General features: G+C 34.4%; 9 protein-coding genes, 3 long non-coding RNA genes and 1 other non-coding gene across 18 annotated transcripts; 6 read left to right on the plus strand and 7 right to left on the minus strand.

Annotated features, from left to right (window-relative positions):
* Window positions 1–2,581: 2,581 nt before the first annotated feature.
* LOC123701315 lies at window positions 2,582–8,826 on the minus strand. The gene is made up of 2 exons (XM_045648742.1): window positions 7,594–8,826; window positions 2,582–7,467 (listed from the first exon to the last, which is right to left on the minus strand). The coding sequence occupies exons 1-2, from the start codon at window positions 8,473–8,475 to the stop codon at window positions 3,094–3,096; spliced, it is 5,256 nt and encodes a 1,751-aa protein (XP_045504698.1). The 5' UTR covers window positions 8,476–8,826; the 3' UTR covers window positions 2,582–3,093.
* Window positions 8,827–9,996: 1,170 nt separating this feature from the next.
* Window positions 9,997–14,570, minus strand: LOC123701333 (putative Ras-related protein Rab-33). Its single transcript, XM_045648768.1, has 5 exons — window positions 14,279–14,570; window positions 13,737–13,856; window positions 13,058–13,207; window positions 12,076–12,189; window positions 9,997–10,185 (listed from the first exon to the last, which is right to left on the minus strand). The coding sequence occupies exons 1-5, from the start codon at window positions 14,477–14,479 to the stop codon at window positions 10,108–10,110; spliced, it is 663 nt and encodes a 220-aa protein (XP_045504724.1). The 5' UTR covers window positions 14,480–14,570; the 3' UTR covers window positions 9,997–10,107.
* Window positions 14,571–16,005: 1,435 nt separating this feature from the next.
* On the plus strand, window positions 16,006–85,368 carry LOC123701313 (myotubularin-related protein 13). The gene is made up of 40 exons (XM_045648738.1): window positions 16,006–16,441; window positions 26,762–26,847; window positions 28,205–28,360; window positions 50,643–50,759; window positions 52,029–52,248; window positions 52,694–52,935; window positions 53,500–53,750; window positions 54,144–54,335; window positions 54,661–54,769; window positions 55,223–55,359; window positions 56,871–56,982; window positions 57,320–57,504; window positions 62,344–62,479; window positions 62,623–62,744; window positions 63,282–63,379; window positions 63,708–63,870; window positions 64,196–64,301; window positions 64,649–64,783; window positions 65,895–66,063; window positions 66,379–66,515; window positions 66,994–67,151; window positions 67,616–67,770; window positions 68,291–68,456; window positions 68,754–68,885; window positions 69,187–69,295; window positions 69,613–69,758; window positions 70,354–70,508; window positions 71,833–72,046; window positions 72,579–72,714; window positions 73,057–73,239; window positions 73,663–73,830; window positions 74,163–74,315; window positions 74,696–74,841; window positions 75,279–75,426; window positions 76,301–76,495; window positions 77,295–77,424; window positions 78,443–78,569; window positions 83,211–83,290; window positions 83,550–83,632; window positions 84,147–85,368. The coding sequence occupies exons 1-40, from the start codon at window positions 16,387–16,389 to the stop codon at window positions 84,237–84,239; spliced, it is 5,805 nt and encodes a 1,934-aa protein (XP_045504694.1). The 5' UTR covers window positions 16,006–16,386; the 3' UTR covers window positions 84,240–85,368.
* On the minus strand, window positions 58,638–61,319 carry LOC123701335. The gene is made up of 4 exons (XM_045648771.1): window positions 61,225–61,319; window positions 60,605–60,763; window positions 59,680–59,841; window positions 58,638–58,833 (listed from the first exon to the last, which is right to left on the minus strand). Exons 1-4 carry the CDS (start codon window positions 61,297–61,299, stop codon window positions 58,654–58,656), a joined length of 576 nt encoding a protein of 191 aa, XP_045504727.1. The 5' UTR covers window positions 61,300–61,319; the 3' UTR covers window positions 58,638–58,653.
* A 1,282-nt stretch (window positions 85,369–86,650) lies between the features above and the next one.
* LOC123701341 lies at window positions 86,651–87,632 on the plus strand. Its single transcript, XR_006752723.1, has 2 exons — window positions 86,651–86,865; window positions 87,267–87,632. It is a non-coding gene; the product is annotated as an uncharacterized LOC123701341 (long non-coding RNA).
* A 2,042-nt stretch (window positions 87,633–89,674) lies between these two features.
* Window positions 89,675–185,350, minus strand: LOC123701337 (protein kinase C and casein kinase substrate in neurons protein 1). Its single transcript, XM_045648773.1, has 11 exons — window positions 185,065–185,350; window positions 171,238–171,323; window positions 146,735–146,979; window positions 136,527–136,675; window positions 115,329–115,517; window positions 96,690–96,916; window positions 96,253–96,373; window positions 93,525–93,626; window positions 92,538–92,680; window positions 91,317–91,519; window positions 89,675–90,641 (listed from the first exon to the last, which is right to left on the minus strand). Exons 3-11 carry the CDS (start codon window positions 146,949–146,951, stop codon window positions 90,529–90,531), a joined length of 1,464 nt encoding a protein of 487 aa, XP_045504729.1. The 5' UTR covers window positions 146,952–146,979; window positions 171,238–171,323; window positions 185,065–185,350; the 3' UTR covers window positions 89,675–90,528.
* LOC123701339 lies at window positions 110,830–112,095 on the plus strand. Its single transcript, XR_006752721.1, has 2 exons — window positions 110,830–111,119; window positions 111,542–112,095. It is a non-coding gene; the product is annotated as an uncharacterized LOC123701339 (long non-coding RNA).
* On the minus strand, window positions 119,417–123,144 carry LOC123701321 (general transcription factor II-I repeat domain-containing protein 2A-like). Of its 2 annotated transcripts, XM_045648752.1 has the most exons (3): window positions 123,064–123,144; window positions 121,736–122,285; window positions 119,417–120,688 (listed from the first exon to the last, which is right to left on the minus strand). In XM_045648752.1, the coding sequence occupies exons 2-3, from the start codon at window positions 122,277–122,279 to the stop codon at window positions 119,424–119,426; spliced, it is 1,809 nt and encodes a 602-aa protein (XP_045504708.1). In that variant the 5' UTR covers window positions 122,280–122,285; window positions 123,064–123,144; the 3' UTR covers window positions 119,417–119,423. The 2 variants fall into 2 exon arrangements, with proteins under 2 accessions (XP_045504708.1, XP_045504707.1); XM_045648751.1 differs by lacking the exon at window positions 123,064–123,144 and having other exon boundaries at window positions 121,736–122,365.
* Trnal-uaa lies at window positions 124,655–124,738 on the plus strand. Its single transcript has one exon. It is a non-coding gene; the product is annotated as a tRNA-Leu (tRNA).
* A 5,692-nt stretch (window positions 185,351–191,042) lies between the features above and the next one.
* Window positions 191,043–222,973, minus strand: LOC123701316 (UHRF1-binding protein 1-like). 4 transcript variants are annotated; one of them, XM_045648744.1, is made up of 28 exons: window positions 222,783–222,973; window positions 222,269–222,470; window positions 219,266–219,376; window positions 218,597–218,674; window positions 218,270–218,374; window positions 217,743–217,869; window positions 217,265–217,425; window positions 216,584–216,734; window positions 216,177–216,303; window positions 215,779–215,884; window positions 215,237–215,351; window positions 214,851–214,942; window positions 214,505–214,640; window positions 214,012–214,184; window positions 213,127–213,241; window positions 212,348–212,479; window positions 211,621–211,790; window positions 200,645–200,817; window positions 200,059–200,195; window positions 199,431–199,631; window positions 198,242–198,416; window positions 197,757–197,874; window positions 197,201–197,335; window positions 194,667–194,795; window positions 193,916–194,059; window positions 193,054–193,346; window positions 192,519–192,630; window positions 191,043–191,886 (listed from the first exon to the last, which is right to left on the minus strand). In XM_045648744.1, the coding sequence occupies exons 1-28, from the start codon at window positions 222,824–222,826 to the stop codon at window positions 191,851–191,853; spliced, it is 3,798 nt and encodes a 1,265-aa protein (XP_045504700.1). In that variant the 5' UTR covers window positions 222,827–222,973; the 3' UTR covers window positions 191,043–191,850. The 4 variants fall into 4 exon arrangements, with proteins under 4 accessions (XP_045504700.1, XP_045504699.1, XP_045504701.1 ...); XM_045648743.1 differs by having other exon boundaries at window positions 199,431–199,643; XM_045648745.1 differs by having other exon boundaries at window positions 192,459–192,630; window positions 199,431–199,643.
* Window positions 222,974–223,885: 912 nt separating this feature from the next.
* LOC123701338 lies at window positions 223,886–225,230 on the minus strand. Of its 2 annotated transcripts, none has more exons than XR_006752720.1 (3): window positions 225,171–225,230; window positions 224,526–224,717; window positions 223,886–224,068 (listed from the first exon to the last, which is right to left on the minus strand). It is a non-coding gene; the product is annotated as an uncharacterized LOC123701338 (long non-coding RNA). The 2 variants fall into 2 exon arrangements; XR_006752719.1 differs by lacking the exon at window positions 225,171–225,230 and adding an exon at window positions 224,815–224,862.
* An 823-nt stretch (window positions 225,231–226,053) lies between these two features.
* LOC123701329 (cilia- and flagella-associated protein 97-like) lies at window positions 226,054–230,048 on the plus strand. The gene is made up of 4 exons (XM_045648762.1): window positions 226,054–226,222; window positions 226,498–226,999; window positions 227,758–227,983; window positions 229,918–230,048. The coding sequence occupies exons 2-4, from the start codon at window positions 226,533–226,535 to the stop codon at window positions 229,972–229,974; spliced, it is 750 nt and encodes a 249-aa protein (XP_045504718.1). The 5' UTR covers window positions 226,054–226,222; window positions 226,498–226,532; the 3' UTR covers window positions 229,975–230,048.
* Window positions 230,049–268,436: 38,388 nt separating this feature from the next.
* Window positions 268,437–269,046, plus strand: LOC123701336. The gene has a single exon (XM_045648772.1). The coding sequence runs from the start codon at window positions 268,507–268,509 to the stop codon at window positions 268,798–268,800; it is 294 nt and encodes a 97-aa protein (XP_045504728.1). The 5' UTR covers window positions 268,437–268,506; the 3' UTR covers window positions 268,801–269,046.
* The last annotated feature ends 19,312 nt before the right edge of the window (window positions 269,047–288,358 follow it).

The following is a 288,358-nucleotide window of genomic DNA, read 5'->3' on the forward strand; positions in this document are numbered from 1 at the left end:
TCAAAATTCGCAAATTGGCAATTCGCACATCAAAAACTATTTAAAATTCACCCTTTTTAAAACCTTCCGTAAAACTTTTAGGCAAATCTAGTGGATGACTGGACTATGTCTAACGGCACCAGTCTAGTACAACCATACAGTAATGATAAAAAAGTAAAAACATTAATTTAAAAAAAGACGTGTGGCACTCGGGGACTGCCGCGGTAAAGCTATTTTGCATAGCATGCCTTCAAGCCACACCTCCGAGCCCGTCGGAGTGGGGAGCGTGAGGTTTTTCGTTACGGAAATTTTCGATTCGGTCCCCGCGCTCAAGGCCCGCGATAGAAGCTATGCAATAGCTTTAAAATAAGACCAACGATTTCACTATGTAGTCTGGCAACTCATAAAATAAAGTTTGATTCAAGTTGTTAAAATTTGACACTTGGTTCTATTCCGCCATTATTTTTAAATATGGTGAAACATTTGTTTTAACTCTCCGATTCGGTGTAGAACTTCGATTTCAAAATTCGTTATTACTAAGAAAATCCGTAAGGAAGTGAGCGTGTGCCGTAAACGTGAGACTAAATTCAACCTTACAGGCTAAATAAATAACGAGACGCAAATGTTATTTACAAATTAATAGGCTGTTTCTGTTTGTTTGATATTAGTGTGCAAAACTATTAATAAATACTTTGTTATACATCGCAGTTTATTTTTATTTATTTATTTTATTTATTAAGTATATTATTTTATTTTATTATATTATCATCACAAGGTCCACCACTAGATTTTTTCCGCCTATTACTATATAAATTCTTTCTATATATATTCTTATATTTCTTTTAAAATTTCATACATTGAGCTAACATTAAACTAAATGTTTCAGTTTTTTGTTATAAACAATATCTAAAATGCTTGTTACCCATTGAGAAAACAAAAAATACCAAAACAATTCTTAAGTAGTCCAAGACTGGTGCCGTAGCGTACGTTAATTAAAGTACACTTAAATGCTAAATCAAAAATATACGAAGAAATGTTTAATTACTTAATTTTCCATTAAAAATATAACGTTTTATATACTAAAAATGAAAATATTTATACATAAAAATTGAACTGACACTATTTTTAATGCTATCCACTACACAAATATATATTTTTATCTGCATCTACACCTATCACAACTCTATGATCAAAACTTGGAAATTCTCATATAAATATATTTATTATATCGGCGGACTAGTTCGTACGACAGTCTTTCATGAGCTCTTTGAATGTTCGTAAAGTATATAATTATTTACTATGACTAAAGTATAAAAATATACATATTTTTGCTAGTGACGAATGTTACCGTAAGATTGTAAAAACCGTTCGATTACATTCTAACTGTAACTGTAAAAAATTGTATGCAGTATGTTACGGATCATTTTTTTCGACAAATCATAGTCTCGCGAGATATAATATCTCATAATCTAACGGTGTTTACAATTTTACGGTGACATAAATTCAGTATACAATAAATAGCTTGGTTTATATAACATGATGTAAGTATTTAATTCTTCCAATAACATTATAAGTAAATGGTGTTGATAGGTCATGAGCAAGCAGTTGTCTCGTTTTCGCTCACTATAGGTGAATCATGCCATCTCCTTTCGACGTCTAATCGTGTGTTCGTTAGTGTGCCGTTTTTGAAGATTTTTATTTACGTTGTTTTGTTTGTCACCTATCTACACCTTTTTACTTATACAATCATTGTTAGCAATAATTTATATTAAAAAGTACTTGTCATGGGATGCCGTGATATTTCTTATCATTTAAATAGATTTTATATATCTATTTAATAATCTCTGAATAAAGGATAATTTACCGAAACAGGTTACAATTTTATCATAAAATAAATGAGTGGAAATAGGGAAGTTAAAAAAAATATATCTATTTAAAAAGGTTAAAAATTCAGATATTAATTTGATATGAACTTTTATTTTCATTTATTTTAAAGGGTAAATTACGATCGTGTTCTAATTCTAATTTAAAATTGGAACTTCAAGGATTCTTTATAAGATTTAAATTTGGCACAAAATTTCGTTATGAGCAAAATAAGTTTTTGTCCCCATCCCAACAATAGGGACTTTGGGAAATTTCACTAAAGATTATTGGTCTAAGATCCGAACATAGGTCGACCTTCACCGGCGTGATAATAGAATGAGACCAATTTTATAATAAATTTAGTGTATTAAAAAATGTATTAAAAATGGGTTGACTGGGAAAATCCGTTGGCTCGTATTTCTACGAATTTAAAACTAAATAATTTAGACAAAAATCAAATGTTATTATAACAATATAATTTTGGAAGTAGGTATTTAGTTTAAATAGTTTAAGTTGTTATCCCTTGTTTTTGAACGTTATATTTATCCTGATTACTTTTTCCTTGGGAATGAAAAACACGTATTTATTTAACTATTTAAATAAATTATTATGTAGGGTCTCGCCTCCCGAAAATAAGTAAGTATTGGAATAGATAGTCTGTGATTGTGCGCATACTTTTCAACATAATATGTCCTGCAAAGCATTGAAAACTAACTGTTGTGGACTGTATTATTTTGGGGTTTGTGTTCAAGAAAACACCCTTCCTTCGACATACATATATTATCGACCCTTATGTACACTATTACAATTTATACTTAATCACTATTACATATTCACTATTACTTATTCACTATTACTTCTTCCCTACTAGTCTTGAAGAAGGACTTGCTGCAACTGACTTTAGTTCCAAAATGTTCGCTATTTATATGCGTTGCTGGCGGCGAGATACAAAGCGATGCGGCGAGCTACAAGGCCATCGCCCGGCGGCGAGACACAAAGCGGCGGCGGCGGCTCAAAGCGGCGGCGGCTGTCTTGCATGTGCCGCCTAGGCCACGCCTCCTCCACGTGCAGACGCAATACACGTGGCGTACTGTGTAGAACGCGATAGTCGAAACCGCGGTGCGCCTCGTCAAAACCGCGGTGCGCCTCTTCTTCCACGTGTAGCGTTGAAACTCCGCTCCATACACGTGGCGTCGCTGTGTGGGGAGCCCCGTTGTCGCCTGCGCTTGACCTTGATAGTATGCTCGTCCTTTACAGTCCTCCCCCCGGCGTAGCTTGCGTAGCCTCCTTCATCACGACGAGCTTGCTGACGGGGCGTCTGAAGATCCCGCTCTTGGTCTTCACTTCGGCTACCCGCACAGCGTCGTCCGGCCCGGCGTGAACGCGCACCACGACCCCCATGGGCCATGTGTTGCGCGGCAAGACGTGGTCCACGATGATGACCACGTCACCTTCCTCGAGGCGTCGCGTGTCCTTTCGCGCCTCCCCCCGTGGCACGAGCGTCGGTAGGTACTCCTTGATCCATCGGCGCCAGAAGTGGTCGGCGAGCGCCTGGCTGGCGCGCCAGGTCCGTCGGTCTGCTTCGTCGCACGGCCCCGTCGTCGGCAGTCCCGTTGAGGAGCCCAACAGGAAGTGGTTGGGTGTGAGGGCTTCGGGGTCGTCTGGGCTCACGCTCACGTGAGTCAGCGGCCTTGCGTTCACCGCGAACTCTGCCTCGGTGAGCAGAGTCTGCAGCACTTCTTCTGGTGGCGCCTTCTCCCGTAGTGTCGCGCCGAGCGCGGTCTTCACTGACCGCACCAGCCGCTCCCAAGCACCGCCTTGATGTGGCGCACCCGGCGGTATGTAGCGCCACTCCATTCGGTGGCGCAGCGCTTCTTCTTGTAGCGCCGGCGCCCACTCGTTGTACGCCTTCTTCAGTTCTTGATCGGCGCCCCTGAAGTTTGTTCCGTTGTCTGAGTACATCAGACGAGGCCACCCTCTGCGCGCCGCCATTCTCCTCAGCGCCATGATGGCTGAGTCCGTTGATAGAGACGCGACGAGCTCCAGGTGCACGGCGCGCGATGTCAGGCATGTGAACAGCGCGCCCCATCTCTTCTCTCTTCTTCGTCCGATCTTGACCATCATTGGCCCGAAGTAGTCGACCCCGCAGTTGGTGAAAGGTCGGTGGAACGGGTCGAGGCGAGCGCGCGGCAAGTCCCCTTTGGCTGGGACCTGCGGCATTGCTCGGCGTACTCGGCACAGCGCGCAGTTCTTCTCTACGGCGCGCACTGTGGGCCGCAGGTGGATGACCCAGTAGCGCTGCCTCAGGTCGTTGGTGACACGCTCGCGGTTGGCGTGTCCGGCGGCACAATGTTCCTGTAACACTATTAGTCTGGTTATTCTGTGCCGGCCGTCGAGGATTACCGGCTTCTTCATCGTGTCGGGTGCCGTGGCTGCGTTTATGCGGCCCCTTACTTTCAGCACGCCGTCTTCCATTACCGGGTCCAGTTTGTACAGCCTACTGGATCTGCTGATGGGGCGCCCGTCCTTGATTCGCTTTATGTCTTCCCCAAAGCTGTCGTTCTGTGCGCGCTGCACCAACAGTCGTTCGGCTTGTTCCAGGTGGCGACATTCTAGTCTCGTCGCCGTGTGTCTGATGTGTATGTCAATGAATGCGAGTACCCTTGCTGTTGCTCCCACCAGTGTGCGGAATTTGGAGAAGCGCTCTGGATCCGGCAGCCATTCCATCTTCCGTGGCAGCTCGCTTACATGCAGTACATCAGCTTCGTCCGTAGTTTCTCGAAGTTCCTTCTCCGTGGGCCACTGGTCCTCCGTCTTCATCAGGAATTCTGGACCCTGGAACCATCGATCATGTCCCGTGGTGAAACTTAGGCGGGTGGCGTCGTCGGCAACGTTTTCGTGAGTCGGCAGCCACCGCCACTCTTCCCTTTGTGTTAGTTCTCCAATCTCACCGAGGCGATGCGCGACGAACGGCGTGTATCTCCTTGCATCGTTGCGCACCCAGTGCACCACCGTCGATGAGTCTGTCCAAAACCAAGTACGAGATATGTCATACCTGTGCTCTCTTCTTATCTGATCAGCGAGTCTTGCGCCGATCACCGCCGCTTGAAGTTCTAGGCGCGGGATCGTCTGCGCGCGTCGTGGTGCCACCTTCGCTTTCGCCGAGACGAGTTTCACTTGCACGCTGCCGTCCGTTCGCCGCATACGCCAGTACGCCACGGCTGCATATGCTTGTTCACTGGCGTCGCATAGCACGTGCAGCTCGATGTCTTCGACGTTGTCCGTTGCGTAGCATCGCGGCAAACGTAGTGCGCCGACTGTTTCCAGCTGCGACAGCCAGCCTGCAAAATGCTCGCCCTCTTCTTCAGGTATCGGCTCGTCCCACGAAATCTGGAGGCGCCACAGGCTCTGCAATATGATTTTAGCACGGATGGTGAAATAACTTAAGAGGCCTAGTGGGTCATAAATTGACATGACCGCACTTAATGCTTCGCGCTTGGTTGGTGGGCGCTTGCGATCTCGCACCTCCACCGGTACCCTGTTCATTGCTGTGTTGAATCCTAGCGCGTCTTGCTCGGCGTCCCAAACTAGCCCGAGGATCTTCGGGGCTGGCTGCGCTCCTCCCAGCTGCGTTGGTGTGCTGGCGTGCAGTTCTCGTGGCACGTCCCTCAGCACGCTCCTGTCGCTGGTGTTCCATCTTCGTAGCTTGAAGCCTGCCGCTGCGTGCACTGTCCGTATTTCTTCGATCGCTTGTCTGGCTTCCTCTGCGTCGGCGTAGCTCACCACCAGATCGTCCATGTAGTGACTCTTCGTGATCGCTTCCAGCGCCATTGGATACTGTTCTGCGTGCTGCTGCGCATTATGATTACGGATGTAATGCGCCATAAATGGAGAGCTCGCTGCGCCGAATATCATGGACGTCATCTTATAGTGCTGTGGCGGCGTGTCGCGTCGGCTTCCCCTCCATAAAAACTGCTGCGCTGGCTGGTCTTCGGGTCTTATTTTCACTTGTAAGAACATCTCCTCTATATCTGCTGTGACTGCCACTGCCTTTTCCCTGAATCGAAATAATATACCTGGCAGTGATAGTAGCAAGTCTGGGCCCTCAAGTAGTTCATCATTTAAACAAGTCCCGTGGCTTTTGGCTGCCGCATCAAAGACCAATCGCTGCTTCCCTGGTTTGTTGGGATTGGTCACAGCAAAATGCGGCAGGTACCAGCACACGCTGCTCTTGCCTTCACTGCCATCGCACGGAACCGCATACCTTTTCTCGAATAAGTTGTTCATCTGCTTGGTGTACTCGGCTGCGAATTCCGGCGCGGCGTCCATCTTTGCTTCAATCTTCAGAAGTCTCCGCAGCGCGGCATTGTAGCTCGGCGGCATGCGGACATTATCCCTCTTCCATGGCAGGCCGATCTCGTACCCGCCCGGCGTCTTCTTCGTAGTCGTCTCGACGATGGATGTCGCTCGTCGGTCGGCGTCACTGATGCGCGGTCTGCTGGCTATGTTCAGTGATTCGATCTTGAAGTGCTCTGCCACCAGGTCGTGCAGCCGTTGGTCCGCTTGTTGTTCTCGGACGTGAAGCACGCAGTCCTTTTCGACGATCATTCGACGCGGCGTTGTTCCATGTATCACCCAGCCGAGATTTGTCTTGGAGGCGGCAGGTTCGTCGGCGCCGCCCGTCCGAAGTTCTCTGGTCACGATATGCTCCCAGTGGTCGGTACCCACCAGGACACCAGCGCGTGCTTGTTCGTAACATACCTCACGTTCCGGTATGTCGCGCAGATGTCTGTACCGAAGCAGGGATCCCGGGATGGACTGCTGATGCAACTGCAGCTTCTTCATCGTGCGGGCGCGCAGGTCGTGTAGTGTCCCGTCGCTCTGCCCCCGCAGCTGCACCGTCACCAGCCGACTTCCTTCTTCAATCTGCTCCATGTTCGCCCCGTGGATGCGGAGCGGCGTGGCGGGACCTTCGGCGCCGATCTGTTGCGCCAGGTCCTCATCAATGAGGGTGATGGTGGAGCCCTCATCGAGCAGTGCGTGCGTCGATACCTCCCCCCGTGGGCCGACGACGGTGACTGGACACATCTTCAGCAGGACGGCGCGGGGCGGTGCGGTTGCGCGGTCAGCAACCGCCATGACGGTTTCTTCGGTCGACGCAGCAGGCTCTTCTCTTCTTACGTCGTGCAGTGATGAGTGATGCGGGCGGCGGCACTGGTTCACGCCGCATGGTTTCGCTCGACAGTAGCTGCGCCGATGTCTCTTCGTGGCGCACTTGAAGCAGGCGCCCTTTTCCCTGACCAGCGCCCACCGCTCATCCACCGACAGCTTGGCGTAGCGCGGGCAGGCAACCATAGCGTGGTCGCGCCCGCAGCACAGGCAGAAGTCTTCTTTCTTCTCTTCTGGCTTCTCTTTTTTCTTCTCTTCTTCATCTTCACCGGAGACCATGGTGTATACTGCAGACTTCCTTTTCGGTGGAGCAGGTCGCGCTGCTGCTGCTGCTGCGACGTCTCTGCGCGCTGGTGCAGTGCTGCTCATCGGCGCGTAGGTGTAGCGAAGCGCCCGGTCCGCCTCTCTCATGAGGAAGCGGGACAGCACCACGATCTCTGGATCCGCTGTGCCTTCCTGTGCATAAGCATAATCACACCACCTAGACCGCAGGTGCGGACTAAGTTTGTCCAATATCTCCCGTGCTAGCATAGGGTCGTACAAATATCCTTTTCTGTCTATAGTTTGAAGTATACACACCACGTTTTGCACTTTTACCGCGAAGCAGTTGATGTCCTTGGCCGCTGCTCCAGGTCGCAGCAGCTTCCTCAGGTCTTCCATGGCCCTGTCGATTATTATCTCGGGCCTCCCGAAGCACTGCTCCAAAGTTTTCATGACTGCTTCAGGTGATGAAGCAGTGTGAAGCAGCGCTGCCACGGCGTCCCTTGCTTCCCCCTTCAGGCAGGTACGCAGCCGCTGGATGTTTTCTGCGTCGGACACTTGGTACATGCTGCTTGTGTCCCGGTAGGCTGCTCGGAACGGCAGCCACTCTTCAATCGCACCTGAAAATATCGGAAGGTCCGCGTGGCGTAGGCGCGGTCGCGCCATCTTCTCTAGGGACGCCGCCAGCTGCTCTATTCCCGTTCTTCTGGTCGGCGTCGGCGATCTTCCTCTTCTTAGTTCGGATCGCTGGTGTCTGTCATCCTTCGGCACAGGATGTGACTGGAGCCACTCGTCCACCTTGTTTCGTTCTTCTGTCGCGGTGACGGTATCTTCCGGCAGGCCCTCGTCTTCCTGTATGGCGGACACCTCGAACTGTAAGCGTTTATTTATTAGTTCTTTCTCAATTTGTAGTTCTTTTCTCTGGATAGCGGCGAGTCGCTCTGCCGCTTCTAATTCCGCCGCCTTAATCCGCCGCGCCGTACTCGCCGACGACCGCACCGATCTAGCGGATCTCGCTGGCGAATGCCGTCGCGGTTGCGGCGGGATCTCCATTGTGTCTGTGGCTGACGTCAAGCGTGCGTCAGACGGCGATGCCAGCGGGTCCAGCACCAGCCGCCGCATTCGTTCTTGCCGCACACGCTCTGTCTCCTGGCTCCGGTCCTCCACTTCTGCAGCTTCACCCTGGCTGCGGGTAACCACCATGCCTAAAGAGGTGACGCACCGCAGGCTTATACTGGCAGACTCGTTCCGCTGACCAGCACCCCTGATTCCCGGCGCGTACCACCAAGGTCACCCGACGGCCCGAGTCTACCCGTAAAAAACCTTACGACTCACCTCATTGGACTAGTACCAACAGCGCGGCCCCGTCGGTAGGTACCTGACTCGCCTGGTGACGATCAAAAACACCAGCAGGCTAGTACCAACGTTACCGGTTTGCCGATATTCGCCCCTCGAAGGTGAACTCGTTGCCGATGCGTACCTCTCTTCGGCAGGATCTGGTCTTCCACGGGCAGCGTTTCCTCTTCCTGGAGTATCCGGCGCTTGTTGTTATCCGGCGATCGAAGGACCAGACGTTGTTGTGGACTGTATTATTTTGGGGTTTGTGTTCAAGAAAACACCCTTCCTTCGACATACATATATTATCGACCCTTATGTACACTATTACAATTTATACTTAATCACTATTACATATTCACTATTACTTATTCACTATTACTTCTTCCCTACTAGTCTTGAAGAAGGACTTGCTGCAACTGACTTTAGTTCCAAAATGTTCGCTATTTATATGCGTTGCTGGCGGCGAGATACAAAGCGATGCGGCGAGCTACAAGGCCATCGCCCGGCGGCGAGACACAAAGCGGCGGCGGCGGCTCAAAGCGGCGGCGGCTGTCTTGCATGTGCCGCCTAGGCCACGCCTCCTCCACGTGCAGACGCAATACACGTGGCGTACTGTGTAGAACGCGATAGTCGAAACCGCGGTGCGCCTCGTCAAAACCGCGGTGCGCCTCTTCTTCCACGTGTAGCGTTGAAACTCCGCTCCATACACGTGGCGTCGCTGTGTGGGGAGCCCCGTTGTCGCCTGCGCTTGACCTTGATAGTATGCTCGTCCTTTACACTAACTGTCTCACCACAAAACACTTTAGACAGGGCTTAACTTTAAGCGCGAGTTCTCTTTAATCTCGTTTTGTCGTATTTCACATAGACAACTATTAGGGCTGATTTTCCAATCGTTGGTTAAAACTTGTTCATCGAATAACGTATTAAATTACCATTTCAAAAATGTATACTAATTGTCCGTATTTGACAGTTTACAGGTGACATTTAAAAATTTTCGTGTAATACTTTATTGGACGGATAAATTTTAATCGAGGATTGAAAAATCGGCCCTTAAAGTAACCGATCCCTGATTTAAAGTTAGACTGTGTTTAAATTGTTTTATGGCAAGACCATAATAAATTAGTAAAATATCTGGGAATACCATATAGCATAATGTAATGTCTTAAAGAAGTATTATAAGAAAAAAGTGTGGGAAAGGGATGGGGCTAAAAAATTTCAATGATTTTGTCTCTTATCCACACTGGAATCAATACTGCTTTAAAACATCATAGTATGTGATGATAGATGTACATATGTTTTAATATGGTGTATATTATGCCTATTTATTATTTTCTAATAGCTTTCATTTTGGCTTTATTGGTTGGAAATTCCTCTTATTTTTCTTCCTTTCTAAGTTTTAAAAATCTCTTGATTGTATTTACCGAGTGGTTTTCACTTTAAAATAGAGCCACTTTTTTCAACATAAAATAGAATATTTTTTAACAGATAAAATATTAATTAACTACAGAGGCAAGTGTCATTGCGGCAGCTTCGTTTCTGTCGCGGCAGAGTTACTCGCCTCGGCCCTTGTTCACCCTGGAAAAAGAAATAATATTTAAATAAATATGTTTATAAATAAAATATTAACCAGAATTTAAAAAGTGTTTTATTTCTATCCTCTTACTTCTTAACTATTCAATTAACTAAACACAACCGTTAGTATCATAAACCTATTCTAAAGGCAGTGAAAAAAATAGCCGAACGACATTGTTGAAATTAACACCTTTATATTATTACTAGCTGTCCCGGCGAACTTTGTACCGCCCTGTCAATGAATGTTGTGTTACCTTTTAGCTGAACTAATTAAGGCTTTGATGAACGTAATACAATGATACAAAATAAATATTTATATGGGTTGATAGGGAATAGTATTTTATTTTATTACTTCAAACACGTCTCAGAGAAAAATGATTGAATTTTAATAAGTTGTGCAGCATGGATTAACTCTTTTCATTATTAAACTGTTATCGACCACGCCAACGTTTCGTTTCACTTTAGTTGTGGTAATTATACCATTATCATTGGGCGATCGACGCTGATACAGTGGGTAACCATCGTTGCCTGTGATGGTCTTTGCCATCAATTTTCGTGGATACCTTTTGGTACACTCGCTGTCAACCATGCATGGTGTTTGGTGGTTGATTGTTTTACACGGTCCATGATAACAACGTCATGTCGGTCTGGATCGGTTTCAGGATTAGCAATCCCCGCACACTCATATATTTTATCTGCCCGAATCCTTTTGATTAACCAAATTAAAATGTGTGCATGCTGCAAGCCAGATTGTTGTCATTCGATTGAAAACATCCATCATTGAATAATCCCAAAGATGTGTTTCATTAATGTAACTCATCAGTGATCGGATTTTTTGCTTGAAAACACGTGTGGTGATGTCGTGCCGATCACTTGATATTTGTCCGGGAAGCAACAGTTGAACAATTTCCATCCATTTCATGTAATCCACATATAAATGTAATGAATAAATCTGGCCGACCATAATGACGAACATATTATTATGTCATTGCATCTTGTGCATATTCACTTGGGCTACCTGTGTATGTCGCCGGTAAAATAATCAATAGACCAACATTTTCTGCATCTTCTTCTGTGCTAATTGCATTGCATAAATGGATGCAATCTTCAAAACGCAATTTAGCTTGTTTATATTGTTGACGCAGTCGACGAAATCGCAACAAATAATTGTCAGAATTTTTACATTTTTATAGAATTTTTTCAATAATTAATCGAACTAACCTTCTTGGTTAGTTTCCCCACCAAAAATACCTTATTAATTTCTGAAAACACGCGTAAACACAAACATTTAAGGAATTTTTATGTACCTGCTTTTATTGCACTTTTTAATAATTGATTTTAAAATAAATACAAACAATATTAATTATTCACCCTTTTTACTTTTTAATTATTATTTTACACATTTTTGAACGCATTAATGTCAAACATTATTTTCCGTATTTGACAGGATTGACAACTAATGATTGACACGTACGAAAATCAAAATTTTGGAAAAATATTTATTCGTCTAGTTTTTGTTGTTTTTATGATTTATTCTTCTATTCTGGGCGGTGACAAATCCAACGAATCCAAAATCATGAAAATTGGTTCAGCAGATCTCGAGGTATAAATGTTGGAACATACAGACTTTCTTTTATATATATAGATGGTGTTTATTTCAACAATACAATTATGTTCAAATCGCTAGTATCGCTCATTAGAAATCTCTGCCTTATAAATTCATAGACAGACTTTTGATTCGGACAATTTTTGTGGTTCGTGAGTTCAATTGTTAATGGCATTCATGGCATAAATTTTGGTATTATTATTTAAACTTAAAGTTTATATTATACTTATATTCAAAGTACATATAGTAAAGTTAAAAGTTAACACAAGTATTTATGGTGGACTCACCTCCACACTTATAACTCGTAGTGGTTGCTTGGAGTACAGTTTGTGTGCGAGCGTCATGAATATCGACTCCACGTTGTCACATTCTGAGTCTAGTAGCGCTGACGTCTCGAACAGCTGAGAATTTTATCAAAATATGAATGAATTATTTTTACATAATTATATCTCCTTACTACTCCTACTGTTACAAATGGGAAATTAGGGGAGAATGGATGTATGTGTGTGTAATGTTTGTTACTCTTTCACGCAAATACTACTAAACCGATTACAATGAAATTTAGCATTAATATAAGGGGTAACTTGGATTAACACATATGATAGGTTTTATCCCAGAAATCCAACGAGAACGGAAACTATGCGGGTTTTCTTCGAAAACGCGGGCGGAAAGCTAGTTATAAAATAAATTTCTTTGCCCCATCTGTCTGTAAGGTTGTGAAAAACAACTCCACTCATTTTTTATATGTCGTCACTATGGATTAGGTGGAAAACATGCTTTTTGAATTCGTTTATTAACTCACTTATTATTTAATGAAAAAATCTTGATAGTTTATTGTTTTTAAAATAAGATGTAAAATATACAGTAGTAGCTATATTGATATGTATGAAGCATAAGCCGCAGCCGCATAAGGCTTCTCTATCACTCAGCCCCCGGAATCACAGACACAATAGAAAATCTATTGTGTCGTGGACCGATCGGGCCGCTAGGGGCTCAATGGGTTAGATAGAGGTATATTTTTAAGTATACTTAGTTATTAAACACGCACACGAAAATACATGTAATAAATCTGAATAGTTTGTTTACTTGAACATGCTAATCCTAGGAATTGCTGGTCTGATTTGAAAACTTCTTTCAGTGTTTGATACCTCATTTATTGAGGAAGACTATAAGCTATAATGTATACATCATCACATACAATAGGAGTTGAGTAATACGTGCAAAGCCGGGTGGGGCACAGCTAGTTTAATATGCAAAGGGGACACTTACCGGCATGCCGTATTTATCCGCAAGCCGTTGCGCGTAAGTAGTGGCCAAGCGCGACTCGGGCGTGCCGCAGTCGCACTTGTTGCCGACGAGCACGCGCGGCGCGCTCATCAGACTGTGAGACTCTATCTCTTGCATCCAGCTCGATATTGACTATGAGTTATTTATCTATTTAACACTTTATTGTGCAACAAACCAAATACATAAAATAACAATTTTGCAATAAACAAAAGCACTAAGGGTGGCCTTATCACTATGCAGTGATTTCTGCCAGACAACCGCCGCAGAAAGCCAAAGAAGCGAGATATTCCGAGAAACAAGTTACATATTGTAAGTCAGTTAGTGTGGTGTGGTCGTTAATCAGTTAGATAAGCATGTAAATAGTAGCCAAGCGCAACTCGAGCGTGCCATAGTCGCAGTTACAACTTATTTATTGTGAAATAAGTCAATTTCAAGAGTATGTGTTAATCTGCTATGCCTAATCCACTGAATCAATGTGGATGAGATTTCGAACACCAATAGACAAAAACTTGGGAAGGGATATGGGCCAACTTTTGTCAAAGTATCTTGTTAGTTCACATATAGCTATCACACACAAATTATAAACTGATACAATAAAGTGAAAATTTAAAAAGAAACACAATCATATCTACAAAATAAACAAATATATACTGCTACTCACATGGAATGTCTCTGGCTTGGTGACATCATAAACAATAACAACAGCATGCACATTCCTGTAGTAGTGCTGCACCATTGACTTGCGGAATCTCTCTTGACCAGCTGTGTCCCATAGCTGCAGCTGAAATGTAACCAAAATTCAAAAGCACTTATATTTTACAGTATGGTTTGAAAGTAGTTAAATTATATTGTGTATAATATTCAGCTTTTTAGAGATGAAAACAGATCATACATACAAAAAATTCACAAAGAAAGTGGCACATTACATGGCTATTGTTGTTATATTTATCTGAATTACGGATTTTCAACTTTATTTTTTTAATATCAGTGAAATATGATATGGCAAAAGTAGTAAATATAGCATTAAATCAGAGCATAAATCGAGTGTCACGTGTAAACAATTTATTGCTTTGTTATTTGTATACATTGCCATTTCAAACAGATGGTAAAATAAGTAGGAACAGAACAAAGTATTGATAACAAATTTTAGAATTTACGTAGTATCTACAACTAAAAATTAAAAGTATATAATAAATACGGAACCTTTATATCTTCGTTGCGTATTTTTATAGTCCTTTCTCTGAAGTCCACACCAATCGTAGCCTCAGATTTATCTAAAAACTGTCCTTCGCAAAATCTGTAAGTGAGACATGTTTTGCCAACCCCAGAGTCACCAAGCACAATTATCTTGAATACCTTCTTCTGTTGCAAACCAGGCACTTGTTCAGTAACGGAATAAGACATAGTAAAACTTAATAAACTACAAATTTCACTTACACGACTAAGTATTGTTTTATTATTGTTTTTACAAGCTGTTGTCGCACGAATATTGACTTTAGAAATGACACTGACAAAATATGACATAGGAATTGAAAATTGAAATTTGAAACATTAATTCACTTTTTTTATCATTTTTAAATCGCTGTCACAGATACGAGTCATTTTGTACAAATGGTACATTTCGATGGTAGATTCATATTGCCAGATATATAGAGCAAACAAGAGTTCAAAATACATAATATTATTGCTAAGATTATTATAATGAAACTTCTTTAGGCACGTTAAGATTTCAAGGTCGCATCTTGGCAGTACCGTCGCCAAAGTTTCACTTCTGACACGTCTGCTAGGCACACACGCTTTTTTATTGACGGAGCGCCAATCATCCAGATGGTGCGGTTGAAATCATTTTATTATAAAGGCGACAGTGCCCATTCTCAGTAATCTGTAATCACCTCCACATTTGCCACCTGACATGTTTTACGCGTTTTATTTTTTTTTATTATTGTTAGCGTTTAATCGTTCTACACAAAAGAAGCAGGTTGAAGCAGACCAAGACAAATTTTATATGACATCGTAAAGGCTTACGATTCTGTTTTTCAGTAGGTATTATACTTTTTTGTTTAAATATTGGATTGAATAAATTCCCCCATGGCCAATGGTGTAATTTTTTAGAATTTCCAAAAATGTTGGAATTCCCGAAAACTGAGCTACTTTTACTAACCACAAAATAGTTGTTTCTCTGAATTGCCACGTCTTCTACCCGCAGTTACCATAATATTATTATCCATTCATTATACCACACATATATTGAACAATTATTATTCTGATGATTGATGAATGCAGAAGTTTTCCAATTTGCATTTAAATTAAAACTATACAATATAATATAATGCACTGCACAATACTGATAAAGCTTTGGAAATAAATCAAAATTAAACTAAAACAATTACTGATTTACGTATTTCTAAATCGGAATCATTAATTCACTTAGTTAATTCATATCTGTTATATTGTGTGTGCCATAGATGTTTGCAAAGAGCAGCAAAATGAAGTATTTGGAATTAGGTTAAAATTGTCTGAATATTGCATAATGGATCCGGTCAAGATTCCCTTTCTGTGTAAATTAAGAATAATAAATTTCGTCTTCTGATGCGATTCATCACATGAGAAGAGATGAGAACTGATTTCTAATCTGGAATGAGACTCGATTATGTATAACAGTAGATAAGAGGAAGATAAAAGTTCTATGTTAAGAAATTTAAAAAAAATTGCAGTAACTATACGTTAGAAGTTGGATTATAGAAGACATGTAATCAAATGATGAAGCAATAGACTATTACGTATATACGGACACAATAGATGCCTATTGCGTTATCTAAAAATTATAATTCATGAATTGGTTAAAAATTTCTGATATTTGGTAGTTTTATCATTTTCGAAACCAATCGTTTCTAGCAACACTGACAGTTTTTAGAAATGTCGAGTGACGAAACAAGGGTTCAATAAGTTTACGCTGTTATCTACCGAGATCTTTACGTTGACCGCGATATTTTATAGTATAAACCCTGAATTAGTGGAAATATTAGTGTGGTGTAAAGATCAACGAGTGTGAATTTAAAGATCTGTTTTTTGTATAACCTCATATCGATAGCTATGTTCCTTGTATTTGTTATAAAATTCGTCCGATCGCGATAAATGAAAGTGTTGTTTATATTCAACAAAATTCACGGTGCGTTACGCGTTGTGGGTGTGTGTGCGAAACAGTTTCGATCAATTATGTGATATAAATCAAACAATGTGTTTGAATTTGTGCGATATAATTATTCAGAAGTGTATTTGTGGTGTGATACGGATGGTGTGGTAGGCTTGCCATGTCCAGACTCGTCGACTACTTCGTGATTGTGGGCTTCGACCACGAAAAAGAAAGTAAGTTACATCTTCAAAATTTTGGGATGTGTTAACAATAAAAAAAAATCCACTGTCAAGAGAACATAGGTAGGTACATCGTCTTTGCGCGATCTGCTTTCTTGTTAAAAATTAACTTTCAAAGAAATTTAGTTTCATGATATACAATATAACACAATACATAATTATCTATTTTGGAAGTAAATTAGATTAGTTGTATGAATGTTAGGAGTCTTCTATATGACTCATGATTATTACGCTGTATGATGTGTAATTTTGTGGACTATTGTTAAATAATGAGAGGGTTTTGGACTTTGTTCTGTATCCAACTGGCTGATTAAATAGTTTACTGCAACATAAGTGTTTATAAAGCTCAAAGTTATTCTTTTCTAAATAAAAGGGCAAGTGTCTATTATTACTAAGTACACCTACCTGTACTGAATTAAGAGAATTCATAATTCACATTTAAAATATTTTTATATTTTCTTGAAATTAACACCTATCATTCATAAAAACTGTATAGAGTTATGTGACATTAAATCCTTATTAGAATAATTAATGGCAGAGATGAGTATATTGTCTTCTTATTCCATTCCATTTGACAAAATAAATAAATTTATAGAGATATTTCCATAAGATGATTAGGACATAGAGAGATTAGTATAAAATAGACATTTTATGAAGATGAAAGGAAGATATGTAGCACATCAGGTAGTCTTACCACTAAAGGCCATATTATGTCCTATATTATGATTGCAATAAACAGCTAACTATTGTTAATTATGATATTAAATGAATTTGCTAGTCAGTTCAATTCACAACGTAAACTGACTGGGAATAAGAGGTATACGGCCCCAGGACAGCTATCTCTTCCAGTCTGGATTAAGATAAAGATGAACAAAATACATATATTTATAGCTGGACTAAAGCAGGTTACAGAATACTCATCATCTACATACCTACTCAAATAGACTATTCTGTCAAACAGATGTAAAATGCATACATTGCCTTGTAACCTACTTGCATTTTCTTTTCATTTATTATATAATATATGCTTATTGCTTTTATCAATAGCAATACTAACTATATGCTGCGAGCGGCTTTGCCCGCATAGTAAAGGCAAAACCCTCATAGATACCATTTCTGTGGGATTCCTGAGGAAAAACCTATCCTACCTACCCTTTGCATGCTGCAAAATATCTTTGTACCAAATTTCATCAAAATTGGTTCAGTGGTTAAGGCTTGAAGGAGAGACAGACCTACAGAAAGACAGTTACTTTCACATTTATAATATAAGTGCTGTTATTTGTTTGTATGTATGCATGTCAAAGACCTATTAATTTTATTCTAGCTCAGTATTTGTATGGCAGTGTTTGAATTGTGGTCTAACTGATATAGCCTTGGGTCTGCCTCAATAGATCTCAAGATATGATACAATTGATTTGATTTTATTGTCCACTTGCTAATGTTTTTGCTGTCTAGGAATGTAAGAAGCATAAACTGGAGTTACTTTGTGTTTTGATACATCACTACATAGTATAAAACAAATTCGCTTTCTCTGTCCCTATGTCCCTTTGTATGCTTAAATCTTTAAAACTATGCAACGGATTTTGATGCGTTATTTTTAAATAGATAGCGTGATTCAAGATGAAGGTATATAATTTATTAGATTTTAGACAAAGCGGGCGAAGCCGCGGGCGGTAAGCTAGTTTCTCATAATCTATGTTTTGTGCAATGGAAAAAATCAACTTTCTTATTAAGAAAGACAGTAAAAGAGGAGTGAGCAAATTTTTAGTTGAGCATAAATGGAAATAAATTATATTTAAGTGTTAATGTACACATTATATTTGTTAAATAACATACAAAATTAGTTGTCTCTTTATATTATACAAAATAAGTTGTCTCATAGCAACAGAATGTTATGTCCTTGTTTGCTCAAAATATATTGAAATTAAATCACATGTCTGAAGATAAGATTATTTTGTTACTCCAGCACCTGATTACTAGTTGTAAAAGACTTTATCTTTTATAAGGTCATTGTGTTTGTTTATTTATCAATAAAATATGCAAATTATGCCATATCCAATATAAAAATCAAATTAGTTACAAAGGATTACCTTGATATTACACATGATAACATGATGTATCATTAATTACTTTTATCTACTGATGTATGAACTATTTATTGAAATAAATAACCTTTAGCTGCCTAGGAAAGAAAATATAACATGGAATGTTTATTCAACGACACATTGAGTGAACTACTAACTAGCCACTAAAGACAGTGTTTATCAATACTATAGTATCATTACATGCTAGTCCTAGTATCCTACTAATATTATAAAAGCGAAAGTTTGTAAGAATGTATGAATGTATACATATACTCTTTCATCATTCATGCGATAAGCACTGAAAAAATTTTGATGAGGCTAAGTCATGTACTAATATAAAACATAGGCTATGTGGATCACGCGAGTGAAACTGCGCGACACAGCTAGTACTTTAACTATTCTTAATTTCCTTATGCTCCAGAAATTGAGATGTACATGGTTACGTAAAAATCTTTTAATTGCTAACTAGTCATCAATCCTCATTTAGAGCATATGACATCATGAAATCTATTTAGTACAAATATTAAAGAAGACGGATACATTTAGAAGTCATTAGTAAAGACTGTTAGAGGACATCAAATGGGTGATCTATTTTATAGTACTCATGGGATGAGATTCAAAGTACACTAAACAGAGATGTTTACAAAAATTTACATTCAGACATAATTGAGTTAACGTAACGGCACCGGTTTCCGACTAGCCTCCTCTATCCGACCATTTTGATTTTTATTTGATAAAACGTTTAAAATACGCGCGACACTCGTGAAACTGAAGGCTTTCGATTCAATCACTTATCGTACGTCATCTGTCCAAAATTGGGTTTCAAATTTTAACCGACATTTCGTCAATCCAAGAAAAGCTAGGCGAGAGTGTAGTTTGTATTGAATTGAATGCGAAAAAAACATAAAACGGTGAAAATAAACATTTGGATTTTTACGCTAAATACTCTGGTAAGTTTGTGGTTAATTTACTTTGAACGTTTTATTGGTGTTTTAAATTATTAATTTTAAAATATACATGCAAAGATAGCGTGTTTTTATAGGTTTTTTTGGACAAATAATAATTATGGACGGAATGAGGAGCTTTTCAAAATAACAACATTCCGAAATCCGACCGAATCGGTCGGTAAACGGAATTTCGCACTCTGTAAAAGAAGGTAATTATCTATTATGCATGTTGTTTTGTGGAGGTTTCGTATTAAGTTATTTATTCTAAACGCTATGCTTATATACTACACCTGTATGCGACCAATGCTAACTTTAATGGATTATTTGTAATATACGTTTTAACTGACACTCTTTTTTGATTTTTTCGTTATTCATTTACAATGACCGGTCTGGTTTAAAACCCTATATTTAACGTTTATGACACATAATTGCATAACTACGAAATTGTGAGATCTTTATAAGTGTACATATGAAATAGAAATGAACTAAAAAGTAAAAATGAATATCAATTTCGGTTTAGAGGCTTTATTACGCAAATTTAGGTTTGGTCGGAATCTAGGTGCGATATATTTCCCTGTTTCCGTCCAACTGGGTTGCTTTTGCTTGCGCTGTGCTTGAGTGAAATTGCATGCGTTTATTTCAGGTCATCATCATGAGTGATAAAAAAGAGGCTGAAGTATTCTCATTAGCTGAAATAATACTTTTGGTGAAATGGATTTTAGAATTGGGCAAAGTAGTCAATGGGACATTCTAATTTAGTGTGGATGACCAGTGAGGCATATTATGAGTTTGAGTAAATGTAATTTTAAACTACTACAGTCTAACATAGAGTTAGTTTTTGTTATTATAATAAATGCTCAAATATTATTTAAAACTAGCGGTCCGCCCCGGCTTCGCCCGTGGTACATATTTAAAATATCTCTCCATAAGAACCATCCTCGTACTTCAAGTAATATAATAAAAAAAGAATTATCGAAATCGGTCCACGCGTGATGCAGTGAAAAGACGAAACGGGTTTTTACGAATTTCCATTGTATTTCTATTATCATAAAGTTGATTTTAGTAGAAAATATTTGACTGGTCGGAATCTAGCTACTCAGTGGTCGGAAACACGTGTATTTGTACTCAGTCGGTCGGAAAATGGTGCTTTCAGTTAATTTCCAGTCGTGACAGTTAAAATCCAAATTTAGGTAATAAAAAGCCATTATGAAATACAATTATGTGCATATTTTAAAATATAAGTTCGTAATCTTTCATAATATCATTTTTTCTTATGACCTATAGAGTATTTAATTTATCTTTTAAAGGATTCATTTAGCCGTATCAATCAGTGGTCGGTATTCGGTGCCATTACGTTATATGATAAACTAATATGTAGCAGTAGCTTGTATTTACGTTACTAAATTATTATTTTACTATGTTATTAAGGTAGTACCTCAAAGCAAGTTGTTAATCATTAGAATTATTATAAAAATGAAAATGATTAGCATTGAAGAGGATAATACAATTTAAATCATTTGTAAAAGATGTAAAGCATCTATACTATAACTATTTAAGCTGAAATTAATACTTATTATTCTTATTACAAATGTCTTATTGAAAATCTTAATATGTAATTCACTCATAGGCAAGCTATAGTTACCTATATTTTCTCAATCAGCAAATGTGTTGTGGTTTGACTCTCATGTTACATGTTTGCTTGTATATATATATACATTATACAGTGTAGAAGTAATTGCTTGATTTATATTCTTCTTGAATCAACTTTTTGAAATGCTAACATATATATGTAAAAAATGTTAGTTACCTACTTACTTTGTAATTCACACTAAAACGAATCCAGGTAAATATGAGACCAAAGTTATGTCAGTGTATCTTACATTTTATAAATAATTTCATTTAAAATCTATGTTGATAGATGTAAAGATTTTTCTTGCTTTATTGTAGCCACATGAGCGTAACAAAGTGTTACGCATTCCTGCAAATAATAAAATTGATGTATTTTTTGAAGTTCATTAACAAATAGTTAAATACACAAGTTTATTTCATTTGGGTAGTGACTGCACTTTCACTGGCATATTATAATTTATAACTTACCTAAGATAACGAAGCACTTGACTCTTTTTATAATAGAGTGCGTTTATCCGCATAGTTTCGTATTTTACTGGGTACTAGTCTCGTGAGTTAATAAAATAGAAATAATCGAATAATATTTAAAGGGAACAATGTTTACCAACAAGTGCTAGACACGAAGTAAACGATAAGATAACGCGATAATGAATCACCCGTGTTTACATTGTCGTGTGACTGACCTCTAAGGTCAGGTAAAAATGCGTACATTTCCCGCGTTAATTTGTCGATGTTGATGTCGCGTATCGTTATGCAATCTGTGGCGCGGCTTGATTACATCTTAACAGCTAACTAGATCGTGTTTTATAATTGGGCTTTAAAATTGTGTTGTTTACATTGCTGTTCGGTTGTTGTAAAAATTGGGAATAATTTTAAATTCTAAAAAAAATGTGGAAAATGGTGTGGAATTGTGGATGATTAGACATTAAATTTGACGACAAGGACCTACCTAACGTCTACCTACCTGTCCTACCTTCAGACACGAAGGGAAAATTGATAGGTCATACCTGTACTATGTATTAACTATTCTGTGTTCATACCTACCAAATAAAATATTATTTTATAATTTAATAGCCTTCCATTTAATTAATTTATAATTCCTATTTGCAAGAGATCAATCATGCAATGATAACACGCATCAAAATCATTGTAATTAGACTTGTATTTAGATTGCCGATTATAACCGGTAAGTAAATAGTTCACCTGCAGCTATAATAGTAGAAAGACGAAGGAACACCTGCGTACGGCCTCGTAAATTGTACCAGTCGTTAGATAGTTTGGTGGTTGGCCTTCCAGTGGTCTAGGCGTGGCGTAGGTACTAGCCATGAATTAAACTATTGAGCCTCGTTACTTTTATTTTATTTTATTTTATTTTATTTTATTTACATGGTAAACATTTGTTGAGATTTGGAAACAGCTGATCAACAATGTTACTGGAGATTTTTATTAAGGCGAAAACATTTTAAGATGCGCTATCAATCCTGCGATACGTAGTGTTGCTCGCAACATGTTGGCTCAATGAATGAGCAACTCCTTAACTTGTTGCTTCAACTTTGTTGCTAATCGAATGTTTACCATGGAAACAGGCCTACGATACCTAATATTGGTTGTGTATAAATATGTATCAAATAAGCCATATACACTCACCGGCACGGAATCTTGGCCACTTGCAAATTTGCCTATAAAAAAAGTTTGAAGTGTTTTTCACGATTTTTTTGTATGCAGATATGTTAACATATTATTTGTTTAATTTTATGGTAAGAAATCATTAAGTTTGAGAATAATCTTTTACCACTTTTTAAGAGTTACTCGAAATTTGTGATTTGTGCGGTTAAGCCGAAGTTACGAATTGTTCGTTTTAAACTTTTTTCGATATCGTTTATGCCGTTTTAAGATATTGTTATTGTTGTACTGTAGTCAATGATCATAACAAACAATAAAAAATGCCGTTAACATCTGAACAACCTGCTCAGGCCATCACAATGTTAGACCAATGACTGCCGCAACATAAAGTACCTAATGTACAGTACGTACCACGTTCGGCGATGCACTATGCATAGAGAAGATACCAGGAGACTGGCAGCTACACGTGCAGACCAGGAAATGAAGGAGTGAGGTGCACATCAGCTTTAGAAGACCCGTTTATTGTTCAAGAGATACTCAGAAATGGCTTTCTGACAGTTTTTGAGATACGCCACCGACTCTAAAACACCAGGATAATAAATGTGAGTGAGCAATCGGTGAGAAGACTAATGAAGGAAGTTAATTTGAAGGTTTGCAGACCAGCACGCCGTCCAGAACTCCTCAGACATCACAGAGAAGCACGTCTTCGTTTTGCACGAGAACATGAAAACTGGACCCACAGCCAGTGCGCTCGTGAGGTGTTCACAGATGACTGCTAAGGCACTTTACGAGCTTCTGATAGCCAAGAGTCATTATAGAGGAGACGAGAAGAGAGGTTTTCACCCATCACCACACTCAAACTGCGATTTTTCATGGAGGGTCAATAATGGTATGGGGAGGTATAAGTTTCGATGCTCGCACGGAGTTAGTTATCGTAGATAATGGCTTAAATTTGATCAGGTACATCGAAGAAATTCTCCAGAAACATGTTCAGCCCTATTACAGGTTTATCAGAGAATAAAATTTGCTACTAATACACTATAACGCACGTCCGCGTGTCGTACGATGCGTATAAGAGTACCTTCAATAGGTTATTATTGAAAAATTGGAGTGGCCAGCTCGTAGCCCGGATCTTAATCCAATAGAACACATCTGAGACATGCTAAAAAGAAACATAAAGTTCGATTCCAACCCAGCACCAATGTTAGATGAGCTTAGAAGTACAGCTGGGGCCGTTTGGTACACTATAGCTCAAGTGGACATCAAAAATGTCTTCTAGAGTATGCCAGACTGGATGCAAACAGTGTTTAAGGCAAGAGAAGGAAACACCCTATATTAAAAGATTCAATTTTTTTTTATGGAAACGTTCTTTCTAATTTTTGTGCATTTTTTAAGAAATCATTTAAATTTCACAGGAAAAGCGTATATATTCTTGTTTAATTCATATCTACGCGATAGTACTTCTTATAAACTTCCAATTATTACTAAAAGTTAGTTAAAACATTAAAGTAACTAGTTTTGATTAAATTTTTATTGATTTTTGTAGTAGAAAAGAAATAGTGTTATTTTACGCAAAATTTTGCAGTGGCCAAGATTCCGTGCCGGTGAGTGTACATATAAATAATCATTTGATAGAGGATGTTGCAATCCTCATGTTTGGCTATAACGTTTTGTAATGAGTATCGTAATTAAATATTACGAGTGACGTAATATATGAGTTTAATGAACTTTAATATACTTCACAAGATTGATTATTTCATCGTTTAAATATGTAGTTTAAAATTAGCAGGATGTTTAATATTTTTAATCATTTATCCATTTAATAGAGTGATTGCGAAGTTTAGATTTGTTTATTCAATTAAATTTGATCATGATAACTTTTTGCTAGCAATGTTACTAAACAGAAATCGCTGTTAATGAAAGGAACTGAATGTTATTTTAATGTTAACAAGTGAGGTTAACAAGTACTAGTTATAGACATCAATTAGCCTGGTGCGAATTTGGACGTGTTTGTAAAGTTTTAATGTCACGGTCAGAAATACGTAGGTACTATTATAATTTATATTATTATTTACTATTCTAGGTACTTATAATGAATTTCCATTCCCTATTTCCATTAGTTGCGCTTTTCACGCATAACTTTAGCACGAATTTGAGCATAATTTATTATATTTTTTAAGTCATCTTAGGGCCGATTTTTCAATGCCCAGATAAACAGCTAGATAGACTTTATGCTTCAGTTAATAAAATATTCAATTTTTCAATTGACGAATAGGACTTATCTATCGAATAACTACGTTATTTGAGGAATAAATCTATCTGCCGCTCCAACGGCCAGATAGCGCGCTATTCGACGAATAGGCGTTTGATTTGACAACTGACGCGTCAAATTTGGGATATTTTCGTATGTAATAACATAGAGCATAGAATTTTTAACAATTAAGCCTCTTTCTATATAATTATTATCAATTAAAATCATATTGAAATTTATGTTTTTGGTAGTATTGATGACCATGCCATTGAAATTTTGCCGAACGCTGCCTTTATGTCGTTTCCATCGTAAAATATATAAATTTAAACACAATCAAAACTCTTTACTCGAATCAAAACAACAATCAACTTAAAATGCACTCCTGACGTGTGTCATAATGACGATTGTTGACAAATTGCAAGAGTTGACTCTATCCCGCTCTAACCTGACTAATTTAATATGTTTGTTTCGCCACTCCGAGAGCAGAGCTGCCAATATGGAAATATTTGGTCAGATAGTTATTCATGGAATAAATCACGATTGAAAAATAGGCGAGCCGTTATGAGTTAGATAAACAATTGAATAAATCTATTCGAGGGGTAGTTATTAGACTGTTTATCTCGGGATTGAAAAATCGGCCCTAAAGTATGTAATAGAAAGAAGTATTTTACTTTATAGGTAGACAGTGCTTGCGGAGTTAACTTAATTTCACTAACATTGAAATCCGTTCAGTCGATCTTGGTAAAAAGTAACACAGATGTTTAAGTAAGGCTCTACAGGCTACAGGCGAAGAGCTTTGTCCATATAAATAACAACTGTACGAAATAACTATCGTTAAAATATTAATATGATCTCTACAGAGTACACGAGACAATTTAATTCGAAATGGATAAAGGAAAGGAGCTATATGTAAGCGATGCACGTACAAACATTCAATGGAATTTCAGTATAATGTATGATTTGAATGTGTAATGAAGGTATTGAATAGGTACTTTTATTTAATTCAAACTAAGTACATAAGGAAGTACATTTAATCTATACCTTTATGTGACCTTGTTTTTTTGGTTTATCGATATAGGTTTCTAATTGCTTGTGATGTTAAACTCGTTAATAGCACTAATAGTCTGCAATTCTACAGTTTGAGTAAATGATTGTTTCATACCTATACAGTGAGTTCTACAACTTTAATCGGCTTTTCACAAGATTCACTTTGAACAGTAATTGGATTAGTATAACAAATAAGGTTCCAATAGAGACAAAAATAATTAATTCTGAGTTGGTGAAAAATAGACACACTCATCTAACCCACTCGAATATAATTGTCACTGCAGGGGCGTTAGTTTCTATTGAATGTCAAGGTCGCGACCTTACGTACTTTGCACTATGACTTTATATGCTCATTAGCAAGCTTCTAGCTATTTTAATTATGTTAACATGCGATGCGGGAACGCGTTGAGTAAAGTTTTTAATATTAGCTTCGTTATGGTTTGGAGGTGTGGATTATGTTGTTGAGTGGTCTGAGTTTGTTGTGAGATAGTGATGCTTTTATTTTTTATTAATTACTAGCGGCCAGTCTAGCTTTGCCCGTGGTACAGAATACCTTTTGGCATTCAGGGATCTTGTTAATATTGTATACGTACGTATTGCCTGACTGCTCAATCTACTATATTAAAAAATAAGTACAATAGATGCTAGTCATTAGTCATTACTCATTAGATAGTTCTAGTTAAGTAACATTTATAAATTTCTTAGTAAAATGCTAATCATTGTTTTGTTTCAGGGGGCGGTCTGAGCAACGGCATCATCCTCCAACGATTTCCGGAAACCAACTGGGACGACACACCCTTCCACGACGGTATAGAATGGGTATGTACTATGTATTGTGAATTGTAAATTAATGTAGTTTAGGAATATACGCATACATTGTCTTTTGATCATTATTTACTAGCTGTTTCCCGCGGTTTCATCCGCATTGCTCCGCTCCTGTTGGTCTTAGCGTGATGATACGTGCCTTCCTCGATAAATGGGCTATCCAACACCAGTAGTTCCTGAGCGCGTTCTAACAAACAGAAGTATAGATTCGTACCTAATGCAAGTGTAAAGCATTTGTCTCCGTTTATTGTATAGGATTTTCATAATACATAATATGAATTTAGAACTGAAAAGAGCTATACCAACGAAAATATCGAGTAGATAAACAAGCCCTTGTGTTCTATACGAATTAAAATTATTGTAACCTACGTGAAATTTTATGTGAAGCAATTTTGTAGTTAAGAACAACGAAATATAAAAAAAATAAATGTGTGTCTTAATTGAAATATTAATGTGTCAACACAACATGCTCACCCCAAGCATTTATTCACGTCTTATATTTCGAGGTAGTAATAAAATTTTAAAAGCGCCAAGTCTGTTCTACCCTCGATTTCGCGAACAGTGTCATTAAGCTTTGAAGACTCCCAGCGCTTTACTGAAAGCATAAAAGTAAATGTCGCATTCGCTCAAATGATTCCAATTTCTCATAAAATGCATTCTATAGAATTTAAGATTTAATGATGGTCGGTAAAAGCACGACAGTACTTTTAAAATTACTTAGAATAAGGTCAGAGTACATGCTATGCTCACCATGGTCATTCTAGGAACTATTGTTCCATCATCGTTATAGCTAGAAGGATCGAGAAGTGTCGATTGACGAGAGATAAAAATATCAAATAATGGCTATTGAACCTCTGCTCAAAATATCGTGCTGAAATATGGATGATCTAAAGTAATAACAAGATTTGCACGGCGAAATGTTTGTTCCCCTAAACATCTACTTTAGACAGAGTACGTTATTTTATATAGATCTTTATTAATGTCAATAGAAATTGTTTGTCAATAATTTATTAGTTAGCATGAAGATTAGGCCTAACTATCTTATGAATGAGTTAACTATCAATGAAAGATATTGTACATACGTAGAAGGTTTTTACATTGTACAGGGGCCGTATTATGACCTCTTATTTCCAAACAGTTTACGCCCTGCATTGAATTGACTGGTAATTTCATATTATGATCGCAATCATCAGCCATGGTTCTTTTTCTATTACTACATGCATTCCTTTCAAGTCGGACAGACTGCAGGACTTTGCCTAAAGTCTCTATTGAGTTGTGATTGCATGAGGGTTTATTTAATGTATAGAATAAATACTGTCAACAGAATCTCTATCCAGTACTATCTTTCCAGTTCTGCCAGCCGCAAGGATGGGCGCTGTCGACGGAGCGCACGGAGCCGCGCTTCTACGTGTCCGTGCTGACGGACGTAGACGCGAACCGGCACTACTGCGCGTGCCTCTGCTTCAACGAGACGGTCGCCATCACGCCCACAAAGCCGGCAGACGAGGTTGGTGGATGATGGTGGATTACTTGGGGATGGTAGATGTTAGGAAGAGCTGGTTAAAACATTTGCTGATAGTGGCCCTAAAGTTTATTGGAAACCTTTTGACGTGTATTTCCAGATTTTGCCATTTTTACTAACTGATACGATAAACAGAATACGCATTTTATAAGTATTAGAACGAGACACATAGTTTGACTTTGGTAAGGGGTAATTTATGATGAATTGTGGAGTTGATAATTGTTTATGAAATTCGGGGTGGTTCTTGTTTAAGAGGGTCATGGAAACGAAAATTATGCAAAGACTATTTATAGGCTGCTTGGACGTAATTTCGTAAAATCAGAACTATAGTAACATTAGTTTAATTTAGTTAAACACCATAATGACTTGCGCTATCTTGAATTGAACGATGACATTTAATTTTGTTTCATCATTCTGAGCATGAAGCTATATCAACAAACAACTTCACTAATTGGGTAATATTTTCCAATAACTAATGAAAACTTTCAAGATTTATAAACATAGTGATATAATATTTTCTTACTTCGTCGTAGTTAATCACGTGCGGTGTTTCGTCATGTTTAATGTATTGGGTTGTTAGGAGAAGGATGTTGGGCAAGTGATCTAAACGAATTGCTTCTGAACTTATGGTAAAGATTAACTATTCGGTTTAATGATGTTTCTGTATATTTGGTGTCAGGATGGATAAACATGGTTAGCGTAAGTTTCCGCAAGCAATAGTTAGTTGCGTGTAACATATTTTATGTGTTAGTTAGTTAAATGTTAGTACACTCACATTTAATTGAACAATAATGTATAGGCACGATCATTGTTATGTGTGTGAATAGATATTGAGTAATTACTTCGAACGGATTTTTTAAAATTATAAGAACCTGAAATAAGGTTTATTAAATTGGTGGTTACTTATTAATCCTTATTATGCATAATTAGTTAGATTAAAGTTTTCAATATATCTATGGAACTGTGCGTTCCCTTGTGTATTGAACTGTCATTAATAATTATTATAATTGGGTACAACTTGCATTTTCGCGTATCGATTTTATATGACCTAGTTGATTGGCTGCAGATTATTATTTAAATGTATCGTGATCGATGCGAGCTCTGTTTAATTAATGCGTCGATCGGAAGCTTTAATAGTAACTACTTAGTAAAATATGTAAAAATAGAATATTGTATTGAAAAATACGTCGCTTTGTCGCTTTTTAGTAAAATATTACCTACGAAAATAACCAATTTATTAGTTATGACTGATGACCTTCGAAATTTGTTACGGACGTGTATAAGGAATCTCTTTTATTAATTTACTTCCTGCTTATACTTCCATTCTATACTTTGTCAACATTAAAATATGTGTTTTGGAAAGAAGGACAGGAAGGATTTTTGTATCGTTGCAAAATGTGAAGAAAAAGTACTGACGTAGGTAAATTAAATTACGATAGGCATTTACTGAATATAGCAATTATGAGATGTATATTGTAAGTACTTACTTAAAAGTTAGCTGTCAACATAATTTTCACTTATCGTAGCAAAGTTTGTTAGGTAGTTTAGAACTTCCTCTAGCATATGTTTATGTTTTAAAAAATAAACATATAGTCCCAACAATGATTGAATATTTACAGCATTGCATAAACACAGTTCGCTTTGTTATATTTCATAATAAACAGTTGACATTGTAACACTATAGTGTAATGTAGAACGGGAGTGTCCGAGAAGAATCTGTGCTAATGGTACCGTATCCGGTGATAATGTCCACGGATATAACGTGATGTGGTGTTTTCATGCTTTATGCTCGTTTGAAATATTGGAAAAATGCTTAAAGCGTCGATGGAAGTTATGGAATAAGATAATTCTGTGAATTTATTTTTTGAATATTCTACTCTATCTGATGAATATATCCTCTTAAAATATCTCTAGAAAATAGACTCGACTGGACCCAATTTATACAAAACGTAGGACAACAAGAACGGGATTTTTTTTACCTAGTTTAGTCAAGTTCTTATATAGCTTCGATTTTCACTACAGACAAACGAGAGTTGGTCGTTTTTTAGACAACGTTCTCAATCATATCCATATTTTTATGAATATGAGAATCTGCATTAAACAATAACGCATTCGTTATGAATATTGTATCATCTCTAAAATGGCTATTCCAGCACGTAGCGCATATTAGAGTTGACACTAGATTTAGTTGAGCAAGCGGTGGGATTACTTGGGATGTTTTGCTATATGTGCCTCGCTACCTGCTCCCTGTATAACTCTTTGTAACTCGCATACCCGACCCCGCCTATGGGGATTAATACATCTTAATCCCTGAGCGGGAAGGCTCTTTTGTGCCTTTGTTGGGAACATAAAGAACGTATATAAGACTTATAATGCATGTGCTTTTAAATATTTCAAAATTTCGTGATGAGATGTTGATCTTTAACAGGTGTTCGGTTACTTGGTTTGATGTTAGACGTAAACAGACAGGCGTTTATTGTTTTTTGCATTTTGTACAGAGTCTAAAAGCTTTCCATACATGTACACAGAAGAAAAATACCTACTTAGTTATATACTTTAATCTTAATTAAAATAAATAGAAAATATGGGTCAAGGTTTAAATTTCTGCTATCAGATGTTTAGTAGTAAACGCGGGTAGTATTGATTTTCAGCCCAGACATTTAAACTTGGCAAATAAAATGAATAATTTCTTGCCTAGAGGTGTCCACATTAATTTTAATATTCTAGTTTACGTATTTAAACATATCCATACTGTTTCATCTCGCGAAGAGTTGATAATGTCACTACACACATCTGGCCACGTTTCTGCTGGCCGGGGGAAGTGGACTGTCATGTGTATCGTTTGCCAAGGTTAATGTGTGACGTCATTGTGATAGCTGGTGTGAAATTTTGGAGATGTAGACTTATAAGATATTGTGGAGAGTTTTGATATTGAGGGTTGCTGGTAGTCATAGTACATGAGCTATGGGATATGATGAATGAAACGGTTCTGGAAGTTTATATGTATTTAATTTATATAACGTGTTTGACGTGAACATATGATTCGAGTCGATTGTCCAATCATCCAGCTATCATCAGTAGTTTTGTCAATTACGGTACCTTATCGAATACCCTCGCAAACTGACATTCATCTTGCACATAACACAAGAAGATCTTTAAATAATCACAAAATAAGGTTAATGGTACATTAATAAAATGTAATCGTATACCAACAACCACATTGAACATAAGTTTGCGGTTGATTATATAGCCAATGTATTTATTGTAAGCCTGTAAGTTAAAAACATTACGTTCTATTAATTAGCAGTTTTTGCTCAAACGTTTATTCAAAAACCATAAATAAATTTAACCATGACTTGTTGTGTGAAAGAATTGAAGAAAATCACTTAGAAATTTGTTGATATTCTAATGAATGATTACTTTACTATAAATTGTAGTTAAAAAGTACAGTGGGTTCATAGTCTGCTTTCTTTGTATAAGTTTATTTTACGCCGAGCTTCCGGTGTGTGCTTGTGTATGTGTGTGTAAGTTGTAAATCTTTTGCCTGCACGTGGGTTTCGAGAAAAAAAAATGAAAAAAACTTTATGCTCATGTGCCGTCGTACAATGTGGTATAACAAAAAGTAATAATAAGTCGAGTGATGATGTTAATTGATCTATTAATGACCATTGAGGATGATGTGTAATGTTATTTAATTGTAGCTGAACTGTATTGATATTGTTATGTATGTATTGAAACAAATGTAAATAATAAATTGGCTGCCTTATTGTTGAAAATTAAACTGGAGTATAGGTAATAAGTAGAACTTAAAGTAGCGTTATAGGTACGTGCCAAATAATTAATTAATCTTATAATAAATTAATTGAATGCTAACAAGATTCGGTGTGTGAAGTCCCGTGTACCTGTGTACCCCACATGGGGCAGATGCATTAATCATCTGTAGCACTGATCAATTTTCTGTACGGATAAGTAGGTGATCAGCCTTCTGTGTCCCGCCAGACTGTGATTTTTATTTCTTAGTCATTACCGGGAATCGAACCCAGTAACCACTGTACTAAGAAAGTGGTAAATTCTACTTTATCGATCGGAAAATAAAGTTGCCGTGCAGCATGAGACGTAATAACAAATTTGGCATGTATTCGAGCCTTTAGGTAACAAGGTAATCCGTAGTCCACGGTAAATGGTAATATATTCGTTCGTTTGTTATTCACGAGAGCGTATCAGGTATGGCGATGGCGGAGGGGTGTTCTGTGTTGTGGAACAGTGACTGGGGTTGGTTGTAACGGTTATCAGGCTTGATCAAGGGTTGTTGGGTGCTTAGGTATTATTAGGTAAGGTTGTTTCCTGATTGGAGATGACTCTGTAAGCAGATACAGATTTTGTTTGAGATATTAATTACTAGAAATGTTTTATCCTAAAATACAGTGTTATTATCGTATCGTATCGTATATCGTCGAACAAACTAATTCTTGTTACCACTATAACACTATTCTTATGAGAGTTAAGACCACAATTCACCACGCTAGGTAAGTCGTTTAAAACAAACAAATTACGAAAGACAATAGGTACCTAATCTTCATTTTCAAGTGCCTTTAACATTAATAATTCCAATATTTTCTAAACAAATTGCATATTCTAAATGTTAAAATTTAATGTCCATCTTATAGGGTGGCAAATACATCAAATTATTATCTAATAACGAATTCTGTGCTTATCCAAACGTGAGACATCCAAATAGTTATGCACCTGGCGACTTGATTGCCGTCTTCCGCTTGATCCCTTCCTGTATGTAAATAGACCTTTGTACAATGTTGTTATCTATGTGGATATTATATTATTAATAGTTGTGAGATTGATTGTTTATAAAAGTTATAGTTTTAGTATTACCTACTCTGTTTTGCATTAAAACATATTACAACAACAGCTCTTTAAGTACCGTCTGCGAGTATGGAATTGAAAAAGGAGCAAACTAATTCTTTAAAATAGCCATTTGAATTTTTTATCACAAGACCAAATTACTAACTACAATCATTTATCCTTAAAAATAAAATTACTGAAAAAGAATTTGTCATCAAATAGTTATTTCCAAATGTCTTCTAGGATAACATAGATCTGTTATTGACGAAGCATTTCGAACAAAGTAATACCATTAACGCGAACAAAGCACGAACACTTCCCCCCAACACCGATAATTTCACAAATACAAAAGAATCGAATTATCTAAGAAACAACCACAATGGCTAAGTTCCGAATACTTGGCATTGAAACACACAAAAAGATAATTCAATGTGTCATAGTATTCCCACGAAAGTAAAAAACGTAAACAGTATGTGCAGTGGAAATAATAAGTGATCTCATGTCTGGTGATGTGGTTGCGAATGAAACACTAAGGCCCAGATTCACAATCGTGACTTTACTTTAGAGCAAAAGAGTCTTCACAAAGTAAACTTTGTATGACCGAAGTTTACTTTCAATATATTTAATTTCAGAGACAATTGCTTGACTTTCCTAAGAAAAGTACGGCCCCAAAGTAAAGTACGTGTAACTGTTACGTTATAGTTACGCATAATTTATGTTTTTGAGAACATATTATTAAATTAAGTTATATTTCCATAAAAAAGATTTAAAATACTTAATAACATTATTATTTTATATCAAAAATTAAATGTTTAGAAAAAAAAACATTATTTAGGAAGATTATAGTAGAAATATCAAAAACCGGTAGACACAGCAAAATTCGTCAGAAAAATATAATAATGTTATAAGACAAACGAAACGATGCAACGATCAACAATCAACAAAAAAATGTCACTTAAATCGACATGACGTTTCAATCTATAACCCAACCATATTAAAATGTGTTTCTGTTCTAGGAAATTTGTTTAAAATGAAGGCTTACATGATTTATACGCATAGTCATGTAAAGTTTACTTTGAGACCAAAGTCATGATTATCGGCTCCTTAGCCTTTACGAAGTAAAGTATAGTTTCTGGAAAGTAAAGATGAGCTTGAAGAAATATATTTTTGGGTGAAAGTAGATCTTTCCATCAAAGTAAAGTTAAAGTGCGATCTATGAATCTCGGCCTAAGAATGTAAAATATTAAAATCTCACTAGGAAGTGCTTTCCGAATCGGTGTTTAATGGTTAAAAAGACGTTATGACGATTCAAGAGTGCTTCTAGAAGAAGTCTAATTGAATACATAAATGTTTGATAGAGGGTTATAGATATAGAAGCTTTTCCAGGCTTCTCTTGGGTTGATCTGGGATGGCAAAATATTATTTATGCCCTTTGCCATTAAGCCCATTACATGTTGCTTGTTGAAGATGATCCTAACGTTCACAAAATTAAAACAAATCGTAACGAACAAAGAAAGCATTTGAATTATTTAATAGTGTTATTTTTTAATGTAAGTTTTATGTGACTAATAATCCTGAATTAGAATAGCTGATGTTGGTCTAACTGTCATATTTATAAGGTTCAAATTACATTATAGCACTGGTATAAAAACCAACAAGAATACTAAAGTTTGGTAAAGAGTAGATAAATATATAACGTTACTGAAAATTTACGCTTACTGAATGCATTAAAATCTTTATGAGCTGTGTTACGAGATAATGCGGGTTGCTAATTACATAACATTATAACAATTTAAAATTTGCTAGTAATAGTTATTACCCGTGACGACAGTCGCGTTTTAGTTTTTGCGTTTCTCTTTTGCACTTTTCCTTATAAATAATATTTTTAAATTACGCGATTGCCAATTTTCTTTTTAGTTCTTATTAATTCGAATAGATTGAGTAATAAACAATATTATGCTTTAAAATACCCTGATACCCAAACAGTATTTATTGTATTCAAGAGATAAAGTAATTTTTACAAAAGTTTTAATGTAGATCGTTTTGCGACACAAACCGCATTGGATTTCCAGAAATGTGATCCCAGTCTCATTCATTTAACCACAGTTCTATTACGTATTATCTACCACAGAATATGACGTCAGATGTTACTCGTGTAAGGCTAAAGAAATATTTTTTAATTAAAATTAAGCGGACCCTTTTTAAGTACTTTAAGTGCGGTATCCCATAGCAACCCAGCCCTACAATCATCTCTTAATTAAGAAACAAATATAAATTTAAATTGTTCTAACATTTTTTTTAAATCTACGATTTTCGTATAAACCTTCTCATAGCTTCTTATTACTTTCGTTGTATCTACATCCCGTGATTTATTGATCTTCCCTTTATTGAGTTGTCTGAGTTGATTTTTGGGCAATACGCGAGAAGAATTGAACTGTCGGTAGGTACGCTGAGCATTCAATTAAATAAATAGCGTTTAATATTGTGATCAAACAAAAAGGTCAACACGTATTATTCAAAGGCAACACTAGAACGTTGGCCTTGATTGGTTTTGTGATCGCGTTTTTGCGAGCAAAATGACGTAATTACTGATGGAGAGCACACCTGTCTTTGATAATATATACTTCACATTCTTTGTTATCAATTTCTTTTCGTAGTAGATATTTATGATCATCTATCCCCTCTTGTTTACATTTTTAGGGTTCTGAATCACAAAAGCAAAAACACGGATCGCTTATCACTTCGTTGTACTGTCCGTTTGTCAAGACCTTTTTTCTCAGAGTCAACCTCGCACTTTGCCGGTTGTTTTAAATGTAAACAATAATCTAACTCGAATAAGCAAACATCAATTAGACTGTGCGTCCCTGTAATATTATCCACTTCTTCTTGAAAGAAGAAGTGGATAAATGCCTTGAAACTTGAAAGTTTCAAGGCATTTATAATTAACTAGAGCACTCTCTGTCCTAATCAAAGTACGTAGCGACGCGTATCACCATCCGCTCTAGACGGAATACTTAATGTTATGCTTTAATGTGATGACTAAGTTTTGATTTGCAGTCAACAGAACTTGTTATAAAGCGAGCGAACTGTTTGATGTATAACTGTGGCTGAGAGACAAAATATTCGCCACATGAAGGCCATATGCTAGCATCTTATTTCATTGAACTTGCTGTTGATAACTTTTTGACTTGTAAATACCTATGGCAATGATTGATTTATACTTTATAGGAATAACGAAGAAAGAAGCAAAATCACGGGTTCTTGATATTTTTGTACAAATTCATGTTAAACCGATTAATATTGGTATAGAAATATTTAACCGATTTTTTAATAAATCTGCCAATCGTTAATATTTTATTTGCAAATTTCTTACGTTGTCCTTTTATATCGTAGCAACATTCCTTTGTAAGCTCTAGAAAGTAGAAGTTTTTTAATAATACATATTGCCCAAGTAATCCGCAGAATGTTTGTCGCATGCGAAATTTCACCAAGCAATGTTTGACCCTAAAAATAAACGAGCCGAAAACTCGTTTAGCTCGTGTTATTATCTCTAAAAGAAATACGCTCGGCAACGTTATTACATGTTTCCTGTTTTTGCAGGTATATTTGACATGTTAAACTTATTACTACACTTCAAATACAGGTCGAGGTACTTATTTCGTCTCGTGTACGTTTATGTATGTTTCTAGTTTGATTTAAGGCCGTGTACGCGGTCCGTGCGCTGTTTGGCTCAAATATGTGATTTTTCAAACCAGATTGTCCATCAACCACTTATCTTACAAACATACGAATTACTAATAATTTTAGGAAATTTTATTGTCTATATAGTTAGTTAAGAGTTTTTTTCAATTAATACAGTATTTGTGAATACCATCAAGATAACTGAGCCGATGATTACTTGATTTCGCTTTTAGTGTCAATTTCGAAGCTAAAAATATCTGAAATCGCTGACAGATCTAACACACAATTTTTTTTAACTAACTGCAAAAATCCTTATTAAAATAGTTAGTTAAAAGATTTTTTTATTTTGGACTCCTAACTTACGAAATTAAAATCCGAACAATGTGAATTTTTTTAGAAATTATAGTCGACAAAATGATTATTTTCACCAAGATATTTGACTTAGTTTAATATTATTTTTACATATTGCAATAAAAGAACGTCTTACTTATAAGATAAAATTTAAAAAATCAACTAAGGTACCTCTATTATTTTTCTACAATTTTTTTTAAAGTACTATAAAACACTGCGCGCGACCCGATTAAAATCAGTCGGCAGCGAGCCTTTCCAGAGAGAGGACATGTTGCTCGGCGCTCTCCTGTGGACTTATGCTGTTCATAGTAAAAGTATAGCGCAAGCCGCGATCTATCGTAATAGATCGCGGAGATTTTGACTTGCGTTAAATTGAATAAGCCCTCTTAAGACATTTAATCTATTTGGAATATTCTACTTTTGTTTGAAGCGTGTACTTCATTTCAGGTAAAGCCATAGTCGATGGGACCCCTTGAAATATCGGGGGAGCAGTTCAAATTTTATAGAGAGAAGAGATTTTGAAATATCTTTATGTAGATGTATATACATTTACAGCTTAGTAATCAGAAAATGGGGTATGTTTCCTTAAACGTTGTTTGATGGTCTATGTGACTTGTGTTAAATCGATTTGTTGAAAGCATATTTTCGATATTATTTGATTGCTGTTATCAGCTAAGATTCACATCGCATTATCGCTAACAGTATTTGTTGTGCCGCTAGCCACTATTTTTAAAATAATATTTATTATTTATAGCGTTGACACACATTCTAGATTCTTTCTAGGCATGCCAGTAATGTGGACCGAGATATTTACCAATTCCTCGGTTTCCTTCAATTTTCATTTTGCTGAGCTTTTTGTTGTTGCTGGGGTCCCATTTTCACATGACTCTGGTGACCCAGTTGTTTGTCGCGAATGTCTGATGTATCTCGCGTGTATTTTAAAAGGGATTGGGGTGGAAGTAGTTATGTCACTTTTGTAACTGGAGTTCAAAGTTTCGGATGTAAGACACAATTTATGGATTGTTGTTTGAGATTTGTGTTCGTAGGAAGTTCTTTAGTCTTGTATTTGAATTTCTTGCTGTTTATAGCTTATTTAACTGGATGATTAATGGAAATTGGTAGTAGGTAGGTATTAGATATTTCCCTATTTCATAGACTGTTAACTGAAATATTACAATTCTTATCGAATGCTTTTACAAACTGAGTTCAAAGTGTTTCTAAAATTCTGAGCATGTGTAATAAATATTTACGTTACAAGCATAAAACATAGTTGTTTCGTGATCGTATTTGTGAGATGAGGGTTATAAGTGTGCTGATGGCTGAGACGCTCGACCCTGTACAGAGGTCGATGGCATTACTGCCGGAATTGTTGGTGAAATAGTTTGTACGGGATCTACTATGTTTTGGATATGGCTTAATTGGGTAGCAGTAAAGGGGAATGTTTTTGTTATAATTATAAGAATTTATGCAGCGAACCCGGAAAACAGTGTAGAATATAGACGTAAATAATTATTAAGTTATGGAATGATTTTGAAAATAAAGTTAACATCAATCGTATCAATATAACTTCAATTAATTTAAAATGATTTTATAGAATGAACAAATATTGAGCATGCTTAAAAATATAGATATAAGTAAATGGATCGTAATTTAAATACATTTCGCTTACGCTACGCTTCGGGCTGTTTCATGACTACCAAATGTAATTTACGAACGCTACAAAATGATATGCCGTCTCCATTTTAATGTTTAATGTTCGTGTGCCGTGGCAGCTGCCAAAGAATTAATTGAAGTGATCTCAAAGAGGCCCAGTATACAATCTTTACTTGTTACATGGTTGCTCATTTGTATACTTCTGGTAGGTTTAATAGAATGTAACTCTAAAGGAAGTCGTGATTGACATTCAAGCAATCAATCGATTATTACTTGATTTTATTAGATGGCTGATTTGATAATAGGGGTGTAAGTACCTATACTGTATAGACTGTATTCTGTAACTTGAAACTTCCTTTATTAGCTACTATTTTCCGATTTTGTTTGAACAGCATGTTTGAAGACCCTGCGGCACAGTCGTTATTGTAATCATTAAAATAATAAGAGCCACTAATGAGATAATACTGCGTTCTTCTTTTGTTTGATGTCTCAGTATGGTTGTCTCTTTATCAGTCGTTTTTGTTTGTTATGGAAGCCTTCCTTAGTTCTAGATGAACTTGTTCCACAGATTTCTAAATAGATAGAACCTCTTGTACGTCTAGTAATAGTCTTTTTATCTATACGAATTTATGGAAATTTTGTCTAACACAAGCATTTTATACGTTTGTTCCTTGAAATTATTGAAAGGACTGAAGAATGACTGTTCCATTGTATGCATACGATTTATAAAAATAATATGCAATCGTATAAATAATTGTTTTCTCAAAACTGTAAACGTTGAAGTTTAAACGCTTACGCAATCAAAGGAAGCAGTCGATATTCTAAGAATTGCATTATCTCCGTGAATATTGTGTTTGCCTTTGAGGTCGCGTCTGATACAGTTTCAGGCTCATTGCAGATTTGCAATAGTTTCGTAGAACAATGGAGGGGAATGCACGACCTCGATTGTCACTGCCACGGGACTGGCGGATTGTTGTTTTGAGAATCTTGAATATATTTTTAAGTTTAATAGATTCTCTTAAAGGTGATTTTTCAAGTTTAGGATTAATAAATCCTGATTATAATCATCATAGGAATCTGTTTGCAATAGATCAATAAGTGTGGTCAGTATGGTTTTCCTGTAATTCATAATTTTTGCTATAATCATGAATTAATACATCTTTTTAAAAGATGGTGTTCCCCAGGGTCCAATACTTGGCCCGTTTATTTCAGTAATTTGTTTTAATAAAATAGGAACTGTAATGTTACAAAACGAGATAAACTGTATGATATTCTATGTGCTAAATTATATCGTACGCTCTCCAATTTTTATTTGATATATTACAGCTCTTATCGCTCGACCCATTTTGGGAAGTACGAAAACAATTGACCTGTTTTTACAAAACTGCGCGAAATTTTGTCGTCGACGGTGATTTTGCAATATTATCCTTTATATTGTTATTTGCAACAAGCCGTGTCCCGCGGTTTTACCTGCATTGCCCCGCTCCTATTTATTTTAGCGTGATGATATAATATAGCCTATAAGCCTTCCTCGATAAATGGATTATCTAACAGAGAATTTGAAATTTGTTCAATAATTTTTCATATCGGGCCCGGGGTTCCCGAGATTAGCGCATTCAAGCAAGCAAACAAACTCTTCAGCTTAATCATATTAGTATAGATATATCGTTGTTGATATTTAATGTATTTAGCTCGTACGATCACAGTTAATGGAAGGAAAGCGCCATGTTGCAAACAGGTTCCAAACTGACGGGGACTTGATTTAATGAGCCTTCTTGTGAATCCATATTTTAATCATGTGTACATTAATGTATGGTTCGTAACTGAAATTTTATATATAAGTTGTAATATATTATACTGTAACTAGCTTACCGCCCGCGGCTTCGCCTGCTTTGTCTAAAACCTAATAAATTATATACTAAAACCTTCCTCTTGAATCACTCTATCTATTAAAAAAAGCCGCATCAAAATCCGTTGCGTAGTTTTAAGCATACAAAGGGAAATAGGGACAGAGAAAGCGACTTTGTTTTATATACTACTAGCGGTCCGCCCCGGCTTCGCCCGTGGTACATATTCACGTTTTCTCTACATAAGAACCATCTTCGAACTTCAAGGAATATTATAAAAAAATAATTAACGAAATCGGTTAAGCCGTTCTCAAGTTATGCGCTTACCAACACATTTTGGGATTCATTTTTATATTATAGAAGATAGATATGAAGTGATGTTAGAAAATTTTGCTTGAACATTTTTTATTTTTGAAATAAGTTTAATATTTGCCCTAACGGCTCTCTGACAACGTTTACTTTAAAAGCAATGGATGATCTATCTCTTATTTATTTCGTTTTATTTTTGTTTTGTATGAAATTGAATTGTGTACGTTTGTTTATCATAAATAGGGCAACGGAAATTCGAAATGTTTATTTTTAGTAGATTTCTTTTTATCCCGGGGAACTAATACCGGATGTAGACCAGACTATATTTATTAGTTTAATGAAAAAAAATATTTAATATAATAAATAATGCTTCATATTTTCATTTGGCCTCGATTGAAATTCGTCTGGCAATGACTAAAGTTCAATGTGGAATTTGGTTGTTCATCGTTTTTTTTATTTATATCTTTCCGTTCATTCATGATGTTAACGTAAATAAATGCATGTAGTGTAAACACAGCGTTACATTGAACAGATACTAAGGCTATTTGCATGTACATACTTGTCTGTGGGCAATTAGGGTAACTACCGGTTTTAAGGTGCTGCTACATGACAGGTCTTAGAGAGCTAAGAAATGATGTGTTCAAGGAACACTTGTTGTTGATTTTGAACTATATGATGTTTGTTTCGTGCTTATGTAGTACCTACTAGCTGTGCCCTGCGGTTTTACCCGCAATGCTTAACTCCTTTTGGTCTTAGCTTGATGATATATCCTTATGTACCTACCGTATTAAATCATTTTGTATGATTGTAAATATTTTACTTGATGTGGTTTAAATAAATAAATAAATAATATAGCCTATAGCCTTCTTTGATAAATGAGCTATCTAACACCGGAAGATTTTTCCAAATCGGACCAGTAGTTCCTGAGATTAGCGCGTTCAAACAAACAAACAAAACAAAAATTCTTCAGCTATATAATACTAGCTGCTCCGCGCGGTTTCACCCCCGTGGCTCCACTCCTGTTGCCCGTAGCATGATGAAATATAGCCTATAACCCTCCTCGATAACTGGGCTATCTAACACCGAAAGAATTTTTCAAATCGGACCAGTAGTTCCTGAGATTAGCGCGTTCAAACAAACAAATTCTTCAGCTTTATAATATTCAAGTATAGATTCAGTAGGTATTTAAATGGTAAGTAAGGGTTGGTTCACACTAATTTTATTGTATTATTGTTAAACTTTGAGAAATTTATCTCGTATTCATTTGGATGGAACCCTGCTAAAAACATAATTATAACTCATGCATGTTCAATTATGGCCTGTATTTCATTAAGCAGAAGATTTCGATTCTCGTGCAGTCGCTGTAGCAAATTGCATTTCATTCAGTTGTACGATATTGAATTATATGCATATACGTATAGAGTTGAAGATCGTGCAAATTGTACATATTACGGGTAGTTTGACAAGGAAATACGATCGCAGATTGCTTTCCCGATTACGTCTGGCCTGAAATTTCGTTTGCGAATTGATGCGGTTTATGCCGGCACTTCACATAGGCCAACGCGTTCGCAAGCGCGTTGGCACATGCACTTGTCCAATGTGTAGAACGGGCGTTCGCGCGCTCGTGGTAGGTATTTGAACGTTGGCCAGCGCGCTCGCGAGCTTGCCGCGCGGTGTCGGAAACATCAAAGGACACTTGTCGCAAGCTTGGCGCACCATCCACACATTGGCCGCGCGATCAGTTTGACTGTAGCAGCTATCAGGAGTGCACGTTTTTTTCGTGCGGCGAATTAACACCTAACTTGACAAAATGGCGAACAATATGAGTAACGAGGAAACATTTAAATTTATTGAGCTCTATCAGAGTGAAAACTGCCTGTAGAACCCAAAAAATAAGTACCATAAAAATAAAAATGTTGTACCTATGTATTAAAAGTGCAAAATAAATAAGGTTCTTGGACATGCCGTTTTTCTCACAATGTTTTACTTCACAAAGAGCATCCTACTTTAATATTATTTATTTATTCAATTTATTTCAGATAATTGCAATATCCATATAATTGTTAGTATCTTGGTACCTTAAAAACTACGTTAGTATTAAAATTACACAATTAATTATTAACAATACTATTTTAAATCAAAATGTGCTTGAGACATGGATTTTAATCCAATGTCTCAAGACATTGCATTATAAATGTGAAAGTGTGTTTATTTCTTTGTTTGTTACATCCATTTTGAATACGTCCGCACATTGGCTCGAACCAAACCATACTGAACGACCTTCCAATGTGTGGATTACTCACAAGCGCGTTTGCAAGCGCACCGCCAGCGCGCTGGCGAATGCGCTGGCCTATGTGTAGAGGCGACATTACATGTTTGCGGTTTTGTACGCAACTGATAACGGATAAATTATGTGAAATAAGGAATATAGTTAAGTAGTATTTATTATAATCATGTGAGTTTTGACATAAATGGCTATGATCCTGAGGTGGTAAATTCATTATTGCAATATATACCTATAGAATTTGCAACACAATATGTGTAGAAATATTTACAATTGCATCCATCCGGCTATTGTAGAATATGACTGCATAATTAATGAGCTGTGATGCGGCATGTGCAAGTAATTATGAGAAAATATATACATACTAAATAAATGTTGCTCTTTTAGGATATCCTTATTGTTTAGGCCTTAGGGGTTTAAAAATAACGTCCTAACGACCCTTTGTTTCTTTCCGAATAAATATAAATATTTCTTGAAATTAAGTGAGTTTGTTACAATCAATCTTAAAAAAGAATATTGATGATTACTTTTAAGCTAAAGTCCTAGCCTTAATAGATGTCAGATTTGTTGGAGAGAGTTTGTTGTGTATGGAAGCTGTAGTAGTGGAAAAATACAAGTTGTTCAATTTCTCAGAAAGCTACATGTTTCTTGTTTGTTGTGTAAAAGGAATAAGATAAATTTAATAAAGGTTGGGTACTGGTACATGAACTTCTATCAATAATGCTCGAAGTAAATATACAATCAATCTATCTTCATACAAATTACAGTTTTTTTTTCAATTTTCTCTACATCTGGAACTCATTCTTTCATTTTTCCGTTTCGGGATAACCTAGTGAATGGTATTTTACCAAGTACGTTACCATTTAGCAACGATTTATATTTCATACATTCTATATTATTTCCTTATACATATAAATAAAATCTCGTATGTACATGAATGACCTGCCGTGCAAGTTATCGCCAATTCAGCCTGAGCTGTCAACTTTCCCGCGTGGGGGCGATGCTGGCCATTCAAATGGCCGATAGATTTAATGAATTATTTATTTCACATAATTGTAACGCCTGTAACGTTAGGATGTATCTGCTGGTTCTTCTCTAATTAGTTTTCACACTACATTTTGCATCAGATAGGCCGCTGGCGTTAGAAATTGCTTGTGCTGTCTTCGATGCTGTTATGAAGGTATATTTATGATTTAAGTACTTGGGACATGCTAAGTTAATGGTTCAATTTGTTTAGTCAAGTTGTTAGAAACAGGTCTAAAGGATAACGCAAGTTTTGGTTATAATAGCAAGAATACAATAATCTCCTTGAACTGGCAACATATAGTTCGATAATTTATAGCAGTGCAGAGATATCATGCTGGGCTTTATTTCAAATGTTCTTGATGATAGAACAGATGATAATAATTATTTATACTATATTTGTATATTTATATATGCGTTATCACACTTGCACTAGTACAAATTAAAATGAGAACAAAAAGCATAGTTAACAAACAAACGAAATCAAATAAAATATCCCGTGGGACCATGTTACCGCCATTTAACTTCGATCGAACGGCTAGCTAAGGAACGGCAGCGAAATGCGAGATAAAATGCACTATAGAGATCGTAAAATGGCCCGCCAAGGAGCGGGTCAGCGACCGCCGCTCACATGTGCTATTGGTGAATGGAGTTTTATCGTTTTCGAAATAGATTTATTGTAGTAACCCAATAGTTTGGTTTGAATGAATGTTCGCACGCACATGCGTTTTTAAGGTATGCTAGGGTGAAGTTCCGTAGAATTGTTTTGGTTGTTTGCTTTTTTATTGGCACTTTAGGTATCATTAATTTTGGGATATACTTTTATGATGAAAGTAAACAAAAGTTGATGCAAACTTGATATTGAGTATCACAGGCTGACCGTAAACAGTCTTGAATTACGATACGCACCTTTTATCAGAGGTGTAAGATTATGATGTGTCATGTGATTGAATTTTATTGATTTTTCAGATTGATATGCGATAAATGGCTTTCTTGTTGTATATAAATAAGTCCATAAGAAATACAAAATCGAAATTATTGAATATCCCACACATTTTTGCAGAGGCCGATTTGTGTTTTTACAAATATTGAAAACTACGCAAAAACATATAAAATAATAGAATCGACAGTCTGATATCAAAACTAAAATACACATTAAAAAATGTTTAACACATAGGTACAGCTGTTGCAGTGTAAACAGAAGTTGTCGAAATTGGCCTTATTATGCGTATGTTTAATTAACGGAATGCCACTCGCGTTAGGAATCACTTGTTACTTGTTAAATGCCTAAATGGACTAAATAGTAATAACTAATAATGTTCGAATGGTTTTTCGTAGCTGAAGTTATGAAATGATCAGTGCATTTAATTTTAACTTATAGGAAAGTTATTTAGTGTACACGTCTTAATAAAAATCGTATAAGTATGGAAATTTTTTGTTTCGTTAAAAATATACCTAACTAGTCAAACTTTGTTATTATGTGATTTTAATCTCCTAATATTTATATTTTATCGGGATATATTATTTGTATCATATTAATAATCTGGGTTCTCTATTTTATATTACTACTAGTGGTCCGCCCCGGCTTCGCCCTTGGTACCTACATGTTTAAACTATCCTATCTCTCAAGTTGGATCGAACTGCACATGGTGTGCGAATATTATTATAATCGGTTAAGGGGTTTAGGAGCCCATTGAGGACAAACATTGTGACACGAGATTTATATATATATTAAGAAGAAAGAAGATGATACAAAAAATATGAAAAACAAATGAATGATTTGTTATTTATCTGACGGGATTTAAATTATAACAATTACTTATGATTTTTGTAGGGTATAATATAACTTCTATTCGTAGTCACTGAATTAATTGTGACAATAAGGGGCCCGTATGTTCTTAAATATGAATCAAGGTGCTTATTGAAGACAATTATTATTCTTGGGTTTATTATTAAGCCTGATTCCCACGACATGTTTGCTTCACAAACCCAACCGCGCCACACCACAGAGCAAGTAATATAGGAAGAGACGGCACTCAGTACTTCGATTTCGAGCTCACGCACACATATGCATTCCTTATCTTCCCGTGAATCTTATATACCAACATAGAGAAGTTCACGTCAAAAATGACCCACATTGCTACCAACATTTAAAAATTCACGTTGCTAGTGATGTCCCTTTAAGAGAACAAGTATCGATAAAACTTCATATCGATATCGATAAAATTATCGATGCTCGGTACAGCACTACTAACCCCATTTATAATTTCATACCTAATCAAATTTATAGGAAGGGAAAATAAAACATCAACAATTTAGATCAATAAGTTTATTATGTATAACATTTTTATATAATATTAAAACTCACTATTAACAGCAAAAATGAATAATTTCATTTGTAGGACTTATTCGGCTACAATAGTAACTATGTGAATACAACAGCTAGATTCACATTTTATTCTTTTCCTTGAAATATTTAGCGGGATTTCTGTTGGATAATCTCGTTCTAAATTTCGATTCCAATATTATAATAATATTATGTAATTATGCATGGTTGCCGTTCGCGGTTCGATTCGCCATATTGGAATTATACAAAAGCCGTTGTTTTCTTTGCTGTTTGCACATAATAAAATCTCCTCTCCAATTGATTCTTCAGGCAGAACATGTATTAGAGATATTTTCTCATAAATTGTTATGTAATTATTATATTATATCCTCCTATATGAACAGTCATTGGGTTACATATTGCAAATATTGATTCGCAATCACAATCATTTACACATAACACTTTTTTCACTTTTGGCAAAAATAACAACAAATTGGAAGAGCAGGCTAAGTTAAATGTATTTGGGATAATTCAATGTACAGCTACTAGCCGAGTAAATAACAAAATCTACGTTAAACGACGAACAAATTTTATAAACTATCCTCTTGCTCTATCCGAAAACAAACAATAAACGCCATTTTGAATTTAAAATTTTATACAACAAATCAACATCAAGTTGTCTATGACCATTGACAAGAAATCGAAGGAAGAAAGAAATAATTTATTTATGTATCAAGTTAAAACTAAAATATACAAAAATAAGATTAAAAAAAAGCAGAAATAATAATAAATAATTAAAACTAAATTAATTTTATAATTTATATATTATTAAATCGGAGAGGCCAACATTAGAAACATTTTTTTATTTTTTCTAAATGGTGGCTTACAATATTCACGGGTAGCTCTTGGAAAAGTACAATATAATATGAACTCTATATACATGAAATTAAGTTTAAAATTACTTGATAATGTAAAGCTAACCAAAACGATGTTCTAAGTGTCGGCCCACTGCGCCACACCATACCACATGCCATGGGAATCGGCGCGCTTGTGATCGCCTGCCGAGGTTTGTGCTATCCATCGGGAGTCGGTAAGATCAAAGGTGCGGCGTGGCGCGGTGTGTCGAAGTCCGTCGATGTTCGTCGTGGACTCGTGGTCCGTCGGGGCTTGCGTATGCGTCGGTACTCGGTTGTAATTAATTGTAATCGTTCATTTCACCTGCGGCCGCGTATGCGAGTACACGTGCCGATGGAGTGGACCAACAATCAAATTTTCGAGTTTTTAACACTTTATCAAAACGAACCAGCTTTATGGGATTGCACAAAGGCTGAACACAAAAATAGAAATGACATTAATGATGATTAACATCTTGTAATGACCCACAGATTAGGTATTAGTAGGAATGACCGTCCACCGTGCTCGCCAGTGCTTGCCATACGCAGACATGCCGTGGGAACGCTCAGTTCAAATCGCGACGGACGGCGACATGCGCTTGTCGTCTGCCGATGCTTGTGAAGCAGACATGCCGTGGGAACCCACCTGATGAGAGTTATCTCTTTTAGTTCTACAAGAGTTGATTTTGGTGTAGTTGGTGATTGACGTGGTTATATTTTATGTTTTTGATAGTACGTATTAATGATTTACAGGGAAAGGCAAAGATTAACGGCGTTTCATTCTTATAATAACTGCGTGTGTCTCTAGTCTGGAATAATAACAGACCAAATATTTACATAACACACGTAACACATATTATACAATCTTAGATATAGTTATTATAAAATGCACGCTTTTCAATTCCTAGAATGTAGGTATTTACTATTTGTATAAACTTCAAAAATAAATATGAAGCACTTCATTACATCAACAGTTAATTAGATAATGACAGGCTTATTCAAAACGATGATTCAAATTTCCGCACAGCATTTGATGAGATGCAATTGATTTACTATGAATTATCGATCTCGTATCGGTAAAAGTGATGAAATTTTAAACAAATTTTAATAGAATAGAGCCTAATGTTTCAAAAGAATGCGAATTTATTAGTAAACATTATATATATCATACAAACATAGATATTGATCTAGGAGTTATAATTATTCATAACTTTATAACGTTCATTAACCCCATTATATTTACTCGTTAAATATGCAAATATATTTACGATAAGAAATTGCATCTTTGATGTATTACCGTCTTGAATGAAATCCTAGTACCTACTTACTGCTACATTTTTAATGAATATTTCAGCAGAATTTTTAAGTGATGTAGTAGTGAATTATTAATTAGTCTTTCACCTGCAGTTTAGCTCGTGTCCAAAATGTGTTTCTCGTCAAAATAATATCCATTGAATAATCTATACTAATATTATAAAGCTGAAGAGTTTGTTTGTTTGTTTGAACGCGCTAATCTCGGGAACTACTGGTCCGATTTGAAAAATTCTTTCGGTGTTAGATAGTTCATTTATCGAGGAAGGCTGTAGGATATATCATCACGCTACGCCACGCCACGCGGGTGAAACCGCGGGGCACAGCTAGTACATAATACATGCAAACGACCATGCGGGTAACCCGACAGTCCCGACACCGAGCACATTAAGATTGCCCTACCACATCAAGATGGCAAGTAATTTGATTTTAATGGTGCAATGTATTAAAAGGTAGCGGTTTGCCCAGTGGCTGTACCGTTATCGAATCACCATAAAAACAATAATGCGTCAGTCAAGTGTTGCAGGCAGTAGGTGATGCAGTGTCTTGAATGTTAAACAGCCTGGTTCGATCTTGTATAGTTACTTGATGATGTCTGGGTACAAATGAGAATGTCTAGGGATTTGATGGTAGGAGATTGCGTATTGTCGGTTTTAATTCGGTTTGTAATTAGGTTCGAATAGGCCAGAAATTTAATGAAGGTGGTAGGGAATTCGCAAAATTATGGTGATAAGCGAAATTAAAAGTACTCGCTAAGAATAATATTGTCTCCATACAAAAAAATTAATCTAAATCAATAAAAGTACGTTTATTCAGACATCGGGATTATCTTGGCAAAAAAATTAGGTATTACTTACACTTTATTTTTTTTTACGCTATGAATGATAAAATATGCAAAAATAAAGTCTTCATTAATATACAAACTGTTTCAATAGGTACTGATAACAATCTAAATTTGCGAATTAAAAACATCGTAAATTTTATTCCTGATTGTTTAAGTTAGCCCAGAATTCCCAGATAGTTTTGTACTTGATTGTACTTGAAAATTGAAAACATAACAACTGAGGTTATGAAAACATTTCAAAAAGTATAATAATGTTATAGTCTACACACGTGCTGCGGCTATGCAAAATTATGCCAGCAGCCTAGCTAGAAGGTACGAGCGTCATAAATTTTTAAAAGTATATTTACTAAGCCCCAGAGGCGGGTGTGCTATAATGAATTCCGGCGGCGCTCCCCCTGGGCCTAAATTATGCCATTCTGAATAGCACAGCCTTACCGCGCCCCGGAGTGCTATGCGTCCCGGAAAATGGGTTGTATGCTGGTAAATAGACACTTTGTGGGACGCAGGCAACTATTAAACCTTGGTCCGTTGGGAAAGGGTAGAAAGATTGTGCGATGTTGCGTGGATGGTGTGCGTTGATAGGTTTTTGTTGTTTGTTTTACGTGCTCTATTTTTCTTTTGAGGGTTGTTGTTTATTGTAAGATTGTTTAGATGCAGCAGAATTGCTATAAGAGTGTGTTTAATAGCACTGTATTTATTAGATAACACAAAATTTAACTGAATTATTGAAAATTATTAAATAGTAGGTCACAATGTTATTGACATTTTTTCCCTTACCCTACTATAGAATTTATTCATGAAAGATTCGTGCTATTTTCTTATTGAAAATTATTTTATTGTTTAAGAGATGTGATCATATTGTTAAATTTATATATTTTTCTATTGCAGGACGAGGAATCTTTAGAGTCAACGCGTACGGTAGCGAACATAACACACCACAGCATAATGTATGCGCCGAAGTGCCTTGTGATTGTGTCGCGGCAAGACTACATAGATACGTTTCGGGTTAGTATGTTTGTATGCTAATAAAATTTTAAATTCAATAATTCACTTCACAGTTTTTAACTTGAATTTTTAATGTGAAATGTTTTAGCTCTTAAAAACTATTCAATTTATTGGATATAAATATTGCACAGATTATGAGATTAGCTTGAAAAAGCTATTTTCGCATTCGATAATTTGTCAACTCTACATAATATATCAAAGCTTCATATCGCGAGTTAAGCAGCAACCTAAGAGCTAGCGCGCACGAGCAACTTTGTCTCCGCAACTATTTTGTCTCTCCCATCAATTGTATGGGGAGTTGCGTCGCTACGTGCGCGCACTTTCATACTAGCCCATGGGTGGGAGAGACAAAATAGTTGCGGAGACAAAATAGTTGCGGAGACAAAGTTGCTCGTGCGCGCTGGCTCTAAGAGCTAGCGCGCAAGAGCAACTTTTGTCTCCGCAACTATTTTGTCTCTCCCATCAACTCTATGGGCTAGTAAGAAAGTGCGCGCACGTAGCAACGCAACTTCCTATAGAGTTAATGGGAGAGACAAAATAGTTGCGGAGACAAAAGTTGCTCTTGCGCGCTAGCTCTTAATCATGCCTAAATATGAGCAAACGATGCTAATTTGCATCGGTTTTTGTTGAATCAGTAAAAATTAGCAAAGCTGAGCAAAACTACGAAGGTTCAAGCAACTGTAGAGTTAATGCATTATACAATGTTTTATGTTGGTTGCATTTTACTCTGAATAGATTGATTATGGCCACTTAAAATCGAAAGAGTATCAGGAATTCGGTTGCTAAGATCGGATCGTTTTTAGCCTAAAGGTCTAAAGCGTTTCCCGTAAGGGGCTGTCCATTAATCACGTGAGGCTCGAAAGGGGGGGAGGGGTCCATCAAAAAATCACGATTTATCACCAGGGGGAGGGGGGGTAAAGTAATATATCACGTGTATTTATTTTTTATACTCAACCGAAAAGCGGCGCGGCGTGCCAAAAAAAACATCACGTGATTAATGGATGGCCCCTAAAGTGAAAGAGGCAAGATAAAAACGTGTCAGAATAAAAGAATCATTTTATATTACATATTAGTTAATTTGTTTAAGTTGTTAGTGTATTTGAATTTGTATAAAAATTAAAATTATAATGTTATTCAGCACCGCATTGGGTTAATTCTGTAAAGGTAATTGATTTATTTAATAATAAATACTTTCAAATATTAATGAATTGCATTTAATGTAAAAGAAACACATATCACAAGATAAAATTTTCTTAACTCTATTTACAGAACTGCCTCGGCATAATCTACACAGTATGGGTAGAGAACCTTGGCGTCCCCCTCGAGACGCTAGTTGGCAACCTGGTCGGTTGCGTCCTGGTCCCCCCTCCTGGTGGGCCACAGGTTCGCTTCAGTATAGGCGCCGGGGACCGGCAGGCGTTGCAACCCCCCGCGGCTCCCCCCATGCCGGTCACGCACACATCCGTGTATATGTTACTTAGGTTGTTAGGTGAGTGCCAAAAGATTTAAAGTGTAATATTTAGATCGACTTTAAAGGCAGAGATGAGAATCGTTTAGTGAAGATAGAAGATGTAGTGGAGAACTCACGATTATTATGATAATATGATGATGATCATTCTTTACATAAGAAAAGTTATTAAATGAATAAACTGCGTTTAAGTATCAATGAAAATTGAAAAGCAAATATACTAATTATTAATATACGTGAAAATGTAATCTTCTTAATTAACTGAACAATATAGTAATAACTAAGCCTAATCGTTTAGATATTAAGTCGGGGATAAACTTGATTAAAAGGTATTTCATGATATAAGTAAGTTATAAGACATTTTTTGACGGTCGAAGAAAAATATTAGCTCCTTATTAATCTTTGAAATTTAATTAAGTCATAGTACATTTCTTATTAAAAATTTCATAAAAACTTACCTTTCCAGGTATCCACAATTCGGTAACGCTCTGGTGCGCCGTGATGAGCGAGCACAAAGTACTCCTAGTATCGTTAGCAGCGGCTCGTCTGTCCGCCGTGTGTCGAGCGCTAGCTGCCCTCATGTTCCCGTTCCGATACGCGCACGTATACATACCGCTACTCCCCGCGGGGTTAGCTGAGGTGTTGGCCACGCCCACACCGTTCTTGATAGGTGTACACTCGAGTTTGAAAGAGGAGGTCTCGGAATTGGTAAGTTATTTTGTCTTTAATATGTATTGTAAATACTTTTAAAAATTATGTGTTATATTGCAATTTTGATCTGTTAAATTGCAGATCACAATTTTCAATTGTTTGCAATCTCGCAAGTTATATTGTAATCTAATGGTTTTAACAATCTTACGGCGACACCTACACTTCCTTGCATTATATTAAACAACTAGACTAACATTAACATTTAAAAAGTATCCCAGACAAAATCTGCCTTCGCGTCTTTTAGGTGGATTTTTATAATGAGCGTATATAATGAATTTTGAAATGTACTGCCCTGAAATAAGGTGTTAATTTGAATGAATGCTGTATATAACGCCGCTCTATCATTTTTCAACAAATAGGCGATTGTCAGTGTAGTTGTTTATAGTAGGTACATCGTAAGATTAAGTATGCTCTTTGTAGAATGAATTTGTATCTATATAGTTCAAAATACAGAAATATGAAGTGTCTCAGTTTTAAAATCAAAGCTTATCAAACAATAACATATATTCTTCTCCCCTGTCTGGATTAAATAACCACCATTTAAACGCACCCTCTTTCCAGCTAGACGTGATAATAGCGGACCTCGACACCGGCTCCCTGCACATACCCCCCAGCGTGAACATCCCCCGACCGGAGGGCAAACTCCTATCCTCCCTCCAGGACTCGTTAGCACTGGTGCTGCAGCCGGAGCTGCGGTCCGCGGACTCGGCCTTTGCCCCACCGCCGCCGGCCGCTTCGCCCCCTCATATGTTGGATAAGGAGATCAGGGCGGTGTTTATGAGGACGCTAGCGAAATTGTTGCAGGGATATAGGTGCGTGGTAAATGATCAATATGTAGCTTAGTGTCATATTATAAGTGACAGAATGTGTTCCCATTTTGGATAAGCAAGGATTTGGATACATGTGTTTATTTAATCTTCTCTTATACTTCATTCTATGTTATAGTTGACATATTTTTAAACGCATACATATTAATGAATTATTAGTGCCAGTTTTAATACAATAATTAGTTGTTTTTCCAATATTATATTTGGTTTCATATAACGGGGATTAATAATTCATAATTATTAGAAACTTTGATAATATATTTAGTTTGATTTTTCAACAGTTTTTTTTTTCAAGGAACCTTTAATCGCCTGTTTACTCTATAACCGCTCTCAATCATATTTTCAATCGAAACTCAATCAAAGTTTTTTTAATTCCAGACACTGTCTGACCATAATTCGAATCCATCCATCGCCAGTACTGACCTTCCACAAGGCCGGTTTCCTCGGAGCCCGGGGTCTCTCCCAGTGCCCATTTGCAGAACGGCTCCTAGATTCCATGTTCTTTAACGGGCTGGTGGCTGAAAGAGGACCGCCCTGGAGGCCTACGGATATATGGGATGAGCTCGTACAGTGCGTGTTTTTGTTTGTTTTGTATAATATGTTTATATGTATACCAACAGTATCTTCAACTTCACCTTTATCTACACTTACATCTACATATATTTACACTTATAACTATGTCTATGCCTATTTCTACATCTACACCTATATCTGCAACAACACCTATGTCAATATTATCATCTACATCTACACTTACATCTACTCAGCTAATTTTGGGATATTAAATTTACACGTAAACTTACATTAATTTCATATATATATATTTACACCTTTTTAAAATGACCAATAAAAAAAGCTAATTTCACTACATAATAAATATGAATTTTGTTTTCAGAAACCTTCCAGAACAATTGAGATTAGAAGCGCTAAATCCTGAATTAGAGTTACAGCACATACAAGAGTTGGCAATGCAGCTACATTACAACGAAAATCCCAATCCACAGGTAATAATTGAATCCATAAATAATATAGAATATTTACTTATAATTTTAAGCTAACCTTTGCAAATAAGACATTATTTTTGCTGTGTTAGAATTTAGTTATTTTGTAAACAGATTTTTTGAAGTAAAACGTCTTTAGGCGCGTTGAGATAGATATTAAAATTTTTAAGTTCGCGTCATGCCAATACATGTCACGTCACGTCATAGTGTAAGGCGACGATTTTGATGGCTTTGAATCTTGCCAAAGAAGTTTGACTTCTTACACGTTTGCTCGGCACACACGCTCTTTTTTGTATTGAAATTCAGTAATTTAAAACATGTATAAAATGGTACTAAAAAGTCCAACTTTGAGTGCTCACACTACAATAATTGGAGAAAGCAAACATATATTTTATATTACTATTTTTCTTATTTAATGTATTTTTTTATTAAATTGTCAAAAACTATTCATTCCAGGTGTTCCAACAGCGAATCCTGCGGCCGCCAGAGGGCGCTGCGGCTCGTATCCACCAACCGCCATTACCGCCGCTATCCGCTATCAGAGTGCAGCAAGTTATTGATGAGCTATCGGCGAGGAATAATAATGCTGATAAGTATGTTGGGGATAGATTTGTGTAGTAGTTCAGAATAGTTTTATTTTTTTATATTTTTTTATTTAAAAAAGGCTTACCAAGTAGATCATACATAATTTTTTGTTTAAACAATTCAAAATTAATCTATACTAATATTATAAAGCTGAAGAGTATGTTTGTTTGTTTGAACGCGCTAATCTCGGGAAGTACTGGTCCGATTTGAAAAATTATTTCGGTGTTAGATAGCTCATTTATCGAGGAAGGCTATAGGGTATATATCATCACGCTACGACCTACAGAAGTGGAGCCACGGGGGTGAAACCGCGCGGAGCAGCTAGTTTAAAATAAACATTAAGTAGTACTTCCGTATCTAAATTGCAGGTAGGCACCGCTTTAACAATTTTTCATTAAAATTAAATTATTAGACAGTCGATGTAGGTTCGCGAGCTAAGATTGGTAGATTGGTTTATTTTAGCTACTTTCATAGCATTATGTCCTATGGAATTCTGCTATGGGGCAGGGCTGCAGATATTGAAACTATATTTATATTACAGAAAAGAGCCATACGCTCTATATATAATTTACGTGCTAGGGACTCACTAAGAGATCTCTTTAAGAATACTGGTATCCTCACTGTACCATCACAGTATATATTTAATAATATTTTATATGTACACAAAAACGCAGACTTACACACAAGAGTAGGAGATAGACACTGTTATGGCACAAGGAACAGAAATAAAATTGAAATGCCATTTTACCGGTTAGCTAAAGTTAAAAATTCATTTATGGGTCAAGGTATACTTTTTTACAACAAAATTCCTCATAGTATTAAAGAGTTTAGTAGTGCTAAATTTAAGAATTATGTAAAAAACGTCTTAGTTCAGAGAGCCTATTACAGCATTAAGGAATATATGGAAGATAAAAACCCATGGAGGGTTGTCGCGTGAGAACCGCAGGACAGTTCTTTGGCATATTATGATAATATATACGTACGGTTACTTACATATTTTGTAAAATTAAATTGTAATACTGAAATGATTTAAAAGAGCAACTATGGAGTTTCTTGCCGATTCTTCTCCATAGATACTGCTTTCCGAATCGGTGGTAAATGATAAAAATATGTATTGACGTTTCAAAAGTGCTTCTCGAAGAAGTCTAATTGAATAAATAAATGTTTGAGTTTGAGTTTGAGTTTACTTACTACTGCTAGCCGGGTCGACGGCGGCCCTTACCACAATGGATTACCGATATTATTTCTCGTCACGCGCTTATTCATTTTTATGTGCTGTTCATTTTTATATTCGCTGTGTCACATGTATCAACTCTCCTTGAAGGCTATAATTTCATTGAAACAAAGTTGAATTAGTGTATAATCAATAGTAAAAGTAAATTATAACAACATTTATATTGCATTAATTATTAACATGTTTAAAAACATGACTTAGCCACCCTTTCCTGTATTTTATTAAAAAAAATCTCGTATGAAAAAAAAAATTCTTATTGTCGTCTATAATAAATGTTTGTTTCAGATTACAAGCGATCCGAATGCCAGCACCTCGAATCATTCCGCCCGCGGCGCCGCCCACCGGAGCGGTGGAACATACGCAGTTGTTGTTAACTAATTCAGCTAGGAGGTTAGAGGTAAAAGTATATTTCGTTTTTTTTTTGGGTATTTGACACTTTCTCTTCTTATATACTTCCGTATTTGACGTTTTCTCTTGTATTTGTTTGTAGGAGTATTGGTAACTTTTATTATGTTTATGGTGGCCTCGAAGGACCAACATTTATTTTGTGCATTATGCATAAAATTTATTCACATTTTTATAGTAGTAAAACATCAAATAGGAAATTAGTTTTAAGTGACCGAAGTGGACTTGCTAATCCTACATAAACCTGTCCTTCTATTTACTCCTCTTTGAAAAAAAAATTGTATTACGCTACACTGTCGTAATACAAGCTAAAATCAACCTTATCACAGGTGTTGCGCGCGTGTATAGCAGCGATATTCGAGTGCCGTTACGCGGACGCGCGCAAGTCGTTCCCCGCGGTGTTACGTGCGCTACGGGCTCCCGCAGCACGGGCGGCACTTGTAAGGGATCTGGCGCAGAGGTTACCAACAAACAAGCATATACTGCATCATCACCAGTTTGATCTTATTGTTAGGTGAGTTGTTTGTTAACTAGCTTTTCGTCTGCGACTTTAAATCGAATAAATTATATACTAAAACCTCTTTGTTACGTTTTCTAAATGTTTTGGCAGAATAAATGCGAAAAATCTTGTTGCAAATGGTGTTGCAAGACATTCTACTTTAATTTGCATATTTTTGAATTGTAACTTCTTTAGGCGCATGAGGTTAAAATTTTTATCAAAATAAACTCAATATTACCGTCACAAAGACGTGCAGCGTTTTTTTCGAAGAAGTTTCACTTCTGACATTGACTGTACTACTACTTTGTATAAACACACTTTTTAAAATTTATCAACAACAAAATAAAACCCTATTTAAACAACAACAATTTATTCGTCATCATAAACACACTCATTATCCTCCTCGTCCTTGAACTCGACATGCACACGCACGCAAGAGACGCGCTGAGCTCCGCGCGTGACGTACGCGAGCGTAGCAACTCTCCGTAGCATAGCAAATAAGTATTACTTTTACACGATTTTTTTTTTAATTTAACAACAAAATAAAACCCCATTTAAAGAACAAAAATTTATTCATCATCATAAACACACTCATTATCCTCCTCGTCCTTGAACTCGACATGCACACGCACGCAAGAGACGCGCTGAGCTCCGCGCGTGACGTACGCGAGCGTAGCAACTCTCCGTAGCATAGCAAATAAGTATTACTTTTGACACGATTTTTTTTTTAATTTAACAACAAAATAAATAAAAAACATTTAAACAACAACAATTTATTCGTCATCATAAACACACTCATTATCCTCCTCGTCCTTGAACTCGACATGAACACGCACGCAAGAGACCCGCTGAGCTCCGCGCGTGACGTACGCGAGCGTAGCATAGCAAATAAGTATTACTTTTGACACGATTTTTTTTTTAATTTAACAACAAAATAAAACCCCATTTAAAGAACAAAATTTATTCATCATCATAAACACACTCATTATCCTCCTCGTCCTTGAACTCGACATGCACTCGCACGCAAGAGACGCGCTGAGCTCCGCGCGTGACGTACGCGAGCGTAGCAACTCTCCGTAGCATAGCAAATAAGTATTACTTTTGACACGATTTTTTTTTAAATTTAACAACAAAATAAATAAAAAACATTTAAACAACAACAATTTATTCGTCATCATAAACACACTCATTATCCTCCTCGTCCTTGAACTCGACATGCACACGTACGCAAGAGACCCGCTGAGCTCCGCGCGTGACGTACGCGAGCGCGGTGAACTCGCCGTACACGGCGTCGTGCGGCATCTCGCAGCGGTCGAAGTAGAAGTCACGCACGTCGTACGAGCCCTGCGAGTAGGGATAGTTAATGCGAATATACAGGGTGTCCCACTATTGGTATACTAAGCGCGAAGGGACTTGTAGTTTTGCATACACTGATCACGTAAAAAATACTTAAACAACAAAATTACGCCAAATATTTTTTGCTTAATTTTTCCTTAAAATCCATGTTTTCGTCTCTAGCTTCGCGCAGCCGGCATATACCGCTTCGCTAATGTGAGCATTTCGTCTATGAAGACTTAATCTTAAACGATAGCTCACGTGCGGGTGGCAGGGGTGTACACATAGTTTTAAGAATTCATCTATTTGTTAAAAAAAATCGTCTGGAATTTTATAAGTATTTTTTACGTAATCAGCGTATGCAAAACTATAACATCCTTGGGGCTTAGTATACCGTTGCTGGGACACCCTGTATACACGCATTTAGATACAAACTTATTTTTATACGTAAACTGAGCGCATAAAAATACCTGAAAATGAAAAGAAAGTAATGACGATGTGCACGTCATTACTTTCTTAGAGGCCTATTCTCAACTTTGAGTTAAACCGGGCTGAGAAAGAAAGAAAAAAACGACGTGTTTATTCCTATACCTTCATACGCACACGTACACATACAAATACACACACACGTACACGCAAACGTGTTCGTAACCGAATACGCAAACATGTATGTGCTACGGTACTATATTTTCGTCAATTAATATTTCTGCTTCAATAATAATTAAATGATTAATAACAAAGGGCGGCAAACTTTTTTAGTAAGGTCTTTCATTAATAAAATATAATTATACATAATTTAAAAATTTCCCAAGGGCTTGTGAAATATTTAATGTGATAAAATGCGTTTACACGTACCGGGCTCACAGGAAAGCGCGGCGGGTCCATGCCGGCCAATGTGAAAGCGGCCTCCATGTTCTTTTTAGCGTATTTCTCAGCGAATTCCCCGACGTCGTTGTCGGTGACGAGGTGCACCTGCTTGCAGCCGCCGTCAGTGTGCTTGCATATGTCTAGTAATACCTGTACATACATAAAATATAGGTTTTGGACAATGTATTTCTTTATATAAATAAGACTTAAGAGTGTGTGTAATTATGTACACGCGTTAGAAGTTATACTTCTTTGGCGTATGGAAAAAATACTAGAATATACAACTTGAGCATATTTATCAATTTTCGTACAACCTAGAACTAACTTCATGCTATTAAATTTAGGTGTCGGTGTGTGAATTCACTCTCATCATTTTTCTCCATCGCGCCAAAAGAAGTATAACTTCAATAAAAGATTACCTAAAATACGTTGTTTGGCCGATTCGACAAGTTCAATATAATTGTAATATGCATGGAACAACCATAGTTAAGCAGTTAAAATATTTTTTATTATCGATCATTTATTTTATCACATACTTATTAGTTTCACTTCTGACAAAGCATGTAGCTATGATTTTGTTTAAATGTATTATTTTTATTGGTCTTATTATTCAACCCGGTAATTTATGAAATTATTGTAACTATTGTCATCTATCCCTGATTAGTGAGCAAATCTATGAATACCACATTTTTAAGTGACAAGCAGGACCTCAGGTTCTATTAAACACATTACAAATATGCATACCAAAATATAAATAAAAAAAAAACATATTAACCCATTGAGCCCCAAGCGGCCCGATCGGTCCACGACACAATAGATTTTCTATTGTGTCTGTGATTCCGGGGCCTTAGTTATTAAAAGGAGACTCTAAGTTCACAATACCGGAATAATTTTTCATTCTCATGCCTCTTACCCCATCTCCATTCCCAAGAGTGTCATGTACATCGAGTAGAGCGTCATACACATCATGCGTTCGGTTCAGCTTGTGTTTCTTCACGGTGATGTTCATGAGGACAAGCTCGAGCTCCTCGTGGCAGTCCTCCACGCTGAACACGTACCAGAGCCCGGGGCCCTGGGTAAAAATGTTTATTGGAACTCATAAGTGGTATCAAACGTTCAAGCGTAGAGTGAACAGGTACCTTGTAGGGAAGCGCGTACCATCTTAGACCACATCTCAGCTTAACATCAGGCGAGATTGTGGTCAAGCGCTTCCCTATCGACAGTAAAAAAAAATCAAAAGTACTGTACAGTGCTAAAAAGTTCAGGATAATGGGTTGTTGTTGAAGTTGAAGTTGAATATTTATATAAAAATTTAAGAAGAAAGCGGAGAAGTAGGAGATATTGTTTTTGTGTGTGACAAAATTGATAGAAGAATAAGTTTTTAGTGTTGTGGTATCTAGTGGAGATAACTACTCATTGCTTCAGGAAGAAAAAACAGATAATCCCCGTTCAAATTTTATACGAATAAAATATTATAATATAAGTACAAAATGCAGTTTTTTCAGTTTGAACCTAAAATATTGACAATCTTACCCCATCCATATTCGCATTTGTATCGAGAAAGTATAGCAAAGCTAACGTGCCTACAACGGTCGAGAACTTGTACATACTGCTGGTAAAGGTCACCAAATAAACATTGTAACTCTGATCGTGTCCTTATATCTAACATATAATTAACCGAACAAAAAAACAAGAGATGTTATCAAAAGCTTTCGTGATAAACGCGATCTAAAAATTGTATAGGTTTCAAGTGTTCGCGTTATTACATTTTAAATAGTAAATTAAATGGTGTATTCTATAATTACGAAGATATAATTCATTGTTATTTGTGTGTGTAAAAAGTGATCTCTTGAAACAATGAATTCTATAATTGCAACGATAAAATATATTGTTACTTGTTCATTATTCAATAATAGTTCAGGATACATCGCCCATTTTTGCAAGTGACTACTATCAAGCTGATTTTCCGTTTGTAGCTTTATTTTGATGAGACACCGAATAATTTCGTGTACGAAACTCTCGATTGTGGTAGCTAACAGAGATAACAAGGATAAAATTTTTTGATTTGATGGTTCTCAAATATTTATTACCCAATTTGTAGGACAATATGTCTGTTGAATTATATAAACATTAACTAAGTGAAAACAAAAAAATCAGCTTATTAGTAATCATTTATGATGACCTCGTTATCGATACACTTTGGAAAGGGGGATCTTTGAACCAACCATAGATTTTGTAGGACAAATATTTTTTCGAATAATTTAGGTAATTATCTTGAGATTGAACAAAAAAAAATTCATTCAGTTAGTAATAAATATTTGAGAACCATCAAGTCAAAATTTTTTATCCTTGTTATCTCTGTTAGCTACCACAATCGAGACTTTCGTACAAAATAAAGCTACAAACGGAAAATTAGCTTGATAGTAGTCACTTGCAAAAATGGGCGATGTATCCTGAACTATAATTGCCTAGGTTACCCATGAAGCTGTAATTATCTTGAATTAGTAATTGACTAACTTTTTGGGCTTCGCTTCCGGGAATATCGCGTTTTCTTTAAAAAAACATACTCTCCTTATGTACAATGTCCATATTTGACAGATTTTATCATACAACTGTTCTGTATATTTCCCTAAAAAATACTTTCTTCTACAGGCTATTAAACTGCGCCCTCCAATCAGCGACGGCGCTCGACGAGCATTCCATAGCGGCGGCCATATTGCCCCTAGCAACTGCGTACTGCCGCAAACTATGCACCGGAGTAATACAATACGCATACATGTGTATACAGGTGAGTGGTTTTGGGTTTCATGTATGGTACGATGTATACGCGAAACAGACTTTTACTGAACTTTAGCTACTCAATTGAGTGGCTGAAATTCTCCCGTCTGTTTCCAATACATCAAAGTAATACAAAAACAAAACCACTTACAGGAGCACGCGGTGTGGACGAGCCAGCAGTTCTGGGAAGCGGCGTTCTACCAAGATGTACAGAAAGATATCAAGGCGTTGTACTTGCCGAGTCCTACGCATCATCAGAAAGTACCAAGCCCAAGGTATGAAAGGAAATTTAAAATAAAAATAACTACGTTAAAAAAAACCGACTTCAAAAAACGGAAAAGTTAAAAATAAAAAAGATTTGATATTATTAATTACTACATATTATTTAGATGTGCTATTTCTTAAATAGGTTTGAAGTCGGTGACAAGCACTAAACACTTAGTATTAAGCCCGTGTAAGCCGGTAAGGGTTACATTGGCTTGGAACCGACATCAAACCTATTTTATCAAAAAAAAAAAAAAAAGAATCACGTAAATCGGTTCAGAAACCTCAGCGTAATCGGTGTACATACATAAAAAAAATATACCGTCCGAATTGATAACCTTCTCCTTTTTTTGAAGTCGGTTAATTATTGAAAAGTTTTATTAACAAAAATACTGATTGACCAATTTTCCAGGAGAAATACTTTTGAACCAATTAAAAGCGCTGTTTATAAATAAATAAATAATAAATTCCAATAAATTGGACATTAGGCCAATTTCTGTGATAGATAAATAATATAGATGTAATACAAGGTATATATTTTGTTTCAGAGAAGACGAGGAATACATATCATTATTGAAGGCGCAAGAGCCTAGCGCTTTAGAAATAGCCGCAGAGCAGATGCGAATGTGGCCCACATTAGCTACCGGTGAGTTCACTTATAACCGAAAGAATTACTGTTTATTTGATAGTAAGCGAAAGAATTACTGTTTATTTGATAGTACTAAACCGGTTGCATCTAAAATCCTTTTTCTTTGTTTATATAATTGTTTATCTGTTTAAAATCTCTTCCTTTTCATCCCCATTTTACGCCAATGAAAATAATGGTCCTCTGAGCTAACTTGTATGTCCCATTTTATGTCCCATTTTCTGTACCATTAATTAAGAACTATCCTGGTTACTAATTCCAAAAATTATTCCATAAATATTCATTTTTGTCCCTGAACCAATTTTGCATCTTAAAATTATCACCATAGAGAAACAAGCGGAGTTGATAGCGAGCGAAGAGTCTACACTATACAGTCAAGCGATACACTACGCGAACAGGATGGTGTATCTGCTGCTGCCGTTGGAGGGAGCGGGACGGAGAGCTGATGTGCGGGCGGATGACGATCGAGCGACTAATAGTATATCTAATAGGTAAGATATATACAAGATATATGCACAGGCGATTATTCCGTAATAATTACAGATAACAAAAAACTTTAAACTGATATTGAAAGTACTTTACCTACCTAAAATATATGAAGGAATGTTGGATTTCTTGTATGTAGGGTATGGGGTAGGTGTATCTCATGTTTAAGAGAAGGAGACAAAAGAGAAATATAATATAATTTATCTGCTTTTTATCAGATGAATTTAATTCGATATAAAGGGTACAACATTCTAATCTTGTTTTTTGTAAAAAGTGTATAAAACATATTGGAAAGGAAAAGAAACATGTGTAAAGTGTTTTTTTTTTCAGTGTTGCGGAATCAGACAGTGCGGACGCAGAGTCAGGTTTCGAAGAAGCCGACCCTGGAGAGGCCGGAAACAACGTTATCAAGATGGTCTCAAGATTTGTGGATAAGGTAAAATGAATGCATGTCAATCACTAATTAAATATGCCTATGTGATACCATATTGATTGTGTCTTCTTTTTGTTCGGAAAGTTGTCTACATTCCAAAGTCTCACTTTATTTAATGTCTCAAATTTTTTGATGTCATGTACTGTGTTCATTATAAAAAAAAAATCCAAGGATGGGATTACCTTTTTTACCAATGCAAATAAATTTAATTCATTAGATAAAAATCTGATAGCCTTTTACCAACCCAAATTAAAGTGTCAAAGTTCCGGACTTGCACTAATTTGCACTAAAAGTTGCACTTAACTCAAGTGCAACTTGTAGTGCATTCCCAAAGTGTAACGTGTGTGCAGGTGTGCACGGAGGGCGGGGTGACGGCGGAGCACGTGCGCTGCCTGCACCAGATGGTGCCCGGCGTCGTGCACATGCACCTGGAGACGCTCGACGCGGTGGCCCGGGAGTCCCGCCGCCTGCCGCCCGTGCACAAGGTATAAAACAATATTACGTCACTCATAAACAAAAAAAAGAGTGTGTGTACTTATGTACACGCGTTTGAAGTTATACTTCTCCTGCGTATGGAAAAAAAATACTAGAATATACAACTTGAACATAATTATCAATTTTCATACCACCTAGAACTAACTTCATGCTGTTAAATTTAGGTGTCGGTGTGCGCGCGCATCGTCAAAATTCACTCTCATAATTTTTCTCCATCGCGCCAAAAGAAGTATAACTTCAAAAAAAAATCTACAAGGTGACTAGTAACACGTCAGACGCATTTTGACAGGAGCTCCTTCTCATGAAACTGAACAACTTTAGTTCTACAACTTTGCTGAATTCGTAGAAAAAAAAATTGATTTTGTATGGACATCGATCAGCTGATTAGCGAAGTTTCCTTACAAAGTCCATTTTTTTACGAATTCAGCAAGGTTGTAGAACAAAAGTTGTTCAGTTTCATGAGTAGAAGCTCCTGTCTAAATTTGTCTAACGTCTTACCTTTCACCTGGTATAATATTAATTAACTTTTTTTCTTTCATAAGATAATACCATCTCATATTGAGGAGACAATGCAGTTTACAAACTGGTGAAATTTTTAGCAGAACAAATATAAAAAGAAGATAGAATGCCTAGAAGAATATTACACTGATTGTACTTTATTTTGTGATGAATAAGTCTTTTTGTGTTTAATTTTTCGATTTAGGGGACATAATTTTATCAAATTAGTAAAACTAACACTTTCCATTACAAAATCAAGCATAAAATGGAAAATCTGAATTAACTACGCAAATAGAGTAAAAGAGCATTCATTGCACAAATGATGACATCCACCTAGAATATGTTAAAGAATCTATACAAAATATAAAGAATACAAAGAGTCAAAATTAAAAACAAATAGGCGGGTTCGAATCCCGCCTCTTGATCGAATTTCTGAAGTGAAACTTCTTTAGGCGCGTTGAGAGTAAAATTTAAATCGATTTGACGATTACCAAAATCTTTGAATCTTGCTCAAGAAGTTTCACCCTAACACGTGTGCTCGGCACACACGGTCTTTTAGTAAAATTTACATGTTTATAAAAACTAATGAACACTTAATTCCAGCCCCGAATAGTGTCTCCAGCTCTAGTATGTGGGGAGGCGGTAGCTGCGCCTGCGCTCCGAGCCTTATTAGTGGCTGATGGTCGAGAGGCACCCTTGTTACCGGCGGAAGGAGCACTGTTCCTGACCAACTATAGGATTATCTTTAAAGGCACACCTGTTGATCCTTATGGTGAGTTTTATTGATAAAAAGTCTTTCTCCATGATTAATGAAGGTAGTTTAAGTTTCGATTGATACTGTCTTGAACATCTTGACAGCTAATAATGTAGTAGGATATTTATAATGACAATGATTTGACTTGCTAAACAGTTTTGAGGTGTTTACCTATTTGAAAATAATTGCCGAAGACTGTTTTATGTAACAGAAATAGTAACTACTTCACCAATAATTAAAGTTATTTACAAGAGTCTATAGCCATATAATCTATAACTGCTTAACTTTATTTCTAGTATTAATCATAATAATATTATCTACTATTTCTACCAGCCTGCGAGCAAAGCGTGGTCCGCGCGTTCCCGGTGTGCGCACTAACGCGCGAAAAGAGCGTACGCACACACGCACACCTCGAGCACGCGTTGCACGACGGATTGCAATTGCGATCAGCAACTGCTCAACTTATAAAGGTATGATTTGTACTTTTCAATAAAAAATATTGTTTGAACTCCAATTTTCTTACATAACTTTATTGAAGCGCTCTTTTTTGTGTAATTGTAATATTTAATCAGGTATGTCCATTAGCGGTGATCAGGATTAATAAATACAGTACAAGTAATTCGTTCCTTGTAATAAATACGACAATTTTATTGAACACTAGGTTTCCGCCCGCGGTTTCGCCCGCGCAGTCAAAGAATTTCCGGGATTGCGTCATTTTCCCGGGATAAAAAGTAGCCTATGTCCTTTCTCGGGTATCAAAATATCTCCATACCAAATTTCATGAAAATTGGTTCAGTAGTTTAGGCGTGATTGAGTAACAGACAGACAGACAGAGTTACTTTCGCATTTATAATATTAAAGTATGGATTTGTAACTTTTGGATGCAAATTAACCTACGTCAGCATTGTTATTTGTTATGTAAACACACAATTTTCTTTATTTGTAAAGGTGGTATTAGACGAAGAAGTGAGCAGCGAGCAAGCGGAAGCGTTCCGCAAGCAAGTGGCCCGTCTCCGGCACCCGCAACACCCGTTGTTACACTTTGCACTGGCACCTAGAGCGGCACCACCGCCGTCGCTAGCGCAGCCCAAACATCATACGCTCAAGTGAGTATGGGGTCAAAAAGATGGACAATTTTTGGTACATCTTTTGATGGACCATTATTATTAAGTAATGGTAAATCCTAATAACGACGTGTGGCACTCGAGGACTGCCGCGGTAAAGCTATTACATGCTATGCCTTCAAGCCACACCTCCGCCCGTCGGAGTGGGGAGCGTGAGGTTTTTTCGTTACGGAATTTCTCGATTCGGTCCCCGCGCTCAAGGCCCGCGATAGAAGCTATGCAATAGCTTAATTACCACAAAAACTTCACTAATAGCACCTGTACTATTGGTGCAAACTAAGTGTCTTATAAAAATGTTTTCACATGGAATACTTCAAAAACAAAGTGTGTTCAAAACTTGATTTAACAAAATATTGTGATATTGCCAACAACAACAAAGTTCAATTTTTATTAGTTCTAATTATCAACTCATATTCCAATGTAGTAACCATTTTTGCCTTTTCCAGAGGTTTTGCGAAAAAGACGCTATTAAAAACCGCGCGACGTGCGGGTTTAAAACCGAAACCTTCGAAACGGCAGAAGTACGTGCTGCCGTCCGCTGATGCGAGATCGCTGACGTCACCGCCGTTAATGTCGTCACTGTCGGCTGATACGTTATCATGTAAGTGATTTTGTGGGATGTTTTCAAAAACAGTAATATTGTGAATGAATTTTTTGTGTTATGAAAATTATGGTTTCAGATTTAGAATCATAAATAAAAGAATTTTTTATCCTCTGAAAATTATGGGGATCAGATATAAAAAAATTGACCAGTTGAATAACCTAAGGTGGATGTTTAATTATTTGGTGTCTGTAAAAAAAAAATGAGTCGATACACTACAATTTTTTACAAAATAAAAATAGTAAAGTGGAAATTAACACCCTATTTCAAAGCAATAATCTTCAAACTCTATTTAGAAAACTCTGCCTAATGTACGCGTAGGCAGAGTTTTGCTTCGGACAATCTTTATCTTGTTGTTGACTCAGCTTGTACTTTATAATATTCTCCATAGATTAGAATACCAGTATAAATGTTTTTTTCTTAATTAAAACATAATTGTACATGCGAATTTCACCAGTTTTGTGAAGTAGCTGCTTAAAGTGCCAATTATTGGGTGGTTTACCCCTATGTCTATGTACAGTGGAGGAGCTGGAGCTGGGCAGCAGCGAGAGTGCAGAAGCGCCAGCAGCTCGCACGTTAGAGCGAGTACGCGAGCGGGCGTACGCACGCGACTGGGCTCGCCTCGGCCTCGCCGCCGCGCCCTTCCGCCTCGCGCACGCCAACGCGGTGTACACGCTGTGCCGCAGGTACATATAAAGTCTTGAATTAATGGTAAAGAGCGTATTTGTCTCCTAAACGCCAGTAACACGCCTGTTTATGGGCCAAGTGTACTTAACATCAAGTGAGCCACCTGTCCCTGCTCTGACATATACACCAAAATAAATTCAACCGTATTTGCATGCATTAAAGTTGAATTTATAAAGCATTAAAATTCCACTTTGGGTGAGCTTTTGCTCAGGACGTTATTTTTGCTGATTGTATGGATTTTTTGTCGCTAACTCTAATGTATGTAATAATGCTAATGTAATTGTCTCCAATTCTAGTTACCCAGCAGTGGTTGCGGTGCCGGAAGTGATATCAGACGAGTCCCTGCGGCGGGCGGCGCGTGGGTACCGACAGAATAGATTGCCTATACTTACCTGGAGGCACCCTAGAACTAGGGCATTATTGGCCAGGTACTGGGAATATTTAAGTAATTTCTTTTGTAACAAAATTGTTCTGATAGTTGTACAGCTACTTTGGTAACAAAAATTTACCATTACAGAACAATCTTTATAAAAACAGTTTACCAATACTTGCAGAACTACTTTTGTTACAACAGTTTATCAATACTTGCAGAATTACTTTTGTAACAACAGATTACCAATAATTGCAGAACTACTTCTGTATCAATATTCTACAAATTCTAATAGAAGAACTTACTATTAACAAATTAAAATTCATTAAATTGTATATTTAAAATGGCATTATTTGCAGGTCAGCGGCATCCCATCACAAGGGTGTGATTGGAATGCTGAAGGCGAGCAGCCATCAGACGCCCGCGCCTGCACAAGCTGGCACTGAATCTACTTCTAGTTTGGAACAGGTAATTTAGTAATCAATAAACACAATGTTCAATGTATTTTTTTTAAATGATATCCCTATAAAGCTTGTTGTTTGCTTTGACGTGATCTCACGCGATTTTTACTAACGAGATTATAATACTGTAAAGATGTCATGAATTATTATTTTGGTACTTTTATTTTTTTAATATGATTGCTTTTGTTATCATACTCATAAAAATTAAATTTTTCATGCAGAAAAGTTTAGTTTTTTAAGTAGATCGACTTTTTTGCCCCAAAACCACTTCTTTCCATAGTATACTCATAAGACTTTGTTTTAAGACTAACACTGTGTGTGTAGGAGAGATTTTTGTCAACTCTAGTCAGTCTGACGCCGGCGTCGCGAGGCGAGCTCGAGGACTCGAGCCTCAGCCTCGACTCGCTGCTGCTGTGCTGCGAGGATCAGCATCATACGCCCCTGCTGACCAAAGCTGCGGGGACTTTGGGGTGAGGGAAATTTTATAACTGGATTTTTTTTATCTGAAAGGAAAAAAAAAAAATATTTTTAGGCGCAATATAAACTGACGTCCCTTCATGAAATGGTACATTTTAGTAGTTTATAGTATCGATATTTTAAATTAAATATCGATTTATTGCTGCAGTTTTGTCTTGTTTACAGTCTTGTCTTATCAGTGGGTATTAGTTTCTAGCCACCTTCTTTTTCTTTGAAGACATGATACTTCACGCTTCAGAAAAATATATGTAACTTATAGACGTAAAAACAGTTCGCTTCTCTTCTTTACTAGATTGTCATTTTGATTACTACTAAGTATGGACCATGTACGGTACAACCGTACAAAGCGCATCATCATCATTTTTTGTATATCACAGCATTTTCATTTACATATAGCGTTAGTTCACATTAAAACGTCGCGAGCCGCGTACGTGTGTAACTCATAGCATAACAGCATAGCATCATTAAAGCTTAGCTTAGCTTAGCAGCTTAGTTTTATTATCAGCAGCAGCATCCCCAGGTGTACGAACCGTACATCTTTATGGTCCTTCGAGCCGGATGTGAAAACAGATTTTTTAACAATTACAGAGTGCTAGGTAGGAACAGTGGTGGCAAGGGTGGCAATACTGCCACTGGTGGTAGACACTTCGGAAGGTGGGGCTCGTTGAAGGACAGGAGACAGGCTTCACATCTGGAACTGTACGCACCTAGGCAGAGGTTGTCTACTGCTGAAATTGACTCAGGTAAAATAAATTCAAATGCAAATAGTATTTTATTTATTTATTTATTTAAATACTTTATTGTACTGTCCACAAAAAAAAACTTATGCTAAAAGAAGACACAGCATAGATAGCGGTCTTATCACTTATAAGTGATTTCTTTCAGGCAACCAACTGAAGATTTTACTCAAGTATTTCTTTTTAAAGTGAAAAATATGTGTCATTTATCAATACTTAATTTTTTTAAGGTCCTTGGAGACGAAAAACGTTGTAATGAATTACTGTACATTCCCTAATATATAGTATTTTGATACATTTTATCCAGCTCGGAAGACCAATAATTAAGTTTAACCCGTGCCATATCTCGATAGTTTTTTTTATTGTCGATAGGGAAGCACTTGACCACAATCTCGCCTGATGTTAAGCTGAGATGTGTTCTAAGATGGTACGCACTTCCCTAGAAGGTAGTACCTTCACTCTACGCTTGAAGACCCGAATACTATACCATGTCTATTGGTCCTCCGAGTCGGATACAATACTATGTGCGTTGGTCCTCCGAGTTGGATACAATACCATGTGCGTTGGTCCTCCGAGTCGGATACAATATTATGTGCGTTGGTCCTCCGAGTCGGATACAATACTATGTGCGTTGGTCCTTCGAGTCGGATACAATACTAGGTGCGTTGGTCCTCCAAATTGGATACAATACTATGTGCGTTGGTCCTTCGAGTCGGATATAATACTATGTGCGTTGGTCCTCCGAGTCGGATACAATACTATGTGCGTTGGTCCTCCAAGTCGGATACAATATTATGTGCGTTGGTCCTCCGAGTCGGATACAATACTATGTGCGTTGGTCCTTCGAGTCGGATACAATACTAGGTGCGTTGGTCCTCCGAGTCAGATACAATACTATGTGCGTTGGTCCTTCGAGTCGGATATAATACTATGTGCGTTGGTCCTCCGAGTCGGATACAATACTATGTGCGTTGGTCCTTCGAGCCGGATATAATACTATGTGCGTTGGTCCTCCGAGTCGGATACAATACTATGTGCGTTGGTCCTTCGAGCCGGATTTAACTATCGTATTGTTCAACAATTATTGTTCAACTTATGTCGTTCTCACTACCTAATCACAAACTTTTGAATTATGTGAAACATATTTTTGTAATTATATTTTGGTTCCGAGGGCGGGGACCTGGTGATCTGTGATACCGGTTAAAACCCATTTCAGACACCAGCTCCTCCAACTCCAGCTAATTGTTTGATAATTTTGTATGCATGTAGATTAATTTATGTGATTGGGAATTTTGAGGAGAAATAAATAAATGATTTGATTGTATTGCAGCATCGGGCGAGGCGGGCGGCGTGCGTCGCGCGGCGCTGTACGTGGTGACGGAGAAGGGCGCGGGCGCGGGCTGGCCGGCGGGCGTGGAGCCCGTGCCGGCCGAGTACCCCGACGCGCGCGCCACCAAGCACGCCTTCAAGAAGCTGCTGCGGGCCGCCGCGCCCTCCGCGCCGCCCGCCCCGCCCGCGCCCTCAGAGGAGCCGCCCTTCCACCGGTCAGTGTAAAAAAAAAATAATATTTATTAGCAAATTTTACATATTCAGTTCACAATTTTGCTCTGTCTTCTGAACTAGGTTATTACCTGTGTCTCAGAAAACAGTGCCTTCCCTTATGAGTTCATACAAATATTAATAAATACGTAAACAGAATAGTAAAGTTTCAGATTAATAACAATTAAAGTGTGTGTGTGTTTACACTCCTTCAGCTACATGTTTGTGTGCGCAGAAATTTATGCTGTGGTTACAATATAATACGGCAGCTACGCACGAGTATGCTTCAAGAAAAGTCAATAAAATGCTTAATTTATTTCTACCAAACTTGCCTCGTCCACTTCTAGAATAAGAATGAAATGAATTGATTATGTGAACAATTACAATCGGCTATCAAGTTAAAAACATAAAAAAGTAAAATGATCACTTTAAAAACTTGTAAGCAAAAATCAACAGCCTTTCAAAAAAATCCCAAACAATTTCCTTCATCGTTTGACTAAAATCCGGCTCGAAGGACTAAATGTTCCTCTCTCTCAGGTTAATAGAAGAGTCCGGGTGGCTGTGGCAGCTGCGGCAGATCATGCAGCTGTCGGGAGCCGTGCTGGACCTGCTGGATGTGCAGGGTTCTTCTGTGCTCATCTCGCTGGAAGATGGCTGGGATGTGTGTGCACAGGTGGGTTTATTACACCATTAGACATTAACCCACACAAACATACATTCTAATCATAATAGCAAATAGGCTCAAAATCTTTGTGTTCACGTCCCTATTTAACATAAACACACACAAACACATTAATTCTAAAAAGATTACTTACTATACAGTTTAAATTTACTTGTGACATTTCTAATATATATTATGTAAACATTTGTGAAAAGTAAAACTATTTTTGTTGTTACGAGATTAAGAATGATATGTTTTGTTGTATCTCTGCTATTTAAAATCCTTTTAGAATGTGTCTTACCTCACTTCTAATTGTGTTTTAATGTATTATTATCACATTATTAAACTTTACAGATATCGTCCTTAGCGCAAATCTGCCTAGACCCCTACTATAGAACATTAGACGGGTTCCGTATCCTAGTTGAAAAGGAATGGTTAGCGCTCGGTCACAAGTTTCAGCAGAGATTAAATATAGCTGCAACCCCGCAGCAAGGCTTCACACCGACCTTCCTGATGTTCCTGGATGCTGTTCATCAGGTATTTATTGTACTTGTGTTATATTATTGGGACTGAAATTTTTAAAACTCTTGGGCTTTTAGTAATGTTAAGTAATGTTCACATTTTTTTGCATCAAGCCACTTAAATTTTGAGGTTATTCTGTTCAGTGCATATTCAATACAGTCATCATATAAAGGAGACAATTTAGGAATTTCAAGAACAATATTATGGCACTATAATACAAAAGATTGCTCAGTGGTGGTTCAGTAATGAGGACCTCGGACGGATGATACTAAAGATTAATAAAGGCAAAATAATAAATATGAAGCTAACAAAAAGTTAGCAAACCACCTTTTGTTGTCCTTATTGCCTCTTGTATGTTAAAAACAGGGAAAATAATGTTTTCTGTGTATTTTTTGACCCATCTTTCTATAATATAAACTACAATTTTCCGAATTCTAGCTCCAAAAGCAATTTCCCCTCGCGTTCGAGTTCAACGACTACTACCTTCGTTTCATCGCGTACCACAGCGTGTCGTGTCGGTTCCGAACGTTCCTCTTCGATAATGAAGCACAAAGAGCTGAACTGGGCTTGGCTCCAGATGAGAGGAGACCGGATGCTGGCAGATTGGTAAGTAAATACATTGCCAAAAGTATTTGGCACAGCGTTTCATTCCTATTGCATATCTTTCCGTTTCATAATGAGTCTCTATAAGAAACTTACAAAATTCTTTCTGAAAAATATACTCAGGACAATGTTTTTTAAGACATTTAGGTACTTAAGAGTTTTTGACAGTTATTGATGTAAACTTTGTAATTTTTTATGTCATTTTAACTGTCAGATTCACTACATATCAGAATTTTATTTAATCTGCCTTTATCTTATCCATAATATAAGCTAGATGGTTGTTTGTAAAATTAAATGTTTTCTAAACGAATACTAATTATTTCCTAATATGTCAGTCGCAGATGATGGACTCCACTAGCGGGTGCACGGAGGGCGGTTGTGAGGAGGAAACGCGAGGAGGGCTCGGCGTGTTCGAATACGCGGAACGATTGCACCAGCGATCGCCGATCTTCTTCAATTTGCTGTATGCGCCCGATTTGGATAACCCGGTACGTTGCTATGGTAACAGGGGATAGGAAAGTTTCTGTATTCGGGGTGTTTCGAAAGATGATTATCAGGATTTTATACGAGCAATTTTGCTAACGTAAGAAGTAGATTTTATACGTGATATTTCGTTCTTTTACGTGGTCGTAGATACAGGGTGTTATTTTTTAATAAGTATTAGATGTGAGTGTTTTCTATAATTATTGTGATCCGACTTTTAATGAAAAAAATTGAGGGTATATGGAATTTTATATTTTGCACATTGCACATACCTAATTAACAAGAAACAACATGAATATTAAGGTAGATTTATCGCATGTTTCACGACCATATCTTTACACATTATCCATGAAAAATCGAAAACACACTATATTGTTTATTACAGGTCCTCCGCCCCGTCTGCGCAGTGTCGCGTCTCGAAGTGTGGGAGTACTACGTGAGCGAGGAGCTAGCGCACGGGGCGCCCTACGAGCCCGACCTGTGGCCGGCGGAGCCCGAGCCGAAGCCCAACAGGCGGCTGGTTACTGCCGGGTGAGATAGCTATTGCAAAGTTTTGGCAGGATTAGTAAAATATTCTTTTGGCCATAATTATAATAAAACAATAGTTCAAAAGTGTTTTATGCAACTTTGAATTGTTTCATTTGCCTGGTTTCCCGGACAAGATAGTGTGGAAATTTTCGATGGGCTCTGGAGGGAAAGTACTTGAAGTAACATAATAAATTTCAATTATTTCATTTTTAGTTAGTTCGAACCATTGTATTTTCGAAAATCTTCAAATTCAATTCTATTTCTTTTTAAAAATACAGGAATGTTTCCTTTCAGCAAAATTCGCTATCTTCATTATCTCAACTTTCCCTCCAGAGCCCATCGAAAATTTCCACACTGTATGTATGAGTGACTATTAGTGTCACGTCTGTATAAAACAATTTCATAATCTTTGACATTTATATAAACTGTGTGTACAACAGATACGACTCAGTGTCGCGCTGCATGCCGGACGCGTTCGGCGGGCTGCTGGAGCGGCTGCGGCAGCTGGAGCTGGAGCTGGGCCACCTGCCGCAGAAGTGGCGCGTGCGCTGGGACCAGCTGGAGCTGCCCAACACGCTGGAGCTGCAGGTGCGTGGGGAACTATATAAATTATGTTTTTTCTCCTAGTGGCAATGTTTGATATTTATTCAATAATTTTATATTGACGAAATTTTATTTTTCTGTTTGTAATATTTATTTAGCAATTAGTTAATTAATTTTTAAGTTTTATCATTGTGAATTTTTCCCATATTTCATACATTTAATAATTTATAGCACATTAAATTGCGTGCATTCTTTTTGCGTACTTGAATGCGTGCGTGTGTGTTTTTTGTGTATCTGTTGTTGCGTGTATGTTTACGTATATGCGTGCGTGTGAGCTCGTCTGCGCGCTCGCATTCATGCGTGCGTACTTTATGCGTACGTTTCTTTGTTTATGTATGTACTTGCGCATCTATTTGCGTATCTGTGCGGTCGTATGCGCAGGTCTGGGTAATTTTTTGTTGTTGGATACTATTTTTGGCGCGTTTGCTATTATAGACACACTATTTGCGTATCAGTGTGCGTGTGCGCTGGTTTTTAACTGACTACAAAAAAAAAGGAGGAGGTTATCAATTCGGCCGGTATGTGTTTTTTTTAAATGTATGTACACCGATTACTCCGAGGTTTTTGAACCGATTTACGTGATTCTTTTTTTTTGTTCGATGCGGGATGGTGTCGAATTGGTCCCATAAAAATTTTATTCGGATAGGCCCAGTAGTTTTTATTTTATGGGCATTTTTGCAAATGCAAGTTTGAAGTCGGTTGTTTTTAACGCAGCTATCACTTGTGCGTGTTATTGTTATTGCTGACGCGTGTATGCGTGTTTGGTATTATAGACACACTATTTGCGTATCTGAGTGCGTGCGCGCTGGTTTTGCGTGTTTTTTGTTGTTGCTGACGCGTGTATGTGTTGGTATTGCAGAGAGGGGGTTCGGTGTGCGCGGGCGCAGTGCGGCGCGCGACCGCAGCGGCCCACCGGCGCGGCACGCTGGAGGTGCTGGTGCGCGGGCGGCTGGCGGCTGCGCCGGCCGCGCCGCAGCACCGCTGGGCGCCCGCCGCCGCCGCCGCGCCCGCGCGCTGCGACCACTGCCAGGACCTGCTGTGGGGGCCGCTCGAGGTATACTCACACCTGTAGGGAGAACCAGTCGGAGAACCAGCACAAACTATGAGCGAAAAAAAAATTAAGCGAATGAAAAGCAACGAGAAAAGCAGCACGAAGCACGAGCCAATAGAAAGAGATTATAAGACATTTCAGCATCAAATTTTTTCCATTTCTTTTAAAATTTAAATTAAATATGTACACTCCAATATTTATTTAAGTTCTAAATATCCAATACTCTATTTGGAATTTATTTTCGTGTTTACGTATTTGTCTCAATAAATCAACTTTAATTTTAATTACTTTTATATAAAAATTGTGTTAATTACATTGTAATCTTGCCTTAAAATTAAAAATAAAAAACAAACAAGAATGACACTGTTATACAGGGTTACTTGTAAAACACCAGCAACCTCGCAGGACAAGATAGCTAACATCATGAGTAACAACATTTGTTCTACGATTTTTGATTATTGTTAGATTTTATTTTCATACAAAAATAAATATTCATTTCATTTTCCATCTGAATATTATAAACTCTACGCGCATCACAAAAATTACGTAAACAAGAAGCGAACGAGAGGGGGAAGGGGGCGTCGCGTCGTCCTTTTGATTATGAATAGAACATAGACTTACAAATGTTAGGAGAGTACAATAAAAGCTTAAAAAATCATTTAAAAATAATTTATTGCGTTATGCCAAAAGTCGTAGAATAAATGTTGTTACTTATGATGTTAGCTATCTTGTCCTGCGAGGTTGCTGGTGTTTTACAAGTAACCCTGTATACCTGTATGTATGTGTGTATGTGCGTGCGCAGACGGGCGTGCGGTGCGTGGACTGCGGCGCGGCGTGCCACGAGCGCTGCGCGGACGGGTTCGCGCTCGCCTGCACCAAGTACAAGGCGCCGCCGCAGCCCGACCGCGACGCCAACCTGCCGCCCGCCTCCAGTCAGTTATAAATCATTATTATTGTTAAGTAGGTTTCCGCTCGCGGCTTCGCCCAAGCAGTCAAAAAAAAAAACCCGCATAGTTTCCGTTCCCAAGGGATTTCCGCGATTGCGTCATTTTCCCGGGATAAAAAGTAGTCTATGTCCTTTCTCGGGTATCAAAATATCCCCATACCAAATTTCATGCAAATTGGTTCAGTAGTTTAGGCGTGATTGAGTAACAGACAGACAGACAGAGTTACTTTCGCATTTATGATATTAGTATGGATGTTTTAGTAATAGTTAACTGTTAAATCCAATTTAACAAATTAATAAAAGTTTGTATAGAGATATTTTGATACCCGAGAGAGGACATAGGCTACCTTTTATTGCGAAATATGTACCACGGGCGAAGACGGGGCGGACCTCTAGTAAATATTAAGAGGTGTCGAGGGACACCTAAATAGACCCGTCCGATTAGGGCCCTTCTGGCCTCCTCCACTCAAGCGACAGCTCAAGCCGAGGTTCGAGATCCCCGTAGCGGGGGGACGCCCTTGTGCATGTCGCTACCAGGGTGAACCTTCAGTTCACCCCCGCGTCCGCGTTAAAATGTAAAAGCCCTTCTGGCTAACATTGAGAAACACCTTACAAAAAAAAAAAAAACCTAAATAGAACAAAGTTGCTAAAATTACTGGCTTAGGTACTTTCTATTAGAGAGAGAGAGACAGACAGAGAAACACGCGCACGCACAACTATAGCAAAATTTGTCGATACAACTTTTCGTCTAAATTTTTCCAATGTAGCATTGCAACCCGCGATAAGATAGCAAAAAATGTCGTTCCATCGGATTTTTTTCTGACAAAAAAAAAAATCATTATCACAGGAATGTAAACTGATATTGTAACTTTAGTACAGAAGTTCAAACTTGTCCTTGTATATGGTTTAACGGTAAAACACGTTCTGTAATAAGACTTAGTGATAATATTTTTTAGACATGGGTCTATATTCCGTGTTTTATAATAACCCGTATTTATTCTTAGGTGTAGCGACTTTGCAGTCGAGTTCGCAGCAGTACTACGAGCAGTTCTCATCTAACGTGGCAGAGAACCGCACGCACGAGGGGCATCTGTATAAGAGAGGCGCATTACTCAAGGGATGGAAACAGAGGTTTGTGAAGAAATACCGAAAAACAACTATTTTTTAATATGTATCATTATCATTAGCCCAAATGTTCAAACTGCAAAAATACAGGCCGCTCAGGAATGTTTTATTTACGTATAGGTTTTCAGTCTTCATTTACTAACTAGCTGTTTGCCTGCGTAAAAGAAATTCTCATATTAAGGTGGATGTTCCGACCGTCCCTCCATACATTTTTGATTACCTCTAAACACTTAACACAGACACTATTTCTTTAAAACTAATCATTTTATCACTTCTCTATAATGAAATGTGTGCGCGTTCGACCTTTTTAATCAATAATTTACAATATTTACTTAGAAAAACAACAGTAAAATACCGGAAAAAATTGACACTTCTACAGTAGTGTGCGTGACTTTTGCCAAGCGAAACACGACATAAAGCACGACATCTAGCGCATAGACTATATACTTATTACAGATCTAGCGCGTCAATGTCTAAACGAAAGGCGATGTTTAGACATAAGACGCGCTAGATGTCGTGCATTCGCGTTCGTTATCTTATACATAATGAGCATAATTCTAATAAATCAAAGTTCTATGTAAAAATTGAGTAATTTCATTTCCAATCGTTCAAAGAAAATAACAATAAAATAAAATAAAACTAATGACCTTAGAAACTATGTTTTTTTTTGTAAACAATTTATTACTCATTATTGTTCGTCCGTCGTAGGTCTGTAAACTGTATTGTACACTGAAGGTAAATGGTACTGTAGGTACTTTAGTTCGGCGTCGTCGTCGGCTTGATATAAATTACATTCTTGATTTCATTGACACGCGCTATGATTTGCGCGCGGAATTTCTTGTGTTGTGAATTTATTTTTGTATGCTATGCATTTTAATTGATTCAAATTGCAATGTTTCTCTAGTATGCATTTGAGACTATATTGTAAATTGTAATAATTGATCGTGGGTATAGTAATTAATTATTCTAATAACGCAATTAGTAATATATGTATTTTCGGTGGGATTCAAAACAAAAAATTGGCCCGTGATTTTTATGAAATTTCACCACATTGCAAATCACATCAATCATAGTTCATACACATGTATGACGAAAGTGATTAGTATTGTGGCTAACATTGACTCATCAGTTCATCACTGAAACCAGTGATAAATCAGTACCTATATCATATTGTGTTTGAATATTTTTAAACAATGATATAAGTATACAATTATTATAAATCGGTAAACTATCAAAGTAATCACAAACTTGCAAACATTGGTAAAATGTCCAGTAGTTTATGAGCCTATTCATTACAATCAAACAAACAAACAAAGTTTTCCTCTTTATAATATTAGTGTAGACAAACACTATGAATACGATCACGAATGCAAATTCGGGGATTTTCTAATTATTGCTAAATAATAATTGAATTCGTTTTGAAATACTCTATAATCTTTAGTGTATAAATATTAAATAGACATTTATAATGTGGTGCTCATTTTTTTTGTACTGCTAACGCTATTGTAGGTACCTATTTTCGTTGTTTTATTTCAAGTGAACACGGCCATACAATTTTGTCACGAGCCGCCTATGATTGTAGGTACTTTTGTTAGGCTCCTTCGTCGTCCGCGTCGCGTCGGCTCGAAAGTTCTTGATTTCATTGTCACGCGCTATGATTTGCGCGCGGATTTTCTTGTGTTGTGAATTTATTTTTGTATTATTATTATTTTTTATTTTTTTTTATTTTATTGATTCAAATAAAATATTTCACTAGTATGCATTTGAGACTATATTGTATTATGTATAATTTATCGTAGGTATAGTTATTCTTATAACGCAGTTATATTTTCGGTGGGACAATTTGACCCGTGATTTTTCTGAAATATCACCACGTTGCAAATCACATCAATCATACACATAACACACGTATGACGAAAGTATAGTGGCTAACATTGACTCATCAGTTCATCACTGAAACCAGTGATAAATCAGTATATCATATTTTATTGTGTTTGAATATTTTTTAAACAACGATATATACAATATTATTATAAATCGGTAAACTACCAAAGTACTTCCGAATTTTCAGACAGACAAACAAGTAGTTTGAACACGCAGTTTTCTTATACTAGTAGCAAAAATCAAAACCATAATATTATGTTTACCTACTATATTTTACTAAAAGTCGAGTGCGTCGAAATCGTAAATAATAATATAATGTTTTTCACCTTCCTGGTTATTTTCCCATAGTAAATAGTGTTTTAGGTTTGTTGTTGTAGGTAGGAATAATAATAATTATTCTTACTTGTTGGTTATGAAATGTATATTGAAATAATTTACTTTTACAAATCATTAGTGATATTAGTTTTGAGTGAAAATGCTTGGATCAGCATAATATTATATGGTACTTCAAATACATGTTTTGATAAAAAAACAATAGTGTAATAAAATAAAACTGCGTTTTATTGTAATCAATGTTGACAGTTTTAAATTCCAAAATTATTGATCAATAAAATAGTTTACACCAACAAATATAACTTTTATTTTTATAACCATCGTTCATAATATAAACCGTAGCAGGTGGCGTTTTGAAGTTCTGTCTACTCATACAGAAAAATGGAAAACTTGTTTTTTTTGTAAACAATTTATTACTCATTATTGTTGTTTGGCTGTGTGTTTGGCAACTCGAAGCGTGGTCGTCCGTCGTAGGTACTTTTGTTCGGCGTCGCGTCGTCGCTCGTCCGCGTCGGCTTGATATAAAACATTCTTGATTTCATTGACACGCGCTATGATTTGCGCGCGGAATTTCTTGTGTTGTGAATTTATTTTTGTATGCTATGCATTTTAATTGAATCAAATTGCAATATTTCTCTAGTATGCATTTGAGACTATATTGTAATAATTGATCGTGGGTAGGTATAGTAATTAATTATTCTAATAACGCAATTATATTTTCGGTGGGATTCAAAACAAAAAATTGGCCCGTGATTTTTATGAAATTTCACCACATTGCAAATTATATATTATACAATTACAATTACAATTATTATAAATCGGTAAACTATCAAAGTAATCACAAACTTGCAAAATATGCTTTTCCGAATTTTCAGACAGACACACAATTTTATTAGTTTGTTTTAGCAAAGTAGGTACCTATACCTATACGCTTACGTCGCGCGTCGCGTCGCGTCGTCGAAAACGGTGCGCCCAGAAACAAACATACCTACCTAATTCAGTTACAATCCTTTTTTTGTTCCGTAATATATTGTATTCTAATACGATTTTTTTTATTCGTCGGCCAGTTCTACTAGGTATAAAAAGATAAAATTGAAATATAATTATTGTAGCGACAGCCATATGTTACTATGTTTTCGTAAATATGTTTTTCACCTTCCTGGTTATTTTCACATAATCTTATATACATATAAATGAATCGCAAAATGTGTTGGTAAGCGCATAACTCGAGAACGGCTGAACCGATTTCGATAATTCTTTTTTTATTATATTCCTTGAAGTACGAGGATGGTTCTTATGTAGAGAAAACGTAAACATGTACCACGGGCGAAGCCGGGGCGGACCGCTAGTCTAATATAAAAATGAATCGCAAAATGTGTTGGTAAGCGCATAACTCGAGAACGGCTGAACCGATTTCGATAATTCTTTTTTTATTATATTCCTTGAAGTACGAGGATGGTTCTTACTTCTTATGGAGAGAAAACGTAAACATGTACCACGGGCGAAGCCGGGGCGGACCGCTAGTAAATAATAAAATAATAAATAGTGTATTAGATTTGTTATTGTATCTTGTATACCTACGAATAATTATTCTTACGTCTTGTTGGGAAATGTTCAAATACCTACCTATTGAAATAATTTACTGTTACAAATCATTAGTGTTATTAGGTAGTTTTGAGTGAATAGGCATGGATCAGAAATTCAGAATATAATATGCTACTAACTACTCAAATACATACACGCCAAACTTGTTTTACATTCACGCCATCTAGAGTTCAATCTTTATCATTTTTGTATACGTCTGTGTGTGTAAACGACCCTGTATGCAATGACAGATGTTAAAACGCATGGTTTTACCGAATTGGGTGGATTTTAAGGCAATGATATGACATATTTAAATAAAATATAATATTCAGTAATCGCCATGACTATTCCTACGACCTTAATCTTTTCCAATTACGCAAAAACTCAAATAAACTAGAAATGTAGAATTCAGCGCCATCTAGCGGGACATTGGCTGGGAACAGATCGTAGCAATCACCTTAATCAACTCTCAATTAGGGAATAACCTTCTATCCCCAGACACGACCAGTGTGCCTAGTGCGAGTTTTCATCGAGTACGAAACGTTACTATCGCGTCTGCGTCACAGCGAAATTTGTATGGGGAATCAAAGCTTCCCCATACGTCCGCTAGGGGCGCTGTTCGATTTCCCATACTAATTCGGCTGTGACGCAAACGCGATAGTAACGTTTCGTACTCGATGAAAACTCGCACTAGACACACAGACGTGAAAAGATAAACAAACACAAAACACACTTTCGGACTTATAATATTCATATTGAGTTGATGGAATTAAGTAAAGATTATAATTTATACCCCATAAATGTATGTAACAGTATTGTAGTAAAACGTTTTTCTAAATATTATAGATGGTTCGTGTTGGACTCAATAAAACATCAACTGCGGTACTATGACGCAATGGAGGATTCTCACTGTAAAGGTTTTATTGGTAAGTTGAATTTACTTTAATTATTATACGAAATATGTTCCTATTATATTATAAACGATTCAATTGTCATTCAATATACGAATTATGAACGTATAAAAAATTATACATTGATTGGTGAACAGTCTATCCAAACGGGCAGATTTTTATGACAATTTAAAATATAATATTCAACCACCACAAAGTGATAATAAGTAATATTATAATGTTTAACGTCACGAATATATTGTAACATAAAAATTATTGAATGATTAATTTCTAGACTTGGCGGAAGTGATAGCGGTATCGCCGGCAGCGGCGGGTCCTGCGCCGCCCAAGAAGTGTGACGATCGATCTTTCTTCGATGTGAGTGCTCTGTTTTATAGTTTATTATTATTTTATTTAGTAAATTATATTAAGCTATTGCATAGTTTCTATCGCGGGCCTTGAGCGCGGGGACCGAATCGAGAAATTCCGTAACGAAAAAACCTCACGCTCCCCACTCCGACGGGCGGAGGTGTGGCTTGAAGGCATAGCATGCAATAGCTTTACCGCGGCAGTACCCGAGTGCCACACGTGTTTTATACAGATGTTGCAGACACAGTTGTGTTTATACGATTGTAAATATGTCAAGATATTATGATATTGGAAGGTTTAAAGATACAGTATAGCTTTTAAATTCAGGAAATAGAGTGCTTTGTAATAATAGCGAAAACGAAATATAATCGATATCCACTTTATAATATTATGTGACAGTCTTTTCTAATTTTATAATATTGTGACTGTTAATCTAAACTGATCTTCTGTGCAAGCAATTTCATACCCAAACCACAAGAATAAAAAAAAGTTATAAATTATAAATCAATTATTTCTGTTTCAGTTACGAACGAGCAGACGAACATACAACTTCTGTGCTAGCGACGCGAACGCTGCGCAGGAGTGGATCGAGAAGTTGCAAGCGTGTCTGCAGTAGAGACCTCGCTCCTAACTTCACGCATCACTTGTCCTAGCGTGACACGTCCTAATCTCTCCTAGCGTGACACGTGTCCTAATCTCTCCTAACGTGGCACACCGTGTCCTAATCTCTCCTAGCGTGGCACACCGTGTCCTAATTCGTCACAAAAAGCTTTACATTAAACGTCATTGTATTTACTTGTTCTCGTTATTATAATAAAGCATTTTACGGCATTTTTGGCGACTATTGTTTTGTGAAGTTTCAACGTATGTTGGTTGTTGTAGGTAAATTTGAATTATATGCGATTTGTAGTACGTACGTTAGTACAATGATTGATTTTGATTTGTTATTACATTGCCAACGAGCTATATAGTTTTTTAGGTTGATTTTTCAATTGTATCGTGTTATCTCAATAATTTTATGAGATTGTATTGTACCTTTCGAATAGTTTGGACGAAAAAGCTGTCTTAAACCAGTGACAATTAACGCTCACCTAATGAAATAATCACAGCATTTTAATTTTTAATGCAACTAACCCACAAAGAAAGCAGACACAGAAATGACGGTGACTGAATATTTTATAGTATTACTGCAAGAAACTAAACGTTCATCTGGGAGTTTAATTTGTACCTTAGTTCGTAATAGTTGACGACAAATATATAAATATTATTGTTACGTTGAATTTTTGTAAATATTTTATTAATAATAATAATTCCTAATTCGTTGTTGTGTAAAGACTTCTGTTCCATTATTGAGTTACGTTTTACTTGTAACCGCTAGAGCATTGATTTTATTTTCTTATAAGTGTATTTATGACGGATTCCATTAGCATCACGTTATTTATCCTTTATATGTGTAAATACATATATAAATTACTGACGTAGAAGCGGTCTATGCAAACAAAACAGCAGTTAAAGCAGTTCCGCGTTAGACAAAGATGGAATATACATTTAAACCATTGGCCGAAAAGAGTTAGCAACGTCGACTAAACGCAACCAAGCTAAATTAGATCACTTCAAACGGAACGTGTATTTACCATTGAGATATACATATGGAGACCACACCGCCTACATCACTTATGTTCCGCTCAACATACGCCATATGGCGTAACTGCACGCTCATTTTTTATTATGCCTTCGTGTGTGTTACGATATTGCACAAATAATACGGAAAAGTGCAAAGGAATAACTTTCATCGGTAAGTACCTAACTAGATAATAATTTTTAAAACTTAGTTAGAGCAAAAAAAATGGCGCACAGTTTTTGTTCGTGGTGTCTCCTCTATACGTAGTACTATTATCTCAATGGTATTTACGCGTGTGCCGCTTTCAACGTCAGTTAATATATGTATTCTAAGCTTTATATTAGACGTGGCTCGCTGTAGCGTGTAGGTGTCGTTTGGGAATCTCAGCCGAGCCCGGTTGTTACTCATACATTAATAATTTGTACGTTTTGTAAATATTTTGTGTTGACATATCAGTGTGAACCGACGCGGCATTTTGTTTCGCCGGTATTCGAATTGTATGTGACGGGCGAAAGGCGTTAAATGTTCCGACATTGTTGTTAAAACACTCGTTTTGTTGTGTAAATATTATTTCGTATTTGGCATTTACGCCGCGTCGGGCGGAGCGGGTTATGGCGATGCGATGGTACGCTTGTCGAAATTGCAATTTATTATTAAAAAAAATATTTTGAAGTGAAACTTCTTTAGGCGCGTTGGGAGTTAAATTTTAAGGTGGCGTCATGGCAATATCGTCTATCGTATCTTTGAATCTTGCCAAAGAAGTTTCACTTCTGATACGTGTGCTCGGCACACACGCCCTTTTTAAACTCCACTCGCCTTCGATTGTTGGTGCCAAAAGCACAAAGGTGCACTGAAATATATTGCTCATGGTTCCGTACAAAGCTTCGCGACTAATTTAACACGAATACTGAATAGCATAAGAAGTGTAGAGCTTCTGTATATTGTACAATACCTCTGTAAACTCGTCGTTGTATAGATTTATTTTTTCAACACGCCTCCAATGTCGATGTATCGCTTTAATGTGAACGGCGGGTTTTATGATATTATGTGTAAACGTGCACTGCGTACAATGGAAATAAAGAGATTTTTGAAAATATTTTGGTGTATTATTTTTAAATGTCCGCCCCATATCCTTTATATATTTATTTATAATTATTACCTAAGTTTAACAATCTTAATACATACGTCGTATATAAATGAAATTAAATATAAGTAAAACAAATGTATCATGGCGAGGGAAGCGGTAGCTTGCCCTCAAAATATGTCTCTTTGTTAAGCTCAAAACTCCTGAACAGATTATTGTATGGTTTTCACTATTGAACATTCATTAGGTAGTGTCGGATCAAGATAACAATTTTCGAAAATTAATTGAATTGAAAATCAGCACAATGCAGGGCATCCACAGAACTATATCGAGATAGAAGGAAAGAGTGTATGTACCTCGCGTGGCGAAAAGACGATTAATCATCGTCTTTGCTCGCCACGATGCTCAGTCCGCTCTCGACCGCTCTCAGTGTGTGACGTACTAATGCAAACAGAAAATGACCCCATGCTCGATAATTAACTGTGCAAACACCACCAAAAAAGTTAAAGGTGTCAATAAAAATATTTCCTTTCACCTGTAAGTACTTTTTGCCCTAAAATATCTGTTATTACTTATAAAACAATTTATTTTTGTGCTCCGTATTAATTTAATGTAAATGGTTACGGAATGATGCAACTTTTCCATTACGGTTTTAATTTTACACGCCAGACTGGACATGCTTTGAAAACCAGCAATGAAAATAAAACATTCCAAACTGTCGAAACGCGGTAAAGGTTGATTTCTCATTTTTCTGTCAAAAATAAGCTTATAGAGTTGTACTCCACGATTTTCAATGCCAATTTCTTAGTCGATTCAAATCGATACCTATTGAAAACAGAAAAATGATAATTATTTTTTAATCCTATAATATTATTGTTAGGTATATCGATGGTTTAAAATATATTTACTATATTATACTTAGCGCAAATTTGTTTCAGTTTTCCGAAATATTCTCTTGTGAAAAAATAAATGGATTGAAGCAACGGGTCGTAAAAACTGGTTTCCTACGAAACACAGGCTGATTTGTTACATACATTTTCACGAATATTCGTTTACTGGCCCATCAAAGTTTCGGCGAATAATGTTAAGTGGTTGAGGAGTTCCTTCCGTCTCCATCATTAGCTCAGCACCATGATACTAGAATTTTATATTGTCACCTGACTTGCACATGTATGCAAACTTTCAGCTCAATAAGTTGATTAAAACTACTTTAATATTCAATTACAAGATTTGATACATACATACATTCATATACACATGCATACTAATGAAGTTTAAGTTAATAAAAAGCTTGTAAAAATTAACATACATTTTTATTCTCATTATTCTGTCAAGGTCAAAATCGATTCCCAATTCGATTCTATAAAATGTTTTAACTGCCTACTTAGTTTCTATTTAATTATTTTGACGTTGTGAACATCACTAAAAGACTCGCGTGACGTCAAAATACCTACGCAAAATGTTACACGGTCGGTTCTCATATAAATCGACGAACTATTTCCTTCTATCTCGATATAGTTCTGTGGGGCAAATACATTTGTTTAACTGAACGATTTTAACTAGGTACAGACAAGTCGGTGATCAGCTTTTTGTACGCTGCCAGGCCAGACCGAAACATCTTAAAATAAATATTAGTACTTTTTATTTGAAGTATATTGGAGATTTTTTTGAACAAGCGTAATTACAATTTAGTCAATTCCATGTCTTAACAATTTAATTGGCCAAACCTAAGTTACTAAGAATGGCTTTAGGATGAGAATTATGTTAGCAGTCCACGAGCTCAGCTTATTATGCCTACATTAGGTGTTTCCAGCAGAGGTCGCTTTTTTGCAATAGCCAAGCAATAGCCAACAATAGCAAGGCCACGTTTTGTACACTCGCAAAAGTTTTGTTGTTTTGCTTAATTTTATGTCAGTTACGATCTGTACTTAAGGTTGCTTGTATGGTGGTGGTTCTTTAATTCAAAGAAATATTAACTGAATCTTACACCTATTGAATTGCATCTGTATTTTATATTATGATTGTTATGTATTTATACATAAAAATGAACAAATAAACGGCAACATGTACCGATCATTATACAATAATTTTATTTTGAGTGTGCTTAAAATTAGATGGCAGGAATGGGGTAAGACACGATAAATCGTAAATAAAACCACGTTATCATATGTAACAATTTATTTTACCAATATTAATAATATATTAACATATGTGGTCCGTAGCCACCCTCTCTCTGATAATAATATATTACAATGAATTTTCACAAGTGGTCTCTGAACCTATAACAATTAAAACAATAAAACTACGTCTACCGCGTGTCAAGAGTCAAGTGATAAAACGCAGCCTCAACTAATGACTCGTCGCTATTTCATTACAATACGTACACAATACAACAATATTTTAAAACGAGGTAAAAAAGAAAGGGAAAGGTAAACATCTCAATATATTAATTTTAAATCTAAGCGACGAGATGGCGCTCCTGTCTTCGCTAGAAAAATAACGTAGCACCTCTATATATCGCGGTTCAAAGTTTTTTTCGTGAAAATTAGGCCGTTTCTCGGCTCGGCTGACAGGCGGCCACTCGTCGCGTCCCTCACATATAATTATACATTTATATACAACAGGAAATAAATACTCTATGCAAGACGATTATGTAACTGTGTATGTACATTGTACAGAGCAGAGTCGACCGCGCTCGGTACCACAGAGCGGTCGGTGCCTACTTGTATATAATTGGCGTTCATTTTTTTGGCTTCGCTACGTTCACCGTATCACCGCACCTTCACTAACGCAAAACATTTTTTATACGATTTTAATTGAGTATCGCGCTAGCAAAGATTCGGTCGCGAGGACCGCGTCCGGCGACCAAAACCTCAGTCCATAGTTAATGTCACTATAATTTTAAATTTTTGGTTTCCAAATTGTACAAATATAATTCCAAAACGCCCAACTACGGATCGATTGTCGGCAATCGAACTAGTTGCGCGTTTCGCACGTTCAAGTAGTATAAAATTTAGGAGTACAAAAGTTGTACACGGTGCACATTAAAAGCGTCGAAAATCTTTTAAGCTACCATGATAATACTTCGATGAAATGATCTCAAAATGTTCATAAGACCGCTAATTCGTCACGCAACTCACACAACGCTCTATAATTTTCCTTATTCTACCGCCAAAATATTTAAGGCCATTTATACAGCTTATTATAAAAACTGTCAATAATACTTCATTAAGGCCGGTTGCAGAGCTTGACCGACCATCAGTGCGTACGTCAGTCGCGCTTGTCATATGTATGGAAATTCATAAAACCGTTCATAGCTAGACCGACCATACGCACGCGTATTGTCATGCGCATTAGCAGGACCGACGGTACGCACTGACGGTCGATCAAGCTCTGCAACCAGCCTTATACTTCATTTATACTGTTGTATGTCAAACACGTAAATTACATCTAAACTAATTGCCCATCGCTGATATTTGTTTGGAAAACGCTTTATTTCGATATTTAAATAAATCCATCATGTAACAACGTAGATCTCTCCTGATATACAATTGACTATTTTCTAAACATTCATTAAATATTTTTACTAATTTGCAACACTAATAAGGATTGAATAGTAAATATATTTTTGTATTTTTAAAATAGCATCGATTATTATTCTGTAATTTGCTAAGTATTTCAGAAATCAGTTACATCTTTTACAAATGGTCGACAAATTTTTTATAATCTGCAGTTACAACGACTTTACTCGAAGAGATAAACGTGTGTTCTTGAAAAGATCTAAACGTCAAAAAGTAAGAAATATAACAAACAAAATGAAAACGAAATAATTTATTAAGATTTTCACTACCAAAACAGTAAAAAATTATAATTTTACCTTCAAAGGAACAATTTAAAAAACCTAATCTCATGAACACAAACATAGTCGCACAGATTTAATGTGTCACTAAATTACTACACAATCATAACTTAGTGTAAAAGTTCCCTTCGTTGGTTGCCAGTTGCGTGAGTTCCCGGGGTTAGTTCCCAAATGCGGCTGGTGACCCAGATGGGATCTGAATCCCATATGGGGTCGGATCCCAAGGGCTCGGATCCCATAGGGTTGGATCCCAAGTGGGTTGTCGGTTCCCACGGGGTTGCATCCCACGGGGCGGATCCCAAGTGGGGCTCGAATCCCACCGGATTGGATCCCATATGGGGTTAGTGTCCCACGGGCTCCACGTAGTTGGCGGGGTAGAGCCCCACGCGGCCATCTTTGCGGCCCTTGCACCAGCCCTGCTCGTCTTCGTCTTCTAATTTCTCGAATAAGTCACCTGGAAAGAGACAATGATACATTATAAAACTATTTTTTTATGTGTCGTACATTACTGGATTGTCAAGTTCGATTAAATTATAAAATTTCAGTTAAACTTATTATTTTGAAGCATGTTTTCAACTTATTCCGATTTTTGAAGTGGAACTTTTTTCTTTGAGAGTATAATTTCATGGTCGGGACATGGCAATACCGTCACGTCATGGAATAAGGCGACAATTTTGGTATCTTTGAATTTTGCTAAGAAGTTTCACTTCTGACACTTTTTTCTAATTGAAAATAACTACACTCGCCAGTGTGTGAGCTCCCCCCCACTCACCCTGCCGGAAGCTGAGCTCGTCGCTCTCGGCGCCGGTGTAGTCGTACAGCGCCCGCACGGGCACGCCGGGCTCGCCGGTGTGTGTGAGCTCCCCCCACTCCCCCACTCCCCCCACTCACCCTGCCGGAAGCTGAGCTCGTCGCTCTCGGCGCCGGTGTAGTCGTACAGCGCCCGCACGGGCACGCCGGGCTCGCCGGTGTGTGTGAGCTCCCCCCACTCCCCCACTCCCCCCACTCACCCTGCCGGAAGCTGAGCTCGTCGCTCTCGGCGCCGGTGTAGTCGTACAGCGCCCGCACGGGCACGCCGGGCTCGCCGGTGTGTGTGAGCTCCCCCCACTCCCCCACTCCCCCCACTCACCCTGCCGGAAGCTGAGCTCGTCGCTCTCGGCGCCGGTGTAGTCGTACAGCGCCCGCACGGGCACGCCGGGCTCGCCGGTGTCGGTGAGCGCGCCGGCCGACTCCTCGTCCCACTCCTCCTCCTCGAACGGGTTGTCCTGCCGCGCGCCCGCTTCCTTAGCGGGTGAGGACTGCTTCGACTTGGGCGCTGACGCTGTGCCGTTCCTGGAAGATGATCAGAAATAAACGTGAACACTAATGATCATGTTAGCAATGTGTAAAACAACGAACTAATACACTTATACGTGTACGAACTACGAACTAATTGAAATAACGAACTTGTCATATAAAAATTATAATATACACAAGAAAGTTCAAATAACCTACACTACTTTATTACAAGAACAATTTAATTTAAATCATCGAACTAATTCTCTTAAACATGTACGAAATACGACTAAACGAACTTATCCGCTTATTTTACGAATTGTGTCAAATTCATAAAATCACGTAAGTAATCACCAATTGACAATACAATAAATCTTAGAGGAGACGATGGAATCAAACATATTCCAAGAAAAACCTCTAAATGAAATAAAAAATCAAATGGCTTTCACGGATTTTAACAGCTATAATTTTAAATAAACGATCGAATTAATTCACCAAAATATGTAAAAACAAAAACGACCAGATTTAAATATCAACCTTCTTAAAAGTATTTCAAAATCAACGAACTTATTCATTTAAATCTGTACGAACTAATTCCTTTAAATACGTACGAGCTACGAACTTATTACATAACGAAAATTTCTACTTAACTACAACACTATTACAATTTAAAAACTACATATTTTGAATATAGAATCGATTTTTATAACCAATCAAAAGTATCATCCATTTCACTTATAGTGTATCTAGAGAGCGTGTTAGTGTAGCGAGTGTTCGGCTGAACGGACGCGTTGGAGGGTGACGGATACGTGTATATCTCGAGACGTTGAATACTGGAGTGGGAGAAGGGATTAGGGTAGTTGCTTTAATTCATTTATGCACTTTTATATCTAAGAATAATACAGTTTTATTGATTGAAAGCGGTGAAGATTGTATAAAGTATACATATACTTTATTTGTTAAAATTTATGAAAGAACAGTATTTAAACCTAAACAATGTACTCTAAATAACTTCGCATCGATGACTTTTCATACACAAGGAATAAAAGTGACAAATAGGCAGAAAAATACTTACGTGACCGCGATGGGGGCGCTGATGGATTTTTTATCTATGGTATTGTTAGCGGTGCTGTTCTGTGACGCGGTGTTATTGACCGGCGCTGGCTCCGTGTGGTTGGCTGCCTTGCTCATCTTGCTGTTCACAATTGGCGGGAGCTCCTACACCACAGATGATAAAACTTTAACAAACATGCAACAGCGCAACACTCAGCCATATGAACAAATTAGATATTTCATTAATTGTTGGTATTTTTGCGCATTGATACTTTAAATATATATAGAAATCTGTAAACATATGTATATAAATAGATATTTAAAGGGTTAATTATCATAACGTGCCAATATGCATATCGATAAGCAACATTCATCATGCAACATCGACTTGCGCAAAATAAAAGGAAATAAATAAAATAAAAACATTTCTAAAGGGCAAAATATATGAAGCTCGCTCAAAGATCAAAATGAGAATGACCCACATTCCCGTTACTTTTAAAGAATCAACATGCAAATCCTGAAAAGGCATTCAACTAGAGGTCAACAATTTTTAAGATATTTATTTTTCGTATTTCATTCTCATTTGAATCCCATAAATGGGCCTAACCACACGTCGTACGAGTTATAAAATTTTATCGTTTATTCTTTAATCACTGAATACATATAAAACAAAAATACCTATCACTTTAAAGGACTTACGCGTGGTACAAATGTGCTTAGCCCTTGGTAAACTCACAGCGTCATATTTTGTTTGTCATCGGTACTAATTCGATTAATTATAAGTACTTTTAATTATAAGTACACTTAAGAATTGACTTACAAAATATGTCCGTTCAGGTAAAATAATAAAAAAGTACTGCACATGCGGTCTCACTCGCCTTACATACAAAAACACAATTAAACTATATTGCAAGTAAGAATCTCAAATATAGCACGAATTTATTTATTTACTGGTATAAATAGAGTTAGAATAGAGTGAGCCGCATGTTCAGCGGTGCAAGGGACGTACGTCTTCGCTGACGGGCCGTTGGTTCAGCAACGTGATCGGTCCGGTGGGCAGGCTCTCCTTCGACTTGCCCTTGGCGATGTCCCGGAACTCCTCCGTGTATTCCTGGGTCGATACACGCGGTCAAGCCGACACGAACGTTTATTTACGGGACGATACGTTAGGATTTTGATTGACGATTATCAAAACATGTTGTCAAACAAACAAATTTCAACATTTTAACAATTTCCAATCTCTATGATTTTATTTAATTATTACGTGAAATAGTTCGAAACTTTAATCGAACATAATTTTAGTTAGTTCGATGTTATTGCAATTAGTTCGTTGCTCAAAATTATGACTTGTACTTACAAGTTTACTGTTTAGTTCGATAAAAGCGAACTTCAACATAAATAGTTCGAAAACATCTCTTATAATATGTATTTAATTCTGAGAAATTCTATTCAAAATCCCAACATTTCATTCCGTGAAAGCAAACTCAAAATGAAACAATTAAATTAAAGAAAACAAAAATTGGGCACTTCCATTCAAAGCTGGTGAACATTTTGCGACAACAAGCCACGCTGTGTTCAACTATGGGATCAACTTTACCATGCTTTTGGTAGTTTTTAGGTGACATAGGCATGGTATGTTTCAAATGAAGTTAGAATTAGTTTTAAAGACTTGGCTAGTATTAATTATTATTAAAGAGTTACTTCAATCACTTAGGAAAAACTGCAGCTTGTCATGTCCACATTCAGAAATCATTATTATTATTTATATGGTGATATTTACATATTTGTACATGGAGTGTGAAGTAGTGATGGGCTTAGATAAAGGAAGAAAATTAGGTGATTTTTTGAAGTTAATGTGTCGAACGATTTTAGTTTATTTTAATAGATCATGCGTTGAATTCATTCATCAATTATATTGAATGTCGAAGAGATTTTTTATTATATTATATAATAAACATTCATTTAACAAGACGTGTCTACTTTAAATTCAATTTAAATTAATTTCTTCCGTGTAAATATAAATGTAGTGCAACTTGCCGTGCTTCATATTTGATAAATTTTACGTAAAACGTAACGTGCGTTGTATTTGCATTGTCTACGATCAAAACCATCACGGTGTACGCCCAAACCAGTGTCACGTGCGTTTCGACGAGATTCTCTATCGTGCCTTGTCTATAATTGGTCCATTGGTCATTCTGGCGATTGACAGAGCTGTGTTTGCGGTATTTGCAACAGTGTGCGTGCGTGCCCTAAACAATTGGTCCTTCGAGCCGGACGAGATTGCAACATGCGATTGTTTTATCCCCTTTTGTTGTGTTTTGTGATTCGATCATCCTCAACGTTGTGCACCATCGGAGCTCTGAAAATCGCCGCACCTACACCGTGACGGCGTACCAGGTAGGAGTTGGTATAATAGCAATCTCCGTTATACACGCTAGTCGTGTCGGAGGGTGCGACGCGCCGTTCCCGCGTCTCCCTGAGGCAGATGGCCGGGAGCAGCAGTCGCAGGCGGCCGGCGGCGGCCGAGAGCAGGGCTCCGTAGGGCGCCTGCCGCACCCTGCGCGCCGTGCCCGCCACGTGGTGCAGGGCCACGGACGCAGCGGCCGGGAGGTATTTGTATCGGATCGGCTCGGTGGTCTCCGACGGTTCGTCCTATTGAACATTCGTGTCTAATACCACTTTTCTGTTTTTTATGGGATGTGCCAAGCAGTTTGGCGCTTCGCCAGTGCTTTGTTCGTTTTTTATCTGTTTTTCTCTGTTAATATGTTTTATGCCAAATTGTTTGACGTTTCGTCAGTTAATTTAAAATGATTCCTAATGAACATTCTAACAGTTTTATTCTGTTTGGTTGGTGCCAAATTTGGTTATGTTTATGCGTTGCGTTCCGAAGTTTCGTGAATGTTTTGTGAATGTTTTGGCGTGGCGCCTATCTCTTGTTTATTTGATGTTTTCCTGTTTTGAACGTGATGTGCCAAATTTTTTTTGGCTTTAGCAATTACATATAAAGTTTTATTTGGTATTGAGTAAAGTGAATTTTGTGTATTATGTCTTTTACTGTTAAAGATTCATTACAAATATTTGCCCCTATCCAATATCCCTCGAGATCAAATTAAGTTACCTCTAGAGCGAGTAGTTTTATTTGCAATTTGCGCCGACCGATATCATTCCACCCACGTTACATCGCTTCAAACTTTATATATTACCCCTTCGCCAATCCACTTAAACTCCCTTAGTCTTTGCTGTATAATTTTATAGTTTGATTGCGTCTCGAATGTTAAGGAATTATATTAAAGTGTTTTACGATATTACGCGTTACTGTTTTCTGTATTAAAATGTTTGTATAGAAAAATTGAAATTCAATCAAATTTAATTTTGTAGCACGTTTTTCATAAGACTCTCTCTTCACAGTGTAATAATTCTGTATATTTTGGAAGTTAGTAAACTCGTTTGCGGCACAGTTGTTTGCTCAGAGATTTCGTAACCGCGCACAACTTGATCAAACATGGCTCAGTCAATGTAAACGTTAGTTGTTGACTAAAGAATTAACTGAAGGTTTCGCTAACTACAATAGTGTCTACGAAGAAATTTTGAGGCCAACTAGAAGCAGGCTGTTAACTGAACTAAGGTTGGAAAGAGTCAGCCAATCGAGAGAGAGATACTAGAATGTTCTAACATGCGTAGTTTTAAAGAGAAGCGTTAGGCATAGAGAGGGTATGGTCGCAATGTGTGAGTGATACCTCGAACTGTGGCCACGCCATGGCCATGTTGACTCCGTGGTTGTTGGCCCACCATTTGAGGTCCTTCTGGTGGTCCGCGTTGTTTATCGTGTGGTGGAACTCTTCGTATATTTGTGGTAATCTGAAAATGTGGCGGCAATTTATGTAGAGAGGGCTCTATTGTGTACAATCATAATAAAAATATCGAATCATTCTCGTCTTTGTTACAAGATTTCTTGAAAAAATATAACAGTAATTTTAATTATAATTCATTCCCAATATAACTCGAACTACAGGTCAAATTATTACTTGAAATAATATTTTATAAACATTCTTATAGGTATCTATTTCATAACTTCCCAAAAAATACACTTAGATACTAAATTAATATTTTTATTAATTAATTAAAGATAAAACAATCCCATCCTCTACTACTCTTCAACAAACATTCCACTTACGTGGGCTCCTGGCTAATGTTCAAGCACTTGTGGAAGCTGAACAGCACATCCTTGAAGAAGGTCAACCTTTGCGCCTCCATCTGCTGACAGCGCTCGAACACGCCGGTCATGTCCTCTATATACCGCGGGTTGTACGCCGTGATCTCGCTGAGGGCCACCTGGTACTTGTCCCTGCTCTTGGTCACGTCCTCGCGACACTTGGCCACGCGCTCCGCCATTTTCTTCACCTGCGAACGGTCCGACTGTTATCAGTGTAACGTGTTAGTCACTGGCTCGGATGGGGCGCTAATGATAATATGTTTATGGGGTATACTTTGATACTGTACACTAAGAGAGATAGCTGGGAGGGAACTAGCGATATTTGAAGGAAATAACAACATAAGGGGGAGCTTTTCTTCAATAACTTTATGGGAAAAACTATAAATATTATATTTATACTGAAATAGATTGAGGCCGCCTTATAAAATACGTTAAAGTTGAACTCTAGCGCACACAAAAGAAATGCATAATACATTTACAAGATTTACAAAATAGATTAAAATTGGTTTCAACTCATCATTTCATCGACTTAAAACAAGAGTTAGAAGAAAAATCTCTTTAATTTCCTTATTTCCGAACCCGCTTATATACTAAGCCGGTGCGCGTCACTCCGTGAACCAACCCCTCCGGGCCCTCCCAGTCTGCTTGTAGGTAATTACATTTATTCGCACCTGGAAATAAGCCGGTTGACGGAGTTGCGCGTCTGGCGTGTAATGTAAAAACAGATTTCAGTTATTCGAAATATTTTTGCCGCGGTGTTTGTGTTTATATTGAATTTTTATTTACAACGTAATTTAACGGTCAAATAAATCTCTAGAGGTGAACAATACATAATTTTGTAATTACATATAACAGTAATGAAGCTTTTGAAAATTAATCCTTAAATTTTAATTTGGATCCGAGATTTGTATATGGGTCTTTTAACAAAGCTTAATTATTATCAATTTGGTTCTAGCATTAGATGTTTCCCACGGTATAAAGCAATGTCCATATCAACAATGCATTTATTTAAAATATATATTATAATGTATAAAACACGTGCAAAATAAGCAAATAATCGTATGATAATTCCACAAGATAAAACCTTGCAAGCGTAAGCGAAATTCGTCTCGGAGATACCAAATCCAAATCTGTCCTGAGGGAAATCTGTCGCTTTTGAGATAGTTAGGTATATCGAAGTTTATCTGATGTGCCAAAACTGTAATAACATTTTACTCAATATTTAAGACTTATCTAAAACGAATTATGTTGTAAGTATGTAGAGTATTTATAAAGATTATAGTAAACAGAACACTTAGAACTTTGTGCAAAGCTGCATAAATTTTCTTTATAAAAGGGCAGGGTAATTTCATAAGAAAGAAAGAAGGCTTGTATATGTGGAATTTAAAACCGAATAATACTAGCATAAACGCTTAGATAACAACTTGCAATAACACACATAATGATGAATATATTTATATTTACAGAGAACTTTGAAAACACACACAAATAAAACAGAATATAAACAGATACAGAGAAAATAGCCTAAAAATGTCTTCTAGCCACAACCACTCCCTTACCAATGTATCTCTCTGATAGCGTATGAATAAAAAACAAATAAAAAAATAAACAAAAACGTCACCAATGAGAACATAAACTAGATGATTCTAAGATGCTAGCTTGGTTGATGACTGAATTATCACAAATCTTAAGCATTACTTGTAATATAATTACCTATTGATCAGTTTTTCTGTTAGGAGTTAGTTATACCATTTGTTTAATAAACTATAAAATATAGTTAAATTATACAAATCACTTCTTTAAACATCTTTTGGCAAAGCAGGAGACAGAAGAATGATGACCAAATATATTTAATCAAAATCTACCTATATTTAATTAGTAACTAAAAACCCTATAATTCCTAGTCTTGCTCTTGAAATTTTTGCCAAATAACCTTCTAGTCTTTCGTCATAATTAGGGAATTAACTCTGCCACAGAATCATATGACTTTACCATTGAATCAATTCAGGAAACAATAAACACATCATACACACGCACTTAACCTAACTTCTACAGCCATTAATCCACACTACACATACATACAAACATACATACAGTATATTTTCCAGCTAGTTACACATATACAATGCATTCGATACATTTATCGGTCACTGCTGAGTGCTGGCTGACGGCCAAGCGCCAATGACAATGCCGCGTTGTGACCAGATGTTCAGGGTTCATTGTCCAAATTTACACTAGACTACATTACGATTTGTATATAGGTGGATAGTTTCTTGCTTCTTTTGGATTGTCTTACGGGATCGAATCTATACCTACTTGTTAAAGCTGAAGAGTTTGCTTGTTTGTTTGAACTTACGTACTAGTGTGAGTTTGATCGAGTACGAAACGTTACTATCGCGTCTGCGTCACAGCCGATTTAGTATGGGAAATCGAATAGCGCCCCTAGCGGACGTATGGGGAAGCTTTGATTCCCCATACAAATTTCGCTGTGACGTAGACGCGATGGTAACGTTTCGTACTCGATGAAAACTCACACTAGCCACACTGGTAGGTATTTAACTGAACCGATATTCACATTTGTACGTCTTATTTGGTATCGAAACGAAATTCCGATATTTTCAATCATTCGAATAAAAAAGGAATTCAGCAGATTTTTGCACGAATATAATTACACAAAACATACAATACATCACTTGCTTTTCATAGCTTCTTTTAGCCTTCATAATACGAGGTTGGATGAAATATTAATTTGGCTTTATTGACCCTTACGAAGAAGCGATGACAATCTTTGTGTCGAGCCATGATCAAGTTTGAGTTTAGAGTTAGTTTGCACTTAAGACGAGCTTGCTTGCCAAGAATTTTAAAAAATATTACGTAAAATAATGTCGCAGCAATCATTGGAAAAATGTATTGGTATTTTACGAGCCAAGTCGTAAATAAGAAACGATTGAGTCCACTTTTTCGTATCGGCAAGGGAACTTATTTGATTAGATCGAGCTTATTGCCTTTGAATAAACAGAAATATTGTATATATTTATGTTAGATACTTATAATAAATACATAACTTGTAATAAATTGGTCACCAGTGTGAATGTATAGGTTTTTATGAATAAAAATATTTCTTACTAGCAGTCCGCCCCGGCTTCACCCGTACTACATATTTACGTTTTCTCTACATAAGAACCATCCTCGTACTTCAAGGAATATAATAAAAAAAGAATTAACGAAATCGGTTCAGCCGTTCTCAAGTTATGCGCTTACCAACACATTTTGGGATTCATTTTTATATTATAAAGATTGTATCGAATCCATGATGCGTTTATAATTAGATGCTTTGCACTTTATCTATTTACGGAAAGTGACACGATTAAACGGGAGTTAAATCTGTAGATAATACATAGGAAAATAGTGCACTGTAAAATTGTTCATAATTTTGAAATTAAGATCCGCAGATCGACGCGACACAAACTGTTAAAAAACCGTACAATTCCCATTGACTTTTAAATCTCTTATAATGTATTTACCTCTCAATTTTTCTGATATAATCGAAGCAAAGAAAAAACATAAATTGAGACATACATAACAATACACGAGCATTTCTAACACGAGATGTATGGCCTCGCTGCGGGCGACATTAAACGCTTGTGTTCACTTGGGAAGAGACAATGCCTACACAATATGTTTCCTCTTTATATGTTTCCAACGTTTTCTGCATCGAATATTATATTTATTATTTAGTAATTTTTTAATAAATAAGTAGATAGCTAAAGCATTCACTTGCTCGCTTAGGGCTCGTTAAAACGAATAAGCAATTGCAAAGATAAGAGCTAAAATTTTAATTAAAAATCTCTTCTCTGGATACTATAGTCAAGACTAGAATAAAAAGCTTACCTTGGGACTATTTTCATTCTAACCTACATCCTACACCTACACCTTTGGTACGCCAAAGCACTTCTCTCTTCACCTTATCCCAAACTACCCCAAATTCTGTAAACTAAATCGATAGCTATCAAGAGCGATATCATCTCAAGTTAGACGCACCGCGCACGTGACAGACGCCGAGGGACCGAGCCTCTTGTGTGGAGGGCCCTGAGTTATGGGACCACTTTACTGAACCAAGCTATTATATACCTTTTTTAAATTGTAAACATACGTCATTTGTGTAGTGTCATTTGATATAGTAGTTAAATCTTGATATAATATTTATGTAATAAGTTATTTTTGTTCCTAATGTAAATCCAAAATAAAAATAATTTTGGATTTACATAAGAATTTACTGACGAAGTCTAGTTTTATATCGATACTTAGTTATTTCATACAACTGCACAAACGGTACATTTTTATCGTAAATTTCGAGTGCATTAAAATTTTCCATATCAAAAGGTGCTCCTTATCTAAACAATTGACAACTATCTGACACAAATACGTGACTGTTCGATACTGATTTTATTAATCAAAATGTTACCTTTACCTACGTCGTATTTCATTTACATACATACAGTTCAATATATCTATAACCAAAAATAAATTAAATTTTAATTACTTTTTCTAGTTTTCTACAAAAAAACTACCTAACTAATAGAAATAGATATTTTTTTTATTAAGTATATTTTTTATTTGAAAGCAGTTATGTTTAGTTCTGCAAACTTTTAACTAGCATCATATTATGTAAAAACAACCAAATTAATAATCTCTTATAAAATTAAACTAAAAATTAAAATTAAACTAAATAAATCAAAAAAAGAAATCACCGCGCTCTATCTTTTAAAGTTACCATACAAATTAATAACTACCTATACAAATATTATAAAATTAAGGCTAACAATAGCCACTCAAACACACTACTATAGACTTGACGACGTGACGCAGCTGACTCGGCAAAAAGATAGAAAATCAATAAACTTACAACCTATTTAAGGTTACACGTTTTCATTTTATTAATTAGATTATGAAATTTTTATTATAGCCGAACGCGTGACATAATATTGAAAATATTTGGAAGGATTGCAACATGAGACATGAATAAAAAATATTATATTGTAATACAGTAAGTATTACCTACTTAATGATAACTTACAAATTAAATTATTCCGTTACATTAAGGGCCAATTTTTCAATGCTTGGATAAAACTTATTCGTCGAATAATGTATAAAACTACAAAAACGTATTCTAATTGCCCCTATTTGACAGTTTACGTGACATTTTAATATTATCGTGTAATACTTTATTGGACGGATAAGTTTTATCCAAGCATTGAAAAATCGGCCCTAAAACACAAAACAATATCTTTCATTTGTTGGTTTTGCAATACGTAATACTGATAAATTGTTCATCATAATTAAACAAACACACTACAATAAAATTTTAGGATGAATTGAATAAAATAAAATACATTCATTAATTTTACTTTTAAGAGTAACAGCTGCAAAATTGCTCATAGAATTATTGACCATCGATAGCAATTTGGCATCCCTCCCAACTCAGAAGTGTCGCATAGTTAACGAACGATTATTACGTATAAATCACCGACTATAATTTAATATTTATAGCCAGCTTCACAACTTCTGGATATGTTCTGTTTAGTCGATTTGTTTTAAATTGAAAAAATCATATATGTACATGAAAATATACTCCAAAGTAGGATATCCTAATAATTTACCAATATGCTTTTCTCTCAATTGTTAAAAGTGAAAATATAAAATAAGATCGTCAATTTTACCAACAATTTCCGTAACTGTTTAAAAATCTAATTGACATACAACACTGCACTGCACAATCTTTTATATTTACTTATATGTAAGTTAGTTAGGTACTACATAAATTTGTCTGAATAGTCTTTCTGTGATATTGCCACCTTATTTATTGATTCTCTTAATACTTCCAAAAGTATGTGACATACAATCCTAATTCATATATATCACAAGAATGTTATCTATTAACTATCTTAAGCAGGTAGTCTTACAGATAGTGCATGTATGTCAAGGTGTGAAGTGGCCAAGGGCGACACGCTGCATGACCAACAAGGACGGTAATTTCATGTGTTGCAAGTTGTTGTATATTAGATACAATGTTTGTATTCCTTGTAATGTTACTTGAATGTACCTGTCATTATCTCGAAAAGTATTTTATGCAACGTACTACATACTATCACAACAACTTATTGCCAGTAAACAAAATCTATACTAATATTATAAAGCTGAAGAGTTTGTTTGTTTGTTTGAACGCGCTAATCTCAGGAACTACTCGTCCGATTTGAAAAATTCTTTCTGTATAGGCTGTAATATATTATCATGCTAAGACCAACAGGAGCGGTGCGGGTGAAACCGCGGGAAACAGCTAGTGTTAAATAAATCTAAGATAACGCTGTATTATTTTGTAGGTATAGAAGTGAATAAATAAGTGGGTACCCCTAAAACTAAAATTATATTAGGTCTTTTACCCGAGATCAGGATGATTGAACTTCATGTTAAAAAAATCTTCCTAATTTTAATCAATACATTTTTGTAAGTAATTAAGGCAAGCTACACATTCATTTCATTCCTTTATCATCATCAAACACATATTTATAAAGCTATACACAGACACACAGACTACTTGCACTAACTAGGCCCTTAAATCATTAGTAAATTACATTTCTCATATAAAATCTCAAGCACTCGCCCTCAACGCTGTCTCATCTCACCCTACAAGTGGACCACTCGCATTCTGGGTCAATATATAATTATACCGTAATGAACATATTATCATACACGTAAATATTTCCATAATAGGAGGACAGTTAGTTGTTGTGGAAAGGTTTCTTAGTTAAAGCAGGGTCCTTGGACAAAGTAACAATTACAAAACGATAACGAAGTTAGAAATCGCAAAAATGTATGGGATTGACATACGCCGCGTTAGATCACGTGGTCTATCTATGTCAATCCCATACATTTTTGCGATTTCTAACTTCGTTATCGTTTTGTAATTGTTACTTTTTCTAAGGCCCCTGATAAGATTGTTGTTGATTACTTATTTAATTGAGTAGTACCTACAGGATAATTTATATATTGGTAAAGTCGGTCATTCTGTTTGGCAATAAAAATCTCGCTCTGCGAGAAAATAGAATACTTATCGTAATTATTTTACTTGTGGCAAAGCATTTGATCCTAGAGGCAAAATGCCATAAGATTTTTATGTATTCCACAATTTTCTGTTCCTAAAATAAACCAATTACTACTCAATATTGTATCAAACCTCTATTGTACCCTCATAGGAGGCCCGTGTCCCAGCAGTGGGAACGTATATGGGCTGATGATGATGATGATGATGATTGTATCAAACAAACTAAAAATTCAATCTCATATGACAACCACATAAGAACACTCATCTATACTAGCTCTAAAATAATCTACATATAAATTCTAAATGCCTAGCATACACTTCAGGTATATGAGATGAGCTGACGTCTAATTCCCCGCCTTCCGCACACCAGTGGCATTTCTAGGTCACAGCCAGTGCCTGTCCGCTATTATGAGAGTATATCTATAAAATGTATGTATTGTAGTACGCTACAATAACCACTGTGAAAAGTCTCAACGAATAAGGTAAATTTTTAGCTAAAAGCTCATTTTTACTCATTTATTTTGGTTACATTTTGTTGAAAGTTATTTCTAATGTTCTATTTATAGCGGGGTAAATAGAAAAGAAAAGTCGTTGTTTATTTATAATTGTAAAATTGTGAATAAAAATATGAAATGGAAATGAGAACGAAGCCATATATTATGATTTGTTACAGTTTACCACAACTTCATTAGTATAATACAATAAGTATTAAAATATGTATTGAAAATTTTGATTCATCCAACTTCGTTTTTACGAAACACTGTAGAGGTATAAATACAATTTTTCCACGTATACGAGTATTTTGAGGACACAAAGAACACTCTCATAAACATCCAACTCGAGGCAAAAATACTCCAAAATACTTTGAAGGAAACAACCAAGCTGTCATAACAAGAAATAAGTACAATCTTGCTGCGTAAAAAGCGTATTCTGACGACTGTTTTTCAAAAGCGACAAAACACTTTCATTAATTCTAACTCCAAGCAAAATATACCAAAAGTATGAAGCAAATAAACAAACTGAACATGGAATAAGTACAGTCAGTATTTCAGTCATTTTTATAAAAGAAATTACAATTTCATCTTGCCCAAAGCAAAATACACCAACATTTTTACAGCCCACCAAATTGTCACAGAAACAAAATAGGTAAAAATGGCCAAGGCACTTCTATAAAACTTTAGATATACGACACCAGTACCACCTGTAACCACGGCTAGCTAATATTTAATGATGCCAGAATGTTGGCAAATTGCTTTACCGTCCACCTGGGAACAACATGATATCTAGCTGCCGAAAGTTACTTGTTCGTTATTTACAATGTGGAATGGAGTGCTGTATAGGTAAGAGATGGGAAAATTAATGTAGGATACATATTTTATGAAAATTAAGCTAATTAAATTAAAAGAGTTTAAGCGGGCACATTAGTCACGAAATTAATGAGTTTTAATGGTTGTTTATTGAAATAATGTTTATCGGAAATTATGGTAGAAGAATAAATTAATATTGTTTTGTTTTTTGCCTAAACAATTTATGATGAGTAAAACTTTGGTGCTTAAAATGATTAGACAATTAATAATATACCTACTATAGTTTTGAGAAAGTTCTAGATTTGTTAGAAAAAGCCCTTTATACATTTTGAACAGAATGAGGAACAATAGCAATATAGAAAACATTAATGAATCATAATATGTGTGTTCCGCATTGTTATTTTGGAATGCAATTTGTACGAGAATTATTTATGTTACAATATTTCTCATGCATTATATTTACTTAAAATTAAAAACCTGAACATGTTTTTGTTCCTGAATATAGGACGGACGCATTACAATGTAGTTTCGTTTAATTTTAAAACTGTTGTACTGCTACAGTGCTACTGACAATTTTCTTAACGAATAAAACCTTTTTTGCAATTCTCGAGAAAACTACTAAATCAATTACTAATACAAACATCCAAAAACATTATCCTCCTCCTTTAATTCCATCCAACAATTAATACTATTCTCACTTCATCCAACACTAAATAAGAAATAATTAAACATACACCATACACCTCTTGTGCACTTAGCCATCTCTCGTTGCATCCAACACGCACACAAACACACGCGCACACATACCTACACACACACATAGCAAGCCGGTTCCGTTCACACTGCACCCACACGACATAACAGGTGTCCCCAAAGCCTACTTGCTTACATAACACGACTTACGACGCGGTTACGTCACGACATAATTGTCGTGACGAGTCGAGCACTCGAGTATAGGTTATCGTCTTTCATATAATTTCATTTCTGTATGTTTAATTAACTATATTACGTTGCCATCTTTTGATGAAATTTTCGGTAATTTTATTCACGTTTTTAAATGTTTTATTGATATACATGTAAGATTTTCATATAATATAATCCCTAATTTATTCAAATTATCAAAAAAGTAAACTTTAAGAATAACCATAATACAAAGAAAATAACAAACATAAAATACACAAAATTGTACGAATACATTCTCACATCTCGGACATACAGGGTGATGCGAAATGTCATCCTTGCGAAAACTCAAGGCGCAATTTCGAGCACAGAACGTGATTATGAAAAGAAACGCCAGACGCTCTTTGTTAAGTGTGTGACGTGTGTGTACTGTATACATTATACAGGTGATTATTTTTAGGACACGTTGTTTTCATGTATAGGTTTGTTATTAAATTGTTCGTAAAAATAGACTATTTATAAATTCTCTATAATTTACGGGTTTTTTATTTCTCAACAGCGATCGAGACTTAAGGTGATTTAATGTTTTCAACAATCAACACACAGGCACGAATCTATTATCCAACCATAACAATAACACAAACTAACAAGGATTTAATCCTGAGTTTTTATATAATCAATCGTATATTTGTACGAGACGCGATCTGTCAATGGTAATGAAGAATGATGCAGACTCGTGCCGGTTACGCGCCGTAATTAATTACGCGCACCCTTATCAAACGGGCTTTTTGCTTTGAGTAATTTGATATTAATTATTATCGATATACTGTACCTATTTGATACGAGAATAACGTATATGTGCACATAGAATCAATGAATAGATTTAAATGAAAAAAACGCACAAAAGACACGTTTAAAGAAACATGAAATTATTTTTTTTAAAGTTATTTTTTACTTACAAATTCTTTAGAATACCTTAAATCATTATTGTTTGTTACATTCTCAAAAAACATAATTATTGTGTGTAGCAATTACACGTGCAAACTTATACGCAATTAGATAATCCACATACGCTATTCAAAGAGAATCATTAGATACATCAATACTATCTATCTCATCTTGTCATCTAAGCTCTGTAACCTGTATCCTGATATTGTCACGGTGAATGCACACGCGACAGTCGGCCGTGACAGAATAAAACAGGTATAAAGTGTAGATATGTATGTTTGTTTGTGTGTCTACGTATTACACATTACAAAGTACAAACAGATCTTCCGATCGTCATTATATCTAAGTTTAGTTATTAAAAACATCAGTTGCCTTTGCAGGACATATGCGACAGTGACAAATTAATCCGTAGTAAGTACACATACACAAATATACACGCATACAAATCATTTTTCATATTAACAGTATTACGAAATTTAAAATACATTTGGGAAAATGGCTATCAATTCAGATAAACTATATAGTAAATACATATAAATTGAAACGTGTTTCAATCATTCACCAAGAGAGCATGTAACACGATATTCGTTACGTATTAACTATTAACGGTATCTCTGGTAGCCGGTTATGTGATGTTATTTCAGTCGCCAATTAGTAATCATGTGTTTGACCATGTAATTGTAATACGAAGGAAATAATGACTAGACTTTACTTTACTAACCAGATAAATTGCCACAAATTTATAAACACCCTGTAGCTAGTACATTATTACTTTCATTTTCATTTTGGTGAATTTTAATAGGTACGTGTATTGGTTAAAAAAAAAATGCGTATCTACTGATAGCTATCAATCCTAAAACTAATGTTTCAACGTTACAACTTTAACAATTATATCAGCAATACACGAACTACCAAATATTTTTATTTTTTTACACATTAAAAACGTACGACTTACCAAACTTCAAATAAATTATCAAGTCAATATTTAAACAAGACATACAACCAAACTACAGAGGTTTTTGCAACTCAAAGCTTTCAAACCGATCAATGATCGATCACTCGCAATAACATTGATATTTCTCTATACAAAGCTGACAAAGCTCAAACGATTAGCCGCCGGCTATTTTGGTACATCAAAGTTCAAAAGCTCTCGTAGAATGTCAATAACTCGCTATTGAATACATATGTACATTGTACAGGGGTAAATAAATACGCGTTTATATAACGTTCTCTTGTACTAAACTAAATAATACGTAATATTTGATATCTAAGTAAGCAAAGCTTGTAAAAAGTAAATCTTGAGATTAGATGTTATACACATGAAGATATAGACACTAGAAAAACAATGTTTGTCACACTATTTTTTTAATAGTGTTTCAACAGTATCAAAAGTAAATCTTCCCTTGTTAATACAATTTTATATATTAGGGTCACGTTCTATATTGTGTCATAATTCATATAAAACAATCTAATAGCTACACATGCCGGCAACTTTTAAACTTATGAACTCATCATAAAGTATTATCTATGCACACAATTTTCTGTACTCGTCTATCGATGTTATAATAGTTACAATAATTATAGTACTAACTAGTAAATAACTAATTTTTTTTTCCTGTTTAGTGTGCGCTGACCCTAATCTAAGACCTAGTGCACACGAGTTATGCAACAACACAATGTAACATCGAGATGTATAATCGCTCATCGATACAATCGCAAAGGTCAAAATTAATTTGCAACCGTACGAATTTCAAGCTTTGATTTATGTGATATCATTCTTCATATTTTATACATAAAATTATTTATAAATATATATATATAAAATATCGTTTTTGTAACATTCTGTATAATTTACGTAACTATACAGTGTGTCCATGATTTATGGTTACGGAAAAATAAATATTTTTCAAGATAAATATCGCATTTGCGTTTATTTGCTAATCGATCTTTAAACTATTAAGTGCGTGAGTTTACATATTCAAAATAACATTACTATGGTTTAAAGTTTAAACTTAAATTAAAGTCACGTAGGTAAAAAAAAAAGGAAAATATAGTCACCCTACCGCATATAATTGTATAATCAATTAAACAGAACGAATGGGTAAACATCTTGTGGCCCTACACTAGCTCTTATACGTGATTTGTTTGTAACTACATATTTCATTTTGTTAACGAACAAGACACATTATTAGATACGTTTCAACGCCTGGCATTGTCAATAAGGTGTCATGGGTTTTTGAAAATTGGGGATTTTAATTTAGAACTATAATATTACCTGAGTATAAAACGAGTATCTATCTGTTTATTTTGTGTTTGTTTGAGACATCATAGCTTCCAAATGTTTGAAATATTTGAAACGTCGAATTATTGCTAAGACCTTAACTAATATTGTCTTATTTAGGTGTATTAATAATCAAGTACACCATTTGAAAGTGTTTGTATATCCCATATGATCTAGCTTTTAATTTTTTGAGATAAATTCGTTCTTCACACGTATTATTTTATATAAAAAAAATACACAATCACAAACAATAAACCCCCACACTCGTATCCATGACATCCTAAGGCGTTTAAAAGAGAATTAAACCGTTAATTGGATCCCCGCCTATTCGTTTTGTTGTGACTTATCTAATTAGATATTTTCCACGCAAATAGACGCAAATTGAATCGCTATAGATGGCTTGTACTTGACAGGGGATCGCTGTTAATGCTATAATCAAATGTGGTAATTAAATGGGACTTTAATTGGCTTTTAGGGTGATGGTGTATGGGAGATAGCACACTTCACTCTTGCGCTAAATGGATAAAAATACGCTATGAACTTATCCAGATTATAATATATCTGTATGCCAAATTTTGTCGGAATCAAAAGAGTAACAAAACGCTCTGTTTTGTAATAATATCACATATTGTAACGTATTTCACATATTTGTGGTCACCAAATATTCCACTTGTTTGACACTTTTCAATTTCCATCCCAGCAAAATATTTCAGCTCAGGTAAGCTCGTAGCATTAACTAAAACTTATTTTAATAAAAGCTGACTTCATTATAAACAAAACTCTCAAACAAACGGCAATTTTAATGAAATCTCTCCAGCACAAACTCGAGTTGTTAATTTAAAATTATATAACAGTGTGACGTAATTGGGATTATTCTCGTACGAAGTTATAAATACAGAGATATTGTTAGATTCGTCTGATGATTTACTAAAAACATTTTCAAGTCTAAATATTACGAAATGCGTATATTTCTGATTAAAAATTGAAGACCTGTCCTTTATTAAGTATATCATTTTATATTGAGCGTTCCATATTATGTTTTATTGATCGATTTTCTTTCTTGGGATTTACGTTATTCATGCAGTACTTGTTCCTACTAGTCATTTGTTAAGATCGAAATTATGATTTAATGATGTGGTTTTACTATTGTGTAGTTGATTTATAGTTTATGATTCACTAATAGAAATCGACGTTTTACCTAATTGGCGAGCAACGTTGGTTAATTTATACAATTCATAGATAAGTAAAATATAAGATAAGTATCGTTTTCCATCAGAAATAGAAGAAAAATACGCTCACACTAACAAATTATTATCAAAAAATATTTTTTTACAATGTCAAAAACATCTATAAGCAAGAAAGTATAACAAAGGTCGCGTTTGAAACATCGAGACACATTCAAGTGGCGCGAAATGGGGCAAGTGGTCAAAGAACTCCGCGGGTCGATATCCTGCCGGCCATGCCGCCCTGGTGTACATCGTGTGCTAGACTTTCAACGTAATCCTAGGCTAAGTTTAATCCTAGATTAGTTTTAGATAATTTTATTTTATTTTAGATAAGGTGCCCCGGGGCTAAAGCAACTACGGGGCTATTGTAACTAAATTAAATATCTCCGCTAATTATTGGATTTTAAATATAACGCCATCTATAAGATTTTTGAGCAAACCAAATTGTTACATGAAAATAATAGGTGGCAGCGCTGCAGCTAAAAATGATGGTAAAACAGGTTGATCTGTCAAACCACTATTTTGAAGCAATTTTTTACGAACGCACGTGGTGACACTAATTTATTAAAAAATTGTTTTAGAGTGTTTTATTGCTGGTGTTTCAAGTGGAGTACATTGTTGACAACCGTAAGTAGCTATTAATATATTTTGCATAAGGATTCGTTAAAGCTACAACAAGATATGTGTTTAGTTACATTTTCCCTGATAATAACACAAACTGGGGTAATTGTGACTTTGAGGTTAGTTGCATTTCCCCCGTGTCGGTTTGTATGAAACCATGAAACAATAGTGATGTGCCATGTCGATGTTTTATTTCTGCGAAAAAATTTTTTTATTGATATTGTGTACATTTACTTTCGTTTTGTTTATTTTTATTTTGTATGTTTTATTAGTATTTTTAGTTTGTCATATTCCTGTGCGAGTCCTAATAAATACTTTTACTTTCTTTCTGGTTCTTTTATCTTCAATATTTTTAAAGGTGTATTTTTAACTGTATGTTAAGTACCTATGCTTTCACAACTTAACTACTGCACTGATCTTTGTTTTAGATGGTCCGGAATTATAAACGAAAAACTGAAATAAAATATTCTCAGGACAATTTGTTAAAAGCATTGGAAGATGTTAGAAACAATAAATTAAACACCTATCAAGCGGCTGACGTCTACGGAATTCCGAGATCTACTTTAGTTCACCGATTACGCGGATCACGAGGAGTGAAAAAATCATGTCGCGGTAGGCCTACTGTTTTCACCAAAGACACGGAAACAAAAATAGCCGGCTATATCCACGTAATGGAAAAAACTGGTTTTCCTTTAACGGTGCAAGAAGTCAAAGTTTTGATATCCGAATACATCAAAAGAAATGGTTTTATTACGCCGTTTAAAAATGACATCCCTGGTGATGATATTTATAAGATGTCATTGTCAGAGTTACTCAAAAATATACCATCAACGCGAAGACCGACATCCGCGCGGACGGAGTCGCGGGCGGAAGCTAGTACTTAATATTAACTAAAATGTTACTTAATTTTCTAGGAACAAGAAATTCTTATGTTATGTGTGATTTTTTACTTTGATCTTTCCTATTAAAACACTGTGCCATATATTCTGCTTTTATTTTATTTTCCTCGTATCAAACATTCAATAAAATTCGTTATCGACTAAATTTAAAGTAAATTCACAACACTAACTATTAACGAAATAGTTGCAATTGCCCCTGAAGTGAGGAAATATTTATTTCACTCCGAACTGAGCTTAGATACGTGAACTTAAGTTTCAAATTCGCCTACGTTATCACATTGCGTTGAAAAACTCGGTTTTATAATAATTTTTAGACCTACAGATACAATGCGAATTGTCATTAGTTGCATTTGCCCCTTGTCGGGGGTAAATGCAACTTTTTCTATCACTAGTAGAAAATCGTTTCATTATTTCGATTCCTTAAGAACTTTCTTTTTAGAACTAGGTTCTATGTATTATTAATGAAATTGTTAATCGTGTAGATAAATCAAATTAAGAAAATTTACAGTAAAAATTAAACTGTTTTTTCTAGTTACATTTGCCCCGGGGCACCTTACTTCTTTTTTATATATTGCATCATCTATATAAAAATGAATCCCTGTTTCCCCTGGTCACGGCATCACGCGTGAGCAGCTGGATGCATTTCGATAATTCTAATTATATTATGTTCTTTATGGTCAGGAGAAGGATCTTAGAAAGAAAAATTTACATTTGGCCCAAAAATTAACAAAATGCAGAAAACTTAACAGTTATTTAACCCTTAATTCACTACCTGAGTCCATTGGACTCACATCGAACTTTCAAACTATTATATTTTTTTCCCCTGGTGACTTATTTCCTCCACCGTCTCAGACCTCAGTACCTTCCTGCAGTGACGCGGGCACCGCGGTAGTGAGAGGACGTGCGCCTGCGCTGCGTAATAGGTAAGTTATTACGTCGAGTGAGTCCCATGGACTCATACTAGTGAATTAAGTAATATTTTATTTATTTGTTACGATTCTTAAATGTTGCTTATTTGTCGTATTAATGATATAAAAATATGTATTTTAATATTTGTTGTTGTTGTAGGTTTGTAAAATGGATCTAAAACAACATAAAGTTGTAAATATGAATGAAGACCAGGCAGATTCTGTTTTGGAATCATGGATCACACAAATTATGAATGATGAAATGCGAGCCACTCTGAAACCGTAGACAAGTTATCTAGGACAGAAAGAAAGTATTGTTATCTATGTAATTACAAAAAGAGAACAAAGACTGCACATTTATGCACTAGATGTCTGAAGCCTGTATGTTTGAGTTGCTCAAAAATGGTATGCCATCGTTGCCTGTAATCGGTGGTAATACCCCATTGCACGTTTTATTTTTTTGTATAGAAGCGTACATTTTTCTTGTTTATTTTCGGTTTTGTATTCCTTTAGAAGTCTTATAAAATTAAAAAGAGTTATTAGTTAAAAATATTTGTTATTATTGTAGGGCTTTGAAAATAACTCTGTTTTTTAAGACTATTAGAATAAGTTTTTTTTATTTTTAAGAGTATTTCAGAAGTTTATCCAGTTTTGTTATTTTTTTGTAGTGCCTTAATAAACATTTAAAAAAAATAATAAAAAAACTTAATAAAAAAAGAGTTTTATTTGAAAAAAACACGCTAAGAAAATATATGAGTCCAGTGGACTCATGGAAGCTGTTTATGTTAGCAAATTTCACCTAGTGAATTGAGGGTTAAACTTGACGCGTTTGACAGTTTGTGCGAAGACAGACAACGTCGGTCGGGTCAGCTAGTCTTTTATGCATATCAATTAAGAACTTCACGGGTCGATATCCTACCGGCCGGGGCCATGCCACACTGGTATATCGAGAGCTAGACTATCAACGCTACTACTAGGCTAATTTAATCCTAGACAAGGCAGTGAGTGAAGTTGCTTTTAGTATCGGTTTTTTATATTATACACCTTTTTATCAAAATCAATTAAGAACTCCACGGGTCGATTTTCTTGCTGGTCATGCTATCCTGGTACATCGCGACTTTCCGTTCACCAATCCTAGTTTAGTTACTACCTACGCACACTGACATAGCTGAATGAATTTAAATAATAGTGATTTAAGTTTAATAGCTAAGTTTACACAGAGATAAATGTTTCTTGATGTTTTTTTGAATTACCTAATATTTTTCAATGTAATTTTATACACTGCTTCTACGGACTATTCTTCTTTCATTAAAGCAATTGAGAAGCAACTGACTTATTCGATAATGGATTTGAAAAAGTGAAACTAAAGCAAAAGCTCTTATGTATAGTATAATCCCTGCTGGAAATATAAAGGAAACTTCTTAATTGGTATTGAGTTGTTTAAGCGAGCGTAATTTAAAACTGTTGTCCTAAGTTTTAAATTGTATTATTCAGTTTATTTTACTTACAGCTTATTTATTTTCTTCAGGTTAGTCGATATAGATTATGAAAATAACGAAACCTCTCACTAACTTGAGCATTAAAAGAAATGTCATGGACAGAAGTTTATTTAATAGACTCGACTTTACTTGTGTTCCTGCCCGTGTCTAAGAAAAAATGATTACAGAACTATTTTTATTTACCGACAGTGGTAAGAAACATTTATACTATAAAAACAACTCATTCTGAATAAAATTAATACCCTCTATGAATAACGAGAATTAGTGACAAATACGAAGTCGACCCAGATACGTCAAGTGTCGTAGAACTTTCATTAAAAATGCAAGCAGAAAAGAGAACCATCCGCGGCAATAACTATTATTAAATGGAAATGGGCGCAAAGTTTTAATGTTCTTTGAATGAGGTTTGATAACATGTCTCTCGTGTAATTGTTCTTTCGATGTTATGAAAATTTAATCGAAACAGCGGCTCTATTGTTTATTTTAGGTACAAAGCAATAAAACAGTTAATTTCTTCCATCATATTTGTGATCATGTGGGCTATGATAACGTTCCATTTTCAGTACGTTCAATCTACTAACACATTATTCATTCCACATTGAATCAAGCTGAAACTTTCATGACGAGACTCGTAAAGTTCACGAGTTCGCTAGAGTTTGCGACTCGCAAACTAGAGGAATCCGAATCTAACGCGTAAATTGTACTAGATTTCATTTTGATACAGGCTCTTTTATCAATAGCCAAATTAATTGTACTCCACGTCAGCATGAGCTTTATCATCTTAACCGGGACACGTAATAGACCTAACGCATGATAGAACTAAGATTACTGAGTAGTCCTAGTCCCTTCATTATTTTACGTGAGCTCATGACATAGTACAGGAAGAGACTTGCAAGCGATTCAACCAACCTGGTCCGGACTAAGCGAGCTGTCCCCACTCGCGTTCCTCTCCTGGTTTTGCGCGGTGCGCTCCTGCTTGCACGCCGTGTGGTACTCCAGCCGCGCCCGCTCGACCTTCTGCAGGAGTTTCGCCCACGGCTTCTGCGCCTTTTTGAACGCTTCGTCCATTTCTTTCCGCTCCTTTAGTTGGATCATTGACTGTGGACAAATAGTTAATGTTATTAGGCTGCTTATATACGAATCTATACATTATAAAACTGAAGAGTTTGTTTGTTTGTTTGAACGTGCTAATCTCAGGAACTACTGGTACGATTTGAAAAATTCTTTCGGTGTTTAGATATCCCATTCTTCGAGGAAGGCTATAGGCTATATATCATGACGCTAAAACCAACAGGAGCAGAGCCACGCGGGTGATACCATGGAGCGCAGCAAGTAACAAATAAAATAAAAGGATCAGATAAAAGCACTATTTAATAAGACTGACTAAAAGACAAATCCAAATAGTAATGCTACTGATTGTAATTAAAACTTTTTGAACATAAAATTGCACTTCAAAATAGACATTGAAAGGAAAGGCTTTCAGCATTGAATTTTTATTAATTAACAAGTGCACTTAATAAAGTTTGTACTGTCACTTCAAAATTCCATCTCTCTCTGAACGAAAAAGTCGTAGATATCATTCGCTATACACCTAACATTTTTGAAACCTTTAAGCACGCATTCAATGCATCATCACACAACATTAAAACAAGTAAATCCAATTGACGAGTGCGTATGACACACCGTATGTTTGTTCATCAACCTCATACAGATTGCACGTTAAATGTTATAATGTATGCGACATCATGGACCAGTCATCAGAGTAACCTTTGTTGGAACATATCTATGACATTTTATCATAATATGTGCTAATTTTATGATTAGTTATGTAAATCAACAAAGCAAGCAAGCAAGTCAAAAAAGCAGTGGTGGCTAAAAAGCAGTGGTGGCTCAGTAAAAAGCAGTGGTGGCTCAGTGGTGAGACCTCGGACTTCGAATCGATAAGTCCGGGGTTCGAGACCAGGCGAGCGCGCAGGAATTAAATTGATTTTTCAATTTATCTGCGCATGTTGTAACATCACCACTGCTCGAACGGTGAAGGAAAACATCGTGAGGAAACCGACATGTCGAAGAATTAAAAAAAAAAAAAAGTTCGACGACATGTGTCATCCGCCAACACGCACTTGGCCAGCGCGGTGGATTATGGCCTGTACCCTCATAGGAGGCCCGTGTCCCAGCAGTGGGAACGTATATGGGCTGATGATGATGATGATGTAAATCACGCGTTAAAAATTTCGTTTTCTTGGCGTTTTGATTGTTTTTCTAGTTGCGTAGTATCTAGCCGATGATATCACACAAACATATTTACATACGGTGTATTTTATAAAATATAAATGAAGAATTGAGTGGTATATCTGTAAAAATCTGTAAATCAGAGAATTTTAATGGAAAAAAACAATTATTGGATATGTAAATTATTCAACACATTGTAGAGGAAAAATTAATCACGAATCCAAATAGTTATGATACGTTATCATTGATGATAACATATTATTAATAGTAATAGAGATAAACAATATACCCTCACAATCTTTATACACTATTAGATGATAATCAGAGAGAAGCAATTTAGATTCATCATTATCCTTATAATTACGACTGACAGACGTTTCCTAACTGTCATGTTATATCGAAGGTTTTTAATATCCCCTTTTCTTTATTCATCAAGTGCAGTATTCAAAAGTTAAACTTACTTACTATTGCCTATACTATTTTACTTTATCATAACCAATACAAATAGTGTCACATTTACCAGACAGTCTTACGTAACTGACACGTAACACCACTGCTAAACACCGGTGTCACATCTCCTGCATCCGACCTTGTTCATAATAATTAGCTGCATCGCATTGAGATGTGTTGGACGGGTAAACAGCCACGGTATAGTGATAGTTGCGTAAGTGGTGTCGCATTTCTTCATTGATTACGATATATTTTATTGTAGTATATAAACTACTGTTTGTATGTCTATAAATAAACTACTATTTGCATATATCTCTTCAAATTGACGTAATTTAAAAAAATCAATGCAAATCTTTTAGCAGTTGCTCTGTGTACCAACGACATAATTAATGGGACCAATTCGACACCATCCCGCATCGAACAAAAAAAGAATCACGTAAATCGGTTCAGAAACCTCGGAGTAATCGGTGTACATACATAAAAAAAACCATACCGGCTGAATTGATAACCTCCTCCTTTTTTTTAAGTCGGTTAAAAAAGATTACGAGCGAGTTAATTTGATATCTGTATCCTTACTCAGGATATTATAAATGTGAATATGATTGAATATTCTGTTTTCCACTAAAAAGGGTAGTCCGATTATAAATAAACAGATAATCGTAAGACCTACTTATACATATTAGAAATATGTTATAGATAACAATACTTTTGGTTGCTAAAACAAAATGTGAAGGTATTGAAATAAAGGATGATAATTTGTATTGAAATTGGCTTGTCCATCAAAATGTGGACGACATGCGAGCAAAGCTGCGGCCGGAAATCTAGTTAATTTGTAGCAAAACAAATACCGTGCGTTAGTCTTACGGTGCATTTACATCAAACGAGCAAATGCTCATTCTAACCCTAGTGGGGATGTTAATGTGTTACAAAGCACAGAATACAAGTTTTCGTTTACAATAAAATATCATGAAAGAATGTTCGTGCGCTATGATCGTTTGATGTAAATGCATCGTTATGAAAACTTGAAAACCATTTGGCAATTTTTTTGTTTCCATCCACTCGATGTGTTAGAAAAGAAAAAATAAAATTAACATTATCATATTTAGTTCAATGCGTCATTTATTTATAGTCAATGAAAGCAACAATCTACATATTATTTATTAGCTTTAATCCTTATTTAATTAGGGAAATAAATACTCAATATAAATATATTATTATCTACACCAATTGTAATAAGAAGCACAAACGTTATCGAAATATGAATGCGCTTATCAATTCGTGCCTCGAATCGTGACAAGTATCTTATCTTCGTCAGTTTTATCACTCAAGAGTACTTTTCACTTGCGTATGTGGAATTTACATTCCTTTGAGTACGAGTGAAGAGATATAATTTGAAAAATAAAAGCCACAACCAGCCTAGAACCAGAAACACCTACTGCATGGTGTAACAAAATAATTTTTGGACTATGTATATTTATAGAAATATTTCCTACACAGCTATCCCTTACTATAAAACGAAATAAATATCGCACGAAGCATTAGAAGCATTGCTCAACTGCTATTGGTCTTAGAGTGATGATAATAGCCTATAATTAGCCTTCTTCGATAAATAGGCTACACAACACTGGAAGATTTTTTTTTATAATCGGTTCCTAAGTGTTATATACTTTATATCGTAAGTACCCAGGCAAAGCTAGGTTGTACTGCTAGTGAAAAAATGCAAACATTTTTATGCGCAAGCGCCGGTACTCACAACGGTATGCGGAAACATGATCTATGTATTAGCAAACACTGACTATCAGCAAACAGTGATGCCGCTCGATTGCGTAATGCACTCCAAATATTTGATTTACTGTCATATTTGGACTTTATTTTTATTATATTATTATATTACTAGCTTACCGCCCACGGCTTCGCCCGCTTTCTCTAAAACGATTTTAGATTTAAACTATCCTATCTCTCAAGTTGGATCAAACTGCACATGGTGTGTGAATTTTATTATAATCGGTTAAGTGGTTTAGGAGTCCATTGAGGACAAACATTGTGACACGAGATCCATATATTGATTAGTCTAGCTCAGCGGTCGGCAACCTTTTGGCAGGCAAGGGCCACAAGTAGGCAAAATAAACTTAAGGCGGGCCGCACTTGTGATATTAACCCCAGGAACCCGTACTACCTATGTAAGATAGGTAACATCCCAAAGAAAAAATAAAAATTCTATTGAAAATTTTCAAAACAAGTTTAGTTTAATTCGTACACTTAAATGGAGCTAGAAAAATAAAGTATATACTAAATTTGTAGGCAAATAAATTTATACAAAGTTCAGTGTGATGTCTGAGGTTGTATTTGGGAGGCTATTTCTTGTATGTTAGCAGTCATATTTGTAGTTGCAATTCGTAGAATAGCTCTCAAATGCTCATCTGTGAGACGGGAAGCATATTTATTTTTTCTATAATTGACAATTGAAAAAGTTTGCTCGCATGTATAAGTGCTACCAAAAATTGTAATGAACTGCTGAGCAAACCTTTTCAATTCGTCAAAATCTGATGGCAAGCTGCCATAAAATTTTATAAGATCATTGATGTCATAAAAAGAGCTTTTGAGAGCATCATTTGATTGGAGATCAATCACGTTCATTTGTAAATGACTCGGTACATCCTCAATACCACAAGAAAAAGGGTTTGCAAAAATCTTCAGTTTGCTCGAAACTTTCTCAAAATCATGAAATCTTTCAGTGAATTGGGTTTGCAATTGTATCAAAATGTCTCTCATTTTACCATTTTCCCAATGAAAATTAATTCCAGCTTCCTCGACAGCTTTTTTACAATTCGGAAAATGATCTAACTTTTTTTCATCAATATGTTTTATAAATAGTTTGTTTTTCATTTGGAATGCCTTAACGTCTGTGTGCATGTCACAAATTAATTTGTTCTTACCTTGAAGCCTTACATTCAGAGTATTTAATTCATGAGTTACATCTGTCAGAAATCCAAGGTCTATTAACCATTGATTATCTGCTAGCTCTGGAACAGATTTGCCTTTTTCATTCATGAAAGTGTTGATTTCTTTTCTGAGATCAAAAAATCTTTTTAAAACTGCACCTCTACTTAACCATCTCACTTCAGAATAATAAACAACATCTCTGTGATCTGCTTCCATATCTGACAGAAACTGCTGGAACTGACGATGACTCAACCCATTTTTTCTGATGTAGTTTACAGTCGATACTACGATGTCCATTACTTCTTTCCATGATACGACTTTGGAACATAATGCTTCTTGGTGGATTATACAGTGAAAAAATAATGGGATGTCACATCCTATCTCTGCCAGTTTCGTTTTAATTCTACCTACCAAACCCTTATTTTGTCCACTCATGTTCCTGCCTCCGTCAGTTGTTACACTTACCAGTTTTTCCCATGGTAATTGCATTGATAAGAGCGCTTGTTCTAAGTTACAAAACAAATCTTCCCCCGTAGTCGTTCCCTTCAAACTACATAACTGTAAAAGCTCCTCGTAGACATTAAAGTTCTTATCGATTCCGCGAACAAATATTAAAAACTGGGCAGTATCTGATACGTCATTACGGGTCCGTAGGTTACGCCCCCAGTGTGTTTTGCCCCCGTGGTGGAAGCCCCCGATTTCGTTTTAGTACTATAATATTTATTAGTTAAATATTTTTATCAAAAGTACAGTCAGATAGCAAAGTGTAACCTATTATAAAAAATGTCTAAGTCATGGTTCATTATTAAAATTTAAAATCAAAATCATAGTTTATTATTATAAATCTTTATTAACAATGTCGGTGTAACAAACGTTTGCTTATCTAATAATAGGTACTAATGGGTAATAATAGGTAATACGTAGGTACTTAATATGTAATAAAAATTAAATTAAATGTCTAATAAATAATAATAGGTATCTACGTAAATACAACTTTGATAACAAATAAAACCAAACATTAAAATAAAGCAACAATAACATGCAAAATCACAGATACGAAATTAAAAATCACAGTTTAAAATTAGGATTATTTTAAGTACTTATATACTATTTACGTACCTACTAAGTATATAGGTAGGCATCTACTTAAATATTTAGAAGATTGGTAACAGAATGTTCAAACACTAAAATATAATAAAAACAATTAACATTTAAAATCACAGATAACAAAAGTAACAAAAGAAGAAAAACATAGTAAAAATATTAGGATGATTTGAACTTTGTAATTAAATTATGTAATTTAAGTCATTTATATGCAGTGACTATGGAGGTTACAACATTGATATAGATATAAAATTAAAATGTAGTAATTATGTAGTTAGTTTGGCCGGGCACGGGCGCCTCGTTTAGACAAAGTACAAAGTAATGCATCTAAAGTAAATAATTGTAATATAGTAATAAAGTGAATATCCTTGTAGCATGTTTATAGTATCCAATATTGTGTTAGTTAGAATACTTATTTAGTAAGTTTGTCTACGTATTTGGTTCCGAAACACTTTTTTCATCGTCTGTATCTAGTAAAAAATATTTTTATTTTGGCGAAATCAACTATAATAACTTAATTTAAAATCGGGGGCTTCCACCACGGGGGCAAAACACACCGGGGGCGTAACCCACGGACCCGTCATTACTTTCATCAGCAGCTAAAGAAAACCATTCAAATTGTTGTGCTTTTTCCCGGAGTTGCTGACATAAATTGTCGCCCAAATCTTCAGTTCGCCGGGTACACGTTCTTGCAGATAGACTTATATTTTCGAATTTCTTTTTTTGATCCGGGCATACCTCCTCAGCCATAACTAAGGCACATTGTTTTACTAGTTCACTGTCGGTAAACGGTCGGCCAGACTTCGCAAGAATCTCCGCAACCCTTAAACTTGCGCGTATATTCGACTCGTTACTTTGAACGTGTACCTTAAAAACATTTTGTTGGTTCTTCACTGAAGATTTCAGTGCGTTAATTTTATTTTTCCGTGATTCACCCACTAGGCATGCAAATTTTGCTATATGCTCGGTTTCATAGTGGCGTTTAACGTTATATTCTTTTTGAATAGCAATAGTTTTTTGACATATTAAGCATAGCGGTTTACCATTGCAATTAATAAAAAAGTATAAATCTGTCCATGCTTCGTTAAATACCCTATTTTCTTCGGTAACCTTCCTTTTTTTTGAAGCCATCACTAACTGTAACAATAAAAGCATTGTCTTAAAAAACAAATCACTTTGTAATGCGACGCCCTACGTGAGCGATCTTACTGCGAACGCAAAACGGCACATAAACAACAAGCAGTCGATATCCGTTGAAATATAAGACCAAGTTTTAGTAAATCGTAAACTCAGAATATAAAACAAAAGACAGATAGACCGTGCAGAACACGAAAGTGAAGCCACCAAAGCAAATACAAATTCAGGCAGTACTTCACGAAGCTTCGCATCATTAATATGTTTTCAAATATTGTAAAAATTATTCCCAAAAATAAAAAATTACGTTACGTAAAATTAATTATTAAGGAAATTACATTTTTAGTGCAAAATAACGGCTGCTTATTACCTTTATTTAAAGTTCATTACTGTAAATTTAAACTAAATAACTTTAACTAGGTAATGAAAATTATTCACAAAAATTAAATCATTATCATTTAATTTGCAATAACTATTTTTTTTATTTGGAAACAATTCTTTCGTACATACATACCTTGTCTTAACAATAAACAACAAAAAAGATTAACCTAAATAGGTGCAAAGCGGGTATTAAATATCGGAAATTGATTTTTATTTTACATTGATAGGTAGATAATGGCATATTCCGGGTAATTTTGTTATTATCTTTAGTTTTTATAGAGCTGTCATGGACACCCACCAAGCCGGCACTATTGTTCCGTGCGGTCGATCTGCATATTGTTTTATAATCTGAGATCGTAAACTTAGATGAGTGCACAATAAATAGGAATCTCACACTTACCGAAATTAAAACAAAAATAGTGTTTTTGCGACACAAATGAAGTAATTTGTTTCACTAATCTATCATGCAACTAACCAAAATTGACGGCTCGCGTGAACTAACGGTCATCGCCTCGCCGACGACGCGGACGTTCGTTTCATTCGGTGGGAGAGGGGATGTCGTTCCGCCCGCACCGCTCCCGCGCGTTGCTCATAGTTTGTTCGTTTGCAGACAGAGCGAAGCGCGTTCTTCGCTTATCCATTAATTAAAGCATTTATTTCGACCACTATTTTGACATTTTATTACTTTTTTTTACAAAACATTCGCGGGCCGCAAGTAAGACACCCGCGGGCCGCATGCGGCCCGCGGGCCGCTTGTTGCCGACCGCTGGTCACTCTAGCTGATACGAAAATTGTATTAAATTCGTGTTTTAATTTAACTAATTATTAATTACATTGAATTAATTAATATTCAATTAATTAAATACCTAGTACGTCTGTATATAAAGGAAACAATAAGAAAATAAAGTAATTCCCATGACATTGTTTTGGCATGTTTAATGTTTATAGGGCCTTCGATCACGAGAAACTTACTTAATAAAATAAAAAAACTTAAAAAGTAACTTGACATTTGCGTATACGATTTCGAGAATTCAATAAACTCAAATAATAATAATAAAATGTACTTCACGAAAGGAATTTACAGCGTTGACATTAAAATTATTTAAATACAGCATTGATACGATCAACATCATAAACAAATTATATGTAAGAGTTGCAACCTTTCCACACTGATTCATATCTAGAAACGTTTATTTGCTGATTAATTATATTATAAAATTATAATATAATAATATATAGTGGTTTACGAGTGTGTTTTTAACATACATAATTATATAATTAGTAATTACTAAGTAGTAACCCCCAAGGTAAGTTTTCTTCATACTTTTGAAAACATTTGTCATATCAGTGGCCTAAATTCATTAATAAACTATTATTAGTTTATCGTTTTGTCCATTAATTTTATTTTAATTATTTATCGTTCAGGAAATACCATTTTAAACTCAATTATTTATAATATAACTAGGTATCGACAACAATTTAATTAACCTAGAAGTAATTGCTAAGTTTTAGAAAAAAAAACTTATCAAAGGAGACTATATTTTCACATAACATCAGACACATTTTATATATCAAGATACTCATAACATTGATCATATAATTTTAAGATAATAGATATATTATTATGTACAATTATTTTCATTTATCAATGAGCCTCCGGTCACGAGCTCAAACCTTTTTGCATATTATCATTTAAATTCATTTACACATCCGTGGAAATTCATTACACATTAGGGCGCGTATCGATAAGTGTCTTGATAACTTTATTGTTTCTTTATTATTACAGAAGTGACGTAATTTTAATTTTATTAATTTATGTGACAATACGTATACGAAACTAAACTTGTATTAAAAATTGGAAATTAGATTACTTAGTATAGAGACAAGATAAGTATTTCAAAAAGGCTGTGTTCAAATCCACATTATCCACGAGTTTTACCTAAGTTAGGTCTAAGTGCTAACAGCCTGGCAATTTCGCAATTGAATTTCAAGTCAGGTTGGCCGAGTGGTCTAAGGCGCCAGATTTAAGCTCTGGTTCCCGAGAGGGAGCGTGGGTTCGAACCCCACACCTGACAAATGGGATAATTCCCTTTTTATTTTTTCCCTAAATATAAAACAACATTTTTCCATTCATTCTAATTGTTGTTTTACTGACAAGTGAAACTGAAACCTCTTTTTTTTCTATTTAATACAATAATACATTTACCGTTTCATTTAAAGAAATTATCATTCACATAAACGTTTTTCTAGTAAGCTATTTTTCTGTTGCACAAAATTAACAGTTGTATGAAAATTAAATATGTGTCGTGGTCATATCGTAGATTTGATCATTTCATGATATGAGTGGCCATTTCACGAAATGGTCGCATATCGTGAAATGGCCAATTTAGTTTGGCCACATCATGATGTGGTTTGGGCAGATCAATGATAAGAAATCGTTTCACGATATGGCCAATTAACGCACGGTTTTTTCATGAAATGACCAAAATTATTTGATCATATCGTAAAATAGTTACATTAATCGTTGGTAGAGGCGCTGCAAGCTCTGTGTTTATGTGATAAGATGGCGGCCGCTGGCGAAAATTAAATTATTCGCAGTTAAAAACTTCATAATTCGTTTAATAACAATATTATGAAGAAAGTCATAGCAAAGAATTTACGACGAAGAGGTACGAGTACTATGGAAAATGTGGATATCTTATATGTATTTAAGAAAAAATGCGACTTAAATAAAATAATTTAAGAAACTACTACTATATTATTATAATTGTTTGTTTTTTAAAAAGCGATCCGCTTCTGGCACTCGCCGGCCGCTGCCGCGGCACGCTCGCTTTGCTCGCTCGGCTCGTGCGTTGTTTAGCAAAGTGTAACCTAACCTAACCTAATTGTTTTCTATTGCAAAAACGATTCGATTCTGGCATTCGCCGGCCGCTGCCGCGGCACTAACTTAAATGACATTAAACAAGTTTTTAGAATATAGTTATTCTGAAATTGTTTAATATTTTATGGACTCTTTATATTTTATACGATCTGGCCAAATGTGGATGACCAAATCGTGAAACGTTGACGATTTAACGATCTGATCAAACTATGTTGGCCATTTCACGATATGCGACCATTTCGTGAAATGGCCACTCATATCATGAAATGATCAAATCTACGATATGACCACGACATATGCATTATCATTGGAATGCAGAGATAATTTCACGTATCTCCCGTCCAAAATTACATTTTATTAGTACCTATATCTGAATACGTATTTGCAATATCGAGCGAACAGTCTAGTTATTTGAGACTTTTTTATGTAACACTAATTCATGTAATTGTCGAAGGCTTTTTCCAAAAAATATAGTTAGGAAACACATGTTATATCTTAATACATAGTATTAATATTCATATGAATACAATTCTTGAATAAATATAGAGAGAGATACTATTTAGGTACCTTTGACCGCCGCGGCCGCCTTGGTACAGTGTTTGACGCGTGATCGTAACACCGATGGGTCCTGGGTTCGATTACCGGTGGAGACGAAGAAAAAAAAATGTCTTTGTCTGGCAGGACACAGAAGGATGATCACCTACTTGTCCCTAAAGAAAATCGATCAGTGAAACAGATGTATAATGCGTCTGACATGGGACTCATCTTTTTACTATTTACCTACGTTTTTGTTTCTATAATTTCATTACAGTCATGTCGTAACTACGTAACTACTCTTTAATATATTTGCTGTTCAAACAATTACCTTCATACAAAGGCCTAATAATTCTGTTTGAAACAGCTTTACAATGTCAAGTTTGCTCTGATAAGAAAATGACGCAGTGTTATCAATTTAAATATAGCCGTTACATCATTCTTATGTTAATATAACAGGTGTTCATCGAAAATATCAATATACCTATAACAAATATTATGTTTGACACATTTATATACATCATACAAAGAAAATTTTTAATTGATAAAGTATTATTCGAGTATTTTACCGTCTTTATATCTGTTCGTAAATTCATCTCGAAAAATCACGTTATAATCTGTTACAATGCATATAAATCCTTATTTAATAAAATTATTTCACGACTTTTATATGTTTGAAGTAAACTACAAGAAGTTTTTTCTAACAGAGTACTTATAGTCTAACACACCTCAGAAGTCAGAAGTCTTTAGAATTGCATTCATAAATTAAATCACAAACACATAAACTACTAAAAAACTTTCGTATCATTTAGCGCTAATATTTCGGTCACCAAATAATAAACCAAACTTGATCCCATTCATCCAATAAAGAGGATTATTAATTAATCTATTAATTAGGTCGATGTAACATCGCATCAACTGATATAAAATTTGACAGAGCTTGACCGAGTTTTTGTAACTGGCTTAAAAATAAGGTAATCAGAGCATTACAGGCGCGTGTGTTTGATACTTACTTTTCTGAAAGTAGATAGTAAAAAGTAATAAATATTTTAAAGTGTAAGTACGTACCTACATAACATTAAAAATGATGACAGCAATTATTTTCATTACATAAAATTATTGAGGTAACACATAATAAGCCATTCGGTGTAGGTACTAGGCACTAATTACTACAACAAACAACAAAAGTACACGACTCATAATGCTCGTTCGTTCGACAAAAAGAAAAGTTTAGTTTTTCGTCAATAACTATTGAACGACGCTTAAAAATGTTACCATTTTCATTTTTCATATACCTAGCATTGAAAATAACACATCAATATAAAATCAATTTACAATAACGTTCGTCCCTCTACACTATTCACACAACCACAATATTTAACAAAGGCCATGGAGATTAATCTCAACGTTTACTAAAGGACCATATTTGTAATATAACACGTAGAGTATCATGAACACGATCTGTGAACACTGAATGGCCGTCTAGACATAAGCTAGATGGACTTAGGCACTTCACACCTGGTTTGGGAAGCGTGTAAGCCTTTTGTTTTTGTTAGTCGCCGTACAGTCTGGGTTTTTGAATGTGGTCAAAGTTAGTTCAATAATTATTACATTTGCGAAATCTTTATGAAATATTACCTACCAGCTTTAATGTAACTGAAATAGATTTATTAATATTAAACGCAATTACCTTTGTATATTGGACATAAGGTGAATTTTAATGAAAATTGTTACCCGTTATTTTTTAGTGTGTTCCTTCTTCTTATTCTTTCTCTTTCTATTGTACAATTCTTTCGAAAGTGAGCTTACGTAATTCTATCCTGTTTTAATCGTTAGAAAGTTTAGGTTGTAGTTGTTGTTGTTTTTGTACATGTAAGTGCCACAAAATTGATTAATCATTAGCATTGGGGTGATTACAAGGTCAGTAAGTGAGAAAGCATAATTTTCTCACAAAATATTTTTTTTTTATAATTACGATACAAAAAAAAATTAGTCATAAACACAGACGTTTCTTTATACATGCTAAAACTCGATTTACTCTGGCATATGTGCTCTACATAGACCTACTAACGCGTTGTTGCCGTTTAACTTACATCGTTAAGCCTTAACTTGAATTGTTAACTTGAGTGCTTAACGCAAGACACTTTAAGTTTACACAAAGTTCCTAATTGTTTCAAACTGGCCACACTTCAAGGTTCTCTAGAGGTCTGAACTTGAATATCACTTAGTCACCCTACTTAGTAAAATAGGTCTTGCTTTTAGGCGTATGTTAAAACTTTAGCTAAGCTAAGGTATCAATAATGTATGGTTTTAACATGTTTTTCAATTAATAATGACATATTTTTAAAAGGCCAAACCTTTTAGAAATAATTCGTTTTCTATGCCTAGAATAGATAGCTCTTCCCTTTTATACAAATCAACAAATTAAATTAAATGAATTTTGATTTATTATAGGAAAATGCAATTTCATCAAATAACAATACAAATTACAAAGTACCTTTATAAAATCTAGTATTTTCTCGTGTTAATTTTAATGAATAAATTGCGTTTAAAATCCGTTTAAAGTCTTCCTAATATAAAACTGTTAAAACAGTCCTTGTTACTGAGGCCGGAATGAACTCATTCTCCAAGATTGAGATAAGAGGATTATCCGCTATCAGATTATCCCGAATCGCTCCAAAGATTACGTAGTAACTATTAATCTATGCTAAAGATCAACAAATTATATTTATCGCGCACTAAATCTTAACTCTATATGTTTTAAATACTTACACGTGTCTGACCGTTTTAGAATGTGTTAATTTGAGATAGGTATAGGCAAGAGTGGAACGATTAGCTTTAATACAGTTAATTTTCGTTTTTTGTAGCAATTTGTATAATAATTATCCTCTGGGGGTTTTCACTTCTAAATTCACTGACTGTCTGACTGTTTTAAACCATTTTTCAATACTTATATATACGAAATTTTTCAAAACGTTAGTTTTAAAGTTGATAAACTGGTATCTACATTTACTCTTAGGGAATTTTATTTTATCCTCTTCTACCAAGTGTACAAGTAGCATTTATTATTCACTAGGTACTTTGATCATCTATTTAATCCATACAACAAAGGCTTCCCACCTAACCTACTATTTTCCAAAACACAGGACGTATTTTTGGATTCATATCATACGTATCATTCTCATAAAGAACCAACTCATAAATTAAAGAAGCATTACACAACTCTTACCTACATAATATAACATATTGCATAAAATATATGAAATTAAACCGTGGACCGGCAGAATCAGTCGCCATGCCGCAATGGCATTCCATCAATCACGCTATATGATATAATTGTAAAGGTCATATTGATATTTGGGCCAACTTCTTTAGCCTCCGTTGATGATTATGATTACTGACTGTTCTATTGAGCCTTAGAGAGACTAGTTAAAGGAACGCATATTCGGTTTTCATCATTGTTGTGTTTGACTCCACACCTGACACCATGTTGTGTTTGACTCTTTATTCTAATGATCAAGTGACATTACATTTTTATAAAGTATCTCAAAGTACCCACATTATTATTAATAATTAATATTACATACAACAATCATGATATTGACTGTTTTATTAACAAAGTGTTGCGAATTCTTTTTGTCATAGAAATTTTAATTATAAATGGCAGATGTTGCTTTTATTCAAATTATACACAAAAATGATTAATTATATATGACATGCTGACTTTACTTTAAATGAGATTACATACTTATTTTTTAAGAGCTGATTTTTCAATCGTTGGTTAAAACTTATTCATCAAACGTATTGAACTACCATATCAAAAATGTATTCTAATTGTCCGTATTTGACAGATTACAGGTGACATTTTAAAATGTTTGTGTAAAACTTTATTGGACGGATAAATTGTAACCATCTATTGAAAAATCGGCCCTTAATCAAGTATCTTTTTTCGAATAATCAAAACAAAAACCTGCCCATTTGTGTAATTAAATAATTCACTCTTGTTCACAAAAAAAGTGACGACGACGACGTCATCAGTGAAATGCAACATGCATTTTCTTTAATTACACATGAATCACGAGGATTATCACGATAAGACTCAGCTGACGGGTCCGCGGACGCGGTTCTACCGAATACCCGCGGCCCCGTCTATAAAGCGGCACGGCGTAACACAGTGGAGTTTAGTCGGTAGGTCCCTGCACTCAGCAGGGTGAGTCCGACATAACCCAGGGCTCTTTCCCCGAGTGCCCTGGGTATGCCTAAATGCATTCTCCACTATATAAAAAAAAGATAAGAGGATTATCCGATTATTATTGTTTTTGTTAATTTATAAAAGAACACTGTCGAATTAGGTTAGAATCCTGTAATGATAGTAAGTTCTATGTGATGTAAATAAATAAATAAATAAATAAATAAAAGTAATCGTTTTAAATGTTCATTCCGATTAAATATCATTATCGAACATATCGTTATTCTCCACATTATAAAATTATGTTTTTGTAACTTACTTCAAATACACTAAACGTTCATTTTTGAATGACCAACAACTATACCTCCTCCAAAAATGTAAAATGAGGAGACGATCCTAGTAAATATTCTGTGGAATTTTATGTATTCCTAGTTGCATAACTACAATTCGTAAGGATAACAGCCAGATCCGTCTAGACTTATGCCGGCTATCTACGAATAAAAATCTAGAATAGTTGAACGCCGACGTCGGGAAATGCAAGGAATTTTCTGATAAAAATGCAACGTTCCTTGCAAATTTGTAAGCTAAATTTAGATATTGTTTGTTAGTTGAATTTATTTTTAAAACGTAACGAAATTTTTCTAACTAAGGCAAGTATCTAAAGGATAACTACTAAAAATCACACAATGACGTCAATTTAGGAAACCACATTATCCTTTTCAACAATCTATACCTAGGATAACTAAATAAGCTCGATATTAATTCAGCATGACATAATACAACTGCGCATTAAACCATCATTATTTATTACTTTCAATTAAATAACACACGATATCCTCTCTGCATATCGAATAACGTTTCCTACGTGGAAGTAGCAATTACCGTACGTCGGTTAAGCGCTAAACTAAACGACGAACGTAGTTTAAATAAAATAAACTTTAAACGTAGATTAAAGAAAATATCATACGCTGGTCAGGCGCTAAGCTCAATGGCAAACGCGGTTTAATGAAAATAGAATAGTCTAAACATAGATTAAAGAAAATATCGGACGCAGGTTAAATGCAAATCTAAACGGCAAACGCAGGTCAATGAAAACAGAAACACTAAACGCATTAATAGAAATACCCCACGCTGGTTAAGCACTAATGTGTGGCTAAACGGCCAACTCAGATCAATGAAAACGGATTAAACGTCAAACGCAGTTTAATGAAAACGGAATAAACGTTAAACAGAGATTAAAGAAAACGGAATGCGATCTAAAATTAGATTATAGCCTTGCGGAGAATGCAGAAAGGGCAAAGCCGCAAGAATGCGTCGCGTGCTCAACGTTTAGGGGCCTTGGTTGGACAGTGATTACTCATTTGCGGGCATTTATACTTGACTAACTGTGCCCTGCGGTTTTTCCGCAACGAAATACAGGCAAATACTCTCACCCCCTATATCCCCTGAGGGATCTATTTTTAAACTATTCTTATTTTATTATTTAATTCATTTTAAACTTATCTAAATCTGTGCTACGATTTAGTCGTGTAAACTTATCGATTTTCGTATTTATAATAATAGTATGGACTTTCTCTGAAATATGTAAGGTCTGTAATAAGGTAAAATAATCGATTAAACAAATGAATTTTAATATCTCAAATGTGCCCTTCTCGATTTGCTTTACGCGGAAGTAGGTGATGAGTCTTTTGTGCCATATATGGTCAGATGGCCTATGCACGTATCATACTCTAAAAGGAGACACGGGAGCTTATTTCACAATTGGGACCTAACCGAAGACCTCTGTTTTAGAATGTCTACCGTACCGTTTGTTTCAACGTGCTTATAACAGGGACTACGGGTCTGATTTGAAAAATTCTTAAACACAAAAACAAACCCAAACACATCCATTTATTTATCCAATTAGACTTCTTCTAGAAGCACTTTTGAATCGTCAATAGGTACATATTTTATACATTTACCACCTTACATTGTCAGATAGCCCATGTATATAATACACGCTATAATATAACAAGACGCAAAGACCAACAGCAGCAGAGCAATGCGGGTAAAATCGCGGGGCACAGCTACTACAAGACAATATGCGCCTCAATAAACGCACGTAAAAGCACTTGCGCACACGACTGTACGCACAATGTCATAACACCATGTAAGTACACAATGTATTACGTGCTTGTCTGTACTAATATAAAACAATGGCTGAATCATTGCTGATCGCGGCCCCGCTGATCACTTTACTGTGAATCTCATTACAATTAAACAGACGTAATCGAATAAGGCTTTGATTTTATAACAAAAATTTAAGAAAAAATTCATTTTAGTGTTAATAAAAATAACGTTTTTACATGTTTAAAAAGGTATAATAATTAATTTAAACACATCGTAAGCATAAAATGATATTATTTGCCTAATTCAAAATAATTTGCATCTAACAATTAATTTTAGTGTTAATAAAAACTATTTTTGCTTAAAAAACAATAGTAAAGTAGGTACCTTAGTACTTTCTATTCGACCAAATAAAAAACTCTAAAATCATACGCTACATACGAGACACTGATGGATCGTTTAAAATCTAATTACTTCTTTTCTATCCGCATTATATTCCAATTGAGATAAAATTTAAACGGCTAAATGTATACCAGTATGATAAACGTGCAAATTGCGAAAGTACGGTCATGAATTATTTATTAGTGAACTGAAAATTTATTATCTCGTCGTATAATTGTTTTTATTTATAAGACATTAGGTATTTCACAATCACTACATAGTATAAAACAAAGTCGCTTTCTCTGTCCCTATGTCCCTATACCTATCCCTTTGTATTCTTAAATCTTTAAAACTACGCAACGGATTTTGATGCGGTTTTTTTAATAGATAGAGTGATTCAAGAGGAAGGTTTTAGTATATAATTTATTAGGTTTTAGACAAAGCGGGCGAAGCCGCGGGCGGTAAGCTAGTTTCAAATAGAAAAGAGAAAATATTTTCCGTTTAGCTTAGAAAACAAAAAATAAAAAAAAATACATACTTGAAATTGTTTTCGCGCTCGTGTATTCTATAGTACCTTTTTGCTTGACCCCTGAACCACGTCTCAATTAAAACCTTAATACATACCTTTTATAAATAAAAATCTAGCAATACAGAAACATCGCAAATAATTTTAATGGTGCCTCCATCTTGTAGACAATGCAGCTGGGTCGCGTATTAAATATTAATTACTGTATCCTTGGCTCGCCATTAACAATAACTTATGTTAAAATATGCGTTTATTCATATAGCAGTGATGTAACGATGGCGCTACAAGTGTGCATTATTATAGACAATTATTGTTTACTAGCTGTGCCCCGCGGTTTCACCCGCATTGCTCCGCACCTGTTGGTCTTAGCGTGATGACATATAGCGTGATGATTCCTCGATAAATGGGCTATCTAACACCGAAAAAAATTTTCAAATCGGACCAGTAGTTCCCGAGATTAGCGCGTTCAAACAAACAAACAAACTCTTCAGCTTTATAATGTGTATTAGTATAGGTTATTAATACATTTATGTCACGGATTTCAGTGAAAAATCCTTGCATGCATGGATACATGTATTAAGTACAAGCGGTCCGCCCCGGCTTCGCCCGTGGTACATTTTTACATTTTCTCTCCATAAGAACCATCCTCGTACTTCAAGAAATGTAATAAAAAAGAATTAACGAAATCGGTTCAGTTGTTCTCGAGTTATGCGCTTACCAACACATTTTGCGATTCATTTTTATATTATAGATATACATGAACGTATATTACATTAATCTTAGCATTATTAACTTGCGTAAAAGCTGTCGGTCCTAATCGTTCTGTCATACCTACTGTCGGATCAATTGACCTATATTTTGGAATCGTGTGACGAAAATAAAAACTACGAAAGATGTCCTCCCCACTCTCACGCTCACGCTCAGATAAATCGTTGAAGTATTTACTTCACAAAGATTTTATAGGTAAAATTGTTACAAAATTGATTACGGGAACGTGATCCTGATGCATTTTTCATGCATACAGACTACAGACTATAGTAAAATATTCATTTCAAATTATACTGTATCAAATTATTTATGAACGATCATGCCTCATACCGCGACAACCTACCTATCCATGTAGATGAAATTTGACATGTAAACTGCACAGTCCTCAAGGTGTATAGTATACAATAAGGGCGTAATCGCGCACTAAATACCATACTAAACCGTGCTAAGACTCTTAAAACCACCTAGTATATCCTTTTCTCCTAGTTCCTACATAACAAACTCGTTGCATTCCGAGGCATAACGTCGGAAGCCGAGCGGGCTGGTTGGTGCCGCATTTCTTGAATATAACATTAGATAATACCCTACAGTTTATACTATCTCTTGCAAATCTATACTAATATTATAAAGCTGAAGAGTTTGTGTGTTTGTTTGTTTGAACGCGCTAATCTCGGGAACTACTAGTCCGATTTGAAAAATTCTTTCGTTGTTAGTCTATACTAATATTATAAAGCTGAAGAGTTTGTTTGTTTGTTTGTTTGAACGCGCTAATCTTGGGAACTACTGGTCCGATTTGAAAAATTCTTTCGTTGTTAGATAGCCCATTTATCGAGGAAGGTTATAGGCTATATATCATCGCGCTACGACCAACAGGGGTGGAGCCACGGGGGTGAAACCGCGCGGAGCAGCTAGTTTAAGTATAACGTATAACTTCTCGCTTTAAATATAACATGAGATCGCGAGCACGCTCGCTGAGTTATGTCTTGCTGTATGGAAAATGCATTACCTACCTAGTTTATAATGTAATTAATAAAAGTGAATTTACTATGTGCTTTAATCCTTGAATACAAATTTTTATTTCTAAAATATATGCTATGCTTGTTTTAAATTTAACGAAAAACACTTCAATAGTATGATATAGAAATTGTTTCAATACCACTATACTTAAATCATCGTCTTTTTAAGAGCCGTTTTATTCGTTAGGATCTCTTTAAATTCTGTAAATATGTTGTTTTTTTAAGAATATTAAATACGCTTGGCTATTAACATAGTAGGTATACAAGACATTAGAGTTTGAATAGTACCTATAATATCTTAGGCAGAGATTGGTCTAAAAATAACTCTTTTTAATAAAAAGTATATTTCTTTTCATAGACGAGAAATGCACATATATCACAAATAACTTTAGTATCGATATTTTGTATGAAACGCTATCTCCGTTGCTTATACTGTCATATTATGAAGGTATAAAGCTGGGAGCCCGTGGATTGACTAATTTCCGCACCTGACAGCGCTCTGATACCCATTCGAAGTTCCAACGATGCAACGTTCAAAAATAGATTTTTTTTCTACCTTTTTAACAATAAAAATTTGGATTTTTGATAGAAAAATGCTAAAGGTATCTAATTTGTAAACAAAGAGGAAGAAGAAGAAGTAGGTTATGGTCTATGGAGTATTAAGTTAAATTTTGGTTAAATATTGTTATCTACAATATTTGATGCAAATTGCCTTTCAGTGAAAGAGTGTTATTTATTTCGTAAATAAGAAATGAGAATTTCTTCACGAGATGCATATCCTTACTGTTTTATTAATGTTATTCTTCAGCTAACTTTTGCTTAACACGTCATTTTTAAATTTCGCCTCGAGTACATATAATTTGGTTAATTTTACACAACTTTCCTTTTTATAAACGGTTACTTTAAAGGCTTAAAACATAACGGAGTTAATTAATTTAACTCATATAATATTAATAACGTGCATGGAATCCACATTGAAATTCGTTTAATTTAATTAGCTAGAGATTATAGTAAAAAATAATTAATAAAATGAAAAAGCTAACTTTTTCGTTTAATTTTTGTTCGGACGTGTTGATTATTTGAATCCGCAGATCATAATTATAGCAGTCTCACGAGTAACTCGTTGAACATCTATACATACTAATAGGTATTATAAAGCTGAAGAGTTTGTTTGTTTGAACGCACTTATCTTAGGAACTAACGGTCCGATTTGAAAAATTATTTCGGTGTTAGATAGCCCATTTATAGAGGAAGGCTAAATTGGCTATAAATCATCACGCTAATACCAACAGGAGCGGAGCAATGCAGGTAAAACCGCGGAGCACAGCTATATGTAGATATATTCCCAATCATCTAATGTAGTCCCACCGCGCTATGTCAAAATTTTCTCTAAACGAAACGCCACAAGATTTTTACAACCAAGATAATATGTTAAGTGACGTCACTAAGGGCTCCAACTCACCTTGTGATACGTGTCCTTCTGCCAGTTCTTGATTTGCGCCATGACGTCGTTGACGAGGCGGTCACGCACGCTCAGGTGCAGGTCGGAGAGTCGCTCGGCCTCCACCATGCCGCCCTTCCACGCGGCCTCCATCGTGCCGTATTCTGGTCCTGGGATATAACATTTATTTTATTATTAACATCAAATAGAACTTACTATAATCTATAATTACAGGTTATTATCATAATTCGATAGAGTTCCTTTCTAAAATAAAAATGCTATCTCATGAAAAAATAAAACTGAACATAACATATCTTGTTTATAACAATAACAAATAACACCCGATTACAAACTTTTTTTCAAATTTTAAGATTTATTATGAGACAGTATTTTATTGTGTTTGATTTTACGTCACAGGTACATTTAGAATTTAAAGACTTTTACGGATTTTAAACGCGATTTATTCATTATATTTAATGTTAAACCGACATTTCGAACAGTTTACAGCAAACGCGAGATCACGGGGAAACTCTCCAATAATTTCTAATAGAAAATAAAGGGATAGAGGTTAAGTGAAGACATACGAGTAAAATTCAATGACATTGTAGAGTACATTTCAAGCAAGCGCCACCGGTAGTGAACCTCGCTATACATAACCGCATACAGTTGCAAGTGCAGGCAAGCAATTACACATTACAATGTTATGCGATAAAATACAAAATCCCCAACAGTGTATGCGTCTTCCGCGTAATCATTTACATCCGACATTGGCTGCGTTATTAGATAATGACGACACGCGACCTCAAGCTGAAAGGCTTCTCTGTGAGATGATGTTTATTTCGATGTTGTGAAGTAAATACATATGTTAGGGACGCTTGTCTATATTAGTAAAATGTACTTATTATGAGGTACTTGGTTCCTTACAGACAGCAGTAAGCTTTTATGGATGCCATCGTTCATAAAGTTTTTTCATCGTTCATTTTGAATTTGAATTTTAAATAATCGGATATATGAATAAATTTTTCAAGAAATTACAGTATTTTCTTAGGAATATAAAGGATACGCGATTTATTCTATTAATCCCGACGTTTCGATAATTTTTATCAGCCAATATTTTAACTTATAGGTTTATGTATAATTTCTTTGTTTTAGATTCAGTTCGAGAATCTCTCATTTCAACATAAAATAGTCTTATATATCTTAAATTTATAAGAACTTTTAGCATAAATAATATCGTATATAGAAATAGAATATACTAGCGGTCCGCCCCGGCTTCGCCCGTGGTACATATTAACGTTTTCTCTACATAAGAACCATCCTCGTACTTCAAGGAATATAATAAAAAAAGAATTATCGAAATCGGTTCAGCCGTTCTCGAGTTATGGAATTACAACGAAAAGTGGCATTGATTTTTATATATTAGATTATTCTGCCTGGAAATGTACACTAATATAATAATTTCAACATTTAAGTCTGAACGCGAGATTACGTATAAATTATTACGATAATACCTACCTGTTGCTGAATTTCAATTTATCCTCTGGTCATGTTTCAATTCCGATGTAACGATACATTATGAACCCTATTTATATAATGATGACTATTAAGGCTTAATCTCGATTAAATCTAATATCCATACTTAATATCTTCTATTATACTGATCAAGCTGAGTTTGTTTTAACGCGCTAATCTCAGGAACTGGTCCGATTTGAAAAAAATGTTCGGTGTTAGATAGCCCATTTCTCGAGGAAGGCTAATCCATTGCTAAACCGATATGAAATTTGGAATGTTAGTTCCTTGCTGCGTTGATATTTTTTTTTGTGTCTGATTTCCCTATATGTGAAAGCCTTGCTACGTACTTACTACTTAATTCATATAATTTCAAATTATTAAATATTTAACTAAAATGGCGCAGCTACAGTTTAACTAGTACCTAATTAAATCGTCCATTAAAAACCGTTTTTATTATCATAACGGTGTCAAACTATTAATTTCGTCGTTTAAATTTAAATTATGTGTATAAAAACTGATATAACTGTTAAACAAACGTATTTTCCAGCTATAGTACCTACTCAATACTCATATTAAATTTTATAATATAAAATACAGTTTGGTAACGCCATAGAACGCACAAGTATACATAGAAATATTATGTATATTAAAAAAACATGTTATTAACAAAATATTTACAATAATATTATAAAGCTGAAGAGTTTGTTTGTTTGAACGCGCTTATCTCAGGAACTACTGGTCCGATTTGAAAAATTATTTCTGTGTTAGATAGACCATTTATCGAGGAAGGCTATAAATTATAATATATCATCACGCTAAAACCAACAGGAGCGGAGCCACGCCGGTAAACCGCGGGGCACAGCTAGTATGACTATAAATATACAGTTTTAATGTGGCTAACACCAAAGAACGCACTAGCGTACAAACGAATGGATTAAAAAGCATGTCATTAATAAAATAACGCTTAATAAAATAACGCATTAATAAAATAAAGCTTTAAAAACTATGCTTTATATAGAAAAGACAGTAAACGAATTTATAACTCACTAGCGGTCCGCCCCGGCTTTGCCCGTGGTACATATTTCGCAATAAAAGGTAGCCTATGTTCTTTCTCAGGATCTAAAGATTGTCTGTGCCAAATTTCATCAAAATCGGTCGAGTAGTTTATGCGTGAAAACCATACATACATACATAATTACAAACCTTTCCTCTTTATAATATTATAGTATAGACAACGGAAGCAAGTTAATTACGCAAGTCAGTTAACCGTTATTTAAAGGTCATTCATTTTCTTTACGAGATAATGAAATCCATTTTAATATCACTTTAATTGTATTATATTAATTAATTTGATACTCGTAAATGACATATGAACACACATGCCGATATTTTAAACAATTCGATAGAAACAACGATGAAATCATAGTACCTATATTAATACTACGAACAACTTCTCTGATATCACTATTAACAACTACGAGTAAATAAATAGAATCTCATTCTACAATTTCGAGAATTTAACAATACCCACATATAAAACGCAAACTTAATTCTGCTACTGCAGGCGACTCGTAAATCTCTCCATACCAAGCGATCATAAATAGCGAATATATAAATTTTGCAAGTACGTAATTCCATAGATTTGTACATTTAATCCGACTTTAGACCCTCAAGGTAATCGTTAACTTAACCTCAGCTCGACCTGTAAATATTGCGTTTTTATATTGATTTCAGCTGTTTATAGTTCGCTTTTAAAATATTATATACAGTATTATTAGAAGAATTGACATAACTATTTACTTTGATACATTTTGCCTGAGCACTTTGTAAGTTAATTTATGATTGATTTATGGACACAAAATGGAGAAAAGAAGAAAGGAAAAATACGCTTATCCTTTATGCAGTTTGCCAAATATTACTTGAAATATTTTTGTATTTATTTCAAGTAGCATGAGGAAAATATTGCTCAATAATGTTTAATATCCAGTCTAGTCTCGATTATACAGAAGCAGAAAGAAAAGGTGAATCGATCACAATATAACGTAGGTACTTAAGTAAGCCACCCTATACATAACTAAAACACCTAAACATTATGTAAACACCAATTTACCTTAAAACAAACATTCAAACACATCACACACGTAGCCCAACACATACAGCAGACGTGTCTCGTTCACAAATCAATTGGACGTGTGTGCGCTAACGACTTTCCATTTCAATACCGATACGGAATTTTAAACGAAAATCGAATTCGCTGCCCGTGCGCAGAATGCGCTGTGGCTGTTCGCGCAACCCTTGACTTTCGATTTTTTTTATATGGATCGAATTATGCAATGAAAATTAGTGATGTAATAGAATGAACTGATATAGTCTTATTTTGGCAAAATTTAGCGAAATATGCATTTATGGATAGTGAGTCTGCAAATCTGTTATTGCGTCAAAATTGAAATCCTGACGCACCTATAAGATTTTTTTTAACTTTTAAAATGTTTACAATAAACTTCGCTAATGTTGTTTAAAAATAATGGTACCTACGAAAATATTAAAACATTGCAAAATTCAAAAATAGTTCACCATTCCTAATTGCATACGAAATGGGCAATATACCTACACAATATACAGTGGTGGACGTTTAATTAGAAATGGATCCATCTTTGCAAAAAGAATTATTTGCCTATGCTCGCGTGCAGTGGTTTTTCATGGTCGAGCTTTTTTAGGCACTTAATCAGAAGTACCATGCTCTTTTAAATAAACTGTAGCATTGAATATCTTTTTATCGAACACTCTAAATGATTTGCAATTTTCCTGTAACTCCAGTTTTTGTCAAAATGTAAACTTAAAATTATTTTTCTTGTTGATGGGTCACAAATCTTACTTTTACCCATTTATACTGCAAAGCAAATTAATTTTCAGAAACTTTTAGATGGAATGTTTAAAAAACGGTGCAAATATTTGTAGAAGAAAAAAATATTGGCGGCATTTCAACAGGTTTTGACTTTGGAACACTCGAACCATGCTGTTTCTAATTTGTTGTCCAGACTGAAAATACTCGGAAATCAGACTTCACTTAAAGTTGTTTAATTTTATTAATTTAAGCTAACGTTTGATTAAAATTAAGCAATTTCTTATAAAACTAGATAAACGGGTGTTCTATTACATATGAAATAATACTTAATCTCTAATACGTTAATACATAAATGTTAAATGAATTTGATGACTACTTCATCGTGTTACGAGTTTCTAATTAAACGTCCACCACTGTAGGTACTTACTGTAAAACTGCAGGACTCTATAATGATTACTTTCGAATAACCAATTTAACTGGAAATAACGCATTCAATTACTTCATCGTAACATCTTTACATTTACGTGTGTTTCATTAAGTATCCACATTACACCAATTTGTATACGAGACGTGTCTCACTTTCAATTATCTTCGAAAATTAATTCATACAATCAGTATTCTTATCCTCGCCGATAAATTTCTTCCTAACAAGAATTCGTTAAATATTTATCAGCGTTATACAACCCAGTATATAGTACGCGTCACGTAAAAAGAACGCTGGATGAAAGTGATGGGGTGTGTTTGCACATGGATCGAGTTTTGCACGAAAGCTATGTGCCGATTATTTTATTTTTGAACTAGGCTCGCGAATCGTGGCTTCGCAATTACCTATTTGTTATTCTTATTACAACCTCATAACACCAAATAGACCGATAAATCGCCAATGCGCAGCCGTCAGCGTTATTTTTACTTGACGCAACTTGTACAGTTTACGTTAAGTTTTTCTTTGAGTGTTATACAATACAGGATCGTGAATATTAAGTAAACTTAATACAATCTTTAAAAGACTGTTGCAATCACGTCCGAATTAGAGAGATCAGATTTAGAGAAAAATGTGAAGATAAATTTAAACATTAATATTTTCGTATAGGTTTATAAATTGCATACTAATATGTAATCTCAAATTAAACAAAGCTTTATACAACCTAGATGTATTTGATTAACATACTTACATATATATATTTTGTCAATATATACATATATACACTTTATGACTATACACATGAGTACAATATAGATCACAACATATTGTTTTCAATGTAGAACACAGAACCTCGGCAATTACATAATTATTATCAATAGGCTCTACAAATTGATCGCTATATATCGCAGGCAAAGTAACGGCAAACAGCTAATTTGCTATGTTTAACACCGAACACGTAATTTACTTCATGAAGTAACCATCCATAAATAAAGATAACATTCTCAGAAATACTACTGCGTACATATTATACGAGGTGATTTATTCAATACAATAGTAAAGAGAAAGCAAAAGGTTATGTACATAATATAATTTTGTAATCGAGATTACTTAAAATTGTAATAAATACTAAAAATTATAAATATCTTAAATAACTGCGTAATACCACTTTCTAATTTAATACAAGAGATAATACACTATTTTTTTATAGCATACGTACGTACAGACATATCATTAAGAGTTATTTTCTTAATTAACATTAATAATTACTTTAATAAACCATACAACCCTTTATCTATAAATATAATATTATGAAATATATGTTTGCTCAATCTAAGAATATGAGCAAACATATCTTCTTATATATAAAAATGAATCGCAAAATGTGTTGGTAAGCGCATAACTCGAGAACGGCTGAACCGATTTCGATAATTCTTTTTTTATTATATTCCTTGAAGTACGAGGATGGTTTTTATGTAGAGAAAACGTAAACATGTACCACGGGCGAAGCCGGGGCGGACCGCTAGTATTTCATATATCTATTTCTATTCTTTTAAATTTATACCTATATATATATTTCACTATATAATAAATAGCATAACATTACTCATAGTTCGACCTCCATCAGATAACCCACATAAATACAAATGGACTTAAATACATTTAAATGTATGCAAAATTGTACAAAACATGTAAACAATCATATCAATTACAATATCGCACGAACATTCGGACACGCGACAGTTGTTCCCAATACAATAATTTTCTAGTAAAATAATTATTTTATTTTATTATTATTATTCAGCCATGTCTGTCCCACTGCTGGGCAAAGGCCTCTCTTCCCTTCATCCACGTTTTCCTATTGTGAGCAATTTTAGTCCACTCCTTGCAATAATAAAAAAAATAAATAATAAAAAAAAAATTAATAGATTTTCCCGACTCAAATAATCCAATGTCCTTTTAAAGGTTTTACTCATCCCTATCCTAAAATATACCAAAATTCGTTCAGTCATTTATAATAAAAAAAGAAACACAATGTCGGATTGATTAAATTATGAACGAGAATATCCAAGTTGCCTGGTAGAGATTACTGTTTAGTAATTAGGCATCTTGAGCAAATTATGCTCTTTTCGTAACACTACTCCATTTTCAAAATACTACTTTATTAAGTTTGTACACTAAAGAATTACTGATGAATAAATAAATAAACCATAGATATCTTTGAACATAACAATACATATCCAAGAAATACTAATAAAACGCATACAGTTAAACACCTGCGAGTCTAGTAATTAAATCCGACGCTTGGATAAGATCGCATCGCAGATCAGTGCATCCACTACCGTAAAGTAACAATTAAGTTTAACGCGATAATAACATAAGTTACAACTTAGATTATACTAGTTTTCCGCCCGCGTTTTTAAAGAAAACCCGCATAGTTCCCGTTCCCGTTGAATTTCCGGGATAAAACCTATCCTATGTGTTAATCCAAGTTACCTTTTATATGTGTGCTAAATTTCATTGTAATCGGTTCAGTAGTATTTGCGTGGACGGGTAACAAACATACATACACATTACACATACATCCATCCTCACAAACTTTCGCATTTATAATATTAGTAGGAAGGATAGGATAGTAGATATAGGATTATCTCGAAAGCACTTACAATACTTACAATACAATACAATTACAATACATTACACTTACTTACAATCGAGGAATAATCAATTTGAAATATTATATCTTTAGATAATAGCATGGAAAATTCGTATTAATTAAATAATTATGTTTTAATTCGAAGTCTTTGTGCTGTTAATTAATAATTAGTTATTATGTGTCAAGGTTCGTTCTATTGTTATAGATAATTTGTAATCTATCTTTAATGTTGCAATAAGATAATAATTAAAATACGCTTACTTTCTGTTATTTATGGGCTAAGTTTATGGGTATAATATCTTCTATAGGTACTACTATATTATACAGCTGAAGAGTTTGTTTGTTTGTTTGAATGCGCTTATCTCAGGAACTACTGGTCCGATTTGAAAAATTCTTTCCGTGTTAGATAGCAAATTTATCAAGGAAGGCTATAGGTTATATATCATTATGCTAAGACAAATAGGAGCGAAGCATTGCGGGTAAAACCGCGGGGCACAGCGTAGAGATTTGAAGTGTTAAAATTGATTATGTAAAGCATCTCAGCAGCTCAATTTATTCATTCATTATACAAATGTTAAAGAAAGTGGGTATTATTCAGTTGATCAAAATGCATGTAGGTATCCAATGTATTGCAAAAAGCATGATGTATGTACATACTATGCATACTATGAAACAATGCAATATGCGATGCATACAGTGAATTACCATTTGATTGAATATAAATTACGTCTGTACGTGTTGAATTTTCTTTGATGAAAACGTGATACCTAGGACTGAAGATACATGACGTAATTTCTAAGAACATGCGATTGAATAAAGATGTATTATGTTTATAAATTTATAGATTATGTATTATGTTATGATTTTTTTGATTTGATTATGAATTTTATTCATAAATTAATTCTAAAGTAAAGGTATGTATTTAGGTAGTATGTTGTGCAGGGCGGATAAAATCTAAGAAAAAGTATGTACCTATATCAGGCAAATTGTTTTTGCATTATAAATTGAGTTTACATAAATTTGGATCATCACACACATAGGGTACGTAAACTATTTAGTTATATGTATTTTATATTGCAAATTTTAACATTCAGTATATTATAACTTTTCAGATTTAGTACACTTTAAATAAATAAAACACATTATACCTAGGTACTATTGACGAATACTTCAAGATACGAGTGAGATAATGTCACACGGCTTTTCTCGTTATCTGAATGAGGCCTCAAAATAACACGATAAGATCTTCCACATCATATTGCGTACGACAGAAAATTCTGTGATAAAAGTATATTAACTCAGTAACTCTTTTATGAAGTTTTATGTGATTGTGGTTCGCGATGTCTCTTTATTTAGGTTTTGGAGATACATAGGCTGATAGAATGAGATGGCACAGTTTTTCAATTTCTTGCAAATGTATACTAATATTATTCTCTAATTTTTATTCTTCATAAACTTATTTTCAAATCTTTCCCGGGACATAATATAGCAATTAGCAACATAGAACTCCTTAAATCAAAGAAATACAATCAAAACCAACCTGCACAATACATACCTACAGCTATCAAATATCCACAGAACCGAACCAAATTCGACCGTGACCTTTGCAAAGGGCGGGACGAGCACCTACCTATAACAACTACTATACTACAGCTGTTACATAACATCAGCAGACATATAACCGTTGTTTTGATAAACTGCATGTTCGCTTCCAATCTATACTAATATTATAAGGCTGAAGAATGTGTTTGTTTGAACGCGCCAATTTCAGGTCCGATTTGAAAAATTCTTTCAGAGATTACAGGCTATATCATCACGCTCAGACCAACAGGAGCGGAGCCACGCGGGTGAAACCGTGGGGCGCAGCTATTATGTATACCTTGCCAAGTATTTTGTTTAACCTGACTGATTGTGATGCATGGTGCTAGCTGACGCGGCAAAATTTGTACGTCACATGAATTTTTTTTTTTTTGCAACTTTGTTTGAATGGTTGTGATAGTGTAGCCTGTAGGATGTGCAACAGATGAAATATATTTTATGGGTTCGAAAGCACATCTAAATTAGTTTTTGATTATTGCAAATTATATCGCTCTTACGTCAGGATAAATGCTGAAGCAATACTTTCGTACTTTTTAGCTCTGGAAGTTTTCAAGATGCATAACCTTTGTTATTGTTATTGTCGTCTTATTCATATTGCTTTACATTCCCAAACCTCAATCTCAAATCAACCAGATCATATGAACAACCGCTTATACATCAACGATTTATCAATTCACATTATCAATGTGTTTCCTGTTAATTCATACGCTATTGACTCGTCTCGATAGTCTCGTAATAACGAGATTTGTATTAACAATAACGCAAGCAGCTGTGAATAAAAACCCCTTTCACTACTTTCGAACAGTATGGATTTATCGGTTTTTTAATGAGACAGTACTGTTATTTACGTTTATAATGTAATTAAATACGAGTTACGACATACACTTATTTATACGTGGTCTCTAACTAACCAATTGCGTTGCACACCTCAAGATTTAATTTCAGTGGCAGGTATTTTTTAGTTTATATTGTACGAAGTGCGTTTATTATTTGCTTACTTTTTTAAAAAGATGGGAATGTGGTTGTTACATTTTCAATTAGTACCTATCTCAGTTTTGTCCTATAGAACGCGTACTTAGCGTGCATTCTGATTTCTGACGTCACGTTTTGACGCGCGCAAGTTCCCGATCTATCTCGTGAATCCTTCAGTACTTTTGCTTTACGCAGTAGATAAATGCCTTGTACTTGCACTATACCTTTCTCAATCAGGTCGTTCCACTTCTTGGCCCATCCTCGCAGGCTCTTCGCGTACGTCTTCTCGATGTCGGCTCGCTCCTGCACGAGCGCCTGCAGCTCGCCGCACAGCCGGTGTCCGTCGTCCACGCGCTTGGTGGTGCGCTTGTAGTTGCCCGGCTCCCAGAACGAGTCGGAGGTGACCGTGAGCAGCGCCTGCTCGTCGCTGTGGTGCGACATGGCGGTGCGACACTCACACACCGCCCCTCTGCAACAATGAACACAATTTAAATGTTAGATCGTTGATTCTATGTTTCAACATGAACATATTATTATAACCTACGATATATGTACCTACGTATGTAATATATGTAGGTATGCTAGGTATGTTATATGGTCATGTTGAATGTTTAACATAGAATACGAAAGATTGCGCCTTCAATATAATAGATTGGAATCTTTACTCATTACCCATTGCTGACATACCTATTCAAGTTACATGATTCCTAAAGAACACCAGTCTTTATCACATGATGCATGTGACATATGAGTTACACAGTTTTGCAAGAAAAACACAAACAATTATAACCATTTATTACTCGGCTGTAACACATAAGAGTTAGCTGTAATTCATCGCTCATTGACTAACAATAAAAATATATATATAAATTCCGCTTACAATAAATAACCGTGATTATATTCATTATATCATAATTATTGAGACGCACGCATATTCGCCGTTCGTCCGGAAACCGAGTTACATCAATGATACTGTTATGCATCATGCGTGGTCACGTCCGTTTAAACATTCGATTGTTAAACATTTACTAGGGCTGGTATGAGAAAGTTTTCAGTGATTTAAAAATTGTATTTATAAATGAATTTGTTGACACACGAAAATAAGTGAAACACGTTGAGATCGGCAGGAAATAATGTGGTAAGATAACATAAGTATGTAAGTATTTTTATCCAAATATCCGTATACAAATAAACACCCTCCTCATATCTTCATATGGTATCAATTTGGGGCAGATGCATAACAAATTTGTTTATCTAATAGAGTACTTATCAAAACAATGAACAGTATCTCATGTAAACTGGCCTTAGTTAGTTTCATATTTCTTGACAGTTAGTCGGTTAGTTAGGTTATTTGATTACAAAATATAATAAAAAATCCTCTCATTTTAGTTTTTACTATATTTAACAAGTAATCATCGCCAACCCTATTTACAGGTTAGCAAGATTTACAAATAGTGATTACCTAGCGCCTTTCACTCGGCCGATACGAGGTGTCCAGCCGTTTGCTGTCAATTCTTATACATACACACATAATGTTTCATTTTCAACTAATTCCGCTCCATTGTTTGGAATTACGTTTACACTTTATGTACCTCCTTGTGCAATGCGTGTCAATACTTTGATAAGGTGAAATATCAACTGTGAGAGAAGATGATAATTTTGTTTTCGGATATTGATCGTAGTAGGTTTTTATATGAATGAAGTCTTTATGTAATTGTTTGATTGTTTACAGTAAAGTATGAAATACAACTATTTAATATTTATTACTTAGAATCAACGTTCAAAATAGCGTTCCTTACGTAAATCCCTAAAAAACCTCCATTAGGTTCTATCGACGCAAAACCTGGCAATCCTATATCCAATTCGAAACAAATAAACCTATCAGTCGTCCACCATTTATTTACACAACCCACATCTGATATCATATTTTTAATAGATAAAAATATTTTAAATCACCTTAATATACACTCTGTATATGAGACTAACATCTCTTCATACTGCACTGCGACATGCACATACTAAACAATATATTCGTATTATTATAATAATAAGTGTTAGTATTGTTCCATATTCCATAATGACGCAAATATTATATGAGCTGTAAATTCTAAATAGTTAACAAAAGAAACGGCCGTTCCGCGCGTCGAGACAAAAGCGTTTAAGAAATTAATTTTACTAACATACTATGAATAATAAAGTTTCATGAATAGGTTATTTAGGATAGCGTATATATTACGGAGTGTAAATTTTACGAATGAATACTTATTAAGATTATCTTACTTTAGTATACGCGAATATTAATGTTAAGTTGAAATGGTGCTAGCAATAAAAACGCAAACGTTTGCAAATGGTCGTACGAAATAAACGTAATATATAGGTTCATTTTTATTACAGGTAAATTAGCTTGGAGAAATTTTTGCGTTTGTAGTAGTGTATGGTCAGCAAATAAAATAAAACAACATTTTATTTTTAGTTTTTATTTTATATATGTACATATATTATATATATATATATGGGATTTTAAATTAAACTAAATTAAACTATATGTGTTTCTCCTCTGAAAAAGATGAGACTTTAATTTAATATTTGCAAATTTAACATACGTATAACTTTTACAAAATGACAATGTTACTAAAATGAAAAATTTACTAACCTTAAAAAGAAACGACATTTAAAGTTTAATTCTTTAGTTTGAGAAGTCAAAGGCTTGCCTCGACCATGTTTTAACACTGGAGCCATTTTGAATTAACAATATAAAGTTACAACACTTACACACAAATTAAACACTTCAACAAATATTATAACAATAATAACAACAATCAACAAATACATTTATCAATTAAACTACGTACATAATAATTATAATTTTTGAATGAAATGTGTGCTTTATGTTCTAACGGTACCAAACAACTGCATTTGGCACCTGCGGACAGCGTAAACTGGTTTATTCTGGTTTTGTGCGTGTTTCCACTTTCCACTATCAAGTGACGATTTATTTATTTGTTTTGTTTCGTAATTATTAATTATTATGGTCAAATATTAATTATGAAACAAATTATTATGGACACGATATTTTATTGTTTCACGGTAGTCGCCTAGTCGTTTGCTCAAGGACGTGAAATTGAATGATATATTTTTTTTATAAAGTCAAAACCATTTTCTTTCAAATAAAAACTTGTTTTTATTGAAAACAAAAGTTTTGCTAGGAATAAGTATAAAATTAAATAGTAATGCATTTTTGTATAGGCCAGAACGATATAGTGGAAACGCGCTCTAAGATCTGAGTAATATACACACCACTACATATGCAAAAATTTCTCCAAGCTAATTTACCTGTATTGTGTTTATGTGTAATCATAATGATCAGTCCAATATAGACCAGTCAAATATATTAATTTTTAACTATTTCTTAACGATTCCTATTCATCTAGATTCTAGATTCTAGAATACATTAGCGCCACGCATAATACATTGACAAAAAATAGCATCATCAACATAATTGTCGGTGTGTTTTGAAACTTTATTCAATTCTTTATTTGACCAATTGAATTACAAACATATTAACATTACTTTAAACAACTCAAAACATTCAAGAACGTTTAACTTAGAGTAGGTTAACACAATTCACTCATACTTAAATCAATGTAAACATATAAAAAGTGCATATTAACATATTGTAATGAGAGCACTTCACTTGAGTGATGATTACACAACCGACAAGTTATTAGTTATTATGTCATACAGAAATAGAGACTATATGAGAAACTAGTATTGTGCAGACTTCGATAGAAAATTACTTCATTCATAGGATATATCGTGATATTAATATGCGATGGGTCATCCTATTCTAATTAAGCGTGTGCTACTTTTAACTATGATATCGATGTTTTCGTATTGCAAATTGAAATGGAGATTTCTCAATAGTATAAGTTAGACTGTCGACCGAATATCAGCCTCGGTGGCTACTGTACCTACCCAAATTACCTAATTAGAACTTATAATAATAATAAGCATTATGTATATTTGATAGTATTTATTTTTGTGTTGCAACATATAATGCAGCTTCGAATTTCGCTTTAATTTTGAAACTGCAAAAAAAAAAGCCAACTACTCGAACCTGGGACCTCTATCCATACCAAGTACCTACCTACTAAGCTACCTACACCTACGTACATGCAACTAACACACACATACACATAGCTAGGATGTGTCCGCTTCAATGGAGCGATGTAAGGAAGACATCGATAGCATTACATTGTCCCATGGTCATTTGTTAATGCATCGTTGAGGTTACGGGTCATTTCTTTATACACTGACTTTGCTGCATCTCTAACTGCATTGGATTAGTTTAATTGACCATAAAACCTATGCCTAATGCTAAACAATGTTAAAATGAAATCGAGTATCGCCTTGGTATAATGTTAAATTTCAATCTTCTTTTCAATAAGAATTAAATCAGTGAATTTTCACTGTGTGTTAATGTTATTTATCTTGCTCTAGGGTAAAAACATTTTACTAAATAGCCAAATATATAAGAAGACAATTAATCATTTCAAATCGCGACCTTTTAAACAATTTTATTTAATCACAGGTTTTACGATATTCAATAAATTACCGATAACAACGAGTTACACAATGTGTTATAAACACATATGATTCTGAAAAAAGTTTTTCGGTCTATCACAGCAACGTAAACTCACCCCATATAGTGCAGCATGTGCCGAAATTTGCCCTTGCATCGTCTCCCGCGTCGTTTGTTTCTTATCTTCGCCATTTATCACAAGTTTATCACTAATCAAAATGCTCTTAATGCGTGAAGAATCTCGGATTTATTTTACAATTAAGTCCTCTATAATATAATAATCTAGCTGCCTTGTTGAAGTTACAAGTTCATTTGTAGAAAGGTAATTATAATATTTTTCGCAAACCCTTTTACTTTTATTGATCTAAGAACTTTTAAATCAAAAGGCAATACAGACGAGACAATACATTTAACGAGATAATCAAAGCGATATAAATAATTAAAATATATCTATTAGCGTTGTCTGTAGACCTAATAAATCTTATCTTTAGAAAATATTATCTGCACACACAGACAGTATTAATTAACAGTGAGTTATGAATCATTGCGGAATCTTGAAAACAACTCTAAACAGAGGTACAGAATCTATACTAATTATTATAAATCTGAAGAGTTTGTTTGAACGCGCTAATCTCGGTAACTATTGGTCCGATTTTAAAAATTCTTTCGGTGTTAGATAGCCCATTTATCGAGGAAGGTTAGGCTATATAATATTATCATCTCGCTAAGACCAGGAGCGGAGCACTGCGGGTAAAACCGCGGAGCACTGGTAGTACTTAATAGTAGCAAACGCCAACAGAGGCACAAACACACACATACGTTGTTTTGATTAACTACGTGCCTATAAATATCTTTTAAATATATAGGTCTATAGATATAATACTTTTAATAGCAACGCGCAATTTATATCACATTGTTGTTGTTCCAAACTGGCTATTATGTTGAAAGTTTTCACAAAATAAGATTGCGAAAATTGAATCTAAATATAGATCTCTCACAATGCTTTTAAATCTTATCGTTTCTGAAATGAATGAGGTTCGAAAAATATACAATTCGTTAATATTTTCTTCTTTTATTATAATGGATGATTTTGTACTAAAAGTGTGGAACGAATGTCGATAAATTTAACACGTGATGCAACATCAAACATAAAAGATATTTCGTGATACATATTTAGAAACTACAATGCCGGGATAAAACCTATCCTATGTGTTAATCCAAGTGGCCCTTTATATGTGTGCTTAATTTCATTGTAATCGGTTCAGTAGTATTTGCGTGAAAGAGTAACAAACACACACACATCCTCACAAACTTTCGCATTTATAATATTATAGTAGGAATTAGAAGGAAAAGCATAGTAACTAACTACCTATGTTAATTTCTAAAACAATCCCATCCACATGTTGACTGGGAGAGATCGCTAAATCGTAAATGTTTCTTTCCATTTTGTTTTCTTCTCTGTTTTTATAGTATATGTGTGTTAAGTATATCCAATTCTTTCTTTCTTTCAAATAAAGTGTATTGTAATGTTTTTATTGTATGTTTGTATGGATGTTACCGGAAATGTATGAAATCAAGGAATTTTTCCGGTAACATGGATAAATACAAATCTTGCCACTACAATATTAATAAAATATAAAATCTAGTACAATAACATTATATTTACTTATATAACAACCGAACAAGTTACGTTACGGCTGTGATCAAGGAACCGGTCAGTCGGCCTTTGATACTCACTGAGTGAGAACTGTCGCCTGAGGGCACGTAATTGCATTTTAATTTGGAAAAATCGATTTAAAACAATTAATCGATTCACGGGTAATCTAAACGATATCGATTTCGTGCGTGATTGACGTGGTAGGTCGTATGGAGAGAAGTACCTACATATATTATGTAAAATCACTACATAGTATAAAACAAAGTCGCTTTCTCTGTCCCTATGTCCCTTTGTATGCTTAAATCTTTAAAACTACGCAACGGATTTTGATGCGGTTTTTTTTAATAGATAGAGTGATTCAAGAGGAAGCTTTTAGTGTATAATTTAATAGGTTTTAGACAAAGCGGGCGAAGCCGCGGGCGGTAAGCCAGTATTAAATAAGTAAGTAATAGGAAAGGTGTTTTATTTGTTATTTCGTGTAGGAATGTCTTTATAATTATTGTAAACAAAACACTACTAGGTAGGTACTTTAATATAATATTATGTATTAAGTAGATAATGGTATATAAAAACTAAAAAGCCTTAGAAGAATATCAAGAATGAAATTACAATATATCAAAATTGAGTGCCATACGAATGCAAAACTACTCGATAAGCAATCATCCAAATACCTCATTATATTCAAAGCATAAATGTCAAGTATTTTCAATTCAGAGTGCTAAGGTGTGAATATTCCTAGTCATATCATACTACATGCTAGTCAATATAGAGAATACTAAAATTCCATTATGGGCATATTATTTATTACAGACAACTTAAATAGCAAAGGCTTTTGCGTTTATTATGAAATTGATCATAAATCGTTTCTACATATTGCTCTGTAGTTGGTAATTTAGCTTGAAATTGTGCTATGTTTTTAACATATAAGGTCCGAGCGAAGTAATCAATCATTTAAATTTGAAATTGTCTTAGTAGTTTTGAATATTTTAATCGTCTAGATTTAATTGAACCTAGAAAGGATTTCCTTTACATTTTTATTGATAAACCTGTACCTATCGGTAAGTAAAATTATTTACTTTTAAAAAATATACCTAAGCTAACAACCTGTATACTTGTATAGCTAAAATATACTTTTCCAAAAGAGGAAATCCAAAATAGAAAACATACAACTACATGTATGACCCTACTCGTTTCAAATATTCTAGAACTATATCCATTGCAAAAAATAACAATATCCGCGTGATTCGCGTATGTAAAATTTTCCCAACGCGCAAACTGTTTTAAATATTTACGAAAACTAGACAGCCATTGATCATATACGCTCTTGCAACAGTTCTAATGCCTGCATCGCTACCGACACAGTATAATAAGACTCACAAATAGACCCACTTCAAATTCGACAAACCGCGTTGATATATTTAGCTCGTGACGGCAGATATAATCCGAGATTCTTCACGAATTTTCTATAAATATATAAACACTACACTACACACTCGACTCTTTATACACTACACTCTACGTCTACACGATCGAAACATAACTGAAACGAGTCAAAATCGGAATGACATCAAATTTTACACATATCCCAAAAAAAGCTAACTTGACGTAAACTTAACACGCGATAATCGACCTTATTGTTATGTAGGTGTGTCACTTTGTATGGTTTTGGCTGAAAAACTGACTTGTTCTTGCGACCTTGTATGGACTAATGATTCACGCAGGCCTCACACGTAAGCCGTTGTTATCGAATGGAGGTTTTCGTTATATCGAAGATCATCGATGCGCTCGTAATTTTTAATTGGAGTGTCAATAACCTTTTAATTTGAGCGTGCATCGAGAAATACTTTTTAGTGGAAGTAGTTATCATATCGGTATTTGAATTTGAAATATGCATTTCAAACTTGTAGTAAAATAATAAACCTATTTTTTTTATATTCGATTGCACAAAGTTTACTAAAATTAAATTCGATGTAGTTATTTACTTGGTTGACATACTTTTATGTAAATGATTTAAATATAAACCATAGATTATAAAATAAACAATCAAAATAGTGGGATGTTTATCTTTTTATTAACCGACTATTATTTTATACAAAAACCAAACTGTTATCTAAATCTATTCTATTTCCATCAATTTAATACCCAAGGGACTTAATTACCTAGAATCTCACCATATATAATATTATATTACTATCCTTTCAAAGTATTATCTGATAACAATCCACTGAATATAATAATCCATAGATAAGATCCAAGGACACATATCTATAAATGGAGCTCTTAAACTATTCGGAAATAGCTTATGAGTTATAGTGATTATGAATAACTAGCTGTGCCCCGCGGTTGTACCCGCATTGCTCCGCTGTTGGTCTTAGCGTGATGATATTATATAGCCTATTGCCTTCTTCGATAAATAGGCTATCTAACACCGAAACAATTTTTCAAATCGGACCACTAGTTCCTGACATTAGCGCGTTCAAACAAACAAACTCTTCAGCTTTATAATATTAAAAGTAGGTATAGATTTTAGCATTTATCTTTGAACTAAAATAATCTACAATACATAAAAAAATACTAATAATTCAGAATTGATTGCAGTTATGTTGGTACAGCCACGACTATCATATTTCATTTCAACTGTATATTTATTATTTATTTACGTCGAGTATTCTGCGAAAAGGATTTATATTTATTAATTACAATGAACCAATATTAGCTGGGTATATCTCAATCATATTAGTACATTATGTAGCCTAATGGCATCTATATTCCATGCCGAATTCAACCACACTCATATAGAATGTGTGAATAAGCAAAAACAATGACAGTACCCTAATAAAAAGATTCACATCACACACTAGAATAATAATTAATTAAAGTATACGAAATATTTAATATTTGGAGTTTGGACCAAATAAAAAAAAATCTTTAGCTAGTGTTTAATTCTACACAACTAGATTAAAGACCGCCTATAACAATTAGGAAAATATTAACATTGACCTCAAAAAATTATATGAAAAACTTCAAACTACCCTCATTGTTCTTTATAAAAGCAACGATACTATAATAACAAACAAGAAATATGAGAGAATTGATATTCCGTGCGTCCATTGTTTTTCTTTGGCTTCAGTTATTTTCATTAAGATTTAAAAGGAAGGTCGTTTTGAATGAACATAATAAGGTCAACGGTTAGTGTTCAAGGCATTTATAAATGTAATTAAACGGATTTCCTATTCCACTATTGATTGAGTCTAAACACGTGAAGAGAAAAGTAATTTTACTCTAACAGGTTTGATGCATATGTATCAATTATTACAACGAACAAATATTTGATTACTTCAATTTTAAAAGTACATACTACATAATTGTTTTATTTTATGGTGGTGATTCTTATCTTTAGAAAGATATTTCTATTCGTTTTGATGGTAACTTTCATTGATGATCAAAAGGGCCCTTCAACTCCTTACGAATGGATGGCCTAAAGGTTCACTTCATATCTGTAGCGATACGGCAAAGAGCCCCCCCTTTGGGATCTCAAAGCTCGCCTCCGCAGAAAGGTTATGAATATAATCATATTTTGGTTTGAGGTTGTGTTTGTCCAGTGTAAAGATGTATTTAGTGGTATGTTTAATTTTGATTAGATGCCATGAATCTTTTACAGGGTTTTATTATATTGATGGATTTGGTTTTCGTTTACGATTATTATATGTTTAAAACTATTCAAAATTCAAGCTATATCCATGTTCAAATTGTTTTATTATAAACAAAAACCATATAAAAGCTACGACTGCAATTTATAAATATCGTAAATACAGTCGCGGTCGTAACTTCGTCCAAAAAAAAATACAACAAGTATTGTATACAAATTCGCAATTATACACGCATTACACAGCCATGAAACGCACTATAGCAGGTAGGTACAATCGGTTAATTTCTCTCAAGTTCCGAGTAACCGACCTTCGCTTAATTAAGCTGTGAACCGTCGAACTGTGACCCTTAAAGTCGCTTCCGAAATAGGTAATAACCTCAAACTTGCGTAAATTGTGTTATTAATTATTATTATGCGAATGTCACAGTATGTATGTTTGTTTGTTGCACAATACGTGCAACAACAACAGGACAATTTTAGCAAACGGAATAGTACTGATTCACCAGTATCTATCCGAATCAATATTATTAGTTACTAGGTTTCCGCCCGCGGCTTCGCCTGCGCAGTTAAAGAAAAACCCGCATAGTTCCGGTTCCCGTGGGATTTCCCGGATTGCGTCATTTTCCCGGGATAAAAAGTAGCCTATGTCCTTTTTCGGGTATCAAAATATCTCCATACCAAATTTCATGAAAATTTGTTCAGTAGTTTAGGCGTGATTGAGTAACTGACAGACAGACAGAGTTACTTTCGCATTTATAATATTAGTATGGATTACAGATACACAGACAGCTAAATAGACATACAAATAGATAAATAGACAGATAGCTATAAGATTATTACAGTTTATCGTATATACGTAACATTCGGGTGCAATAACACGGTTGTGGAATGCGAGCCGACCTGCCTCAAGGAAGGGACGAGCGCCGGTTCACCTTTAACGAGCTCGGAGCAATATTTTTGTCTATACCTACCTACTATGTACAAGACTATTGAGCTGAACAGTTTTTTTTAAAGCGCTAATCTCCAGAACTATTGGTTCGAATTGAACAAATCTTTCTATGTTGGATAGTCCATTCTTCGAGAAAGATTACACGCTTAATAACATCACGCTACGACAAAAAAGAGCAGAGTAGCAATGTTAAATGCTGAAACCGCTTTTTTTTGAAGGCACTTTTAGTAGATAGATTTTAGTAGACTATTTCATTAGTGAAGCAATCGTATCATTTTGGATGCACTACCACGATCGTGGAATGTGAGCCGACCTGCCTCAAGGAAGGGACGCGCACCGGTTCACCTTTCGCGAGTTTGAGCCAACGCGCGTGGGATGTGGTGATATTTTTTTATTACTAGTGCTTTATATTGGTACTGCGAGGACATTAATATTATATAGAGTAATTTGATGTCAAATATTTGAGTTGCGATCTGGTTTCCTCAGAAGACATTTTTGAAATGTTTTGCTGGCAAGGTTTATTATAGTACCTAGGTATCTTACGGATGAATTCATGAGCTACCAAGGCCACTAGTATAGTAGGGAATTCCACTAATTAGTATAAATAGGGAAATATATCATGTGTATATGGACGTGTTAATAGGTAATAGGTAGATACTAAACTTCGATATCTTTTGAAAATGTTTATTAAACGCTCGTATCCATATTTTAGAAATTATGGATGCTAAAAGCTAAGCTTGAAACGGTCATGTCTCCGTTATGTAACGTAGGTGGAGAATGGAGATAGCCAAACATAGAGATTTTAATACGCTTTTTATATTCTAATCAGTTAACAGTTAAGAGCCACTTATTTTAGCACATCTGTCCCACGGTCTAGGCCACTTCTATTAATTATACATTAAAATTATGCCTTATACTAAAACAAGAATATCCACATTTTAAATCTAATCTAATTTATTGCTTTGCAAATTTGCATTTTAATTACATTATTCATAAAGCACACAACCGATTGCCGTTTTGGCAAATATCTCCGCGAATAACAAAACACCAGACCCGTATAATTGTATATTAATAAATAATAATATTTATTATGTTAATATATTTCACGCATGTTAACTTTCGCATACAATTTGCATGAACTACCGTTATAGCACAGTCGCCTTATTCACAGTAATTAATATTTGTCTTAAACCTTATTTAATTAATTAAAAACTTAGCAAATTAAGGTATGTTAGGAAGTTAGTAAATTAAAACGCGTGTAACATTCTAGACGAGAAACTTTGTATTCATTAAGAACTTGTAAGAACTTCGATAGACTTTTTTAATTAAATTATAATGTACTATTTTTAGCTCGCTTTATAAATGTAGCAGTCAAATGTTCCAGGACAAGTTTTCAGCAAAATATGATCAATAAAAAAAGGTATTTGTACATGTACATACTTAAGTTTTGTAAGTAAACGTTTGTACTATAAGTAGATCAGTGGGTACTCTTTAAAATTTAAATGATCTGTACAAGGGACTTTAAATTAAAACAAACACCTACTCCGCAAGAAGCAGAAGCCACCCCCAAACATTGCGGCTATGATTTGATCACAATCTGATGGCATTGTGTGCGCATGCGTCTACGCCCAGTCTTTGCTTTGCTGTGGCGCGAGGGATAAGCGACAGCGAAAGTATACAATTGACAAAATTAGTTTATTCATGCTCAAGATTTGTAAATAGCCGATATGTAAATGGATCAGTTCAAATTAAATATTACTTACCTAAACAAAGACAGTCATTACACAATGCATGTACTAATTTAAAAATGGACACTTTACATCGCTTTATTTTTTTTAATATATTATGTAGAAGTAATTTTTTTATACTCATGAAAAATAAACGAAGTGACAAAGAGATTTGTTTATAGAAATTTCTCTTATCTATATACGGGTCATATTACCTTCATGCTTAAAAAAATATTCTCCTATACATCCAAAATCGCTACACCCCACATATTATACCACACACGAAGATCACCGCACCTTTCGTCTCGGCAAATATTGTTCGGCACTCGCTCAGTTACGTGAGTGTATAAGTTTGTCACATTAGTTATGTACTCGTGTGTGAACATAACGTTTGAGTACGGAGCATTCAGCTTGAGAATCGTCAAAGAAATTGCTAATTCCTGTTCAGTTTAATTGATACACAATTAAATATTGTATTTAATTATGGGAATTACTAATTTTAACTAGGTACTGACTACTGAACGTTTTTCTTTATAGGCACCTACTTATAATTTCTAGCATACAACCGTACCTGAGAATTCGCTTGGAATGCTATAATTTAGTGCTATGTTTAGTCTATTGTTCCATCAAATTATTATATCGCTACTCCTCTAGAAATATCGTATACTCAGTCTGTGATGGGTATTTTTTAATCGCCAAACCTATTGGGTCACAAACACATATCAATCAACTCTTTATAAATTTGCAAAATGGTAAAAAACAGAAGCCTACCCTCCATCCATCACTCTACGAAGTACTGAAACTCGTTAACCCTTTCAAAGGCGATCATACCGACCACCCAGGACAATACGACCCCGTAGCATTGTGTTCATTTATGCCCAGCTACAGTCGACTTCCAATTTTTCACAGGCTCTGTATCCACTTACTCTGTACTCTTAGCATTTTATAGCCTATTATAGGTCGACCTACAATTTTTCACGGGCTCTGTACCTACCTACTCTATGCTCTTTTGTCTTTTTTTGTTAAAGATCGATGATCGTGAATGGGCAATATGTTACGAACGTATTGGATATTAGAATACAATGTATTATGTATTATTTTTTTGTATTGGAAAAGTATTGTTAAAACATGAAGTATCTATGAACGTTTTACTATTATTGTAAACGATTTGTTATGTAGGTTAACCCACTGCACATAGGATCATAAATTTTTTGAACAATAATTGAACAAAAATATCTGTTATTTAATGTATGAATGTATTAACTTTTAATTGGAAGTTTTGGATGTGTAATAGAACCAGTTACAGCTCGAACATATTTATATAAAGGAGAATGCCCATTTTTGGTACTGGTTTTTCTCATGCATCAAGACAACAATATATTTAAAAAAATCTCGGCAATTTAGAGGCCTTCTTACCATCGGAAAATATATTTTGAACAGGGAATGTTTTGTAAAATCTAATAAGACATGTAATTGTTTAGATCCATTATTATAGATTTAGTGTCCATTACCGTTTACATTTTTTCTACAGGTTTTTTCTCATGCATCAAGATAAAAATACTATTAAATAAAATCTCGGCAATTTAGAGGCCGTCTTACTATCGGAAAATATATTTTGACCAGGGAATGTTTTGTAAAATCTAATAAGACATGTAATTGTTTAGATCCGTTACCATAGATTTAGTATCCATTACTGGTTACCACGGTAACCAAGCGGTAACTATTATGACATTTACTATGGTAAATAGCTAATATTATTTTCATTGAATTACAAAAAATCAATTTACATAAAATCACTCTGTAAGGTATTGTTTTAAATACACTGTAGGTTGTTTTAACATATATAGTGAAGTAAAATAATATAAATATATATAAGAAAATATTATTATGACATAGCTTGTAAGATAGCTTGGAAGGTAACCAGTTATTTCTTATTTGTTTCTTTCTTCGAATATTTAGTGAAAAAATGATTCAAACAACAACAACAATATGCAAACCCAATAAAAACTCTATTGGCATTTTTTAAATATATATTTAGGTTTTCTTGAAATCCGTCCCGGAAGATTTCTGGTGCCTACCTACACTAGCCGATGAACAGATAGACTTTGTCTGAAAGCATAAGCTCTACGCATAGATTAAATATTATGTTAAACGAAAAATAGCTTTCAGACAGTAAAATACTACCTAAATCACACATAAATCGGGTTTATTTAAGTTTTGAGGTTAATTCACATTTTTCTCAATATCTTGAAAACCCCTGTTTTTATCACAAAAAAATGTATTGGTAAAAATCTTTTGAATATCGAAGAACCCCCAAAAACCACTCTGGCATTGACGCAACACTATACTGTGGTCCATACTTTCATGGGCATTCTCCTTTGTCTGCCCAACTCCAAAAACAAAATTCAATTGTAATACAACACCAGCTACCTTATAAACCCACAAACCAAAATTAGGAAGCGCACAAATACAGCGCATTTGTTCGCATTACACGTTGAATCACGAATCGTGTAGCTGCGTAGGCGCAGGCTAACGGACGCACCTATTCACCACCTGCCGTAACAATTGTATCGATACTTTTTTATAAATCTTTTTTCGATATTTCGTTTATCCGAATGTGTTACGCTGTTTTTGTTACGCTACAGTTAAACTATTTTTAGACGGATTTCGTGGAAACTGTGACAACAAACAACTTAATATTTGATTGGTTATAGTTTTTGTATGTTCAAGTGATAATACTGAGTACCCGCGTATTGTAAGGTGTAACTTGAAAAATACAATTTATTTGTGTATAAATGAAAAAGTCGATCAATATATTATATACTGACAAATTTATTCACCTTCCCTACTAAGAACCACAAACAAAATGGTTTTAAAAGATAGGAACAAATAATTATAGGCATTCCATCAAAAGGAGTACCTATCAACTTTCCCATATTTCATTAACAGCTCATCATCTATCTCTATGATTATAAAACTATCGATAAAAACGAACAACACTAACACAACGGCAGTTGTTCCGTAGCAGGTGCGGATGTAACCGCCCGCGCCGCGGATGGTCTTGTACCGCGTTGTTGTCGCTTTACTCATACGCTGGTATACTTTCGTTTGAAATCTTTGAAAACACATCATCAACCAGGTATTGAGAGTCGCGACGTCATAGGTCAGCAAAAGAATCCGTTTACTCATGACAAATGCCTTCTATAAGCTACAGTCTACAGATAATTGACATGTAGGTAATGACACTTTAACATGCGATGGTCCGTAGATCTAGATGTGGTCTACGAACTCCTAATAATCCTGTGACAATATGTTTATATGATAACCAGCTGGAAAATAGGGGAGAAATTTAGATAATATTCATACTTGACTGCGAGTCTGTCGTTGGACATGTAGCCTATAAGATCCTTCTAGGAAGCTAGTAAGGCCATACTTTACCAGAACTATATCTCTCACTATATATTCCATATTTCACTAGAAGTGTAACAGACACATTTACCTACTAAACTAAACAACAATCCTAGTGCACGAGGTAAATCCAGTAATCAATACAACAAGGTACGGATCCTGCGCGCGTGTCTGCAGCTGCATCGAGCGTGGATTCTTGGAAGCCGAGTGACCTCTGTTCGACATTCAATGCCAGATCACAGAAACTTACACGAGTGTAGTTAATGTTGACGGAAAATTAATTGTGCAAAATAAATAACAAGTGATACATGATTTAAAAATAGATGAAAGGATCTCAAGAAAAGTGTCAAGCGCTGAATTTAACTCGCATCGCTATATTATTTCGTGATACGAATTTGGTAATTTTCCTTCATCAGTGGCAGCAGAACATCAATCCGTCACAAGGTCCATCCTACAATAATAATATCTCAGAGATATACAAAACCTTTAAGACATTATTTTATTTACATAACAGCTTACCTCTTCTAATTGTTATGTAAATTTATTCAGAATACAAAGACATTATTCAAATTTTGCGTAATTATATACGAATGGCCATAAAATTTTAATAGCGGTATCTTACGTTATACTACACTTTGGAAACACTAATGCGTAATTTTAAATACATAGTCTTTTAGTAACCTATAGATAAAACTTGCCGTGTAACTATTTCTTTTCCATGCTAATAAATTCTCAACAGCCACCGTACCTAATGTTTATAGTTTTTACAATTATTAACGTACAGCTTCTATTCTACATAACCTATCTACTCCATAACCAAAGCAGTTTGTACAGAACTAACTAAACACTTGAACACGTAAGAGCGACTACCTCATCACGAAGGACCACAATATAAACTAAAGCACACTAAAGCTTATACAAACTAAAAATAAATACATAATTATTACTTTCAATATGTTAATATTTTTCATTAATTTTATATTTTTGTTACTTTTATGTTAAAAAATAATAAATACTCACTTAATTCGGTTATAACAGAATTAGAGAAGTAGTATCACCGAATTATAGTGATTGTCACAGAATCAGACAAGTCATCGCGGTTTAAGTTCATTTTACGCTGAGTTAGATCATATGTGTTAAGATTACACTTGCTCATATGATAAATATAGAAGACTGATTAATGTTCCTATTAGATCATTAGATGAGTTGACCCTACAAACATAAAGAGACGACGTGACTACCCCACTGCTTAGTACCTACTTACAGTGGGGTACCATAGTGTAACCATAGACCACATAGGCATAGATAAAACCATACATTTTTGTATTTGGTAACTGTAATCAAAGACTACTTATACCTACACTTTAATTTGGTAACTTTACCTAACCATAGTCACTTGTAAGTATTTTTTAACTGTAACAATTACACACAATCGAACAATGCGTGCTACAACTGATTTGCATCACACAAGGACATTTTTGTTTGGACTTCACTTTTACTGTTTTCATTCATAGCGTAACGGATGCCGGAGACGACGATTCATAGAACGTGTGCAGTCACGTGACAATGAATTCCTTTACAGTTTATACCATCCATAATCTATATTTAATATTATAAAGCTGAAGAGTTTGTTTGTTTGAACGCGCTTATCAGGAACTACTGATCCGATTTGAAAAATTCTTACAGTATTAGATAGCGGATAGCCCATTTATCGAGAAAGGCTAAAGGCTATAATATCATCACGCTAAGACCAATATTACTCACGACACAATTTATAACTTTTTTAAATATGTTCGTACTTCGTAATAGTAAGACGATGACTGCCTTCGTCACGCAAAAACATCTTTTTTTGATTGAGCGACCCTAGTACCTACTACCTACCAACCAATCCTTCATATATCTAAATGTAAATTGGTAGATAATAGTCTCGAAAACTAATACTACGTTAGATATAAAAAGAAAATGAAAGCTACATACAACCGTTTCATGAATTCAACGCGAGTGTCAGATGTCGACACGGCCCAAAACACTCTCCCGGCACTATCTCTTCAAATTATCATCTCGCAAATAAAAAAATATTTAACATTGCAGCCAGCAGCCATTTTTCACTTGCTCACTGAACTAAATTCAGATCGTAAAAGTAGAAAGTCCAAAACATTTAAATGTATGCAATTCTGAATTGTGAGTTCACTTTCTTGTCTGTTGTGAGCGTTAGTTATTAGTAGGTGTAATTAGTAATTACCGCCACAGATTATGTCAAATAATGTGTAGTTTGTGGACGGTCGTAATTGCTTTGGCGGTTGCAAAAAAATCTAATTCTGTCTGCGTATAATGCGCTTTGGACGATGAAATTAAGCTGTGCGTGTTACAGGACTATTATTTTTAGTTGGAATGCTCATCAAATTAACACTTACCTACACACAATATGTAATGCAATTAACTTCTAATAGAACAATACCTCGACATTATAGATAGGTATTGAAGAAAAACTATTACACTTACAGACGTACTATCGATCGATAACGTATCATATAAGAGTAACAAAAAATAAACATACCTCTGTCTCTATTTTTGTACACCCAAAAACTACGATGTAAGAATTAATTGCAGTAGTGCTATAACACCAAACTGTATTAAATAATGCCTATAACATATCGTATTGCAATATATTTTTGTTTACAACCCATTACAATAACTAGGCTACACGGGCAATGACGTCACAGCGTGCTGCGCACGCGCATGCACCGCTATTACGTCGCTCGAACTCTCACGGCACATTCGTACAAACCGACTGTTTGGCTGTTATCAGTGCAGCCATTTTGTCAGTACGATACGCAAGAGTTTTTAGTACAAACAGGTGGCAGACTTTATGCATTTTGAACTACTAAATTGTACATGCCTTTCTTGCAAAGATCATACATTTATGTAAATTTTTCGCAGGCCCTACTTTTGCTACCTACAGTTGTTATAATATGTCACATGGAAATCTCCAGTACCTATGTATTAGTCAATTTTATTATTTTTTTTTATTAATTATAATTTTAATTAAATATAATTATTTTATTAAATATAATTATAATTTTAATTAATTATAATTTTATTAATTTTATTATTCAATTTGATTTGAATGTTTCCTATATTCCAAATAACTACATAGTATAAACAATTTTCCATCGTCATAAATCATTTTCTTTATTTGCAACATGCAATAAATATGATTTAAAACAATTGTCTATTACGTTGAGAGCATAAACAATAAATTACCACTACTTGAAGCATAAAGAGGTAATTTAAAATAATGATGTTCTATCTATTGAATGCGAGGAATGCTACCTATTTCATTGACGAATGTACCTATCAAATAAAAAATTCAATTTGTTATTTTATTGAAAATTAATAAAAGCATTGCGAACGGCAACCTGTACGTAAAAAATACATAATTATTTATTTGTTAAATTACTTAAAAAATTGCGGGGCAGCCAAAATCTTACACGTGTTTAAAATGTTAATAATTCTACAAAAAATAATAAGTTACTCATAAAACATAACGGTTTAAGTAGGATTTAAAAGTACGTTCCACAAAAAAAAAACGTAATCGGGGTCAGTTTAACGGTTGGAAATCGGGAACATGTTAGGCAAGGGTAAATAATTTCGTCTAGTACACGAAAATATAAATGAAAACGTCAAGTTTGCCCCGTGATGTGGGGTAGAGCACGTGTACTTGACACAACGTGAACATGATGATAAATGATTGATGATTGACGACGTTATAAAAACTACACAAACAATTTACTTACATTTTAACATAACTGCGTTAAAAACAACCGACGTCAAACTTGCACTTGCAAAATTCACAAATACCTACAGACAAAAATGCTCATAAAATAAAAACTACTGGGCCTATCCGAATAAAATTTTTATGGGATCAATTCGACACCATCCCGCATCGAACAAAAAAAGAATCACGTAAATCGGTTCAGAAACCGGTGTAATCGGAGTAATCGGTGTACATACATAAAAAAAAAAAACATACCGGCCGAATTGATAACCTCCTCCTTTTTTTTGAAGTCGGTTAAAAATAGCTTAAAATTTTTCGGCACTAACACATTACACAATTCATATTATGTTCACATCATAAAAATTATACTTGAAACTTTCCAATTTTTTCTACACACATAAGGAGAAAATGCTCTATAAATTTAATGTTTAATATTTAAAAAAAAAATATATACGTACATCAAACATTTTTGTAATTGAAATAATTGTACATACTTTCTTAAAATAGTGATTCATAATGCTTTTACAAAAAGAAAATTAAATTTTGATGAAATGTAAACTAGGCCGTGTTAATACGTTTAGAAAAGCAAATCTTAGAATAGTGATGATAAATGCAGTTTTAAAGCTTCCTGCACCGCGTTAGAGTCACACGATAATCTCAAAAACTACTGCACCGTTTTTAATTCTGTTTTCACCAATGGACAGCGTTATTCTCGTCAAAGTTTAAGTATGTAATTGATTAAGTTTAAACAACGCAGGAAAACTTGTAAGCTATAATATACGATTTACTAGCTACTTTTCGCGGTTTCTGTTGGTCTTAGCGTATATATAGCCTACCTCGATAAATGGGCTATCTAACACCGAAAGAATTTTTCAAATCGAACCAGTAGTTCCTGAGATTAGCGTGCTCAAACAAACAAACAAACTCTCCAGCTTTATAATATTAGTATAGATTCATAGTATAAACAGTTATACACTACAGTAGCGTTCATACTCTACGCTCTCACTACATATTACATAGTAACTATGTAGCTCACGGAAGAAGTTATTTCGGTCCATTTTAGAGGGTTAGTCGCCTTGTTGGCGAAACTAGTTTACTGCTTTTGCTATTATTTATTTTGTACAATATTAGAAGATATGAGCATTGAGCAATATTAAGTATGTACATATTTGAAAATTTTGTAGTCTGATGCTGTGTGTGTATCTCATCGAGTATCTACATAAATAAGAAATATCTAATTGTGCTAAGTAATAACTTAACACAATTTGTGATAGTCCATGTTTTATTATTGGAATATTATACATATAATATGCACTTTTGATTAAGTTTTAGAAAAAAAAATCCATATATTATTATTAAATGTGTTTGGTTTTCTCGGCTACGTAAAATATAACAGACCATGATATAAGATACGATTCATTGGAAATAGAAATAAACTCTAATATATCAATCAAGGAGACTACGGTACAAACCATATCTACGTCCAGGAATCAGTGTATTTATAATTGAGAAAAAACGCCACAACCGCGTCTAAATTTATGTTCGTTTCAAGTAAAAAATAAACATAAATCCATGGAGTCGTCGGACATAAAAGAACGTGTTTTTTGAACGCATCGGGATCATAAACAGTTGTATTTATGGAGCGGCTTGTGTATTTTTTTTAAAGAAAAATGTAATAAAATACATCGTGTCGTGTCTGTTAATGTACAAATATGTTTAGGGTTGATGAGAGAAAAAGCGCGTTATGAGTAATTTTCAGCTTTAGTGAAATTATCGTGATGTGTCATATTTTTTTAATTATACATACGTAGGTATAAACAAAGTTGATGTTTAAGTCGCTAGAAATTTTTATTAACTTTCGTAAAAATTGCATTAAGATTTGGGTTTTAGTTTATGTGAAGGACATCTTAGAAACCGCTACATTTAAAAATCCCGAGCGGGCCGTTACGTAGGCTCCAAAATTTACTGGCGATTTTTATCTATTTCACCGTTACATTTCAACCATTCTCTATTTTAGAACAATTTTATATTTATAACATATTTCACATTACATTGTAGTCACGATACAATAACATTTTGAATGTTAAAACGGTCCAATTACATCATTAACGTATCCACCTATCACAATATTAATACCGCACATAATACTAATGTTCCGTCACGACCACGACACGACAAATTAATAACATCGTGGTCGAAGCGTACATTGGGAGCACATTAGCATACCAATTGGGTCCTAAAGCCATCTAAAGCCACCTAATAGAGGCATACGACGTCGCTCACGATCTGTCGTGACGAACGTTATTGATAACGTGCCATTTGTAAGCCATTAGATTACCACGATGCGTTCGTAACTGGCTGCTGAATATGACAATCGTTGCCTATTTTGTTTAACTATGAGTGTTAATTAATGGTTCGAGTGTATTGCAGAAGATTGAGACGTAACAAAATGTCGTAACAAGAGGATAAAAAAACTCAAATTAAAACTAACTACTAACAAACTACGTACTTACATTGTCTTTTCTTACATATAATTCTTTATCAATGTACTAATTTATACGACTACAAGATTACCGCCCGCGGCTTCGCCCGCTTTGTCTTAAACCTAATAAATTATATACTTAAACCTTCATCTTGAATTACTCTATCTACTTATTAAAAAACCGAATCAAAATCCGTTGCGTAGTTTTAAAGATTTAAGCATACAAATAGAAAGCGACTTTATTTTATACCATGTAGTGATGACTTATTCATATGATACAAGCAACGATACAAGGCAAATATCAAACAAACAACGTTATGAAATAAATGCAACAACAAGACTATTATCGCAATTCATCACACACGTCAATTAGAATATAGATTTAATGATCTTGCTCATAACATATAACATATCGCCTTGATTTACTTTCATTTTCAGTTACAATAATTTTGCTAATATTGCAACATAAGTGCAATTAACCAATAGATAAATCATATAAATGTAATATTATAAAGGTTAAAAATATTTCTAAGCTTCACGCGTAAAGAGCACGTAAACGTAACTTGTGCTAAATTTGGAAAATATCCAAATACTTTTTTTTTCTTATTGACCAGTTCCATTGAACAAAAAGTTATAGACATTTGGCACAATTCAATTCACAGTGTGAAGATGAAATAATTGTCGCACTTAAACACTTCAGCTGTTTTACTGGAGCAAGACATCATATTGGGACCAAGGTCACTACTTTGCATTTTCTATCTTCACATTGTATTTTTTTTTTGTACCAGTAAAGAGATCAAACCATACCGCTAGACAGCAGACTCAACTGACTATGTAAAGAAGTGAAGATAAACTACACGAGCTAATTCACATAATATAATATACCTACGTACATCTTTACAAACATGTACAATTTACAGCAGAGCATTAGCAAAGAATCATTTTGGCGATATACTGCTCACCACCTGGTATAAAAACTGGCAACCCAGTAACTGTTTCAAGTGTTTTCCATACCTTCTATATAGTCATACCTCTTTCCTTACTACCCTATTGGAGCTATCCAAACTATACCCCTTATTCACATGTGACAATAGAAAAGCAGCGAGTATCTCGTAACAATACTAAGCATTTAACCGCGACCCGTTCACCCATCACGCGTCACATCCGCTAGACTCCGGCGCAGCTGAATTGGCCTAGCATTGTAAGGACACCGGTCAACGACCTTGCTTATTGGATGATTGAGCATTTCTTATTCTTTTGATTGTTGCGGATTTAGCGGCGAATCAGGCAAATAAAAGAGGTGGATGACCGGCTTGTTGCATAATTAGAGCAAGGTGTCGCAAGTTCGCACTGAATAAAATATATGCTCCAAAGATAATTTTCTTGGAAGTTTTGATATATTTATGAATCGTTGCTACTGTGATCGTATTTATCGTTTCGCTCAACACCCATCCAAGTTTAATTAACTCAGATGGTATCTACTAATATTTTGAAGTTACTTATCTTTTGAAATGCCTTCTCTAATTTCAGATTATCAAAAGGTCCGTTTAAAGCTTAAGCGAAATGGGAGGTCCCTGGATAAATTGAACAAATCCAAATTATATTTCAGGAATAAGAGATCATCATCATCATCATCATCAGCCCATATACGTTCCCACTGCTGGGACACGGGCCTCCTATGAGGGTACAGGCCATAATCCACCGCGCTGGCCAAGTGCGTGTTGGCGGATGACACATGTCGTCGAACTTTTTAATTCTTCGACATGTCGGTTTCCTCACGATGTTTTCCTTCACCGTTCGAGCAGTGGTGATGTTACAACATGCGCAGATAAATTGAAAAATCAATTTATTTCCTACGCGCTCGCCTGGTCTCGAACCACGGACTTATCGATTCGAAGTCTAAGGTCTCACCACTGAGCCACCACTGCTCTTAAGAGAAGCGAGAATAAGAGATATCATTAAGCTTTATCTGATGGACAATTAAACATAGCAAAATCTTAATACTTATCACACAATATTGTTAACAAGTTGCTTGCAAAGAAATAAATAACTATACGCCATTATCAAATAGAACATTCAGCTCTTTAACAAAATGCCTTTTTACCTTCTCTATCTACAACAAATTTACATGGTCTTGTTACATGATTAGTATCTGCCGTCTAAACACGGCTAACTATCAAGTGTTTGGTGACAGTTCACTTGCTGGACTTCATAGTGGGTTCAGTTAAATTGATTTACCAATTGAATTCTCCGAATTACATGGAACAAATTTCTTAACGCTTTCAGTTTAGTTCAGCTTGTAGTAGTTCGAATCTGAGATATAAAAGTTAGAAATGGGCGATACCTACCTTTCAATAAGACGAAATCAATAACATATGCCTTATTTATAAAACCTATCTTTTACCACCTCCACTTTTACCAACAAAACAAAATTCATAAGAAAACTAAAACTACAGATACACAATACACTAGTGAAGCCATCTGACGTTACTCACAAGTTAAAGATTCACGCAGCGTGGCGTCGCTCGCCTGGTGTCACCTACCGGCGTCTCATCTATGCACGTTACGGGTGCGACACAATCTGTGGACAAAGGGACGAAAAGTGTTAAAAAAAACTTTAACACGAGTTTATTAGCTTCATCTATACGTTTCTCTGACTCCTATATGTATATTCAATTTTGACTCACATTAAACAGATTTAATTCAAACGTCTAAATCTGTGACCATACAATTATTTCATGAATTTAAGCGTATTGCACGCCTCATAAGCGAAGCGTTGAGGTGGGTACTACTGTCACTTCGCGCAAAACATCTGATTTTTCAAACTTAAAATGTCTTTATGTATCATACATTGCACTTGTAAGATAATACATACACACACATATTAAGAAAAAACACTATTTTTAACATTCATGATATTTTTGATGTCATTTTTGTTATTTAAACTAGTTAAAAAACAGTTTAAAAAAGTTCTGTCTTGGACGTCCGTGTGTCTGTATGTGCGGAGGATTTTCTTGTTAACACGATAGCGACCGAAGTACTTTACTAATCGAGTCTTTTTTTTTCTCTTACGCTTGAGTATGCTCAGGTATAGAACCCTTTCATTTTTCAGGGTCTGATTCGATGTGGTTTAATTGTTATTAAATAAACAAAAAAAATATCGACTTTTTTATATTTATAGTGTACTCAAAATTCACCATTATAAACTCGATTCTTTATACTATAAGCCAAGGTTTAAAAAAATAAGTTGGTAGTCAGTCCCTTAAACCTGCGCAGTTTCACATCTAGGTGGGGCCACAAGAAAAATAGCTCAATTATTACGGTACCGCTTTCTTTTCTTTTCGAACTATTTTGAGACAGTACAAGAGCATTGGCACATGAGAACAAGTGTATCTACATACTTATATTATATACACCTTTATAAATAATCAATTTTATTGTAAAGGTTGAGATTATGAGGCGTGCACTTTTGGATTTTCCAAATTATTTTTTAGTTTTTTTTTTACTAGAAATTATTTATTTATATATTATTAATTCCAGTAACAAAAAATAGATATACTCAACAGCGCATATAATTTGTAATACATTTAAGCCGGCCTCACTGAAAAAGAAACGTTGACATAAAAATGTAGAAGTTGGCGTTGATTCAATTAATAAATAATCTAACACGCAAATAATAATATGAACACATTCAACATAGTATGATAAACGCCACTCTATAAATATCTGTAGTAAAAATCGATCAATGTGATTGTTGTTTACGTTGACGAATAGGTAGATAGTTACACACAACACTACCTTGGATATGACGACCACAATAAAAAAACAAAAATAATTAGGATCTACATGCTTACCGTACTTTTAGATGTACTAAATCCAACAACAAATTAATGCGCGATTAATTAAAAAATTAAATTATAACAGAAAGCTATTTTTATTCATAGAACCCGAACAGCCAAGTAACGCGGTCGGCCCCAAATTATATTATGACCGCAGCCCATTAAAATTAATTAAGCCGATGAGCAATTTTGTTGATTATACAATTAAGCCTTATATTAACAAATCAGTTTTAATCGACGTTATTATCATTTCTTCCCCTCCAATCATTGTAACAAGCATTAGGCAGGACGACATTAGCGATGTCAACCTTTCCCGTAATAGAAAAATAATTGTTCAACGATATCAATCACGTCTGTAGTTTACACCCACAAAACATCGAGAAGCTTCTGGGTGACCATAAAAATCGCGCTAAAAACAGGTCCGAGCCTTTATTTCTTCATTATCATGATACGAATGTACATTCCGGCACATGCTGGCTATGAGGTGGTATGTTAAACACCCGTAGGTATCACATCGTGGGGCAATTACGACGATTATACCCACATAGCTGCAGCTTTGCGCTTAGCTACCGGATCCGTACAATGGGCGACCTTGGTCATCCCTCATCAGACACCCTAGCGTAATGAGCACAAGCGAATAACACCCGTATTATTATGGAACACCGTTTAAATTGCTATAGCGTGTGGAGATTAATGCGACCGGCTTTACGGGGACATGGCAGATGTCCCATACGGACACTTTTGTTTTGATTGAGTGCTTGTCGTACCCGTGTTGTGGGTATGTACTGCGTAAATAATTCGTAAACTTGTTGAGTAAATTATTTTATCCTCCTCGTGGGAAGAGAAGTGAATATTTGATTTTTTTTTAATTCGAACATTAGAAAATATTTCTTTATAATATTTAGATGGTCGAGTTTTCATTATGCTTCAAGTTGACTTAATTGAAGTAAATTGAAAACAAATAATTGGACCACAAAAATTGCTCTTATACTGTAGGTAAACAATATACTCGAATGGGCCTGTCAAATTTCATTCATCAGTATCTAGTACAATTCCAATACGTTTCACATTCAAAACATAACCTCTTTTACTCAGTCGTCAACAAAACGCCGCTCAGCATCACAATCTCAAAGAAACCAGTACCTAATACCTTACAACACACACAATCTTACGTAAAAACAATCTACCGTCATACCTTGCAACTCGTAATTGCGGGAAGACACGCGATACACCCGACTCGCCTCGCTATTTAGAAAGCAATATACAATGTGTTATGGTAATGATGTAAACAAATCGATTTAACTATGGCAGATCGAACGGGTCTGATCTGGATTATAGGTATGTGTATTGTATCAGGTAACTAGTAGCCGGTTGAGATGCCTTCGTCGGTTGATATATTTTTTACAATTTAATATGCGTATCCAGGTTTTATCGAAGAGTAAAATAAATTTACATCTGTCGAGTCACTTTATTACAGACTTACACAAAAAATAGATCCAGAAAATACAAGTTAACCTAACCTAGTTGTTGATCAAGTTGTTAGTTGTAAGTTTCTGAATTTTAAAAACATTTATGTTAAATTTGAATTTAACCTTTTTCTTTACAATTATAAACTTCTCATAAAGTTATCTATGCACAACATGAAAGTTTTGCAATATAGCAAGTAACTATAAGGTCTTGATTCTCGATCGATAACTGCAAAGGCATTTGACCACAGTTAGCCGGCGAACCGCAGGCTTCATACCTGTTCAAGGTAAAACCGAATCATCTTAGAGGTTTCCAACACAATTCCTTTTTATAACAGTGCTTGTTTTCGTAGTTCAAATTGCTTGAAATTATCGTACATAGTCTAATCCTGAATCGAGCTTTTGCAGTGTTTTCAGCAATATAGTAGACAATGCTTAAAGTAAATTTAATCATTCCCTTTCTTAAATTAATTCCCTTACAAACCGAACAAATGAAAACACAACGAAAGTCTTAAACAATGAGCAACACAAATAAATTATAATAAAACTTTCGTTAAGCATTTGAATTAATTACCATACAGAGAGGTAAAACCGGTATCCGATTCGTATGCAAAGTGCGCGTATTTCTCGTTTGAGTTTCACCTAATTAGTAATCAATCAAGTCTTGTATGTTAGATGCTGCTTTGTCTCTAAAGATATTTGATATAGATACGAGCATGTGCTGACTGGAGCCCGCGGCTTCACTCTACTGGTATTCGGGCAAACAATAGCATAATATGTGCTATACTAATTCCGATTATAATTTATCTCCGTACCAAATTTCATACTCCTCTCTATCAGCTGTTTTTGCACCCTCATTACCTTTAGCGTTTACTATATTTTTAGGTATTTTAAATCGTTTATTCCCTGATTTGTGTGATTCCTAAACTATTACAATTCTAAAGTCATAGCAAGGTAAGTTTAATTTGGAACTAGATGACGTCATGATAAATTTAAAGAACATTTTTTTAATATTCAAATCACTTCTGACGTCACCGGTCAAATATTTATAATCACACTAGCTTACCGCCCGCGGCTTCGCCCGCTTTCTTTAAAACGATTTGAGATTTAAACTATCCTATCTTTCAAGTTGGATCGAACTGCACATGGTGTGCGAATTTTATTATAATCGGTTAAGTGGTTTAGGAGTCCATTGAGGACAAACATTGTGACACGAGATTTATATATATATTAAGAATTACTTCAACCTAGTCGTTATCTATCTATCTACTTAATTAATAGCGTTAGGCTTTTACAAACGACCTAGCCGATTAAACTAATCAATAAACCAGGTTTCGAAGCAATTAAACAAAACTCTTGCTTTTCTAAGATTTATTACTACAAAAACTGGATTTAGAATCGCAGGAATTGAAATTGAAAAACAAGTGTAAAATATTGATATTATAATTAACAAAATGCGCAATTAAACTGTCGAATACAGCTATTTGTGCAATCGTTCGGTAGAAATTAAAAATCAATAATTACCCTTTAGACTAATAAACAGTTTCCGACAAAAATGTCGATAGAATATGTAAAGGATATGTTGAAAAGGAACGAATTAACTGTACATAGAACTGTTCCATCCTCTATCGATTCCTATTTACTAATACATGGTTAAAAATAGTTATCGTGTTTTCCGTTTAGTTTAATAGTTATTTTTTTGTAAATCTGTGGGTGTAGTAACTACGAACAATTTTTCAACCTTTTTCATATAAAATATGCAAGATAATCATCCAACGACGGGATCACCTCACCAAGAACTGGATTTTCAGACTCATAATTTATATTTCACTTCTGAAGTGTATTCTAAATGCAAGGACATTTTAGAGTGTTTAAATTGCATATAATTTCAAAAACCTAGCACTTAAAATGAGAGTCATAAGCTCAATTTAAATCCATAAAACGGAAACACTTTGGCTCCAGATACTAACTATAGCATATTTAATTGTACCCACATTTATTTTAACGAGATAAAAAAGGGAACACCAAATGCTATATGAAGCAAGCAGCATAAAAACCAGACGATTAACATTGAATATTACGTCTCGTAGGCATTCCATTCACGTCCGATGGAATAAATGTCACATTTGTCCAAGGATGGTCAAGGTCGCGCAATCAATGCGCGTCATACAATAACAGATAAATCTGTCAATAAATCCGACGATAAATTGCGACCCGTTATGGTGGTGCTTAATAGAAAAAGCTTGGAACCACACCACTGATTTAATCCCGACCTTAAGAGTAGACGACTAAAGTATAATTTCGTGTGCATTTCGGCGATGATAATGTGCGTGGGCCAGAGTTATTTTAATGGCATTGCGGTTGAACTCAACAAACATGTTATTTCGCTGTTACAACTATCTCCTGTTAGTGCCCCGACCAGACAACTGAATGGTGAATTAGGAGAATTATAGACGTGATTCTGTAGCGTTGTTACATTGTTCTGTGGCATTTAAACAGGAGTAAGTACCTTACTACTACGAGCGGTGAATTTCGAAGACGAAGAGTTTAGCACTGAGCTTAATACAATTAAATGTTACATGATCGTTCATGAAAGTTAAATTTCCGCTTAAAATTTGGCAAAAATCGATTGTTCTGTCGGAAATTTTTTCTTAAATTTTTGAGGGTACTTTTGATTAACAATAAACATTACTCTATCCTACGAGTAAATTTCTACTTTCCCTTTCCACTCCACGCCTCTTGTACTAAAATGTAGTCAATTGATGTAATTACCGGTGTAATGCTATTTCAAGTGAAACCTTTGCAATGTAAGCGGACAATATGTACACCGAGTACTAGGAACTCAGAATGTCGGAACAGGTTGTGAAAAATATACACTACAATTCCGTCATACCCGAGATGCCGTTAATCCAGCTTAAATATATAAGCCTCTGTATACACGAAATCTGTTTGCTGTAACATTTTTTACAGAAGCTCGCATTAAACGCTCATTAAAGTATCATTATAACTAGTCGATTTAATTTGGTCCGAACATTTTTTGCGATGTCGCTTGAAGCAAATATGCTAATTTATTTCGGTCCACCCTATCAAAACTATTTAACTGTATGCTGAATTATATTTTAAATTACCGGATGGAGAGCACTTGAGTATATTTTTTTATATTTGTTGCTATGAAAATTGAGAACGAAGAATACCAGTACTATTAACTATTCTGTGACGATACGTCATACGAAACGAAACGAAGATATAATCGGTTCCTAAAGTTTTAATTCAGCTGATTAGTTACATGTTTTTCTTTAAACATATCAAATCATAAATACAACCGGCTTATAGATAACTTAACACTTTTTAAGAAAAATAACAATACAATCAACTAAAATCGAATCCGCATCAGAAATGTCACTATAAACCTTTAACTAACTAAATCGATATCTTGCATCGATATCTGGTAACAAAGTGAGAGCTTTGTTTACGCATTCCACACTATATTTGGCATACAGACTATAGTGCTGGCCACACCAACTAATCAGATCGTAGATATTATCTGGTAGACTATTCCCGGGTTTTACCAAGCTACATATTCAATAAAGGAGATCTGAGTTTAAAATTTCGCAGGATTGAAAATTTTAAGTCCGAAATCCGAATATATGCAAAAGATCGTGTCGAAGGATAGATACCCAAAAGTAAGCAAGTTCTTGAAATTCCTCAAAAGCAAAAGCAAATATAAACAAGGTAAGTAAAGCAAATATAAACAAGGTAAGTAAAACAAAACTTTATCTAAAACAAATCCGGTCCAAATATCTAACTTCTACCCCCGAGACGGTGTACAATGTAACTCGATACATCAGGTACCTATACATTATAATTTATTGACTCAGCGATTTGTTGATTCAGCGTTATTCAATACGCCACTGCGAGCTCAAGTTTCATTAAAAATTAATCCAACAATGTGCTGAGAACACGAAGTAATTGTGAGAAAAAATGCCGTCGAGTTTAACGAAAGAATGGGTAAAGAAATGGCAGAAATCATTACTTAAACGTGGCCTATTTTAGTGCAAAGAACATTTTAAAACGGGGACTGAAAAGCAGAGGGTAAAGTTATAACTACTTCCATTTGATAGCTAACAAAATAATTAAAGCCCTTTATTAAATAAAGTACACAGTAATACAACATTAACTGTTAGGACTTACAGTATGTTTCACAATGTCCAAGATGACTTTTAATTAAAGAATTGTTTGAATTCTAGGCATTTATTTGCGCTCTGTGTACAGATTGTGAAACATAATGTCCTTATAAGACACATAAATTCCGCGCATCGCATAGTCCACTCACTCCAACATCATGACTGGTCCTTGGAGTATTTGATAAATGAACCCAGTTCAGCATTCAATAATCAAATCATACTAGAATCTGTACTCAATTAAAACTATCGAGAGTTGTATGTAGGTCACAGAGACAGCACTAGCTTTGTGACAAACAATTCACCATTCATTACTCGTGAACTGAACAGTAACTGTTATATCTTGAACACTATCTTAATTGTTAATGTTATCTAATCAATTTTTGTCGATTCTTTTTTCTAGTCGAACGCCGAAATAGATCATAGTTCTTAGAAAAACATCTTGGGTAATTCATTATGATCTGTAGAATGTACCAAGTTTAGAAAACCACAAAAGATATGTATTACAAATTCGTTTCATTATTTCAATTACTTAGTGGAAGATTAATTGTAATTTTAGAAGTTCACCACAAACACCGCAAACCGACTCGTGACACGTGCACTGTCAAGGTCAAACTTTAAGCATATTTGTTAAACTTGACACATACGAGTTAAAATTCCATTGAAAATCCAACAAAAAAAACTAACAATAGATAAATGGAACTAGGAGTATTTACTATCAATACCTTTATCATATAGTAAAGAAGTACTAGTTAGTATTGCAATGTTCCCTTTTCTTCTACCGGTTCTAATTCTTCTATATCCTTAAACTGTTAACTAAATAATACTGAAATTATCATATATCATTGCAGTTTTATATACCTGCTACCTTCCCAAAAAAGAAAAGTAATAGTATACAATGTGAATTGTACAACTAACCGCTCCTCATATAATTTGGTTCCAATCCGTCATTCGAGCATCTCCGTATAAAATATATAATCACTTGCTCACACATTGAAGACGCAAACCAGTTCCACAAAACGTGACCACCTCGCATACCACACTTGTTGGGAAACCGATGATGAGTCGATATGAATAAACTCGCTAATTCGATTGAATCGATTGCGTTCGTTTGTTTTGTGACTGCTCATTTGCGACTGAGGAATCAATATCGATTGTATCAGGCATGACGCGTGGTACAGGATTGATATATAGATGTCTTAAGTACTTATTAACTGCAATATAAAAGGAATATAACATTTGCAATTTCACAAATTTATGGAATACGGATGTAGCAATCATTTTATACAATCAGAGAAACATACCTGCATGCGCAGTAACACCGTAATTACTATAATAATCATGCATCATCTTACTCCTCTTTAAAGGTTACTCCTTATAGCGAATAATTATACGCAATACAATTATTGAATTATGACGATTTCGTATCGTTCGCATGTCGCTAAATAAGCGCTCCACCGACCTCAATGTACCGGTGACTAATCGGCCTTATTTTTCTGCTAAATCTTAGCGTGACTGGCTCCGTTGTAAGCCCATTGTTTTACATTTACTGCACAATTGTGAGTACAATTATATTATCTGCCGATTTGTTTTGAATTCGTGTGTAGTTAAATGTGGTAACGATACGGTAGACGAGTGCCAAAATATTGATTAGTTAACGTAATAAATTAAATCAATACTTAACATCTAAATATGCTAAATTAATATTTAACTGTGAGTTAAACGGGCTATTTGATTAAATTAACTTATAAATTATAGTGTTCGAGTAACACATAGATACTTTACTAACAACAAACGGACCGGTTACATCTAAATTAAATACCAGTTTAAAAAAGGAACTCGTAATGTAGAATTGATACACTTGCAAAATACACTAAAGCGTAAATTCTAAACTAGAAAAAGAACATACCTTTCAACTAGCCAATTACACCCAATTAGATGTTTAAACAGGCGAATAACTAACTATAGAATCACAGCACGAATAAGGCGGGCGATAAAAGCGCAACGTTATCACTGCACGCGTTAACAACACAATCAAAACTGCGATGTAACTGAACAAAGCCCAGTAGCAAGCCGGCGAATCATCCCGGTCGAATTTACAACATATCCGTATATAAGCCACCTTGCGAAACTCCAACGAAGCGCGTTTCCTCTCGCTACTCCTAAACCTAGCCGGAAGGTATTCAACCGCTTTCCTGAACTTGTAGAAATCAGCGGGGTCATCCACCACCGGACATAGTGCACGTTTGGAAGTTAATTGGAGAAACTGATTCTCTATCGGTCTCGTTACCCAATACATCGAGGGTATGCATGTGCGAAAAAACCGTTTAAAATTCAATACAAAATGTAATTACACGATCATGATTTCTGATATTACAACACGCCGTATCCTGTATCATTTGAATTTGTGTAATATTGAAAAGGACGCAGAATATTCTGAACATTGTTTTCGATTTATTTTTGCATTAAGAGTAGCATAATGACGTATAATCATGATGTGTTCTCAAAAATTGATTTAAAAATAAGAAGGAATAACTTTTCTATCATACTTCCTACTAATCCTACTAATACTATAAAAGCGAAAGTTCGCATGAATGTTGAGGTTGTTTGTTTATCTTTCGGGCACAACAGCTGATCGGATCTGTGTGAAATTTGGTAGAGAATAAAATGGCAACTAGGTGTCCTTCCATCGAAATCAAATATCTCATTATTTTATATAGAAATCAAAATAAATTTGACACTGGCTAAGTAACGCCTACGCATAAATTCGATATTGAAATTGGAAAATTACCCACTTATTTAAAACTGAAAGTTATTGCTTCATAAACGTGAATAAATCCTGTGTAACGATCTATTATTACCTTCTTACATTACCAGACCACCAATGTCCAGTGAATAAGTAATTATTTCATATATTGCCAATAAAACATGTTTTATGACCGGTTATCATAAGTGCATATTACGTAAAAGTTATTTAAGATTATGACATCAATTATTATTTTGTATTGCAATTGCAAACCGGCACAGCAATGACTTAGATATCTTATTTTTTGTACGAATAGTTAACTATTCTATTCAATTTCAATGCTGTTCCCACAATTTATTTCCTGGTCACTTTATCACTTTAACAAAACTTTTATGATAGTTAGATGATCGTGAACCTAAAAGAAGAGTCTAAAGATAAATACGTAAAATGTATGTCTGTCTGTTGATTAACGTGAAGTCATTGACATTACTGTCAAACATTAAGATTGACGTGGACGGCGAGATAAGTAGATGTTCTGGGTGAACGTCGAACTTAGTTTTTTTTTTATTATTATTAAAAGCATTATGGTTTCGCCTAGACCTCGACCTTGCAAGACTATGTCTTCGTTTAAGCTTTACGTGGAAACTAATCGGTTAAATAAATTTGTACATAAGGGTAAAAGTGGTAAGCAGTTTGCGATATTATCGTGAAATATGTGTAAAAATCTCTGCTTTGGCAAATCGTATGTGATAAAAATTCAGCATAACTCACAATACTTTAAACGGGTCCCATAAAAGCTTAACAGTATCACACATTACTCTCCATACTTACACCAAATTCCACATTCTAATGTACCGAGAACATTTGACGTAGAGTTAAGATTTCGCTAGACGCGCCAAAGCACATTAGACCCGCATAACTGTTCCCCTCCAGTGATAAAACAGTAATTAAATGCGTCTCGAAGACGAATTAACTTAATGATTATTGTGCAAACGCCTGGATTGTTCTATGTGGAGCTGATTAATCGTACGCAAATGTTGCAAATGGTATTGTTTAAATAATTTCTTAAAAAAAGAACAGACAAAAACGATAGACTAAATATACCTACCTACCTACTTTAGATTTCGAATGTTTTATATTGCCTATTTTGATATAACAACTAAACTAAAAAGAGTATAGAGAGAGCTAAACCTACTAAGCCTAAAGACCAGATGCCATTTGACTTACTTAGTAATAATATTGATTGAAACTTGTTCTATGCAAGATAATTATTGATATAATTTACTGAAGTCATAATTGTCGAATTCTCCACAATAATTTTATGTCTACAAACACATAATGATAAAGTATAAAAGTAACATATTAAAGAAATGCATTATGTATAACAATGAGTCAATCATAATGTTCAATGTATGTATTAATGCATTGCCAAATAGTATTTTAGAATTTAATAATAGCATTACGATTCAATCAAGTTTTGCGTAACCGTTAATTTTAGTATTGCAAGTTTACATAACTGTGAAGGATATTATTTTGCCGTGAATATTCAGTCCAGATATTGCATGCAAATTCATATTTACCTACATTGTATGTATATATAATCAATTTTATATACATATTGTTCATGACCTAATTCTAATTTCTTACTAAAATAATAAGAAGCTAAACATTTATCATATAATCATATGATCCTCCAATCTAATCACAAATATTTTGATAAAGTCGAATTACGGAATAAACATAATAAAAGTCGAATTTGCAAAATCCAGAAGATATCCTAGTAGGTACTATATATATACTATCCTAGTTTCCAAATTAATTCATTACAACTCTACAAATAAACGGTTTATTATACTCTACAGTTGGTCACAAAACATCCCTAAAACGTGAACATAAAAATATAATTAGACCATGTATTCCTTGGTCAAGGTGCATGTCTCTCGGCATAACTGCATCCACGGTAGAGTTCCGGTCAGTGACGCAAGGCCGGCCGCGCCCCGCCTATCGATTGTAATTGCTATATTATTTGGAGGCTCAATCTGATCGATTCAATTTGAAATCTACTTTTTAACGAGTTTATAACTTAATTTGGGGTGGTAAATATTTATCTGGATGTTTTGAATGCTTTATAGCGAGCTGGGCATCTGCCAGTGTTACAATATTATGTATTAATAACAATTTACACACTAAAACATTGATTTTGTCTTTAAATAATTGATGTCAAGTTAAACACATTCTATATATTATAATATATGATACACATATAGTTATTATCTGATTATATGTACACAATATCATATTTAATACAGCATTCCTTGAATAGCAATCAAATCAATAATTATCAAAACTCAATAATTGAATAATAGGCCACGGATAAGAGATACAATCTAAGATAACTTTATGATAATAATTATCAGATAGTAAGAAACTTATCTAGCAAACATTTCCATTTAATATTAAAATTATAGCTATCTTTACATTACAATTAAATCCAGGTCAATTTAGTAAAATGCCTATGAAAGTATGTGCGTGAATATAACGATAAATAAGCAATTTTAAATATTTCATTCAAGCATTTAATACATTGCAATATTATGGCAATGTTTCAGTTCTTTTATTCTTACCTAATGGCAATTTAATCACTAGTGTTGCTTTATAGGAATTTTCTGCGTTCAGTTATCAACAAAGCTATTTTTATAAATTTGATTAGCACTTACTAAATATGCAGACATAGTAATAGAATCAATGAAATTAAGCTAGAAATTAAATAACTATACTACAATTTAATTACTGAACAGAATGAACGAATATAGAGTTGTAATCAAATTATTATAAGCTTTAGAAAAGAATCAATAACTTTAATAAAAAAAAAATTGGTTGTCTGTAAAGTCGGTTTACTGACGATAGTTGAACACGACAACGATTGTGCTTCTTTGTCGCTCGTTCCGCGCTCTCGCTTGCACTTCAAGCCTTTCATCGAACGCCTCAGAGCGAGGTAACGCCGCATGAGTCATGTTTTTTCGTGCGTGCAGCCGGCTATATCGAATTATAAGACATTGTCACGTCAAAAATAATAAATACATAACACAATTAACTCTACATTAACATAAGTAACAATAGACTGCAAGTGCTCAAAGACCTTGAGTTGAAGACACATGGTGGTGATGTCATGAACACATACAAGTGATAATTATCAGTATTTGTAGGACTTATCAATCAATCGCAGTAGCCATTCTTGTTTGTTTAGCCAATATTTTTTACTTATTAAACTTTGCTTTACTGTAGCAAATTATTGGAATTCCTGAATTGAACAATAATTAGTGTATTTTATATTTCTAACTTTTAGTTATACCTTGTTTACTTTTATAAGCAGTTTTTTTTAAATATGCGATTTCAATAAATTTTCCTTAGAATAAGATGTTTGTAGGTAGGTATTAAGATTTAGATATTTGAAACATTCATAATAGGTAATTTATTTTGTATTTTTAAACTTTAAAAGAAATTCTCCGCATCTATTGAATAAATAACATAAAATTAATTCAACAGATAGTGCTGGATTGTACATATGGAAATAACCTCAATATAAATTTTCCAATGGGTAATATTTTCTCGACGAATTTACATCATTAGTGAATCAGCATGTTATTATGCAAGCACTATTTATGTAAGCTGGATTTTAAGTAGAATTCATGAAAGTCTTAATGGTATTTTAATGTGTGTAATGCACTAAATGAGTAAGTCGGAACCACCGTTCACTTTTAAAATATCTCAACACAAATTTAGCTTTCAGCGGGAAATAGAGCATGAAATTTGGTAATTCACACAAAATTTTTCCATCTGATACGTCAATATTTACAACGAATGTCGTGTTTGTGTAGCGCCATGTACATTTGTGGGAGTCGCTGCGAGGCTTCAGGTGTCATGAAGAACGGAATCTTATCAGAATCAAACGCAATCTGCTACATAATCCGCCGTTATCTCCCGGTTGGGAACGAGTCACATCGCGCGTGTTGAGTTCGTGGCAAAAACTTGAATTGCATCTGTCTCATTACAATATACGTTTAAACTAAATTACAGGTCAGAACCTTACCTGCGCTACGTTATAAATGTGTAAACAGCAAACAATAATCCAATAATAACTTAGTGAACACTGATCTGATCCTATTATGTTGAGGGCACAATAAACATTCCACGAGTTAAATTACGACCAATGTTATCACCATTCAATTCACAATCGCACAAATATAGTTAAAAAAATTAAATTAATTCACATTAAATCACGTAAATAAAAGAAACTTAAAATTTTTAACGCGAAACTTTAGCAACGATCACTGGCTTCTATTCCAACTGACTGACGGCCATAACTAAAGGTGTTGCCATTATCACAAGTCACGTTATGTCTACTCACGTGTTGATGTTGCCATCTTGTCAATTTATTTTTTCCCCACAAAATGAGCATAAAAAATGTAGGTGTAATGAACAATACACTCTGCAACTTTAATAAATATGTATAAATTTTATCTCTGCTACGTACTACTTTTTGTCGAGAAACTTGTTTTATGTTCTTCCAATTTATGAAATCTATTTTATGCGGAATTTTGTCATTACAATTTAAATAAGTTTTTGTTTTGTTTTTAAGTGGTTGGTTCGTGTTTTATCATTTAAATATATTTATTTTTCAAATATTTTGTGCTCTAATCTAATGTACTTAAATGTTTTTCCTGTCTACAAAAAATTATCAAAAAAACATTGAGATAATATTAATATGGAGACGATACCGCCTACATCACTTATGTTCCACTCAACATACGTCATGTGGCGTAACTGCACTCAGTCGCTTGCTCGCTCATTGGCGCGAACGTCACGCTCATTTTTTATTTGTTTTAAAGTGAAACGCATCAAATATGCCTACGTGTGTGTTACGATATTGCACAAATAATACAAAGAATACGGAAAAGTGCAAAGGAATAACTTTTCATCAGTAAGTAACTAGATAATAATTTTTAAAACTTAGTTAGAGAAAAATTTTTGGCGGGCGACATTTTGTCATAGATTAAAAATTTAAGATATGACATTGGGCATGAAATAAGTGTTGTTAGTAATATTTGCTGGCGTATATTTTTATAGTATAAAATAATAATTTTACATATTTAGAAAAGCATAGACTGGTTGTTAATTGAAAAAAGGTGAAATCATGAAATATGAAAATCAATTACTCAATCACCAATTTTTTTTTGTTAATTGATTTTAATCAAGTTTTTAATTGATATTGTATAAGCTACTGACTTGAACGTGTAATTGAATTATTATTTATTTATCTGCACTAATATTATAAAGAGGAAAACTTTGTTTGTTTGTTTGATTGTAATTAATAGGCTCATAAACTACTGGACCGATTTTGATGAAAAGAGAATGCCCATTTTTGGTACTGGTTTTTCTCATGCATCAAGACAACAATACTATTAAAAAAAATCTCGGCAATTTAGAGGCCTTCTTACCATCGGAAAATATATTTTGAACAGGGAATGTTTTGTAAAATCTAATAAGACATGTAATTGTTTAGATCCGTTATTATAGCCGTTATTATTGTAACCAAGCGGTAACTTATTACATTTACTATGATAAATAGCTAAATGTATTAATATCGATTATTGTTTTCATTGAATTAAAAAAAAAAACAATTAACATAAAATCACTCTTTAAGGTATTGTTTATACAATGTAGGTTGTTTTAACAAAGATAGTGAAGTAAAATAATATAAATATGTATATATAAAAAAAATATTATTATGACATAGCTTGGTAGGTAACCAGTTATTTCTTATTTGTTTCTTTCTTCGAATATGTAGTGAAAAAATGATTCAAACAACAACAGCAACAACAACATGTAAACCGAATAAAAACTCAATTGGCATTTTTTAAGTATATATTTAGGTTTTCTTGAAATCCGTCCCGGAAGATTTCTGGTGCCTACCTACACTAGCCGATGAACAGATAGACTTTTTCTGAAAGCATAAGCTCTACGCATAGATTAAATATGTTAATCGAAAAATAACCTTTGGACGATAAAATGTTACCTACATCACACATAAACCTAACTAAATCGGGGTTATTTAAGTTTTGAGGTTATTTCACATTTTTCTCAATATCTTGAAAACCCCTGTTTTTATCACAAAAAAATCAATTGGTAAAAATCTTTTGACTATCGAAGAACCCTCCAAAACCACTCTGGCATTGACGCAACACTGTACTGTGGTCCATACTTTCATGGGCATTCTCCTTTGGCACAGACAATCTTAAGACCCTGAGAAAGAACATAGGCTACTTTTTATAGCGAAATATGTGCCACGGGCGAAGCCGGGTCGGACCGCTAGTTCAGAGATAAGTAATTAATATTTTTTCTATTCAAGGTTTCCATGTCTGGGCCGTGAAGAAAGGGAAAAATTATTTTTTTTTCTAAAAATAGGCTCAATTTGTAAGGAATAAAACTTCCCATAGCCCTGACTGAACCTAAAACACGAAAAAAATTAAATTATTCCATATGACGTCACTATTTACATCATCCTATATTATATGCCAGATATTGTTAGCCCCGCGTAGTAAAGTCAGTTTATACCTAAAATAAATATTAAGTAAGTACAAAGACATCGCATAATCTATGACTGTCTAGCCGTCATTCGCGCGCCCCGCGCCGCCTCGCTTGGCGCACAGATTTTGTTCGTGGTGTCTGCTCCATATTAATATTATCTCAATGCAAAAAAATTGGAAAAATAATGCCGCCTTAGTTTAGTCACAAGGTCGAATTTATTAGATGGAAAATTCCAATTATTAAATATTAAGAGACAATAATATTTATTTGAAACCTAGTAAACTAGCTTTCCGTCTGTGGCTTCGCTTGCGACTGGCGTGCATTTTACGTTATCGCGTCCTGCACTGTACGTGTCCTGCATATTGCACTCACATCAAGTTTTATTTTTCTTGATTTATACTTTATAGTAGCCTATAGCTATAATAGGACGCCAAGAACTAGACTATCTTTATTCCAAGTTAAATAAAAATACTGATGTCAGTGGTTTAGTCGACAAACAAAAATACACAGTTACGCATTACAAATATTTTTATTTATTTGTTTTTCTTTATGATATGCTTTATTTTCGGGCATATATTATTTCTTCCATATAATATTTTGGGAATATATAATAAAACACGTTTTAAGAATATTATATTTAATTTAACAATTCCTCAATAACTAAACATAATATTGCAACAGTTATTTCGCTTTGTATAATTTAAGAAGGTAGGCGTTATATAATATAAAAGTCCTTATTTTATATAGAGTACATTATTCTTAAACATATTCACAGTGAATGGAAATGCAATGAAACGATAACACCCGAGATCCATAAATTCCGTTTAGGTATTTTGTAAAGTCTTTATAAAATATTTTTTATTAACAGTTTGCTTGACTTTTAAATGAACCAACGTTCAAGAACGGCATAACCCAATTTTTTTTAGATTTCTCTACGTTATGTCGTCAATGACCGTTGGTTATTTTAGTCTACGCATCAATATTTAATCTCTAAGTACAGGAACCATTGCTAAAATAAGTATTAGAATAGCATTTCTACGGCCCTACTAATAAATTTGAGCCCCGATTCAGAAAATCGACGATTTGTTTCATTTCCTGTTTATATTACACGAAATTTATTAGTGAGGAAGTTAGATTTAAAAATGAGTTTCATGAACACTGTAGTATGAACATTACCACGCTATTCTTTTAATACACGAACTTAAAACCACAAAGCCTTAAAACATTCATAAAAATAAATTGTAGTTGCAGAATATTTTAATAGTAAGTAATAATAATTTATTGTGACTTTATGGAACGGATTTTAATTTAGTGTCTTTTTAAAAGTAATAAAATGAGGAATACATTGTATAAGTACAATTGAAGAATATTTGCACCCTTTATATGAAAATTTGATTAAAATATAAAATTTACATATCGATTTTCCTATATCATAAATGGACACTACAATATTAAGACAATAGATTATAACAATTCGTCACACTGAGATTAAAAATCTTGCCATGTTAATGTTACCATCTTTAAGCACTGGTAAGATGTCCCTTGCTGATATTATTTTTTTTGCAGTTAGATGAATGTTATTAATGACCATGTTTCAAATATATTTTTCGGGATCATATTTTCCTAATCAGGTTTTTTCAAAACTCAGTGTAACGAGTGAGCCTTGGTTACAAAGAGAAGCACCCCACAACACGATACACAAGATATGATTAGATATTCCAAATACAATAGTTATAATACGATATCCACAAAGCATTTATACGTCATTAATAACAGGCACAATTTTAATAATCTATAAATCTTATATTAAAAGTATTTTTAATTAAACGTAATAAATATCACTTGACACATTGTCAAATAAAAACATTTTCATAAAATTCTACCAATTATAGGAAAAAAAAAAATAACTGGGCAACACATTGTACTGTCAAATTCAACTGTTGGAGAAGCTGAATTAAAATTCTTTTAAAATACACGAGCATAGATAATTTTATTTCACAAAAAGGTATCTAAAAACGTATTACTTTATTTATATTAAACAACTATAGAAAAAAAAATAACTTTAGATATAGATAATTTATTTACAACCATAAAATAATGCTCGCATTGGCAGTTGGCACAAGCGACTTTGTTAATTCGATTATACAACACATCAAAAGCTTGATTATATTATGAAATAATACATAACATATTTCCATAGTCATTATAAAACACCAAAATCAATAAACGTGCTGTTAAAATAACATACATGCATACAACAATAATAAATTTTATTTAAAACAGAATTAATTCTAATATAATGAGTTTCAAATAATCTTTAAAAAACAAAACGATTTGTCTATGACCTTTATGCTAAATATATTATCCTCCATGGAGGTCAGGGATTTAAATTATTATTAAATGCCACTACGGGAGGTAAATGAAGGGAAGAATGCGTCACAGATAATAAATATTTTCTATAAATTTGACTTTTGTTACCATACATTTTGTAATTTTGATGTTGTTAATGGAAGCATAACAAATATAATATAAAAATCAATTAAAATCTTGGAAGCAATTATTAAAATCATTTAAAAATAATTACAAATAGATAATATGTTGGGTGAATAAGAACTGAGTTCAAATAACCTACAAGGAAAATATTTGAAAGTATAACTAATCTCACTATGGCATCAAATCCTGAAATCGTTGTGTTTTATTTCTCGTAAAAATGTTGTTGCCGTTACATAATATTCAATCGAATACGCAATCTCAATTAATGTCTTTTATTTTAGTCACTATTTGAAGTATTTACAATTCCTATTTTTGTACGACATTTCACTTTATGCCCAATTTATAACACTGTATTAAATTAGTGTTTTTCGCGAAACGCTAGTCTAAATTTTTGGCCAGATTTATAAAAATAGATAATACGTTTTGTCCCACGAAATATAAAATTTGATGGGTTGTAGTTTTAAAGAATGGCATCATTATCGTCACCCATATTATGTATACCCACATTATGTATACCACATTGTAGGTATCTTCATACTATGACACCGAAGTTAGATTTTTTATAATATTTTTCAAGAAATATGTGTTAATGCTGTTAGTATTATTGGTTCCCTATAGTTATACAATGCTTTCCCACCATAGTTTTATATTCCGTGCTTCATATAACAACTTTTCAATAGAATGGGTTGGCCCATGTTTTGTTTCAAAGGCGGTTATTCTTTTGGCAGCTTTTTCACGCAATCGCATTTGTATAATTATTAAGTACTAGCTTTCCACCCGCGGCATCGCCCGCGCAGTCAATGAAAAACCCGCATAGTTCCTGTTCCCGTGGGATTTCCGGGATAAAACATATCCTATGTCCTTTCTCGGGTATCAAAATATCTCTATACCAAATTTCATGCAAATTGGTTCAGTAGTTGAGGCGTGATTGAGTAACAGACAGACAGACAGACAGAGTTACTTTCGCATTTATAATATTAGTATGGATTAAATTTTTATATTATATTAAACAAATGCAAATAAAAACAATGTAATGATCGAATCGTTTATCAATTCATAAACAGATGCGATAGAAGGTTCGTTACCTTTATTTTGATTTGATACAAGGTAATCGAAAAAGTTAACCTTTTATTTAAGCATCAAATTGGCTTATTCCATCATTTATAACATTTTAAGGTCAAGTTAATTTTTGTATCAATTTTTATAACAAACTTGTTTTCATATATTTCAATATCGCTATGCCATATCCAATGTTCTGTATTCCAGTAACTTCACATATATTGGTAAATATGATTGGTTAATATTTAAAGCATGGCAAACCCATACTGCCATACTAATTTGTTCGATCAGAACGCTCGCACACACACTAAGCTATTTTTAATCTATATCATGTAGATTTTCTCAAATGTGATCGTGTAAAAGCAACTTTATCCTGCTACATATAAAACTCAAATTATTTTTTTGACCTCTTCAAAAGATACAAAGTAAATGCTATGTTTATTACAACAGAACCTGACGGCAAAAATCGTATGCGCAAATATTCAAAAATCAAAGTTGTCTCAATACCAACGTTCTAGAACATTCTAGAACATCGTCAATCACTGTTCATGGTAAAATCATCTTTATTCCCATGTAATTAAGCATCAAAATTGCTTTTTCAAGTTTCGTATGAACCAGTACGATTGTTTACAATGACACGGTAATAGCGTCCTTATGTCTATATGAATAAGCATCAATTTCGCTAGTCCTTCCCGTGGCGGCAACACGCCGTACAGTCCAGAGAGCACGGTGATCGCTACCTTTTCCCACGCTGCATTGTTGACATCTGTTCCTGGATAGAAACATAGGTTATGAGTTATGTATTATTAATTCTCATTAAATATTAAAAAAAAAATAAGAATATGGTGTATAGTATTAAAAAATAAAAATAAGATCACTAAAATCTGTAATCGTACATCAAATTGAAGTGAAACTTCTTTATCGGGGTTGGAAAAAAATTTAGTATAACATTTTTTCGTTACGCGTGACATTTTTCCGTTACGCGCCATCTTTTTCTTATCCCTACCACGCGTGAGTCGCCGTATTTCTGTAAAGTTGCATATAGTAAATTATTTTTTTGAAAAATAAGATCATAAAGAAGTTCCACTTCTTACGTGTGTACACCAGTACACGCACACATTTTTTTACAGTGTACAATAAATTGTATCTTCCACCAGCGCTTTCGCTTGAATAATTACCATACCCATCTTTAAAGTAATACTTTGACCGTGTTTTGTGCTAAGAGTGCAAAAGCTGCCTAATCCTTTACATTGTTACATTGTAAATTTTACAAAATACAACCAATTTTGTGCTCAAGTGACCTCATCCAAACCGAACCGTCCCACCCAAGATCACAATTCGTACTTCTCCTTAATCCTCCTAGCACTCCTAGCTCGTCTCCTAGCATTAGGACTCATCATATACCTTCATGGCCCGCAAAGCTTCGAGTAATTCTTGCTTATCAGCCAATAAGTTGGCCGCTTCTTGTTGCGCTGAGTGCGCACATTGTCGTAATACGGAGGCTTCTTCTGCTATACTGTAATATAATATCAATATTAATTAGTAGCTGATAATGTTACTGATACCCTATTTAATACTTTTGACGTGTTTTTTATTGTATTTTTAATGTAACTGGTAGTTAAGCGAAACAAAATTATGAAAAAGTTGCGCTAAAAGTTCTTTAATAAGAGAAAAAAAAATAACATAATCGTCTGTCTCTTTCATAATTTTCGAATCAGTCGGACTAAAATATTTAATACAATTAATTTACATAGTTTAATATTTTCTTATGATCGGATATTATGTCGGTGGTAATAACACAACATATATTTATAAATAATACGAAAACAATACTACGCAATTCATTAAGTTCAACTAATCGACACAAAGATTATAGCTGCTCTACTAACTACTTGCAATACAAAAAATTGCAACACACTAAAATACAAAAAACACTCACGCCCTCAACTCCCTATTGTCCTCCGCTATCCGATCCAGCGTATTCAATCTCTTCCTCAGCTCTTCATTTTCTCTATTCAGTCTATCTATCTCTTCTCTAGCGTGCACTAACTCCGGCGGGTTCTCTCTTGGTGTCTCAATGGTTACCGGTGGTCCGAGGTGGAGTATCCCGTTCGAGTCCCGGGTTAGGCGAAGTGTGGTTAGATCGAGATCTAGTGGTTGGGGAGGGGGAGAGGATATCGAACGGGTCGGTCTGTCTTCTATTAGGTGTAACTTGAGATTCGATATTAAGACCTGGAAACGTTGAATATATTGGTCGTTACAGTTAATAACTCAGGCCCCGGAATCACAGACACAATAGAAAATCTATTGTGTCTGGGACCGATCGGGCCGCTTGGGGCTCAATAGGTTAAAATTTTGTGAATATCGAATAAGCATATTTTTAATGGTATTTAAAGGAAATTAATCTCTTGAACTCAAACTCAAAATGAGCCTAAGCTCTAATAAGCCTTTAAATGATATTATCAAGTCAAGTACGTTCATACAAAAAATCAATTACCGACATTACAGTTAAGTTAGAATGCTGTACTATAGATTTAATTTGCAAATCATTTGAGCTTCAGCTATGAGCAGTATGTGCTCCTGCTTTACGTAAAAAATAAAAATACAACTTCTACTTTTAAATTGTCATACGTATGTTCAACATTCAATATATTTGATTGAGTCTCTTGTCGATTCGTCCGGGTAGAAGTGACATACTGAATCCGTGGTAGTTTACAGAAAATATAAAAGTTTACATGAATAAAAAAAGTTTTAATTTAGCAAAAACCACGATACATTTTCTTACAACACACAACACTAACCTCCAAAGGCATAGGAGGCGCTATGACCTCATCCTCAATGAACTCAGATAACGCGAGAGCTGTACTCATGTTAAGGGACATGGTCAAGTCGCGTATCTGGGCTTCTAGAAGCTCCTCGAACGGTGCCAAACCCGTTGGCTGACCCTGTAAACATTATTTGTAGTAATTATTTTATATTTGGTCTAAGATTTCTTGCTAAAATCGACCAAGTGGATACAAAAGTTTAAAGAAAAATTTGTTATTGTTAAAAATGATATCTCTATGTTTTGCTTTGGTCTCAAAAATAAATTGTGAACGTGCAGTACGTAAAATGTAGTCAAAATTTTACGTTGCATACGTCCGCGTCGTTTTCATCATTTGACCAGGATATAAAAAATCATTATAATTTATAACTTACTAGTGGTCCGCCCCGGCTTCGCCCGTGGTACATATTTCGCAATAAAAAGTAGCCTATGTCCTTTCTCGTGTATCAAAATATCTCTATACCAAATTTCACGCAAATTGGTTCAGTAGTTTAGGCGTGATTGAGTAACAGACAGACAGACAGAGTTACATTCGCATTTATAATATTAGTATGGATAGCCGATATGTCACTTCTTCTGGATTGTTCTGTTTAATGTTAGATGACAGATAATACATCGATAGTATAAAAATATATATCAAAAAGTCGTGAAACCGACCATTAAAGTAATTTTTCATACATTTTGGTCCTTCGAGCCCAAATTAAATATACTATTTAGTCATTACTTACATCATCACCAAGAAGTCTAGGCAGTTCGTTGCGCACGAGCCTAGCTGCGACGCGCGGCATTTCCTTCACTTTCGGTTCATCTTCGTTTACCGGCTCGTTCCACGCTCGAGCACGCATTGAGAACTTATTCTGTACAATACAATGTTTTATTTGTTCGTTCTTTGGAACCTCTGGACTCCTATGTTATTTAGTGGGCTAAATACAAATCATGTCTACTTCGAATAACCTGTGTTTGCATCTTTCATGCAAAGCTTTTAGTTATAGTGTTTTTGTGTTCAAGCTAAAAGATTCAAATAGCATAAAATTCCGCACTACATGTAATTGGTTAGTTGTGTTAGGTATTTCAAGTTAAGTTGATATAAAGCTGATAGCGCATGCGTTACATTGCAATTGCCAATAGCATGTTTTAGTAAGTATATAATATAGTTTTGAAACTTCAATTGCACCAAGCTACACATTACTAATAAAACCAATAGTGTACATTGTAATAAAATCAATATTATAATTTAGTATTAAAAATAACATTACTTATACATAATTATAATACATACAATTTTTTCATGCAATCTAATACTAGAATGATGTGAGATGAGTATGACTTGTGCAGACAAAATACATTTGGTATTGTATTTAACCATAATCCTATCTCTTTCGCTCATTTAGAAATATCATATTCTAGAGTGAGAGGTATAATATGAAAACATTAACGTTGAAAATGCAGAGGCTATCTATCTCTCTCTAATGAAGGGAATATTTGCGGTGTAGAAAGAGACAGTGTTAGGGTAATGTGGGCGGAACCATAATATATAATATGTAGTATAGCCTATAAATACTTATGCAACACTAAATGAAGTGAAGTCTAAATATGATAAGGTCATGCTGTACTTGATAGGAATAACTATTCGTGCTTTGTGAATAATTTAATTTAATTGAAGCTGATTATGAAACATGTCTTCATCTTTTCTATTTCAACCGTACGCAAATATTTTTTATGTACGTTGAAATATTCTCAATGAGCTCCAACATATTTTTGATTAATATGAAACCACAATTTTACTTGTAGATTAATAAAGCGTTTTAAAAAGGGGCTTCATAGAACAACGTATTCTAAACTGGGTTTATTACTGGGTAATGTAATAGTAACGACGATTTTTGTTAGATCTTACTACAGGATCAAGATGAAAACACACTTCGACACACATGTTCCAAACCCCCTTGGCTACGACACAAACGTCTACAGTCTATGGCACTTAACAAAACACTACGTTTAATCTGTCGTCAGAAATACCTTGAGTCGAGTCTTTGGTTCACGATAGCCGAGCGGGCGGTGATGCCATAGAGAAAACACATAGACGACATAGTTAGATAATATCGCATTCCTTATACATTGTTGGGTTCGTTTTGGGGATACGAGATACGATGGTATGACGTGATGTGATTATCATGCATTTAGATGATACTATACCATATTTAATAATTAAAATGTATTATTAATAAATTTTGGGATTTTTTTGAAGGCAAAACTTTATAATACATATTTACTATACTGAAGTAACTTAATAAATTATCCGGCAACATTCTTATTACACCAATTTGGTAAAACAGAGTAACAAAAATCAGCTTCGCTAGTTTTCATAAATGTAAAGGATTGCAAATATAAAACTATTGTTCACTTGTTAAATGGTAGAGTATCATCACACAAAAACGAATTGAGTAATTCAATAAAACAAAGATTGAAACATGCTTAGAAAGTACTCTCCGTAAAAAATAAAGTAAGACTATACAGAATCACTTAGTGAATTATAAATGAAACACGTTAGCTCAGTGCGTAGTCGATAAAGTAACACTAAAACAACATAGATCATTTGTGGAAAGAAGTATACAATAGAGTGTTAATGTTAGGTGTTAGTGTAAACACAATGAAAGGATAGAAACAATACAAGGAAACAAAAAATGTTTTTTTTAAGTATTTTAATTATTACAGAATATAGGAATAATTTTTATGTGTTGTCTGTAATGATAAAAAACTAGACATTAATAATCATTATGATGAAATTTTTTAGGGATCATGTTTGTGCCACAAAGGTAACATGTAGGAAATAAAATAAAAACAGTATTATGTGATGAAATATAATCGTCATAGTCGAATACTCTCACATTTTACATTTAAAATATACAAGTCGAAAATACACAATTTATATGTTAAATATAACATAACAGTAACACATTTATTTGTATATGTAGGCTAATGTTAATGTTACTATGACTATAAAATTTCGTTATTCATTACTCTTTCTCCCTCTCTCTTTCTTGCTATGCTAATCATTCCATCTGCTATATAATGGTAACAAAGTCCCCCCTATTAATAATTTATTATTTTACACGATTTTTATTGGCAAACCCCCCCCCCCCCCCTACATCAAATAACCATTAATCTTTCAAGTAATCAAAATTTTCAATTTCAATACTAAAATTTATGATTTATATATGTATATCTTAAAGTATTTTTTTTAAATCACCCCCCGGAACCTTACCTGGAACTCATCCCAGGGTATAGACGAGCACTGATCTGACTTCAGATCATCAGCGGTGAGACGAAGCGCGGATTTCCCGGGAACACTCTGCTGCACCAGGTATATGTTGTTTAGTCGCCAGGTACACGTGGATATCTGCGAAATGAAATTTTGATTAGTGATTTTACACACGGAGGTTATCAAATTATAATCCTACAAGGATAACAATCGGAACTAAAAAAATCTATGTTAGGATCAAGTAAGCAGTTTTTTTATTTATGTTATAGTTGATACTGAAAAAATAATCAAAATGCTAGCCTATAAAGACTATACGCGAATTTTACAGCTGTAATTTTTTTCACATATCTCGATGATTTCTTTACCTATTGCTATGGACCCAAAGAATAAATATAATTATTCTGTTTTATATTTTCGCTGTATCACTTGAAGGTGTAAAATGTGAGGGAGTAATGAGCAAAACTACTGAGCATATAGTTTAATGGATTAACAGTAGTGTGTGTGTGCGTATGTGAGTCTTATCTATATGTGTGTGTACCCATTTTTCATATTATCTTACCAGATCCCTCCGTTTACAAGAGCTAGTTATAGAATGGTCGGAGGGTGAGGAAGATCTCTCCACTACTTCAGCTGCCATTTCCACGCCGCTGTTGCTCGAACGGCCCAGTTCGAACTCCCTGGAAAATTATTTATAGCAATGGTTTTATATTTGCTTTTATGGATGGTTATTTTTAATAAATGTGTTACAGTTAAATGTGGTAAAAGAATTAAAAAGATGTTATACTTTAATTTTCCATACACAAATCGCCAATTTAATGGCTTTGTCAAATACGATAAATACTATAATATTTCAATACTTTGTACTGCACTACGAAATACGCGTCAGTTTATATGAATTTTATATGTGAAAATTTGTACGTTTTTTGTCAAAGTATTCGTGTTTAAACGTTTTTTTCTCTCTTTCTATTCTACGGGGCTGATGATGATGATGATGATGATGATGATGACGACGATGATGATGATTTACACATGTGCCATCCCGACCTGAACGCCATGTCCGCGTCGTCCGGCGACTCGGCCGCGAGCCCGACGACCACGTACCGCTCGCTGTCCGAGCTGGCCGTGGACGCGGCGTCGCTGCGCGTGTCGTCGCGTGTGAGCGCGCTGTCTATGGACGTCACTAGGGATGTGAGACCGCGTCGCATGGACGAGAATCCCGCTGGGGATATGAAATCGTCAATCAGTAGGTAATTATTTATTTATTGACGTGATAACGTCTTCAAAATCGTTTTAGTCGGGTGACATGTTCAGAAACTTGTGTCACACCAAAACCTCACGAGCGCGATCGCAGGTATAACGAGAGAGAGACGGACCGATCTCCCGTCTCATCTCGAGCGCTGCCACTACATTATGTTATCACGTAAACATCTCGATCGTAATCCTACTTTACAAACAACCAATTTTTATTTATTTATTTGGGTACATCAACAGATACATCATTCTTATAATGCGCGTAATAATAATAATTTCACAGTCGTCCCACCGTCGGTGAAGTAAGCTCAAAGGAACATATAGTTTTGAATACGCTGAGTGCGTAAAAATACTCTAAAAATTCTAAATAGACTGAATACTGATAGACAGAAGTATTCAAGGAAAATTTTCACAAAAAAAAATTAGATATCGTTTTGTTGTTTGAGTGCTTTCAGGCTTAATACACTGACGGTGGAGCACCCTGTATGTATACCTATCCATACACAAAATGAAACTTAAAACTGTCGTCAAATGTATGTACAACTCTAGTTAGAAATAATAGAAAATTCAAACTTAAAAGCGTTGATTTAAGGTGTAACAAAACATACCAAAAGCAACAAATTTTACGATCCAAGTTAGCAGATCAATAATACACCAAAATTAATTTTTCTAATGAGTTAAGGTTTAATTTACAACATGAAGGAAAGTTATAGACACTTTATTCATTGACATTGAGATAGACGTAAATAGTCTATGCACAAAACAAGACATAGGAATAGACATGTACCTATGCAAACAAAATAAAAAAATAAAAATAAATAAATCTTTATTTGCTCAAATGTGGTTCACAAGTTATTACTTTATGGAAAATACAACACATTCGCCAGTTATACTGGCATGCAAACATAATTTCACAGCTCCGCATAATCAGAAAATAATAATAAATAAACAACTACAAATACTACAAATACTGAATGCTTACCAAATCCAATTCCAGGGCTCGGCGGCTGTTCTTCAGCAGGCAGCGGCAGCGGCGTGCACACTTCGATCTGCTGCATTTGTTGCATTTGCTGCATGTGTTGCATTTGCGGTATTTGCTGCATTTGGGGCATTTGCTGCATTTGCGGAATTTGCGGCCCCAAGTCACGGTCGAGCACCGACGGCGCCATTGTGGACTCGGAACCTATGGACGTGCCTGCTTCTATTACTGAACTGCTGCACTTATTGTAAGGCGATATGGTATAGTAATAGGTTTCCATGGCAGTAATAGGCTTGTAAATATTTATTCTATTGCTCAGCTCATGATAAAAAGCTGAATTTTGTGATAGTGTTGTTATGTTTCTTCTAACTTCTTTGGTTATAATGTCACATTATGGATCAGACAAATTGCAACTAAGAAGAAAAGTTTTTGATCTTCCACTTTTTGAAAGAAGTATGTCAATGTTATACCTCCGTTTAATAAATAATTAAATATTCCACTAAATCTTTAGGATTCCATGTTAGAATATTGTTTAGGACATTTTATGCATGGAAAATTGGTCAGATTAAAAGGCAAGGTTTTCAATAAAGTATTCCATAACAAGCAATGGTTTCCACGACGTCATACCTACCCATTTTCAAGTCCTGCAAGCTGGAAGAATCCAGAGGTACACTGTCCAGGTCTCTAGAAGATTCTTGGCCAGGACAGCTGGTTGGCAGCACTAGCGTCATCTCCACCGCCGGGACAACCATGCCTACTACTATCGTTCTGAAATTTATATCATTGATTGACTTTTAAGATATTTGAAGATTTGATTCTAACGATGCAGCCGCCAATTTTTAACAGTTTCTGAGTGGGTATTTAAGCGTACTTACTTTTGTATTATTACTTATAAACTTTTGTGTATATGAATGAGCACGCTAAGTTATTTTTTACCTGATTTTGCTTATTGGTATAATATTTAAACTCTTCGCAAATAAAATAGCATTTAAATGCTTTTTGTTCACTAAAGTGCAGGACACTGGATAAGTAAATAAGCGTCTGAATAAAACAAAACAGACAGCATTACATTAAAAATGCTATTTTTCACAGATATCCGTCAATAAAACAATATTTACTACTTAATTCTGGTAATATTTCCTGCCATCTTCTATTAGAAATCGAAATCAAAAGGATCAAATCGATTAGAGATTCCTAAAAACCAAAAGTATATTTACCCAGGTTCCTCCGGCATCCTGCCAGCCTGGTGAGACAACCACGCAGTCAATTGTGACACCCTTTCCAGCTGTCGCAGGAGAAACAACAGCTGGTAATGGTTGATCTGGAGTCCAGCTAGACCACTAGTTCGTCCAATCACCCAGATACGATTGAATCCGTCTTCAAAACACATCTGGTAAGAGAAAAATGGCAATTTTAATATGTTTGGCGTAGTTGGTCAATCTTTTGATTGTTTGGCCAAATGATACAATTATTTTTTTCAAATTGTCATTTTCCGAGGATTTTCCAGGCGTTTTCCACACTTTTCCCGGACATTTTCACGCATTTTCCGGACATTTTCACGCATTTCGCAGCCAACTGGTCGCGGTGGCCCAGGATGATGGAACTACGTCCTATTCTAACGTGAGGTCAGTTGGGAGGGGGGTGCCTCAAGGGTCAATTCTAGGACCGTTACTATTTATTCTATATGCCGGAGATATAGGGGACTGTATAAAAAACTGCAGATACCATATGTATGCGGATGACATACAGCTCTACATATCATTTCCACCCAACGAAATACAGACAGCTTTGAAAAATCTAGGTGCCGATTTGGATAGGATAGTGAAATGGTCTGAAAATAATACATTGATTCTCAATCCAGACAAGACCAAATATCTTATTATGGGAACAAAAAAACAAATTGAGAAGCTTGAAAAACAGCAAAACATAGAAGTGTCAATTAAGGGTACGGTCCTGCAACGTGTTAATGAAGCCCGCAATCTAGGAATTATATTTGACGAAGGTTTGAGGTTTGAAAAGCATGTGAACAAAACAATTTCAAATTGTTTTTATCGTCTTAAGGTCTTATATCGTCTGAAGCGTTATATAAATTCTGAAGTAAAGGTCAGATTATGTGAAACATTAATTCTCTCAAAATTTGATTATGGAGATACTGTATACGGTCCTCGTTTACTTAAAAGAACTAAGAATGCTATTCAGCGGGTTCAAAATGCATGTGCTCGATTTTGCTGGAACATACCTTCTAGGCATCATATATCACCTTATCTTAATAAAGCCAAAATATTAAACATGGAAAATCGACGGCACATGCATTTTGCCACCTTACTATTTGGGATAGTAAAGTCTACTAAACCTGAGTATCTCCATGATAAAATAATTTGGGGGCGTAATATAAACAGCAGATATAATACTAGGGCAACGCCGTACATAATGTATTTTCAAAAATTTCATACAAACGCATTCAGAGGCAGTTTTAAGTACAATGCAACTAAATGTTGGAACAACCTGCCTCCGCCTTATCGCAACATTCAATCTGTGACTAATTTTAAAAATAAATATAAAAATTATCTAATCGTAAAGCAGGTAGGCCAGCTTTAGTTGCATGGTAACTAAATGTTTCGCATTGTTTGATCTCCTTACAACCTAGTCAATATATATGTAGTAAAGTTACTATAATTCTATAACATACAAATTATAATGTAATTATGTATATTGTATATTTATGTAATATGTTTTCTTTTTTTAAATATATTAATTATTTATGTATACCTTTTGCTTTCTCCAAACTATATAAATATATTATGTAAAAAATTTACACTGTGCCTTTGACTGTCGAGGAGGGCCCACTGAAAACCGGTGCTGCGATGCCTCTGCATCACAGAATATCACCGAGTGGTTTCCTTTTTTAATGTTTGATGCTGCACAGACCCTATGTGTTTAGGTTTAATTAGTATTTAATATAATTTTCTGTTTTCTTCGCATCCAAACTTTATTGTATCTTACTATTCTCAATTTTTTTTCCTGTGTGGCAAGACATTAAAATAAATGTATTTTCTTTCTTTCTTTCTTTCATTTCTGTCTGAATGTCCGGGAAAAGCGTTTTAAATGCCTGGAAATCCCCGGAATACAGGGGAGGTGTACTTATTACTTTACAGGTATTTCCCAGGCATTTTCCGGATATTTTCCAGACATTTTCCGGGAAATACCTGTAAAGTAATAACTTCACCTCCCCTGTATTCCGCTTCTCCCATATATTATTAGACGACGCGGTTGGCGCAGTGGTAAAGTAACTGCCTACTGAGCCGACGGTTCCGGGTTCGATCCCCGGTCAGGGCAAATATTTGTGTGATGAACTCAATTATTTGTTCTTGGGTCTGGGTGTTATTATCTATATATGTATTTATTAAATATTATATTTTTCGTCGCCTAGTACCCACAACACAAGCCTTAATTATTGAGCTTACTGTGGGACTAGGTCGATTTGTGTAATAATGTCCTATAATATATTTATTTATTTATTTATTCCGGGGATTTTCCGGGAATTTTCCGGGCATTTCCCAGGCATTTTCCGGATATTTCCCAGGCATTTTCCGGATATTTTCCAGCCTTTTCCCTGACATTTTCCGAGGATATTCCAGGCATTTTCCGAGGATTTTACAGGCGTTTTCCACACTTTTCCCGGACATTTTCACGCATTTTCCGGACATTTTCACGCATTTCCCAGGCATTTTCCGGATATTTTCCGGGCATTTTCCGGGCATTTCCCAGGCATTTTCCGGGAAATTCCCAGGCATTTTCCGGGGTTTTTCCAGGTATGTTCCACTTTTTCTCCGGACATTTTCACGCAATGCCTGGATAATTCCCGGAAAATGCCTGTTAAAGTCCCGGAAAATGCGTGAAAATGTCCGGAAAAAGCGTGGAAAATGCCACTTCAAATTTGCGAAGTAATTAAAGCAGAAAACCAAAAAAAGAAAAAGAAAGCTAAAATCTTTCATATTAAATGTATATGGGATATTCAACGTCTGTAAAGCTAGAAAGGTCAAGTCGGCAGAATCACTCGTTTTATATCTCAAAATTTAGTGCTCATTTAGTGCTAATTTAGTGCTGAAAACAGATATTTGGTGCTGTGATAGGGGGACTGAAAATGAGAACACTGCTAACTTTTCATTAAGCTAGCAGTACGTCTGTAAAGCAAGAAAGGTCAAGTCGGCCGAATCACTCGTTTTATATCTCAAAATTTAGTGCTCATTTAGTGCTAATTTAGTGCTGAAAACAGATATTTGGTGCTGTGATAGGGGGACTGAAAATGAGAACACTGCTAACTTTTCATTAAGCTAGCAGTACGTCTGTAAAGCAAGAAAGGTCAAGTCGGCCGAATCACTCGTTTTATATCTCAAAATATAGTGCTCATTTAGTGCTAATTTAGTGCTGAAAACAGATATTTAGATATTTGGTGCTGTGATAGGGGGACTGAAAATGAGAACACTGCTAACTTTTCATTAAGCTAGCAGTACGTCTGTAAAGCAAGAAAGGTCAAGTCGGCCGAATCACTCGTTTTATATCTCAAAATATAGTGCTCATTTAGTGCTAATTTAGTGCTGAAAACAGATATTTGGTGCTGTGATAGGGGGACTGAAAATGAGAACACTGCTAACTTTTCATTAAGCTAGCAGTACGTCTGTAAAGCAAGAAAGGTCAAGTCGGCCGAATCACTCGTTTTATATCTCAAAATTTAGTGCTCATTTAGTGCTAATTTAGTGCTGAAAACAGATATTTGGTGCTGTGATAGGGGGACTGAAAATGAGAACACTGCTAACTTTTCATTAAGCTAGCAGTACGTCTGTAAAGCAAGAAAGGTCAAGTCGGCCGAATCACTCGTTTTATATCTCAAAATATAGTGCTCATTTAGTGCTAATTTAGTGCTGAAAACAGATATTTGGTGCTGTGATAGGGGGACTGAAAATGAGAACACTGCTAACTTTTCATTAAGCTAGCAGTACGTCTGTAAAGCAAGAAAGGTCAAGTCGGCCGAATCACTCGTTTTATATCTCAAAATTTAGTGCTCATTTAGTGCTAATTTAGTGCTGAAAACAGATATTTATTCATTCATTCATTCAATAAAAAAATTGACTTTTTTTTTTTATTGGAGTATTCTACTTCTGATTAACTTTAAGAGAGGAAAAATTAGAAAAACGGTTGACCATACAGGCCATCCCTGCAACTTCCCACTAATTCCATACCTCGGCGGCCTAGACGCTTAAAATTGCACTTATGATGTTTTTGAGCTCAAACATACAATTTCTGAGCTCAACCGTACAACTTCGAGCTCAAACATACTGTTATGTTTGGTAAACTAACAATAATTGTAACGCAGTTTCACAACTTGAGCTATCGTACGAGTGGCTCAGTGGAACTAACGTGGAGCATCGATCCGCGGGTCGTGAGTTCAAATCCACACAAATCTCAATGCATTTTTTATAATTATTAATATCTTTAGAAACGTCTGGAAATCTTTATCGGATTGTCATTGAAAGGTCAGTGGCCGTTGAGCAGTGGATCTCGGTACACTGGTTGTTGGTTTAATTTGTTTGAAATAATAATATATAATATAAGTGTTATTATCCTAAGTTTGTGCTATTATTTTCGTGCGAGAAGGGGTAAGTCGTAGTTTTAGTACTATAATGTTAAGATTATTAAAACTCAAAAGTAAATAAAATTGTGTTTTGTTTGTAGCCTATATGAAACGCCTTCGATCTCACGATCAAAATTATACGCATTCGATATCCATACGACTGTTTATTACTACCGGAGCTAACTCAAGGCAGGGATTGGAAGGATCCCGTTTAATGAATAAAATCCTCCTGGCGCCCTCATTAATTTGCTAAGATTACTTAGATAAGTTTTGTTAAAATAAGCTAGTTAGTTACTACCTACCACTTAATTATTATCCTGTGGTTAAGTCTAACCGTTTTTTTATAATAAGTGCATGTAGTTCTTACTTTAAGTTAACATTTCCATTGATTGTGTACGTCAATGAAATAAAACGTTTTCTTTATAATAGCATATTTGTTTGTTTCCAAATTCATATCATCGTGTGCTTAAGAAAAATAACCCATAACAATACAATTTCTGTATTATTTTGAGCTCTCCGAGCTCAAATATTATAACTGTTTACAGATGATATTTTGATAACCGTTTCACAGAACACTATTTTTTGAATTTTCGAATCGCAATAACTTTGGAATGAAGGAACCGATTTTCACGGGGTTGGCGGCGTTTGACGCAGTTTTTTGAGCCGCAAGTTTTTTCAAGATTTCTCAAGATTTCTCGAAATCTGTCGGCAAAATCGGTTAAAATTCACAGAAAATCTAAGTTTCGCCAAGCCCTTTCAAATAAAACGGCAAAAAGCAAACGATATAGCAACTTGACACCGAAAGATAAAACAAGCGACTAACAAATATTTATTTAAAATTACTTAAAAACTTCAATTTGGATGATGGAATAGAATATACTCGATACAATGATACGAAAGATTGGAGCAAATATTTTAAAGGCAAACAAAAACAATTAGATATAGTACACCTAAATATAAGATCATTAAGAAAACACTTTAGTGAATTTATGGTCTTACTACAACTTTGCGATGAAAAAATAGATATAATAATACTATCGGAAGTAAATGTAAAAAAAGAAGAATTATCGTTTTATAAAATACCGCAATACAACTTACATGCAAATACAAGAGAAAATAATAGGGGAGGGGGCTTATTGATATACTCTAAGAACTCATTGAATTTTTACGCAGACATAAGAGAAACTTCAGCCTCGGAAATACTAGTTGGAAAATTAAAAACAGACAAAAACATAGTTCACATAATCGCAACGTACCGACCGCCGAACACCAACAGATTGCAATTTTTGAGTGAGTGTGATCTTCTACTTAAGCAGATATTACCATCGGATGATATATTATTCATAGGTGACGTAAACTTGGACTTGTTAAACAACAGACTGAATAACACAATTTCACAATATAAGAATATGATGTGTGAATACGGCTTAAGATGTGCAATACCGGCGAGTGAGATTACGCGCGAGGCGATCGTTGACGGCGTCGTGCAGTCGTCGTGCATTGACCATGTGTGGGTGCGTACGCGCAACGCGGCGAGCGTCTCTGCACACATGCTCACCTGTAAGCTGTCAGATCATCACCTGATAGGAACGCGCTTAGATCTCGTGCCAAACGTTTGTGAACCGTATGTACCGACATTAAAGTATACTTTGTGTAATAAATTAGTTAGAAGTAAATTAGATAATGTTGATTGGTCGGAATTGTTGACATTAAATTGCCCATTGTTGTTGTATGAAACATTGAGTTCGTTGTTTGGCAGCATTTATAATTCTTCTAAAGTGGCAGTTGTACAAAATTCTCATAGGGAAACACAACCATGGGTAACTAAAAAAATTAAGGGAATGATTGAGAGAAGAGATGAACTATTCAGAACCTGGAAAAAATATCCTAAAAATATGAATAAAAGATTAGAATATACTAGGTATAGAAATAAAACAAATAAAATTATAAATGCTACCAAAAATAAATATAAGCAGGGGGAACTACAAAAATGTGAAGGGGATTTTAGAAAAATATGGTGTAAAATTAATGAATGGCTGGGACGTAGCAAAAATAATGTAGATGCGACAATAATGAAATGTTTGGGCGAGAATGAGAACATTGAGAGTATATGTAATAATTTTTCAAAAACATTTACACAAGAAATTGTAAGTATAAAACATAAATGTAATCAAAAATTTTTAGATCGTAATGAATATGTTAAAACGAGTAATGTTTCTTTTAGATTTTTAAAAGTGAGCAAAGAGAAGGTTGAGAAGGTTATTGACAAATTAAGCTGTGATAAAGCCCCAGGCATAGACAAAATTAGGGTTCAAGATTTAAAATATGTTAAAGAAAAAGTCAGTCCCGTTTTGGCAAATTTCATAAATATGTGTATATCAAATGGAAAATACCCAACAGAACTAAAGAAATCTCTAATTAGGCCAATATATAAACATGGTAGTCATTTGGATTATTCTAATTACAGACCTATAGCCATCTTGTGCGTAATTAATAAAATTGTAGAAAAAATAATTATTCAACAAATAAGTTCTTTTTTGGAAAGTAATAATGTATTGTCTCAAACACAGCATGGTTTCCGGAAGGGTCGTAGTACTGCGTCGGCTTTAACTGACTTTTCAGATTATGTGAACACAGGGCTTGGCGGTGGGCAGCGGGTCCTGGCACTGTTTATAGACTATAAAAAAGCATTCGACACGCTGGGCCACGAGCAGCTTTTACAGGCTATGGACGAATGTGGGGTAAGGGGACCAATTAACCAATGGTTCCGAGAATATTTGGCGAATAGAACTTTACGTACCGTCATCAATGGAACGACTGGAGCTGAGATACCTGTGGAGCTAGGAGTCCCGACCGGCTCCGTTTTCGGCCCGGTTGGTTATATTATGCACGTGAACAGCGTGTCGAATGTGGTCAAGAACTGTAAGGTCTGTATGTACGCAGATGACATGTGCCTGCTGCTCGCCGGCAACGACACAGCAGTCATGGTGGACAAGGTACAGAGTGATTTCGAGAACGTGTGTAAGTGGGCACATGACAATGGTATAATTCTCAATATACAAAAAACTAAGTGTCTATATATTTATTCACCACACAATAAAAATGCTAAAAACTCAGCTTTTCAAATTAATTTAATAGGCCACACATATAAATGTTTTCATAATAATAAAACTAACTGTGTATGTAGTAAATTGGATGTCGTTGACAATATTAAATATTTGGGGTTGACAATTGATAAACACTTTAATTGGAAATTACATGTAAATTATGTGTGTAATCGTTTGAGATCAGTCTTGGGACAGTTTTACTACCTAAGTCGGATTTTAAATAAACATACTCTGTACGTTGTTTACTATGCACTTGCTGACTCAATAATAAGTTATGGACTGAGTTGTTATGGATTAACTTTTAAAACATACTTAGATCAAATTAAGAACCTACAAGTAAGATTAATTAAGTATTTAGTTCATAAGAAAGTTCGAAAGAAGTTTAAAAATAATTATGACAAATTATTTCCATATTGTAACATCCTACCTGTAAATTATAAGGCTATATATTGAAATGCCATAGATACATATTATAGTAATGACTTTAAAATTGTAAAACAGTTTAGATTTAATACAAGAGCGTCAAAAGTAAGAAAATTTTATGTACCAATAACAAAAAATTGTTATGACCAGCGATCTAGAAAATATTATATACCAAAAATTTGTAACATGTACCCGATTTTACTAGACGAAAATAAATTAAAAATAGGATCTGTAAAGAGTAAATTAAAAAAATACATTTTGTCAAATATCTAGTACTAGCTTTCCGCCCGCGGCTTCGCCCGCGTTGGCTGAAACTTAACATAATATAGATTATTAATTATACTGAAACCTTCATCTTGAATCACTCTAACAGTTGAAGAAAAACAAAACTGCATCAAAATCCGTTGCTTAGTTTTATAGATTTAAGTATAAATAGGTACAGAGAAATGTGACTTTGTTTTATACTATGTATGTCATTAATAGCGGTATTTAAGTGTTTGTTTATCAACTAATTTGGCAATGTATAACCCAGGGTAATCTATAATAAGTAGGAGCGCATCGCCAACAAACTGTTTTACAGTTTGGCGAAAATTTGTTAAGGTTATATAGTGTTAAAATATAGTGTAAATTAATAAATAAATAAAAAATAAACAATAATAATGAGCACTAAATGGTGACGCCTTTCAATTTCATGAGTTCCCGTCTTATACTACTTTCCTCGCTCTTGAGACTGCTGGAGTCGCTATACTAGCAGTAGCTGCTTTGAAAAAAAAATAAAAAAAAATATTTTTCAAAAATCTTTTGCTGTACTGGCAGCACGAATTGAGCACTAAATGGTGACGTCTTTCAATTCCATTAGTTCCCGTTTTAGAGTCTTCTTCTAGCTCTTAAGACTGCTGGCGTCGTTATACTAGCAGCTGTTGTTGATTTGAAAAAAAAAATTTAACACACACACACACACAGCGGCTACATCGCTAGGGAAGTCAGGGTCGTTTCCTGTGATCTTATAACGTTGAGATTTGATGAAAACTCGATATTTGCAATACAGATAATGCCTATAACTTTTCGATTATAATGATTATTTTCTAGCGGGCAGTTGAAAAATGATTTTCCCAAAAATTTTTTCTGGGTTCATCGGTAGCATTCATTTAGCACTAATTAGTAACTCTTTTCAATTTCACCAATGCCGATTTTAAAGTCATCTTTCAGCTCTATGATTGCTCGTATCGTTATGTCAGCACTCAGCAGTTATCTATACTTAAAAATTGAAAAAATGTTTTTTTGAAAAATCTGTTTGCTTGTACAGGCAGCACTAATTGAGCACTAAATTATTAGCTGATGTGCCTCTGGCTCCAACTGTATCACAGCGCGGTCACGAATGGTACACTGCTAGCTTAATGAAAAGTTAGCAGTGTTCTCATTTTCAGTCCCCCCCATCACAGCACCAAATATCTGTTTTCAGCACTAAATTAGCACTAAATGAGCACTATATTTTGAGATATAAAACGAGTGATTCGGCCGACTTGACCTTTCTTGCTTTACAGACGTACTGCTAGCTTAATGAAAAGTTAGCAGTGTTCTCATTTTCAGTCCTCCTATCACAGCACCAAATATCTGTTTTCAGCACTAAATTAGCACTAAATGAGCACTAAATTTTGAGATATAAAACGAGTGATTCGGCCGACTTGACCTTTCTTGCTTTACAGACGTACTGCTAGCTTAATGAAAAGTTAGCAGTGTTCTCATTTTCAGTCCCCCTATCACAGCACCAAATATCTGTTTTCAGCACTAAATTAGCACTAAATGAGCACTAAATTTTGAGATATAAAACGAGTGATTCTGCCGACTTGACCTTTCTAGCTTTACAGACGTGGATATTCATATTTCATACTTAATGTATGGGAGGGTTTAAAGATAATTTTTTTGATATTTCTCGATTTATTTTTAAAAATTTATTACGGCCATTTTACTCATAAGGTTAAGTACTTTCGATATCAGTTTAAAGTTTTTTGTTATCTGTAATACTTACGGAAAAATCGCCTGTGCACACTTAACGATTACACCCTGTATAAGTATTTACAGACTTACAGCTGGGTATCTCGAATTCCGAGATTCTTACCTAATTTAACCTTACATGACTTGGCCATAACTCGTTCGGGCTCGTACATAAGAGTTAAAACGCATTCAATAACGCATTTCGTTAAAAAATGACAAATGTTTATAAGTATATAAATTTTTAATAGTACGTTGATAGTTATAAAAAAATTATTTCGGTGTTAGATAGCCCATTTATAGTGGAAGGCTATTATATCATCAGGCTAAGACCAACAGGATCTGAGCCACGTGAGTGAAATCGCGGGGCGCAGCTAGTTATTATTATGTATAACTACCTATATAAAATAACCAAATAGTTTCAATAAATGAGATTTATTTTCTATAAGTTGAAAATCAACATGCAAACATCCTTTTAGGTGAAAGTTATTGAAGTAGGTATTTATGCGATTTTCATCAATTTTTTTTCGAAAACCGACTACGGATTTTTTTTCAAATTATCGCCCATTGTTTTTATCGGGGTATGGGGGCCCTTTTAACCTCGGGGCCCTGGGCTGCAGCCCATAAAGCCCATGGGTAGATCCGGCCCTGTGATCAGGTGTCGCTCGCTAAAAATATATTTGGAAGCATATTTGATAGTGACATTAATTTTCATACATTATTTTAATATTTTTTGGTTAGAAATTCTCCCTAAAGCTCTGTACCATTGAGATATGGAGACGACGACTTGGCGTAACTGCACGCTCATTTTTTATTTGTTTTAAAGTGAAACGCATCAAATATGCCTTCGTGTGTTATGATATTGCACAAATAATACAAATAATACGGAAAAGTGCAAAGGAATAACTTTCATCGGTAAGTACCTAACTAGATAATAATTTTTAAAACTTAGTTAGAGCAAAAAAATGGCGCACAGATTTTGTTCGTGGTGTCTCCTCCATACGTAGTAATATTATATCAATGCTCTGTACACACTCACCCAGGCGGTCAAGGGCGTGGCGTCGAGCAGCGGCGTGGGCCGGTAGTTGGTAGCTCGGGCTCCGCTGAAGTCCGCCCACAGCGGCTCTGCGCGTGCGCACCATATGCCACGTGCTTCACGCCATAGCAGTTCTGATGTTATGGACGTGCCGCGGTCTATGTCATCGAGACCTGACGGAATATCATTTTAATAATATTTTGTTAAACAAAAACTTATACCGATCAATTTATCAGAACTAAATAAATATTAAATCAGAACACACGGGAGGCACTGGCCTTCAAATAAAAAAAATAATACTATAAATTGGTTTAACCAGATGAAAGTTATACATATAATAAATAAATAAAATAAAATAAAAATAAAAATCATTTATTGAGTATCAATCCATTGACATTTGAAGACGATTGATAAGAGCAAGCTGTGGAAAATAGATTCTCCTTATTATTAAGAAGGAGGATCTATGTACCACTGCTTACATTGGAATGGGATACTATCCAGAAATAAAGAAGACCTTAGGCTGGTTGCAGAGCTTGACCGACCATCAGTGCGTACCGTCAGTCCTGACGATACGCATCAACAATTGTATGACTATGACACTAATGCGCATGACAGTACGCGTGTCTAGCTATGAACGGTTTTATGAATTTCCATACATATGACAAGCGCGACTGACGTACGCACTGATGGTCGGTCAAGCTCTGCAACCAGCCTTAAGAAGCATACTCACCATCAGCATGCAGCACAAACTGCTCGTGTATAGGGTCCATATCGTCCGTCGAACTGGGGAAATGTCCCCGCGGGGCGTGGCGACGTAACGCCGCTATAATGGAGGCTAAATCCGCTCGAGTACCGGGGGTATCTATAAAATAAACACATCAGATGTTTGTTTTGTGATATATGGGATAAATAGATAACTATAATAATAAGCAGAAATCTTTTGTGATAGTATAGGAGAAGTAGAGAGTGATAATATATTATATAAACGTGATAAAATCACCTTTTTATCAATTATAAATCCAAATATGCATAAGCATCTAGAATCACAATCCGACTCAAAAATGTGCTAAGCAAAACTCTTCCTATTGGTCTTTAAGGAAGAGTTTTGTAGTGAGCTATACTATTACTACATACAATACATTTGATAATAAATAATTGTGGGTATTAGTTAATAATAAGTTTTACGAAGGTATAATATTTTTTTTCACTGCTTCATAACTTAATATTTAAGCGAAAATTTTTTTTAATCTTTTTAGTTTATCTTTATTAGTATGTACCATGTTTTTAGCAAAAAAGACTTGTGGCACTCGGGGACTGCCGCGGTAAAGCTATCGCATAGCATGCCTTCAAGCCACACCTCCGAGCCCGTTGAAGTGGGGAGCGTGAGGTTTTTTCGTTACGGAATTTCTCGATTCGGTCCCCGCGCTCAAGGCCCGCGATAGAAGCTATATATATAATAGCTTAATAAATATTTATAAACAAACAAGGAATCTATTTAAAACAACTCACTAGCCCTAGCCGCTTCCCGCACATTAGTGAGCGTGACACGCGCGGTGCACACGTGCAACTCGCGCGGTCTGTCGCGCTGCTGTGCGATGTGTTCCGGCCCTGCTTCTAGCACGATCTGTGGGATAAGCGATCTTATTAGTAGGGAATAGGGGTGATAATTGATTAAGTATTTCGTTATAGACTTACGATCTAGTGTAGTGGAAAGATGGTAGTTGATTGACACTAAAGACTAAGTAATTAGTTACTGGAAATTCGACCTTAAAGCTATAAAATAGAGTCGATATTTTATAAACAAGTTGGAGAGTAATAGATTGAAATTATGTGTCAGTCGCGCTGCTGTGCGATGTGTTCTGGCCCTGCTTCTAGCACGATCTGCGGGATATGCGACCTTATCAGTGTTGAATAGGGGTTATAATTTATTGACTCGTTTGTATAATTGATTAAAATAATCTTAGAGCTCGGCGCCCGCTTGCCCGGGATAGTCGACTTTATTTGTAGAGAAAAAGGGTGATAATTTATTGACTCGCGGGGTAGTCGACTTTACTTGTAGAGAATAAGGGTTTTATTGACTCGAAGTCTGCGTAATTGTTTACTGGAAATTCGACCTTAGAAGGAATCTGTCATATCTAATTTGATCAATATAAATTGAATGGTATATCGCGCAGCCGCTGCCAAGTGCGGAAGAAACGCAGCGAGCCACACACTTGGCACGACCCATTTTTTTATTCACAAACCAATTTTTTCCTACCCGCAACCTATCTTGACCATTTTTGCAGATTGTTTTGTCTCCTTTTATTTTTAGGGTTGCCTGATAGAGATCACTACCTTGCGATACGTCATTTGCTGTAGTAAGTTAAGTTTTTCTTCATTTTATGTATTTTTTACCTTCGGCATGATAACCTCCGCCCGTACATCCATGTACGTACTCCCCGTGTCCCCACTATTGGCCTGAGCAGCTGCAGCCACGTGAGGTAGAAACGCAGCGAGCCATACCACACTAGGCACGTCTAGTACTACCCGCACTGGGCTTAACTGCACGTATAGTTTTGGTGCGGGCACTGTGGGAAAAGATGTTAAGATGTTTAATTTCATGGAAAGTTGTTTATAGAAAATGTGCAAAAACAAGTAAAAAGTCAGAATAATATATTGGTTTGAATCAGACGTTTAAGAGAAAGAGAATTATATGAACATTTTTGTTGACATAACAAGTGAACGCGCAAAGTGAGTTACATATTTTTCTGGGCATTTCTTCGAATCTTTCACAACCAAAACAACCGCCTAGTTAAAAACTAAGCAAAAGAAACGTTTATCAATTAATGAACAATTTATGATTATAATTTTTGCATAGTATATATAATAATATTTGCTAAAGGCATACCAGGAAAGCAGACATCTCCAGGATAATAGAAGAAGGTCAGTTCAGCGTGTAGTAGCCCTGCGTCTCCCGGCAGTGTTGCCTTCTCAGCGGAAACTAGAGGTCTTGGCGACTCTTTCGTTTTAGAGCCCGTGGAAACCTTTAAAAATAAACATCATGAAAAAAAATTGTAGAGGAGTTTACAATTAAAAAAATGTATCCTAGTTCCCACTGTAACGAAAACTGTAATTAACGAATTTTGGAATTTGATTCTTGTTAATATGTAGAATAAAGTTAATATATGAAGGTACCTGAAGTTTCATAACATTCATTATAATTTCTTAAAGTGTTTAATAAATTATGCTCGTACCTTATATACGGTAAAGTCATCTATCCTTAAAACTAAGCATGTCGTCATCAGCTTTCCCAACTGTTGTAATATTCGAGTTCTAGTCGGCGATGCTGAAAACAAAATCAAAGCTAAAGTTAATAAAAATTCTCTCTCTTTTTTTCCATGCAAGCTTCTATACTGAAAAATAGTAAACTTAAATTCTGTGTAAATAGATTTCATTCAGGTACAATTGACATGTCACAGAAGTACAGGCTCAGAAGTTACATGTCTTGATAGTGACCAAATACAAAATTTTTTTCTCTAAAAATATTATGAAAACTCCCTTTTAAAATCAGTAAAGAAGGCGATACAAATATTTACAAAATTTTCTTCTCTAAAAATTGTAAAAAATTTAATTAACATACCTTGTGAGGTAGTATGTGAAGTAGGCGCGGTAGAAGGGTTTGAACTTGTCGCACTCGGTTTGTGACTCACACCGTTGGGCATTGTCTCTTCATTTCTCTCTGGATTACTGACAGTCTAGAATAATTAAAATATACCATTGATATGTGTAATGGAATATTCAAAATAATCGTAGAAAAATATAACAAAAAAAGAAACAATTGATTTGTAGAAAATAGAAATCAATAGAATATTTTTGCTTATGAACCACGAGACAGTTGTCTGGCATAAATCGAAAAAAATTAAATTGTCAACTTTTCACCCTTAATTAAGGAGAGTATTATTTGTTGAAAAGTAATTCTTTTTCAAAGAGCTACAAGAGAGTTTCTTCTCAGTAGGAACTGCTTACTGAGCCGATAATTTTTTTTTAATTTCGTGCTTTGCCGATTCAAAGTCACGTAAAAAACACACCATTTAATAAAAATAAGATTTCTTATTACGAAATCAACATCCGTTAACGAAGATGAAGTTTTTTATTCCCATATATAAATTAAATTACTCATACCTTATGACTAGGTGTGATCGGTCTAGGGTCCAGCAAGTCGAGTAGCGACGCGCAAAAGGAAGACAGCGCCTGTGATAACCATTGACTGTGTGGTGTCGCTGCTTCTCTATAAATAAATAATTAAACTGTTAAATACTTGTATTGTAAAATACAAAAACTTCAACAGAAAGCTACTAAAAGCGATTTATTTTCCGAAAAAATATTTTTCTATTTATTTTCTCTGTTCTTCTAGTTTAGGTTTTTCTTCTCTTTTTTATTTTTTAAAAATTTCCGATAAAAGCACATAAACAACACAATATATCAAATAATTTAGCTTTTTTCCCAGGACTAGAACAATCTTAACGAATTTAGCAACTAAAAAACTGAAATATAATTATTTTTTCCATTTTTTTCCTTACCTATATCCTCTCCAATGCCGTCTATCATCAGACGCCTTATGGTAAGGGAAGAGATCAGCTTGCATGCTCACTAGCGTCACTTGTAACGCGCCACCGTTCGCTAGTTGAGGCATTTCTGATCTACCCACTGATAAACAAACAAATAGAAATAAGGGACGTAGGTTAAGTGCTGGGCAGGACATAGCCAATTAAGGTAATAGGTAGGTGAAACAGATTATTAAATCACTTTTTTATTTTACCACATTATTTTTTGTTTTTTTGGTTATAAAAATAATAAGTGCATTATTATTTTTACGGTTTACAGGGAATAGTTAAAGTTATATTGCAATAGTGTGTCGTCGCCATTATTCAAAAAAAATATATGTATTGGAGGAAAAAATCATAAATTAATAATAATATAAACTTACATCCAGGATCATCACACAGATGCAAGTCGATCCTTGGCGCCAAAAGGTGGTAGGAAGTTTCTCGAACGTCGTGCTTCGCGAACATTCGCGCCAAAATGTCGCGGTCGCTTGACGTCGAGCGGGTTTGGATTTGTTGTATTGGTTCCTCTATCTGTAATTTATTTATAAAGTATTGTTATTAGTTTGGTGGATGAATTAAAATTATTTTTTTTATTTGAATGAATTTTGGGGAGATCTTTTTAGAGAATTTTTTTTTCTACAATTTATTTATAAAGCTTGCTACCAGCGTCTTCAACCGCTTTGTCTAAAACTTAACAAAATATACACTAAAACCTTCTTCTTGAATCGTTCTACCTATTAAAAAAAACCTACAAACTCTGCGTAATTTTAAAGATACAGAGACGGCAGAAGGCGACTTTGTCTATATATATAAAACTCAAAGGTGACTGATATAGTGATCTATCAACGCACAGCCCAAACCACTGGACGTATCGGGCTGAAATTTGGCATGCAGGTAGATGTCATAACGTAGGCATCCCCTAAGAAAGGATTTCCCGAAATTCTTGCGGGAACGGGGAAAAACGGGGATGCACGTACAAAGTCGTGGGCGGAAGCTAGTTTTATGCTATGTAGTGATTATATATCTTCTGTTCCCCTGTGCCACCAGTCTGCACCACTCACCTTCCTCGCAGCTTTCGTACGGGTCGCGAGCTGTGTGGCGCGGTGTACCGGCCCCGCTAGTGCAGCGGCACAAGCTAGAGCTGCCCGTAGCTGTCCATCTGTTAGTGCCCACGCGAGCGGCTCCGGGCGGAGCACTAGTCGTGAACCTAGTACTGCACAGTCTGGAGAAAATGAAACAACAGAGTTTTATACTGGAATCGAATTTAGTACCATATAACGGGACCAAATGAAAAAAATTATTGATTAACAAAAACTAAAACGTTACATGGACAAAAAAAAAACACTTAAGTATTATAAAAAAGAGTTCAATAATATCATATAAAATGTGTAAACAAAATTCAAATGCTGTTTAACCAGACCTTAAAAAGAATAGAAATTAAATTCTAGTAAAGAAACTAACGAAAAATTAACGAAACACTTTTCTTGCATACATAAAAAATCTATAAATAAATAATCATATTGCAAATCCAATTCTTACCCGACAATCGTTTCTTGATCACAATACGGCAGTGTGTATTTCCCAAGAGCAGTCTTAGTGGTGGTAAGTTTGCAGCCGCTGCACCGTGCGCTTTGGCTTCTATACGCGCACTTTGCCATTCCAATTCCTGAAAAATTATCATTTTATCAAAATCTATATACATATATACGATAGGCGACATAGTATTCGGAGAATATTTTTTAGGTTTAAGAAGAATGTGTATAGAGAATGAATAGGCAATTGCTGAACAATTATAGGATAATAAACTAATAGAGTAATTTATTAAACCCGACAAAAATAGAAGACATAACATGTAAAGGAGATGGAAAACCCAAAATATGGAAGATTTTGTTCTACGGAATTTCTATGTAGGAAAAAATTTTGTGAGTTAAGAAAATTATAAGTGTAATATTTAATTCATATTGCCTATTTTTTCTTTACAGATTGTATCGTATCGTTTATGAACTTAAATAGGTTAAGCAAAGAATTCAAAGATATTTATGAAAGCATATTCGTAAATATGTTACCTTAAAAATAAGTAGCTGTCCTGTGTCTGGCGACTTGATTCTAGTCAGTCTTAGGTCACCCTTCCTGCCGTCCGGAGTCCGCGATTCAACTGTCACTCTTGAGATCTAAAATGCCCAAATATTATTATAAAAATATATCCTGAATATATACATTTATAAATAAAGGTGCTTACAGATTATATAACACAACAAAATGTACTGAAAAATTGTTAAGTATAACAATGTTACATTGTTTTATAACATTTTTCAATACATTTTGACGTGTTATATATAACAATGTTATATAATCTGTACGCACCTTAAGAAATATAATTTAATAATAAATACCTGAACACTACTGGTGAATGCATCACAATTAAAATCTACTTGAACATGATTCACAGCCACTGAGATACCATCTATCACCTGAAACGAAACTCGAATTTCTGTTATCAAAAATAACAATGTAGAAAGACTATAATTATATTATAAATCTATTACTGTTTTTTTCCTACATATGCACTTGCTACTAACACTTTACATTCCTACATACACATGCATGATGCATTGATAGCAGTTGTCTCTTTTTCTTTCACAATAATTGAATCATGCTATCTCACTTTGACATTTAATCATGTGTGCGTTAGTTTGTCGTTTTTAATGCCGTTAGTACACCGACGCATTCGCGTGCGGCAGCGAATCTCTGCGAAACTACTGCGTAGCGAAATATCTGCGGAACGTTAGTACACAGCAATGTTTTCGCAACTTTTTCGCAATGCGTCTGTGTAATGGCCATTTCGCAGTTCCTTGCAAAACAATACTGACAAGGACGCAACTATTTCATCTATCTATGTGCTAGAGTGTGACATATCGTATGCGAAAACCTGCCATACTACTGACAGATTTTTCGTTGTTTCGCTGCCGCACGCGAATGCGTCGGTGACTCGGTGTACTAACGGTGTAAAGATCGAATGTTGTGCTGATATCTATGCCTAAGCTATTAAAAATATCTGTTACCTTATGAATGTAACTATATTTCCCTGGCGCTGGCATGGCCGCCGCGGCATTTGGATTTAAAACTCGCGGCTCCGAACATACTTCTAATGCTATGTGCACTTCGTCGAGGTTCTGAAAATAATCGCAAATAAGGAAGCGATGAAATAAAAGCAAAAATTAAATAAATACCTCAATAGATAGAGATCAATTAGCTTATGGTTGATCTGTGATAACAGACTAGAGATTAACCATCATAAATTAATTGAATAATCATGTTTTAATGCTGATTAATTATTGACAGATTATGGAGATGGATTGCTGTTGGATATTACTTTATGTAAACTCCTATCCTATCCTTCTTACTAATATTATAAATGCGAAAGTTTGTGAGGATGTATGTATGTGTATGTGTGTGCTACTCTTTCACGCAAATACTACAGAACCGATTACAATGAAATTTAGCACACATATAGAGGGTAACTTGAATTAATACATAAGATAGGTTTTATCCCAAGGGAACGGGAATATAATATACGGTATTGAATGATAGCTCTCATACATTGGTCTTATGGCATTCAAATACATACTATATTGGGGCAACTTAGCACTCCAGTAATCATCAATATTTGTACTGAGAACCAATTGTTGATTATCATAAGAAAAAGTTGTTGAATAATGTTTTTACGGTCAATTCTCTTAAATCGAGATTATTGTTTGCATACAAACAAGATTAGAATCATATTGCACTGTTGAGTTTTCTACTGCATTACTCTTAGCGTTATTGTTTAAATGCAGATTAAATTCTTGTCCGATTACATTGTTTTACGTAAGTACGAGCTCAGCTACTTATAAATAGTAAATGAGTTTTTCTTAGTTATTCATTCTTAGCTTATTTATATCTAAAGCCCCTCTATTATTCTTCAAATGCCCTAACCAACAACTAGGCAAAAAACAATATGATAAGCTTTGTGACCCAAAGAGACTCTTGGCTCTAGTAGGTATTCGCCAATTGACTTCTAATGTCAGTTTACGTAATTAGCAAAAGGCTGCCATTTGCGAATTAGTAAAAAACAATACTATGGTTGGTTACATTGTTGCAAATACCTTACATTTATGTGTACATATAAAATATTGAATGAATGGTCATCATCAACCCATCACCCAAAAAAACAAACTTTCAATTAATTTGTTTTAAAATGCATTAAGTTTCGCTTCGTCGATTGCCGAACCTTGATCCTACTGGCATTGGCAAACATGAAGTTGCAATTATAATTATATAATAATGCAAATACTAGTTAGGTACTGTGATATAAAATTGCGTGTTGTGAATTATAATTCATTATACCTGATATCGATAATAGTAGCTGCTTGTAATGGAGGAAGTTGATTAACTTTGATTTGTTTTGATGGAAACATAAACTCGTCTTTAGTTTAATGTGCATGCAAACAAAATTATTGAGTGCATTGTTGAAATTGAGTTATTAAATGTATTGTTTATATTATGCATTATGATCGACTAGATTTCCGCACACGGCTTCGCCCGCGTTTTCAAAGGAAAACCGGATAGTTCCCGTTCTCGTAGGATTTCCGGGATAAAACCTATCCTACGTTTTAATACAAGTTACCCTCTATATGTGTGCTAAATTTCATTGTAATTGGATTAGTAGTATGATGAAAGAGTAACAAACACACACACATCCTCACAAACTTTCGCATTTATAATATTTAGTAGGATTTTGCAGCATAGCTTTGATTTTGGAGTAACGATTTTTTTAATGCGCCATCAGTCTTCCTAGACTGATGGCACAATTTCATTCATTTTGCATGCCGTGTGCGAAAGATTTCTGAAACACGTGCCACAGTACCCGCATTCGAGGAACCGTTAGTTGATAGGGCCGGCATGCCGGGTGAAAGATTTCTTTTTTTAGTCTTTTTAATACAACAGACATTTACAAATGAAATTGAATAATTACAAAAGTATTTGAGTCACCAGTCACCACCTTGTGTATATTGACTCATTTCATTGGTCGATACAACAATTATTAATATAAAAAAATTAAACTTAAAAATTTCATTGGTTGTTAACTCGCCTGCGAGTTGAACGGAAAAATGGAGCTATTTAACACTTTCCTTTTCCTCAAATAATAATGCCACTGAAATCTGTGTCATTTCTAGTATGACTAGATTGTTATGAATAGTCATAAAATAACTTTCCAATAAATTTTTAAGTATCCATTACATAAACATTTAACAGAGCAATGTTTGTGCAAAGACTTAAGACTTACAACAGTGTCAATAGAGGCCTTGGCTTAAATGCTTCAATACAAATAATTGGCGTAGGTTGTAGTGTCAGAGAGTATGTGTGTCAGGGTTTGACACAAATTTATAGAAAAATACAGTAATAATCATAGTTTTAAAATAGGGTTGTCAGTTTTTTCAAGAAATGGATAAAGATTGTAGGACAGTTTCTTGACACAAATTGATATTCATACTAATATTTTGCATGATAAACTTTGTCTGCCTCATGAGCTTGAAAGAGCTCATGAGCTTTTTTAATTGAGTTATTTTATGTGCTGTCTATTCTAATGCGTAAATAAATGGGTAACGTTCAAGCTCTGAGGCTATATTGAATAAGTCGAGAATTGAAATTGACAGTTTTTTATTGAGTAGTTATGATCATTGAAGTCTAAGTAGTAGTTGCAGATTGCAAAATAATATAATAATTGTTCAACTAATATGCAAGATATTATGAAGGAAAACAGAATACAGAAAACTTAAATATTCAAAGCCTTCTAACATAGACTTTGCAAATAATCTTATGAAATTATAAATTAGTATCTCTTCATAATTACAAAAACCTATTAACATAATAAAAGTGGTAGAAACATAAAATAAACAAAGATATATTATTTATAATCATCAAGATGATTTTATGTCTATCTCTGTAGGAAGTTGCATTATTTACAATAAGTACAGTTTTAAAAGTATATCTGTTTAAATTAACATTACATTTATGCTACTCACCAAGACTATGGGCACAGTTTTGAGTTTGGTCCATTGTATCCTGAATGAGGCACGATTGCACTTAGCTGATGTCAAGCGAACCCACCCAGGCAACTCTAGGAGATCTGTCAACAAATCCTCATCTAACGTTAAGTCCTGGAGCTCACCAGATCCACGGAGCGCTGATAGAGATATTTGTTCTGGAGATAGATTTTTCGTAAATCTGGAAATAAGGTTTATAATAAATTATTACATCAATATAAAATTTTTTGACTCACTGTCGTTCTTGGAAAATGATAACACTAATAAGCTAAAATATAGCACTTTGATAAACACCTAATCGTCTATTTTTTACGATACCTGAGTACTAGTTTTTGCGCTATCGCAAAAACTTTACTCAGGAACAATGAAAAAGTTGGCAAGCTGTGCCATGAATAACAACGTCGCATTATACTCATATTATTTAATTAGTACTACTCAATTAGACTTCAATACAGATTATGAGATTAGAGTTTCGAAAAACAAAGTATCTTACCTCGATAAATGTTTTAATAACTGGTTCTTGATTATTGTAACCATTTCGGTGTATCTGCTGCTATTTCATGAAGCCAAATGGATAATTTTCAAAGAAACATGATCTACAGGTGTAACAAAGAATTTACTTGCTCTACAAATATAATTTCTTTAAAAATTTTGACTGCACCACAGACAGATCGTAAGAGGTGAACAAATCAATGAATAAGGAATCACATGGAAGTGACATACCTACAAAAAAAGTGTGGCCGGCGCCATATTGAATGGAACTAAACATGGCGGTGTTTAGTGCCGAGAATATATCGATAAACATTAATATGTTTATCGATATAAAAATAATCTATAATATAAAAATGAATCGCAAATTGTGTTGGTAAGCGCATAACTCGAGAACAACTGAACCGATTTCGTTAATTCTTTTTTTATTACATTTCTTGAAGTACGAGGATGGTTCTTATGGAGAGAAAACGTAAAAATGTACCACGGGCGAAGCCGGGGCGGACCGCTAGTATTTATATATACATATTTTTTTGAAGTTATACTTCTTTTGGCGCGATGGAGAAAAATAATAAGAATGAAGTATGACGATGAGTGCTCGTGACGGTAACACTTAAACAGGGTTACTTGTAAAACACCAGCAACCTCGCAGGACAAGATAGCTAACCCTGTATAATTTAATAAATCCAGTTCAATTTTGACTTGGATATAAGGATTACGGTAGACTTACAATTTGGCATTTAAGTTATCTGCTAAATTGACCAACTGGTTTATTGGATATTTTGTTTTGTTTGACTGGTGTTTTTGAAATCAGATATTATTGGAATGTAGTATTAACGGAAGCATGCCAGTAAAGAGCAAATGTGGTACAGGAATGCGGTATAAAATCTTTTGTATGCATTTTGCTGCTATGGTATTACAGCCATGCGGGATGGCGCATGCTCCGGAAAAACAGAATAATTTAGTATTCGATTGTTTTATTAAATTACTAGCGGTCCCGGTGAACTTCGTACCACCCAGTCATTGAATGTGCTGTTTGTTACCTTTTAGCTGAACTAATTTCAGTTTTGAGGAATGTAATATAATGATACAAAATAAATACTAATATAGGTATATAATAGTTTTTTATTACGATGAACAACACAATATACAGTAGGTAATAGAAAAAAAAAAACAATAATTACTTAATAACAGAGAAAATTATAGAACTAAACTATTTCGTGCAGCCTGTGATGCACTCGGATTCACTCTGTTCATTTTTGAGTTCGGGATTTGAGGCTCAACCGGTACCTGGAAATGAAATGTCACAGTTTACATTAACTAACATTGTTCACTTTACATTTTAACTAACATGCAATACATTTTAATTAAAAGGGCAATGCTGACGCGACGGTTTGAAATTAATATTAACATTAGGGCTTGCAATAGCGGAATTTAAATTTATATTTTTGGTTTTATTTTATGGCATTCAAATGCTTTATAAATATAAATTTATAAAGAATAGAAAAATAAATTAAAACATCCCATGTATTTAAAGTAAATTTCACTTTCCCTCAGTCAATAACATTTCAACAACCAAATATCACCCAAGTTTGTACTCAAAAAATCATATAAAACCATCTCAGTTTGTTCACAGGCCCTGTTCAAAATAGAAGAAACGTTAGAATATAAATGACAGCCCTAAATCTAAATAAAAAGACCAAAAGTAAATTGGAAGACATCATGTGTCTACAGATAAAAACCTCACCCTGTGTGAATGCAGCGGCAAACATACTGGTATAGCATCATCGTGCAGACTAATCACATCCATTGTTCTATTGAAAGCACTTTCGGGGAAATGTAGGGAACATACTATGATATATCCTTTACATTTGGCTTGATATTTTCAGTTTCAATTGCTTCTAACCATTTTCCTTTTCTATTTTCACTTCTTGGTAACCTATAAAAAATGAATTTTTAGGTTATTATAATTTTAGTCCTGACCTGACTTATTTATAAATACATTTTTAAAGTACTATAAAAGCGACTAATCTTACTTAAGTTAAAATTCATATTAGGTAAATTTAAGTGTTTTATTTTTCCTTCTGCTGCTCTTGGCAAAATTAATTTGTTAATTTGGAAGTGTATTCACCAAAGCAACTATTCTTAAGATTAATGACACAGCCTTGGGAGACGCACGTCTTCATCGAACATTTTGCTAATGTCGATATTATAAGCCATCACTAGCACCCAAATTCATTATTTTACTAGAACGAAAATATACAAAATAAAGCTATATTTGGTAACAATTTTGCACTGAACATAGTCTGTGAATACTCCTCAATTCAATATACATGAAAATAACTAAATCAGCAAAGAAATAACTAATATTTCAGTCAAAACGTATACATACCGGTGCAAAGACAAACTTTTCTGGTTTTCATTCTTTCCGGAGCCACATCCCACAATACTGCGCTTTGGCATTATGCCACTATTTGTCCTTGACCACTCTATATGTTTTAGACACAAATGTTTGTCACAATCACAAAAATATTCAATATTTTTCAATGTTTACTACGGAGCAATGACAGAGCATGTACATCGTAATAACGAGAACATAAAATGGCGACCGGCCACAGTAGGTATTTGAGCTAACTTCAAATGTCAAGCGGTATAGAATTAGCACTGACTGACGTATAGCCATATTTTTTCACATATCAGAATATTCATTAGTTAGAAAGAGACAGTATTAGTTTTATTATTTCGGTATCGAAATGCATGATATTTGTATAATCAGTTGTTTGTATAGAACAATATGCCCTGTCCATAGGATTCCTTAGTCATTGGAACAAATTAACAAATTCAATTCAGCCCATCAAATGTCACACAAATGAATATGATAAATGTCAAATCCATTTGTCAATAAACAGTATCGGATAGGTACACAGATAACTTAAGCATAATATTCGAATCTTTTATTACATTTCCACACAGCATTTCCAAATATAATTAATATTTAAACCTTGTTGGTCAGAATTACATATTTTAATGGATTTTCCATAATAACATCAATATGATTTTCGTAAACCTTCTTATAATATGCACATATTTTTTATAAACGGAACGTTTTGTTTGACTGGTTTAAAATAGTGGCGCGATATTTGTTTACATGTTGTTATGCGCAGTTATTGATTTTCTGATAAAAAGCTAAGTTGACAATAAAAATATATACCAAAGATAGAGTCTATTATGAAAATGTGAATACTGGTCGTATTGGTGTGACAATCCGTGAATATAGTGAAATTCTAAAAACAAAATTTAATGTCAGTTTTCGGATGATTTTGTACCAATTATTTAATCGTGGCGTGTTTTATAAATGATTTAATGGATATCGTATATGTGTATTAGATATTTCTATCAAGATCAAGAATTTATTAAATAAATAATAGTTTTAATTTGAAAACAGTAAGTTATTTCAATTATATTAGCAATACTGTACACATTGCTCTTTTAATAATTAATCGCAACTTAGCCAAGTATTTTTACTAGGCAGGCAGGTTCTAGAACACTCTTTGTATTATTTTTTACTTTTATAGTTGTAAGTAGGTAGTTAGAAATAATGTACTAGGTACTATTATTAATTATTATTATATGTATAGATTAGGTAGGTACTCAACTTATTGTCTAGTATATAAGCACATCACGGTATTTTGCATAACTTTTAATCAATTTTATTATAGCGATCAACTGCTTACACCGGCACTGCTCACCACCAATGTCACAGGTCGAGAGCAAAGTAGAGGCTATTAGTGAATACATAGACACAGAGTATTCAGGCGGGGACTCTAACAAAATGAAATTGAAACAGTTTTACCAGGAGGAAAATAACAACGACATAGATGAGATAACAAAGGACTTCTCTGACATGGGATGTATAGTTGACACATTGAAACGGCCACCAAACATATGTGTAGAGACTTGTGTGTATAACGATTCAGATTCTGACCACGATAATGAAAAGACTGATGATAATGGCAATGATAATGATGATGTACATTATTCAGATGAGTTTGAGGAAGACAGTGAGGTGGAAGAAATTAATGCAATCAGTAAATCGGAAAACAATAGCACAAGTCAGATAAAACCAAATGAATCTATAATTAAGATGTCCAAAAGTCATTCTTCTGTGTCTAGCAAGCCTCCTTCAATGTCTGGTAGATCTGGAACTTCTACAGGATATGGGTAAGAATTTTTTTATTTTATTTAATAGCTTAACTATGAAAAGATAGGTCTCATGGACTAGCTATAAAACTCTAGTGAAAATATAAAGACTTAAGTATATTGTATTTGAGGTCAATTCAATTTCAAATTTTCAATGTTTATTAAAATAAAAATAATTATAATTGAACCATTACATTTTGAAGGTAGTTCTTTTGCTTTTCTTTGTATAGGGCTGCATCTAATAGATGGCGCCCAGTGTGTCAGGAAATAATGTAGGTAGTTAATAATTATTTGAAGTAGTATCATTTTTTAATTTGACCTTAAAAATTATAAAATATAGTTTGTACAAACCATTTGTCTCTTAAATTTTTAAATTAAATACTTAAAATTATCAATCGCTTTTCAGTGTTGGGTCTAATCCATCATTTTGTATTTATTTATAGGTAGGTATGATTAATGTATTCCTATGTTAAAACTATGTTCTGTACACTTGTTTACATTAGTGTATAGATAGAAAGTAATCTAGGTATACAAATATTAAAAGGTGAAGAGTTTGTTTGTTTGAACGCTCTAATCTCGCGAACTACTGGTCCGATTTGAAAAATTCTTCCGGTGTTAGATATGTCATTCATCGAGGAAGGCTATAGATAAGGTTATAATCTATATATTATCATCACGCTAAGACCTAATTTAAATACGCTAATCCACAATTTTAGATTACAAAGCAAGGAATTCAATTAATCTCCCTTCTTCTACAGCTATTATTTTATCAATTTCAGATCAATATCCGTGCCGCAAACGCGACGGATCAACATGTCCTTCACGAATGAGCGCCTGCGCGAGATTGAGCGGCACAATCACATATTACTGAACAAAATATTATGCGCGCGAAATAATAGGAAGTCATCTATCCCCCCACGGGAGGGGAGGGAGGGGAGGAAACCGGTGCCCCCCGCGGCTGTGCACCGCAAGAATAAGCAGAGACAGATTGATCATGATAATATGGTGGGTAGATAAAAAAAAGTTTTATGCATGTTTTATGGAAATTGACTGTAAACAGAGTACCTTTATACTAGATTTCATGATGCAACAATATTGAGTACAAGCAGAGACAAAATATGGATCATGATAATATTATGGTGGGTAGATAAAATTTTTTTATGTTAAGGCCGTGTACGCGGTCCGTGCGCTGTTTGGCTCAAATATGTGATTTTTCAAACCAGATTGTCCATCAACCACTTATCTTACAAACATATGAATTACTAATAATTTTAGGGAATTTTATTGTCTATATAGTTAGTTAAGAGTTTTTTTCAATTAATACAGTATTTGTGAATACCATCAAGATAACTGAGCCGATGATTACTTGATTTCACTTTTAGTGTCAATTTCGAAGCTAAAAATATCTGAAATTGCTGACAGATCTAACACACATTTTTTTTAACTAACTGCAAAAATCCTTATTAAAATAGTTAGTTAAAAGATTTTTTTAATTTGGACTCCTAACTTACGAAATTAAAATCCGAACAATGTGAATTTTTTTAGAAATTATACTCGACAAAATGATTATTTTCACCAAGATATTTGACTTAGTTGAATATAATTTATACATATTGCAATAAAAGAACGTATTACTTATAAGATAAAATTTAAAAAATCAACTAAGGTACCTCTATTATTTTTCTACAATTTTTTTTAAAGTACTATAAAACACTGCGCGCGACCCGATTAAAATCAGTCGGCAGCGAGCCTTCCCAGAGAGAGGACATGTTGCTCGGCGCTCTCCTGTGGACCTATGCTGTTCATAGTAAAAGGATAGCGCAAGCCGCGATCTATCGTAATAGATCGCGGAGATTTTGACTTGCGTTAAATTGAATAAGCGCTCTTAAGTCAGTTTAATGATAACATGACGATTAGTGAGGGTAGAATAAAAGAAAAATGTCTTTCCAGGGTACTTTTATTTATTTATTCGTTTTAACGGACCGTAAGTGCGATTTTTTATAAAGAATATTAAATGCTTTACAGCGAGTGTTGATTGGACTGTTAATATTTTTTCTGTATATGCCAAATCTTGCAAATTATTTTGTAAATGTTAAAGTATTTTTGTTAGTTTGTGTTTTTGCCTCGTCGCTGTAGCGATCTCATGTTATTGATAATATATGCTTAGAGATAATTAAGAGGCTAGATACTACTTTTTTGATGTCAAATATCCCATTCCCAAAAGCAGGTTCATTATCATGAATATTTGAATTTTTCCAAATTATACAATTTTCGATAGACGGGCAGACGGCGCTGATTTTATCCTAAAATTATGAAGAGTCAATGGTCTTATGGGGTAAAGACGCAGGAAGTTTTTTAAAATTGATCTAGTAGTTTTGAGTTAAATCAAACCCGTTTCTCATTATAATATTCGTATAAGTTAAATGGTTTCGGTTTAGAGATCAGGGACACAACGCCATCTGTCAAGATTTTACCACAACATAATATAAACCAAGCGATGTACAGAAGGAACTTGTAATGCAATATCTCTTTTTTGAAAGAAAATAAATATGTACTTACCTATATAACATTGAATGTGTCTATATCCGACTAAAGAAAATCTAATTAAATTTCTTTTTTGTATTGTTGCCCCTGGAAGGCACGTCATTTTCAATAAAAATAAATTAAAGTGGAACTAGTGAATTGTGTGCGTCATTTAAAAAATCTAAACTAGCAAACGTAATTAACAAATATATTATTTTATTTATTTATAAATACTTTATTGCACTTAAAGACAAAAAAATAAAAAATACAAACACTTAAATATAACCTACACTATGTACCTAGAATTCGCGGTCAAATCGCTTAGAGCGATTTTTTCCAGACAGATTTCCTATTATGTAGCTGGTAGGTAGTGACAAAAAATCCCTCTTTTATAATAACTAAATATTGTATTACAGATATTATTAAAGAAGATCCAACGCGCGAAGTCATCAGCATGCAGTATCCGTCGTTGATATATACAGCGCGTCCAAGGAGGGCGCGAAATAATATACCACTTTGTTGAATATATTTTTATTACGAATTTTAATATGACTTTTATTTCAACCTTTACTTTTGGAGACGATTTTCGTATGAAGTAAATTTCGTATGATTTTCGTATGATAAAGGCAGTGGCGCCATCTTCTTAGATGAATTATCATCGTCAAAGTAATTATTTTGTAATTATCTACTCACTGAATAATTAATCCACCGAAAATTGAAAGTCAACCTTGTGAATATATTGCATTGAATTTTAATTGCTATAACAATTTGAATTTACTACAAAAAAAGACGCCTGACAAAAAATAATGGTCACGTTGTATGCCGTGTTTGCTATTTTTTTTGTTACAATCTTGTATCTTTGTATAAAATAATTATCAGACCATTTTATGAATGATATTATCTGGAAAATCTGTTTAATTAGAAGTATCTTGTAGTGGACAAAAATTGCTTGAGTCACAATCCTGAGATTTACAGAAGATATAGGTAACTAACATAGATAGATTTATTTTCGAATTTAATTTTTAGGTAGGTACCTACGTCTTATCCAGGGGTGGCGTGCATCTCATAAGTCAAAACCACTCATAATTAATATATTATGGAAAAAAAGGAAGCTATACGATAATAATAAGCTGTCGCTCAGCAGATATTTAATTAGAACCAACCTACGTGTAATCGAGCACATAGAGATATGTTATAATAACAAATGTAGACCGTACGAAAAGTTTCCTACAACAATAAATGTTTATAAATAAAACAATTATTATACAAAACAAGTCATTAATAATGTTATGACAAAATAAACATAGTATTATTAATGTTATCAGTATATTTCTCACTTAGGTATTGTAATAATAAATAATAAGTGATAACTAACTGATCGACTTATTTTACGATTTATTAATGAAAATATTGGGAAAAAAATACGCCAGGTTTATAAATTTAAATAATGTTCTGTTACAAGGTTTCAAGTAGGAAGTTTATGTGGATGGAGATATTTTACGAAATGAAACACAGCAGTCTGACATACTTACAATGCTTTATTATAAAATAAGTACAATATTATAAACATTTCTTACTTAGCTGTTTCAAACGGTTTCAAGTGCGGAGAGACCAACGTGTATAAAATAGTATTTTATACCTTTTACTGTGTTATTCTATAGTACCTATGTAAGCTATTATCTACAACATTGCTCGATCATAGATACTATAAAGATATGGAATATGTTTGTTACTTTTTCACGCGAATTTCACTGAACGGATTTCTATGCTAAGTACTTGGTTGGAACTATGATGTTGCTTATGTACCAGCACAAACGTCCGATGAAACCGTACGGCACAGTTATTCTAGAATTTAGCCTAATATATTATTATATACCTAATACTATAAAATATAAATGATTATTATTAACCGCACATGCTACTTTCCATTTAAGTACCTAATTGTCTAAATATTATCTATTTATTCTCTGTTGGCACGCATCCATGAAGTCTGAAGATCCTTTGATCACCCTGCAGTTGCACCTGTGAAAAAATAATATTTGTGTTACACTTTAATGTGCAATGAGCGATCTAGCAAATAATAAGAGCTTGATAAATAAAATTGGCTATTACTATATTACTGTAAATGTAGAGATATTTTTTTACATAAATAAAATATTTAAAGAAAATGTGTCATTTTGAATTAAACGGGGGGCATCCATTTATTACATTAGACATGCAAAGGGGAGAGGGTCGTCTTACTAAAATATGGTTAAACCAAAAAAAAATTCAAAAATAAAGGCCTCATGTAAGTAATTAATGGATGCACATATATGTTTTTTTTTTAATTCCCATGAATCATCACCATTGATCTTCATTCGGTCAATTTATAGTAAAAAATATTTTCCGATTTTTTAAAACTAAACATAAGAATATCAACATAATATTGTCGTCTAGTGTTTACTGAGCATTAGACCCGAGATATGTAAACAGGGTCAAGGGTCAACCATTTTGTTCATTACGAGCTAACAATATTTGTTACGATTCCGGGAGAACTATTTTAACCTTTACGAAAAATAATTCTGAAAAAAAAATATGGGCTCTTTTTAATGTTTATAATAGAAAATTTAGTTGAAAGTATAGAAAGTTTTAAAGTTTGAAAAGAAAAAGTCAGAAAGCGTTGTACGGGGTGTACCTACGCTACTTATATTTTGATAGAAGATAGAGTTTATACATTTTCTGACATTCAATTTAATACATTGCATCGTTGTTTACCTATAGACGCAGACTGAGTCACCAGAATTTGAAGAAAAGTTTAAAAATAATGGTAATTCAAAAGTCCTTCTTTATAATTCAAACCTGAATAAATATACAAGTACCACGTGAGCCTCTAAATATACCTCGTTTGGACGGATAATCTGAAAAACGTGTTCGTCATATAAATGAGAAAAAATAACGAGACTTCAGGATTTTTAGAACGGGATTTAAAATTTAATTTAATATTTTCCTTACCCCCTTGGGTTTACCCAGATTATAGTAGCTTTATCCTATAATGTGGGTAAAACCAAAGATTTTCAGATTAGTGGCTTCATGCCCGATTAAAACATCAGACAAAAAGTTTCATCCTTTTAGAAGCTTTAAAGCAAAATATCTTATATTTGACCCAACAACTTTATTTATACTTAGGTACTAAATAATTATTAGGAATAAATAGATTCAGTCAAACAACAAGCTAATTGCTTTTATAATATTAAGATTATGCTTACCTAAATAAAATTCTTAATATCAAGCCCATTAGAATTCAGTGTTTTTACAAAGCCTACCTATCATTTATTCTGTAAACATGAAATTTCATTCTATAAAATTCGATATTACTGTTGAAGTAGGTACCTAAGTATATTGATTTTTACTTTTTGTGTAAGTAGATAACTTAGTCGATATGGATTTACATAATTCGCTTAAATGCATTTTTTATTGATAACGCTATCAACTTAACAATAAAAAAACAATAATCTCATTAATGACAAGTTATAATTAATGAACAAAGATATTGCTATCATTAATAAAAATTATGCGCAATTAATTAAACAGCAAATCGCGATTTTTTTTTGTCTGAATATATTATTATTACCTATTGCTTTTAGGCTTTTTTATTCATTTGTACTTATATTTTATCTTTATAGGAGTCCCTTGAAAGTAAATGACGCTACTGCTTATTAATAAAATGTATGGTTTATTACTTATATAATTAAATTAAAATTATATTCAAGTATGGTTTATGATAATGATTTTTGATATAGACGATGTTTATAAATTAAAGACTTTTTAACGGATTTTAAACGCGATTTAATCATTATATTATTTTCCCGACGTTTCGAACACTTTACAGCGAGCGTGGTCACGGGGAGACTGCTCGCAGACACGCTCGCTGTAAAGTGTTCGAAACGTCGGGAAAATCTATCTATATATATAAAAATCAATGCCACTTTTCGTTGTAATTCCATAACTCGAGAACGGCTGAACCGATTTCGATAATTCTTTTTTTATTATATTCCTTGAAGTACGAGGATGGTTCTTATGTAGAGAAAACGTTAATATGTACCACGGGCGAAGCCGGGGCGGACCGCTAGTAATATTATAATGATTAAATCGCGTTTAAAATCCGTTAAAAAGTCTTTAATTTCTAAATGTATAATACTCGCGTAAAATCAAACCCTAGAAAATACTATATAGACGATGTTATAGAATATAGAGCATACAGTAATTTTACCTATTATTTGAATTCATAATGCGTAAACAGTAAACATGTTGAATTTATATTTTTTTGGTTTTTATGGCATTCAAAATGCTTTATAAATATAAATTTATAAAGAATAGAAAAAATTCGATCACGAGGCGGGACTTGAACCCGCATCCTTCGCGCCATTCCGGGCGCTAAATTATAAATTTATAATTTATAATTTATAAATTTATAGTAAACATGTTTACAACATTATCACAAATTTGAATAATAAAAGGAAAATAATACAAGGAACCCTGCGTCTAAACAAATAATAGGCAATTATATACTCGTAGATACAAAATATTCATTAGAATTATTTGTAACTAGCTTCCGCCCGCGACTCCGCCCGCGCGGAGAAATTAAGAAAAATTAAGATTTATTTTTTTTTCTACATAAAAAGTATCCTATTTTATGCCCAGGAAAATAAGGTATAATTATACCAAGTTTCATCGAAATCGAACCGTTAGTTTTTACGTGATGCCTTCACATACAGACAGACAGACAGACAGAAAGACAGACAGACAGACAGACAGACAAAAATTTATTTAATCACATATTTGGGTTTGGTATCGATCCAGTAACACCCCCTGGTATTTATTTTTCAATATTTTCAATGTACAGAATTGACCCTTCTACAGATTTATTATTATATGTATAGATAACATTTAAAAACTAGTTTCACACTATTTTGTCTAAACTAGGCAATTAGGCATCGTATATTTTTTCTCTTTTACGAATGTCTTTTAATTATAATGATGAGTCGTTCTTAATAGTGTTTATAGTCGAGTCATCTTCGGGTTTTTATAACAAATTGCAAAGGTAACCCAGTTCTTTGATAATGTTGTGGAAAATTTGCAAAACAACTCGATTATTTGATAACACACATTGTAACGAGTTCTTATCAAACACACTTGAATATAGAGCAAAGAAAACATACTTAAGTAATATGAAAAAAAATGACTGTTTAAGTTGAAATCAAAACACAAAATATTTAAAAAGCTTCATAATCATAACACTTAAATATAGTACCTATCTACTTAATCAATAAGTAAGTATATTTTTAGAACTAATATAAATATAAAGATAAAACACTAAAATTGACTGCCAATTCCTATTTACTAAAGAAAATTACAATAACAATAGACCATAGAAAAATGTGATTGAAACAAATTTGAAATTATCATGAAATATTATATGCTTTGCAAATTTACGAAGAAAATGAAATGCTTACTGATAATGTATATTTTTAGCTCGTATTGTGGTCTTATCATTTAATTGCGAATATAACAACGCACTTGACCGTAATGGCCGATTGTTTCGCAGCTCATTAATATGGGGTGATACTTTTACTGATATGAACAGTTTCTAAGGGATATTGTAGAGCCAATTTCACTTGGTAATAATCTTCCTGATAACCTTGTGAACACTTTTTGGCTATAAGTAATATATTCATTTATGAATTAAGTGTCATTTTTAACTGACTCTACCTAACTTATATGTATATTACGTACAACGTACATATACACACATAACATACATGTATGTAAATAATATACACGTTGAATACTCAGGTACGTCTGTATACAATCATTTTCATCCGCAATGAAGTAGAAATTGTAGGCGTTCCAGAAACTCCGAATGAAAACCCCGCACATACATTCCGCGTTATCTCCCAAAAACTAGGTATTCCTATAGAAGAATATGACTTAGATTTCACCATCCGCGTGGGCCCCCCGCGGAAGCACTCACAAAATATTGACAACGCCGAAGACAACTCACAACAGCCACCTCGACCTTTAATAGCCCGATTTTTGAGTCGTAATAAACGGGACGAATTTTTAAAAGTTGGTAAAATGAAGCAGCGCTCCTTTAACGCTCAAGACATGGGACTTGGTTCAGCAGCATACAAAAATAGATATTTATTTCAATGAACGGCTCACGCAGGAAAACAGACACTTATTTCGTGCTGCTCGGCAACAAACAAAGGCATGTGGTTACAAGTACTGTTGGATTAAAAACGGCGTGGTTTACATACGTAAACAAGAGGGCAACCCAGCAATCGCCATCAAGAAACAAGAAGATCTTCACCAGCTGCACAACGCGTTTAATAATAATCAAACAATCTCGTAAACTCACTCGCATATCATACTTTTTTAATTGGTATAAAAATTTTAAATATAATATTTTCTGTCTAGAAACTCGCACAACATTTGAAATAGTACTATCCTTCCCATTATGTATAATATTCTATCACAAACGTATTTTTTATTTAATTTATTGTAAGTTCATTAATTTTATTAATATAATTAAGATAAATTCTAAGGTAAATAATTTGTTAAACTCGACAATAAGCTTGTATGTAATTAATATAATAAGAACGATAACTATTTTTACAACTACTCTTTGTTTAAAGACTTTACATGTCTGTGCGAACCAAAAGACAAAACGCATGTTAAATAGAATGTATATTTTGTTTTTAACTTCGCTATATGACAATGCAATTGTTTTTATTTTTAGTTTTAATACTCTTTGTTTAAAAACTTCACTTATCTGTGCGAACCAAAAGTCAAAACGCACGATATATAAAATATTTATTTTGTTTTTAATTTTGTTATATTATGAGAATGTAACTATTTTTATTTCTAATTTTATTATTTCTTTCACTTTTATTCTTACTGTAACTTTCCAATTATTAAAAATATGTAAACACACTACTTACAATACACACATTACACATCACATAACTCACACACACACTCACCTTCTACCACTACCATCAATACGTTGCATTCGTAATCACACACATAATATTAATCACCATAAGTATGCTCAAGCGCATTATAGGGATGACAAAATATATATATAAGAAAAAAACCTTGTCGTTATAAATTCACCTCTTTAACATGTCACTAATTAATGTAACTGATGAATTAGATGAATCCATTTCAATCGAATGTCATCCCTACCAGTCTATAGAAAAATTCAATAACTCTAACTTGAAACCTAAAGCAAGCGGATTTTTAGTGTTATCTTTGAATATTAGAAGCATACAACGAAATTTCGATGATTTTGTTTTAAACTTAAGTAGGTTCCATTATAAATTTGATGCTGTAATTTTGACAGAATGCTGGTTAAGTGAAAATACTATAATTGACAATTTACCAGGCTACAATTCGTTTCGTTCTTCTCACCAGATAAATAAATCGGGTGGTGTAGTAATATTCATTAAAGAATGCCACAATTCAGTTGTAGAACACTCCTCACTCACAAATGCAGATTGCCTAAAGATAATTATTAATCATAAGATCTCGCTACTAGGAATCTATCGCACCCCATCCATTCCGGTTAACACATCGTTTCTCTCTTCTTTAGACACTCTGCTTCATACATTAAGTAACAAACCTACTGCGATAGTGGCTGGCGATTTAAACATTGATATTTGTACCTCAGCATCTCAAGAATCTATGGATTATCTTTGTATCATGTCGTCACATTGTTTGCTTCCCTCTATCACAAAACCCACACGGGGTAATACGTGTCTCGATCACATTTTCATCAAAGCAACCGGTAAACTTTATGGTGCAATATGTAAATCGAGTATCACCGATCATGATATTGTCATAGCTCATGTAGGAAACTCAAAGCAACCACAAAAACTACCACGATGGCGTACGAAGATTGACACAGACGCCCTCATAACTTCACTAAGAAATACTAATTGGAAGGAAACTCTTTCGTATACACAAGTCAATGATGCATCCTCCTCTTTTTATAATATATTAACTACCACCATTGAAAAACACTCGGTCAAAATTAAAGTAAGCCGCAGACGAACAATCCTAAAGCCTTGGATCACCCCGGGTTTAATTCGATGCATAACACATAGAGATAAATTACATAAAGATACCAAACTACATCCTGGTGATCTAACACGCCAACTCATTTATAAAAGATACAGAAACTTCTGCAATAAAATACTTCGAAATGTCAAAACACAATACAACAGCACACTTATAGAACAGAACAAATCTAACCCAAAATTACTATGGAAAACCATTAAAAATATAAGTCAAACCACAAATCACTCCAACCCTCCGATGGAACTACTCCAAGTTAGTAATAACATAAATACTTCTCTTAACAACTGTAATAAATATTTTACCACGGTCGGTAAAACTTTAGCTGATCGAATCCTGAATAAACTAAATATATCGCAAGAAGCACTAATAAATTCTTATGAATTACATAGCTCAGCATCGCAATCCTTTTTTCTCTCCCCAACCGACGAAATAGAAGTACGTAAAACAATAATTAGCATGAATAATGACGGCTCCCCCGGTTTGGATAAGATCACAGTCCGTACGATTAAGGTCATTCTTCCTGAAATTATCACTCCTCTTACACACATATTCAATCTAAGTATAGAATCCGGAGTGTTTCCAGATTGCTGGAAAACCGCAGTTGTGATACCAATTTACAAAAATGGAACAAAAAGCCTCCCAGAAAACTACAGACCCATAGCTCTTTTAAGCATACTTGGTAAAGCACTTGAAAAAATTGTTAACAACAAACTGACCTCTTACTTAGAGAAATATCAACTAATTTCAAACAATCAATTCGGTTTTCGAAGAAACAAATCCACTGATCATGCAATTTCCCTACTGTCCAATCTCATATCCTTGCACTCAGAAAACGGACACTGCTGTCTAAGTGTCTTTTTAGATCTGGCGAAAGCGTTTGACACAATATCACATGGATTACTCATAAAGAAACTGGAGGCAAATGGAGTTAGAGGCACGTCATTAAACTGGTTTAGGAGCTATTTAACTGACCGCATGCAACGCATAAAAATTGATAATAAACTTAGCTCCGAACTAAAAATAGAATTTGGTGTCCCACAGGGAAGCGTTCTCGGTCCAACCCTTTTTATCATTTACATCAACGACATCCTTAAAATGACTTTAGAAAACTCCCACATAATTGCTTACGCCGATGACACTGCTCTAATTTTTCATGGCGCGGACTGGGAACAAACGTACAGGTTCGCAGAATCAGGATTATTAACCATAACAAAAGCCCTTAACAAAAATCTACTCACTTTAAATTCCAATAAAACCAAATATTTACCCTTTTCAAAATCTGCGAACCCCAGACTTCTCCCCAACCAGTCTCTCCAACTTCATTCCTGCACCAGCCCCAAATTCATTCATTCAACATGTAATTGTCATCACATTGAAACCACTCCCTCAATAAAATATTTAGGAGTTACCCTAGACACCAACCTAAACTTTCACCAACACATAACAGAAGTATCATCAAAAGTAAGAAAACTCATCTTCATAATGAAGAAACTTCGTAACTGCACCCCTCCAAAAATTCTAAGACAAGTATACATGTCTCTGTGCCAATCTGTAATAAATTATAGCATCTCAGTCTGGGGTAGTGCTGCCAAAACTCACCTCATGCAGTTGGAGAGAGCTCAACGTGCACTAATCAAAGTGTCACTGAACAAGCCTTTCCGATTCCCTACGAACGAACTGTATCGGGAGTTTAAAGTACTTCGTGTTCGACAATTATACGTTTTATCAGCTGTAAGCTTAACACACAAGTCGATAGTTTCGCGACCTGATTACAAAGATCTACTAAAGAAAAGAACATTCCGTATCCCACTTCCTGCATACAACACAAAACTAGCCAGACGCAGCCCAGCTTACTCACTCATTCACACCTACAATAATGTTTGTAAAATAAAATCTCTGAAGTACTGTAATATGAATAAATGCAATAAAATAACGAAATCTTGGCTTTACGAACTCTCTTACAGCGATACCGAAGATCTAGTTTAAAACATAAGGATTAACTAAAACTAAAACAAAGGTAAACCTCAACTGAAATCTTTGTAAGAAACAAAATTGGAACAGTTATAATATGTACACTAAATAATATTTTTAATGTTGGTTCCTATGCACGTACTTACACATTAACACACTCACCCATACACACACTCCCACACACACCCATACACACACGCTCCCACACACACTCTCACCCACACACCTTTTCACTCCACAAACACACTCCTTTTTAGTTATCATAATTTTTATACTATACAATATAATTCGCCATATAAAGGGACCTGTATACCGTTTCTGATATCCAAGATACAGGCAATAGCCTAGTTTGGATATCACTGCACTCTGTAAACTAATCCTACTGTTATGATCTTAATATTATCAATGTAATGTTTAAATGTGTTTTTGTTAATAAAGATTTTTAATTTTAATTTTAATTTTTTAATTTTAATTTTATTTTGATAATAATAAGCGGATCTGGGATCTCTCGTTAGTTCAGAAACTCTAATTAGGCAGTGATTGTTGTGAAATATATTACGTATACACACGTCAAATATTTTAATATATGAATATTATAACATTGTAAATTTTAATTTAATATAAATTTAATGGGATCTTGGTGTTGAAGTTCAATGACTCATGAATCGTGTGCCTACTTTAAAAATTGTTTCGTAGTGAAATGATAAAGGTAAGTATACAAAAACGATAATTATTTGAATACAGACCAAATAATATTAAAAATAATACTACTGAAATTAAGAACAATTCCTAGAAAATGAAAAGTGCAGTGTGCAATAATTAGTATAATTATTTATCAAAATGCTGGAAATGCAAAGGATTATGAAGCTTTCAACGGAATAACCTAATTAAATTCCTTGTAATTATCTTTATAAGTATGTGATAATTATTAATCATTCTAGATATCGCCGTCCCCGGAGAATAAAATGATAATCGCCATTATCATAGTTTTATTGTTATGCGATATTTGAAGCCTACGTAGCCTAATACATCTATACAATTTTTTTTGTAATTTTTCTCCTGTAATCCACAAAGTTATAAGATATTACAATAATATTCACTGCTTTTTCCCAGAACATATTCGTACTAGAAAATAAAGATAGTATTATGATAGTGAAAAAGTTTCTTTACTCTTAATGTGATAATAGTTATTACAATAATATTCTCGGAAAAACGAATCAGCGAAATAATGACGAACGCCTATTATCATTTTATTCTCGTAAAAATATGTTTTGGCGCCATTCGTATGACCATGTACATTATGATCACGATGATGATCAGGAAGACTGATTTATATTACTTTTTATTGTCTTCATTTTTTTATGATAGTTGATTACTCTAATATTGTCTTATTAAAAACCCCCAGAATAAAAGTTCATTGGATATTATCCATTAATGCATTATCCATTAATGCATATGTCCAATATGATTTCAAATATGTCATTCAAATGCTACTAACTTTTTAAATTTTAATTATCTTCAGTTCTCTTAAAGTTATTTAATATATTTTGATACATAATAAAAGGTTAAAAAATTAGCTACCATTCCTATTATTATTAGCGTAAAATAAAATGTCCATCCTACATTCCCTATAAGTCAAAATAAGATGAAAAATAAATTACGGTTGGTCTGAGGTTTATCAACCCATTCCTCGCTACAAATAATCGCACATTATTGATGGTAAAGCACCCTAACGACACCCTAAGGACACGAACACGAACACGAACACGAACACGAACACGAACACGAACACGAACACGAACACGAACACGAACACGAACACGAACACGAACACGAACACGAACACGAACACGAACACGAACACGAACACGAACACGAACACGAACACGAACACGAACACGAACACGAACACGAACACGAACACGAACACGAACACGAACACGAACACGAACACGAACACGAACACGAACACGAACACGAACACGAACACGAACACGAACACGAACACGAACACGAACACGAACACGAACACGAACACGAACACGAACACGAACACGAACACGAACACGAACACGAACACGAACACGAACACGAACACGAACACGAACACGAACACGAACACGAACACGAACACGAACACGAACACGAACACGAACACGAACACGAACACGAACACGAACACGAACACGAACACGAACACGAACACGAACACGAACACGAACACGAACACGAACACGAACACGAACACGAACACGAACACGAACACGAACACGAACACGAACACGAACACGAACACGAACACGAACACGAACACGAACACGAACACGAACATCAAACACGAACACGAACATCAAACACGAACACGAACACGAACACGAACACGAACACGAACACGAACACGAACACGAACACGAACACGAACACGAACACGAACACGAACATCAAACACGAACACGAACATCAAACACGAACATCAAACACGAACATCAAACACGAACACGAACACGAACACGAACACGAACACGAACACGAACACGAACACGAACACAAACACGAACACGAACACGAACACGAACACGAACACGAACACGAACACGAACACGAACACGAACACGAACACGAACACGAACACGAACACGAACACGAACACGAACACGAACATCAAACACGAACACGAACATCAAACACGAACACGAACATCAAACACGAACACGAACACGAACACGAACACGAACATCAAACACGAACACGAACACGAACACGAACACGAACACGAACACGAACACGAACACGAACATCAAACACGAACACGAACACGAACACGAACATCAAACACGAACACGAACATCAAACACGAACATCAAACACGAACATCAAACACGAACACGAACACGAACACGAACACAAACACGAACACGAACACGAACACGAACACGAACACGAACACGAACACGAACACGAACACGAACACGAACACGAACACGAACACGAACACGAACACAAACACGAAACGAACATCAAACACGAACATCAAACACGAACACGAACACGAACACGAACACGAACACGAACACGAACACGAACACGAACACGAACACGAACACGAACATCAAACACGAACACGAACACGATCACGAACACGAACACGAACACGAACACGAACATCAAACACGAACATCAAACACGAACATCAAACACGAACATCAAACACGAACACGAACACGAACACGAACACGAACACGAACACGAACACGAACACGAACACGAACATCAACCACGAACATCAAACACGAACACGAACATCAAACACGAACATCAAACACGAACACGAACACCAACACGAACACGAACACGAACACGAACATCAAACACGAACACGAACACGATCACGAACACGAACACGAACACGAACACGAACACGAACACGAACACGAACACGAACACGAACATCAAACACGAACACGAACACGAACACGAACACGAACACGAACACGAACACGAACACGAACACGAACACGAACACGAACACGAACACGAACACGAACACGAACACGAACACGAACACGAACACGAACACGAACACGAACACGAACACGAACACGAACACGAACACGAACACGAACACGAACACGAACACGAACACGAACACGAACACGAACACGAACACGAACACGAACACGAACACGAACACGAACATCAAACACGAACATCAAACACGAACACGAACATCAAACACGAACACGAACATCAAACACGAACACGAACACGAACATCAAACACGAACACGAACACGAACACGAACACGAACACGAACACGAACACGAACATCAAACACGAACACGAACACGAACACGAACATCAAACACGAACACGAACATCAAACACGAACATCAAACACGAACATCAAACACGAACACGAACACGAACACGAACACGAACACGAACACCAACACGAACACGAACACGAACACGAACACGAACACGAACACGAACACGAACACGAACACGAACACGAACACGAACACGAACACGAACACGAACACGAACACGAACACGAACACGAACACGAACACGAACACGAACACGAACACGAACACGAACACGAACACGAACACGAACACGAACACGAACACGAACACGAACATCAAACACGAACACGAACACGAACATCAAACACGAACACGAACACGAACACGAACACGAACACGAACACGAACACGAACACGAACACGAACACGAACACGAACACGAACACGAACACGAACACGAACATGAACATCAAACACGAACATCAAACACGAACACGAACACGAACACGAACACGAACACGAACACCAACACGAACACGAACACGAACACGAACACGAACACGAACACGAACACGAACACGAACATCAAACACGAACACGAACACGAACACGAACACGAACAAGAACACAAACACGAACACGAACATCAAACACGAACACGAACACAAACACGAACATCAACCACGAACACGAACACGAACATGAACATGAACATCAAACACGAACATCAAACACGAACACGAACACGAACATCAAACACGAACACGAACACGAACACGAACACGAACACGAACATCAAACACGAACATCAACCACGAACACGAACACAAACACGAACATCAACCACGAACACGAACACGAACACGAACACGAACACGAACACGAACACGAACATCAAACACGAACACGAACATGAACACGAACATCAAACACAAACATCAACCATGAACACGAACACGAACACGAACATCAAACACGAACACGAACACGAACACGAACACGAACACGAACATCAAACCCAAGTAGACTCAACCAAGATGCCTTCGTTGTAAATTGACAATAATGTCATACAATACTATTCTGAAGTATGCAATATTCCACTATGTAAAGATCAATTTCATGTTTGGAAAGGCGTAGTACTAATATACCTATCTACCGTAGCACTTCAACAACATAGTGGAATATTGCATACTTCAGAATAGTATTGTATGACATTATTGTCAATTTACAACGAAGGCATCTTGGTTGAGTCTACTGTGTCCATTTACTTGCAACTACATTAGCAACTTTGTTCAGTTCAGTATTCTGAAATCTTGTTTTATACTTTTTCAGCGCCGTTTATTGTCGTAGTTGGGTTTTAGTTTTTTCACTTTATATTATTTGTACTATTTTGGTGTTAAAGTGTATTTGGGGGCATAATATTAACAAAAGTTAAACTGATGAACTAATAAAGAAGCTATGGACGAAAAGATGTGAATTATATGCAATCAGCCCATGAATACAGGTAAAGTCACGAGCAAATGCTAGTAATATATATATATTCAAAATGTACAAGGAAAGCGCTTTCAAATGATACCAAACACGGGATATTTATCTTAACTTTATTTTTTTACTTTGTATGTTTTGTCCGATAGAGGACGCCACATTAGATTTTGTGAAACCCCATATAGCCTATAACCAGCGGACAATTAAGACGCTTCTAATGATATTTCATTTGTCAAATTCTGATAAGTATTTTAGACGTTACGAGGGAACAGATGAACATACATACATACATACATACATAGCCTGTCAAAATCATAACCCTCCTTTTGCTTTGCCGTAGTCGGGTAAAAAGTTCATTGGATATTATCCATTAATGCATAACTATGTCCAATATGAACGAGAATAAAATGATAAGTGTACTTATTAGTAAAGGAGAATGGCGAAACTGGGCCTAACTGTTACAGAAATCATAATATATTTAAAATTCATTATGTTACTTTTAGTAATTCTTGGTAAAATATTTACTTCTGATTCTATGGGAAAACAAATCTTTGGAAAAAAAGATAATGTGTTCACTACCGGCATTGTTATTTAGATATCTATGCCTACCGGTCTTATCAAGCAGAGATTGTCAGTGTTGTCAGGAGTAAAAAAGTCGAATATATCGATTAATACGAATGAATGTCTATATTTTATTTTTAATTTTATTGAATTCAAATGCTTTATAATTATAAATTAGAAGCAAAACTTAACTTATTTTTAACACATATCTTAGTTTATTTAGATCATTCTATAAAATAAAAACATGTTTTACTTAATCAATAATAATTATAACATTTTTATTTAGGTAGCTGGCCATTAATAAAATGTCAAATTATTAATCATAATTGTGTCAGTTATGAGTGATTTGTTTATGTTTGTTGTTTGACATTTGAGTGAAGTTTTAGGCCCTTCTCCCATTACGATACGCATAGGCGATTCAAGTATCCTGCAAGTCTCGGAGACTAGTCGCCGCGGAGTATCTCACATACATTTTTATGTAGGCTCGCACACTACGCTACTGGTATCCTACACGTCCGCGACTAGTATAGCACTACTCACCGTGTCGGTCGCTTTTGCATCGCGTCTCGACTCTCGCGCGTATCTCTTCGTTAGAAAGATAAAAATATCTAATCATCATGTTGTAGTTCTCGTTCGGCTACAAAAACTCTACAATTTATGTTTCTTTCAATTTATGGATGAATCCAGTACTTTTTACTCTTACGTTGGCGTCTTCTATTTCTATAAAAAAGAAAAACTGCAAGAGCTTCTTCGTCACTGGAATTGCTGATTGCTCGACATAACGACGTAACTGTTGTTGCAATAAATAAATGAATTATTATTATTATAACGTCGGTCCACAAAAACGAGGCACAATAATGTTGAATTAAGTCATTTTTCAGTCGCATAATATGCGAGCATCGGGTAGCCAGCAAATATCTAAGTAGTATTCTACGCGAGTATCGTATTCTAGATGTATCGTACCTAATGGCAGAAGGGCCTTAGTAACGTATTATTCAAAATTGATCTTAATCAATATCCCAATATCTCTGCTATCCCATAGAAAAGATCTATAATTATTATATTCATAGAGTCTGTATATTTTTATCTATTTAATCACCCATAAATCATCAGTGTAACGATCAGGCCCAGAGTCCTATGGGAGTTTGCCATTCTCCTTTACATGTCACTTAAATGCTACTAACTTTTTAAATTTTAATTATCTTCAGTTCTCTTAAAGTTATTTAATTTATTTTGATACAAAATAAAAGGTTAAAAAATTAGCTACCACTGAGCCTTTTTTTTATCTCTCTACGTCTATAGCTTGGCAAGTTATAGTCAATTATCGGTTTTTTATTTCTCCTGAACAGTTGTGTTTTTCATTTTATTCTCCGGGGACGGCGATATTATTGTATTTGTTTTGAGTAATAATAAATACTAAATAGCAATTTATCAGACCGTGATTAGGTCTCGGATATCTTTACAATAATCCGATATATCGATGCTAAGCAATCATGGTCATTGGTTGGTGATTGATTTATGTTTATATTTATTTATATTAAAAGATAATATTCCAAATAAACCATTTTCCTGTAAAATTGGCATTATTTATAGACACAGTTATTATGGACTTGTACTTTCAAAAAGTTATCAGATCTCGTGTAGAGCCAAGACTACAAAACCTAACCTACCGAATACCTATAATCTTAATAATATTATGTAGTTGTAATAATATCTACATATAAGATGATCCGACAGTTTATTGATGCAATAATAATGGTGAGAGTTGTGACATTTAAATTACGTAATCAAAGGAGCAAAAATCAATGAAATATAATAATATGCCTACAACGAAATCGTGGTTAAAAAAATATGAATCATTCACTGTTCATTTAGGGAAAACCTACAGACTAATTACTTATATCATACTTTTAGGTTTTGCAATCAATGACGTACGTAGGGGAGACGGGGCTGGATGCGACAGGGGTAGGTTTTAACAATGGTTGCGAAAGAGAGAACGCAGTAGAAAATTATTGATGTTAGAAAGAGGCAAAAATTCCACCCGTCTGGCTACGAGAATCAGTAGAACCAAAGATTTTGTGAGGGGAGCCTGCGCGCGTCGCCAAATTCGTAGGTTAGGTTTAAAGAATCCTTTATTCTCATTTAAATACTTCAAGCTAATTACATGAGAGTACTTGTAGTAAATAAATCAAAGAAAAATTGTCTTCCGAGCACATTTGTTACGGAGGTAAGTTGTTTTTAGATTATTAAAATTTTACACCTTTAGTTATATTTGTAACCTATCCCTCCTTAGATAATAATTAATGAGAATGTTTATTCGTTTGTTTCTTTGTCTTTTCACTTCGCAGCGGAGGGAGTTTATGATATGACTCTAGATAGAGTGTGTGCCACCTTTAACTGAGATCAAATCTCAAACCGGGCAAAACCGCAGGCTTTTTTTTTTTTTGTAAGGTGTTTCTCAATGTTAGCCAGAAGGGCTTCTACATTTTAACGCGGACGCGGGGGTGAACTGAAGGTTCACCCTGGTAGCGACATGCACAAGGGCGTCCCCCCTTGACGGGGATCTCGATCCTCGGCTTGGGCTGTCGCTTGAGTGGAGGAGGCCAGAGAGCCCTAATCGGACGGGAAAACCGCAGGCGTAGAGCTAATCTATTATACTAATATTATAAAGCTGAAGAGTTCGTTTGTTTGTCTGAACGCGCTAATCTCAGGAACTACTGGTCCGATTTGAACAATTTTTCCTGTGTTAAATAAATAGCCCATTTATCGAGGTAGGCTATATATATCATCACGCTAACACTAACAGTACCTGCAGGTAAATCCGCGAGATACATCTAGTGTTCAATAAAGGTGTCCTTTAACTGTGATTTTTATACCCTAATGATTTCGTTTTGCAATCTTTGTTTATACAACCAAGTTTATTGACGTTTATAAGGTTAGACTTGGTTGGGGTTAAAGATTACATTTGCTCGGAGAGATTGTTATTTGATGTCCCGTAATGCTGTTGCCAACTGACATAATATTTTGTGTAATTAGATTGTCTCTTTTTTGTAGGGTGAAGAAGTATAAAAGAAAAATATCTGAAAACGTTTGCGGACGAGTTTCAGTCGTTGGAGGAAGCCAAATTAATCCTGGCATCGCATGACTTCAGAATGTCAAATGCCGTTAACAATATATTTAAAGAAAAGAAGGAATAGAGAAGGGCACTCTTTTTCTTTTTCACAGTTAACTGCCAGAAGAATTACACGTTTTCAGAAATTTTAAGAGGCTGTTTTAGTGAGTTGCTTATTTAAATGTATGCCAATGGATTTCAAATACTACAGAAGAGAAGTCAAAACATAAATATCAATGAGAGAAGAAAAATATGAAATAATTCCTTGCCGTAAAGAAGATACAGACGAGAGATTATTAATCATTTAGTGGTCATTTTTGTCTGAAATCTAATGAAATCTGTTATTTTTTATTTTTTTTTTGAGACAATAAAAACCGAATATATTTTTATGTACATCTTTCCCATTAATTTCAGTTTAGATTATTATGTTTTCGTAGTAATGAAGCAAAACATAATATTATATTGTTATGTAATTAAAAAAATGTGTATGATTTAAAAATAAATTCTTAAATACCTACGTTTGTTTCTTTATTGTAGTCCTGTTGTCCCAAGCAGTACGTCGAAATTTTCCTGGCTTTTCTCAGATATCATACGTTTATGATAAATTGATATAAACCAGCATCAAATTTATTTTAAGAAAGTCCTGAATAGGTATTTTATCAAACAGACCTATATTTAGGTACAACAATCAATATGAATATATTTAATATTAAATAAATTTGACCATTTGTAAAAAATAATGATGCTGCTGTCTGTCCTATAAGTACATTATATTTATTTACACGGAAAACCCGCAGTAAGATTTAATGTAAATAGAGCAATCATTATATCTTATTCATTGTTTCTTATAAGGGTCTAGAAGTTTTTGACGATAATTCAAAGACAACAAACGTTTTAATTTATGTAACCAGAAAACTGCATAGGTCAAAATTTTCCATTTTTTATTGTATCTATCTACTGTACATACCACCTACTATATTAAAGCGAATACATTCATATTTTTATTTTTCTATATCAATGAGAAATTATTTACGAACATCGTATTTTATAGAAAAAATCCGGGTTCCAGCGCAAACAAGCAAAATAAAGTAGGCCAAGCTTCGTGACCCAAACTTGAGAGATGAACTCAGGGAACGCTACAGCGGTCCTTGTAAATTTTACTTGAATGTTCCATTCCTTCGTCTATATATATATTTATATAAAAACGGAGTGTTTGTTACGCTACTCATAACTCAAGATCGGTTGAACCGATTTTAAAAAAAATTATGTTAGTTTTTTCTGTTTAGACACTATCTGTAAGTAAGAGTTTGAAACTTATATTACACATATAAAGCTCATCTACTTAGGGTGAGCCAGGGCAATAGCTTAAGCATAATACAATTATAGAGTCACCGTATATTTTTAAAATATCACTCAAAACATAATGGTTCGATTCTTTGAGATTGCAATTACGATCACGATATGCTTACATGCTCAATAATGTACTAAAATGACTAATAACTAACGATTAGATGTTATCGATATGAATTACATTGTAATACGGAGAAAACAGTAAATACTTAATCTCGTTGCTAATGCAAAATATGTAAGTATTATTGCCTTACATATAAATATATCATAATATAGGTAAGTATATAATACTAGTTAAGCATCAATCATGAATACAAGAAGCCATTTATATACAATTTATTTGTATACATAATAATGAATAGATAACAATAAGAAATAGGAAAATGGGAAATTTATGAATAACAATTAGAAATAGGAATCTAAAAAATATTACGATTATGTAGATTATAAAGTTTAAGCAATTAAAACGTTAAACTGTAACAATCGATGTGTCTTGATAGAGTCATCATAACGTATAACTAATTCATTTTAATAAAGAAACGCGTTCAATTCGTTACGAATCGCTCTTTTAGACACAATAAAATAAAATAGAATTAAAAACGAATAAAATTGACCGTAGCGTATCCGAATGGATTCTATTTTCGCAGATCAGACGTTGCTTATCAACAGCTACAGCTCAAAGCAATAATACAATAAAAACACATAAATCATTATCAAAATATCGCATTGTTCTGTATTTTTCCACGTTTACGATACGCGCCGAATTAAAAACACAATTACGTCGTTAATACGTTAATAAAATTAGGATTTACGCGCAAATGTCGTCATTGACCCGTAGGTACGTGCATTTAACGTAGTTTACAAACCATTGTTTGATGTTGTTTCTCAGAAAATCGCGCTTTTTCACATTTTTTATAGAACAATCACACGTAGGACAATGTTTTGATTGCGTAGGAATGGATCAGTTAAACAGATATAATATGTACTTTGTGTAGTTTTAGTAAAATCTCTTTTAACACCCTTTTTAATTCAATTTTATATGTGATTAACTTCTTTTCTATTTTTATGAATGTGCGTGTAATGAATGTATGTAACTTCGAACACGATTTTGTTTCAGTTAGAAATAGGTATCCAATTATTTTTCAGCTATTGTGGGGCGACATAAAAATTTATGACATTATTGTGACCGATAATTGTGTTAATGTTACTGAAAGTTGTAAATTTTAGTTTATTGACTTACCTAAATGTTTATAAGACTATTATTATTTTATATAAGTTAAAACACAAACAACGAAAACTTCACATTGTCCTGGTTTTTCTTAAAAGCAGAGGATAAAACGAGCATAAAATTATGTAACAATTAACATGATGTTAATTAAATTAATATATCTATACATAATCGGTTTTTATGATATTCTGTTATATATTTTATAGTCTAAAGTTTTAGCTACTCTAGTCAAAAGTTTTAGTTCATGTCAAACTCTTGGCGTTATTGTAGAATTTATGAATGATTATAATAATGCTGTATCATTCAGTACCTACTACTACATATTTTTATCTATTCATGTACCGGATCAATTATCTTAACAGCCTCTTGAACAACGTGGGCAATGCAGTAGTTATTACGTCACAAACTGGCAGCTATGACGTCGTTTCATGACGTCACTGTTCAGGATTGATTTTTGTGTGTTTAATCTGATGCTGTGTTACGGGTAATTTAATTATACGTCAGATATGGGCACTTAAAATGGATTACGCATTACCTGTTTGTGACGTAGGTACAATGTTTGTTTTTTGTAGCTTGACGAATTTGCGAAATAGCAAAAAGCATACTTATATTGGCGATATTAACTGAAAAAAATGTTGTGTGGTTTTATGAAACCACGGTAAAAGTGATTTTTTTTTCACACTATAGACATTTAACTAAAAATTATCGTATTTGTACGATAATTATCGTAAGTATCGTGCGTCACGCGACATGCGCTACACAGACCAAAAAGTTTGAGACGATGTAATAAAAGTTTCACTTTAAAAATGTATGATCTAAATAATAAAAGAAAGAATTAAATTCGACTAAAACTAAAAATAGCTTTCATTTACACTCGTCTTTTGTGTTTAAAAGTAAAATAGTGTTCGATGAATCTAGAAAACAAACAAACGATAAACATAGTTTTATGCAATCATTCATCGCTGAATATGAATGAAGGAGTAATAGGTCTGGTTGGATAGTAACAAATAAAACACAAGAAATAAGTACAAGCGATCGGCCAGTCAAAAAACTTGTTACATAAAAATGTAAATTACAGTCTAGCCTCTTGTCTAGTGTGGGAACCATGTGGGAACACAATAAATGCAGTATTTATAAAAATAGACCACTCAATACTCATACAGCATTATAGCTTAATGAAAACTACACCTGTTGCTTCACAGGCTCTTTATAATATATTCTCCTGATAATATTGATAATATTATGAGTTATTACGGTAATGTTTTTCGACCTAGAAAAACAAGAGCCTTGTTTTGCGTGTGGGAACACGGTTGTTATGCATGACTTTTTGGATAATAATATTATTTATACTTAACTATTTAGTTAATACATAATAAGTTTTAAAATAGTTTTGCTAGATCTACGTCAGTCATATGACTGACGTGGATTTTTCGATTAATTAATCGACTCTACATTAGTTGCGCATTTAATTTTAAACAATAAATTCAGAAGAATTGATTTTTTTATTAAAATGATAAGAAATCTATAAAATATGACTATTTATTTATTATTATTTAAGAGAGTGAATTGACCTAAATAATTAATCACAACATTTTTATCTTAAATACAAATCTGAAAGCCTTTTTTTATCTGGAATGAATTTAAAATAAAAGCATTGTAATTTGAGACTAAAAATCCTAGTAGACTGCTGTAATTTATCTTCATTTCAGTTCGCAGTTCATTGATCAGCAAAAGTCAAAGATGAACGGAACAAAAATGTGTCTAGAGTCTGGCCTATTTTATGGAAAATATTGTGCCTTTAGGCGCAAATTTTATTTTGGAAAGTCTTTTTACACACAATATTTATTATATAAAATGAATAAAGATTTAAAACTAGTGGTACGCAACAAAAGTGATATTTTTGCGACAACAACTAAATATTGTAAAATTGGATTTATTTTCCGTAAACATAGGAGTTTTTAACCGACTTCAAAAAAAAGGAGGAGGTTATCAATTCGGCTGGTATATTTTTTTTTTTTATGTATGTACACCGATTACTCCGAGGTTTCTGAACCGATTTACGTGATTCTTTTTTTGTTCGATGCGGGATGGTGTCGAATTGGTCCCATAAAAATTTTATTCGGATAGGCCCAGTAGTTTTTACCTATTTTATGAGCATTTTTGTCTGTAGGTATTTGTAAATTTTGCAAGTGCAAGTTTGAAGTCGGTTGTTTTTAACGCAGTTATCACTTGTATCATAAATCATTACACTACGCTATTCTATCTTAATAAATGAATTATTATCAGTTATTTATTATTTAGTAGTTACTTAAATTGTAAAATCATACTCTTGTGATTCGACTACTCACTACACGATCTAGACGAGTTTATTTAAGACTAGGGTTCCGCCCGCAGCTTCGCCCGCGCAGCTCAGTCAAAGAAAAACCCGCATAGTTCCCGTTCCCGTGGGATTTCCAGAATTGCGTCATTTTCCCGGGATAAAAAGTAGCCTATGTCCTTTCTCGGGTATCAAAATATCTCCATACCAAATTTCATGCAAATTGGTTCAGTAGTTTAGGCGTGATTGTGTAACAGACAGACATACAGAGTGATGAGAGACATACTTTCGCATTTATAATATTAATTAATATAGATTTTGATCAATAATTCAATTCAATCAGTATAACATAATTCAATCATAAAATTTTTGTATTCATCGACCTAAAAGACGATGAATACAAAATATAAAACATTACCTACACGTTTTTATCAAAATATTTTAAACCATAAAACGTTTCTCGATCGTGAATTTTCCACGCGTTACTACCTTTTGCACATTGTATTCAACTTACACGTGGTTCTGTAATTAACAACGAACGATAAAAGTTATTTTTGCACGTATCGCACATAGCGATAAAACGTTTGGTTAAATTACTAAATATATTGGTTGTTATACTATGTACATGATTACTATTACGTACGTGGACAATTAATATGGTACTATATTGATTTATGATATGAAAGTACATGATAGCTCATAGCACGGAAATCCTACTAATATTATAAATGCGAAAGTTTTTGAGGATCTGTGTGTGTTTGTTACTCTTTCACGCAAATACTACTGAACCGATTAGAGGGTAACTTGGATTAACACATAGGATAGGTTTTATCCCGGAAATCCTACGGGAACGGGAACTATGCGGGTTGAAAACGCGGGCGAAGCCGCGGGCGGAGATCTAGTAAAACTATGTATATTATGATTAATGATAGTATAGGAGAAAGATTAAAAAGTATTATTACCTCGTAACTTTCAAGTGGGTATTAGGTTTGATAAGTATTGTAGCATTAATATAATTGTAATAACAAGTGTGACTATTTAAAGCTTTTAAAGGAACTTAGTTAAATTATAAATAGGCAAAGTTCGGGGCTTTGATAGTCGAAATTTGATATTAATAAACAATGATCAAAGTTCTGAGGTCACAAGTTTCCCGACTCGTTTGTCGACGGAGTACTCTTTGACAATTTTTGGTCCTAAACTTTATACCCCTGCAAAACTAAAAATAAATAAATACTGTGTTATTAATGTAAAATAACTATGTATCCTGAAACTTTCATAAAAATATTTATAAAAATTTATAAAAAAGGTGATTGTTGGGAATATAACAAATGTTTCAACAATCAAATTTTATCTCAATTGATTTCCCGACTCATACTATAATTAACTTCAAATCTAACTCAGTCACTCAGTTCAGGATGAGACACAATGGCGCCTCAGCACATGAGTGACTCAAAAAATGCGGCCGCAAGTTAATTATAATATATTGAGTGTGAATTTTTATTTGCATTTCCGACTATAACGTTTGGAGCGAGGCCAAGTCATGTAGATATACTCAAATCATATACCTACGGGTTTCCTTGAAATCGATGTTTTGAGTTTTGAGTAAATCAGTTTTGAGTCACTGACGTTTCACAGATTTTACAAACTCGAGGGTTATGCAAATATTGAATGGAAATATTTGAATTTACTAATACATATTTGTTGTAAGGTGTTAGTTTCTAGAATTGTGAACTTTTGTTTGAGTGAGTTTGGTCGACTGTTTTTAATTATTTTTTTATACGTGGATAATAATTAAATATACCGGTAAATTCCAGCAATCTACATTTTAGTTAAAGGTGTTCTTTCCTTGTTTAAAGAATATTTGGAATGCCTATTTGAACTTAAAAATATAAATGGCCCAGTGTACTAAACCATAATAACAAATTATTTAACAATTTATTTACAGTGAACTCTGGCTTCCAAGATAGTAAAAACTCTTTCAGGGACCCTTCTTCGTGATTCTTCTTATAAAATCAATTAAAATGTCAAATTGTTTTTTTTTTCATTGCTAGCCCTAAGTAGTTGTTTCATTATCTATTTTAGATATGACTTCATGTATTTCAACGAGGTCGATCTCAGAGTATATACCGTAAAACGACTGATTCGTAGTAAAATATCGTTAACATGTTGTAGGAATTTTTACGATGATTTCAGGTAATAAGGAAAATACGTATAATATAAAAATAACATAGATTGAAGGGCGCAAATCTACCTTGTACTGATATTTAGCCTGTTATAATATTGTAATAATAATAATTTAGAATGATTCTTTTTCACACCATCAGCAGGCAATGACAATACGTTAGTAGGTACCTACTTATAGTTATAAAAAAGCAAAGTACTGCTCTATGGCTTAATTAAGAAAAATATTCCTTGTACAATATATACATATTATTATTAAAGTACCTATCTACCTAATTATTTTATGGCATTCTTAATTTTATATACGAAACGATACGAATATTGTTTTACGAAAGTTTTTTTTAGATTTTATAAAGGTGCCTTTTTGCAAATTTTTACTTATCTATAGGTATGTCCCAAAATAATTTATGGGTTAATTAGTATGCAGGGTCACTTTCAACATTCTAATAGGATCGCTTGACGTTGCGAATCATAGAATATTCAATGTGGGTTGTTAATGCATACATGATACATAATTATGTAGAGTTTCAGAAATATAAAGGCGGTTGATACACGTATTATCAACCGCCTTCATGATCGTGGTGGTGGGTCCAGGGTTCAATTCCCAGTGGTAAATAACAAAAATTATCAAAAATTGTGTTACGTCATACTTGAACGCTAAAAATATCTAATCAAGTTAAAACCTACTTTTGTCACAATTTTTTTTTTTTTTTTTTTTTATTTATTAATTTACACTATATTTTAACACTATATAACCTTAACAAATTTTCGCCAAACTGTAAAACAGTTTGTTGGCGATGCGCTCCTACTTATTATAGATTACCCTGGGTTATACATTGCCAAATTAGTTGATAAACAAACACTTAAATACCGCTATTAATGACATACATAGTATAAAACAAAGTCACATTTCTCTGTACCTATTTATACTTAAATCTATAAAACTAAGCAACGGATTTTGATGCAGTTTTGTTTTTCTTCAACTGTTAGAGTGATTCAAGATGAAGGTTTCAGTATAATTAATAATCTATATTATGTTAAGTTTCAGCCAACGCGGGCGAAGCCGCGGGCGGAAAGCCAGTACTAGATATTTGACAAAATGTATTTTTTTAATTTACTCTTTACAGATCCTATTTTTAATTTATTTTCATCTAGTAAAATCGGGTACATGTTACAAATTTTTGGTATATAATATTTTCTAGATCGCTGGTCATAACAATTTTTTGTTATTGGTACATAAAATTTTCTTACTTTTGACGCTCTTGTATTAAATCTAAACTGTTTTACAATTTTAAAGTCATTACTATAATATGTATCTATGGCATTTAAATATATAGCCTTATAATTTACAGGTAGGATGTTACAATGTGGAAATAATTTGTCATAATTATTTTTAAACTTCTTTCGAACTTTCTTATGAACTAAATACTTAATTAATCTTACTTGTAGGTTCTTAATTTGATCTAAGTATGTTTTAAAAGTTAATCCATAACAACTCAGTCCATAACTTATTATTGAGTCAGCAAGTGCATAGTAAACAACGTACAGAGTATGTTTATTTAAAATCCGACTTAGGTAGTAAAACTGTCCCAAGACTGATCTCAAACGATTACACACATAATTTACATGTAATTTCCAATTAAAGTGTTTATCAATTGTCAACCCCAAATATTTAATATTGTCAACGACATCCAATTTACTACATACACAGTTAGTTTTATTATTATGAAAACATTCATATGTGTGGCCTATTAAATTAATTTGAAAAGCTGAGTTTTTAGCATTTTTATTGTGTGGTGAATAAATATATAGACACTTAGTTTTTTGTATATTGAGAATTATACCATTATCATGTGCCCACTTACACACGTTCTCGAAATCACTCTGTACCTTGTCCACCATGACTGCTGTGTCGTTGCCGGCGAGCAGCAGGCACATGTCATCTGCGTACATACAGACGTTACAGTTCTTGACCACATTCGACACGCTGTTCACGTGCATAATATAACCAACCGGGCCGAAAACGGAGCCGGTCGGGACTCCTAGCTCCACAGGTATCTCAGCTCCAGTCGTTCCATTGATGACGGTACGTAAAGTTCTATTCGCCAAATATTCTCGGAACCATTGGTTAATTGGTCCCCTTACCCCACATTCGTCCATAGCCTGTAAAAGCTGCTCGTGGCCCAGCGTGTCGAATGCTTTTTTATAGTCTATAAACAGTGCCAGGACCCGCCGCCCACCGCCAAGCCCTGTGTTCACATAATCTGAAAAGTCAGTTAAAGCCGACGCAGTACTACGACCCTTCCGGAAACCATGCTGTGTTTGAGACAATACATTATTACTTTCCAAAAAAGAACTTATTTGTTGAATAATTATTTTTTCTACAATTTTATTAATTACGCACAAGATGGCTATAGGTCTGTAATTAGAATAATCCAAATGACTACCATGTTTATATATTGGCCTAATTAGAGATTTCTTTAGTTCTGTTGGGTATTTTCCATTTGATATACACATATTTATGAAATTTGCCAAAACGGGACTGACTTTTTCTTTAACATATTTTAAATCTTGAACCCTAATTTTGTCTATGCCTGGGGCTTTATCACAGCTTAATTTGTCAATAACCTTCTCAACCTTCTCTTTGCTCACTTTTAAAAATCTAAAAGAAACATTACTCGTTTTAACATATTCATTACGATCTAAAAATTTTTGATTACATTTATGTTTTATACTTACAATTTCTTGTGTAAATGTTTTTGAAAAATTATTACATATACTCTCAATGTTCTCATTCTCGCCCAAATATTTCATTATTGTCGCATCTACATTATTTTTGCTACGTCCCAGCCATTCATTAATTTTACACCATATTTTTCTAAAATCCCCTTCACATTTTTGTAGTTCCCCCTGCTTATATTTATTTTTGGTAGCATTTATAATTTTATTTGTTTTATTTCTATACCTAGTATATTCTAATCTTTTATTCATATTTTTAGGATATTTTTTCCAGGTTCTGAATAGTTCATCTCTTCTCTCAATCATTCCCTTAATTTTTTTAGTTACCCATGGTTGTGTTTCCCTATGAGAATTTTGTACAACTGCCACTTTAGAAGAATTATAAATGCTGCCAAACAACGAACTCAATGTTTCATACAACAACAATGGGCAATTTAATGTCAACAATTCCGACCAATCAACATTATCTAATTTACTTCTAACTAATTTATTACACAAAGTATACTTTAATGTCGGTACATACGGTTCACAAACGTTTGGCACGAGATCTAAGCGCGTTCCTATCAGGTGATGATCTGACAGCTTACAGGTGAGCATGTGTGCAGAGACGCTCGCCGCGTTGCGCGTACGCACCCACACATGGTCAATGCACGACGACTGCACGACGCCGTCAACGATCGCCTCGCGCGTAATCTCACTCGCCGGTATTGCACATCTTAAGCCGTATTCACACATCATATTCTTATATTGTGAAATTGTGTTATTCAGTCTGTTGTTTAACAAGTCCAAGTTTACGTCACCTATGAATAATATATCATCCGATGGTAATATCTGCTTAAGTAGAAGATCACACTCACTCAAAAATTGCAATCTGTTGGTGTTCGGCGGTCGGTACGTTGCGATTATGTGAACTATGTTTTTGTCTGTTTTTAATTTTCCAACTAGTATTTCCGAGGCTGAAGTTTCTCTTATGTCTGCGTAAAAATTCAATGAGTTCTTAGAGTATATCAATAAGCCCCCTCCCCTATTATTTTCTCTTGTATTTGCATGTAAGTTGTATTGCGGTATTTTATAAAACGATAATTCTTCTTTTTTTACATTTACTTCCGATAGTATTATTATATCTATTTTTTCATCGCAAAGTTGTAGTAAGACCATAAATTCACTAAAGTGTTTTCTTAATGATCTTATATTTAGGTGTACTATATCTAATTGTTTTTGTTTGCCTTTAAAATATTTGCTCCAATCTTTCGTATCATTGTATCGAGTATATTCTATTCCATCATCCAAATTGTCAAGTGAAGTATCCATAAAAGATTATAAAATATATTTTAATACTGTATGTATGAGCCTTAACACAGTTACGGTAAATAATAGAATAAATACAGTATTACGTTGCTAATTACTCGACTTGTGTTTCTTCGGTTTGAATCAGAGACTTAATATCTTCTTCACATCTTATATTAAAAATTTGCTTTTCAGACTCATTTTTTTTTACCAATATGCTACAATTTTGAAACCATATATACGAATATTTTGATCTTAGCTGCTGCTTGGCGGTCCAAAAAAGTTTGCGTTTTAATGGGGTCATTTCTTCGTTAATAAAAATCCTTTGTTGATTTTCATTACCATAAATGTTGTGGTTAGTAAGAAGTATTTTTCGTTTCTTTATCCACCGGTCCCTAGCCGCCTTGGACCGAAGCGTAAGAAGGATCGGGCGCGGTCGACGCGGCTTATCGTCGAGTTTTGTTACTACCTTCTTTTCTGGCGCGCCTACCCTCTTTACCTCTTGTATGTCTTCAACTGGAAGGTTTAATTTTTTGGCGATAGACTCGACCACCACTTTCAGATCTTCATTTTCGTGACACTCCACAAATGCTAGTTCTACATTTCTCTCCAATTCTTTTTGTTCAATCTTCTCCAATCTTTCCTCTAATGCCATGTTACATTTTTCTAAATAAACATTGCGTCTTTCTAAGGCTGTTATTCGCCTATCTGCTTTATGTTTGAATTCTAAAAGTTCCCCGTAGCACTCAGAATAAAATTCGACTAGTCCTGTCAGCTCCTGTAGTTTGTTTTCTATTTTAAACACTGTTTCTAGCTTTTTGTTGACTTCCGTTAAGAGATTCTCTATTGTAAGATTACCAGAATCAATGGCGATTTTCGGTGATTTGGGTGTTGAATCTATTTTCACACAATCTTCACATAAATCGTTATGCGGCAATTTCTTTGCACATTTTTTGTGTAATAATCCACCACAGGTCCCTTTACACTTAACTACATCGTCCTTTGTCGCTGACAAGAACAGTTTACATTTCTTACACTGCACCATCGTCGATAATAATAATTACTACACATCCGCGCTCGGAGCGCGCGCGAGCGGAACTGTACATCATTCAAACAATAAAATCGATTCCCTTGCCATTGTTTTAAGACAATACTCGTTTCATTTACTATCAGTACAAGGTTAAACATTATTATTTATTACTCCGATAAGGAAGAAAAAATGATTTAATAAGTTTATTGACGGAGTTTCCGCCATTACACGCCCTGTTTTACGCGCAATGAAACTGCGTCGAAATTAATTCATTATTAATTAATGTGACAATTATTTCCCGCCATAACGCGTATGTGTTTATAAACAATTTATGGAGTGTTGTATTGTTGTTAATGAACAGAATTTTCTAGAAATTTACGGTATACCTCTATACAGACATATCTTTAAAAAATAATAATAATGTATACAATTAAAAATCCATGTTATGTAAACACAAACTTTTAATTGTATAGTTTTAAAAAAATAATTCTGCTTAAGGTATAATTTAAAATCCATGTTAACTATGTAAGCACAAACTTTTAATTATGTAGCTTTAAAAAATAATTCCGCTTATGGTCATCGTAAATCGTTCCTGTAAAAAATAAGCACTCTATCATTTATACATCTCTCTCTATATTTTTTTAATCTTTATTATTGAAGTTGACTAGTCAAGTCTGTTAATTCTATAATTAGATTACGTACGATATTCTGCTAAATTAATTTACATGTACACATTAATTAACCAGCTTATTTATTCTGATAGAGGTTTCCAGAACATTATAACCGTTAAATACTTTAGAAGCAGTGATGTGAAGCAATGTTATTTTCATTCAATTATATCGCTCTGACCTTTAATGCCCTTTCATAATTCCACCCTATCAGGCGTAAGGGTTAAATTTATGAACTGTAGAAAACGTTGCTTGTAACAACGTTATTTTCAATTATGCTTTAACAGACATGAAAGGTAACCTTTGCTAATGAACCACTTTTGCGTGATTTTTTTGGGCTTAATTGGTAGGTATGAATTTTTAAATGTTCGCGTATTGCGTTATTTATTTTTGAGTGCATTTGTTCATAATTGTATTTCTATAATGATATTTTTAGAGCAGTGGTGGCTCAGTGGTGAGACCTCGGACTTCGAATCGATAAGTCCGTGGTTCGAGACCAGGCGAGCGCGCAGGAAATAAATTGATTTTTCAATTTATCTGCGCATGTTGTAACATCACCACTGCTCGAACGGTGAAGGAAAACATCGTGAGGAAACCGACATGTCGAAGAATTAAAAAAAAAAAAAAAGTTCGACGACATGTGTCATCCGCCAACCCGCACTTGGCCAGCGTGGTGGATTATGGCCTGTACCCTCATAGGAGGCCCGTGTCCCAGCAGTGGGAACGTATATGGGCTGATGATGATGATGATGATGAATGATATTTATTTTCTTAAAAAAATATATTGAATGAACAGCTCATCCAAACAGTGTAAGTTATTTCAAATATCCTTTTGTAAATAATGATGCCATTAATTGCCAATTAAATTAGCAAATGCATTGCTAACATTTGACCACTGATTCGCGCGCGAGAATCAGTGGTCAAATGTTAGCATTCAAACAATAAAATCGATTCCCTTGCCATTGTTTTAAGACAATACTCGTTTCATTTACTATCAGTACAAGGTTAAACATTATTATTTATTACTCCGATAAGGAAGAAAAAATGATTTAATAAGTTTATTGACGGAGTTTCCGCCATTACACGCCCTGTTTTACGCGCAATGAAACTGCGTCGAAATTAATTCATTATTAATTAATGTGACAATTATTTCCCGCCATAACGCGTATGTGTTTATAAACAATTTATGGAGTGTTGTATTGTTGTTAATGAACAGAATTTTCTAGAAATTTACGGTATACCTCTATACAGACATATCTTTAAAAAATAATAATAATGTATACAATTAAAAATCCATGTTATGTAAACACAAACTTTTAATTGTATAGTTTTAAAAAAATAATTCTGCTTAAGGTATAATTTAAAATCCATGTTAACTATGTAAGCACAAACTTTTAATTATGTAGCTTTAAAAAATAATTCCGCTTATGGTCATCGTAAATCGTTCCTGTAAAAAATAAGCACTCTATCATTTATACATCTCTCTCTATATTTTTTTAATCTTTATTATTGAAGTTGACTAGTCAAGTCTGTTAATTCTATAATTAGATTACGTACGATATTCTGCTAAATTAATTTACATGTACACATTAATTAACCAGCTTATTTATTCTGATAGAGGTTTCCAGAACATTATAACCGTTAAATACTTTAGAAGCAGTGATGTGAAGCAATGTTATTTTCATTCAATTATATCGCTCTGACCTTTAATGCCCTTTCATAATTCCACCCTATCAGGCGTAAGGGTTAAATTTATGAACTGTAGAAAACGTTGCTTGTAACAACGTTATTTTCAATTATGCTTTAACAGACATGAAAGGTAACCTTTGCTAATGAACCACTTTTGCGTGATTTTTTTGGGCTTAATTGGTAGGTATGAATTTTTAAATGTTCGCGTATTGCGTTATTTATTTTTGAGTGCATTTGTTCATAATTGTATTTCTATAATGATATTTTTAGAGCAGTGGTGGCTCAGTGGTGAGACCTCGGACTTCGAATCGATAAGTCCGTGGTTCGAGACCAGGCGAGCGCGCAGGAAATAAATTGATTTTTCAATTTATCTGCGCATGTTGTAACATCACCACTGCTCGAACGGTGAAGGAAAACATCGTGAGGAAACCGACATGTCGAAGAATTAAAAAAAAAAAAAAAGTTCGACGACATGTGTCATCCGCCAACCCGCACTTGGCCAGCGTGGTGGATTATGGCCTGTACCCTCATAGGAGGCCCGTGTCCCAGCAGTGGGAACGTATATGGGCTGATGATGATGATGATGATGAATGATATTTATTTTCTTAAAAAAATATATTGAATGAACAGCTCATCCAAACAGTGTAAGTTATTTCAAATATCCTTTTGTAAATAATGATGCCATTAATTGCCAATTAAATTAGCAAATGCATTGCTAACATTTGACCACTGATTCGGTTCAAGAATGCAACTTGGTAAATCCCTCTTCTTTTAAATGCATACTGATTTTTAGGATAAAATCTGTCTTGGTGAAGAAACAGATATGACATTATATTATGGCCGAAAACCTTCACTTATAAAACATAGGTACTAACATTATACATATTAATTGAATTTTTTATTTTTGTTGTCAAATGCAAAATTACTAATTGGCTAGGTACCTAAAGTTTTGATTTGTCCTTTGCCTGAAGGTTGCCTGGCAGAGATGGCTTTGAGCCATAAGGCCGCCATTTGTACATTTTGAATGGTTTTGTTGTATTTTTATTTTATAAGACTTTTGTAAGTACAATAAAGAGTAAATAAATAAATAAATAAATAAATAATTGTAGAGAAGACCGCTATTTGTTTAACTTTATAACCAGATTTGATAACAATATGTTTCCAGACAGGTAGTACAGGCTTAGGTAGGACAGGTTTCCATACTTAAACAGGTAGAGAAAAACAAAGGTTGTAAAATTACGATGAAAAATCCATTTCATGGATTTGCGGAAGGTATTAAGTTCACCAGTTGGTACCAGAGTATCCAGTTAGATACTCTAAAATATCCTTGTGTACTAGATGTAAATAAGATAATGCAACCAATATTACAAAACATTACCTTGTGTCGCATCAATCAATGCGTCTGCGCAGGAATTTATCCTCAAAGGTAATCCGATTCGAGATCTTGCAACTGTAGTACGAAGGTTGTCTCATAATGTTTAATCCTCTTAAATACCAATATGTGTATAAATAGACACGCAAGGTGCACTGTTTACATAAAGTACGAATCACTAGTTACTAGGTTTATAAAGAATATAGCTATTGTGATCTAAAGTTTTTCTATTGTTTTGGAAAATCGATCCAGTTTATTTAGAAAGTCTTCTATAAGAAAAAAGTTGCGTGACTCTTGAGCGAGATATTTAGATTTTAGAGCCTATCTTGTTTATTGCAGTGCAGCAACCTCAACCAATATTTTTTTCCTAAATAATGGATACTTCATAAGTTTGCGGTAAAACTAAAGATCCTTATCCCCTTATAGGGCGTGGGGCAGATGCATTTTACATCTGTTTCTTGGATCGATTTTGCAGGAAGGTGTTCAACTTTCTACGACTAAAAGACATTTTTTTTCTTTTTAATGTCAATAATATGTTTTCACTTATTATTAAATCCAGGGCTCTTAATTTGTACATCCATGAAGTCAAACGCTGAAAAAAAAGAAACAAACAACTTAAAAAAGCGACCCATCGATTTAGGTGTCCCATCTTATAGAGGTACAAAAGGTTTATTTGGGATTCTTTATATAGAAGTAATGTCAATTTAGATTTTATCTATAGGGAAAAGCGAAAGCGTTATGAAGCCAAAATTATCATCTACATCATCTCGCAATAGTTAAAACCTACACGTTCACGTGGCGAGTAAAAACCGAACGTAGGTTGTAAAATTACGTAGTTTATAACGTGGGTATTCCTGTGTAAACATTGAAGCGGCATTGTGGTTATTTAATGTGATTTTGTTTTACTTATAGCAATGTATAGCTTTGATCACTTTATAAAGTTTAATCTACACTAATATTATAAAGAGGAAAACTTTGTTTGTTTGTTTGTCTGTTTGATTGTAATGAATAGGCTCATAAACTACTGGACCGATTTTAAAAATTCTTTCACCATTCGAAAGCTACATTATCCACGAGTAATATAGGGTAGGTTTTATCCCGGAAATTCCATGGGAACGGGAACTATGCGAGTTTTTCTTTGAAATCGCGGGCGGAGCCCCTGGCGGAAAGCTAGTCCTTAATAGTCTAGATTCATTCGAAGCTAGAGGTCTCTATCTAAGTATCCTTCATAGATTGAAAAACAGAAAAATAGTAAGTAGTTTTCTCTCAATGGAATCACGATTATCTAAAACTCATTAAATTTTTGATAGAGTTTTCAAAACCGATCAAGCAATTTTTAAGTTTATCCATTATCAACAAACAAACAGAATATTCAGACGTCTTCGTTCATTAGCGTATTAAAAAGGAGAAGTTAACATTAGTTTTCAGTATTTACACAGTAAACATTGTATTTCGCTAAGAAAAACATAAAATAATATATAAGTAGAGAAAAAGATTGTTTTCAGAAACGTGCTCTAGTGAGATAAGATTTAGATTTTTCTGGAACCTGATCCCTGTTTATGTTGAAAATGCAATCAGTCTGAGCAGATGGTAAGAAAATAACGATTTAGGTCACGGCTCGTCGACGTCAATACAGTTTTTCCGTTGGCCAATCGACTGTATGGGTTTAGGCTTCTATATAATATACGGCGATTGAAAAGCGATTATAGTATGAAGTAGAAACAATTTGAGTATTTTTAATAATAAGAAACTGTTATAATACTTCTTAAATGGTTTTCTCCTTCACAAAGATTTACCTGAAAACTTTAAAATGATCGAGGCTTATAAAAGATATCGTTTAAATTTAAAATAATTTAAGTTTATTTGCTACATTTAAAATTATTTTAACGTATTAACTATTATTTATCTATAATATATTTTAGTTATATATACGTAATAACTATTAAATATAGGTACATTTTAAAGGTGTATGATAAAAAAATAATCAAATCATGCATTGCTGTACAATAACGTTAAAAACAGAAAATGTAGAGTCCATTTTAATTAAGATTATTAAAAAAAATATTATTGTAAGCGAATTCCTAAAACTCAAAAAGAATTCACATTAATTAATAGGATGTTATGTTTGTGATTGTATATTTATGTTTGGAAAAGCACTGGACTGAATGAAATTAAAGCAATTAGTGGGAAAATACATCGCTTCGTTGGAACAAGCCGACAATAATTAGGGTTTACAACTAGAATAAGATTTTAATTATCTTCGTTAGGAGTTTATACAGTGTACACGTTAATTTGAGTTCTTCAAGTTCTCTAATTAATGTAAACATCGTTTAAAAGCAGTTTTCTCTATGTAGGTGAATTGGCAGATTAAATAGGTGCCCGTTTTCAATTTGGAATCAGCTTTTTCAAAAATATTCGTTATGAATATGGATGCAATTAAAGGCTAGGAAATATAAATAGGTTTTAATGAATTTTATCAGGAATCTTCAAATTTTGAGCATCCTTGTCGTTATTGTTCTTGTATTCTACATAATATTATCGAGGAACATCTAGTAACTCCGGTTAGCAGATTATGGTTTTGGAAATATATTTAACAAGAACAACAAATAGGTTCATATTTAATCAAAAATAATTATTAGAGTAAATCATGAGTAAATCCATATTTTTTTCTTTCTTTTTTTTTTGAAAAAATGTTCTGTGAATTTATTCTACTCTTGAGAGCTACAAGTTCACAAAGTATATAATAAATAATAATATAGAACTAATATTAAACTATACTAAATAATGGAAAACATTTAACAAAAGGCCCAGACAGTCTGCCACATGGAATAATTAACATTTTAGATGTCAAATGTGCAACGACCGGAGTATGTAAACATGCATTGACGCATAATATTAAATTATAACTTGAATACAAAAGAACGTTAAATTATTATTTATTTTTGACAATATTTATAGGTATTTGAAGTTATATCGATAATTTTATTAATATTCGAAATTGTTTAAAATAATCATGACCCTAATAATAAGTTGAATACTTATTGTTCAATTTTTATATTATACTAGCGGTCCGCCCCGGCTTCGCCCGTGGTACATGTTTACATTTTCTCTACATAAGAACCATCCTCGTACTTCAAGGAATATAATAAAAAAATAATTATCGAAATCGGTTCAGCCGTTCTCGAGTTATGCGCTTACCAACACATTTTGCGATTCATTTTTATATATGTATAAGATTTAAAAACAGAATAGCAAGTTATAATCCTCGAGGGGTTAAAGGAAAAATTAAGTTTTTGCGAATTTATTTATTCGTTTAAGTACTTATTAGCAAAAAGATATTCGAATATTATAACTTTTAAAAGGGCGAGAAAAATGTAGAGTTTTGCAGTTATCGTCAATTTAAATTGTTTAAAAACATAAATTATCGTGAAATGAGTAAACAACAAGCAAGTACCTACCCTTATCAACAGTCATTAATGTCTTTTATACCTATACTTCGATATTATATGTGTAATGAGAAATATTAATGAATAGAAATGGCTATTGAGACGTAATTTACGTTTATCAATGACATGATAGAGCTATTAAAATTGTTTAAGTTTTATTATTAGTATTTTTGTATTGATTGTTTAAGTACATTATATAACAATTAATAATAATACATGTGTTAGTAGCACCCAGCACTGTGCCAAACACTGAACAATCTAAATTGAGCAAGTTCAATTAGGAAGAATAGTGTTTCTAGGTCCTATTTAATTATCACGTGTATATCTACGCAGTTAAACAAGTTTTTATTTCTTATCTCGGTGTAATTGTTCCACAGTCACCTCTATATACGTGGCGAATCTAGATAAAGTACGCGATCAAAGCTGTGACATCAAACAAATCCCCTCGATAACGATGTGGCGTGCGTTGTTTACTCTGATGAAGTCGCCGGCTCGCACACTTGCTCACTATTTACATAAATAATGACGTTATAACACACACACGTTCAAACCGTGAAGGCTATAAATGTCCGCGCAGGCTCCTTCCCCGCACTCTGTATTCTACATTGAAAGTGAGCACACGTTTTAACTGAAATAAAAATGGTCGTGAAACTATCAGTCGCTGCGTTGTACGCGGACGTATACCCAACTCATCCCAAATCTCGCGGCAGGCAAATGGACTGTTCCGCTGAGAGGCGACAAAAATTGAGCACCGCATTGCCAGCATTGGTGGAAGATGATTCTGAAGGGGAGGCTTACGAGTCGGAAAGGGAGAGATCCTTCCTCCTTCGCACTGAGGACCTCCGCAGGCAGAAATCTATCTCGCCGCAGAGGAGGGAAAGGATGCGGCGACAGCTGGCGTTGCCCTCGCTCTCCGAAGACGAAGAGCCTTGAACAGCTGTTTTGAGGCATGGAGGAAGAAGTTTTGTAGCCGCTGGCTACCTTGAAGTGAACTCATCGCATTCTGGTTCACGGCCTGCACACCGTGAAGCCATGAACACGAAGGAAATTCGTTTATGTGAAATAGTGTCGGGAACGACGATTCGTGGCAGTGCAAAGACAACAAGTGTAGTGACAACCAATATTATTGTAAAGTTTTGTAACAGTATAACATAAGAATAAATAAATGTGTGTTTCCTATATTTGCTTTTATATTTATTTCACCTAAAACGGTATGTAGTTTGCAAACCTTTTTTTTTATTTGACACTGAGATGAAAAATGATAACCTCAAAATTATGTACAACAGGTTAGACTTAAATTTCGAGACATTATTATGTATATTGTAGGTACATGACATAAAACTACTCACACTTTCAGTTGTTTCATAATAAACCATGACTCCTGACTGATTCACCAGTCACTTTATAAATGTAAACAGTCCATTGACATTTGAGTCTAACTGATCCTATTTTATCTGTGTCATTAGAGGGTTTAAATTTAACCGTGTGTTGCAATTGCATCGATGAGATAAAGAGGTCAAAAGCAGTTCAATGATTCTAAATATTTACATACGTAACATATTATGGTCTTATATATTATATTATCAGTATTATTATTTGTTATGACATACTTGGCTATTATATAATAATAATTAGCAGATTAATTTAAAAGCAAAAAAGAGACGAAATGATCATAGCCAATTCCACAAAGTATTTATTTAGTTGCTCTACTTTTTTTACATTACTCTACTTACGCAATCAAAAATTGATGTGGTGTTAGCCTTTGGTAGGATGGTTATTGCAATGGGGAACCCCCATGCAACCATGCATAAACCCCCATTCATATTTTTTCATATCCAAAGATAATACGTATGTTGTTCTGATTTTACAGCGATAGTTAATATATTTTATTCACTGTCACGTTAATTGAAACGAAAATAACAGCTGTTTGACTCTACATTCATTAAAATTTCAAAAAACAAAATATAATTTATCAGACGATATTCCAAATCTTTAAGGCTTTGGGAGATATATCATCTAAATTTTTGCAATCTTTGAATCCATACTAATATTACGAAGATGAAGAGTTTTTTTGTTTGAAGGCGGTAATCTCAGGTACTACTGGTCCGTTTTGAAAAATTCTTTCGGTGTTAGATAACCCATTTATTGAGGAAGGTTATTGGCTATATATTATTATCATCACGCCGCGCTGAGACCAACAGGAGTGGAGCACTGCGAGTAAAACCGCAGGGCACAGCCTGTCTTTGAAACATTGTTTTTAAGTATAAAAATGTGAATTTATTAGAGTTTTTATATTGTTAAATTGCTAAGAACACTTGCACAACCGGGGAAAATACTGAACTTTTAATTTGCATTAAGAGGTCATTGTAAGGCGAGTTATAACCATGATGATTCATGATGAGACGCAGATGTTCTGTTTATTCATTAAACTAGACAATGAAGACAAATATCATTATATTTAGCTAAATTAATATCCAAAACTTAGGTACCTTACATGATACAGCATTTTAATTACCAGTTGACCTTCAATTGTATTCTTGGAATACCGAATTTTAAAGGCAAAATTAGTTGCAGTTTTTTTTCTCGGGATTAAAAACTAATTATTTAATAATTGTCAATTAACCGCTGTTAATTTAATAATATGCGCAATAGATATAATTAAAATTGTTGTCATTCTGGAATTCTTAGTTTAATTTCCAATTATGTAATGTTATTCAAAATGAAAGCATTGCAAAAAATAATGCTTTTAAATGATATCTGGGAAACTGTTTGTTTGCATTCTTTTGAAGTCATTAGGTTTCCCGAAAGTTCAGTGAGTCATATTTAAGTGTTTTCGAAATTCTCAACTTAATGCCATGTCAAGCTTATTTAAGAATGTTTGTTTGTCTTTCTTTCACGTTAAAAAGATTAAAAAGATTACGTGATTTTTCACGTGAGAGTCACAAATGCATTAGGTATGACGCGAAATATTCTCATTTTAACCATGTAGATAATGTTATTTATCATAACATTGAAATGGTCTATTAGGTATATCCTATCAGAACAGTTTGTTAAAATAGGTAAAGGTCAGCGCTACAACTGCAACGCAGTAACTAAAAATGTTTTTATTTTCAGGCGTATATATATTCTTTTTTCAGAAGGTAGTATACAAAAACAAATAATGCGTAGGTAACTAGACAAATAGTCTAGTAATGCAAATTCGACTCTAGGCCATTTACCATATCTAACTTCAACCTTATCTCCATTTTATGTTACTGTTTATATTTTTCAAGATCTTGCCTCTATAGACTTTGTTTCCTTGTTTGGGAATGCTATCAATAAAAAATGTTATCTTAATGAGCCTTCTTTTGATCTTATATGGTGATAATTTGTAATACTTATAAAATAATTTTGTCAATAGTCACCTAATAGACAAAAATTGTTATTAAAAATATTTATTTCATTGTTATGTTCGTTCTTTTATATTTAGTGGTAGGTATTATTACAAATTATGAGACTCTACAATCAGTGGAAATTAACGAAGAAAATGCAACAATTTTTAATTAATGTCTTAGTATTCAATCTATCCACAAATTATAATAATATGCTAATTAGTATTCAATAAATACGATTTTTATTTCCAAAAAAGTTCCACAAAAATCTTCGTGTGAAAATTAATAATCACGAGTCGCATAATTTACGTAAAATATTACGTAAAATATTATTTACGTAAAATATTATATTGTTATTTCTTATCTAAAAACCAGAAAGAAGTATCATCTACCATCAGGAAGAAGTACAACTCTGCCTCCAGATCCTACAAGAGAGAAATCGCTAGGGCTAAATCCAGTTATATTGGTGCACTTGGCGATAGACTAGCGCGACTTCCTTCGGGAACACGGGCGTTTTGGTCCCTCGCCAAAGCCATCCAAGGTAACTTCTGTCGTTCATCCCTTCCTCCTTTGCACAAGGACGAAGACTCTCTGGCCCATTCCGCTAAAGAGAAAGCCGAACTCCTGGGCGCTCTCTTTGCTAGGAACTCGACTCTTGATGACAGGGGAAAGACACCGCCTACCATCCCGCGGTGCAACCATTCAATGGCGGATATACGTTTCACACAACGTGCCGTTCGAAACGCTCTCTTTTCCCTTGACATCCATAAGTCGACAGGGCCGGATGGAGTCTCTCCTATTGTGCTTAGGACATGTGCTCCTGAGTTGGCACCGGTTGTAACGCGTCTTTTTCGGCTCTCTTACGCCAAAGGAATCGTTCCGAACTCGTGGAAGACTGCTCTTGTCCACCCAATCCCTAAAAAAGGCGATCGCTCAAATCCGTCTAACTACAGACCGATCGCCATCACCTCTTTACTCTCCAAAATAATGGAATCCATTATTAACTGCCAGCTCATGAGGTACCTGGAGGAGAACCAGCTGTTAAGCGACCGGCAATACGGTTTCCGTAGTGGTCGCTCGACTGGTGATCTTTTGGTGTACCTCACCCACAGATGGGCGGAGGCGGTTGAGAGTAAAGGGGAGGCATTGGCTGTAAGTTTGGATGTAGCGAAAGCCTTCGATCGGGTCTGGCACAAGGCACTTCTAGCGAAATTACCATCTTTCGGACTTCCTGCGAGGTTATGCGATTGGGTTGCCAGCTTCCTGGAAGAGAGGAGCATTAAGGTCGTTATCGACGGTTCCTGCTCTAAGCCTCTTTATGTGAATGCTGGTGTCCCACAAGGCTCTGTGCTATCTCCTACACTGTTTCTTCTGCATATCAATGATTTGTTACAAATCAGTAACATCCATTGCTATGCAGACGACAGTACGGGGGATGCTCTTTATCCCGGCCGTGCGAACACCTCAAAGGAAAGCCTCAATGAGAGCCGAAACAAACTTGTGTCTGAAGTCGAGTCTTCCCTTCAAGAAGTCTCGGATTGGGGCGAACTTAATCTTGTTGAGTTCAATCCCCAAAAGACACAGGTTTGCGCGTTCACCGCTAAAAAGACCCCATTTGTCGTAGAACCTCGGTTTAAGAGTACTCCCCTTAGTATATCGCCGAAAATCGGAATCCTCGGAGTTGAAATCTCGAGTGACGTTCAATTCCGCAGTCATTTGGAAGCGAAGGCTAAATTAGCCTCGAAAAAGCTTGGTGTGCTCAGCAGATCGAGACAGTACTTCAAGCCGGCCCACCGACTTCAGCTGTACAAGGCTCAGGTGCGACCGCATATGGAGTACTGTTCTCATCTCTGGGCCGGAGCCCCACAGTATCAACTCCATCCTCTTGACCGCATCCAACGTCGAGCAGCTCGAATTGTCGATGACCGTAGGCTTTCCGATAGGCTCGATCCTCTGTCAGTGCGAAGAGACGTTGCGTCTCTCTGTATACTGTACAGAATCTACTATGGGGAGTGCTCTGAGGAATTGTTCCACCTACTACCAGCCGCACAGTTCCACCACCGGACCACACGCCGTAAAAACCAGTTCCATCCGCACCATCTGGATGGTTGGCGCTCCACCACTGTCCGCTTCACCCGCAATTTCCTTCCGCGTACGGTGAAACTGTGGAACGATTTGCCACCTGCGGTGTTCCCGAACAACTACGACATTGGGGCCTTCAAGAAAAGAGCTTATTTGTCCATAAAAGGCCGGCAAAGCACCTGCAACACTTCTAGTGTTGCAAGTGTTTATGGGCGGTGGTGACCACTTACCATCAGGTGGCCCACCTGCCCCTTTGCTTGCTCTGACATAAAAAAAAAAAAAAAAAAAGAAAATTATTTGGTGAAATAAAATACGCCTATAGAAATACCAGAACAAAATGTCTGACGATATTCTTTTTAAAATTATGTCAGACTGCGTGACAAGCCCGACCTCAATGATATTATTGACCTTACAAACTGTTTTATAATTTTCGTAAGACTAAAGTTATGATATTGTTTTTATAGGTACCTACTGATAAAGGCAGTTCCAAAATGTAAGGAAGGTTATCCTTCTATTCATCGATTTTTTGCACTTACAGACAGAATATATTATGAAATAAAATATATGAAAGGTGTCCAATATAACAAATATATTTTGTATCTAAACAATATAATGTAAAAAACCATTAAAAACTACATAAATCATTTTATTCACCGAAAAGCTTGACCTGAAGCTAATTGGATTCATCCTTTAAACTTCAATAGATATTGCTCGCCATTTTAAAATTTAAACTCTGATATTTCCCATAAATTTACAATTACATCCACAATATAATTATAGCAGTTATATAAAGCGAGTACATAAACCCCACTCCTTGATATAAATATACTTGTATATGGGAGTATTTAGTTTTATTACGATCGTAAAGTTTCATACTATAAAAAGTATTTTAATTATCAGTTAGCTTCAAAGTTAGATAAGGGTAACATCTTAGGGTAACACGAATTGAACCCAAATAATAGCTTTGATCTTTCTGATAATATTGATCTTAATTCTTAGCCTCAGAATAGTTTCTTACTTGTATTGTAAATGATTAGTTTAACATCAAACTTCAAAGGGTGAAGATAAGTCACCAATGTAGGGGCTTGTAATGTGCGGGTGTAATGAAAGATGATTAACTACGCAAAGGTTATATTTCGTTAACTACATATATTTAACCGTATGTAATTAATATTCGACCTAATGCGACCCACCCGCGTCCCGTCAAGCCCGTGACTGTCTGTGCATAGCGCACGAACTGTTTATATATGAGTTACCGTGTGAACTTTCTTAGCGTTACACTTGAAATTCGATAACTCATAAATTGGCTTGTCGACGCTACATGGCTATTAAAGATTATGAACTCAATATTACACGAGACATTATGTGTACAATATAGGAGAAAACCAATGGCAAACAAAATAATCCCGCGAAATTAAAAATCATTCATTCTTCGTTCACTTGAACTTCTAAATTCCAAAAATACGCATCAACAGACGACCTAATTAAGAAGGTAAAGGGATCCTAAATACATCGTCTCGTCTTACATAACGTAAATCCCTTATCGATCGGCTGCAGCGTGGTATTTCGGTAAATGGGACACTCCTTGCCCTCTCAACGCGCGGATGTCTTGTGAAAAACGTATACGGTCTAACATGTATCACGTAACACGTTCCATAGACAGTTTGCATTTTGGCGCGTATTTTGCTTTTTTTTAATCAGCAAAGGTCTTTTCGTGTCACAATAAAGTAAAAATAACAAATAGTTTTTAATAAATAATAAATGTAACTAGATTCATATCTTTAAGAGATGATTTTTAGATTGAAATATAGAGTCAGTGAGCGGTAATGTTAAAAATATATCAGCTTGCATTTATAATTAGTAACTGTATGTAATTTATTTGAGTTCGACGAATAAATTAACAATTCCAATCTTTATATACCTTTTAAATATATGATATAAATGTAATACATATACGGAATTATATATCCAATGCTTTTAGATGAACAAATTGATCTCAGATAAAATTTACAGATTTAATTATACTTTATAGTTTACAAGTAATGCATTAATATTCATATGCAAAAACCAGTTAAAATTCGATGTATTCGGTAAATATAAATAGTACTTAGGTATATTTAAAAAAATCTATCTTAAATTTTTAAACATAGGTTCAAATACCCTATAAATGTTAATGAATAGAGACATTCTTTTATTTTCTTATGTGCATAATATGTCATTGTGAACAAATATAATGCAGGTAAATACATAATTAATGTACATAGGTACATAGGTCAGTGAACTCTAGAAACGATTATGTTTGTTTCCATCGCTGCACATAGCGCAGTGCACCCAAAATCCGGGCTATTCACATCAGATTTAAAATTAGAACGCCATTTTTATAAAAATATAATAACTTCATGGTCTGTGCACGCCGTATTCAAACATATTTTAATCTGTGGCATTCCGCATTCGAAATTATCTGTGAACGTAAAAATGTAGCGTTAAAAATAAAATGAGATTTTGAGGTGACACTTGCAAAACTGGAGTGATAAACGCCTTTCAAATATCAAGACTCTTTCATGAACCATCATAATAAAACTTTAGTGGCTTGTGTGCAATCGTTGGATATATTTTTAACAAAAACATTGAAGAACACATAAAATTGCGTCATGCCGCAATATTAAAGCTTTCTGATGATTAATAGCTACATTTCAAACGAATGGGCTGAAGAGAAATGTTCAGCGATTACAAAAGAGCTTTGTGAAATTATTTTTAGATACGGGAAAGTAGCACAATATAGTTAAGATGAACTAATGAATTGCTATTTTTTATGCTGCTATAATAGAATTATATAATGGAAATTTGGTATACGATTGTCTGATAAAAGTCTTCTCGATTGGGCCTTTCTCTTTACGATTGAATCGAAAGCAATATGTACCTACCTACAACGACCTGTCAAATTTTAACATGACTCATGTTTAGAGCTTTTTTTACTAGCTTTCTTTCACAAAGCTCACTCTATTTGTATACCACATTCACATCAAAATGGGTCAGAAGTTCAGGCTTGAAAATATTGCAGACACACAGTGCACACACAGACAGAGTTACTTTCGTATTTATAATATAAGTTTTGTTTTAAAAAGAAACAATTTCTATTGAATTATTTTTGCAAACGTGCGTGTGTGAAAACCAATTAATTTTCATCGGTTATAATAATTATTTTTCACTCGCAATAATTTGGTGACAGCCAATTATTAGATAAATTAAACCGGTGAAATATAAAAACAGTGTGGTGAAATACAAAGTTGTACATTTTATATAGAAACTAGCCACTCATCCCGGTTCCACTTGGGCAGACCCAGTATGAAAATTAAGAACGAAATAAAATACCTTCAGTCTGTTAGTCTAACACTATATTATTTCTTTATTCTAACAGTGTTAGACTAACATATAACGTGATTTCTATCAGAAATCTGTTAAGTAGATCCAGAGATTACAGCGTCACAATTCACATACTCAAAAACTTTACCTCTTTATAATATACTAGCTTTCCGCCCGCGGCTTCGCCCGCTTTGTCTAAAACATAATAAATTATATACTAAAACCTTCCTCTTGAATCACTCTATCTATTAAAAACAAACGCATCAAAATCCGTTGCGTAGAAAGATTTAAGGGGAGTCCTTTCAGCGAAGCGGAGTAAAATTGGTTTGCAAGATCAAATTTTTCATGTATTTGCAATTATATGACGCTTCTAGAAAAAATAATCAATACACTTCAAGATATTTCCTAAAAAGTGTGCTAATTTGTTACACAACCACGTGTATTTTGGTCGATCATATAAAATCATAAAAATAGGCTAAAATAAAGATCGAAAACGAATTATTTATTAATGAAATTTCTGATTTTGGAAATAATTTTTATATAAGGATATGTATTTTGATGTACTGCAGAAAACGTGCTAAATTTTGGGTTTCTACTGAAGCCCTGTAATTATTAAATACATATTATATCTCAGAACTTAACGTTGCCCAGCGTTTTCTTTACAAACCGCGCTGCCCGCTACCCCGCCAGTCCTGATCAGGCGCTTGCTAACGTAGGACCTGTGTCAAATTATCTCCGCTCGATTTTACGTTTTGAGTAACGATAAATTATTGAAAATGGGTAACAAAACAAACAAAATTCGGAAGAAAGCAGTGTCAGTATCAAAAAAAAAGAACAGGAAAAGAGAACTATAAGAAACGGAATGTAAATTGAGTAATATGATAAAAACGTAGTTACTTGATGACACAGAATAAAAATATCAGTTGGTCATAAAGTTTCACCTCGTATGCTTTTATTTCAAAACGATAAAAGCTGCGTTACTGTGAAATAAGAGTTTAGTTTATAATAATTTGTTTTATATATATAATACTAGTGGTCCGCCCCGGCTTCGCCCGTGGTACATATTTCGCAATAAAAGGTAGCTTATGCCCTTTCTCGGGTATCAAAATATCTCAATACCAAATTTCATGCAAATTGGTTCAGTAGTTTAGGCGTGATTGAGTAACAGACAGACAGACAGAGTTACGTTCGCATTTATAATATTAGTATGGATTATTGTTACGTAATTGGTGTATTATTTGCATAATTTTGGGGTATAATTATTAATTACAGTTGTTTATTTTAAGGAAAAAAACAATAATGATTATTAGTTAAAAAATAATTGATAATAGTCAAATAATAATGATTATTGACTAATAATAATTATTAATCACTACAGTAAAAGTTCCTTATTGGCGGGGTATATGTTCCATAAAATATATGCCTCGAATACAGAAACCGTGAATACGGAATGGTAATTATTATATGGGATTATAGGTTCTACGTTAGGTATACGTTCCTAGGTGACGATTGAGATTTTTTTCGTGTCTCATTTTTTTTAGTTGACATTATAAACTAGGAAGAGTGCAGTAGACGTTACTCGATCACAATTTTGTAACGAATGTGAAAGACGAAACAATAAAACACGCAAAGCGGCTTTTACTATAAACGGAACTACATTTAAAAATATACTTTATTAATTGAGTTATAAGGTTGCTTCCATTCTGTTTATTTACATTCTCAAAAACATCAATCGCGGCAAAGGCGGCTTGCGACAAAGGCGGCTTGGGTCAAAGGCCTCGGCGATATCATTTAACAACATAATATTATGTACTTTAGGCAAACTTGTAATAAGATCTATTTTACTTTCTTATTAGTCCATTTGACAAGGATATTGGGTTAGATATATAATTATATTGGAATAATTTTATTATTATGTATGTACTTATTAAATCCGCGAATAAAAAAATTTTTAGTCGCGAATATAGAAATTGTTGCATTTTTTTAATTCCCGAATAGTGAAAACGCGAATAAAGGAAGCGCGAATAAGGAACTTTTACTGTATAATAGATGATAATAGTTAGTTCATAATCATTGTTATTATAGTTCATTGAAAAGTATGTCTCGTTTCAGCACCATACTATGCCTGATTAAATAAATAGATAATAGATAATAAATACAAGGGGAAGTGGGAGGCGGACACGCGCAGGCTCGCTCGCGCACCCTTCGCACACCTTACTGCCGCCACGCACAGACATCCAAATATAAGCAGACGAGACATATTTTTTGTATGTGTTAACTTAATATTTTATCTCTTTTACTCGTTCAATGTTCTCATATGCACTATCCTTGTTTTTCGCTTGTAACAACACTAACACACACAGTGACAGTTGTCAAGCGCGTGGCATTTTTTCGATCTGTCGCCATCTTGACATACACAAAACCAAAGTCTTGAAGTCGAGTGTTTTATTGAAAATATTTAAAAATATTTGATAAAAACGTTAAAAAGAAACAATATCAATATGGTTAAGTGCTGTGCAAGTAATTGTGAAAGTTCCAGTCATAAGAAAATACAAGGAATATCATTTCACAGGTAATTTATCTAAGGTTCAATATAAACAGTATTTCTGTCGGGCTAATACTACCAAAATCAACTCTTTTTTTGAAAGTCTTTATGGCACAATCGCTAATTACTATGCGTATTATCTGTTCCATCCAATATTGGCTTGTTCCAATGAACTGGGTTTAAATTTCTTGCAAATTTACAAATTTGTTTATATTTGTTATGACAGCTTCTGTACTTCAAAAGTAGGTTAGTATTGAACAGGGCCGAATTCAGATAAGTATTAATATTTGCCGTATACATTTCTTTGTTCAATAGGCACATACTTTCATAACGTAACCCCTTATAGTTTCACGTTGTTTTAGGTTTCCTAAGGATATCGCTCTACGACAACTTTGGATAGTAAATATGAAACGTCAAACGTGGAAACCGAAACCCAATAGCTTGTTATGTTCGAAGCACTTTGAAAATAAATACTTAGATACTAGTAAATCTAGTACAAATCTACGACCTGGAGCAGTGCCAACTATATTTGAACAAGTTTCTGAGGTAAGCTTAACATAACTATCTTACTTCCTTATTATATTACATTTTCTTCACCCACCTCAATTTTCCACCAGTACCAGACCCAGCACTTTACTTTGTCCAACATGCTTTCCAATTACAAGTGCAGGATGCGCTATACATGTTAGTTATAAGTTTTGTCATTTATGGTGTACAATGTACATTGTACAATAAGTTAGCACCAATATAGCATATTTATAACTGTCTATGTAGCCATTGTTGCAATTCATACGTACATATTTTGATCAACAATTAAGTAATTAAAGCTTACAAAGTCCGCAGTATATAATAGAGGGTCATCAAATCATGGTCCACCTATCTTAATAATAGAAATGGGTTCCTACTAACACAGGAAGTAATGTGTCATTGTATTGCAACCCTGCTGAGATGTGAATGCTGAATTTGCCGTGTTAATAAGCTGTTTCTTGATTATCTTGCTTTATTTTTTAATTGTAATTAGTGTAAGATATTAGTTACACAGTATGTAAGTTTTTTTTTTTTTACAGGATGAAGAATTATGTTCACCTCCAATAAAACGAGTTAAAACTTTGCTTCCAGTGCTTCGTGAGATTCAAAATGTAAGGATTTTTATTATTTTATTTATATTAAGCATTCTGAATATTAAAATTATCCTGAAATACTCCTTGTGTTTAAGTTGTTGTTATTTTTTAAGATGCTTTATACATTTTATAAATTTATACCAAAACCACTATTTTATAGAAATGTGTTCTTTGTTTTTTTGCCACAAGGATTTTTAAAAATATATTAATTTTTAGGTTACAGAAAATTTGCCAGGACCTTCAAATGTTGATATCTTGAAACCACAAACAGTCGAAAAGGTAGTGGAATCACTGAAGAAGAAGATTTTAACAAAAAACAAACAGATCAAAGCATTGCGTCAACAACGCATCCGTTTGAAACGTAAAGTGGCAAAGTTTTCTAATATTATTGCTGAACTGAAAGATAAATTAAATCAAGAAGATATACATATTTTAAACAATATACCGGGAAATAATAAAGATTTTCTGGTGAGGTATTTAAAAAAATCCCGTGGTAGTACTTTAGACAAATCGTATTCAGCCGAACTACGGTCATTTGCCCTCCAATTAAATTTTTACTCTCCCAGGGCATATAATTTTGTACGAAGTACATTCAATACTATTTTGCCTCACCCAAAAACCATTTCGAGGTGGTATACGAAAATAAATGCTGAACCCGGGTTCACCAAAGAGTCATTTGATACACTTGAAAAATTGTCAAAAAATAGCAAACATCAAATTTATGTAAATCTGTGTGTAGACGAAATGGCGATTAGAAAAGGGTTGGTTTATGACAGTAGCTTAAGCAAATATAAAGGCTATGTGGATATAGGCACAGAGATATCAGACGACAGCCTTCCTTTGGCAACGCAAGCATTAGTCTTTCTAGTTACTGCAATAAATGCAAGTTGGAAATTACCCATTGCGTATTTTTTTATAAATGCAATGACTGGAGAACAACGTGCGACATTTGTTAAAACTGCTATAGAAACGCTTTATGACATTGATATTCATGTATGTGGCCTAACGTTTGATGGCGCAGCTAGTAATATCAGTATGGCTGCTAGCCTAGGTTGTGATTTTAAATTGATTTCTCTGAAACCCTTTTTTATTTATAAAAATATTAGGATTAATGTATTTTATGATCCCTCCCACATGGTAAAACTCGTAAGAAATACTTTGGGGGAATATAAATGTATAGTGGACAAGGATGGGGGTGAAATAAAATTTGATTATATTGTTTTACTTCACGAAATCCAACAAGTAAAAGGTTTACATCTGGGCAATAAATTAAAAGAAGCGCATGTTTATTTTAGCAAACAAAAAATGAAAGTTAGGTTGGCCACGCAGCTATTAAGTAGGTCTGTAGCTGACGCTCTGCTCTTTTGCAAAAATAACTTGAAATTAGATATGTTTTATGAATGCTCTGCAACTATTAAATTTATAATTATGATCAACGACGCTTTTGATATTTTAAATAGTAGATGTACATATGTGCCTGGCTATAAAAAAGCTCTCTGTGGTGCTAATATTCAAATATGTAGTACATTTCTTGAAACTTGTGAAGAGTATTTATCTAAATTGAAATTTTTAGATGGAAAGTTAGTTGTAGAATCTGGTCGTAAAACTGGTTTTATCGGCTTCATAATTTCATTAAAAAGTGCGATAAATATGTTTAACGATTTAGTTTTGAAAGGGAATTTAAGATATTTTCCTGTTTATAAAATCAGCCAGGATCATCTTGAAATGTTTTTTGGTCAAATGAGGGCTAGAGGGGGTTACAATGACAACCCGAACGTTGTGCAGTTCCGCACTGCATACAAAAAAAATGTAGCTCGCTCCCAAATACAGCTCCATACAGAGGGAAAACTCCTTGATATACCCATTCTTTCGGTGTCATCTACAACAAATGTCGTCAATGCTGTGAATGACACCACTCCTACTTTCGAAAAAAATATTATGCAGATCCATGATATTGAAGAGGATCTAATCGACCTATTTTTAGACGATGTTATCAACACCCCTTTAGACGAATACACAAAGGAAGTCATCATTTACATAGCGGGATTCATTGCGCGAAAGGTGATTAAGAAAATTAACTGTTCGTTATGTCAATGGGTTGTATTGGGAGAAAAGGAAAATTTATTTTCATCTTTGATAAAATTAAAAGATCGTGGTGGACTCACTTATCCCTCTCAAGCCCTCATTAAAGTGATTGAAATATGTGAAAAATGTTTTAAAATAAATAAAAATAATGATTTTAATAGTTTAATGACATTTGTATGTGATTATAATGTTTCTACAATGTTCGATTCTAATGATCCTGTTCATGATTTGAGTCATTCTCATTTACTTATCAAAGTGATTGTTAAATTTTATATTAATTTAAGATGTAAACACAAATGTAAAGACACTAATTTGTCCAATAGAAATTATTTAAAAAAAGTTGTGTTGTTTCAAAATAAATAATTGTTAAAAATCTGTTTTTTATTGTTTTATTTACACATTGGTACATACATCGTAGAAGCCGTACGCTACGAGAATTTTTGGGAAGTAATTGATGCAACATGCGATGATGCACATCATGTTCTCCGCTCCGCCCTTAGTAATCTGCAAAGTTATGACTATACCACCTACTGTGATAAAAAAAATATTTTGACATAGACAATACGCTATAAAATTACTAGGTACCAAAATGAAATCCAAATATGGTACGTATCTCAGATAAAAACTCTACTTCCACCCAAACTACTGATACCGATTGTGATAAAATTTGAATGAAACTAATTAGAAAGCTATTATTCTCTGAGTTATTGCGAAAATACATACAAAAATAAACATATATTTAGAAACCGATGAATTAAAAAACCTCCTTCATTTTTGAAGTCGTTTAATAAAGATAAAATTAATCGTTCTCGTCATTACAGTTTTATATTAGATTTGTAATTATTTTAGTATGTAGGTATATGGTATGGGAATAATCCATTCATATTCACAATAAAACAAAGCGATCGCAACAGGACAATGTACAAGTGTTGCAGGCGTCCATAGTGCTACAGTAACCGCTTCCCATCAGGTGGATATGACCCACCTGCCACGAAGGTGATTATATTTTTTCTGACACAGGTACTGAGTTCGGCCCTGTTTATGAATTTTGTATTGGTGTGCGTAATTGGCCACGCGTTTTGTAGGAAAAGTTACATCTGCTTCAAGTAATGTTTATATATCTGTGCCGCCACGTGATCGTAGTGATGTGACTTGACCAACGCTGTACTCGATAGTTTACAAGAAAAACTATATTTTAACATATTAATATTTGACTTTAATATTAAAACTCTTTTAAAAATATATTAAAAATAATTTTGTGTTGTGTTTTGTATCATACACTTTCTAATATTATGAATGCGAATGTATTATAGTGTAAATGTAAAGTATGTAATGTTACTAAATTGATTTTTGAAGGTTTTGGTAGGTATAGAATTGATATATATTTAATTATTTATATTGTTTATTATTTCATTTTAAATTATTAATTAATTCTTATTTTTATTTAACATTAAATACTATTATTATTTGATTTATTATTAAAAAATAGTACTAAACCCGATCTTTTATTTTCTTAATTTTAATATTTAAGAAGTCCACACGTTTTTTCAGATATTTCAATTATACATTTTTTTAAACTACTTATAATTAATAGAAGACTTTACATTATTATTTAAAATTACATATATTTAGACTTTCTTCATACATTTCTCCTTTAATAACATATTGAACAATATATTTTCTTATGTTACATATTTATTTACATAACTTATCGATAGCTCAACACGCAATTGATACCTACCCATCCCTATTTGTCACACACACATCTATATAGTATCTATAGCTCATCTGCCTTCGATGCGCACTAAGCAATTTGTGCAATACACGCGCTCTATACTATTCTAATAGAATACTCTAAGCTTCTACTGGTAGCAGCAAGTAATATTTATTAGTTACACCGAGTACTTCCATAATTATGTTGTGCTAATTAATAAATTCCTAGTACCTACTTATCTCAGTTTATAAAGTTGTAAATGCTTACTTTATTTACTTTTATATTTACAATCTGACACAAACACTTTTACATTGCTTACATAATAAAAATTGATCACAATTTACTTTTGATATATTTTACACTGTGGCATAGCGCTAACGACGAAAAACAAACGACGCGAGCAGCGCGAGGAGCGCGAGTCACGCGAACGGCCCCCCACACTTCACTTCCTAAAATCTTGCCTCGCGTTGAAATACCTCGCGTTAAGCATACATAGGGACATAGGGACAGAGAAAGCGACTTTGTTTTATACTATGTAGTGAAGTAGGTACCTATCGATAAATAAATAATCGCATTTAGATATATCTAACAATCTGATTTCTTATATATTGGTATCTTAAAATTTAATCACGTGAGGTCCTATGGTATTTCCCCAGTGAGATCTACAGTTCATTTAAATAACTGAATCATGGGGATTCATTGTTTTCATTGTTTTAATTATTGTACGGTAAATGCATTTTAATTAACTTGTACAGTTATTATGTCGTTTCAATTACGGTAGATTTACGTGGATTGATTTACTATTTTAGCATAATGATTTATATTACTAGCTGAGGGGACTTATATTACTAGCTGTCCTGTCTTCTCACAAATATGGTCAAACCCGAGCAGTTTATATATGGCTGTTATGTATTCGCATTTACTTAGTTTTTTGGCGCAAATTTCTTGAGATTTTCTTTAATAAGATCCCTGAAAATAACGAACACATCAAAATACAATTATCGGAATCGGTCCAACCGTTCACACGTGATGTCGTGAACAAGGGAAATTATAGGGATTCATTTTTATAAATAGAAGTTTATATTACATGTCTTTTACTTTTTATTATCACTATTGAAAACCAATATCCTTAAATTGATCAATTTCTTTAAATTTCTAACTTTACTTTTTATTCATGTTCAATACACTACGAAAATCTGTTCTGAACTCTAAGGTTCTGAAAGACCATTTTGTCGAAGTTTTAACATTTTTGACTAAACTTCAGTATTAACGATTTCAAGAATCTTATTAAAAAGTTTTATAAATCCTATCAATTATTACAACATAATAATATTATGTACTTAAATGGAACTGTTTGTTTCTAGGTTACCATGCTGTGCTCATATTTTCCTATATATAAACGATAACCACATTTATCAAGAGTTAGACGCATTATAAAACACCATCTTTACATAATTATTATTATGTTACATTTCCAATACTTTGTTGATTTCTTCATCAAAATGTCTTATATTTTTAGCTTAGGACTAGGAGAAGGACAAAGGATACTTTTTACTCCTAAATATATTTTTCAGCTTAGGACTAGGAGAAAGACATTTCCGATACATTTTACCCATAGAATTTTGAAATAAATTACAACCGGGGCGGAGTCGCGGCGAACAGCTAGTTTATTATTATTTCCCACAAACACATCTTGATGAATACGTTACACACAGATTTTATAAACTATCTCTGGCACCGGAATATCTATATTATTATAACATAGACTTATTTACAACGCGGACACCAATGTTCCAAATAAAAATAATTAATAGGCAAGGTCAATAGAATCCACTCGTATCATGGTATATTCGCATGCAATGCACGCGTCGATTGAGATCAATTGTTTACATAACATTGATCACGCTAAGATAAATGATAGTAGACGTATTATACCACGAGATATGTGATATGTAAATACATATTGCTCTTAGGAACAGCGAAACAGATTATGATAAAAAAACGTAGACGATAGAATCTGATTTGAAGAAGGTGGAAAAACCCTGCGTCAAGTGTATCGTCGAAATGATGCCTTCATATATTTACCTACATACATATTAGGCTATAAACTTCGCAAAAATCATTCAACATTTTTTTTTCACAATATTTTATTTTGAAGCAAACTATTTTTTTAATCTACGGCAGAAATGATCCAAACTTTGAAACAGATGTATGAGGCAGGTCCTCATACACACTGTGTGAAGTAGAGCTAAAATTCAAACATACCTATTTGTATATTGTATTTATATGATACCCGGGAGGTTCACTATATCTAAAGCAGAAAAATGACAGAGCTATAATAATATAGCTCTGTCATTTTTCTGCTTGTCTAGCGCCATCCCTTTCCCACTCTGGGTATAATACTGCTTTAAGACATCATGCTATCCCCCCTGCCCCCCTAGACAAGTGGCTTTCTATTAGCGTAACGTTTGATACAATAGATTATGAATGTATGAGATTGACATAAGCTGTAGTTATCTATAGCTTATGTCAATCTCACAATCTCATACATTCATAATCTATTCTATCAAACTTTACGCTAAACGAAAGCCACTTGTCTAACCCCCCTGGTCACAGCTAGTAAACTTAGACAAAAGTACTGGAGTCTCACTGAGTCGTTTTTATTTGCATAACGATGAATTTTTTTTTGCTCAAGCAAGTCATTGTGACAAGAGGGTATTTATACCTGTTATACGTGAAAGGTTAATATTTCTAGCTATTTTTTTTATTTCTTTCTTTCTATAAAGCATACAATGTTATTATTTTAAATCGCGATACTACTTAATCTGTAAAATTCATTGATTACAAAATTAATTACAGCTGTAATTTCCGGTAAAAATGAGTGATTATTATTTCAAAAACATAAGACGTCATATCAGACCACATTAAGAGCTTTGTCGTCATTTTTGCTTCGATAAAATCTATCCTTATATTATAAAACTGAAGAGTTTGTTTGTTAGAACGCGCTGATCTCAGGAACTACTGGTCCGATTTGAAATATTCTTTCGGTGTTAGGTAGCCCATTTATCAAGGGAAGCTATAGACTATTTATCATAAGGCTAAGCTCAACAGGAGCTTAGCAATGCGGGTAAAACCGCGGGGCACAACAAGTTATATATAAAAAAAAGATTCTAGGTAAGTTACAGGTTTTTATCATTTTTATCACTATGGAGATATCTCTCTTTTGCTTTGTATACCTAGATAAAATAAATAAACCAAGATAAGTTATCGATTAATTGATGATGATAAGCTGTTTTAAACATAAATAATGATATATTACACATGAATGAATGATAGACACGAATATATTTTAATGTCATAATAAACTTGGGAAAACATGAAATATTTTTTCTTTTAGATAACTTTGTGTTTGTTCTTCAAATATACTCAAAACTGTTATAAAGATAAATAAGCAGGTAAATTAAACACAAACCTTGTGCGTTCTTTAAAAAATATATTTAAGGATTGAGATAAAGTGACAAAAACTCACATTTTTTTACAAAAATAATGGTTTTCCAAGATCAAAAAATATTAAGTCCATAAGTATGTATTTCGCTAGTTTCAGTAAGCAGATTTGCACTCCTATTAGGTACAAGAACAAAAACAAAAGGTAGGTTACGTTGGCATTTATATTATTTTATAATCGATACTAATCTCCATACTCAACCAAAAAGGTTCAGCACTTTTTGCATAAAAGAAGAAATTAGTTACTGTTTCTTAGTTCGTCTACACCTCTACAATATCTGTAAATTTAGTGTAAAAATGTATAAAAGTGAACAAACATTAAGTAAACATTTAATGCTTATTGTTAACAAGTGCGCTAACACGGATCTTGTTACAACACAGTATTTATTGTGTCAATTCAAATTCTTCCTACATCCGAGTGAGAGGTTTAACCTTGCCTACTTGTGCCTTATTCGCTCCTGGTTTCATTCATTTTCGATTTTACTTTATAAATACTTAATATATGTATACAGTGTTGTGTTGTGTAATACATTATAATATAAAATTTTATCGTAAAATTCATAAATTTATACGAAGCTACGCGATGCAGTGGTCAGGAACACCTACTATTTCTCGTAGTTTCTATAAATCGTATTCTTACGAAACAATAATATTATCACGTATTTTACCTACTTTGTTTATCTCAATTAAATTCATGTTCAACTTT

This window comes from Colias croceus, chromosome 21 (assembly GCF_905220415.1).
Source record: "Colias croceus chromosome 21, ilColCroc2.1".
Lineage (NCBI taxonomy): Eukaryota > Metazoa > Arthropoda > Insecta > Lepidoptera > Pieridae > Colias > Colias croceus.

What these genes read in the sequence shown, in the direction of transcription:
- LOC123701315 (XM_045648742.1), bottom strand. Translation starts at nt 8,475, where the DNA reads ATGGTGGTTACCCGCAGCCAGGGTGAAGCTGCAGAAGTGGAGGACCGG. An exon ending in TCGCGGTAAAAGTGCAAAAC is followed by an intron (nt 7,468 to 7,593) that starts GTGGTGTGTATA and finishes GCTTATGCACAG; the next exon opens with GAAGGCACAGCGGATCCAGA.
- LOC123701333 (XM_045648768.1), bottom strand. Translation starts at nt 14,479, where the DNA reads ATGTCTTATTCCGTTACTGAACAAGTGCCTGGTTTGCAACAGAAGAAG. An exon ending in CGGATAAATACGGCATGCCG is followed by an intron (nt 12,190 to 13,057) that starts GTAAGTGTCCCC and finishes TAAAATTCTCAG; the next exon opens with CTGTTCGAGACGTCAGCGCT. An exon ending in TACGAGTTATAAGTGTGGAG is followed by an intron (nt 10,186 to 12,075) that starts GTGAGTCCACCA and finishes TTCTTTTTCCAG; the next exon opens with GGTGAACAAGGGCCGAGGCG.
- LOC123701313 (XM_045648738.1), top strand. Translation starts at nt 16,387, where the DNA reads ATGTCCAGACTCGTCGACTACTTCGTGATTGTGGGCTTCGACCACGAA. An exon ending in AGGAATAATAATGCTGATAA is followed by an intron (nt 55,360 to 56,870) that starts GTATGTTGGGGA and finishes TGTTTGTTTCAG; the next exon opens with ATTACAAGCGATCCGAATGC. An exon ending in CAACTGCTCAACTTATAAAG is followed by an intron (nt 66,516 to 66,993) that starts GTATGATTTGTA and finishes TTATTTGTAAAG; the next exon opens with GTGGTATTAGACGAAGAAGT.
- LOC123701335 (XM_045648771.1), bottom strand. Translation starts at nt 61,299, where the DNA reads ATGTACAAGTTCTCGACCGTTGTAGGCACGTTAGCTTTGCTATACTTT. An exon ending in CAAATGCGAATATGGATGGG is followed by an intron (nt 60,764 to 61,224) that starts GTAAGATTGTCA and finishes ATTTTTACCCAG; the next exon opens with GGCCCCGGGCTCTGGTACGT. An exon ending in CTCTTGGGAATGGAGATGGG is followed by an intron (nt 59,842 to 60,604) that starts GTAAGAGGCATG and finishes ATGTATGTACAG; the next exon opens with GTATTACTAGACATATGCAA.
- LOC123701321 (XM_045648751.1), bottom strand. Translation starts at nt 122,303, where the DNA reads ATGCTTTTATTGTTACAGTTAGTGATGGCTTCAAAAAAAAGGAAGGTT. An exon ending in TTCTTTAGCTGCTGATGAAA is followed by an intron (nt 120,689 to 121,735) that starts GTAATGACGGGT and finishes ACCTACGGACCC; the next exon opens with GTAATGACGTATCAGATACT.
- LOC123701337 (XM_045648773.1), bottom strand. Translation starts at nt 146,951, where the DNA reads ATGTCGCACCACAGCGACGAGCAGGCGCTGCTCACGGTCACCTCCGAC. An exon ending in GAACGACCTGATTGAGAAAG is followed by an intron (nt 136,676 to 146,734) that starts GTATAGTGCAAG and finishes GTTATATCCCAG; the next exon opens with GACCAGAATACGGCACGATG. An exon ending in AACGGCCCGTCAGCGAAGAC is followed by an intron (nt 92,681 to 93,524) that starts GTACGTCCCTTG and finishes TCTGTGGTGTAG; the next exon opens with GAGCTCCCGCCAATTGTGAA.
- LOC123701316 (XM_045648743.1), bottom strand. Translation starts at nt 222,826, where the DNA reads ATGGTTACAATAATCAAGAACCAGTTATTAAAACATTTATCGAG. An exon ending in ATGACTTTACCGTATATAAG is followed by an intron (nt 214,641 to 214,850) that starts GTACGAGCATAA and finishes TTATTTTTAAAG; the next exon opens with GTTTCCACGGGCTCTAAAAC. An exon ending in CGGAGGTTATCATGCCGAAG is followed by an intron (nt 213,242 to 214,011) that starts GTAAAAAATACA and finishes CTTATCCCACAG; the next exon opens with ATCGTGCTAGAAGCAGGGCC.
- LOC123701329 (XM_045648762.1), top strand. Translation starts at nt 226,533, where the DNA reads ATGTCACAGGTCGAGAGCAAAGTAGAGGCTATTAGTGAATACATAGAC. An exon ending in GGAACTTCTACAGGATATGG is followed by an intron (nt 227,000 to 227,757) that starts GTAAGAATTTTT and finishes TATCAATTTCAG; the next exon opens with ATCAATATCCGTGCCGCAAA. An exon ending in AGATTGATCATGATAATATG is followed by an intron (nt 227,984 to 229,917) that starts GTGGGTAGATAA and finishes ATTGTATTACAG; the next exon opens with ATATTATTAAAGAAGATCCA.
- LOC123701336 (XM_045648772.1), top strand. Translation starts at nt 268,507, where the DNA reads ATGGTCGTGAAACTATCAGTCGCTGCGTTGTACGCGGACGTATACCCA.